The 257,989-nt window shown below is 46.1% G+C and overlaps 1 protein-coding gene and 1 pseudogene across 9 annotated transcripts; one reads left to right on the forward strand and one right to left on the reverse strand.

Annotated features, from left to right (window-relative positions):
- Nucleotides 1-74,884: 74,884 nt before the first annotated feature.
- Nucleotides 74,885-207,010, reverse strand: NRF1 (nuclear respiratory factor 1). 9 transcript variants are annotated; one of them, XM_036328707.1, is made up of 11 exons: nt 206,883-207,010; nt 159,562-159,790; nt 151,709-151,823; nt 148,207-148,333; nt 134,994-135,134; nt 116,459-116,617; nt 115,566-115,763; nt 114,891-114,992; nt 108,617-108,774; nt 99,297-99,421; nt 74,885-76,859 (listed from the first exon to the last, which is right to left on the reverse strand). In XM_036328707.1, the coding sequence occupies exons 2-11, from the start codon at nt 159,782-159,784 to the stop codon at nt 76,696-76,698; spliced, it is 1,512 nt and encodes a 503-aa protein (XP_036184600.1). In that variant the 5' UTR covers nt 159,785-159,790; nt 206,883-207,010; the 3' UTR covers nt 74,885-76,695. The 9 variants fall into 9 exon arrangements, with proteins under 9 accessions (XP_036184600.1, XP_036184599.1, XP_036184601.1 ...); XM_036328706.1 differs by having other exon boundaries at nt 159,562-159,793; nt 206,883-207,005; XM_036328708.1 differs by lacking the exon at nt 206,883-207,010 and adding an exon at nt 159,903-159,984 and having other exon boundaries at nt 159,562-159,793.
- On the forward strand, nt 178,370-181,512 carry LOC118665781 (annotated as a pseudogene).
- Nucleotides 207,011-257,989: the final 50,979 nt, after the last annotated feature.

Consider the following 257,989-nt stretch of genomic DNA (forward strand, 5'->3'; position numbering starts at 1 on the left):
TCCTCAGAGCTCTTTGGGACTCAAACTTGGCTCCTAGGACTGGTGTCAAGTGGTGGCAGGAACAGCCTTGGGCTTCCTAAGAGAGACCTCAACCTTCTGGCTGCCTGGTCATTGCCAGTTGACCTGGAGAGGGGCCGCTGGACAGCTATGGGGTTAGGCCTTCAGGTCTGTCTCAGCTGCTCTTCCCATGGCTCCTGCCAGCTACGTCAGCCCATGCAGAGCAAGCAGCTCCCTTTGAAAGCTTCAGCCCAGATTTCGTTCTATCCAGTTCCATAAACAACGAGTTAGGTGCCTGCTACAGGCCACTGGTGTGCGTTTCAGAGAGTGGAACAAAGATTTTCAAAGTTGCACTTCAGCAGAGTTCAAAAGAACTATGTGCTGGTAGCAAGCCAGCATCCCAGAAACATGTGCAAGCCTTCTGTGGTGCCCTCCTCGGGAGAGAGCCATCAGCAGAGGCCAAACAGGGCTCCCCCCGTGGTCCTCACACTGGCCCTGGGAGCCTTGGAGGAGTAGACCCGACCGTGGCCCCATTTCACACTAACTGCTGTGAGGTGCCAAGAGACTTGGGCACAGTGAGTGGCACCGTCAGTGTCGGAACCCAGGGCTTCAGGACAAAGATGAGTGTTCTTTGCACGAGCCATGCTGTGCCAAGGCAGGTGCCCATCTAACACCCGTGGGGGCTGTGGGCCCCGTGCCTAAGTGAGCCTGCCATCTGGGACTCCCACCAGATGCTCCCAGGTTGACCCTGTGAGTGTGGCTCCCTCCTGCCCTGGGGTCGCATGTGCTTGGTCCTTGAGGGTCAGGGCCTTTCCCCACACAGATCCCCATTTCCACTGATGGTAGGGCTCCCAACCCCTGGGGCCTGCAGTAGAGCCAGGAAATAAAAATCAGATTTAGCCCACCCACTCCCTACAGCAGAAATATAGAAGTAGAATGCCATCTACAAGAGTAATTTAAAACTTTCTAGTGGTCACATTAAAAAAAAAAAAAAAAGGTAGCCAGGCTGGTGTAGCTCAGTGGTTGAGTGTCAACCCATTCACCAGGAGGTCGGTGGTTAGATTCCAGGCCAGGGCACATGCCCGGGTTGCGGGCTCCATCCCTAATAGGGGGCGTGCGAGCGGTAGCCAATTGATGTTCCTCTCCCGCTTCCTTCCTCTCTCTGAAATCAATAAAAACATATTTTTAAAATGTAAAAATAATGTTTTATTCAATATATTCAAAATACTCTAGTGTGTGATTACTTAAAAGGAATGAGGTGGGCAAAGGACCTAAATAGACCCTTCTCCAAAGTGGACATACAGATGGCCAAGAGGCATATGAAAAAATGCGCAAAGTCACTGATCATCAGAGAGATGCAAATTAAAATGACAATGAGGTATCACCTCACATCTGTCAGAATGGCTACCATCAAAAAATCAACAAATGACAAGTGCTGGTGAGGATGTGGAGAAAAGGGAACCCTCGTGCACTGCTGGTAGGAATGCAGACTGGTGCAGGCATTATGAAAAACAGTATGGAGTTTCCTCAAAAAATTAAATAATAGAATTGCCGTTTGACCAGTGATCCCACTTCTAGGAATATATCCTTAAAAAACCGAAATACCAATCAGAAAGAATATATGCACCCCTATGTTCACAGCAAGCAGCACAATTTATAATAGCTAAGATCTGGAAACAGCCCAAGTGCCGGCAATAAATGAATGGATAAAAAAGCTGTGGTACATTTATACCATGGAATACTATGCAGCAGTAAAAAAAAAAAAAAAAAGGAAGAATCTCTTACCCTTTGAGACAGCATGGAGAGACCTGAAGAGTATCATGCTAAGTGAAATAAATCAGTCAGAGAAAGACAAGTATGTGGATCTAAGTAACAAAGTAAACTGATGAACGGAGTAGATCCAGAGACCCGAAGCATGGAACAGAGTGCAGAATCTCAGAGGGAAGGCGGGGGAGGGTGTGTGTGGGGGGGAAGTAATCAACCAAGGACCTTGTATGCATATATGCATGGCCCATGGCCACAGACAAAGGGGCAGTGAGGGCCTGGGGCTGGAGGCAGGGGCACGCTGGAGGGGGTCAATGGGAAACTTTCAACAATAAACAATTATCCTATACTAGAGGGCCAGCACACAAAATTTGTGCACGGGGGAGGAGGGGTCTCTCAGCCCAGCCTGCAACCTCTTGCAATCCGGGACCCCTCGGTGTAAGTCTGACTGCCGGTTTAGGCCCGATCCCTGCAGGATCGGGCCTAAACCGGCAGTCAGACATCTCTCTCACAATCAGGGACTGCTGGCTCCTAACCACTCACCTGCCTCATTGCCCCTAACCATTCTGTCTGCCTGATCGCCCCTAGCTGCTCGCCTGCCTGCCTGATCACCCCTAAACACCTCTGCCTCAGCCCCCGCCCCGTGGCTTCATCCGGAAGGACGTCCGGAATGATGCCCAGAAGGTCGTTCAGCTGTTCGGTCTAATTAGTATATTATGCTTTTATTATTAGTAATATGCTAATTAGACCGGGAGACTGGCCAGGGAGGGCAGTTGTTGGCCATGAGGCCAGCTGTGGGGGGCAGTTGAGGGCGAGCAGGCTGGCTGCAGGGGGAGTTGGGGGCGAGCAGGCCGGCAGGCAAAGTAGTTAGGGGCAATTGGGCAGGCAGGCAGGTGAGCAGTTAGGAGCCAGTGGTCCCGGATTTGGAGAGGGATGTCCACTGCCTGTGGGATCGGGCCTAAACCAGCAGTCAGATATCCCCTGAGTGGTCCCAGAATGGAGAGGGTGTAGGCAGGGCTGAGGGACACCCCACCCCCCATGCACGAATTTTGTGCACTGGGCCACTAGTCCTACATAATAAAAGCCTAATATGCTAAGTGTCCGGTCAGCCATTCAATCAATCAAAGCATAATATGCTAATGATATGCTAAAGCTGCTCAACCGCTCACTGTGATGTGCACTGACCACCAGGGGGCAGCTGCTCCGACCAGCAGGTTAGCTTGCTGCTGGGGTCCCACCAATCTGAACTGAGCAAGATAGAGCCCTCCTGCAGTCCCTCCCTGTCCTTCCCTGGCCCCAATTGTGCACCAGGGGGGTTCCTCGGCCTGAGCTGCACCCTCTTGCAATCCAGGACCCCTCGGGGGATGTCGGAGAGCTGGTTTCAGCCCGATCCTGCAGGCCACCCAGAGGGACCCCACCTGTGCACAAATTTGTTTAAAAATAATAATAAAAAAATAAAGCCCTAAATTAAAAAAAAATTTAAATGAATGACGTATTTTACATTCTTATTTGTGCACTAAGAATGTAAATCCGGTGTGTACTTTCACAGCACATCTCAACTTGGACGCTACATTTTCAACGTTCAAAGTGACTACCCAAAATTTCAAAGTGTCACAGAAAACTTTCCAAGGCTTGCTCTTAAATTTAAATGAAGTGAGATGAACAGTTGGGTTCCTCTTCGAGTGCTCAATAGCCCATGTGGCCGTGGCCACCTACCGGCAGCGCAGCCTGCAACCCTCCAGGTAGAGCTGGCATTTTTAGAAGCAAATAAATCCCAAGAGCGACTTTTACTGTGGGTTTGGAGCAGGACCCAGAACCCCACACTCAGAGACTGTTCTGGGGCCGCGCCGTCCCGCGCACAGGGGAGCCCCGGGCAGGCTCGGGCGGCGGGAGGCGCACCCGGGTCTCGCTGCGCGCGGCCCCTCCTGTTGCGGGCGGATAGGGACCCGCAGGGTCACGGGAAAGACCCTCAGCGCCCCGACTAGGGGCTGCCCGGTCCCCTGGGGTGGCTTCAGGGCTCGGGGGGCGCCCGCGGGGACGCAGTTGGCACACGCGCGGGCGGGGGCTCTTCCCGCCGCGGGTCCGGAGGGGCGCGGCCGCTCGGCCGTCCTGGACGGCAGGGTCCGTCCCCGCCTCGAGCACCAGAGGGCGCCAGGGCCTCGCGCTGCGGCCCGGAGTCCGGCCTGCCCTTAGGTTCCCACGCCCGCCGCCCGCCAAGCCGGTGCGGAGTGGAGCCCGGAGGCCCCCGGAGGCGCGCATCCCGGGCCCTTCGGTCCCACCTCGGTGCCCGGCAGCTGCCAGGAAAACCCGCCAAGGCCACCCAAACACTGAGCCCGGGAAGCCGGCTCCACCCGGGGGCCCAGCCGCCTGACCCTCCCCCTCATCTCGGCCTCTCGGCTGACTGCCCCCCCCCCCCAGGCTCCTGGGGGTCGGGGCGGAGGTCAGCGGGGGCCCCAGCACGTGGAGGCTGCAGATGAGGTTTGGGAAAATGAGAGGAGCCGCGGGACTCCGGAGACCCGGCCTTAGGAGCCACCGGCCAGAACAAGGCCGCCCCAAAGGCCGCCCTGGCCACCGGGCATCAGTGCAGCCACCCTTCCTCTCCGCCTCACCTGGAAGACAGCAAAGCCAGCGGGAGCCAGGCCCTGCCCAGAGGTGGGGACCCGAGAGAAGGGAGGGAGACCTCCTCTTCAACATGATCTCTGAAGGGGGAGACCCCCCCGATGGAAAGGGGGTTCAGCAAAGAGAGGCCGCACCCAGGTGCTTACCACCCCGGTGCCGGCCCCCGTCTGAAGCCAGGGGAGGGAGAGGCAGCTCACCTGCTCAGCCCATCCCCCAGCCGACCTCCTGGACAGGGAGGACGAAAGGTCATGGAAGCTCCGCAGGCCACAGGGGGGCTTCCTGGAGGAGAGGGCTCGCCAGGGCCTGGCTGGCTGGGGAGGAATTGGATAAAGGAGAAGAGAGGCGGGCACCCCAGGTAGGGGACTGGCCAGCGGTGTGCAGAGAGGCAGGAATGGACCTGAGGGGAGGGCGGAACAGGGGTGGGTCTCTGGGTTCTGGCTGGCCTGGCCATCATGATGGAAAAGGAGTTGAATGGTGGCTTGGGCCAAAGCAGACATCAGAAGCACAAGCGGGGATAAAAAACAGAGCTGTGGGCAGGGGCCTGAGGTGTTCTCCAGAAGCAGAGGGCGGGGTGTCCCTGGCCCGTGTGGCTATTGGTTGGAGTGTCTTCCAGTACATCAATAGGTCCCGGGTGTGATTCCCAGTCGGGACACAGAGCGAGGTTTTGGGTCCCATCCCTGGTCCTGGTCAGGGCAAGTGCAGGAGGCAATCTAGATCCTCTGTTTCTGTCTTTTTCTCTCTCACCCTTCCTTTCTCTGTCTCTCTCTTCCCCTCTCTTCCTTCCCATCTTTCTAAAAAAATCAATGAAGCCCTGGCTGGTGTGGCTCAGTTGGTTTGGTGTCGTACTATGCACTGGAAGGTTGCGGGTTCAATTCCTGGTCAGGGCACCTGCCCAGGTTGCTGGCTCCATCCCCAGTAGGGGGTGTGCAGGAGGCAACCGATGGATGTTTCATTCCCATATCAATGTTTCTCTCTCTTTCTCCCTCGCCCTACTACTCTCTCTTAAAATCAATAAAAATATTTTTAAAAAACCAATGATGCCCAGTGGGTGTGGCTCAATTGGTGGAGCCCTCTCCTGGCACCAAGAGATCACCAGTTTGATTCAGGACACAGGCCTGGGTTTCAGGCTCCATCCCCGGGGGCGGGGCATGCAGGAGGCAGCTGATCTATGTTTCTCTCTCATTGATGTTTCTATCTCTCTCACCCTCTCCCTCTCTCTCTAAAAAAATAAATAAAAACATTTTTTTTTTTACAAATTAAATTTTTTAAAAAAATTGAACAAAGTAGGAGGATCTCAATACCAGATATCAAGCTGTATTACAAAGCCACTGTTCTCAAAACTGCCTGGTACTGGCACAAGAACAGACATATAGACCAATGGAATAGAATAGAGAACCCAGAAATCGACGCAAGCCACTATGCTCAATTAATATTTGACAAAGGAGGCAAGAGCATAAAATGGAGTCAAGACAGTCTCTTCAATAAATGGTGTTGGGAAAATTGGACAGATACATGCAAAAAGATGAAACTAGACCACCAACTTACACCATACACAAAAATAAACTCAAAATGGATAAAAGACTTAAACATAAGATGGGAAACCATAAAAATACTAGAGGAATCCACAGGCAGCAAAATCGCAAACATATGCCAAAGCAATATCTTCACCGATACAGCTCCTAAGGCAGTGATGGCAAACCTATGACACGCGTGTCAGAGGTGACACGCGAACTCATTTTTTTGGTTGATTTTTCTTTGTTAAATGGCATTTAAATATATAAAATAAATATCAAAAATATAAGTCTTTGTTTTACTATGGTTGCAAATATCAAAAAATTTCTATATGTGACAGGGCACCAGAGCTAAGTTAGGGTTTTTCAAAATGCTGACACGCCGAGCTCAAAAGGTTTGCCATCACTGTCCTAGGGCAAAGGAAACTAAAGAGAACATAAACAAATGGGACTACATCAAAATAAAAAGTTTCTGCACAGCAAAAGAAACCATCAACAAAACAACAAGAAAGCCCACTGCATGGGAGGACATATTTGCCAGTGTTATCACCGATAAGGGTTTAATCTCCAACATTTACAGGGAACTCATACAGCTTAACAAAAGGAAGATAACCCAATCAAAAAATGGGCAACAGACCTAAATAGATACTTTTCGAAAGAAGACAGAGGAAGGCCAAGAGACATATGAAAACATGTTCGAAGTCACTAATCATCTGAGAGATGCAAATCAAAACGATAATACGGTACCATCTCACACCTGTCAGAATGGCTACCATCAACAAATCAACAAGTGACAAGTGCTGGAGAGGATGTGGAGAAAAAAGAATACTCGTGCACTGCTGGTGGGAATGCAGACTGGTGCAGCCACTGTGGAGAACAGTATGGAGTTTCCTCAAAAAACTAAAAATGGCCGAAACCGGTTTGGCTCAGTGGATAGAGCGTCGGCCTGCAGACTGAAAGGTCCCAGGTTCGATTCCGGTCAAGGGCATGTACCTGGGTTGCGGGCATATCCCCAGTGGGAGATGTGCAGGAGGCAGCTGATCGATGTTTCTAACTCTCTACCTCTCTCCCTTTCTCTCTGTAAAAAATCAATAAAATAAAAAAAAAAAAAAAAAAAAACTAAAAATGGAACTCCCATTTGACCCTGTGATCCCACTTCTAGGAATATACCCCAAGAAACTAGAAACACCAATCAGAAAGGATATACTCACCCCTATGTTCATAGCAGCACAGTTTACCATAGCTAAGATTTGGAAACAGCCTAAGTGCCCATCAGCAGATGAATGGATTAGAAAACTGTGGTACATCTACACAATGGAATACTACGCTGTGGTAAAAAGGAAGGAATTCTTACCATTTGCAACAGCATGGATGGACCTGGAGAGCATTATGCTAAGCGAAATAAGCCAGTCAGAAAAAGATAAATATCACATGATGTCACTCATTTGTGGGATATAATGAACAACATAAACTGATGAACAAAAACAGATCCAGAAACAGAGAAGCATCGATCAGGCCATCAAACCTGAGGGAAGGTAGGAGAGGGTGGGGGTGAGGGGGAGAGATCAACCAAAGGGCTTGTATGCATGTAAGCCTAACCAATGGACACAGACACCAGGGGGGTGAGGGCATGAGTGTGTGTGTGGGGGGGGGGGGGCGGCAATGGAGGGATAAGGACACATATGTAATCCTATCTAATAAAAGAGAAACATGGTAATTAGCCGTACGTCTGCTACCCTTCCCATTGACTAATCAGGGCAATATGCAAATTAACTGCCAGCCAAGATGGCGGCCGGCAGCCAGGCAGCTTGAAGCTAACATGAAGCTTGCTTGCTTCAGTGACGGAGGAAACCAACGTTCCCCGCCTGCCTTGCCGGCCTCTGAGCTTGCAGTTTGAAACATTGTTACAAATATAGAAGCTAAACAAAACCTTAGAAACCTGCTTTCAGCCAGCCGGGATCTCAGAGCTGGAGTTGATACAGTGTTTCGATTATAGAACCCAAAAAACCAGATACCTGCTTTCAGCAGCAGAGGCCTCAGAGCTGGAGCCAGAGCTAAAGCTGGCCCAGAATAAAAAAGAAAAAGAAAAAAAAAGGAGCAGTTGGGAGCTTCAATCACCCGCCAGCCTGAAAACAGCCCTCAGCCCCTCACCCAGACTGGCCAGGCACCCCAGTGGGGACCCCCACCCTGATCCGGGACACCCTTCAGGGCAAACCAGCCTGCCCCCAACCATGCACCAGGCCTCTATCCTATATAGTAAAAGGGTAATATGCCTCCTGGCACCGGGATCAGCGTGACGGGGCAGCGCCCAAACCCCCTGATCGCCCTGTAGCTCTTGTGTGACAGGGTGCGGCACCCCCCCCCCCACGGGCCCTGCTCTGTGGGTGACAGGGTAGAGCCATAACCTCCCCATCAGCCCTGCCCTGAGTGGCCCCAACCCCCTGATCCGCCCTGCTCTGTGTGTGACAGGGGGCGGTGCCCCAACTCCCCTATCAGCCCTACTCTGTGAGTGACAGGGGGGAGCTCCTCAACCCCCTGATGGGCCCTGCTCTGTGCATGACAGGGGGGAGCTCCCCAACCCCCTGATCGACCCTGCTCTGTGTGTGACAGGGGGGAGCTCCCTAACCCCCCTGATGGGCCCTGCTCTGTGTGTGATAGGGGGTGGCACCGCAACCTCCCCATAGACCCTGCCTTGAGTGTGACAGGGGGCAGCACCCCAACCCCCCAATCGGCCCTACCCTAAGCGTGACTGAGGGTGGCATCGCAACCTCCCAATCCGCCCTGCTCTGTGCATGACAGGGGGCGGTGCCCCAACTCCCCAATCGGCCCTGCTCTAAGCCCGACCAGGGGCTGCACCTAGGGATTGGGCCTGCCCTCTGCCACCCAGGAGCAGGCCTAAGCCAGCAGGTCGTTATCTCCCGAGGGGTCCCAGACTGCGAGAGGGCACAGGCCGGGCTGAGCCCCCCACCCCCCCCAAAGTGCACAAATTTTTGTGCACCAGGCCTCTAGTAAATTAATAAAGAAAAAAATTTTTAAATCAATGAACATGTCCTTTGGGTCAGGTGAGGGTTTAAGAAGAAAAATAAAAATAAAAAGGCTGGTGGAGAGGGAATATGAGACAAGTTACAGGTCCGGATGGTGGAGCAGGGGTGACAGGCAGGAGCCACCAGGGCCTGGAGCACAAGGACAGGAAGGAGAAAAGAGGCCTAGGGTGTTCACTTCTGAGACTGAGGGAGGACCAGCTTCCGCCGTGAGTGTGCGCTCGCTCCGGCTCCTTCTTACTGCCTTGAGCTGCCCTTTGGAGAGACGCACGGGGCTGGGAACTGAAGCCAGAAACCCATGTCTTCTCCAGACTCAGTCAAGCTAGGAATGACTGCAGCCCGGGCCACGTGAATCCCAGATGTCTGACCCTCAAAAACTGGAATAGGCAATCAATTGTGGTTTTACGCTTCTAAATGTGGGGTGTAATTACACAGCCATAGATATCTGATACTCTCTGACTCTGTGGGACCACTGTATTCGCCATGGACTGCTCACCTCCAGGCTTATTTTATGTGAGGAAGAAAAATAATTTCTATTATGTTTAAACTGTGACTTTAAAGATATTTTTTGTTTCCTATTTCTTTTTTTTTTTTTTAAATATATTTTATTGATTTTTTACAGAGAGGAAGGGAGAGAGAGAGTCAGAAACATTGATGAGAGAGAAACATCGATCAGCTGCCTCCTGCACATCTCCCACTGGGGATATGCCCGCAACCCAGGTACATGCCCTTGACCGGAATCGAACCCGGGACCTCCCAGTCCGCAGGCCGACGCTCTATCCACTGAGCCAAACCGGTTTCGGCTGTTTCCTATTTCTTAAAACTGAACCTAACCTTAAATGATTGATAATAAAGACAGGAAGTAAGAGTGGAGTGGAAAGTTAGGTCCGACTGTCACACGTCACGCTCCAGGAGCAGGAGGAGGAAGCAGGGAGAGAAGGCCTCATCTCCGGCTGCAGCGCCTTGGAAGGCTCCTGCTTAGAAGCCTCCTCCACGCTCCCACTGCTGCCTCCTTGGCCAAACTGAGACACAGGAAGTGGGGGAATGCCCGCCTTCCGCTGCACACCCTGCCCCCTGAATACAATTGGAGTTCCACTCATGCAATATCTGAATCTTGTGTGTTTGGATCCTGTTGAAACAATCAGCTCTTAAAAAAAAAAAAAATTATGAGCCCTAGCTGGTTTGGCTCAGTGGGTAGAGCATCAGCCCACAGACTGAATGGCCCCAGGTTCAGTTCTGGTCAAGGGCACGTACCTTTGTTGCAGGCTCAAACCCCAGCCCTGGTCAGGGAGAGGATGGGAGGTGATGTGTCTCTCACACATCGATGTTTCTCTCTTTCTCTGTCTCTCTCCCTCCCTTCCATTCTCTCTAAAAATCAATGGGAAAATATCCTCAGGTGAGGATTAACAAAAATAAATTTTTTAAAAATGAGACAGCTGGGGAAATACGAGCATAAGTGGCTATGTGATGATATAAGGAATTATCATTGCGTTTTAGAGATGAAAAGGTTTTGTGTTTTATATGGTGTGTGTGTGTGTGTGTGTGTGTGTGTGTGTGTGTGTGTGTGTGTTCAAAGACTACCTTTAAGAAATACATATTGAATTGATGGATGAAATGATATGATGTTTGGATTTGTCTCCAAATAACCCAGTAGTGGGAGGGATGTAATTGATGAAACAAGATTAGCATATGTTAACAATTGCTAAGTGGTGGGTACGTGGAAGTTCATTATACCATTCTCTCCACTTCTGAATAGATTATAAAATTTTCATAATAAAAGTTCCTTTAAAGTCCTGCGATTAAATAAAGTATCGATATTTACATTTTAAAAACTGGGGTTCTAAAACATTGGAGTTCTTTTACTAAGGAATAGGGGAGGTTGACTTTGGGGACACCTGAGCAGTCTCTGCCGGTTACTGGCAGCTGAGCTCAATTCCTAACTGACAGAGATGGCCCGACTGTCCCAAGTTCTGATGTCCTCCAACAGTCCTGGGCCCTGCCCTCCAGGCCATGGCACCAGCCAGACACCGGAATCGCCTGGTACTTACTGGATCCTGCTGTGTGGCCGGATTTGCATTCTGGGCCTGGGAGGAAGAGAGGAAGGGAAGAAGGGGTGTGACGGAAGGCACGCGAGGCCCAGGCCCTGGTCCCAAGCAGTGAATAACTTCTTTGAGCCGACAGTGCCAATAGGTGGCAAAGTGTTCCAGGGGTGCTCTTCAGCGAGGTGTGCAGGAAGGCTGCCTGGAGGAGGAGGCAGGGATGACCTGGGCCTTGACTTGACTTGATCAGGAGGGAGACCCACCTGGCGAGAGGAGCCTGTGATCAGGGGCCGCAGCACTGAGCCTGGCTGCCATCTTCGTGTCCCAGGGGGCTGAGGGGGGCCATGGCTCTGTGCCCGTCTGTGTCCCTGGCAAAGGAATTAGTTCTGAAGGATAAAAAGGCAAGCCACAGCGTCTCCCTAGTAATAATGACAATAATCACAACAGCAAAGACGGCTCGTGTTTTCAGGTTCCAGACATGGAGCGAAGGGTTTAATTTACATCAAGGCAAAGAGGCGGTGTGATTGGCCTGCAGTAGAACACCTGTTACTTTTGCCTGCCCAGCATCTGTTCCTGCTGCTGGTATCAGCACTGCTGTGCTGTTTGGGGGAACTACCCCTCCTCACTCGCTCTGGCCCAGGTGGTGTTTGGAGTCTAAGGTCCCCCTTCCCCTCCCTTCGCGGGTGACCCTGCCAGCCAATCAGGTGCCCGGCTCTGAGTTCAGCGAGGAGCTCCGCCCCCGCCCCTCCCCGCCTGGCACTTCTGCTGAGACCCCGGGAAAGAGCAGATCCTTCCCCTCTGGGGATGCCAAGCTGGCAGGAGGGGGGCCTGGAGCAGGGCCGGGAGGGCCTGCCCGAGAACCTCCTCCGGGCCCTTCTTTAGATCAGAATGTTAAAGCCTGTTTTGTCGAAGCGCATGACCCTGGCTCTCTGTCCTTTGTGATCTGGAGTCCTGACTGCTACACGCCTTCAAAGATTCCAGCGAGGAAACTAGAAGGTGCAGTTACCAGCCCAAGGTTACCGTGTCTGCTGAGAATCTAAAACAGCCACACCCTTGAGGACAGACTTCTGCAAGTGCAGATAACAGAATAGGTTTAAGCCAAAGCCTTAAATAGGAGATGGTGGCCTCCAGGTAAGATGACCAATCGACCACACAGGTCGCCTCACTCCCTACCAAACCCCACTAGTGACAGTAGAAGGATCCAGAAGGGGGTGGGGTGGGGGCGTGTGACAAGGAACAAAAGGAAGGAAAAGTGGACCGTAGCAAACAGCCTGTCGGAAACTAGAAAACAGGTGTGCGTCTACTTACTCACGTGACAGGTTAAAAGCAAAACAAAACAAAAGATTCTTCTCATCAAAACCCTGTTCCTAACCCAGCGAGGAGGGAAGCGATGAACTGACCAGTTTTCACTGCAAAAACTTCTCAAAGGCTAGGGGCTTCAGGCTCCTTGGCCCTGGGGGTGCAGGAAGGGCTGTGACAGGAGGAAGCGGGAGCCTAATCAGCATTGGGTGCCCCTCCTCGCAGTTCTGTGCAGCAGGCCAGGGGGTTCGGGAAAGAGCAAACCAGCGCCCACAGCCCAGCTCAGGGGAGGGGACCTCAATGGAAAGCAGGGCTTACAGCGAACGCCAACACACAGAACAGGAAGACCTCCCCTCCCCCTCCTCTCAGAGCCCAGAAGCCCGGCCACTGGGCCCATTCCTCCAGCCAGGCAAGGCCAGGGGTCCTCCTGAGTGCTCTGACCAACGCAGGAGGGAGGACCAGCGAGACAGCACTGGGAGTGTCTTACCCACAAGGTAGAGCTCAGGCCCAACTGGCGTCACTGGTGAATCCTACCAAACATTTAAAGAAACGCTCATACCAGTTTTAAAAACGCTCACCAACAAACTAGTAAAGAGGGGAGCACTCCCCACTCATTCCATGAGGGCAATATCATCATGACACCAAAACCGGACAAAGACATCACAAGAAAAGAAAACGAGAACTTATATAATTTTATATGTCGATTATATCTCAATAAAATTTTTTCGGGGCAGTTGCCTGGACCCAGACATACGGGCTCATGTGCTGCAGCTCTGTGAGGTCTCGGGCTGAGAATGGCCCCCAAAGGAAGCAGGATGAGGAGGAAGAAAATGCACCCCAAATTCAAAGACCGCATTTGCAAGAATCTGCAAAAAAGCCTAAGTGAAAAAGAAACTTTTTGATGCAAAAATTTGGCAAACGGCGCTCTAGCAAGTGCTGATTTAGAAGAATAAATTCACCAGAAACAAGCGCAGAAAAGGGAAAATTCTTAATCTGGTGTGATAGCAGCAGATAAAAAAAGTACTTGATGGCCCTGCCCATGGGGTTCAGTGGTCGAGCATCAACCTATGAACAAGGAGGTCACGGTTCGATTCCCAGTCAGGGCACATGCCTGGGTTGCAGACTCGATCCCCAGCAGGGGGTGTGCAGGAAGCAGCCGATCAATGATTCTCATCATTGATGTTTCTATCTCTCCCTCCCTCTGAAATCAATACAAATATATCTATTTTAAAAGGTGCTGGATGATGTATATCACACAGTTTTCAATCAAAGGAAGAAAATTCAAATCAACCAAGAAGAGAGATTAAAGAACAAGAGAACCAAGTGGCTAATTTTCCTGTCACGTGTAATAAGAAGAGCTAAAGTCATTTTTTTAAAAAAAGTATGGCCCAATAGAATCTGTACACTTTTGTTCTGTGATTCCAGCAGAGAGAACTGGATCCAGAAATTCGGCTGTAGTAAAACACAAAATTCATCCTGATCAGAAAAATATGAATGCTTACCAGTGTGTTGTGTTTAAGGGTGAGAGAGGGCCACTAACGCAGTGAACAGAAACGGGCCCAGGTTGCTGATGGATGTCGTACTAGAGCTGACCTAGCATCAGAGGCCTCACCGAGGGACAAGCGGCCAGTGTTCGTGGGGAACCTCCCGCTGAGGACTGTGGTGGGGACCGCTTTTGGGCTGTGGGAACATCGTGGCGATAGGATCACAAGAGGCCGCTGACAGGCGTGGGCAGAGGACTTGGCTCGTCTCCCTCTGAAATGAAATAATTCTGCACTGAGGGGAAGAAAGCTCAGGCACGTGCTCTCTTAATAAAGAAAAGTTAAACCCCAGTTTGAAGGCTGTCAGTAAATCTAAGAAGAGACTTCATTTTGCTTCAAAATATGTCGGACATTCTAAAAATTCATTTATTGTAGAAAAAGCTGTTCTCAACAAAAAGAGCAGAAGAAAGGTGGATGGACTAAGAAACAGAAAAAACAACACAGAAATAACATTTCAAAGCTTTATTTTTTTTCTCACTGAATACTGGTTATAAAAATGTGGTGGAGCCCCCCCCCCAAATTTTTAAGGTGAAAGACAATCCATAGAATGAAAGAAAATATTCACAAATTATATATCTGATAGGGGACTAGTGTCCAGAATATATAAATACTACAATTCAACAATTAAAAGACAACCCAACTTTTATTTTTTTTATTTTTAAAATATTTTTATTGATTTCAGAGAGGAAGAGAGATGGAAAGAGAGAGAGAAACATCAATGATGAGGGAGAATCACTGATTGGCTGCCTCCTGCAGGTCCCACACTGGGGATCAAGCCCGCAACCTGGGCACGTGCCCTGGCCGGAAATCGAACCCTGATCTCCTGCTTCATAGGTCGATGCTCAACTGCTGAGCTACACCAGCTGGGAAAGACAACCCAATTTTTAAATGGGCAAAAGATTTTAATAGACATTTCTTCAAAGAAGACATAAAAATGGCCAATAAGCACATGAAAAGATGCTCAGCACCCACTGGAATTGCTATAAGAAAAAACGATGAGCAATGACTAGTGTTGACAAGGATGTGGATAAATGGGAGCGCTCATGCATTGCTGGTGGGAATGTAAACTGGTGCAGCCGCTTAGGAAAAACAGTTTTCCAATTCCTCAAAAGGTGAAGCATAGAATTCCCATATGATTCAGCAGCTCTACATGCTCAGGAGAATTGAAAACATGTTCACGGAAAACATTTTCACGAATGTTCGTAGCAGCATTATTGATAACAGCTCCAAAGCAGAAACAACTCCAGTGTCCATCAGCTGAGGAAAGGATGAACAAGATATGGTTTATACAATACAACGGAGTAGTATTCAGTCTTTAAAAGGAAGGAAATAGCCCTGACCGGTTTGGCTCAGTGGATAGAGCATCGGCCTGGGGACTGAAGGGTCCCAGGTTCGATTCCGGTCAAGGGCATGTACCTTGGTTGTGGGCACATACCCAGAGGGGAGTGTGCAGGAGGCAGCTGATCGATGTTTCTCTCTCATCGATGTTTCTAACTCTCTATCCCTCTCCCTTCCTCTCTGTAAAAAGAATCAATAAAGTATATTTAAAAAATAAAAAATAAAAGAAAGGAAATGCTGACATCTGTATGTTATAACATGGATGAACCTAAAAGCCTTATGCTGCCCTGGTCGGTGTGGCTCAGTTGGTTGGGTGTTGTCTCCTGCACTAAAAGACTGCTGGTTCGATTACCAGGCAGGGCACATGCCCAGGTTATGGGCTTGATCCCCAGTAGGGGGCGTGCAGGAGGCAGCCGATCGATGTTCTTTTTTTTTTCTTTTCTTTTTTTTAAAATATATTTTATTGATTTTTTTACAGAGAGGAAGGGAGAGAGATAGTTAGAAACATCGATGAGAGGGAAACATCGATCAGTCGCCTCCTGCACATCCCCTACTGGGGATGTGCACACAACCCAGGTACATGCCCTTGACCGGAATCGAACCTGGGACCTTTCAGTCCGCAGGCCGACGCTCTATCCACTGAGCCAAACCGGTTTCGGCTCGATGTTCTTCTTGAAGATCGATGTTTCTCTTTCTTTCTCCCCATCTCTCAAAATTCAATAAAAATATTTAAAAAGCAACCCTAACCGGTTTGGCTCAGTGGATAGAGTGTCGGCCTGCAGACTGAAGGGTCCTGGGTTCAGTTCCAGTCAAGGGCATGTACCTTGGTTGTGGGCACATGGGGGGGGGGGTGTGGACGGGGGTGTGTGTGTGCAAGAGGCAGCTGATCAATGTTTCTAACTCTCTATCCCTCTCCCTTCCTCTCTGTAAAAAATCAATAAAATATATTTAAATATATATATATTTAAAAAACATTATGCTATGTGAAAGAAGTCAGACACAAAAGGCCACATGTAAGTGAAGTGTCCAGAATAGTCAGACCCATAGAAACAGATAGTAGATCAGTAATTGCCAGGGACTGGGTTGAGGGAGGAGAAGGAAATGACTCCCAATGGGTAACAGTGTTCTTTTTGGGGTGATGAAAGTGTTCTAAAATTAGATACTGGTCATAGTTGCATGGTAACTATGAATATAGTAATAACCACTGGATTGTATGCTTTAAGGGTGAACTTCATGGAGTGTGAATTGTATCTCAAAAAAAGCTGTTATAAAATATTTTTAGAAATATCTCTCTTAATGAGAGGAATGGGCTGTTTTTGTTTGTTTTGCAATTATTTTTAAATTTTTTTATTGATTTCAGAGAGGAAGGGAGGAGAGATAAACACATCAATGATGAGAGAGAATCATTGATCTGCTGCCTCCTGCATGCCCCAAGTCCGAAACCCGGGCATGTGGCCTGACGGGAATCGCACCATGACCTCCTGGTTCATAGGAAGATGCTCAACCACTGAGCCACGCCGGCCAGGCTTGCAATTATTTTTTATATCCATGGTTTTAGAACAGAATTCAGGAATAATTGTTCCTATTTTTCAGGTTTAGAGATGTAAGCACTGAGAAACTTTGTTCACATAGATTAGGAGATGGGAACAGCAAGCATTCTGATACAACAATTTCAATCAATTCGTTGAATTCTTTCTGAATTATAGCCAAAATCATAGAGTAATCTTTCATCACAAATTATTTTTAATGATTTACCTGCTGACAAATCTATTCAGTTCTCCTCTAATTTGCTGAAAGTAAAGAACTGGAAGTCACCTGAGACTGGCCGGGAAGCCAGGACAAGTGGGATGGGGAAACAGAGAGCTGAGCAAGCCGGCTGAGAAACTGACAGCAACACAGAAGGCGCCTCCTAGAAATGACATCCAGGCCTCAGCTGTATTTCAGCTCCAGACCCAGAAAAGCAGCAGAACCAGGTGGGAGACACCAGGACCCGCTTTGGTGACTGACGACGCCCTGCCCTGACACTGACCAATCAGTGGAGACCACGGCCCTGGAGGCCCACACCTAGAAAACTGATGACTGTTCTGCTGACCCCTCCCCCGAGACCTCCCCTAAGATTCCCGCCTGCAGGAAAGAAAGAAAAGCCTCAAGACAAAGGACCAGAGGGTGCTGTCCCCCTGGGGAGCACCCCCACATCCCTGCCATTCCCTTTCCCCTCCTCTTCCCCCACTTCTTTCCCCAAGGGCACGCATCTCCTAAACTCTAAAGGTTCAATTCCTGGTCAGGGCACATTCCTAGGTTGTGGGTTCAATCCCCAGTCGGGGCTCATATAGAAGGCAAACCAATTGATGTTTCTCTCTCTCTCTCTCTCTCTCTCTCTCTCTCTCTCTCTCTCTCTCTCTCAAGCAATAAAAACACATCCCCATGAGGATTAAAATAATAACAACAGTGATAATAGTAATAATAATAATTCATGAGGGAATAAGAAGGATGGTAACTGGTTCAAATGAGAATTTGAGGAATGAAGATTTATAGTCAGTCAGTCAAAAGGATGCTGAAGATCATTTGCTAAGTTAGGAACAGAACTGCTTCGTATCTTACAGAGCATTTGTCACTCTCCTGAGCAAAAATCTGCAAGTTCACAAGTACCTAGCAAGTCCGGCCCCTAATCAATGGTGAGTCACTCTACAGATATGTTCTCCGGAAACGAGCAGTCCTTGGTCCTGTCACACTCTGCGCCGATACAACATTGAAATGACACGCAGCCGCCCTTTCCCCTGATCTCCACATTCTGGATAATGTGTCCTTACACTCATTATTTAATTGTCTGTGCTACTAAAATGATAAGTCATCATTTGAAGAATATGATCAGGAGCCCTAACCGGTTTGGCTCAGTGGATAGAGCGTTGGCCTGCGGACTGAAAGGTCCCAGGTTCGATTCTGGTCAAGGGCATGCACCTTGGTTGCAGGCACATCCCCAGTAGCGGGTGTGCAGGAGGCAGCTGATTGATGTTTCTCTCTCATCAATGTTTCTAACTCTCTATCCCTCTCCCTTCCTCTCTGTAAAAAATCAATAAAATATATATTTTTAAAAAGAATAGAATATGATAAAGAGACATAGGACTCCTTCAGTACACATGTGCTCATGTGTGTTTCACACTCTGCTATTTGGCTTTAGGGAATAATAACAAATAAGTTTGTATTAAAAAATGAGAAATAATGCCAATAGTTTTGTGAGACATCTAGATCAAACTTTTCCAATAATGTTAATGAAAGAGAAAACATAAGAACTAATTGGTTCCCATTAAAATACCAACAGCATATTTCACAGACCTAGAACGAACTCTCCAAAAATTCATCTGGAACAAAAAAAGACCCCGAATAGCTGCAGCGATCCTGAGAAAGAAGAACAAAGTAGGCGGGATCTCAATACCTGATATCAAGCTGTATTACAAAGCCACTGTTCTCAACACTGCCTGGTACTGGCACAAAAACAGACATATAGATCAATGGAATAGAATAGAGAGCCCAGAAATGGACCCGAACCAATATGCTCAATTAATATTCGACAAAGGAGGCAAGAACATACAATGTAGTCAAGATAGCCTCTTCAATAAATGGTGTTGGGAAAATTGGACAGATACATGCAAGAAAATGAAACTAGACCACCAACTTACACCATACACAAAAATAAACTCAAAATGGATAAAGGACTTAAATGTAAGACGGGAAACCATAAAAATACTAGAGGGATCCAAAAGCAACAAAATCTCAGACATATGCCGAAGCAATTTCTTTATTGATACAGCTCCTAGGGCAATGGAAACTAAAGAGAACATAAACAAATGGGACTACATCAAAATAAAAAGCTTCTGCACAGCAAAGGAAACCATCAACAAAACAATAAGAAAACCCACTGTGTGGGAGAACATATTTGCCAATGCTATCACTGATAAGGGTTTAATCTCCAACATTTATAGGGAACTCATACAACTTAACAAAAGGAAGATAAACAATCCAGTCAAAAAATGGGCAAAGGACCTAAATAGACACCTTTTAAAAGAGGACATTCAGAAAGCCAAGAGACATATGAAAACATGCTCAAAGTCGCTAATCATCCGAGAGAAGCAAATCAAAACAACAATGAGGTACCATCTCACACCTGTCATAATGGCTATCATCAACAAATCCACAAACAACAAGTGCTGGAGAGGATGCGGAGAAAAGGGAACAGAACACTCCTGCACTGCTGGTGGGAATGCAGACTGGTGCAGCCACTATGGAAGACAGTATGGAGCTTCCTCAAAAAGTTAAAAATGGAACTCCCATTTGACCCAGTGATCCCACTTCTAGGAATATATCCCAAGAAACCAGAAACACCAATCAGAAAGGATATATGCACCCCTATGTTCATAGCAGCACAATTTACCATAGCTAAGATCTGGAAACAGCCTAAGTGCCCATCAGCAGATGAGTGGATTAGAAAACTGTGGTACATCTACACAATGGAATACTATACTGCTGTAAGAAAGAAGGAATTCTTACCATTTGCAACAGCATGGATGGAACTGGAGAGCATTATGCTAAGTGAAATAAGCCAGTCAATGAAAGAAAAATACCACATGATCTCACTCATTTATGGATAATAAAGACCATTGTAAGCTGAGGAACAAAAATAGATACAGAGGCAGAGCAGCATTGAACAGACTGTCAAACTACAGCGGGAAGGCTGGGGAGGGTTGGCTGGTGGGAGGGGGGGTAAGAGATCAATGGAAGGACTTGTATGCATGCATATAAGCATAACCAATGGACATAAGACACTGGGGGGTAGGGGAGGCCGGGGGAATGTCAAGGGGTGGGGGGGGGGGAATGAGACATATGTAATACTCTTTGTAATACTTTAAGCAATAAAACAAAATTTTAAAAAAAAGAACTAATTGGTCTGTCAGCTAGCAAATAATTTTATTTTTGTTTAAATAAAGAGAAAATATGTAACATTTTATTAGATTAAATAAAATAAGGATTAATTATAATGTAAACAAAATATTACATATTTACAAGTAATACTTTATTACATACTTGATAAGGTAGTTTTAAAATATATATATATATATATACACACACATATATATATATTTATTTATTGCCCAGCTGCGTGGCTCAGTGGTTGAGCATTGACCTATGAACCAGAAGATCATGGTTCAATTTCCGGTCAGAGCACATGCGCTGGTTGCGGCCTCCATCCCCAGTGTGGGGCATGCAGGAGGCAGTTGATCAATGGTTCTCTCTCATCATGGATGTTTCTATCTCTCTCTCCTTCTCTCTTCCTCTCTGAAACCAGTAAAAATACATTTTAAAAATTATATAGATATAGATATAGATATAGATATAGATATAGATATAGATATAGATAGTCATAAGTCAACACTCAACCACTGAGCCTCACTGGCTGGGGGATAAGGTAGACTTATAAATACCTTATTGAATAAAGCACTCCTAATTTGACAAGAGCATCATGTATAATTTTTCAAATGTATTTTATAGTCCCCCCCCAGATCTGCCATTACACTTAGGAGAAGGTGTCGTGAACTTGTATTAGGAAGATGTTCTTCTGAGACAAGGGTTTATGCTGAGAACGGAGGCTAGCCTGAGAGCAGCTCCTCGCGCTTCGCTGTGGTGTGGCAGGGGAGCTGCTGTTTCCATTCAGACTGTGTTCCTGATGCTGGCTGTGCCTTGGCCCCCACAGGAGCTTTTCTCAAGAGCAGTAACACCAGTTAGTTATGTGCGGTGAAACGTCATCACCACACCCCCCAGGCTACAACACACCAGACTCTGCCACCCCAACAAGGACCAAACTGCCGTTTTTATCACCTGCGTCAGCCTTAACCGACACACGTGTGTGACAAAGGAAGACCCAGAGCAGAGGACAGGATCCGGGCCTGATGAAGCTCATGGGAGGCCTTCCCTAAACCAGATTTTCAAACGGTGCCAGATTGCATCCCTGGAGGTTTTCATATGCAGAGGCAATGCACCTTAGACCCATAGTTGGAGCCCCGCAGTGGAAAAGTGGGCATGGGAAATCTCTTTTTAAAAAACATGCTCAGCCCTACCTGGTTAGGCTGAGTGGATAGAGCGTCAGCCTGCAGACTGACGGGTCCCGGGTTTGATTCCAGTCAAGAGCATGTACCTCTGTTGCAAGCTCGATCCCTGGCCCCAGTCGGGGCACGTGTGGGAGGCAACCAATCCATGTGCCTCTCTCACATCGATGTTTCTCTGTGTCTCTCTCCCTTCTTTCCACTCTCTCTGAAAATCAATGGAAAAATATCTTCAGGTGAGGATTAAACAAAAATAAGATAAAAATTTAAAAAACGTGCTGAAACCGGTTTGGCTCCGTGGATAGAGCGTCGGTCTGTGGACTGAAAGGTCCCAGGTTCGATTCCGGTCAAGGGCATGTACCTGTGTTGCGGGCACATCCACAGTAGGAGATGTGCAGGAGGCAGCTGATCGATGTTTCTCTCTCATCGATGTTTCTAACTCTCTATCTCTCTCCCTTCCTCTCTGTAAAAAATCAATAAAATATATTTAAAAAAAAAAATTTAAAAAACGTGTTCATATTGATTTTAGATAGAGAGGACGGGAGAGAGAGAAAAACATCAACTCATTGCCTCTTGCAAGCAACCCAATGTGGAATTGAACCCACGACCTGGGTGTGTGCCCTGACCGGGACTCGAAACAGCAACCTTTTGGTACAACCAACTGAGCCACACTGGCCTGGATGTGGTGAGGGGGAAGAGAAGAGTTAAGGATGAAGGGTGAACTTCCACTTGAACTGGGTAGTGAGGGGTAGCAAGGATTCCACCTCCTGAGACGGGAGGTGGGGAAGAGGGGGTTAAGGAGAAAAGGAAAGGATGAGTTTGAGAGGATCATCAGCAAGTGAAAATGTCAAGTAGAAAGTTGTGTAAAAGAGGCTGGTGTTCAGGGTGGAAACATACAATTTGGGAGACGGGCACACAGATAAAAACATTAAAAACCCATGGTATTAATGAGGTTACTTTGGGAGAGATGTGGGTAGAGATTCTCCGTACCTCCTTACTTGTTTCTAAAACTTTATCTCATATTAAATATCTATGTTCATTAGTTTCTTTTTTCAGTTATTGTTGCTTCTATTTTTCTTGGCACCATATTTATTTTAAATAATATTGTTGCTTTTTTCTACATTCTGATGGTGTAACACCTTGTCTAAGGCTGGGCCACCATTTTTCCATAATAAAATCTGAACATTTTATTGCCTGTTTATGTCTTCAGACAAATTGTAGGAGCAATTTGTCAAGATTAAAATAGCTATTGAGCCCTAACTGGTTTGGCTCAGTGGATAGAGCATTGGCCTGCAGACTGAAGGGTCCTGGGTTCGATTCCGGTCAAGGGCATGTACCTTGGTTGTGGACACATCCCCAGTGGGGGGTGTGTAGGAGGCAGCTGATCGATGTTTCTAACTCTCTATTCCTCTCCCTTCCTCTCTGTGAAAAATTAATAAAATATATTTAAAAAAAATAACTATTGAGATTTTTCATAAGGATTGCAAAAATATGTAAATTTGCTTCAAGACAATTTATATACATTTTATTTAGTTTAGTCTTTTCAGGAACAAAGAATATTAGTTTTAAAAAATATTTTGAATCAGTAATACATGAGCACAGTACAGATTTTCAGAAAGTTACAATTATGTAGTAAAAATTAAATCTCTTGGCTCTTTCTTACAAAACTAAACAAACCTCTTATTATCCAATCCAGCAATTGTGCTTCTTGGTATTTACCCAAAGGAGCTGAAAACCACGTCCACAAAAAAACAACAACAAAGAACCTGCATACGACCCTGGCTGGGAGCTCAGTTGGTTAGAGCGTCGTCCCAAGACATCAAGGTTTCGGGTTCGATTCCTGGTCAGGGCATATAAGAGAATCAAGCAATGATGAATCAATAAGTAGAACAACAAATTGATGTTTCGCTCTCTCTCGCTCTCTCAAATCAATAAAAAATAAACAGGTAAATAAAACAGCTTTATTTTTTTTAATATATTTTATTGATTTTTTACAGAGAGAAGGGAGAGAGATAGAGAGTTAGAAACATCGATGAGAGAGAAACATCGATCAGCTGCCTCCTGCACATCCCCCACTGGGGAAGTGCCCGCAACCCAGGTACATGCCCTTGACCGGAATCGAACCTGGGACCCTTCAGTCTGCAGGCCGATGCTCTATCCACTGAGCCAAACCGGTTTCGGCAAACAGCTTTATTTTTTAAAAAACACACACCTGTACCTGGATGCTTACAACAGCTTTATCCCCAATTGCCAACACTTGGAAGCAACCAAGATGTCCTTCAGCAGGTGAGTGGTTAAGTAAACTGTGGACCATCCAGACAGTGGAATATTATTCAGTGCTAAAAAGAAATGAGCTATCGCCCAGCCGGCATGGCTCAGTGGTTGAGCATCGGCCTACGAACTAGGAGGTCACGGTTCAATTCCAGGTCAGGGCACATGCCCGGGTTGCAGGCTCGACCCCTGATCGTGCAGGAGGCAGACAATCAATGATTCTCTCTCCTCGTTGATGTTTCATCTCTCTCTCCCTCTCCCTTCCTCTCTGAAATCAATAAAAATATATTTTAAGAAATAAAAAGTAAATCCCTTTGTTCTTCCTACTCCTCCATACTCAGTTTTCTTCCCCAGAGGCAACCCCTTTTGTAGCTTCATTGGTGCCCCCGAGACGGCCCTGTGTATATAAGCAGAAGGGACGGGTTTTTTATATACAAATGGAAGCAAATCACATACTGCTCTGTGTGCTGCTTCTTACATAGTAATAGTTCCATAGCAAGGCATAAAGAGCTGCTTCATTCTTTTAAACAGATGCATAATATCCCACTTACCAATCCTTTGTTATATTAAAGTTCTAGTTGGGTCTTTTGAAAAATACTTTTTTAAAAATATATTTTTATTGATTTCAGAGAGGAAGGGGGGGGGGAGACAGAGAGAGAGAGAGAGAGAGAGAGAGAGAGAGAGAGAGAGAAACATCAATGAATCATTGATTGGCTGCCTCCTGCACACCCCCTACTGGGGTTTGAGCCCGCAACCTGGGCATGCGCCCCTGACCAGAATCAAACCCGGGACCCTTCAGTCCTCAGGCCAACGCTCCATTCACTGAGCCAAACCAGCCAGGGCTGAAAAAAAATTTTTATTTATTGAATCTAAAGAGAAGAGAGGAATGGAGACAGAAACATTGATTTGTTGTTCCACCCATTTATGCCTTCATTGGTTGATTCTTGTATGCGCCCTGGCCGGGGATCGAACCCAAAACCTTGGGGTATCAGGACGATGCTCTAACTTCTAGTTGGTTCTTTTTCCTGTCTACTATGCCACTTTTAAAAAATAATTTCCTCTTCCTTGCAGATCTTTCCAAGTTTGTCTTTCATTTCTATAAACAGAGTAGACATGTTTTTTAAGAGACTGGGTCTGAAAATTCTAATATCTGACATCTTTGTGGCACTGTTTCTGGATCTGTTTTTTCCTCTGGATTTTTGCCATTTTATTTTATTTTTATCTGTTGTTTCATTTATTGGGGTGACAGTGTTTAATAAAATTATAGGCTTCAGGGGTCCAATGCTATAACCCGCATCTACCATTTTTTGCTGGGTGTCTCACGCCTGTCTCCTCAGGCACATGATCCCAGGTGAGGAAGGTCTGCCGTGCGAAAGGAACAGCGAGCACAAAAAGCGACAAACACGAGGGCGAATCTCAGTGAGCGTTTTGTTATGCGTATTCCCCCCCACCCCCCGCCCCCCAAAATAGGTAGAATATCTGATAAACACATAACAAAACGCTTTTAGAAAACAACGAACGGGGTGTGCAGGAGGCAGCTGAACGATGTTTCTCTCTCATCAATGTTTCTAACTCTCTATCCCTCTCCCTTCCTCTCTGTAAAAAAATCAATAAAAATATAAAAAAAAAAAAAGGACAGACACAGGACTGGATGTGCTATCAGCTCTGGGAAGGGGCTGTGATGGAGACGGGCAGGGCAGGCGAGGCCAGCGCTCAGGGGAGACTCCTTGGAGGAGCGAGGCTCTGGGAGGAGATCGGGCTGGCCAGATTGGGGCCGGGGTGGGGGCGGGGGGGGGGTATGTGACATCATCAGAGGCTGAGGACGAGGCCTAAGTGAAAGCGGAGGCTGGAACAGTGTGGAGGGAACCACTCAGCCTGCTGACTCTGGTCCTGCAGCGTGAGGAGGAGGGCGGGCAGGGCCAGGCACTGGTCCTGAGACCTGGCCGCCATGAATGGGCCTGAAGATGGCGTGTCTGGGGCTGTTCTGCAGGCAGGGAGCCCGGTCACCTCGTCCGTCCGTCCGTCCGTCCGTCCGTGGGGGAGAGGGTGGTGTGGGCTTGGACCAGGGGGAGGCCCAGCAGAGGGGGCAGCAGAGGGAGCGGTGCAGATGGGCTCAGGGCGTTTAAAGGGTGGAATTAGAAAGATGGTGATGTGGGGACAGGGAGATGGCCCCGACGGTCACAGCTGCAGGGAAAGCAGCAGGTGGGGCATGTCAGGACCTGGCCAGGGAGCCTGTGAACCCTCTGGGTGAGGGAAGGTCTGGGCGAGGCCGGGGATCTGCCTCGCTGTCTGCTGTCCGGGTGGAGGCTGGGGGCCAGCAGGTGGCCTCCCATGGGCGTCAGGGTACCCGGCTCTGCTGGATTATTTAGCCGCTGCTTCTCGGCTGTGGCTGCGTCCGCAGGGCCTGGGTGGGTGCTAGAAAGTCCGACCGCCCTGCTGGCTGCCCAGGAAGCAGGGGACAGGGGGGCCCCTGAGCCCCCAGGGAGAGAGCCCCCCTCACTGCAGCCAGGCCTCTGAGCTGCCACCTTCCCTCCAGCCACCTCCCAAGGCCCAGAGCCTGGCCCTCTGACTGCTGGGTGGGGCCTGGCGCCAGGAGTGGGCTGATGGCCATGAGCGCTGGAGGTGGGTGTGTCCTCACCCTGGCCAGGGCTCTCAGCTCCCATTGTCCCTCTGCTGGTGGCTTTGGAACCTGAGGCCCTGGGCAAGGGGGGCCCTCAGGGCTAAGCTAGCTGGGGCAGCAGCCCTGGTCCGGACCCCTGGGGCCTGGCAGTGGGCAGTCGATGGAAACCCTGGGCCCTGTGAAGGCCTCGGCCAGAGAAGGCCACTCTGGTCCTGCAGCCCCAAGACCCCTCTCTCTGCGCCGCCCCCTGCCCCCAGAGGTCAGCCTCCACAGGTGTCAGCGGCTCTGTTCAAGGCAAACTTGGGGGCGCTCACGGCCTGGGGGGAGTGGGGGAGGCAAGAAGGAAGTGGGCCAAGCTGTCCTCCTTCCTGGGGGACCCACAGCTGGCCACCCACAGAGCCTGGGCTGCCACCCCAACCCTGAGGATTAATCTGCCCCCTTCCCCGCAGCACCAAGCTTTCTGAGTGCCAGGCTGTCCCGAACCCCAAGGGGTGTGCCCCGCCCGCTCCCCTCCCACTCCCCTCCCACGAAGCCCAGCCCCCGCTGATGGCCTAGTCCAGGGGTGGGCAACTTTTTGTGGGTGCGTGCCAAAACCAGCAAAATCTCTGACTCAAAATTCTTCTGCGTGCCAACCCTAATTTTTTGAGAACATGTTATGCCTACTTGATATCTCTTAAGGTGTACGTATATGAAGAACCTTGAAGAAATAATAACATTCATTCGAGCGACAAAAACACAGCATATGATGATGAAAAAGACATTTATTTTTTAATGTATACAGGCACACTGATAGTCCGACAGAAAACTTTATGACTCCGTTTGATATTATCAGTGGGACTTTTGCTGCTGCTTCACTGATGACAGAGATTTTACATCAGGTTTATATTTCGTGACCTTCAGAGATGTGAATGAGCTGCTACTTTCATCCGTCAGGCTACTCCTATTACGAGACTTAACAAAATTCATCACTGAGAACAAAGATTCACAAGTGTATGTGGATGAAACCAAAACACTGGTCGGATCTAGGAAGGCAGGGAGAGTTAAGGCAGAGGCATAGAAACTGCTCTTCCCCTCTCTTGTCAATCCATGTCTGTGGTCTTTAACATAACTTGTTATGTAAAATTATTTATTTATCTAAGATGCACCTACACTGAATTTATCTGAAAAATAAAAAAGTCAATGTTAAGAAAAAAATTGTAAATGGAAGATTATAAGAGAGGGTTTCACGTGCCAGCAAAAGTTACTGGCGTGCCATGTTTGGCACGCGTGCCAGGGGTTGCCCACCCCTGGCCTAGTCCCTGGAGGTGTGTTTTCCCCAGTGGCTGTGTGTTCAGGAACAGGGTCTCACTTCTTGCGGGGGGGAATTGCAGGGCTCCGAGGAGAGGCATTTTGGCGTGGCCAAGGCCTTTCTGCCCAGGGGCAGCTGTGGAGACAGGTCACAAGCCCTAGGACAGAGCCTGTGTCCCTCAGGCCACCCCAGGGCTGCTGTGGGAGAACAGGGACCCTGGGGTGGTCAGGAGAGAGGAGGGAGGGCCGCTGCCCCAGCCCCAGGGTGAGATGAGCTTCCCAGGGCCTCCTCCCTCCTCCACTTGGGCGCCCCAGAAGAACAGTTGGGGTGAGCACTGCCCCCTGCACCCCCACCTGCCCCCTGAGCTGCGGTTGCCCCTCCCTCTGCCCTGCTCTTCTCAAATCTTACAATCTTCCAGGCCTACTCGGTCCAGACTCGCCCTCAGGAGGCCCCACAGCTGCACCTCTGCTGCTACTGGGCACACGGTCCAGCCTGGTCTGCCTGTGGCCCTGCTGTGACCCCCCACCTGCTGTGGCCCCCATTGGAGCAGAGACCAAGTCCAAGGGCCCCAGAACTCCAGCGCCAGAGGTAACCTCAGAACAGACCTATCGCTCCAGCAGGGAAACTGAGGCCCAGCCCAGGAAGGCCTTGCACCCAGCACAGGGGTGCCGAGGGGCCTCCCCGGCCGCGTCCTCACCCCTCCGTACTGGAAACCTCTGGAAGAAGTGACGGTGTGAGCCATGAGTGCCCAGGATGTCGGCGGAGAGACTTGCTCGAGCTTCTCTTCATTTTGATGTGGAGACCGAGGACCAGGGAGAGAGGTGGTGTCCGATGGCTCCACCACGGGTTGGCGTCTGGAGGGCAGGGGGCACCGGGGCTCGAGTTACTGCCCCCCTCTGGAAACAGGGCGCGGGGCCAGCAGGATCAGTGGCCATTACTAATGCATGTGCTGGCTGTGGCCGGGCGGCCATCTCAGCCTCCCCAGCTGGGTCCGGGGGGGGGGGGGGCCTGGAGCCCAGTCCTGGCCTCAGAGACAGCCCTGGGGAAACGCCAAGACTGGCCCAAGGGGACAACCAGCTCCCACAGCCTGGGAGCTCAGACCAGCACAGAGGAAGGCTCAGGCAGAATCCTGGTCTAACGTTCTCAAGTGGCGTGATCCCTGCTGCTCCCCGCCTCCCCGGACGCATCTGTGTCCAGCTGCCTCCCTCCCGGAGCTCTGGTCCCTCCTCAGATTTGAATTTCGTTTCTGCAAGGGAAATGATCTGTGCTCCTGCCAGGGCCTCCACCCTGGACAGTGCCTCACTCCTCCCGGGGTGCACCCCAGGGCCACTCCGCTGTATGAAGCTCCCCCGACAGGCAGCTTGCTCCCCCCTGGAGCCAGGGTCAAGGTGCTCCCTGGGTGCCTGGGCCTGTGGCTCTCCTGGGCGGGGCCTGGGTGTCCTCACCTGGCGTTTGGTTTTATTGGCCGGTGTGTCTGTCTGTGCCCTGCCTTGTCGCAGCAAGGATTCCTGTGAGGTGCCACTGCCCTGGGCAGCATGTCTCAGGTGCCTGGGCACAGAGTTTAAGTGACGTGCTCAAGGCCAAACAGAATCCATCCAGGGTCACACGCTGACCTCCTTATCGCCCGCCCAGGGTTCTTTCCACAGACTCCTCTCGCTGCCCATGAATAATTTGCAGCGGCTGGCAGGGCGGTCATGGCCACATCCCTCTTCTCACTTTTCTGGAACATCGACTCCAGCCTCTCTGCTCTCCTTCTGGAAGCTCCTGCGAGCCGGGGGACTCGGGCACCCCAAATTCTTCCCGATTCTTTCCCCTGCTGGGAGGGAGACAGCCAAACATGGCGCTCTCTTTCTTAGGTGGGCCTCTTGGCTGCCCGTGTGATCCTGATTAAGTCTCATTCCTAAAATCATTCAGGTCTGGCCCAAGCCCAAATACACACACACTTACACACACACACACTCACACTTACACTTACACACACACACTCACACTTACACACACACACTCACAACACACACTCTCTCACACTTACATACACACACACTCACACTTACACACACACTCACACACACACTTACACACACACACACTCACACTTACACACACACTCACACACACACTTACACACACACACACTCACACTTACACACACACTCACACACACTTACACACACACACACTCACACTTACATACACACACACACACACACACTCATTCACATTGCAAGAGCACCTCCAATAAAACATTTTTAATTCATAATTGGACATTTGTGAAAACAACAGTAGGAGGAAATGTACCTTTGCACTCCGTATGCAAAAACAAGTGTTGAAGAAATAAATAGCACGACTGAGAAAAGAAAGACTCCTTCATATTGACAGGGCCTTCGGGGGGGGGGGGGGGCGAGTAGGGAGAACTGACGACAGGAGGCTGTCTCCTCAGCTGAACCTGGGTCCTGAGCTCCTCTTCTGGGGCACAGCCAGAGCACTGCTGACCTTCCTCTGTATATGCTGGAAACTCACACTTCCTAACACAGAGTTTCTGATTGGACCCTTTGTCACCTTCCAATCTGGGGGGTCCCCACTGGGCAGTCTGTCCCCACTCCTCCTCACATGCTGTTGGGCTCTCAGGTTCTGCCTGTGGTTCCATGTCTGGCTCAGGCATCAGGCTTTGGTGCAGCTGATTGTGGACAGGCTGGCGGGGGGCATTTCGCTGAAGTCCAGGGCATGTCCTGAAAGGAGCGTATACAGAACGTAACCGTGGGTCCAGAGCGCCGAAGATACCAGACGTGGTTGTTTCCAGGGGCTTCAGACAACTATTTGTAACAGCAAACATCAGCAACAGCCCAGTGGTCCCCACGGGACACAACTCAGTAAACTATGACATAGTCGCATAATGCAGTACTATGCGGCTGTTAAAAAATAAAAGAAATAAAAAAATGTTCTGACTACTTGTATGGAGTGACCTCCCAGGTATATAATAACATTTTTAAAACTTTAAAGGTAGGGCAAAGATGGATGCTGGATTTATTCGACATACTTTGTTTTGTAGGTTTGGCTCAGTGGATAGAGCATCGGCCTGCAGATTGAAGGGTCCCAGGTTCGATTCCAGTCAAGGGCAGGCTCGACCCCCAGCAGGGGGGGCATGCAGGAGGCAGCCAATTGATGATTCTCTCTCATCATTGATGTTTTTATCTCTCTCTCCCTCTCCCTTCCTCTCTGAAATCAACTATATATATATATATATATATATATATATATATATAAATTTTTAAGAACACAAAATTAAATGTAAATAATTTGTAATAGTAAAATAATGAAACCAAAATATCAATCAGTAGTGGGCTGGTTAAGTAACTTTTGCTACGTTCATAAAATGAACTCCATGCAGCTGTAAAAAAGGAGATTGGCTTTTAGGTACTTTTTTCTTTCCTAATCCTCACCTGAGGATATTTCTCCATTGGTTTTTAGAGGGAGTGGAAGAGAGAGGTAAAGACAGAGAGAAATATCAATGTGAGAGAAGCACATCGATTGGTTGCCACCTGCACCCACCACGACCGGGGCCTGGGCCGGGGAGGAGCCTCAACTGAGGTACGTGCCCTTGACCCCAGGACCCTTTGATCCTCAGGCCGACGCTCTATCCACTGAGAAAACCGGCTAGGGCAGCTTTTAGGTACTTTTATGAAATGATACTGTGCTGGACAATGCATAGAGTACACTACAGTGCATATATGTAAGAGCGGGTATAACATTGATATTTGCTCTCATTTAAAAAACGATGGGAGGATAATAGGGTACTAATAAAAGTGGCTGGAAAGGGGAAAATGGAGACGATAGACCGTAGGTGGGAAGATTTTTTCATTGAGTATTATTTAAATGTTATCTCAGGTTTTGACCATGTAAATGTATTTTACCTCTTTAAAAATGAAATTAATTAAAACATGATTTAAACCTAGTAGTTGATTGTCGACTATGAACCAGGAGGTCATGGTTCGATTCCTGGTCAGGGCACATGCCTGGTTGCAGGCCCAGTCTACAGGAGGCAGCCGACCCATGATTCTCGCTCATTGTAGATATTTCTATCTCTCTTCCCCTGTCCTTTCTTCTCTGAAATCAGTACAAATATATTAAAAACAAAACAAAAAACATGATTTAAAATGAAATATTTAAAAAATTCCTGCCCTGACCGGTTTGGCTCAGTGGATAGAGCGTCGGCCTGCGGACTGAAAGGTCCCAGGTTCGAGTCCAGTCAAGAGCATGTACCTGGGTTGCGGGCACATCCCCAGTAGGGGATGTGCAGGAGGCAGCTGATCGATGTTTCTCTCTCATTGATGTTTCTAACTCTCTATCCCTCTCCCTTCCTCTCTGTAAAAAATCAATAAACTATATATTTTTTAAAAATCCTAAAAATCAAAAGTGGAATAAAGCAAAGGAGCCCTTGTACCTACTAGCAAAGGGCACAGCCACAAGGAGTGACACTATAGCCAGTGACTGCGGAACACACTCTACAACTAAAGCAGCGGAAGACACTGAATGGTTTCAGCCGTCATGCTGGCAGGGGAGGGGTTGGGTTTGCTATTCGGAGGGCAGAGAAATGGAGTCCAGACTTTGCAAGTTCTGGGTCCCCTCTTGCCCAGGGAAAGCCTTCTGGACCTTCTTAAACAATGAACCCCAAGAAAGGCGGGAGCAGCCCTCGCCCCAGTGCCACAGCCCCAGGTGCCATCCACACAGGGTGCTGGGCAAATGCGTGCCTGTGCCTCCAATGAGCTGGTCTGGGGTAGGACTGAGGGAGGCAGGGGAGGCCGTGCCCACGGCCAGTCTGGACCAATGTTTTCTCTTAGCTGGAGGCAGGAGGTGAGGAGGGAGCAGCTGGGAAGGAGTGATGCTGGCACAGCGCGGGGCAGACCACCATCCAGAATGGCTCCCAGACTCCCAATTCCCTCACAAAAGCAGGTAACAGTGCCGACCCCGAGGGCGGTGGTGTGGGGATCATGCGGAGGATTGCCATGAGCTGTCAGCACACAGTTACTAAGCGGCCACTGCACAGGAACCTCATTAGCATCTCTGGGAGGTGGAGGGGACTGATGTCAGCAGGGAACCCCGGCCCCCTGCAGGGACAGGCACCCTGTGGCCTGGGGGCAGGAGAAGTTTGGGAGATGGCTCTGGGAGGCACCAGGAAAGTGGGAGTTCAGGTCCTGAAAGCAGAGAAGCCCCTTGAAGGAGGAACATCTTAGTGAATCTCACCACTCAGTTCATGGGGCGTCATGCAAATTAGGGGTGCCCTAGGCAGGCAGGCCCCTTGTTCAAGTCTGATTCTCCAGGGCTGGGGCATGATTCCGAAGAGTTGTAAGGAGGAGATCCTGCACCCTTCCTCGTGTTCAAGGTGCCTGCCATGAGGAAGTCCTGCTTGGTGTCTCTCCTGAGGCCCTCATGCTGCAGCCTGGCACACGGATGGCCCTGTGCTGGGCTGGGAGACAGGCAGAGGGTCCTTGGGGAAAAGCACTTATCAGGATGGGAGGCCCCTGTTCAAGCTCCATGGCGACAGCTACATGCACCCTGGGTTTGTAGGGCAGGTGGGTGGGGAGGGACCCCGCTGCCACCTGGAGGAGACAGGGCCAATCTTAGAGCTCTATTCTCAGCGTCTGTCAACTTCAAAAGCAATCTCCTCCATTGCTGGCGCCATTGGCTGGAGCCCTGGATGAGCACATGCGTGCTGGAAGCAGGCGGGCACAGTTAATGCGCACACGGCTTTCTGTGCTCTCGGTGGTAAACAAAGATAACCTGATCTCTAAACAGTCATTTCCAGGCTGCCCCTGCGCTCCTACCCACCGCATCGCCTCTGCTCAGCGGATGATGGGCTTGCTTGCTCAAAAGACCCCAGGGCCTTTCCTTCCTGACTCCATGGAGATTCAGGGTGGTCGGAATCATATTCCAGGATGAAGGCGCCCCCCCACCCCCCACCCCCGCCCTGGCAGGCAGCTCTGCCAGGAAGCTCCTTCCTGCCCTCCTCCCAGCCCCTCACCTGCTCCGGCCTCTCCCTGGCCCACAAGCAGCAGGTCCTGTACTGCTGCGATTGCCATGATGATCTGTGAGACCTGGGGCCTCCGGGCCAGGCTGGTGGAGGGGGATAGAGGCGCCTGGTCACCCAGCCCTGACTCCCCCACATCCCCTAGGCCGGAGCTGCTCCTGCCTCCTGCTGGGCCTGGGCTGGCTGAGCTCCTGCGTTCTGTGTGCAGGCTCCTGAGGCTGCGCACCCCGACCCCAATCCTCCCAACCCCCAATCTCCCCCCCTCCCAGACCCCTTGTCTGTCCATGGCTCTGAGGGCAGGACGCTGCCATACTCAGCAGGCCCTTCCAGGGGCTGACAGTGCTGAGCCCTCATGGGAACCCCGAAGCATCGAGGCTGACCATGGGGGGTCCCAGAGCAGACACCACTCGGCCTGGAAGTCAGAACAGCAGTGCCACAGGGCCTGCTGTCGAACACGCACTGCACATACGCTGAATGCTCACCTGCCCAGCTCACGTCCTCTCCCAGCAACAGCCCTGCAAGGCGGGCGCTGCGCCCCCATTGGCTGCAGCTGAGAAAGCAGACGCAGAGCCGGTGCAAGCTGAGCTCTGAGTGGTCCCCCACTTTTGACCCTTGGCCTCATTGGACCCCACACAGCCCCTTGAGGTAGGTACTCTCGTTATCCCCCAGGTGTAGACCAGGAAATGGGGTACCGGCCAGGACCTGGGCCAGTTTGGACTCGAGTCGTCTGAGCCCTGAGCCTATTCTTGCCCTGGTCACCATAGTGCCATGCTGCCTGGCCCTCAGACTCACGGCCAGCCATTGGAGGAGCCAGACATGAACTGGTTTGGGACCTTGGCCATGCACCTGTGACTTCTCTCCCAGCCCCAACCCTATATGGTCACTCCTGGAAGTTCCTACACAGCCCTGGGGGCTCCCTCCGCCCATGCCCACAGCCAGCCTCTTCTGGGACATCCATTTCCAGTTTTCCGAGCTTTCTACCCCCCCCCCCCCCTGCACTCTCTGCTCCAGGGGGTCCTCTGCCATTTGCTACCACAGCGCTCTCTTTATGTCGAGGCCCCCACATGGAAAGTCCAAACTTTCAAGATCCCAACCCCCCTGCCTGCAGCTTTTTGTTGTTGTTGTTGTTAGTTTTTGTTTGTTTTTTGTTTTCACCACAGCTTTATCCCCCAGGCTTCCTGCCAGACAAGCAAGGCTCCCACCAAACTAGACCTCAGATCACAGGCCCCGGGTAGGCGGGGCCTCCCCCAGGCTCTGGAGAATGGGACTGGCCCAGATGCTGCAGAAGGTAGAGAGCACTTCAGGCTGGAAGTAGGGAAGGCTTCCAGAAGGAAGCAGCTTTTTAAAAAATATGTTTTTATTGGTTTTTTAGAGAGAGAGGAAGGGAGAGGGATAGTGAGATAGACACACTGATGAGAGGGAAACATCATCGATCGGCTGCCTCCTGCATGCCCCCTACTGAGGATCGAGCCTGCAACTCGGGCATGTGCCCTGACTGGGAATTGAACCAGTGACCTCTTGGTTCCTGGGTCAATGCTCAACTGCTGAGCCACACCGGCCAGGCAGGAAACAAGTCTTAAGCCAGGTGGACTGGGAGTGGGTGAGGAGGCCTGGGCAGAAGAATTGGCATGGGCACAGCTGAGGCAAGAAGTCTGGTCTAGGGCCCTTTGGCCAGTGTAGGGCGTTGGTCAGAGCTGCCCCTCAGAACACAGGCGAGGGCACTGCCATCCCTCATCCTTCGGGAGGGGCCTGGATGCCCTGGCATGGCAGACGGGAAGTGGGGTGGGCTAAGGGGTGCAGAACTGATAGCCTTCCTGGAGGCGGAGGTTTCAAAACCCCTGAAGGGCGACTGGGGCCAGGAGTCTGTTCCGTCACTGAGTTGCTAACCTGCTGTTACTTTGGCCAAGTCACTCCTGACACCCAGTCTCTGTCCTCATCTGTGATATGGGAGAAGAGTGGGGGCTAATTAAACCAATAGTCATTGCTCAAAAGTTTTCTGGCATTTGAGGCTGGAAGCTTTTCCTTGGAGTCTGAAAAACAATGGATGAAAATAGAGTAAGTCGCCCTAGCTGGTTTGGCTCAATGGATAGAGCGGCAGCCTGCGGACTGAAGGGTCCCAGGTTCGATTCCGGCCAAGGGCACATGCCTGGGTTTCGGGCTTGATCCCCAGTAGGGGACGGGCAGGAGGCAGCCAATCAATGATTCTCTTTCATCATTGATGTTTCTATCTCTCTCTCTCTCCCTTCCTCTCTAAAAATCAATAAAGTATATTTAAAAAAAATAGAGCAAGTCAGTGGGGAAGTAGGAAGCCCAGGGCCAATCAGCCTCCTTGCTTACGTCTGCCCAGCGAGGCAGTAAGAGAACCACTGCCTTTAGCATCCATCATAACCGCTGACTCTCAATCCTGACCCAACCCATGACGGTCTCCTGATCCCAACTGCCCACCTCAGCTCAGGACGGCCCCTCCCGGTTGTTTCCGGCCTTGGGAGGGGGACAAACACCCTGGAAGAGAAGAAAGAGCCACCTCTCACGGCAGCCACATGGCCCCAGGCCCCCGGGCACCAATATTGAATCATCTGGTTTCTGGGCACCCAGGGCCCTGTCGCCTGGAGAGGGTGAGGGGCCAGCCCGCCGGGGCCTGGAGAAAGCAAGCAGGACCCAACACACCTCACCCGGGAGCCGCGCCTTAGCATCCGGCTTGTTGGCATTTATGACCGTGAGTGCGCGTGTGGCTTCGGTAATGGGCACCAATAATGTCTTACAGTTGCACAACCTTTGACCTAGAGAGGCCACATGTAAGAGTGTATCCTTAAAACATTCCTCATTTGTGTGATTGCAGGAAACTGGAAACCACCCAAATGTCCTTAAGATGGGCTTAATAAGTGAACAAATAAGCCCAGCATGAAAGATTGCTCAGCGACTCATTGTCATAGAATGTAATCTTCCTACAGGGGGAACGTAATCTTCCTACTCGGTGAGACAAGTAAGACACAAACCAGTGTATATAAAATGGTCTCATTTTTTATTTAAAACAAAACACACAGGGCCCGGCTGGTGTGGTTCAGTGGTTGAGTGTCAACCTGGGAACCAGGAGGTCACTGTTCAATTCCCGGTAAGGGCACATGGCTCAGTTCCCAGCAGGGGGAGTACAGGAGGCAGCCCATCAATGATTCTCTCTCATCACGGATGTTTCTGTCTCTCTCTCCCTCTCCCTTCCCCTCTGTGAAATCAATAAAAAATACATATTTTTAAAAATATATGGGGAAAAAGGCCGGAAGAGCCCGCAGTGGGTGCTGGTCAGCAGTCTTCCAGGGTCTGTGACATCTGCTTGGTCTTCTCTGTCTGCAACTGTAGGGTTTACTTCTGTGATGTGGTGGGTGGGGCACCAAACATTCATTTTAACGTTAGAGAAAAAGGAAAAATAAAAATCCAAAATTGCCGGGAGGCACACCCATGGCACGAAGGCGCCTGGCACTCCACTGCTGCCCGCCCCTCCCTTTTCCCATGGCTTCTCTGCCGCTCATGTGGCCAGTGAGGAGGGTCTCAGTCTCCGGGGGGTCTCCGGGCCCTCTCCCTCCCACCAGCTGCGTTTCCTGGGCTCAGGGCTCAGGCGGGAAAGGGAGTGGCCCGCAGGCCGCACAGCAAACCCACCGGCGGCTGGCAGCTGGGGAGGACATCTCAGGTCCAGCTCTCAGCGCTCCCAGCAGTTGGGGTGGGTGTGCAGGGCCCTCGGAGACTGGGTGGGAGGTCCCTTCTGCCTGGGGCTTCCTCCCCTTTGGCTAATTATCATTATCATGTGATAAGATACTGGAGGTGGCTCCCGGCTGCAGAGACAAAGAGAAGAAATGTGTGCCAAGGGTCTCCGATTTCCGTGCACTGAGCTCAGGACTCTACGTAGATGACTGCAGTTAAACCCATGGGGTAGATATGTTTCGCCCCCACCTTGGAGATGAGGAAACTGAGGCTCCCAGAGGTTAGGTCGCTTGTTTAAGGTGATGTTAGCCAAGAAAGCCAGCAGATGCTCCTAGACACGGGGGTGGGTGGGGTGGGGGTGGGGGGCCTTGGCTGAGTCTTCCAGCTTGTCCCAACTGTCTCAGTCCTTTTTCTGGGGCGGAAGGCGGTGGAAGGTCCCTCCAGCCTCTGCTCAGCTGGGACCTGGGTGGAACTGGTCTGGGAAGCCCTCTGCTCTGAGGCCCTGCCAGCCCTGCCGCGGACAGGCTGTTCCTGCCGCCTTCCCCTCCCCTGGTCCAGAGCAATGTTCACCCCTTTAGGGCACATCCCAGCTGCCCTTCGCATGGTCCTCCCGAGGCCGGGTGGGAGGGGCTGTGGCCTGGAGCAGGGCCTGATGCCCTCGGCTCCCCTTGGGGTGGGCCTGGGTCCTCAGCACCAGGTGCTGTTCGTGTGCTGACCAGCGTCACCTGTAAGGCGGCGGATCCGCAGGAGGGAGGCTGAGGAGGGACTGTCCCAGACGGACAGTGAACGGCCGGACGGCAAGAGTTGAGCAGATGGAGACAAGAATGAGAGCTGAAAACAGAACCAGCAAGAGCAGGTAGCAGAAACGTCACAGAACCTCAAGGGAAAGATAGGAAGATGCCCACTGGGCCCGGGCACCTCGTGTCAGCCACTGCGGGACCCGGGGGTGGGGCGGGGGATAGGATGCCGGTGCAGTAGCAGATTTGGCAAATAAAAATACAGATTTCCAGTCATATTTCAATTTCAGATGCACAGAGAATGCTTTTAGTATAAGTATGTCTTTGGCAATATTTGGGACATACTTAGGCTAAAAAACAATTCATCGTTATCTGCAATTCCAATCTGACCCGCGCTGAGTTTTGCCTGGCAACCCTAGACCAGGGCCTACGTTTTCCTTGGCTGCTGAGGCCACTCAGAAGGCACCTGATTGCAGCCTGCGGCCACTGACACCCACCTTCACCCAGCCAGGAAGGGCCTCCAGTCACGTGACATTCCCAAATCTTGTCTTCCTGTACATCGGGCCAGGGTAGGGACATGCTGACCCTAGCAGGGCTCTTCCCTCAAGTGCCAGCTCAGAATTAGGAGCCGCTGTGCCGTGACCTGCATGCCCCTGTCCAGTGCTCCTAGAAACGGTGCCGAGGAGCTGCGGTGGGTGTGTTGGGGGGGGGGGGGGCGGGACCTGAGAGGCTGAGCCTATGGGTTCCTCAAGGGGTGGGTGGCAGCAGGGGGTCTGGCACGAGTGCCCAGGGCATGCATGGCCCCTGCGAAGGGTGTCCAGGGGCCCAGGCATGGAGGGTTCAAAGAGGGAAATAGACTGCCCACCCCAGGCAGCCTCTCAGAACCCCATAGAATGCCCTGGCTGGAAGGGAGTTCAGATTCCTTGCTTTATAGATGAGCCCCGAGGCCCAGAGCCTCAGGGTCCAGGGCCACCTCACAGCTTTGGCCTCTGACCGTGACATGCTGCTGCCCCTCTGGGGGGTCTAGCATCTTCTACTTAGCAAAGTTCTCTTCCCTCCCTTGTCTCTGGACGTGCACGGCCGCTCCTGGCACAATGGAGCCGCCAGCATCGCCCTGTTTGCACAGATGCAGAAACTGAGGCACCTGGGAGAGACCAGCCCAGTGGTTCTCAACCTTCTGGCCCTTTAAATACAGTTCCTCATGTTGTGACCCAACCATAAAATTATTTTCGTTGCTACTTCATAACTGTAATGTTGCTACTGTTATGAATCGTAATGTAAATATCTGATATGCAGGAAAGGGTCGTTCGACCGCCAAAGGGGTCGCGACCCACAGGTTGAGAACCGCTGGACTAGCCCAAAGGCCTGCAGAGGGATGGCCCTGGAGCCAACTGGAGTCAGAACTGTCTTGGCTGGAGGCAGAATGAGGAACCCCAGGGCAATGCGAATTCTTTGGCCAGTCCAGGTGGGGACCCAGGGAAGGTACCCAGCTTCTGCAGACAGAAACTCAAGTTCATGGCATGCTCAGATGATGGAATATTTTCTGTATTTGCATACACACACACACACACACACACACACACACACACACACACACACACACAAACACAGTCTTGGTAGGTCCCCATTGCTGCTGGAAGGGACTCTGCAAATTTTGGAAGATAACAGAGGTGCCTGCAGCGCCCCTCGCAGGCAAGCTGTGCCCCAGCCTGCCCTCTGCAAGGGTCCGGGCTGGCCGTGGAGCCCAGGGCTCTGAATTCCCCGCTGCCTGCTTGGCTCGAGTGAGTGACTTCTGAGTCTCCCCTGCCCCTCAGTTTCCCCACCTGTGAAGTGGGTGGAAATACGCTGTCATCTCAGGCTCCAGCAGCCCGGGAGTGATGCCCTGTTTGATTACCAAGTGGATTAAAAGTCTTGTGCACTCGATACAAGTAATTCTATCCTGTACATGGATAGTTTCGTTGACAATCAGCCTCAGGTGGCCTTTCACCAGCCTCCCTGCCCCTCCCCTCAGGCCCCCGCGGGATGGGCTGTGAAGGAAAGAGAAAGGCGATAGGCTCCTCTGGCACCCCTGAGGTATCGCTGTTGCTCTTTCTTGCTGAGGGCTCCAAGGAAGACCAGCAGGCTGAGCACCTAGGCGGCCCCTGTCCCCGCCCGCCCTCCCAGGCTGGGAGTGGTCTCTGCCTAAAGGGGTGCGAACAGCCCAGACAATGGCCCGGTTCCTGCAGAAAACATGGAGCACCTGCCTCGGCGTCCCTCCCCAAACCCAGCGCACTCTGGGCGGCTTTTCTGGAACCTGTGCCCTTGATCAGAGAGAATCCCATTTCATACATGCTCAGAGCTGGCCTCTGGCCGAGACCTGGTCCCTCCTTGTCCCCTGGACACTCAGGTGGAGGAAAAGGGAGCTTCGAAGCCCCCGTGGTCTGCTCCTGGCCGTGCACGCGGGAAGGGCTCCTTGGGTCCCTGAGGTCAGAGTGTGGGCAGTGCCCAGGCACCCAGCTTCGTCAGCCAGTGGTTCGTGTGTGTTGTCCCCTCTTTCTGTGGGGATCGGCGGTTCTTTTTCAGAGGGTCTTTCAGTGTCTGCTCCTCCCGGAAGCAGACCTCCAATAAACAAACAAGTACATCATTGAATTTCATCCCAGGAGGTCGGACATTAGTGGAGCAGCGATACCACCCCCACAACGACCACCATTTCTCCCTCCCAGGGGGCGGCAGAGGACCATCGCATGGATATTTAAGCCTCCGGTGGCCTCTGCAGCCGAAGGCACAGGCTGCAAATGGCTGCTCAGTGCAGCCTCGGGCTGTGCAGGCCGGAATATCGGAATATCGGGCCTGGCCTGTTCCATCTCAAAGCGGAGAGGAAGTGTCGTGGACCTGGGAGCAGAGGGATGTTCTCCAAGGCCCTGCGGATGCTGGATTTGGAGACACAGCCCTAGGGGAGAGTTTGAAATGCATAGCTTTGTGACCAGCCTCTGTCTTACCTTCACTGGCGCAACCTGCCAGGTGGGGGCCTGCCTAGATCTCGGGCTCCCTCCCTGCCACTGGAAGCCGCAGGGCCCATCCAGGGCTATCCGCACCCTCTCTCCTCACGCACAGCAGACAGAGGGTCGGCATGCCATTCAGACAGACTCAGTTCCGAGTCCCAGCTCCACCCCTTCCTAGCTGAGTGGCCAAATTATTGACCCCCTTAAGCCTCAGTTTTCTCATCTGGAAAGTGGGCATAATAATGCCAGCCTCACACAGTATAAAGCCGCCACCCACCCAATAAGTGTAATTTCCCTCCTCCTAGGCTTTTAAATGAACTGCAGTCCAGAAAAAGAAACCGTGTTCATTAACAAATGCCATTCGTTTATTCGACAAGCACTTAACGAGTGTGTGCTACATGCCAGACGGGTACTGTTAACACCAGAGCCCTGCGATGATCAGAGGTGGGGGCTGAGCTCGAAGGTAGCGAATACGCACAGGGACACACAGCCTGAGTCTAATAAGACATTTGGGTCTGGGTTTTCATGATGAGAACAGAAGGCACTGAAAATGTGAAGGGTCTTCAGGAGGAATAGCTTCGTCCTCTAGTCCAGTGGTCGGCAAACTGCGGCCGTGTGGCTCTTCCACAAAATACCACGTGTGGGCACGCACGTAGAGTGAGATTGAAACTTTGTGGCCCACGCGCACAAGTCGGTGTTCTGTGGCAGAGCCACACTCAAGGGGCCAAAGAGCTGCATGTGGCTCGCGAGCCACAGTTTGCTGACCACTGCTCTCTTCTCAAGATTGAGGGCAACCGGAAGCAAGGTGTCGAGGAGTCCTCCAGGCAAGGTCAAAGCCACGTTGAGAAAGCCGTTCTTCACCTGTGGCTGAGCTCGAACCGGCTGGGGCGGGCCGAGGCCGAGGGCAGCTGGCTGAGTGAGCTGCTGCCGTGGTCCCAGTGGAATTAAGCTGGGCAGCGTGGTCTCCTTGGATCCTGGCAAGGTGGAGGTCAGAGGAGCCGTGCAGGGACAAATGGTGGAGCCATTTGAAACCAGGGTTCAAGTCTCAGGTCTGCCACTCACTACTTGTGGAGCTTGAGCAAGTCCCTCGATCTCCCAGAGCCTCAGTTTCCTCCCGGGTCGCAGAAGTCATGAGATGAAGCGTTCGAGAGCTCTTCGTCAACAGCACAGTGGCATGATCGGGCTGGAGTGAGAAAACCTGGGTCTGCGACTTCCCCCACCAAGTGCCCTCTGACAAAACGCACATTCCCATCAAGTCTCAGATTTTCCCGTGTCACGGCGATGTGAAGGAAAGTGCACGTGTTCAGGGAAGAATTGTGTAAAGCAGTGGCTCTCAACCTTCTGGCCCTTTAAATACAGTTCCTCATGTTGTGACCCAACCATAAAATTATTTTCGTTGCTACTTCATAACTGTAATGTTGCTACTGTTATGAATCGTCATGTAAATATCTGATACGCAGGATGGTCTTAGGCGACCCCCGTGAAAGGGTCGTTTGACCGCCAAAGGGGTCGCGACCCACAGGTTGAGAACCGCTGGTGTAAGGAATTGTGTAAATTGGGATCTAAGGGCCTCAGTCAAGGCTGCTTGCTGCCTTGGCCCATCCTCGGCCTGGGTGCCTCCCTTTTCTGTGGCTCCAAGGTGCCTGGGCCCTTCACATGGCACTTCATTCCAGGACCGTGGTCGGCAAACCATAGCTCGCCAGCCACCTGCGGCTCTTTGGCCCCTTGAGTGTGGCCACGAAGTTTCAATCGCACTGTACGTGCGCGCCCGCACATGGTATTTTGTGGAAGAGCCGCACTCCAGGGGCCGCACTTTGCCGACCCCTGCTCCAGGACATTGCCCATAGCACCGCAGGGCCAGGCCCTTCTGCCCAGCCCCTCAAACGCACCCACCCAGGCACACAGCACATGAAAAGACGCTCAGTTCCATTAGGAAATGCGGATGAAAGCCACAAGGAGCTACACACCCTCTCCAGAACGCTAAAATGAAAAATCGGGCATAGCAAGTGTTGGCAAGGATACAGAGCAACTGGAACTCTCGTTTCTCTCAGGAGCGAGACAAGGGAAATGAAAATCAATGGTAGCACACTGATAGCTTCAAACTGCCATGGTGGGAATATTTATAGCTCAGAAACCAGCAAATGCTACAAATCAGGGCTTCCTCCCACCCCAGAGAGCTGGTTGTTAAACATTTACCCACACAACTTCTGGTTCACACAGAGGCGTGTACGTGATTGTTCATATTAACTTTATTCGCGATGGCCAGACATTGGAAACAACCCAAATGCCAATCAATTGGGGGGACAGATAAGCAAACTGTGGCGAATCCATTGACAAAGTGGAATACAACTCAGCAATAACAAGGCGTGAGCTACTAATACACACGACTTGGACAAATCTCTCAGCCACGACGCGAAGTGAAAGCAGACAGGTTATATACTCTAAAAAGTTGGACATACCCTCTATGATTGGATTTATATGAAATTCTAGAAAAGGCAAAACTATATCAATAAAAAGCAGGTTAGTCATTGTCTGGTGTAGGAGAACTGGAGACGAGGTGGGGGGCAGGGAGGGGAAAAGACTGACCTGGAAGGGGCATGAGGAAATTTTAGGGGTGATGGACATGCTCTATATACTGATTGTGGTGGTGGTTCCACAGGTGCATATGCTCGTCAAAGCTCATCTCGTTGTACCTTTAAAACTGATTACTTTATGTGTATGCAGTTGTCTAAACCAAATAAAAAAAACTTACCCATTTTGCATCCCATGCCCCTAGGTGCTAACAGATATGTGAAGAAGGTGCCTTCACAAGTGGAAGCCCTAATGCCAGTCTCAGAGAGACTTCAACCTGATGACTGCCTCGAGGGCAGGCCAGTGGGGCCGTGGCGTCTGCTTCGAAGCAGGACATGAGCCAGCTGGGGTCAGAGATGACAAGACTGGGCAGAGGCTCCTGCCCCATCTAGGTGCCACCCTCTCTGCCTTCTGCCCTCCGCCTGAAGATGTCTGTAACGTCTGCATGCTACTGACAAAAACCCTGTCTTTTCCCCTAAAGGCTGGTGGAACTGAGAAGACTGGGGTCACTGGAGTTTAAAGGAAAGACGACGGGAGGGAGTGAGGGCAGGGAGGGACCAAGACCGTATCATCCCTCACCACGTGTGCTTGAAAGGTTAGCATACGGCAGATAACAACCAGCTGTTCTCTGTGGGCTCCAGATGGATTCAGAGAAAGATGGCCTTCATTGGTAGCAGGAAAGACTTGGGTGGGACATAATGATGAACTTCCTGAGAGGGCTCTTGAGAAAGTGGACGTGTGTGCACACTCATGTGGGTGGGTGCATGCACGTGAGAGTGGTATGTGTGTTGTGAAGTCAGAGCAGGGGATGAGGGCACTCGGTATATAGAATTCCTCTCTCTGGAGCACTTTAAGAGTCAGAAAGACAAACCCCATTCTGAAATGAGCCTCGGTCCCTCTGGGGCGGTGACGGAGAGATGGACCCAGGCCCTTTCTCTAGGTACCTTGGAGGGCCATTAGTGGGCTGGTCCATCAGTAAGACCCCCCAAACCAGAAATCTGTGGAGCCAGATGGGTACTTACTTCCATGGCCCGACGCCCTCCCAGAAGGCCCTGTGCACTTTCCTCCCATTAGGGCAGCAGAGACCATCCATCACCAGCGGGGATGGTGATGTCACGGCTGCAGGCCTCCGAGCGCACAGGAAGGCTGCTCCATCCCCTCCGAGGTGCTAAATCATTCATGGGGCAGAGAGCCCTGGTGGCAGGAGATTTACTGCCGAGGAAACACTTTAGGGACTTGTGGAAATCAATTCCTTAAAGAGACCCCATCAGCGGGCAGGCGGCCTCAGGCTGAGGCGTGGGTGTGTGACAGGGACCCAATGAAGTGGGACCTGGGGGAGCTTCCCAACCCAAACAGAGGAGGCAGGGAGCCCACGGCCTGTGCTCCAGGGTAGGTCCAGAGTGAAGGCAGATTCCAGCACCCTGGGAGGGAGGGAGGGAGGGAGGGAGGGAGGGAGGGAGGGAGGGAGGGACTCCCAGCTAGCCAGATCCTGCTCCCCCCACCCCCCCCACCCCATGGGGCTTCTGTGCCCATACCACAGGGGGCTCTGAATGAGGAACGTTGTTGGGATGCGCTTGCTCAGTCTGTTGGCTCACCCCACCCGACCCCGCCCCACTCCACCCAATCTCGGCTGGAAGGGCAGTTTCAGGCCAGCTTCGGTTTCTCTGAAGAGGAAGTTGGAGCATTACCCAGCATGCTCTGGTCTCAGAATGTGAGTTCCTAAAGGCACAAACTGCGGAATTCCAGACTTGATGATGCGGTTCCTGGGGGACCGCGTGCTAATTTAACCTGTAGGAGCACCTGACGTCTGGAAGCAGCTTGGGACTCCTGCTGCCCCGCCCCCTCCAGCACACGGTGGGATCTTCACACCTAGCACAGCAGGGCTCCTCTGCTCCGAGCCCAGCCCAGCTCATCTGTCTCGGTTCCTATGGCTACAGCACCCCTCCTGCACGTGTCTTGGCAAGAAAAATGAAGGGATGAAAGAAGAAAGCAACAGCATTTTCAAATCAGCTTTGGAAAAAGAAGAAACAGCTCCCAATTTACAGAGGAAACGGGAGGCTAGAGGGGGAAGTGACTCAAGCGAAGTCCAAGTCCATGACCCGAGAAAATGGGAAGAGGGAAGGCCCCTGGAAGTGACATTGAGCGGTCTCTGCCTCCCTTGAAATGCCCTGGGCCCCTGCTAACAGAGGTGAGGTCGGCCAGCGGCTCTGACGAGCAGGTTCTGGCCCCTCTTCTGTTGCCTGTGCCTCTGCAAGATGGGCCTCACTTTGCCACAGGGCAGTCTTCCGGGACCCTGACTTTGATGGCGCTCCTGCTCATTTATTCGCTCACAGTATTCACGGAGCCGCTTCTGAGTCCCACACAGGGACACAGCAGTGAACAGGACAGACTGGCCCTTGTCCTCCTGGGGCTTGGGTTTTACATCACCCTGGACCAGTGCTACAGACCTGGTCAGGTCATCACCCCAATCCCCCTCCCCCCCTCCCACCCGAGGAGGTTTGGCTGTTCCATCTGCACAGGTGCTCCCAGCAGCTTCGCTTCCACCACATGGTCAAAGCCTGCTCCTTCCTAGGGACCCCAGCCCTCAAGGCAGGGCTACTAGTTGCTGCACCAGCTGCAGCCCCACCACCTTAGCCGGTCCCTCCCTCAGCTGCCCTCAGTCTCAGGGGCACAGGAGCGGATTCCCCCGGCGCAGGAGCGCAGGAGCCAACGCTGCCGGCGCTTTGTGAAGAGCAGATTCCAGGAGCGATCAAAGGGCGTCAGGAATTCCAATGTCCCCGTCCCCTCACCCACGTTCAAGCCGCTCGGCCTCCAGCTCCCACAGCCCCTCCTCTCAACCCGGCTTGCCTTTTCTCGGCCCCTCCCCCGGCATCATCTCCCAGGCAGGAGGGGCTGCCAGCTTGCAGCCAAGGACTCCCGAGATCATGCTCCTTCCAGGCATCCCAGCAGTTGCTTCGCACCCACTCCTCAGCCTTGTCCCCAGGAAAATCTCTGCACTTCCCGGGGTCCCCGCCCACCCGCGGCTAGAAGCCTGGAGGCCTAGAGACCAGAGCCCCGCAGGGGCCTGGGCGGTTCTGAGGCTCGGAGCTCCGCGGGCCCCCACCCCAGGTGGCCCCTCGGCGTTTCCTTTTTAATCCCCAGCTCCAGCCGCTCTCTCCGGGCCCGCAGACCCACCCCGTGGGAAAGGCTGCAGGCAGGCATCGGAGAGCTGGGTTCGGGTTCTGGTCCCGGCTCCGGCCCTAACTCGGGGCCTCGCTCGCTGGGCATTGGTTTCTTCGGCAGAAAACGAGGGTGTGGATCAGACAAACCCCGTAGCCCTGGGAGGGTCGGAGGGGACGCGGGGTAAACCACACGGACCCAAGGCAGGAGACACCCGCGAAGACGCGGAGGCTAAAAGCACCCCGAGCCGGGCAGGAGCGGCGCAGGCGGTCGAGGAGGCGTCTGCGGGGAAGCGCGCACCGCAGGGGCAGGGGCAGGGGCAGGGGCAGGGCCCGGGGCCCGGGGGGGGGGGGGGTGCGCGCCCCGACACGCTACGGACTAAGAGCGAAGGAGCGAAGGAGCGAAGGACACGACCCCCCAGAACGCAACGCCACGCCAATGCGCAGCTGTCTGCGAGCAGGGAAAGGGCCGCCCCATCCACGTCCGCGCAGGAGCTGCGCGCCCTCCTCCGAGAAAGGCGGACAATGTGCCCCCCTCGGATTTGGGTGGCGACCTCAGGACTAAAAAGAACTGTGTCCTGAAGCAGCATTCGTGCTGCTTTTCATTATTCGATTCCCCCAACAGTGACCCGAGCAAGCTCCCCACTTTCAGAAGAAAAAACCGAGGCTCAGAAAGGTCGGGTAGGCGGCCAACACACACGGGTGGAGTGATGACACAGGGAGATTATTCTAATTTGAGGCCATTAAGTCTTAAGACCCGGAAGCATCCCAAAACTGAAATAAAAGCGTTTGTCTGGTTTGGGGGGCTGAGGTCTTCAGCTAAATTTCGCTTTGGGCTGGGGGAGTGAAACGCGGCCTGTGGCCAACCCCAAATCTAGGTCACTGACCTTCCAGCATCTGCTGAAGGTCGCGGGCCCCTCTCCCTTCAACGTCAGACCAATCTCTGCTCAGAGCCTCCGGGTTCCAGCCCTAAGGCCCAGGGGTGTCTCCAGGGCTGCAGGGCCGGGCCCGGGCTCTGGGCACGTGGGGCCCCCCAGGCTGGCTCCGAGTCAGAGGCTGGGGCCCGCCACGCCGGGTCCTGCTGGGTGAGGAGGATGGGAGGCTGGGTTTCCAGCCCCGAGGGGGCCCGGCCGAGCTCAGGCCCACAGGGCTCCTTTCCAGGGGGGCCACGAGCCAGTGTTCTCCTCGAATTTCCAAAAGGAGGTGCGACCAGTAAACTCAGTTTATCTGCGGAGGAGGAAATGCAGGCTGGACTCCATCCCTCGCCCTGAGACCCCCCACCGAGTGCTCGGTCCCCTATCTCTGCCAGCCATCTTCCCCGCTGAATCCGGTCAGGGACACGCCTGGGGTGGGCGCTCCAGCCTCAGCTGCCATCCGGGCCAAACTCGGGGCGGGAGAGGAGATGTCAACTGGAGAGAAAGGTAGACGACTGTGCTGCAAAAAACGCCGGGAACGGAAAACCCGGTGCGCCTCTCTCCCCGCCCCCACCGCCCTACTCTCCAAGCTGCCACTCGCGGTCGGTCTGCTTACGGTCTGTCCGGCTGGCTCGCCCTCTCTGATTCCACCCCTCTAGGCTTCAGTACCCGAATCAGATGAAAACAAAAACAAACCAAAACCCATTGCTGCAGTTTTTTTTAATTGAAAATTTCATACAAGCAAATGGTAAACACACATACACACTTCAATAGTCCAGAAAGACAGCAGGAGTGCCTGTCTCCCGGCCCCCAGTTCTCCTACGGGAAGTCGCCCCTATCTGCCGTCTTGGGTCTGGGGGGGAGGGGCGGAGACGATGCCTACAGAACTCACCACCTCGCCACCTCCACCCCCATTTATATTTCTACACAAAAGGATGCTCATATGTCCTTTGAGTTTTCCACTTAAGAACCAAAATATTTTCCAGGACATATAACGGCCACGTATGTAGGGCGTCCCCCCCAAAATGTAGACACACTTTAACAGCTGAAAGCTCAATTGATGTTGCTTTCTTTTCAGATGTAATCCATTGGTATTAATAATTATTCAAAGTGCGCGTTCGTGTTTTGGGGACACCCTGTCTTTTCCCCACTCTCTTAAAGGGCTGGCCTTTCCTTTGTCTGCCTCTGGTGTTTCTGTGTTGTTGTTTTTTTCTGTTTTCTTTCCCCCAAACCCCCTCTACTTCCCTCCAACACCCGCTCCCCGCAGCCAGAGCCAAGTCACCTGGTCCCCAGCCCTTTGAGAACAGCACAGAGACGTGCACCGCTGGGAGGAAACGCACAGACGCACAAACACCCCATTTTTCATTTTTCGAGAAAAGTCCGGCGGTTGGTTGAATTTCGAGCCCTCCCGCGGGCGTGAGCGCACGTCTAGATTCTAGAACAAAGCCCCGAGGGCTGGAACCTGGGCCTGGACCCAAAGACAGTGCGGCGGCCCCGAGTTTCCAGCACGTGGCCCCGGCGGGAAGTGGGCTGGGGTGGCGGTGAAATCTCGAGGGGCAACACTGGAGCCAGAAATACGGCGGGGGGCAGGCACCAGGGAGGCATTTCCGCGGGCGGGGGTACAGGGTCTGCGGCAGGGATGAGGCAAGGTTTATAGTAGAGATTTACGGGTCCGGACGCAGCGCGTGCCCACCGTGCCTCCGATTGATTCCCCTGAGCCGTGGGAGTCATTCTCCCCGTTTTGAAAACGGGGAACAGGCTCTGGAGTTCGCGCAGCAGCCGGCAACTGAAGCGCGGGAGGACGGGAATCAGGGGTCCCGGCTCCCCGGGGACTATGCCAGTTCCGCAGGGGCCGAGAGCCCGGTCCGCGCGGGGCGCGACCAGCCTGAGCGAGGCGATGACAGAGCTGCTGCCCCCTAACCCTGCCGCCCTAAGGAGGGAAGGGAAAGGACGCCGGGAGGGTTGGCCACGTCTTCACCCAACGGCTTCCGCACAGACTGCGACTGCCCTGGAGACGGCGAGGCGGGAGGTAGGCAAGTGAAGTGGGCGGCGGCGGGGGAGGGGGGGGGGAGCAGAGAGAAAAACCAAGACCCCAGGAGAAAGAAGAGGGGCCGTGTCGTGTCCGGGGCAGAGGGAAGGATGCCCGAGACGTCCAGGTTGGAGCAGTTCTTCCTAAAGGCACAGGCGTGCTTCCTGAGTCTGACTCGAGGGTCGAGGAACCCACACTGCGCGTCGCGGAAGCACGGCTCTGGCAGAGTGGGATGTTGGTGGGGAAGCGGGCAGGGTCTCCCTAGTGGGAGGAGGGTGCCTTTGTGGGGCAGGCAGACGTGCGCTCTCCGGAGGGAGGGCAGCATGCAGGCGGAGTAGGGTGCGCAGGGCAGGCCAGCAAAATGAGGACCTAAGGTCGTCCCGAGCCACCTCCTCCCCGATTGTGCCCCAAGCGGAAAGGGATCCAGGGTATCGGGTCCCCGGGGGCCGCCCCCTCACCATTCAGGTCCAGCTCGGGTTACCGGCCGGGCCTACTCCCTAAAATATGTATGAGGCTTTTGCGGGTGCAGTTTCGCGGCCCCTCCCGGAGTGGGGTTGGGGGCATCGGGGCGCACCGGGAACCACGGGGGGAGGAAGCCACGGTGGCTGCCGCGGCCGTCTCGGCTTTCAGCGGCGCATGTAAGAAAAGGTGGAAACTGGATCCGTCTCGGCGGCGCCCCCGCCCCGCCAGCACCGACGGCCGGACCGCGCGGCCCGGTCCGCGGCTCGCTTTGCGCAGAGCGGTGTCTGGTTCTCAACAGCAGGTGAATGGGCCCGGGCGGGGCGCGCCGGGCACTGGGGCGGGGCGCGCGCTATAAAAGGGGCGCGGCAGGCCGCGGGGGCCACTCGCAACCAGCGTGGCCTGTGCTCCCGCGTCGCAGTTTCTGGCACACCACGCGCTACCACCCAGCACCCCACAGCCCTTGGGGACCAGGTAGGGCGCGTGGGGATGCAGCCAGAGAAATCCAGGGCGACCTGGCTAGGCGGGGAGTGCATGAGGGCCGGAGAGGGATTCATGCGGACAACCCCCCACCCCACCCCACCCCCTCTTTTGGAGTGTTGGGCCCAGTGCTTTGCTCAGGCGCATCGAACCCATATATGGCTGCGCTGAGGGACGAGGAGGCCTCGGGATTCGCCTAGTCCGCTCGCCTGGGGTGGGGGTCTGCTCTCCTCCTCTGGCAGCCGCATCCAGGGGCGGAGCAGGCCCCGCCCAGGAGTCGGACCTATTGAAGAGTTCGTGTCCGCACCGTCACCCTCGGCTGGTCTCGTCTCCCGAGCGAGAACCAAAGGCCCCCCCTTCCCCCCGCAATCACCACTGCCACTCCCTTCCTTCGCTCGAGTCCAGGACGCGGAGCTAACGGTCTCCAAAGTGATACATGAGGCCCTGAGATTGGGTGGGGGCATCGGCTAAGCACCCTCCTTTTCAGGGGCTTCGCAGTCGCCAGACCTACGGGGGTCGGTCGGGAGAACTGGGAGCTAAAAGGGAGGGAGACGGATTAACGTTTCGTTTTAATCTGGTTTGAACTGTGGTTGCCGTCTGGGGCGGCCAGGCGGGGCTGGGGCTGGGGCTGGGAAGGACGCCCCAAACGTCAGGGGGCGGGAGGGCGCTCCGGTGCCCAGGATGCTGGGGAAGGAGGAGGAGGCCACCCCAACGCTGACAGCCTGGGAGTCTCCCGTCCCCTGCCCCGCCCCTCGGAATGCTCGGAGGGGTATCGGAGCGAAGGACCGCAGAAAAGGATCAAATCCACATCCGCGCCCCCGCTTGGGCCCGCCCCACCCCCTCTCGGGGGAGCCGCTGCCGCCGTGGGGAGAACGAAGGGGGATGGGGACGGGTCTGGGGGCGGCTCCCCTCCCCCTCTCCCTTCCCGGACAGGCAGCCTTTGTTCCCGGCGGCGGCGGCGGCCGGGGCCAGACACCTGTGAGGTCAGCGAGCGTAGGTGGGTGAGAACGTGGCGGGCAGCCCCTCGTCCCCACTCCAGCCCCGCGCGCCCGGGTCCCGGTGGGCCCACGGACAACTCAGCCAGCCAAGCGCACTTCTGCGGGGGAGACGGCGGAGAGCCGTCCAGTGGCCCCCGAGTGCGTTCCAGCTCCAAGCTCCCTTCCCCTCCCCCAGCCCAGGGTCGGATTTCCAAGCTCGCTGCGCTACACACACCTCGGCTAGCTCCGGGCTCAGAGGGCGGTGGGACGGCAGGGCGGCGGGACACACCTCGGCCAGCAGCACCCTAGCCTGAGGGCCGGAGGCAGGGCCCCAGGGCCCCAGGGCGGCGGCGAGACCCCTGGGGACTAGACTGGGCCGGGCAGGGCGAGCAGGCGGGGCTCCAGTGTCTCCGCAGTCCCAGTCGGGCGGGTCCTGCGCCGCGCACCAACCGGAGCCACATTCAAGGTGAATCGCCCCGGGCCCGCCCACTGCCCCGCCCCTGCTCTCCGCACCTGAGCCAATGGCGCGGCGCGGGGGGCGGGCGGGGCTCGGGGGTGGTGCGCCCTCCCGGAGTCATTATCCCCGCACTCGGCCGAGCGTCCGCACCTCTGCGCTGGGACCCGTAGGCTTCTCGGGCCGCGCCGTCCGGGGCATCCTTCCGCGCACCCTCTTCCTCGGGCTCCGGGTCCTTCCTCTCCCACCCAATCGCGCCTGCCGCGCGGAGGTGGCTCCTCCTCAGGTGGCCGGCAGGGGCCTCCCCCAGCAGACCTGTCACCCGACACCCAGGAAGCGCGCGGCCCCATCCCGGCTCCTCTTTGTTCCCCCGCCGGGCTCCGCGCTCGGGCGCCGCCTCCTCCCGCGTCGCGCGGTGGAGGTTCGGGGCACCGCTCTCGGCCCGACCCGGGGGCGCCTCAGGTTCCGTCCATCTGGCCCATATCCGAACCAGGGCCCTTGTTGCCTTGTTTCTCCCATGTGGACTCCGTGCGGAGCTGGGAGGCGGCGGTGCTCCCCACTCGGAGCCGGCGCAGGTGAGTGTCGGGGCGGGGCCGGGTGGAGCCAGCTCCGGGCGGGGAAGAGACAGCGGAGGCGGGCGCCCCGGGGCGAACGGTGCTAGAATCCGAGCTGCGGCCGGCCGGCCGGCCTTTGGGGATGACGAGGCAGTGCCGCCTCCTGGCTCTCCCGCGCCTTCCGTCGGAGGCGCCCACGCGGCCCTGTGGTCCTGGTCCCCCCGTGGAGACTGCTGTGCCCCCGCGGTGGCCCGGGCGGGGGAGGCCGCGTGGTTTCGTGCGGATTGTGTTTGGCGAGTGCGTTTCGGCTCAGGCCAGAGCACCTCCCAGGGGAACGAGCGGGTTCGCCCCGGCGCTTAGCCGCCCTGTGCGCTCAGCTTGGAAGCGAAAGGCTGCGAGGCGGTTGGCGCCCGGGGCAGGGGGAGTCGGTGACTCGAGAGCTCGCTAGTGCCTTAAGCCGCATCGCAGGCTTCGACGCAGGCCGTGAACACTCGTGTGGCCCCGAGGCTGCCCCGCCCAGTGGGTGCGGGGAGATCCTGCTCCTCGGCCACCCATCCTGGCAGCTCTGAGCACGCTGCTGAGACACCCTCCTCCTCATCCTTGTTAGCCCTGGGGAGCACCCGGCCCCGCTGGGTTGGGGTCCGAGTGGGCGGCCGGATGGCGCGCCTGGGCCGCCTCTCCGGCGCGCACATCCTAGGAATGGACGGCGAGGGCGCGGCCTAGGAGGCGGGATCGCTCTCTTCCACGGGCCCTCCCGGCTCTGTGCTTCCCCTTCCCCCAGTCCCGGCATCCGCGCGCGCGGGGGGCGGGGGAGGGCATCTAATACTGGCTCAGAGCGATTAGGGGCCGGCGGTGTCCTCATCGGCTCCCCACCCCCACACCCACCCCCTGGGTTAGCGAGGACCCAGCTCCCCGCCGTCTGCCGGATTCGCAAATCTCTTGAGGATTAAAAGCCCGATTTTCCTCCTGGAGGCCAGGTGGCCAGTGTCTACGCTACGCCCTTGGTCCTCTGGCGGGGTCACTGGGCTCCCCCGGGTGCGCACCGCCCTCTGCCCATCCCGCAGTGAGCCCGACGGGCACCATCGGCAGATCTCCCTCCGAGACGGAGCCTTCCAAAAACTCTGTCCCCACCACCGAAGGAGTGCAACCGAAGGAACGCTGTCTCCCCCCGCCCCCTCCCCCACGCCCAGATCTGAGCGGAGAGGGGCCAGCGCATCCCCTGTGAGGCTCTTGGTTTGGGTCCTGGCCGCCAAGCCGCAGCCTTCTCTGCTGGTTTCTTTGCCGCTCATGGCCGTCCCTTCCTGCACTCCAGGCCCTGGCCCTGCTCCTGGGGAGGGGAAGTAGACCCTCTGGGGTTGGTTTTATGCAAAGAAGAAAAAAATCTGGGGTGCCATTATTCCTTGTGAGAATTTCGTTTTATTCATTTTCCTCTGCGAGTCGGGTTAACGGGACCCATTGGCTCCCGCCCTGAGCCCACACAGCTCCAGCCACTGCACTAACGGAGAGGAGGGTACACAGGTGACCAGGGCCTCCACCAAAACAGCTTTGGGCCACTCCCCTGAGACCTCATGGGGAGACAAGGGGGCAGGCACCTAGCCCTGGGCATGTCTGAGGGACATCTCCCTATCCCCCCCGCCCCCTCCCCCAGCTTCCATCCCCTTGGGCCTCCCAGACATTGGATGAAGAAAGGGACCGTACCAGGCTGGGCGTGGGGTGTGGGTGATGCAGCTCTGATCCTGGACTCCGGAGTCGTCGTGTAGATGTCAAGTGGAGAACCTTAGGGCCTCCTGATGGCAAAAGACCCTGGATCTGGGTGCTCATGGCCTCACGTCCCAGTGACTCCACTCTCCGACCCCCTCCCCAGCACTGGGAGGGAGCATGGGGTCTGCGGGCCTGTGGGGAGACAGGGAAACCTCTAGCTACACTCAGAGGTGTCTGCAGATGGCAGAGTTGAGGAGGGGCAGTCAGCAGAGACCTAGCAGCGTGTGCGCGCAGGAGACCCTCATCCCCTGGGCGCTTTGGCGCTAGTGCCACCAGCCTCCCCTCCTGGCCTGCAGGCAGGGTCTTCCTGAGGCTGAAGCAGCTCATGCTCTTGTCTTTGCCTGGAGCGCACGCCTGGCCGGGTGGGAGCCAGGGACCAGCCTGCTCCAGGTTCTCCCCTTCAGCTCCCCACTCCCAGAAGTAGATTTCTGGTCCTTTGGACCTCAAGGTCAGGGCCATTCCCCCTTCCCCGGGGAGGGCAGAGGAGTTGCCCTGAGGACTCCTGGGACCCAAAGGCCTCAGTGTTCCCTTTTGACCTTTCTAATGAGGCTTTTGTTGCTTATGTTCTCCCAGCTCCCCTGGCCTTCCCTTTCGGGAGAGCAGGGACACCCTGCTTCCCGAGGGCCCAGGCCTGCCCCAGCCGAGATCAGAGAGGTGATGCAGGGCTCGGGTGGGCCGGGGATGGAGCTGCGGGTGTGGCAAAGCCGGCACTGCGGCACCCCCGTCTGCCGCATTCACAGTCGCAGGGGTGAGGCAGACGCAGGGGAGGAGCCTCGCTCAGAACTGGCGCTGGTGGGGGATTTGGCCTTGTAAGCTATTCTCTGCGTTCCCTCCCAAATCAGTTCCAAGATGAGGCAAACGGAGACTAGTGTCTCCACAGAAATGCCACCATTAGTCAGAGGGCACCCAGCCCCTGGTGATCGGTTACAGCGCGCCTTTACCCGCGGCCCCTTTTATTTCTAGGGCTGGGAGAAAGTAGCATCCATAACTACAATCCTCTGTTCTCAGACCTCCCCCAACCCCCCCCTCCCCCCACACCGATTCCTTGGCGGCCTGTTGCCAAGTCAGTACCGTGTTGCCCACCCTCTCCCCACCAAAGTGAAGAAAGATGAAGGAATTTAGGATTCTGTGTCTTTAGCCCGGGAAGGCTTCTCGTTGTTTAGAGTGGAGGCCTTGGGAAGAGTTCCAGGAGGGTCTGCGCCCCCCCGAGCAGAGCTGCCTGGATACCTACTACAGTGCGGGTTTGGGGTGGACCCACATCTGCACTGCAGTGGCCCTTTGGGTGAGTCTGACCGCAGCAGCCTGGGTTCTGTGGAGACATAACTACCTCCAGTGGACTCTGCTAGCGCCCAGCCCGTCCCTTCTCCTTTTCTTTAGCAGAGTTCAGAGTTGTAGGGAGGGAAACTGAGGCAGAATGCCAGGGAGTGACTTCCAAAGCCCTCCATCCCCTGTGCTGGGGTGGCCTCTGGAGCAGTGAGCATGTGTGAAGCAGGGCAGGGGTCCCTGGGGTGGGGTGGGGGGTGCACTGAGCAGTGATTTGGGCACATTTGATGATGGCAGAATGGGTGAGGATTTGGCGGAGGTGCCGGAGGCAGTAAGGCTCCTAGCAGCCCTGAGGTCATGGAGAAGCATCGCCAGGGGGTTTATGGTTTCTGTGCCAGGGGGCTCTGACCCTTGCAGGGCACTTTTCTGGCTACCCTGCCCCCTGGGTTCCAGGCTGGCCTGGAGTAGGTGGGGACAGCTGTTCTGCAGAGCCCGCAGCCCTCCTGCCCTGGGCGCCAGCTCCCTTGAGACCAAACCTCTCTCCTCTCTCCCTTCTTTTCCCTCCTTCCCCAGGGCGCTGGGCACCAGAGGCAGGGGCCACCACAGCGACGGGCATCTCTCTAGGCAGCCACTCTGGCAACCACTGATGCAACCGTTCCTGGCCCCTCCCTTGCCTCCCTGCCTGCTTTCCTCTGCAGTCCCCTCAGAGCCGGCCAGAAGCCGTTCCCCTGGCTGGAGATGAGCTGTGCCCCCCTGCGTCCTTGGCCGTGGGACCTCCTGTGAACTGAGGGGTGGGAGTCTGGGGAACAGCAAGTCTGGTTTGCCCCCTCGGGCTCTGTTTCTGCCCCAGGACTGGCTGGGGGGTGAGGAATAGTGGAGACTAGGCTGCTTGGAGCAATACTGCTGGTATCTGCCCCCACGCAGAGAGGAGGATCTGGCCAGCTGCTTGCGCTGTGAGCTGGGTTCACTCCCTCTCCCTCCTGGGCGAGGGTGGGCTGGGTGAGGGTGGAGGGACTGTGGGTGGGCCTCCAGGTTGAGATCAGAAACACCTTTTTGGGGGGACATCTCCCCACTCCAAAGGCAGGAGTTCAGCCCTTCTCCCACTGTCACTGTCTCCTCCAAGGTCATCTTGTTGAGCTTGTGGGGGCGGGGGTGGGGGGGGGTGAGGAGGGCTGCAGGGCGGGTGTCTCTCTGCAGGGTCCGCGGCCGGAGAGCGCGACTCCTGTTCTGTGTATGGCACTGGTAGAATTCACTGTGAACAGTCTCGGTCAGTGAATTACCGAAGGGCCATAAACAGAGCAGAGACAGATCCACGAGTTCTCAGGAGCACCTCGCCCCTCTAGCCCTGGCCTGGACGTCGGAATGGGGCTGCCTCCGGGGGTGCAGGGACGCCAGGAGCCCCTCCAGCGCGTCCCCGAGGGCCAGCACCACTACCATCTGCTTGGCCGATTTTGGCACTAGCACATTTTTGCTTGTGTCTCTCCGCTCCGAGCAATCATGTGCAGTGCCAATATGGGAAAAGCGGGCACGGCGGCCGCATTTACCTCCCCTGCGTCTTGTGTCTGGGCCCCACCGGCTCCTTGCTGACTCTCTGGCCCATCTGGCTCAGCTGCTGTGAGGGCCGCAGCCCCGTGGGCAGCCAGATCGCCTTACAGCGCCCGCGGCCACAGCTGATCTGGAAGCCCTGCAATCTGAGCTGGGCCAGCAGATGGGGCCGCCTGCGGCCGGGGGAGGGGGATCGCCATCTGCAGGACCAGCCCGGGTGGTGCCATGGGTCAGAGAGGCCCCGCTCTGCCCTCAACACACCCTGGGCAGCACAGGGCCTGGCCTTCTGTGGGAACTGGGAGGCCGCTCCTGGCTTGGGCAGTGGCCTTGAGGTCAGACTGGGTGATCCTGGGGCTGCCGTCCGGGGGTGAACAGCTGACAGCATTGAGAACAGGGTTCTTGGTGGGCTTGGGGTTGGACTGTACAGTTCTGGCCCTTTCTCTTGAAGGGTCTAGGGCAAGGGCCAGTGGCCCCTCACATATCACACCCTGGACTCGGGTCTCTAGATCCCTGATTTGGGCTGTGGTTGCTGAGCCTGCTGTCCATCCGTGTGTCAGGTGGCATTACATATGTCATCTCACTGGCCCCCACCACAGCCTTGTGGGTTGTGGAATTTTTTTATCACTTTATAAACGGGGAAACTGAGGCTCTGAGAGCAAAGGCCTGACCGAACAGGCCGGTCCGTGAGCGGTAGAACGGGACCCATGTGGCTCTTCAGTCGCCAGCCACCGCTGGTGTGGGGTCAGCCTTACTGGTGGGTTTTGTGCTATGGAGCCCCGACCCCTTAGGGTTTGGAGGCACCTCAGCCCTGAACCTAAATTAGGGCTTGGGCTCCCATAGTTACCTCAGACAGCAGGGATGGGGGCTCAGAGGCCTGGATCCAGCCGGAGAAAGCCTGGCCAGTGTGAAGGCCTGGTGACCAGTGGTCATCGAGAGGCCAGCTGACCTGGGACACTGACCAGCTGGGAGCTGTCAGGCCTGAAGTCACTGCCCCGGTCCCTGGTGGAGCTGCCTCTATGGTGGAGGCTGTGGGGGAGGGGGGACAGAGGAATCCAAGAGGCTGCAAAGCTAGAAGCTAGGCTACCACCCCTCCGCCCTGGCCCTAGGGGCTGCCTTGGATGCACCAGGCCTTTTCTCCCTGCCAGTTCCCTGGGTACCACCCAGGGAGGGGCCTCCTGATAGGTCCTCTTGGGTGTGGTGATGGAGTCCCTGTGCAGAAGCTCTTCTGAGCCCTGCAGAAAGGGAACTGCTGGCTGATTTCAGGGGGGAGGAGAAGGGAACCCCTGTCCTGGTCGTGTCCCTGCCGCTGGGTGTGCCCCCTCTGAGGGCCCAGTCTCTCTCCTTCAGGGCCCAAATGGCTGAGCTGCCTGAGGGCCCCACAGTCTGGATTGGAGAGACCTGGGGGGCTGTGGCCACAGAGACCAGCAGGGGAGGGGGTTTGGAAGGCCCGTGCACCTGACCGGTTTTTTTTAGAGCATCCTGGAACCTTCTGAAGTATTTGGCCGCATTTCTGTGCCTTCCTGTCTAGCAGGAAGGGGGTCCTCCCAGCCCGAGGGCAGAGCAGCTGCGCCCAGACCCGGGTGGTCTGCAGCTGGGCTCCACTCCTTCCTGTGGTTTTGCTTCTACTCCTCACACCTGCCCAGGTGGGCGCCTTTGCTGAGCCCTGAGGAACAGGTTCTGGTTGGGGTACAGAGGAGCCTCCAGCCTCCATGTCCAGCTGCCTCTGGGGGCCCAGCTGCAGCCTTGCTCCACCCCGAAGGACGGGTGGGTACAGCTCCCAGGAAGACCTCCGGCCTCGGCTGCTGGCCTGGGCAGAGTTCACCCCCAACAGTGACTTCCTCAGGCTGCGACCCCTGAGCTCCTCCCTTTTCCCTGCAGCAGGGGGAAGGGGGGTGGGGGTGGGAGGAGGCCTTCCTTCACCTCCCCGCCCATTCCCTCCTTTGTGCCTCAGCACCCTGTCCACCGGCCCGGCACCCAGGAGAAATGGACCAAAGGTTGTGCCCGCTCCACAGTCACCTCTCGGGTGTGGAGATGTTTATTCCATACAACGGCCTGTGCCCCACAGGAATTCCTACAGCCTGACTCCAGTCTCAACCGCTGCAGCTAAAAGCATTTTCTGGTCAGAGTGGGACGGTCTCTGAGAAGCACTTGGCCCTGATTCTCGGTGTTTTTGAAGAGCAGCCACTCCAGGTGCCTGCGCCCCCCGTGCAGGGCCCCTTGCTTGTCTGGGGTGCTTGGAGCTTCCGGAGGGAGATGGCTGCTCCTGGAGGGGCTGTGCGAGGCGGCTTTGCCAGGCTCCCGCCCCTCCCCCACCGCCCCATTTGCTTGTTCAATCCGGCCATTATCCTGGTCCGTGCCCTGGCTCTGCGAAATGTGATCTGGCTCCATTGATCGCCGGTGGGGGCTGCGAGGTGCTGCCAACGAAGCCAGGCTGGTACCGCCTCGAAGGCTCCCCTCCCAGTGGCGCCAGTCCTGCCCAGCCCCTCGGGCTTCCCTGGGAGTGGGAGAGGGGTCTGACCCTTCCCACCACCTACACATTCCCCTGGGGGTGGGGGAGCTTCGGGCCAAGTCGCTGCCCCCCTCTCGCGCCCCGCCCCCCCATACCCTGGGATTGGACCGAGAGCCCATTCCTGCTGTGTCCTCCGGCAGACCTTCCCACCCCATGGGCTCGAGCTCACTCCCGCTCGGTGCTGTAACCTTGACCACGAAGCAGATTTCTCCGAAAAGGAGTCTCCCCCCGCCTTGGTGGGAATGGGCCCGGTGAGCAGGACCCTGAGGGTGGCCTGGGTTTGTCTGCATCTCTGCTCTTTCCAGGGCATCTCCCCGCAGCCCTGCTTCACCCCAAGGGCAGGAAGGACTGGGGGCCTCTGGCTCCGCCCTGCTGAGGCCACAGCCCTGTGCGATGGTCATGGTCGATGGTCGGCCTCAGGCGTCCCCTCCAGCTGGGGCGTGGGGGTGGGAGGTGTGGACTGCCCAGGGCCAATAGATCCTCCCAGGGTTTGGAGGGCTGGGCCTGCCTGCCAGTTGAAACCTTGGGGTGACTTTAGGGGGCTGCAGCCTGCTTAAGCAAACGGCCTCATCTGGGGTGTGGACACAGAAGCGCTGTCCTTGGGTAAGTTACCTGGAGGCCTGGGGAGGTGCCCCTGTGGGGAGTCAGATGGCAGCCAACCCTCATAGGGTGTATGGGTGGGTGGGCGGGTGGGTGGGCTCTGTGGTCAGGACAAGCTGCATGGACAGGATACTCCCTCCGCTGGCTGGGCCCATCTGCCGTCAGCTGGCCGAGATGAGTGTTGTCAGTGGGCCCAGAGGCTGGCTGTGCTGGTCCTGGGTGCAAGGCCCGAGCCTGGAGTTGGCCACCATCCCCAGGGGAGAGGCCACAGCAAGTGGAGTGGTTTGCCTCTTTGGGGCTTGATGGGCAAGCGTATTGGGTACAGAAACTCTCACCTTCCTCCCCTCCGGTGGGTCAGCTGGTGAGCTGTGGGCCCTCGGATGACATAGGAGGGGTCTCCCCAGATCACGCGGGCCCGTGGCATGAGTGCTGGGTAATGAGCAGAGCGCAGCTGCGTTAGCTGTCCCTCCCCGAGGACCCAGGCAGAGAGGACTCCCTGGTGTGGAGGTGCCCGATCCCAGAGCCCCGCTGGTGGTCTGGCTTGGAGGTGCCCTCTAGGGTTCCCCGAGAGCGGGTGGGTGCAGCTTCCCGGGCCGATGCTGCCCCCGGGGTGTCCCGTCCTTCCTGCCCAGGGGGGCTGCACAGGGACTGAGGGGAAGGGGCACCCATACCAGGACCTTGTCCAGGCTGTGGAGAGGACGCCCATGCCTGGACCACCAGGCCCGTGCTCACTGTCCCTGTCTCTTTCCCAGCACAGGCCGCCACCTCCCAGGCCCACCACTGCCGCTCGCCTCCCCCCGTTTTTGGCAATGGTAGAACTCACACTGGTGAGGTACTGGGATCCGGTGGTTCTAGACTTGCCAACTACGGTGTGAGGGCCCCGCGGGCCACCGCTGCCAGCCACCGACGAAGGGCCACGCCGTGCTGGGCCTGCTGCCCTGGGAAGGAGGGACCAGCTCTTGTCCCCAGGCCACCGGGCAGTGGCAGAGGGTGGGTGCAGCCGGAAGTGACACTCACTGTTTCCCTGCACCCCCCTGAGGTCACAGGTCTCTGAGTCAGCTGGGACGCCATCCTCCAGCCCTCAAGGGTGCTACCAAGAGGGCTTGGGGTCCAGCCCATGGGGAGGGGGCGGTGGGGAGGGTTGCAGGAGGAGGGAACATCTAGGGTGCAGGTGCCCTCACTCAGCTTGTCCCTCGGGTGATGAACCTCCTGACCCACCACCTCAGAAGGCCCTGCCGGGTGGGCTCTGAAGCCTGGAAGGAGGGTCTCCTCCCCTCCCACACATCACGGGAACCGGTCTCCCTCTGGGCTCCTGGAGGAGGGGATGGATAGAGGGAGGCCTGACCAGGCCTCCACCCAGTGATCTTGCTGAGACAGTGGGGGAATGGAGCCACAAGGCCCCAGAGGTGTGAGGAGGGGCGTGTGTAAGTGCAGGACGGCCCCCTGGGGAGTTGGTGGCCTGTGGGTGGGGCCTCTGCCTCAAGCTGCAGCTCTGCTGTGCGGATGGGCCCTGAGGCTCCAGAGCCAGGTGACAGAGCCTGCTCCCACCTCCCAGAGCCCGGGGTGACGGGGCGCTCCTGGAGATGGGGTGCTCCTGGAGATGGGTCACAGGGCCAGGGACCTGGCTCGGCTCAGGCTCGGGTCATGAGGGGTGGGAGTACGGTGGGCAGACCTGTTTGGGAATTTCTGTGCCAATGGAAAGCTTGAGGCAGCTAGACTATAGAGTGGCAAGTATGAGTGTGTGTGTGTGTGTGTGTGTGTGAGTGTGTGTGTGTGTGAGTGTGAGTGCGTGTGTGTATGAGTGAGTGCATGTGTGAGTGTGTGCATGTGTGAGTGAGTGTGTGAGTGAGTGTGTGGGTGAGTGTGTGAGTGCATATGTGTGGGTGAGTGCGTGTGTGCATATGAGTGAGTGAGTGCATGTGTGAGTGTGTGTATGTGTGAGTGTGTGTATGTGTGAGTGTGGGTGTGAGTGAGTGTGTGTGTGGGTGTGTGTGAGTGCGTGTGTGTGGGTGAGTGCGTGTGTGTGTGTGTGTGAGTGTGTGGGTGTGAGTGTGAGTGAGTGCGTGTGTGTGTGAGTGCGTGTGTGTGTGTGAGTGCGTGTGTGGGGGGGGTGAGTGAGTGTGTGTGAGTGTGGGTGTGAGTGCGTGTGTGTGAGTGGGTGTGAGTGTGTGAGTGCGTATGTGTGAATGAGTGCGTGTGTGTGAGTGTGAGTGCGTGTGTGTGGGTGAGTGCATGTGTGAGTGTGTGTATGTGTGAGTGCATGTGTGAGTGTGTGTATGTGTGGGTGTGAGTGAGTGTGGGTGTGTGAGTGCGTGTGTGTGGGTGAGTGCGTGTGTGTGGGTGTGTGAGTGTGTGTGTGTGTGTGGGTGGGTGGGTGAGTGAGTGTGTGTGTGTGAGTGTGTGTGTATGTGTGAGTGCGTGTGTGTGTGAGTGCGTGTGTGTGAGTGCGTGTGTGTGTGTGTACACGGTATAAATACAATGCCAAGGCCTTTCCCTTGCTCCCCAGCCCCAGGCCTGACCAGACTCCATCCCATGCAGTTCCAGCTCTGCCCCCACCAACCTCTTCTTCCCTCTCACCTGCCTCAGAGGATCGTTAGTGGTTCTAGCCACTGGGGCTGGTGGGGGAGGGTACGACCCGCAGACCTCCCTGCGCCCACCCCAGGCCGCCCAGCTCCGTGCTGCTGCCACCTCAGGGAGAGTGGGCCTGAGTGAGGAAGCCTGGCGGAGTGGCTGGCGAGAGGACGTCCCTAAAGAGGGCATCTGACCGAGCTCATAGCGCCGGAGAGGGAAGGAGCTATCCTTCCTCGACTGCGGTTATTCTTAAAAACCTGGTAAGTTATGTGCCCGCCATGAGGAGGACAAGGGTTTGTTTCTCGTTGCCAAACATTTATGAAAGCGCTACCTACATGCGGGGCGCTGTGTCCGCACGGCCATAGCTAGGAACGGGCAGTGGGGGGCGGGCGTCCTTGGGGATGAGTGAGGGTGAGAAAGGAGGAAAGAAGCCTGAGGAGAAAGCTCGGGTTGCCCTGCGGACCGTGCCGGGCTCGAAGGCGGCCACTGTTGAGGGTCTTGCAGGCCATTTTGCTCTTGAACCTGAGGGCAGTGGGAGCCATAAAAGGTCGAGGGGATAAGATTGGGTGAACATGGAGAATGAATGGGGGGACGAGGCAAGGGCATGGGTCTCTTGTGGGGGTGCAAGTGCTGATCCAGGGGAAGAGGATGGCCTGGACAGACGGAGGCTGTGGGGCTGGATTAGTCAGAAATTACCCAGAAACAGACTCCCAGGAAGGTGAGTGGGGATCCATCCTGCCTTAAAGGACTCTGTTCCCCAGCTTCTGAGCAACTGAGAAGACGCACGTAGTCACGCGCACCAGCGGGCGTGATCCAGGGCAGTGGACGGTCTGCACGAACGTGCCCCGTGGGCCTGCTCACTGGTACATATTCCAGTAAATGTCATTGAAATGAATGTATAGTCAAAGCTGGTGCAGGTGAGCAGAGCAGGAGGCCAGAGTGGTGCCCCGGCCCCCGTTCTTGCCTGTCCCTTCTTCCAGGCTGGCCGGTCTGAAGCTGAGAGGAGCCAGCGGGAATGAGAGTAATCTGGGCCTTGGCAGGGAGTTAACGAAGAGGTCGAGGGGCTTTGGACAGACTGTCCTGGTAAAAGCTACCAATCTCTTTAGCACTTGCCATGTGCTGCGTTTTTATGATTTCAATTCATCCTCACACCACGGGCCAGCCAAGATCAGGACGTGGGGCGGCGGGGAGCTGGGGAGCTCTGCCCGCAGGGCTGTGGCCAGCAGACACCGGCCTTCTGCCCGTGGTCCTTTCAACCACTGCAGGGGCTCGTGCCCTTCCTGGGAGCTATGGTTGCTGAGGGTGGTGGCCTGGGCACCATCACCACTGTGGAGTCTCATCCCAGCTCCTTGTCCCTGCTGCACTGGCCACCTGCACTAATCTGACTGTGGCACCCCTACCCCCTCCCAACCCCCTGCCCCCCAGCATAAACCCAAGTGCTTATCTATTTAGCAAGGCCCCGCGTGCCCTGGCCTGCTGTGCAGTCCACCTCCTTTTTTAAAATTATTTTTTAATTGATTTTAGAGAGGAAGGGAGAGGGAAAGAGAGATAGAAACATCAATGAGAGAGAATCATTGATCGGCTGCCTCCTGCACGCCCCCCACTGGGGATCAAGCCCCAAGCCTGAAACCCGGGCACGGGCTCTTGACCAGAATCAAACGCGGGATCCTTCAGTCCGCAGGCCAATGCTCTATCCACTGAGCCAAACCGGCTAAGGCTGGTCCACCCTCTTCTGCTCCTGGCTTCCCATCATGCTCTGCTAGATTTCATGAGGGTGTCTTGGCCCCTCACCTTTGAGTCTGCAGTCTGGCGGCTGGAAGCTGTCTGGGGGCCAGGCTGTGTCTCACTCATACTCGCATGCCCAGTATCTGGCATGTGACAGGGAGACCCTGGAATTTTAGTTTTATTTATTTTTTAAAAAATATTTTTTCTTTATATTTTTTTTCTTTATTTTTTAAAATATATTTTTATTTATTTTGGAGAGGGAGAAGGAGATAGAAACACCAAATGATGAGAATCATTGATTGGCTGCCTCCTACACGCCCCACACGGGATGGAGCCCACAACCTGGGCATGTGCCCTGACTGGGAATTGAACCATGACCTCCTGGGTCATGGGTTGACGCTCAGCCACTGAGCCACGCCGCCAGCCAGGCCCGACAGTGTTTTGACTTCCAGCTTCCTATACTCTGCGTGACCTGGGCACCTCCAGGACCCTTTCACCCCAGAGCCTCAGTTCTTCAGGAAGGGAAGGGACCCTCATGGTACAGACAGCCCATGGGCCTCCCCTGAGGCCGGAGGGAGGCCTTCCCAGGTGCTCGGGGCCCTCACAGCTCTACTCTGAGGACTGAGTTGGCAGGGGTCCCACGTCTTCCAAGAGTCCTCAGGCAAAGGGCCATCAAAGCTCTGTGACCGGCTCCTGGTGAAGACCAGCCTGTAATACAGAAGGAAGTCGCTGCAGGGAGTTGACTGGTGTCCTTTTGGATGTGAAGGGCATGGCCTGGGCTTGCTGCTGGAGCCCGTCAGCCAGTGTAGACAGGGCCAGCCTGGCACACAGACAAACTGGGGAGGCGGGATAGGCATAGTAACAACCCTGCGGGCAGAGTGGACAGAAGAGCTTCCAGCTACAGACGCAGGAGGTCCTGAGCCCAGATGGAATGGCCCCCAGGGCAGGGGTGGTCCCGGGGCTTGGAGTGAAGGTAGTGCCTACACTGAGCCGTGGGGAGTGGACCACAGGAGCGGGAAGTGGGAAGCGGCTGGCTCCAGGAGGAGGACCAGCGGGGCCTAGTGGAGCCAAGTGACAGCAGGAGGGCCGGGAAGGGGAGGGAGATGCGGTGGAGAAGCCTGGACACACCTCGGTCTGGAGAGCGACATTGCCACAGTGTGGCCCCTTTCCCTCCAAGGTCATTTGCCACCAGGATACAGGCAAGGCCTACGGTTGACACAGCCAGGACTACACAGAACAGTGGTCTCATTGGGGGTGAGTTTGCCCTGCCAAAGGATATTTGGAAAGATCTGGAGACACCTGACTGACAGCTGGAGGTGGGTTTGCTCCTGGCATCTAGTGGGTGGAGACCAGGGACGCTGCTCAACGCCCTACAGTGCACAGGACAGCCGCCGCAGCAAAGGACTGGCCCAGATGTCAGTAGAGCCAAGGCTGAGAAACGGCAGAACCGAATGATAGGTTAGAAGCAGCAGGTTGACATCTGAGAAGAAAAAGTATAAAACCCTATGTTTAGGTGAGAAAAAAAATCAATTGTACAAGGGCAAGAATCGGGGAGAGCGGACTGGACTGAAGGTGGAAGGGCTGGGGACTTGGGCTGACTGAGTATTCACCTGGCTTGGAATCGAGGGAGGGACGGCAGCAGGTCACTGCAGGCGAGTGAGCCTTGGTCAGCGAGCTGGACAGTCCGGGTCCCCGCCTGCCCTTCCACAGATTACTATATTGCAGTGACGGCGGACCTATGACACGTGTGTCAGAGGTGACACACGAATTTTTTGGTTGATTTTTCTTTGTTAAATGGCATTTAAATACATAAAATAAATATCAAAGAACATAAATCTTTGTTTTACTATGGTTGCAAATATCAAAAAATTTCTATATGTGACACGGCACCAGAGTTAAATTAGGGTTTTACAAAATGCTGACTTGCCAAGCTCAAAAGGTTCGCCATCACTGCTATATTGCTAGCTTGGTGACATTTAAAAAAATATTTTAAAGCCCGGCTGGTGTGGCTCAGAGGTTGAGTGTCACCTATAAACCAGGAGGTCACAGTTCAATTCCCTTTCAGGCCCCATGCCCGGGTTGCGGGCTCGATCCCCAGTAGGGGAGTACAGGAGGCAGCCGATCAATGATTCTCTCATTGATGTTTCTATCCCTTCCTCTCCGAAATCAATAAAAATATTTAAAAAAAGGTTTTTTTAATCCAGCCTTTTTCATTTTCACTGGGAGAGTCATTCAGGAGAGCTAGCCCGCCTCATTATTTTTTTATATTAATTAATTTTCCTAGTCTACTTTAGAACTAGAAACAGCCCACGGATCTCCAGGAGAAGTTGGATTTGGAGACGAGCGATGAAGAGGTTTGGGTGGGAATGTGAAAGCTATTTGCAAGTATTCGGACGACTGGAGACCTTTACAGCCTCTCACTCCGAAGGCAGTGAACAGTGGGCAGACGTGATGAGCAGGTTCTCAGGGGAGAACTCCGAGCTGGTAGATGGGGCCGTGACTGGCCGGCGCTGGGTGCTGTGGTGAGTGGCAGCCGGGGGGTGGGGGGGGGGTGGGGGGGGGGGGCTGGACCAGATGCCCTGTCACTGTCAAATGCCAGCTGATGATTAGGCTGGTTCCTCACCCATGTGGGGTCACTTACATTTCCCTAAGCCCCCGGCTGTCATCTGGGCCACGTGCAGCCACACTTACACAGGCGTTAAATGTAAGTGCTGTTGTGATGCACACACTACCAGCTAATGGAAGGGTTTTTGTATTCAGAGTGGATGTACCGTCTCAAACAGCAGATACTGGGAAGCCAGTCGCCATCGTGGTAGGGATGGGGCCCTGGGGCGTTGGTGATCAGTCCCATAGACGGGTTCTTAAATATATTTTATTGATTTTTTACAGAGAGGAAGGGAGAGGGATAGAGAGTTAGAAACATCGATCAGCTGCCTCCTGCACACCTCCTACTGGGGATGTGCCCGCAACCAAGGTACATGCCCTTGACCCGAATCGAACCTGGGACCTTTCAGTCCGCAGGCCGATGCTCTATCCACTGAGCCAAACCAGGTTCTTGAAGCTCGGTCACAAGTATGGCAAAAGCCTGACCCTGACCTTCCAGGAGTGGAGGCCTCCCCCTGCACGGGCTCCATTAGGGTTCTCAGGGTGAGAGGTCAGCCAGAAAAAGAGGCAGCAGGCCTTGGGGATGGGGATGGAGGCAGCAATGAAGGCCCCCTCTTCCCAGACAGGACCCTCTGCCCAACTCCATCAACAGACACTTCCGGAGAATCTTCCCCTGCTTCCCACTGGCACCTTCCCTGCCCCATCCCGGAGGTCCCTGGCTTCTGGGCACCAGTCTCCTGCTGTCGCAGCTCTCCTGGCAAGGCCTCATGGGGGCAGGGTGGGGCTGGAAGCCTTCAGGGCGAGAAGAGCAAGGACAGCTTCCTGTGAACGGTATAGGGGAGCTAAGATGCAGACTAGCGCAGCCCCTCCTGGGCAAATAGAAGCCTTTGTTGCCACCGAGGAACCCATGTGTCAAGTGTCTTCCCTTTATGGAACCAAAGGCACTTGCCTTGGTGAGTGTGAACATAGTGCTGTTTTTTTGTTCATCCTCATCACAGGATATTTTTTCCATTGCTTTTCAGAGAGAGTGGAAAGGAGGGAGGGAGAGAGAAACATGGATGTGAGAGAGACACATAAACTGGTTGCCTCCTGCACCCACAACTGAGGAACGCGCCCTTGACCTGGGAGTCGAACCTGAGACCCTTTGGTGTGCAGCCCAATGCTCTGACCACTTAGCAACACTGGCTACGGCGAACAGCAGTGCTTTTGTGACTGCAGTTACTGCCTTGACCATGTCCTGTTGACTCTCTTATTTCTTAATGACATTTTGAGTGAATTCCATAACTTTGTAAACGTGGTCCATCAACTCCAGACTAATTTGTAGCTTCAATCTCAAACTTGAGTTCAACTCCGCCCTCTTCCTCGCCCCCAGGGAAGACAGGACCCACCGTGTTTGGGTGCAGTATGGTCTGCCTTGTAGACAGCACCTCTGCTCTCTCCACGTGGTCCAGGTCCTCCAGGATTGGGGGGTGGAGGTAGATGGGCAGGGAGGATGGGAAGAGGAAAGCAGCAATCATAATAGCTAAGTACTTTCCTCAAGATCAGTGACCTTAACAGCTTCTCTGTCAATTCCCTAAAGATCTTATATGGACTGAGAAGGGACCAGTTAGGGTGGTGGCTGGGACAGGTGGCAGGGCTGGTGTTGCCTCTTAGTAAGCCCTGGCTGAGGAGGGAGGCTCCTACCGTTGGCCATTCTCTAGAGCAGGGGTGGGCAAACTTTTTGACTCGAGGGCCACAATGGGTTCTTAAACTGGACCGGAGGGCCGGAACAAAAGCATGGATGGAGTGTTTGTGTGAACTAATACAAATTCAAAGTAAACATCATTACATAAAAGGGTACGGGCTTTTTTTTCAATAGTTTTATTCATTTCAAACGGGCTGGATCAGGCCTGCTGGCCGTAGTTTGCCCACGGCTGCTCTGGGGGGGGGGGGGGGGGGCGGGGAGGCGGGGGGCTTTGTCCTCAGTTGTATTTCCTGCTAGGCAATTCCAGGGAATGGGAAAAGCCCACAGGACCTCTGCTACAGCCATTTCAGGTGGCTCACCATACTTGTCTCATGCTCACCCTTTCCTGAGATGGGCAATGGTCTGTGAAAAAGCACTTACATGCTACAGTCCTGTGGTCCCTTCCAGAAAACCTTCACAATTGCAGTGCTTTCAAGTAATGCCCAAGGCGTTAAAAGCCGGAAGAAGTCGCCAGCTAGTGCCCCGCTGTAAACATGCAGTGGAAGATGCTGAATGTAAAATAAGTTGGAGTCCCTTTAAATTAAAAAACAAACAAGTATTTGGTGCTTTGTTTCTTTTGAGTAATTGATGGCTTGTTCTTTTCTTCTCCTAACAGGACCCTCGTTACCAAGAGCAGAGCTAACTGGGAACCTTCATCCTGTCAACAGTGCCTGACCCCGTCGTTGGCAAATGTGTGGCCTCCTTTTATTTGGTCTTGATTTCTCATTCCTATTCTCTTACTTCATTGTATACATCTTCTATGCTTCAAATTATTTTGGGGGGAACATTTTTTTAAAAATTCTCACCTGAAGATATTTTTCCATTGGTTTTTAAAGAGAGTGGAAGGGAGAGAGAGAGAGACAGAGAGAAAAACATTGATGTGACACATGGATTGGTTGCCTTTGCATACGCCCCAGCCAGGGCTGGGGGTCAAGCCTGCAACCTACGTGCGTGCCCTTGACCGCAATCGAACCCGAGACCCTTCAGTCCCCAGGCCAACACTCTTTCCTTTTTTCCACTGAGCTGAACTGGCTAGGGCGGGGGGAAAGTTTTAAAAATAACACCTTTCCTCTTGGCTGGTTGGGGAGGGGGGGTGGTGGTTAGGAAAATGTTCTAAAATTAAGATTATGGTGATAGTTGCACAACTTTGTAAACACTGAAGACCATTGATGGGCTTAATAGTAAGTAAATTATCTCAATAAAGCTGTTTCTAAAAGACTTGAGGCTATTGGGGATGGTGGGAAGGGGCAGATGGGCTGCCAAACTATGCCTTTATGGCTCATTTCTGCAAAATAATTGGTAAATTCCAGAATTATAGGTGAATTTCTACATAAGGTATAGATGAAAACTTTTAGGTTTTGAGAATCTGGATGGTAAAGCCAGGGCAGGAGGAGCTCAGAGAGCAGAATGCAGTGTGTGTGGGGGGGGGGGGGGGCGGAGGGGGAGAGATGAGCCCCACCAAGAGTCAGCAGTCTGGGTGCAATGGCCCCAGCGTGTGGCACTGGGCTTCTCCAGGCCTCTAGGCTCTAACCTTTTGTGGCTAAACCAGGTGTGGTGGCTGCTGTCCCTCGCAGCTTTAAAGTTCTCTTCTGCACAAAGGCACAGGGAGCACAGACTGGGGCATAGAACCAACTAAGAGTCTAACTACTTAGCCAAGGTTTGGCTTGGCCTCCTCACAGGGAACTTCTTGGGCTTTAACATTAACTGATCTCTCTCTCTCTCTCTCTCTCTCTCGCTCGTGTTTGGGCCTTGGGATTTTTTTTTTTTTTTTTTTTTTAGTATACCTACTCATTTAAAAAAATTTTTTTAAATTAAGATTTCAGAGAGGAAGGGAGAGATAGGAACATCAATGATAAGAGAGAATCGATTGGCTGCCTCCTGCACTGGGGCTTGAGCCCGCAACCTGGGCATATGCCCTTGACCAGAATCGAACCTTCAGTCGCAGGCCGACGCTCTTTCCACTGAGCCAAGCCACCTAGAGTGGGCCTTGGAACTTTTAAAGGAAAAAACATAATGTAGCTGCTCATGCCCAAGAATGTGTTCAGGCACCAGCGTCTTCACTAGCCTTCACCCTTGGTAAAATCTCACAGATTTTTCTTGGGAATAAAATTAACATTTTCACATCTAATTATTTAACAATATTAACATTGAACTTTTGCAGGAATTTTTTAGTAATAAGAATGTGTGGAGTGGATGTTTTGCATTCTCCAAATTTTCAGGGAAACTGGGGTCACTCATCTGATGACATGTATTGAGAGCCTGCTGCATGCAAGTTCCTGTGTGTGTGCATCTGACAAAAAGGCCCAGGCACTGGGAAGCTGCTCTGGGTATGGCAAGTCCTTCGCAAGGACCATGGATGGCACCACACTTACCACTGGGAGAGGCTGCACATGCTGCTCAGCGCTCACCTGGAGGTTATCCTATATAATAAAAGCCTAGGGGGCGTCATGTGCGACGTCATCACAAGATGGCTGGCAGGGGAGGGCAGTCGGGGTGACCAGGCCTGCAGGGGAGAGCATTTGGGGGTGATCAGGCTGGCAGGGGAGTGGTTAGGGGGCGATCAGGCTGGCAGGTAGGTGAGTGGGTAGGAGCCAGTAGTCCCATAGGGATCGGGCCTCCACTGGCAGTCGGACATCCCCCAAGGGGTCCCAGATTAGAGTGCAGGCTGGGCTGAGGGACACTCCCCATGCACGAATTTCATGCACTGGGCCTCTAGTTTTAAAAATGAGACTCTAGACGCACAGCTTGTTTTCTGTTGCCTGCCCCTTGCGTGGTTGGCACAGAGAGCAGAGCTTCTAGAGACAGACATAGCAGAGTTCGACCCCAGACCTCCTTTCATGAGTTCCACATTCACCTGGGGAGACTGCCAGTTCCCACACCAATAAAATGGAATCTAACAGGGCTGTGGAGAAGATTAGAAATAAAGGTGTAAAGTATTTTGCAGAGCAGCCATTTAGTAATTGGTAATTATTCATAACTATTCGTTTCCTAAAGGGTAGGTAAATTCAAAACAAATTTGAGTTGACACTCAGGTGGATTAATTTGCACCAACAATTTTATTCACACGTGCATTACATTTGGGGGGAGGGTAGATTCTAGCCTTTTCCACTAAGTAGTAAATAAGCCAGTGAAGCCTCTGGACAGGGCTGGGGCTGCAGGCCTGTGCCTGCCAGGCTGCTCTGGGCAAGCCCCAGGCTCAGGGGATGCAGGTTTGCCCTCTGCTGATACTATCCCTGCCCCTTCCCCTACCCTCTACCCACTCAACTCAGCAGAAACACACTCCAAGGCAGTTTTGACAAATGTTTGCTAATGGCCCAGCGGTTCTCAAGAGGGAGAAACTCAAGTTCAAAGTGGGTTGAGGATGCACTCAGGGCCCAGGAGCCCAGGAGCCCAGGAGTGGAATGGCGGGTGGAAAGGCCTTTCTCCAGCTATTTCAGAGTCAAGTCCTTCAGTCACATCTCCCCCGGGACCGCCTCCACCACCCCGAGCAGATCTTCCCCGGGAGCTGCCAACCTGGAACAAGTGGCAGGGGCCAGCGGGAAAGCAGGGCGGGGCCCTTGACTGGCATCTGAGCATCACCTGTGCTGAGGCCACAGCCTGGCTCGAGCTGATGACCTGGGCGGCCCACAGCCCTTTGAGATTGAGGGGAGAGGAGAAATGTGAGCCCTTCTTCCCCACCCCACGCAGCCTCTGCTCCAAATCATTGTCAGTGTCTTCCCTGTTGAATGTTGGTGCCGACACCAAAGGGACCCACCACGGTCTTGGTACAACTCCGCCATACCCTCAGCTGAGGCTTCAGGGCCATTGGAGAAGCGGGGAGGGGAATGGCCACGGACAGGGAGGAAGGTGAGTGCTGAGGTGCAGGCCCGCTTCCACATTAGAAATGCTGGACACGAGCCTCACTGGGGTCTGAGTGAGGGGTGGGCACCCCGGCAGCCTGAGCTACAGGCGAGCTCCCCCTCTTTCCGACTGTCCTCGGCTCACCCACTGAATTCGGGTCACTCTAGCAGCCACCAGCATCGCCAATGGGTTTCTCAGATGTGGGACTTAGAGCTAAAAGTCCGTAGCCCAGTCTCTTGGTTTCTATGAAAACCAGATCCTTGTCCTTGGCCCAGATGCTACACTTAACGAAGACCCCTAATATGAGATAACTCATCCTCTACAGCACTTGGTTCAGATGGGGTCTCACCACACGGGGCTGCAGGGATCTGTTCACAGCAATGTCTCCCCTTCGCATCTTGTTTCTCAAGGGCAATGGCCATGCTTTATCCACTTGGCACATGACAGCATTCAGGATAAACCAAACTTACCCACGGGCCAGACCTGGTCTACAGCTGGGCTTTATTTTGCTTGCGGAATAGCTAAAGGATTTTTTATTGTTGCAATTAGGAGATTCACTCCTAAGTCTGGACTCATTGGCTTCTCTGGAAAATTTTGAAGATGGGGCTCCTGGGTCCACATTCTTCCCGCACTCAGTAGGCTGTCCTCTTTGGACACATGCTCCCCACCTGCCTGTCTCCATCATGCCCTTTCCTCTCACACCTGAACCACTTCCACTTCATGCACTGATTTCACCTACCTGGTCCCTGTGGGCAGCAGAGTTGGCAGCTCCTTTGGTAACGGGCAGTAACGGAAGCCACGGTCTCCACCAGGCTCACCAGGCTCCACACATGCTTGGTGAAAAGGCGTCTGGGTCTTGCCAGGCCAACAGGATGTATGGTGTATCGTAAGGCCCCTTTGAGAAGGCGTTCCCATGAGGAGGTACTGCAGGCAACCCAGCTGTTCATCGGTGGCCAATGGCAGTGATGTTTGGTTGGTTTGGCTACAATCAATCCTCGTTCTCTGGTCCGTCCTCCTGGTTGAAAAGTGACGATGTGCCACTTGTGCAAGGGGAAGAGGTGGCACTGGCTTTATCAAGCCACTGTCATCCAGGAAAACACCTGGTGACTTCCCCATTCAAATATTCCAATAATCATGACCTGGACACTGACCCAAATATCCAACACCAAAAATAAAGGGGTGGTGGAGGTGGCCAGGAGGCATCATTCCAGGCTGAGGCATAGAGTGGCACAAGCTTGGAAGTGCAAAACCATTCTGGGGGGAAGGGAGGTAGGAGGGCCTGAAGCTGGGGATGAGGCAGGAGGGACATTAAAGCAGTGACTGTGAGAGAACCCAGGATACCCACTGCAACACTGACCACTCCCGTGGGGAGAGCCCACGTGCACAGACACTGTCACCCATCCTGACTTAAAAAATGTTTTATTGGCCTCGGTTTGGCTCAGTGGATAGAGCGTCGGCCTGTGGACTCAAGGGTCCCAGGTTCGATTCCGGTCAAGGGCATGTACCTTGGTTGCGGGCACATACCCAGTAGGGGGTGTACAGGAGGCAGCTGATTGATGTTTCTTTTCTTTTTTTAAAATATATTTTATTGATTTTTTACAGAGAGGAAGGGAGAGAGATAGAGAGTTAGAAACATCAATGAGAGAGAAACATCAATCAGCTGCCTCCTGCACATCCCCCACTGGGGAAGTGCCTGCAACCCAGGTACATGCCCTTGACCGGAATCGAACCTGGGACCTTTCAGTCCGCAGGCCGACGCTCTATCTGCTGAGCCAAACCGGCTTTGGCGATGTTTCTAACTCTCTATCCCTCTCCCTTCCTCTCTGTAAGAAAACCAATAAAATATATTTTAAAAAATGTTTTATTAACTTTTGAAAGAGAGATTTGTTCTACTTACTTATGCATTCATTAGTTGATTCTTGTACGTGCCCTGACCGGGCATCGAACCTGCAACCTTGGTGTATGGGGATGATGCTCTAACCAACTGAACTACCCAGCCAGGGCTGCACCCATCCTGACGTTTAATGTGGAATGCAATAAACCCCTAGAAAAAGGACTCCAGCATTGAGTTTCTCAAACTGCCTTTAGGATTCTTCAAACTAGATGCTCCTGCCCAGGTCAGCATTTCATAGAACTGAGTTAATGGAGCTGCTCTGGTGACGTAAACGGGCAGGAGATCCTGGCACGCTCCTTACAGAGCTCCACACGCACCTTTTACAAAACAGAACAAGCCACCCCAAGGCTCCTAGAGACTAAGTGCTCCTATAGAGATGAACAGTCCCACTTCCTGTTGCCAATTTTTGACTATTTATTGAATGAGGCAGTAATAGACAGAATGGAAAACAACACAGAATCCATGCTCTGCTACTTGGGTTTTGCTTTTCTTCTTCTTCTTGGCAATTTCTCAAACTAGTAGGAGGTTATTTCACCACAAAGGATCATGAACTTTAAAGTCCCTGGACAGCTTCACAATGGCGGTAAAAAATAATAATTATAAAAATAACAAATTATAGAACTAGACTGTTTATATGTAAATTTCCCTTCCCTCCCCCCATTACGTACAGAAAAAAACATACAAAGAACATTGGATAATTTTATATAAAACAAGCAAATACAAGAATCTGAAACTTTTCTCAAAGGCTGAGCAAGACAGGAATAATTTTTTAATGTTGCGTTAAAAAAACACATTAAATACACTATCACACAGGGGGGGCCCGGGAGGAGGGGGAAGAGTTGTCCCTGTACTCGAGGAGCGGAGATTTGGCCTGTCGAAAAGTCAGGTGAATGTAGCCCCTGGCGACGCAGGGCTTGCAGCTGAGAAACCCGACTTGAAGAGTGAGAGACCCAGGGGCACCGTGAGGAGGCAGCTGTGTGGGGCCTGGGCCCACCAGGACGCGAGGTCCCTTCTGAGGGCCTGATCCCGGAGCTCAGGAAACACCCGTCCTTTCTTTTCCCTTCTTATGCCCCAGCCCGGCGTGACGGCCGGCCTTCCCGGCAGGTGCCCGTCAGCTCCCACCTCCTCTCTGCAGAGCTACCGAGTGAGAGGAAGTAGAAAACTGCTTCCACTGGTGAGCCCTGTGTTTTTCTCTCCCTCCTTCCTTCCCCTTCCAACCCTCCCACTCGCCCTCCCGTTCTCTCCCCCTCCACACACCCACACACACAATGCGCACACACTCCTCAAACCCTTAATACTTCTGTTACCTTCAGTTCATATACATGACCACTTCAGGACTGACCTTAACCCAGAGCAGTATTTTAACAGTCATGAGATCAAGAGGTTTCCTGCGAAGAGGTGATGGGAGGTGGAGGAAACCTTGTCCCTGCCTGGGAGCTTGAAGGACATTGACCTGCCTGTGGCAAGGTCAGCACCTGGGCCAGCCCGAGGAGCGTCTCAGCTGCCTGGCCATGGGGCCCCTGGACCTTGCAAGCACAATTTCTGGAACCTCCCAGTTCTGGAACTTCCTTCCTCAGGTGAGTCCAGCAGGGAGAGTTCTGGGTGGCCACTGGGAGGCAGCTTTGGTGAAGGCCATGGTCACCTCCACCTGAGTTTGTCAGTAGCTCAACGCATGACCCTGGTATGAACAAAAATCAGTGACTGTGTCCGGCCACGTACCCTACACCCACTAAACTGGGTGAATTATTTTCTTCCACAGCGCACCTTAATTTCATACAGATAATTCCATGCGGGTTTCATATATATATATATATATATATATATGTATATATATATGTACACATATATACTTTACATATATGTAAATGTGTATATCCATATGTACACATATACATATATTCACATTCGCACATACACACACATAAGTATACACACAAGTTTTTGCAGAAAGAAGTCCTGCCACAATTTGGCTTTTTAGGGACAGTGAAACTGACAGCGCAGTGTCTTCCTCCACCAATCCCAGAAAATCGAGTGGTGCTTTAAAAAATGCAATTCCAAAATCCGCTGCCTTTCTTCCTTTTTTAAAAAAGGGTTAACAATACTTTTCTTCCAAAGTCGAGAGACTTAATTCCATTTGATTGCACCTCTGCAATGTGTAAAAATTCTGAAGTAGACTAGAAAACGATGCCATGATCTGGCCGCATGTCACTGTTCCAACGTCACCACTTCCACAGCCTGGCCGTCCATGGTGACTGTGCTGTCTGCTATCCTGGTGGTCACAGGGGCCATGGCCACCTGCACCGGCCCGTTGCCTTGGGCGAGGCTGGTTACCACAGTCTGGTACATGCTCACCGGGATCTGGACCAGGCCTGGGGAGAGAAGGGGAGACTGTTGGTGATCGGGCTCAGCTTCAGATGCTGGCTGGACGGGGCAACCAGCTCCATTCCTCAGGGAATCGCATACCCACTTCCACACACAATTACACCCCCTCTTTGCCCCATTTTAATTCTTTAAAACAGATAATCAGGAAAGAAAAGTTAGGAGAAATTGTGGAAACATGTCTCAGAGCATGGCCTCCCCAACTAGCCAAGAGATGACGCCCCTGCCTCCAACTTTAGGAAGCGTAGCCCATCCCTGTCCCTGCCCGGGAGCTTTAAGGACAGTCACCTGCCTGAGTAAGTGACTAAACCCCTTCCCACAAGCCCACCCCTCTGCTGCCTTAGTCGCCCTCTAGGAAAGGCCTCTATTCGTTGTCTGATATTCTGCTACACTAACTTCGTCAGCCCTCTTTCTGCCTATGTTCAAATTTCTCTCAGCTTGACAAAACATTTCCCTCAATCCTATCCTGGCTCTGGCCACTGTCACTCCACTTAGAGTCAGCTTATTTAAAAAAAAAAGCAGAGAAGAAAAAAAAGCCTAGGTCATAAGTTTTCTGATTTTTAGATTTCACAGACCAGTAAAATTTTAAAATACATTTTGGGGTCAACTTAAAAAAAAGAAAGACCCCTAACTACCTCCTCATATTCCATTACTTCATAGCAGAAAGGAAGAAGCATGTGATCTCAGAAGAGGGCAGTTCTTCCTAAGAAGGGAAAGCTGGTCATTTTATATGACATTAAAAAAAGGATTTCCATTAAACAAAGCAGAATAAATGCATGCATCAAACTCCTTTTCCTCCTAAAACTAAAATTATAGTGAAGGGGGCAAAGGATAGAAATGAGGGAGGTCAACATATGGTTGGAAGACTCAAAGCAAATATCAAGTGATTCTGCCTCATCAGAGAAGTGAGAACTGCAACTCCAGTGTCCACGGAGGGCTCAGGACAGGGACCCAGCTCCTGCAGAAATAGGGGAAGAGGCAAAAACAGGGAATAGCGGAAAGTTTGCATTCAAGCAACTGGACCAGTAGGCCACACCACACCAGCCCTGCTGTTGACAGGACATCGGAGTTCACCTGCATTGAGGACATGACCTGGAGAGGCCCAAGAAAAGACTTGTTGTGATGTTTGGCAGGTGGACCGGTGGGTAGGTGGACGGGGGAGGAGAGGAGACAATGACAAACCTGGCTGCCACTGTAATACTTACCCCAAGGACTCCTGGCCCCTAGCTCTGCCCTGCACACCCTGACAATCAGCCTCTCAGCGTCTCACTCTTAAGGAACAGAGAGAGAGCAGGGACAATGTGGGGAGCAGCAGAAAACAATGCCCCCAAATCTAGTATCTTCAAAGAGAGAAGATGTTTGTATCATAAAAATGAGATGCTTTTATTAAAAAGGAATATGGGAAAATTTTTAAGTAAAAAAATCAAACAGATGATATACATTCCAAAAAATTATATGTAGATAAAGTCAAGGAAATCTTCCAGAGAGTAGAAAAGATTAAAAGATGGAAAGTAGGAGAGAAAATATGAGACTTAAGAGGGTCAATCTCTGATAACAGAGTTCCAGAGAGACTAGAAAAAAACAGAAGGTAAGAAGTTATCAGACAGTATGTAAGTAAATACCTGTAACTGAAACACGAGTTCCAGCCTGACCACGCCCACTAGATGCTCAACACAACAGATGCAAAGATTCCCAAAGATGGCAGAAAGAAAAAGGAGTCATCTACAAAGATCTGGGAACATAAATAATATTGTGGGACTTCTCAGAAGCGGGCCAAGAATGCCTTCGGATGTCGGAGAGGAAAAGGTTCTTAGTCCAGAAGTCTATCGCCAGTTCATGAAAAATGGTAACTATGTTAATGAAGGACGGGGCAGAATGAAGACATCCTCAAAACTGGCCACCTGCACACCTTGGGACGCTCTCAAGGATGCACAGAAAACTAAGGAGTGGCCACAGGACCCAGGAAACAGAGAGCCCACAAATTGTAACGAGCTCTGGGGCAGGATGAGGGACCCAAGGTGAGGGCTACGCAGCAAATTTGAGAGAACAGAGGGGGAAATGGCATGACCACACATCCCCCCCAGTGTATCACGGCCACTGCTTTCATCTTCTCTTCTGGTCAAAACAGGCAAAGTTAATGAAATAACCCAAAACATGCAGTAGTGAGGCCAGTGTGCAATCCTCTGAAGAACCCACACTGGCAAATAGCAACCACACCAGAAGGAAAGATCACTTTCATTTCACTGCTCTTGCTGCCAGGCTCGATTCAGTTAAAAAAGCTTCAAACTTGGGGACTAAGTCACACACTTTACAAACACAGTGACTACTGTGAGCTGGGGGTTCCTCCTAACAATGAGCAACCAGGGTCTGGGCTGGGGTGGAGAACGTACAGAATTGTCAGTCAAATCTCTTGCACCCTGTTTTTTTCCCCCTCCCCCCTGGTTTATGACATATTTGGGTTTCCTCTGATGTGGGTCCATGTCCAACATGTTAACACAGGTTGAGTATCATGGAAGATTTGCCCTAGAATAAAACGGAGAAAGGTTCTAACGCAGGATTACAGGTACTGCTATACCCAGATGATCTTTTGAACACAACATGATCTTGTTGTCCTCTTTCACAATTCTTCAGTGGCCCATGGGATATAAAGTCCAAATCCCGATGCAGGCATTTGAACCCTTCATGTCAGCCCCAGTGGTCCAGTCCGCCTGGTGATCCACCAGCCTTTACACCCAGCCAGGCGAACTGCTTGATTATGGATCTCCACACACACCTCCACACAGGAGCGCCGTGACTGCTGCCTCAACTAGCTACCCTCTGCTTGTTCTGCGAATGGGCTCCTATTCTTCCTTCAACAGCCAGTTCTCCGTCCGGGCGCCTCTGCTCCTGGGCTCCCACAGCGCTCTGTACCGGACTCCACGGAGGCAATGGTCCTACTCATTATTGCTGTTTGCATGTCTTGTCTCCAAGGAGCCTCTCAATTCCTGCGGGAGGGATGGAGTCTCCATCTGTGAGTCTCTAGCGATCGGCAGGAGAACAGTAAATGTTTCCAACACTCACGATGAAACCTGCCTTCTGAGGGGTCACAGGTGTCTGTCCTTGAGACTGAGCGATCAAACTGGATGAGTCTTGGGGTGACTAGGCTGTTTTAGAATGGGAGCTTCCGGCCCAGAAACAGCATATTATTCAGCACCCATCCAAACAGAACCACTTTTAAAGATTTCATCTCCTGTACTTTACCCCACAATCAGGGAAGAAATAAATTTGGCCTCTACACCTGGGTGATGAAATGACTTGCATACAGAGCTATCTCGAGAGGGAATAACTGGTAAAGGCAACTACATATCTGAAAAGCTTTTCAGAGAGAGAGAAATGCCATATATAAGGTAATTTCATAACCTCAAATGTCTTGAAATCCCAATTCCATTATCTTCTACAGGCAGTTTCAGTCCATCGCTACCTTAAATAAATGCATTACCACCTCATTGTGGGGATTTTAGAATCAGTCTCTCTCCTCCCTCACACTCCCCTCCCCAAAGCCATTGTGACATGGATTAGATTAAATCGTCTCAGTGTCTCTGACCTAGCAGCCTTTATGTCCATGGTGAGGGAGGGGGAGGGGACTGGAAGCTTGGAAACCCAGCAGGTACTAAATCGCCGGCTGCCCTTGGAAGAGATGATTAGATGCTGAGGTACAGTCATCCGGCTGGGATTGTCCTGGCATCTGCTCAGTCTGGCCCTGATTAGCCCTAATCTAGAACGCGTGTGTTAATCTGAGCTTGCATTCTGGGTCATTTCAATTAACCAAGCAACAGGAAACCCTTCACATTCTACTTTAAGGGCTTGAAGTCCTTCCTTTTGTTTTTCAGAGAGACTCTGTACAATCTGAGTAATAAGACTCTTGACATTTGTAGAGCACTTTTCAAAGCTTTCCGACACCCACTGCACATCATCTGATTTCTGCTGAGACCCTGCAGAAGCAGGCAGGCAGGCGTTCTGCCCTCTCACAGATGACAGGCGAGCTCCTCTGGCAGACCCATGGACCTACACAAAGGCTTGTACTTCAAGTCTCCCAATCTCTAGTACCCGAATCTTCAAAGCTATAAGAAACCTTAGTTCACTCAGTTTAGTAAATCCAGTCCCCTTTCTTTTTCTTTAAATGCAAAAGTAAACAGATAAAAGGTTTAAAGCAAAAACACATAGACCGAGAGAGACCGAGTGGTTATTTCTCTTGGGAGTCTCTCCATGTGACGGAATGCCCAAGCGTGGCGCACTGGGGCCAGCAGGGGCTCAATGCTGCCTCTCCTCTCAGGCTTCTAGGTAAGGTTTATACAACTGGCCAAATGGAACGAGAGGCCAAAGGTGACCCAGGAACTTCAAGTCCCACCCAGCACAAGGATTTCCTTGTCAAACAGCAGTCAGAACAAAATCCCTGGAGGAACCGCTGGCTCGGGGATCGCATTTCCCTGTAAAAGACGATGAGGCCTGCTCTAGTTTTCTACCAATTGGGTATCACTGCTGAGCCCAAGTGGTCAAACATACTCCCCTCACTCTTCTCCTACCTCAGCAAGTGGCAATGACATCTTTCCAGGTGCTCTGGCCAAAAACCTTGAAGGCAAGTCATCAGCAAATCCTGTCCACTTCCTTCAAATACAGACAAGAATCCAACCACTTTGCTGCCACCCTAGGCCCACTCCTACCGCCTCCTGCCTGGGCTACGCTCATCTTCCTTGACATCCTGCTTCAGCTCTTGCTCCACTGCAGTCTACTCTCCGCACAGCGGCCAGAGAGATGGCCTAAAATTCCCACACGAGGTCATGGATATGGGGTCATGTTCTGAAAATTCAGACCATTTACTCACGGTAAGTGGCGTTGCTCTGTAATCTGCCAACAGGAGGCCACGGGTTTTGTGTGGTCTGTCTCTGCTGGTGGCACCGCCGGGGAGTGTGCAGTGCACCACGGGCACCGAGGAGTAACTTTTAGAGTCACAGCCTTGCACACTCATGAAGTGACTATTCCTGCCCCCTCCCGAGGTAATGCGCTTCATCGCTTACCTGCTGTATAATGGCACACACACACTTACACACACACATACTTTTGGTGGCTCTCCAGTAAGGGAAAAATAAAGTCCAAACAGCTAACAGTTGAGGGATTACACCGCCTTTCCCACAAATACCCTGCATATCCCTTCATTACAACCATACCTGTCGCCTCAGTGTACCCTCACTACCACGTGTTTGCGCAGACAGGTCCCTCAGCCCAGAGTCATCCCGCGCCAATGGAAGTCCTGCTCTAACAAGTCCCACTTCTTTCCTGGGTTTACCTCAGACATAACAGCCCACTGGGCTCCCTCTTTCCTGTGATGTCAATGCCTTCACCATTCATTTGGCATCAGCTCTGTGCTCACCTGTTTCCAAGTAGTTATTGTTTATTTTCTGTATAAATCTGCTTACTTAAGGTTGTTGGCGAGATACTATCTTTGAATACTGAGCAACTTGAACATAATAGATGCTCCTGAATGAAGTGGGATTTCTCCACAGTATTCTTCAGGTCCTGCAGCCAAATGCGGTTCGGTTGTCCAGGTGCATTTTGTGGGAGGTAAAATAGGCTCTTTTATTGCCATTAAAGGCTTCCCCGTCAGAAAGACCTCCATGTGCATCCTGGCCCGGCCACGGGCAGGCTCTGAGCCTCACTTTCCTCATATGTAAAACAGTAAATACTTATTTCACAGGCTTGCTGGGAACTGGATGTGCCGACCTAAAGTCCGGGACAGAGCCTGGCACCCAGTAGGTACCTAGTAAATGTCAGTTGCTTTTCAAAGATGACTTGGAGTAAGGGGTTTGAGGAAGTCTGGCTGGGGGCACAGACGTTAGACTGAAGTTCTCAGGAAGCAGGAAGAAAAGCAGAGACCCACAGATCTCCTTTCAGCAGCAACGTGCTCCTGCCAGGAAGCACATCACTCCCCGAGGCCTTCCAAGATGTAAAGATTAGAGATAAAAGGCATGAAATCAGGGCAGATGGACTGGCGGGCAGTATCCTCTCTGAAATGCAGTGATGGCCAGAACTGGCACTGACACGGCACCGGGACACATGAGGTAGCTGCTGATCCAGTGCCCTGGTGAATAAGTAATCCGGACTAAATCACTAATCAATGTTAAGGATATGAAATATATGATCAGGGCCAGTATGACGATGCCGTCACTCTGATAAATTTCTAAAGCCCTTCAGAAACTCATAACAGGCTCAAGCCCAGCAGAGCACAGAGCTGCAGGCTTGGTCAGGGTCACCCGGAACCACAGACTGCCCCCTCCTCCGCCCCCGACAAGATAGAGCAGGACAGACGGCCCGAGGAAGAATGGGCCTTTCATTTGCCCTCACAATCCGGGAAGCCTTTGGGAATTGTTGTTTGCTGTAACTGAATCTTCCAGCCCAAAGGCCTTCCAAGTTGGTCATGGAAATATCTTTAGTTAGAAGAAAAATATTGATGGTTGTGAGAGAAAAATTAGAGAGCTAAACAAATAAATTATCAACGAAACACACCAGTTGGTAGAAGAGAAGTAATTCTTAAAATCCAAAGGCTTTAAAATTTCTAATGGAATGCCTTCTGTGGTCTATGGACATGAAAGCTAAGTATATGTCTCAGGTACACATTGGCTTAAATAGGGAGCCAGAAGACTGTGTGACTGGAAAGAATGGAAATAAATAAGAAATGAAACCATGTGTTACCTAAGTAACTTCTGGAATTTTTAAAGAGCCATCAAGGGCATCAACAGGTGTCTCTAGGGGTGGCAGGCAAGAGGGAAGTCCTTTTAAAAAGTTTATTTGTGCCCTAGCTGGTTTGGCTCAATGGATAGAGTGTCGGCCTGCGGACTGAAGGGTCCCAGGTTTGATTCCGGCCAAGGGCACATGCCTGGGTTGTGGGCTTGATCCCCAGTAGGGAGCGTGCAGGAAGCAGCCAATCAATGATTCTCTCTCATCATTGATATTTCTCTCTCTCTCCCTCCTCTCCCTTCCTCTCTAAGATCAGTAAAAAATATTAAAAAAATAAAATAAAAATAAAAAAGTTTATTTGCAGGCTTGAAAAAATTTCACATCAGTGACTGACATCTAAGGGCAACCACTGTTACAGGAAAACACAGGCATGGTACGTGCTGGTACAGGAATGGGAGAACATCAGGTAAAGAAGTAGTCCAGGAGGCAGGCGGCAGGTGAAGAGGCTGAGAGTAACAAACAAGAACCAGATGGAGAGAGGACAGACACAGGGCAAGAAAAAGGTCATGAAAAGAATGTCCGTATCGAATGAAAAGGAGATCCAGGTAACCTTCAGGATGGTAAGACCAGGGGAAACAGAGAAAGCATTGCTCTCCCAGTGGTTCTGTTTCTGTTATATTAGCTGCTTCTGGGACATTTAATCTTCCTTTTCCGTGTTTCCTAAGTCTATGGCTTCTGGGTGCATTTAAGGGATTTATGGATTAAAATATGTATTACACCTGGCAAGCACTGCATATCCTCATGAAGCCAACAGCAGCCTCACAGGTGCCTTGGTCAACAAGCACTTCTCCGCATCCACGGTTTTCTCTGCATTTGCTAGACAATAGGAAGCCTCACTGGGAAAAACTACTTTCTGGCATAACTTTTGTAGCAGTGACTTTGTCTGGGTAGGACAGTGTCACTGTATCCTTTGCCTGATTTTGCAGGCCACCAGCAAACTCCTCTTGCCCCCACCCCATGAGCCAAATGTTAAAAACGAATTTACTTTTATTACAAAACATATTTTGGAGATAGAAATTATTTCCTCTTGAAATTATCACATGCCTAGGAACACTAATGGAATCGAGGTTGGGGGCTTTGGTGTTCAGAACCACTGTGGTTCCTTATCCTGCGGACTGAGCTCCTCATGTGGGGCTGACCCAGCTGACCCCAAGGCCTGCTGAGGACCCGACCATGAGGGCTAGAACCTGAAGTGAGTGGCAGGGGAGAGGAACGTTCACCGAAGGCTGGTGGAACATGCATGTGCTCGGAGGGACCTCTGATCCGACTGTACAGAGAAGGGCAGGAGGTGCTTAGTAAATTCCCAGGAGAAACCATTGGGAAGAAGGGTGAGGACAACACTCAAGGGCTCCAAAGTCTATGTACCAGTGGACAGGGTATGGGCAATATGTGAGGTTTGGATATTTTTAAACAGAAAGTGGAGCCAAAATCACAGAAACCTCAGGAGAAAGTCACCAAGCCATCTGAGTTTACAACAGTCAGGTATAGAAATGAATACTGGGAATTACCCAGAGTTAGGAGCAGAGATTCATTTTCTGTTATTATTTTCAAATTTTTTTTACTGTAGAGAATTTCAAATAGGCACAAAAGGAGAGACTAGTACAAGAAACACCCCCCACCCCACCTCCAGTGCCCACCATCTAGCCCTTGCCTCTTCTAAACAGGGTTAGACTGAGGCAAAGAAACTTCCAGAGATGTTCTGATTTTCTACCCCTTCACACAGCACAACCTGTAGAGTACCGTTTAGAAAAAGTGCACCAAACTTTCTATGAGCACTTAGGGCAGAATTCAGCTTGCTTAGGCAGTGAGACCCTGCAGACAGCTGACTGGAAGGTGGAAATAAACGGACAGTTCCAGGGTTTGGTCTTCACAGAGAAAGAAATGGATCTCAAAAAACTGCATTCTGTTTAGGTATTTATCTTGCTTTCCTATCTGGGCTGTATTTAGTATAAGCACATTGTTAATGGGGACAAGTTTTTATTTATTTATTTCCCAGAGCTTTCCCAGCTTTATTAAAGCATAACTGACAAATAGGAATTGGGTGAAACTTGTTCTGATGCATGTATATACTGTGAAATGATCAGTACAGCCAAGCTAATTAACATACTCCTCACCTCACAGAGTTAGCATTTCTAGTTCTCCTTCTTTGTGTGCGGTGAGAACAATGAAGAGCGGCCCTTTTAGCAAGTGTCAAGTACAGGGCACAGTTTTTAACCAGTGTCCACGCTGCGTATTAGGTCCCCAGAGCTTACACATCTGACATCACTGAAACTAGTCCAAAGAACTATGTCGCCGCGCCTGCAAAGCGGTGCATGGATTTAAATAAAGGTGACAAGACTTGTGGTAATCAGTCAGTCAGAGGGATGCCACAGGAATTCAGGTGAGAACAGAAAGGACTAGGTATGAAGAGGAAAGAAGGGTCTCACAATCAGGATGTAGAATCAACTGGGCAGCCTGACATAACAGAGCCCTGAACCCATGCCTCTGGGTCCGTGTCATTAATCCCTCCTCTAACTTACTGGGCTGCCCTCTGCACACGGTGGCCCTTCTGGGCTGACTGGCCTGCTAGATAACCCTTCTTGGCCTCGGGTCACCCTAGGTTGGGATCCATGAAGGCAGAGTTGCTCCACCCTCGGGAGAATTCTAGCTAAAAAAGGCATAAGGAGTAACACCAGAGAATCACCACTTTATCACTCTTACCGATATAATGGATCTATACGAAATCATTAATGGTTACTGAGACCATTGGTGACCCGCAGGGTGTAGCACCCGGAGGGGCAGCCTCTCAGTTACCCCACCTCCAGCTGCTTCCTTCTGTCTCTAAAAAGAAGGAAGCCTCAGTCAACACCCACTCGCGATGGGCACAACCTGCTCTACAGACGCCTGACAACAACACAGAACTTGGAAAAAGCAACGGCAAGAGTGACATCCACCCGGGAAGTTTCACAAATCCTCCGGCAAATGCGCCAGCACACAGAGCGCTGTGGGCGCGCTTTTAAAGTAGATCTTACAGTCAGCTCTTCCTGAGCTGAAGGGAGGGTGGTTCATTTCTCTCTACACTGGAATTTGTGACGTATTTTCTTGCAGCAGACCTACTTTCCTAATTTTGTCTTCCTTCAGCTAATATGAATACTAATTTGTATTCCTGAAGCGCTCAGCCGCTGTGGAGGTGGAGATGGTCCAGGCTTCCTCTGACTCGCTCAGAGAAATTGTCTAAGGACTTAAAATGTGTCACGAGTAACCTGCATGACAGACCATCTGTATGTGGCATATAAGAGTTGAATATAATTCTATTTATAAAACCAACAGGCCACTTCTGTCTCTTGGGGCTGCTATGAGAAGAAGTAACATTTTATTTACATGATTGAAGTTCTTGAGATGAAAGACACTCCCTAAACTTGAGGGAGTATTGTTTCATCTAGGTTCTTTCTCAGGCATCAGAGCAGCCATGTAGCAGCTACCAGGGGCAAACAAATGGAGAAGCAAGATTAAAGGTCCTGCCCATGATCCCCAGAGTTGCTGAGAGTGGACGTTGTGCCACCAGCTCAGTGTTGCACCCCAGGAGTGTTGTCCACACTCCACGCTGTACACAAAATGAACAATTCACACACACACTCCTGGCCCTGAGTGTTCACATGCCCTTTTGTTAGAAGCACTGTTGAATGAGAAAAGAATTCTCCCCTCTCCCTTCCGCTCTGAAATCAATAAAAATATATTAAACAAAACAAAACACCCCACGACAATGAGGTACCACCTCACACTTGTCAGAATAGCTATCATCAACAAATGAGATGTGATGGTGAGGATGTAGAGAAAAGGAACCCTCGTGCACTGCTGGTGGAAATGCAGACTGGTGCAGCCACTGTGGAGAACAGTATGGAGTTTCCTCAAAAAATTAAAAATGGAACTCCCATTTTACCCAGAGATCCCATTTCTAGGAATATATCCCAAGAAATCAGAAACACCAATCAGAATGAATATATGCACCCCTATGTTCATAGTAGCGCAATTTACAATAGCCAAGATTTAGAAACAGTGTAAGTGCCCATCAGCATATAAGTGGATTAAAAACAGTGATACATCTATACAATGAAATACTACGCAGGTGTAAAAAAGAAAGAACTCTTGCCATTTGCAACAGCATGGATGGACCTGGAGAGCATTATGCTAAGCAAAATAAGCCAGTCAAACCTCAGAAGGAAGGCAGGGGATGGTCGGCAGGTGGGAAGAGATCAACCAATGACCTTGTATGCATATATGCATAACCCATAGACACAGACCATAGGGGGTGCAGGCCTGGGGTGTGGGCGGGGGTGGGCTGGGAGAGTCAATGGGGAAACAAGGGGACATATGTAATACTTTCAAAAATAAAGATTAAAAAAAAAAGGAAGAAGAAAAAACAGAACTTTCTAGTCCAACAGTAGGGCTGTGAAAGCTTAAGCAAGGCAAGGCCAGGGAGCAGGGCAGCAGAAAGCAGACATTCCTAAGATTATGAAATGGGTGGGAAAGGACATGAGATTCTTGAAGGAAAATATTTTAAATATAAAAAGATAAAGTTCATAGTCTAAGTAACATGGCTGAAAGGAGCTGCTCCAAAAACATTCAAGCAAATTTCCTTTTCCTCCTCCAACAAGGCTGACATAGAAACACCAAGGCTTACTACTTAAGCGGTCAAGACATTTAATCTCGGAAGCCATGCTGCCCATTAGAACTCACTGTGAAGACAGATATGTATGTTCCCCGTGTGCTGACCAATATGGTGGCTACAGAGCACCTGCAATGTGGCTAGTGTGACTGAGGAACTGAACCTTTGATTTTAATTAATTTACATTTAAAGAGCCAGTGCACAGCTCTAAAAGCTTTCCAGTATTTCACTGTACAGATGTACCACTATTTTCCGGTGAGCCAAGTCCACACCATACATGTGCTTCAGTCATACATAAACTGCAGAGCATGGTCAAGAGCTGCCTTTGTTTAGATGGAAACTCAATCTGAAATTGGATGCTCTACATTCACCTAAAATATATTTTCCTGGCATTTCCCTTATTTATATCACAGGCTTTTTTCCTTTGCTGCTCTACCCCATCCCCACCCCCACTTATTTTAACACCCCACCCCCACCCCCACGGTGAGAAACTTTATCAGCATTTGAGAACAATACAGTATGGCTGTGCACTATAAAGCTTCAAGCAGTAAGGAGAGGCTGGGCTGGCAGTCAGGAGAATTGCTGGACGCCTCTCTATGAGCCAATCTGATAGCAAGGTCTTTGTAGTCTCGCTCAGAGCAGTGTCTCAGTTTCCATATATAGACCCCTTCAATGATTCTCAGGTCCAATTGCTAGCTTTACCACCGAAAAGATGTTTTTATCAATTTAACTTCAAAAACCCTATTTAGGCTCTGTAAATCTCTAAATTGGAGCCTTGCTAATAATGAAGATTTGGTGTAATTATAAAGTCACAGGCAATTATGCTGACAAAGCCAAATCTATATGTCTCTTGCTGGGCCTTTGCTCTCGGTCTGACCAACAGGAGGAGAAAAGAGGCTTTGTCAGGAGCAGATGTGCAGTGGGAGGCCCTGGGAAAGCAGATCTGTTGAATGAAGCAGGTGCCACTTAGACATTCACTTTACTGACTCCAACCACAACCTCCCCTTCATTTGATATCCTGCTCTTGGCAGGAGGATGGGGAGAGAGCATCACACAAAAAGGAAGCATGTTTATCCTGTTCAGATTACTGCTCTGCCAGGCTGCTGCTGCTGGGTTCTGCACACTTGCTCTTTATTAAGCAAATGGCAGATCTGGGAAGTGAATCCCTGTATTTACACAGGTAACCTGAGAGCCAGAGGGCCCCAACCATACTGGCTGCGATGTGCAAGCTATCAGAGTTAATAACAGTACACTGACATTCCTTCAAAATCCTAGTGGAAACATAAATAAAAAGAGGAAAGTCCCCTTTACCCAAGAACCTAAAACACTTCATTCTGAAGAATTTTTCATGTCAAGAAATTCTTGTTCTTATGCGAACAGTGACTGATCCCAGTTTTACATGCTCAATTAAAACCCACTTTTCAATCCATGTATTGAATAGAAATGACTGCAATGAAACTTGTTCGATTATGGCTCTGAATTTGGTATGCTACACACACACACAAATCCCTTTACAGAATATTACCTGCAATGAGGCACCAAGATTCTGTCTTGGTTACAAGGAGCTGGAATCATCTAAGACCAGAATCTGTCTTTCGAATACAAAGACTCAGAAAGATCTGGGGACCTAAAGGGAAGGAGAATGAGATAACGAAACATGTAACTTGACCTTCAGGACACTGGGGATGGAGGAGACCATGGTCAGTGGTGTCCATCTGCCAGATGGCAGGCATGTTCTTGGGAATCTCTGCCCAGAATGTCCCTGGCGCATCAGTTTCCTCAAGCTGAGAATACCTGGCACAGTCAGACCAAGGAGCAGATCAAGGTAAGCCACTATGGCTTGATAACCTGCTAATTCCCACTGGGCTTCAAGGAGCCAACTCTGGAAGCAGTCAGCTTTTAACATGGATAGCATCTAGAAGCTTCATCTGAGGGCCATGGCCAAACATTTCATTGTAAAAGGCCCTCTTCTTTTCTAGTCTTTAAGTCTTCAAATAGCAGAGCCTAGGTGAGCAATTCCTGGTGCACATATCACGAATGCCCGAGGCCACCCCGTTCTTAATGGTAGAGGGAGGGGACACTTCCCCTCTGGACTTGCAGACTGGGCAAGGAGAGAGATGACCCTAAACCCATAACACTTTCCAGAGGCCTGCTCTTTCTGAGGGTATCCACAGGGCAGCATCTTTGCAGGAGACAAAGGCACCCAAGAACCCTGACAACTGGAAACCCCTCCAGCTGGGGCGATGTCTGATGAGTGCCAGGAAAGGCCGGGTAATTCGGAGAATTGAATCTGCTCTGTCTCCCCAGCATGCCTGAGGGACAATGCTTCTACCAGGCTTTCTGAAGAGGGGTTCTCAGTGTGAGAGTCACTACCTGCTCCCTCCAATGGAGGCCCAGTGGACCAGAGCCTAAGAAGGTGTTCCAAAAGTGCTAAAAGCAAATCCTCTGAAGACTGATTCCCTTCCCATCAGTGGTGTTGAAATACTAACAGTGGCATAACAGTTACTGCATGCTCATGATGACCCAGGCAGTAACGAGAGTAGGATGTATCTGCTGTCCCCAAAATTAGTGACATCAACATATCTCCCTCGACGGGGAGACTGGGGAGTCAGAAAAACTGCCGCTTCCCTCCAAGAGCTACTCTGGTAGGCATTTTGGACTTCAGGAGATCATTATGAAGGCAGTAGGGAAGGAGGACAAGCTTCAGTGCTACGAAAGGGCTGGGTGAGTAACACCTAGGGGGCACAGAACTGTAAACCCCCTTTGGATATTCTAGAATTGAGAGCCCCATCGCCCATCTCCATGTCACCATTCCTTATAAGCAGCATGCTTCATCGTGAAGTCTGGAATTCACCCAATACCAATGGCTTCCTTCAGCCTTGTGACCCACCAGGCTCTGGATGTTTGATATTTGGGGTGGGGGTGGGGGGGTCACTATAAATCCATTAGAGTGCGTGCTTGAATATGCCTGTAACCAGGAAGAGAAACCTGTACTTGTGAGGCATCTAAGCTGAAATGTGCAAGTGGCCAGGGAAGTGGGTGTAGGCATCGCCACTGCCTCCTGCCACAGGTTCTTCTGCTGGCGACTCTGTAGTGCACAAACAGGGCAGTGCTTCTTGCAGCCCTGCTGCTCAGCTATTTACTGGCTTCGGATTATTGCAGTCACGTGGTAGGTTTTTTCTTGTTTTGTTTTTAAAGCAAAGCCATGCTGTCCATGACCTGAGGTGACAGGGAAGCAAGGCTCAGGAAGCGTGTGTGCTGTCCTCTCCTGTGCAGAAGGGGCACAGCTTGCCAGGAGGCAGCAGTGTTTGTGCTGCAGCCTTTAGGTCAGCCTGTCCAATAGAACCTTCTGCAATGATGGAGATGTTCTGTATCCTTTTCAGTGCCCACTAGCCAGCTACATGTGCCTATTTAAGTTTAAACGTGAATAAGTTAAAATTTTTTTAAAAATTCCGTACCTCAGGCCATGGTTACTGAGCACTTGAAATGTGGCTAATGTAACTGAATTTTAATTAACCTGCTTTTAAATGTAAACAACCACACATAATAAGTAGCTACCATACTGGACAGCACACCTTTAGATCTTGGGTTTTGATGCCATTTATTTGCCCCTGTAAGATTTATCATGACACTGACTTCTAAAGACAGGGCTCATAAGCTCTGTCCCACTCACCTTACTGAAATAATGCCGAGAGAGCCTGCTTAGTGGTGGTAGTAGTATTGGAAGTAGAAAAAAAAAGGGAAAAGAATGTAAAGAGATGATAATAGAAAAATAATTATGTACAACACTTATAGTCAAAAGGCAAAAATAGAGCGAAATTGAAGTTATTTCCTGGTATGACATCCACCAATATGTTTCCCAGAATGAAAACTATTCATCTTAAGAGAACAGTTAGCTGACTTAAGTGGGAAAACCCTGTCTGCAAAGAAGGCGTGTTTCCTGCCTGGCCAGTGTGGCTCAGCTGGCTGGAGCATTGGCCCGTACACCAAAAGGTGGTGGGTTAGATTCCAGTCAGGGCACATGCCCAGGTTGCAGATTTGATTCCCTGTCAGGGCAAGTGTGGGAGGCAGCCGATCGATGTTTCTCTCTCTCTCTCTCCAAAATAAATCAATAAAAATAAATAAAAAGACGTATGATTCCAAAGGGGAATCAGTTGTAAGACAGAGGAATCTTCATTTGCTTTTTCTTACGGACCGAGCAAGGCCTCAGCATGGGTGACATCATCCTAGAGTCTTAGCTTCCCGTAGGGCCTCCCTATCAGTAGAAAAGAGGGCACTTAACTTACAGAGGGTGGTCCAAAAACCCAGACCTGCAGCCTGAGACTCACTGCTCACACAAAATACTGATATTTAGGGGCCTGCCTGCTTCAAATCCTGGAGGCACTGAACTCATCGTTTGTTTGTTTTTGGATTAAAGGTACAAATAGCAACATAGTATCAAAGAGTACACCATCTTTTAAAGCTATTATTATGCTTACAATGACTGAAAATGCACTTACAATAAATCTTTATTTAAACTTTAATTAAAATACTGAGGCATAAAGTGATTTAATGTACCCTTTTGGGGAGCAACATTGACATATTTCCTAAATTTAATTTAACATTTACATTTCCACTGGCCCTTCTGGAAACAAGTCCATATACTAATGTGTCCAGAGAATGAAGAACACAGAAAAAGAAAGAATGAGAGGTGTATTTTACAGTGTATCAAGATGAGGACTGGCATTTCATCTCTTCATTTTAAAGAGGAGCTAGAAGAGGAAAACATGTAGGAAGTAATAATGGATGATGGTGGCGGTGATAAGGGGAACATGAAGAAAGTCACCTGTCATGATGGAAGTTAAAATACAATGCAGTTGTAAGATCTGTAGAGAGATTATGCCATTAACAGTAACAAGGCTGTACTAACTACTGCAAACTATGTGCTGGAAGGGAACAGCAGTCCTTGCCCAAGAAGTGTGATATAGTCAAATCCAGGAGCCATTAAACAATGTCACCTTCTGCCCTAGCCGGTTTGGCTCAGTGGACAGAGCGTTGGCCTGCGGACTGAGGGGTCCCGGGTTCAATTCCAATCAAGGCACATGCCCAGGTTGCGGGCCGATCCCCAGTAGGGTGTGTGCAAGAGGCAGCCGACCAATGATGCTCTCATCATTGATGTTTCTCTCTCTCTCTTTCCCTCTCCCTTCCTCTCTGAAATCAATAAAAATATATTTAAAAACAAACAAAACAAAAACAATGTCACCTTCAGTCAAGGTTCTTTCATTCAAGGTTACAGAAAGGGCTTCTGATCTATTCCCATTTTTATAGTACTCACCTCTGAGCACTAACGCTTCACTTGCATAAAGTATTTGCATCTGTCCTAAAGACAGGAAAGCAGGGTTTGCAACAGTGCTGTGTGCCCTGTTCAACTTACTCATTTGGGAGAACGATGGAGAAGAAATTTGTGCTGACAGCTGATAATAATGTCATGTTTACCTGTGTCTATGTGCCCAGCACTATGCTAAGCACTTTACAGGAATCATTTTGTTTAATGTTCACAATTATCTTATGAGCATGGAACTATCATCCTAATTTTACAGTTAAGGCTCAAGGTGGTTAATTTGCTTGCCCAAGATCACAGTTTGGTGGTGGTGCAGCTTTTAGAGTATCCAGCTAGGAGTTCACCACTACAAAACCAGTATTACATGAAATGTTAAAGGGAAAAAGAGGAGGAGGAGGAGGAAGAGGGAGAGAAATAGGAGGAGGAGGAGGAGATTTATCAGGATGATCACTTAGTATCATAATAATAGGCCAAGAGGCGTCATGCTGGGACGGGTAGGTCATGGGTGTGTCCCACAGCCTCTGTCAGCACCTCAAGCCCCAGCAGCAGTGGCGGTAGCAGCACCCGCATGAGCAGTCCCCAGCAGGCAGCGCATTCCATCAGCGGCCAGCCCAGCGCACGCGCATGGGAGTAAAGTCTCCAGGCGCCCGCTTTCCCGCAGGCCTGAGCCCCAGGACAGCTGGGGATGAACTGGTGATCCCAAAGGCCTGACAGCCCGGCGGGTGGCGGAGGCGGCTTTCGGCCTGGGGACTGGCGAACAGGCAGAAGATGACCCTGAAGGCAGGAGGCTAGGCCTAGGGACCCTACCTGCACGATTTAATCCTGTGCTGGGCCTCTAGTGTTACATAAAGTCTAATCACTGGGGTGTATACCTCAAATTAATATAATATTGTATGTCAACTGTAAATGAAAGATAATTTAAAAACAAGTAAAATAAACATCAACCACCAAAAAAGGAAAGATTTTGCCCTAGCTCGTTTGGCTCAGTGGATAGAGCATCGGCCTGCAGACTGAAGGGTCCCAGGTTCAATTCTGATCAAGGGAACGTACCTTGGTTGCAGGCTCATCTCTGGCCCTGGTTGGTGCAGGTGTAGGAGGCAACCAATCAATGTGTCCCTCTCACATCAATATTTCTCTGTCTCTCCCCTCCCTTCCATTCTATCCAAAAATCAATGGAAAAATAGCCTCCAGTGAGGATTAACAAAAACAACAACAAAATATTTTCAAAATGAGTACCAACATGATCCTAATTAGGTTAAAATTTTTTATGAATGGGGGTGAGAGGAGGCCATATTTTGAAAACTCAAAATGTTATTCTCTATAGTGGGATTATAGATGATTTTTATAATCAGGGCCAAAAATAAAAATAAAAACAACCCCCTAAACAAACAAATGCTATGCCCCCTTTTTTCTTGTGGCAACTTTAGAGAAAGTGTCGGCCATTAAAAAAAAAAGGCTGAACTTTCTTAGCAGCTCTGGTAAGAGGCTGATGGGACAATAGTTGAAGCAGATGACTGCCATTAATTTTGTTGATTAACTAAGAACTTCAGTTATCTGTTTTTACCCCCCACCTGGCTTTTAGGAATGAAGGATAGCTGCATGAATCTGCCATAAGATCTTAGACAGAAGAGTACTTCTGAGGTGGCCAAGTGCCAGTATAATTCTTATTTTTCATTATTTTTGCTAAAATAGGAAGAGAAAATAACAGGATCTGGTCCCTGAGGATTACGAACAGTGGATAGCAAGGCTGGGTGGAAGGTGAATATCACTCAAAGAGCTCTTCAACCCTGTGTGAGCACACCCGTGTGGTCCTGGAGTACAGCAGCATAGGGGTTCTAGGCTACAGAGGAGTAGAGTGAGGGGAAACCAATGGGCAATTTAAAAGTTGTATGACTTCTTATATTAAGGTATGTTAGGGAGGGAAAAGGAAGAAATAACTGTGTTAAAAAAAATAATAAAGGAAGGAACTCATCCAGAGTCCTTTCCCAGCCAAAGGTAATTTCATCTGCATCTCAACGAAAAGAAAGGCACCTGTGAAAATCTTTAAATTGAACCTACCATGAAACTCCATCCTGAGAGATCAAAGACCCATTTACTGCAACTAAAAAAGGGAGAACATAAATGAAATAAAGTAATACCAGTGCCTGAGTAGCCCCTTTAGAGTTGGGATGGGGTAGGGTCCAGAAAAAAAGGGGAGGTCTTCAGGGCACAAGGTTTCTGTGAGCTCTGTCCCAGTGACCTGGAATTTAAACTTCTGCTATGCATGGGTCATGATCTTTAACTTGAAAACCACTGTCCTACCGGACACTGCTTTCATATCCGCACTGCCCCAGCCATCTCTCACTGGGTATTGTACTCCATCAAGTTCCATACATTCTAGTAATGGTTCTCCATCCCCTCTAGTTCCATCCGAGAAGATGCTGAAAAATTTCTGTCTCGGGCCTGAACAATATCCAAATTGCCCTTAGAAGAGTCATCTGCTAGTAGGATTTTTACTTAAGCCCTATTTGGGAACCTGAGGTGTATTGCTCCCCAGTGGTATCTGTTTCAAACAGCACCTTGTTCTGGTGCTTCCTGTTAATAAACTCTCCCTGATAGTACCCTTGGTCTGCTGGTAGACTCCTTAAGCTAGTCATCACAGAAGTGACAAATGTTGGTAACAGGACATAATCTGAAAGAATAATGAAAAGAGAGCTTCTATAGTTCCAGTCCCAGGGTAAATGCTGCAGCACTATGGGTGAAAATATTAGCAGACGGAGGAGCATCAGAATTATTTGGATCATATCCAATATGAGTCATTCTTTGGATACCCAAAGGAAAAACAAAATAATCAATCTCCACTTAAAATTGCTGGGATGAGGCACAGCTCAATGGTCACATTTGATATAAAAAAACTGCTTGGAGAAGGTAATAATTCCAACTGCCAAGTCTGAGTTCAGCACATGCGGGCAGTCACAAACTGGGGATGGCCTGCTTTGGGGAACCACTGGCTTTTAGGATTAGACCAGAATTTTCTCTTATCACAAATGTAGCCAACAACATAAAATCAACACAACTGATTCACACAACCCAAAGCTACTGAAGAGGCAGCTTCCAGGAATCAATAGTAGTGGGTGTGGTTTAACTTCACTGCATGGCTGAACAGGTCTACTTGACTAGAGAGAGACTCAGAGGGTCCATCGAAAGGTGAGGCTGGGAGGAGTTCAGAACTATAAAGCAGTCTGTTCTCCTCACCCACACAGGTCAAGACCATTACATTAGAAGGCATAACAAAGTCTCTTATCAAATCCACACAGAGCAGCAGTCTTAGCAGTTCTACAGGGAATAACAGCATCTGTACTTCAAAAGAATGTCACATAGCTAGACATCTTCCCTTTCATTTAAGGTGGGTTAGGACTCAGATGAGGAACAGAGAAAAGCAAGCAGGATTCTGGTTAAAGCAGGTTTGCCTTCATTCTATCTATACTCCTTTTCACCGTAAACATACGTGGCTATGAGATGCCCTTTATCCTATAGGTTCTCACCAAGATCATCTCTGTCTCTATTTGGGTTAGTTCAGGGAAGCCCCTAGACCTATAGAAAAAGCAGGCTATAACTTAGCATTTGATATTTCTTTGTTTTTTTAAATAAATGATTCTTAGAAGCCACAATGGCTGTTTATATTTCCTATGTTATTCTTTTTTAAAAATATGTTTTTAGTTATTTATTTGTTAGTTCTCACCTGAAGATATTTTGTCTATTGACTTTTAGAGAGAGTGAGGCATGGGGGAGGGAGGGAGGGAGGGAGGGAGGACAGAAAGAGAGAGGAAAAAAAAAGTAACATCGATATGATAGAGACACATTGATGATAGAGATACACCAGTTTCCTCTGGCAGCCCAGGTACCCTGCGCTTGACTAAGAATTGAACCTGGATCCTTAAATGTGTGGGCCGAGCACTAACCACTGACAAATATTGGCCACGACTGTTTTTACTGATTTTAGAGAGAGGCAGGGAGGGAGAGAGAGAGAGAAAAAAAAACATCTATGGCTGCCTCCTGCAAGCCCCCTACAGGGGGTGGGGCCCCACAATGCGCAATGCAGGAATCTAACCGCAATGAGGGAATCTAACCTGTGGGAATCTAACCGTGACCTCTTGGTGCACGGAATAACGGAACAACGCTCAACCCACTGAGCCACATCAGCCAGGACTCCTATGCTATTCTACTCTGGGATACAGAAGTACTTTCTTCTTCCCACTTCCAAAGGAGGACACAGAATCATTCTTCCTTCAAAGACTTTTCTAACTAAAATCTTATTCAATTCTTAGGGACTACCCTAAAAAAAGTGCCAGGGACATTTTTCAGCCACTAATGCCATTAAGGAACTTTCTGCCTGGGAATTGTAAATAAATATATCGGGTTTTCTCCTCACTTGGTCTTCCACAGCAGTATTACTGTCTTTGTGGAGGTCCAGTGATGGCGAACCTATGACACGCGTGTCAGAGGTGACATGCGAACTCATTTTTTTGGTTGATTTTTCTTTGTTAAATGGCATTTAAATATATAAAATAAATATCAAAAATATAAATCTTTGATTTACTATGGTTGCAAATATCAAAAAATTTCTATGTGACACGGCACCAGAGTTAAGTTAGGGTTTTTCAAAATGCTGATACGCCGAGTTCAAAAGGTTCGCCATCACTGGACTAAACCAATTAAAAAAAAAAAAAAAAAAGGAACTTTCTGCCTAAACAAATGTATGTTATTATCCATCCTCTTTCCAGGACTTTAACAACAAATACACAAACCACAGAGCATCTTATAGACATGTCTAACCACTCTGTTCGAAATTAACATCGTACTGTCTGCCAACAGCAACTGAAAAAGCACCACAGGGCACCTAATCTGACCTGCTTAACCTGATTATATAGAATTTAAAACAAAAGCCTAATAAACAATCACATATTGTCTCACACAACAGGGCTGGTCCTCCTCTTAGACCCAGACTCCTGTGGCACTTCCCTGGGCAGCCCATCTTGGTAACTGACGCCCAGAGCCTGTGAAAGTGGATCTGAAGAGCTGGGCTGGAGTTGTACATTTTTGCTGCCATATTTCTATGAACGTTATCCCTTTCATTTATTCAGAAAATAATCAATATCCTGGAAGTCAAAGAGCTGGGAAAGAAGGGCAGGGTGGCAGGATGCTATTGGCTAAATCCAGGTCCTTGGTGAGGCCACATTAACAGGAGGCAGAACCTCAGCACCACCCGGAAAGGCACCTCCAGCATAGCCTACTGCTGCCGCCGTGTGAGATGGTGGCACCTTTCTCCAGAGAGCGCATTGCACCAGCCACGATGCACGCGCCATGGAGAGTCTCTGCTATAGGAAAGGCCACTGATCTCTCCCACAGGACAGCAGATTGTAAAGTACCTCTCAGCAAGTCCTATCATAGCAAAACAGTCGCTTCTCAAATAAGCAATTCAGTTAGGTAACCACTACCATGGCTCCCCACCACCCTGCCCCACGAAACCCCAAGTCTCCCACTGGTGAAAAGAATCAGGGGCTCCTAGACTTTTCTGAGGCATCAATGGCCTACCACTAGAGAAAAGCTCAAATCAAAGCTCAACCTCTTTCTGAAGGGTTTGTCAGTCATGTCATGAAGGTTTAAGTGGAAACAAGGAAGAAATTGAATGAAATATTTATGCTCTCTCACCATTAGCATCTTGGACGCCAGTAAGTGCTCCAACGGCTGCTGCGGTTTCCCCCGACAGGACGATCTGTCCCCCGCCTTGCAAGGTGGCTTCGGCCAGTGTGGCGACAGCATGGGCGGCAGCTTCACTGCGGGTACAGAACAGGAGAGGGGGTGTGGGTTGAATAAAGGCACAGCACTGCAGCTAGAGAAACCACCCTTCCTTGGACTCTCCACGACTCCGTGTTGTGAGCCTACCAGCAGGCACACGATTCCACCGCTACTGGACAGAGCCAGAGTAATTTTTAAATGATAATAAAGAGCCAGAGAAACCCCAAGTCTTACCTACAGTATTTCTAAAGCTACTGTGAGAGTTTCTTTAAACCTAGGAAATGGGTGTTTGAGGACAGAAAGCACGCATTGTAAGTCTCTTTATCGATAGCGACTGAGTGCTTGTGAGCCAAGTGGAGCTCTGATCCATATTCACAATGGAAAAACCATTTTGGTTGTCAATCACAAGGTTTCCTTTTTTTCTTCTCTCTTTACAGTAACACAAGACAGATAATCACCTGAAACTGCCCTTTTGTAGCCAAGAATAAATAATAATCTGAGGAGTCAGCAACCTGGATTTGCTATTCAATTAATATTAAATAATAACAATTTGGCTTATATCCATGATTTTAAATACAAAGTAATAGTTAACTACTATTCTGCAAAATCCAACTCTTCCCTTTGTCTCACTGTACATGCAGGCAGTGCTAAATTAAGACTTAAAATTTTAAATGATCACTAAAAGCCCAAACTCCTTGACTCTAGAAACACAATAAAATAATAAACCTCCCTTCATTGCAAAACAAACACTCTGTACAATAGATATTAACCATGTTTATAGTGAGCTCTATTCTAGCAGTGTGTCCCATTTTTCTTTTCCTTGCTATATGCTTTTACTCTATGCATACCCACTTTTATTTATTCTATGATGCTATCCTATCTAATAAAAGAGAAACATGGCCCTAACCGGTTTGGCTCAGTGGATAGAGCGTTGGCCTGCGGACTGAGGGGTCCCGGGTTCGATTCCGGTCGGGGGCATGTACCTTGGTTGCGTGCACATCCCCAGTAGGGGGTGTGCAGGAGGCAGCTGGTCGATGTTTCTCTCTCATCGATGTTTCTAGCTCTCTATCCCTCTCCCTTCCTCTCTGTAAAAAAATCAATAAAATATATTTAAAAAAAAAAAAAAAAAGAGAAACATGGTAATTAGCGTACGACCGCTACCCTACCCATTGGCTAATCAGGGCGATATGCAAATTAACTGCCAGCCAAGATGGCGGCCGGCAGTCAGGCAGCTGGAAGCGAACATGAGGCTTGTTTGCTTCAGTGACGGAGGACTCCAACGTTTCCCGCCTGCTGCTGCTGGCCTCTGAGCTGCAACTCTAAGCAACTGTGTTACAAATATAGAAGCTAAACAAAACCCCAGAAACCTGCTTTAGTCACTGGGCTTCAGCCAGCAGGATTGCAACATTGTTTCAAATACAGAAGGTAAACAAAGGCCAGAAACCTGCTTTCAGCAGCGGAGGCCTAAGAGCTGGAGCCTCAGAGCTAAAGCTGGCCCAGAATAAAAAAGAAAAAGAAAAAAGGAGAGGTTGGGAGCTTCAGTCACCCGCCAGCCTGAAAACAGCCCTCAGCCCCTCACCCAGACTGGCCAGGCACCCCAGTGGGAACCCCCACCCTGAAGGGTGTGTGACCAGCTGCAAACAGTCATCATCCCCTCACCCAGGCTGGCCAGGCACCCCAGTGGGGACCCCCAACCTGATCCAGGACACCCTTCAGGGCAAACCAGCCAGCCCCCACCCATGCACCAGGCCTCTACCCTATATAGTAAAAGGGTAATATGCCTCCCAGCACCGGGATCAGTGGAGCCGAGAGGCCTCCCAGCACCGGGATCAGCGTGACAGGGGGCAGCGCCCAAACCCCCTGATCGCCCTGCGGCTCTGTGTGTGACAGGGGGCGGGGCCACAACCTCCCTATCGGCCCTCCTCTGTTTGTGACAGGGGAAGGCGCCCCACCCCCTGATCAGCCCTGCTCTGTGCCTGATAGGGGGGAGCTCCCCAACCCCCTGATCGCCCTGCAGCTCTGTGTGTGACAGGGTACAGTGCCCCAACCCCCTGTTCGGCCCTGCTCTGTGTGTGACAGGGTGCGACACCCCAACCACCTGCCCCCCACGGGCCCTGCTCTGTGTGTGACGGGGTAGAGCCATAACCTCCCCATTGGCCCTGCCCTGAGTGTGAGAGTGGCGGCGCCCCAACCCCCTGATCGGCCCTGCTCTGTGGGTGATAGAGGGAGGTGCCCCAACACCCTGGTCCGCCCTGCTCTGTGTGTGACAGGGGGCGGTGCCCCAACTCCCCTATTGGCCCTACTCTGTGAGTGACAGGGGGGAGCTCCTCAACCCCCTGATGGGCCCTGCTCTGTGCGTGACAGGGGGGAGCTCCCCGACCCCCTGATCGACCCTGCTCTGTGCGTGACAGGGGGCAGCGCCTCAACCCCCTGATTGGCCCTGCTCTGTGCATGACAGGGGGCAGCACCCCAACCCCCTGATTGGCCCTGCTCTGTGCATGACAGGGGGTGGCGCCGCAATCTCCCCATCGACCCTGCCTTGAGTATGACAGGGGACGGTGCCCCAACCCCCCAATCGGCCCTACCCTGAGCGTGACTGAGGGTGGCATCGCAACCTCCCGATCGCCCTGTTCTGTGCATGACAGGGGGCGGCGCCCCAACTCCCCAATTGGCCCTGCCCTGAGCCCGACCAGGGGCTGCACCTAGGGATTGGGCCTGCCCTCTGCCACCCGGGAGCAGGTCTAAGCCAGCAGGGCGTTATCTCCCGAGGGGTCCCAGATTGCGAGAGGGCACAGGCCGGGCTGAGGGACCCCCCCTTCCCCCCCGAGTGCACAAATTTTTGTGCACCGGGCCTCTAGTAAACTATATAATGTTATTATTTTATGTGTCATTAAGAAAGAAAAGAGAAATTCCTGACAATTGTAAAAGTAAGACTATAATTTATCATCCATATTTCAGAGATGTTAAAATGTGTGTGTGTGTGTGTGTGTGTGTGTGTGGTGGGGGGGGGATAAATTTTGCACCTCTCCTGGGAAAGTATCAGGTACCACTTCGCACGTTACTGAGGAAGTATGGAAAGTAGGCATATTAAGAGGAGGTGGTGTCATTTAGTTTAGCAGAGGTGGACAAAGTCATGGGTTTGACACCAAATGAGTCAGTTGACTCAGCTTTGTTCTGAGGCTGCAGACTTTGCCGGAACTATGACAGTCACAATTACAAGCTGGAGGTGGGGATGGGCGAGGGGCTGTGGACTGATTAAGGTAAACATGATGACTGTGGGCAAAGCAACATGTATCATAATGTTACTTTTGTCTAAGAAAGTCAGCAGACAAGTAAAGCAACTGTAACATCCCCCCTGGGGAAGACTTCTTGGTCACTAAAAGGATTCTAGGAAGCAGTAAAAGAAACTGAATGAACAGAAAAGTCTCATTAAAAAGAAAATTCTCTTCTTGTTACTTTTTCTAACTTTTATGTCTTTATGTGTTTAAAAGTTATTTTTTTCTAATAATAAAATACATGTAAGCCCTAGCTGGTTTGGTTCAGTGAATAGAATGTCCGCCCTCGGACTGAAGGGGTCATTCATGGGTTCAATTCTGGTCAAGGGCATGTACATTGGTTGCAGGCTTGTTCCTTGGCCCTGAGTGTGTGCAGGAGGCAACCAATCAATGTGTCTCTCTCACATCGATGTTTTTCTCTCTCTATCTCTCCCCCTCCTTTTTACTCTCTCTAAAATTCAATGGAAAAATATCCTTGCATGAGGATTAACAAAATAATAAAATACATGTAAAAACTTGTAAAAGTTTCATTAAGTATAAAAAAATTTAAACTATACAGAGATAATAGTATTTCCTTCTCATCTTAAACACAACTTTAAACAGATAATAATCAGAATCATACTGTATACAGTTGTATAGCCTGCTTTTGTCACCTGACATTGTATTGACCCCACATATTCTTTGACGTTTATTAAAATTAATAAATTAAATTCCGAAGTGCTGACTTTTCCCTTTTGACTTAGTTCAAGGTTATGATTATATATTTCAAATTTATTTCCTTCATAAACAACTTTGGGATATAATTGAGGTTGAGCAAAAAGCTGAACAAAATACAGAGTTTACATGCAGCCCATGTAAAAGCTAAGACAATCCTTTATGCTGAAACACAGTTCTTGGTGAACTGATGCTCCCCAGCCAGTCACTCCACAGTATCTGTAACATGAATTTAGAGCCCCAGGGGAGCCTTGATCCGGAATTACTACTAAGGCTATTCTGTACAAACCACACGGCAAATTTTAATTTCAAAGTACTTCGTAAGTATCAGAGATAGTGAAATGAAGTACTATTTAGTGCCTAGATTCTTTATTGTTAATATTTTTCTAAAAAACTTGTGTCAAATAATACCAACATCCTATTTTACAGTGTTAACACTCTGACCTGAGACTTCATGGGAAGCTAAAAAGTATGTTTTTTTTAAAAAGCTGCAGCTGTGTGGAGAAGGAAGCTGCAGATGAGAACTGTTTATGTGGAAACAGGATTTTTGTTTACAGGTTACCTCGGCCACTGCTCATTCCCAGTTTTTAATCACAGTTTACAACAATCTTATTTCTATGACTATCAAAGGTGATGCCCTGTCCACTCTTATGCACTCCGGACACATGCTTTTAGTGTGGAGTTTCACAGGCAGTGACGGGGAGGGCAGCTACCCAAGTCCTCACATGAAAGTTTACCTGTAGCCAATTACTCCTATTTGATTTTGCCAAAAGCTCTAAATATTTAGTCATTTTCTTTAATACCTTTCTAAAATGTTAAGGTAAGTGCGCTCTCCCTTTCGGGAGCATGCCCATGCCTTTCCTCTCCTAAACTCTTAGGGTCCCCACGAGACTTGCAACCCGGGAGTAATGGGCAGTGGCAGCCCATTCCAGGCGAACCCTCTGAACTTGTCTCGAAGGCCCCCTTTCCTGACTTTTCAGCAGCCCTAGCTTGGCTTATTTCTTTACTGTGACTTTCTTTTTTCTTTTTAATATATTTTTTATTAATTTCAGAGAGGAAGGGAGAGGGAGAAAGAGATAGAAACATCAAGGATGAGAGAGAATCATTGATTGGCTGCCTCCTGCACGCCCCCTACTGGGGATCGAGCCTGTAACCTGAGCATGCGAACTGAACCATGACCTCCTGGTTCATAGGTCAATGCTCAACCACTGAGCCACTGTGACTTTCACTTCCCAGTGAGCCAACAGCAGCCCCACCTAGGCTCACTTCTTTTCTATAAGGTCTTTAGAGAGCCACAGCAGCCCCGCAATCTCTCTCTCGTAGCTTCCTCTATCCTAAGCCTTTCTTTTTTCACTATCCCCAGCTTTAATAAATGTACTCTCAAAATAAGTAAACAAATAAATAAAAGAATCAATAAAATGTTACAGTAGAAGAAAAGCCGGGGACCACCAACCACCGAAGCAATCTGGGCTGCCAGGGAGGAAGGGTCCAATGGAGAGGACGGGTCCACAGGTCAGTGAGGTTAGTTTCTGATCCCCCGTCAGGAGCCACAGGCAAAGCAGCAATGGATGGATGTTTTACATGAGGCATCGAGACAGGGGGTGACTCCAGTGGTCAGCAAATCCAGTTCCAAACTTATTCTAACCACTTATACTAGATTTCATAAAAAGTGATCAAACGCTACTGCTAGAAATAGATTACCTTTACTTAAAAGGTGAATAGGCATTAAAATGTCTCTAAGCTACCACTTCACAATTTTTTGACAAAAGTCATTTCCTAACTTTTTATTTGCAAGTGTCCAACCTTCTTTACAAGAAAAAAGCAGTTACACAGTCCCTGCCCTCCATTTCCAGAGAGGATTTCTGATCTAGTTTGTCCATCCTATTTTACTGGCAAATAAATAACAGTCCATATATGAAAGCCACATTTTATTTTAATAATATCTCTATTTTTAACTCAATAGTATTTTCTTTATAAAAAAAGGCAAGAGTAATTGTTTCTTTGGAAATTTGACTCACTTCTTTTTTAAGCAGTTTCTTCACAGCAAAAGAACAGCAACTCTAAATTCCTTGAGAAGAGGAATCAACTGAAGCATTTGTTTCCTCACAGCACTGAGTCACAGCACTGCACACAGCAGACAGTAAAAACTGTCTTGGTGTCAACACACTGAATTTCTACTGAGGCAACTGTAGGTTCAGCCTACAAGTATTTATCATGTATGCAGACTGACTTGTTTAAGGGGAAATATAAATCTAGGGCAGCCTAACCAACAAACTGAACCTAAAAGTAATCACTACATTGCAACAGCCAAATGATTCCACTTCCTTTCCTCTAGCTGTTCAGGCTGAATAGCTCTGCTTTTGTTTGGAGCTGTGATGCTCTGTTCTTCACTTTGATTCTCTCCTCATCTCCTTCCTAAAAGTGTTGAATTATATATTTGGAAAATAATTAAAATTAACTACTTTCCAGACATTTTCATGACAGTTTATCCATAGCCTCTTTGGCTTATAATAATGCCAGGGTGGGCTAAAGGCTGTCTGAGTCCAGGGCCCGTGTTCTGACTTGCTATACAAAAGTCTTCTGGCAGCATGGCTGAAAAACAGGTCTGTCCTGCATCTGTCCTGATCCCCTTCCCCCTCTAACAGATGAAGGCGCCCTCTGCCTTCTTCTTCCCCACCTGACATCCCATGCAGCTTGCCTCTCTTCTCACTCTGCGCCCACATCTGCTGTTTACAGTGCAGCAGAGGTGCAGGTGATTATTAGAGAACCATGCTTGTCCCATCTGCACCTGACACAGACTGCTAGGCAGGAGCAGCTCTATGAACTCACTTTGTTACCATAGGAACAAAGACCAGATTTCTTAGTGTATTTTCCCTAAGATGACTTCCAGAGTGTATCTCATCCCTTAGGGAAGCAAACACCAAGGACATATGTCTTCAGTCCAATCCTCCTGCCATTAGACAGTGGGTTACTTCTCTTGGAATCAGTAAACCCCTGATGTTCCCCTAACAGCCTGCTACAGCCTAGTCTTCGCTGTCAGGTGTGGTTTCTTCACCCACAGCAAAGGCTGCAACACACCATCCCCCAGCACTCACTGGGGCGTTGGACTACTTGATTGCAAACAGATTTCAACATCTCTTTCCTCCTCCCACATGCCACAGTGAACCACATTCTCCTTCCTTTGGAGTAAACACTATAGCCACTTCAGCTGCATTTGAGTCTGTTAACAAGCTCTCCCGGGAAACCAATACCCTCCTTGCCTGTAGAAATAAGCCCTGGTCCATAGGATGTGCCTCATAGTTTCCACAATGTGCAGGGTTTCCAGGATACTCTTCACTGGAAAGCACTGACTCAATGAAATAAAGTTTTTCTGGTCTTTAATGGTGGGTAAAAGGGAGGGGATTCTCATTCTGGCCAAGGCTTTCAGGAAGCCTCTCAAAGCAAAGAGTGGGATTGGGCCAAAGTGTGAGAAATAAAGTGACACTTTCACATTATTGAAAAGCAACATGGTTCAATGGGCTAAGAAAAAAGTTTAACTGCAGGTCACTCAGGGACTCAGTGGGTGACTCTGGGAGGACAACTGTGTGTGGTTCAGTTTTCTGTGCCTAATCAACCCCCAAGTCTTGGCCATACTTCCTTCAAAACCAGTCACGTCATCTCCATTGGTACGACTTTAGTTTTCAGGCCTTTGACAAATCACACCTGGATTGCTTCTTCCAATCTGGTATTCTATTTCTAATCTCTTCTCACTATAAACTATTTAAATAACTATAATTCCTGAAGTGCTAACTATGGGCTGGATACTTTGTTGAGAGTCTTATATACATTATCTTATTGAATCCTTTTTATTCTACATGATGAAAATCATGCTTATTATAACTATGAGAAGACCCAGGTTAGGAGTTAAAATTTCTCAAGATCAAATGGCTAGTAAGTGGCAGAGCTACGATTCAAACCTGAATCTATGTGACTGCCTAACCTCCTCTACAGCCTCTGGAAAGCATTGTACATAATCCTAGCAAGGCTTTCTAATCTCTATCACAACCGACCTAAACTTTAGCTTATTTTCATAGTTTGGAGGTGATCCCACTCCTCTGAATTTCTATGATATCCAGCCTATACTACACAATTCAAGAGTTGATTACACTCTGAGTAATACTGCTTGCTAAATGTATTACTTAAACCAATCTTTCCAATGGTTTCATTGAAGGAGACATTACATTTTAGAGCACTCTTCATTTACAACCTCACCTAATAGAGTGCTGGGATGTCACAAGAGTTCAATGACCACCAAAGACTAACAGCTGCTGTATGGCGGTGTTACCTTGTGCCAGGAGCTGATAAGGGTCTCAAATGCATTGACTCCTCTAGTTCTCACAACACCCTACAAGGTAGGTACTGCCATTACCCCCATTTGACAGAAGAGGAAAGCCTGGGCACTGAGTTCAAGTCTATCACCCAAGCTCAAACAGCTAGGAGGTGACAGAGCTGGAACTCAAACCCAGGCAGTCTGGCTTCAAGATGCACATGCTTAATTATTAGTTACAATGCCTGAGTCCACTGAAAATAAAATTGTGTCAACAGTGAAGAAGAAGATTATATGAGAATGATCTTTTCTGTCAAGAACCAGTAGAAAGAACCAGTAGGGAATAAGACAATTTAGTTTTGGAAACTACCCCTTACTGGAGTATCCCATTCTGCAGCATCCTTCCTAAACACACCTAGAGACATAAATTCAATGATTTCCCCCAACAACCCAAAACTTATTTATTTCAAAGTTTTTGATAAGCAAGGGAAACACATTTCCTGAAAAGTCAGTAAAGTCAGCTCTCAACCAGCTAAAACATGGATTAATATCCCTAACAAAAAGCAGTTTCTTTTATAGGGTCAAAGGGAAATCAACCCTGAAGCGTCTTAATTTCTTATATCCTTTAGTCCCTTTGAAAAATTCAAACCTTGCTGCTTTTGGCCTAGTAATAGGCACAGGATGGGATAAAAGAAAAGGGACCCATGTACTTGACCAGCAGGCTTGAGCCAGAAGTCAGAAAAGCTGGATTGGTTGCTGGGGTGGGGTTGGGGGAGTGGGAATGGGGTGAATGAGGGCTGATTAGAAGTCAACTTACAATATCCTAAGGGCTAAGAGCATTAAACTCCAACGGCCAATTGTGACAAACTGAGGTCCATTTCTCTACAACCGGTATGGAGGGACAGATTCGCCATGATTCTCCCCACCCCTGCCTCCACCTGTTGAGCGCCATGGTGACGGTGGCTCCCTGTTGCATCTCCTGAGAAGCTGCCACTGCGGCCTCTGCCAATGATGCCACTGCCTGTGTGGCCTCCGAAGCTTGCGTCGTCTGGATGGTCATCTCACCTCCTTGTAACGTGGCCCAATTTTGTTCCACCTGAAGCAGAAAAGACACGATAGTAAAGAATCAAAGTCACAAAAGGATTATGATTTTTAAGTCGTTTTTCTAATAAATTGTTATGTGCTCAGCCAAATACATTCATACTTTTAAATGACCGTGACCTACAACGTACAGAACACGGTTTTAAGTATGCTATCTGTTGTGCAAAAGGGGGTGCGGAATTAGAATATATATTTGAACTTGCTTATATTTGCATAAAAAATTCTGGAAGGATACCAAAGAAACCACTGAAAATATTTCCCTTAGTTTGTGAGCTGAGGTAGGGTGGGGTTGAGGTAATAACTTGAATAGGAGTCAGAAAGCAAGATTTTCCACTGTATACTTTTAAATAATTTTTGAAATATCTTAGCCTTATCAGTTACCTATTCAAAAATTTTAATTTGGAGCATAAATGTAATTAAAATATATTCATACTATACCAAAGGGAATATAATGCCAGAACTCTAGACTCTTTGCCATTACTGTTACCTATTTCTTGTATATCTTTGCAGGGATATTCTTTCTATGTGCAAGCATATTTACATACAAATACTCCTCCTTTCTTTTTTTTAAAAACAATATATTTTTATTGATTTCAGAGAGGAAAGGAGAGGGAGAGATAGAAACATCTATGATGAGAATCATTGATCAGCTGCCTCCTGCATGCCCCCCACGGGGGATCGAGCCCGCAACCCAGGCATGTGCCCTTGACCGGAATCGAACCTGGGACCCTTCATTCTGCAGGCTGACGCTCTGAGCCAAACCAGCCAGGGCTCCTCCTTTCTTTTAAAAAATAAAAAGTAGCAGTATATTCAACATATCCTTTGGACCTTGCTTTTTTCACAAATAATACATCTATGAAATGACTATCTTGAGACATAAAAAACTACTTCATTCATTCAGGATTCATAATAATGGCTGTACAACATTGTATTATATAGATACAACATGATTTATTTAACCAGCCATCATTTAATGGGCATTTACAGTTTCCAGTCTTTTGCTATTATAAACAGTACTGTGATGAATAGCCTCAAATACTACTTTGTACATTTTGAGTTTATTTATAGAGTAAATTCCTAGAGATGGAATTGTATATCAAAGTCATTTTGCATTTTTATTTTTGATGGAAATTGCAATGTAGCAAAACCTGCTTTGCTTTTATTGGGGAGGAATGATGAAGAAACAGAACAACACACTACCAGTTACAGAGTAGATGAGAATTCAGCTTTGCTAGACCTAGCATAGGTTTTATCAACTGTGTACTATTAACATTTGGACCAGGTAATTCTTTATTATTTTTTTAAAATATATTTTATTGATTCTTTACAGAGAGGAAGGGAGATAGAGAGTTAGAAACATCGATGAGAGAGAAACATCGATCAGCTGCCTCCTGCACACCTCCCACTGGGGATGTGCCCGCAACCCAGGTACATGCCCTTGACTGGAATCGAACCTGGGACCTTTCAGTCCACAGGCCGACGCTCTATCCACTGAGCCAAACCAGTTAGGGCCAAGTAATTCTTTATTGTCAGAGGCTGTCCTGTGCATTGTGGATGTTTAGCAGCATCCCTGGCTTCTACCTGCTGGATGCTAAAAGCACTCCCGTTATGACAATCAAAAATATTATCTTCACACATTGCCAAATGTTCCTCTGAGGGGTTTGTTGGGGGTACTCGTGATTGAGAACTACTGATTTTAGTACAATGCCTTGCATTTAGAGACTTCTCAGCTCTGGATATCTAAATCTAACCACTACAGTCCATTTTGCTCAATAATCACCAGTTGATTAATTATTCTCCCTCAAAAACAAAAAGCAGCAAGGCAAAATATGGGAGGTGATAAATCAATCAGCCGAGGTAGATATTTCTATGGACTTGAGTCCTCAGGACATTAGCTGTGCTTACTGGATCTCTTGCTGTTCCCGCTTCACGTAACTTGTGCCCACATGTTACTGTGTCCCAAAGAAAGTTCCACAAATTCTGCTTTGGTTCTTTTACCATACTCAGATTATGACACTGCTTCTCAGGATGTTTGTCAAAAGCCCCCCAGAGAATGAGATATTCCTTTGAGCTACCTTAGTATTTGTCCTGGGTTCTCATAGGCAATGGACTGTGTCAGCAAGCCTTCAGGGCCCATCACTAAGAGGCGGAGACATTCTAGTTCCTTCCCTTGGAGCTGCAAAGTTGCCCACTCAGAAACTCACAAAACTCTTGACTTTCTCAGGTATTACCTCTTTGATCTCATTACTCCGATGAGCATCACTGCAAACAATGCCACTTTAGATGGCACGTTACACTGCCAAGTCGTAGATGCTCCCAAGATTCCACTCAAAACATCAGTGGGAGTTGGCCAGCCCTGTCACCTTTTGCCATTAAACAGTCTTCCTTTTTCCAGATCTGCCCCTCAGTATTTTTGCCCATCCCACTACTGAGCTGGCCTGGTACAGCTCTCCCAAGCATTTATACTCCAATGGCAGTAACTTAATATATAGACATTTAATTTTTTAAATGTATTTATTGATTTTTGGAGAGAGAGAAGGGGGGGGTAAGAGAAACATCAATTTATTGTTCAACTTATTGATGCATTCATTGGTTGCTTCTTATATGTACCCTGACCGGGGATCAAACCCACAACACTGGCGTATCAGGGCGATGTTCTAACCAACTGAGCTACCCAGCCCGGGCCTGATATACATACATTTAGTTACAACTACATCTGTAGTGAAAATGACATTAAAATGTCGCCATATACAGTATAATTTAAGGAAGGTAAATTATAGGCATGAAAGATTAATGGATGTTGGTAAAGGGTGGAGAGGAAGTAGGAAAAGAAGCAGATTTCTATTAAAAAAAAAAAGGCAGGTGATAAATCAGCTTAGGTATGAACACTTCTTTGGAATTCCTATTTTTGAGTCTCAGTGCTTTAGTTGTATTTGCTTGAGCTCTTGTTGCTCTCCCTTTCCATCTGTGTGGTTATCTATTCCTGGATGTCACCATGTCCCAGAGAAAGGGCCACAAGCCCTAGGAGGAAAGATATTCAGAAGATGTACAGTTAGCTTCTATGCTTTGCTAAAAAAGACCCACTACAGTGAGGCCCTTCAAACTGTGGCTACTCATATCCCCCCTCTAGTCACAGTTAACCACCTGTGGCTCTCCTACACTTTCAAATGCCATGCAGCATGTGCCGCTCCCTTTGACAGGAATACAACTCCCATCCTTCCAGCCTGTCTTCCTGTCCACCCGTCTAGTCTGAGCTCAGGGGAGATTGCAGGAGCAAGACAACTGCACTCCCCTACGGTCCAAGGTTCAGGGCCTCTCCTCTGTGTTGCACAGCACTCTGGGCTTGCTTCTATAGGATCCTTCTCTCATTGCCATTGTTTGGTGGTGATTTTTTTTACCACCTACCTGTGTGCTCCTTAAGAGCAAGAGCAGTCTTTATTTTAGTATCTATAGTGCCTGACAATGAATGTGTTTGCTGAAGGGATGAATGAAGAACATACTCCTTCATTCATATTTTCCTACTTTTTTTTAACCTGTATTTCAGGTAAATAATATTCACTAAAAAACCCACCTAAAATAAGTTGTGCTACTTCAAAACTGTTACATGTGTTGGTGGTTCAATTTAAAATTTATGCCTCTAAGGTTTTTGTACTTTGGGTTTTTTCCTTCTAACATGATCATATATACCATTATTATCAGATTTCTATTATTTCAAATTTGGACTTTTCTGATACATAATACAATTAATATCACCAACACCTATTGGTGGTCTAATCATACACAGAATAAATTCTCAAATCTATTTGTATTTGTAAATATGCCATCAAAATTGAAATTGTATAAATATTTTGAAATCAACATATTTATCTCATATTATTTGGAAATTCTATTCTTGTTCATTTCTAAATGTCTACCTACCTTTTTGTGTGTCCCTAATTAGTTATAAGCTGCCTAAGGTTAGAGACTTTTGTTACTGGATATTCCAGCATACAGAGTACTCAAACAGATTTGGGAGACCATATATTACCAGAACAGACAGGCCCCCAAATAATTCTTCCACTTGGACTAAATGTTACCAAATGTAACTAACCAGATATTAAAGGCAGTGTGATCTAATGAGCGGAGCTCTCACTGGCAAGGTTGGGATAATAAATGACCTTACAACTTCTAAAAGTATGGGTAATGTTTACTTTTGTAAAGTACTTTTGGTTTTTTGGGAGGAAAAATGCTAAACACAAGGCAACAGAATGTTTTTACTGAGTCACCTGAGGTAATGTTTCACTGGCTTGATGTGGTCTTATCTGCTTCAAGTCAGTGAGATATTTCGACTAATTACCGTTCTTATGGCTCAAAACTAAGATGCTAACATCCATGTCAATCTTTAAGAGAAATCAGAAGCCAAACAGAATCATACTACAAAATCTAAAAAGGTTTGCCACTTTCTGAGATAACCTATGCTTCTCTTTATCTCCTTTTTGTTTTACTGGAAGGGAGGAAAGAGATTTTTTTATCTGACTGACTGGGGATTAATCAACAGGCTACTTACAGGTCACTCATCCATTCCCACAACAAATGACTTAAAAATAATGTTAGTTTGCTGAAAAAGCCATAGATATGTGACTGAGATCGTTTATCCTTCGTGCTTTCTGTGAAATTTTGGCATTAATGATCTTTGAATATGGGAAGTTATTTAGTAAAATGGGTTTCAAAGACTCTAGAGAAGTGTGTAAGAAACACAAAGTTCCTTTCAATCTGGAAATGTACTTAGCGGTCTTTTCTACCTTTCAGACTGCAAGGAGTGTCCTCTAGTTTTAGCGTTTGGGGACTGACGAATTTTCCCCTTAGCTAAACCATACTCTTTCATAATGTTTACAAATTTATAAAAGTAAGTATCTTGTTTTCCTTCACCTTTCTACACTGGAAAACCAAATGCTAGCTCCTGCCCCAAACCTTCCCAGACTCCCTAACTGTTAACATTCTCTCCTGAAGGCATAGATCACTTTGCAGCATCGCTTACAGCCTGGACCATAATTCATTTATGCAGACACTTCTCACCCCCACCAGACAGGAGCTCCTTTAGAGCAGAGTTCCTAAGTCAACACATCAATTGCACATGGCAGGGGCTCAATAAATGCTGACTTCCCTTCATCTCACTAGCCATGAGAACCTTATCAGTTCTCTCCCCTTCCTGAGATGTACAAGTGAAAGTGACTTTGTGCTGTTCTGAGTAGAAATGCTCCTTGTTTTGAACAAGGGTAAGATAATTTTGACTTTCTTTCTAATACTTCTCTATGACATTTGTGGGCTATTTTTCAAATTTCAGGCACATACCATGTTTTAGGGAAAAAGCTCATAGTGACTTAGTGAACTCTTTCCTAAACTTCACTGATAGCTCACAGCTCTAGACAATGTATTAATGAGCTTTTAACACTTATTCTGGACTCTGGGCAAGTCTCCTAACTTCTACATGTTACAGTTTTCTCATCTATAAAGTAAAGGTGATAACAGAGTTTATGCTTCATAGGGTTGAGTGCTTACTTTACCAAGTACTTCATAAAGTACTTCTATCTTTAGGTTAACATTCCATAATTACCTTGATTTTGGTAGGAAAGGATTTTCCTGTGAAGCCTTTTCAAATGCACATTTAAAATGTAATAAATCATGTCTACTGATTTACAAATATATTTACCCTTTCAAAGAATGCTTTTGTCAGCTCCAGTTTTAATGATCTAATTTTTAAAATAAAACCTAAAATTTAAATTCTTTGAGATTCACAGCATAAAAGTATTAAATGGATAATCCCCTTTTACAGTATATTAAACAAAATGATATATTATAAATATAAAATTGTAAATTCCTAATAGTTAGGTCTAATCATAAAAATCCACAAATTTCAACTGTTATAATTAATATACATGGCATAAGATCCTTTGTAAAAGGTTTGAATAAAATATTGCGACAGATATGTAGGCAGCTTTCATCTCTTCATCTCTTCACTTCTCCCTCACCTATATATCCAAGTACTTATTTTTACTTCTTATTGACTTTATTGGGGTGACACTGGTTATAATCAAGTATTTAAGCAGATGCAGACAGTATCCTCTTTCTTACCTCTCCATCTGCCACAGCAGAATAATTCACTTGGGCAACAGTGACTGTGGTTGGCAATTCTGAAGCATCAGCCAATGTGGCTACTGTTGCCCCTGTACCAACCTAAAGAAATGTATGGAAAGCAATTAAGTGTCAGTGGATGAGTCCTTCTACTTCTCTACTCAGAAGTTAATATTCATTTAATCCTCAATTCAGCATAAATAACAATAGGCTTTGTAATAATATGAAATGAGTTACAAAACTGTATCTCAGACACCTGAGTTTCAGAGTTTTACTTCAACCAAATAAATCAGTTTTAGAAGCTATCACATTTTACTACATGTGTCCAATGTCAGTCCATCAACTTTTTACTCTTACCCCAACCTGAATTTTAGAGGTTCCCTATCTACTAACAATTCTTAGCGGTAATGCAGAAGGAATATTTCCTGGTTATTGACAAAGTGAAGCAATAAAAAAAAATTTGGAAGTGTCAAGAAAAGCTATTTAAAGCTGTTTTTAGCAAAATGCAAACAATTTAGAATATTATTCAAAAATGAATTTTCAGTAGGAAGATCTTGGGGAACTGTATAAAATTCATACAGGAGTTTGCAGAAAGGAAACTTTCTCCACTCGGAGGTGAGGTGCTCTCTGATCTGCCCCAGAAGCCACAATCTGGTAACCATAAGGTTTACTCACCTGGATAAGTGAGACAGTGCCATCAGGGTTACTAAAGGTCTGGACTACGGTCTGTGATGGAACAAGATGGGCTATACTGTGTGTGGTTGTGGCCTGTGTTTGTGTTTGCTGATCTTCAAAAGCATACAAAAGGTCCTCCCGCCCATGCTGTTTATAACAGTTTTTAACTATGGTCCGTAGTGCTTGGGTCCATGAAACCTGTCACCAAAAGACCAGAAAAGCACATTAAGTCACAAAAATGGTGGTTATTCAGTCCCACTATGGAATAAGCAGTTGACCATTTATCAAGACAAAACAAACCTTGGACAGAGTAAACTCTCTTTTTCCTAAAGAAACTCAATACCAAGTACCAACAATTTCCCACTTTGGGATTTTAATTATTTTATTCTAACCTGTGGCCAACTCTTAAAACTTCTGACAAAAGATGACTCTTTTCTCAATAATTTTACATTAAGATTCTCAATTTCCAAACTAACTGAAAACAAATATGCAGAAAAAGGATGACATCTAGTTTAGTCTTTCTTCTTTTCTATCTGCAGACATGGCGAACTTCACATCTCTCTAATTCCACATTTATATTTTTCAACAGCGATTCTTGCTAACCAGAACTAAAAACATTTCTAAGTTTTAAAGGGATTAATAATTTTATTACAAGTTTCTTCAGTTTTTCCCTGCACCTCATAAAATTAAAACTGCTCCGAAAGGCCTATGCAGAGAGAGGTGTAAATTCATGAAAAAGGCTATGCAAATCAGAGACTAACTTCTTTGGGGGGACAGGCTTGACTATAACACAAATGTTTCTAGACTCCTTAGCATAAGAAGTAGAAAGACAAAAACTGAGGGGGTTGATTCAAAATGGAAAAGCAACAAGCAACTCAGGCCAGAGGACTCACCCTCTGCTTTTGCTCTTCTGTGCGGACATCGCTCCGGACATTCGCCCACGGGATATCTTCAGGCCACCAGATGGGCTTGCAGCTTTCTTTGCCCCAGCCTGGTTTTCCCCGGCCTGTGGAGTACTTGAGCATCTCTGGAATAAATGCCCGAAGCTGGGCCTGGAAGACAAGGGTGTGGTCAGCGGTAGTCATGAAAGATATCTGGGATGTGTTTGTGTCTCCCACCAAATTGTATGGTTATCACACAGAGAGCCTTCCTGGAGGGCTGAGGGAGCTTCAATATGTGACTGATGAGCCCACTGTTTTCCACATGTTACTATAGCTCCACAAGTGATTGAGAATTATACATACGGGAAGAAAACCTTAAGCTGTATTGCATAGATTTGTTCCTGTAAGATCAAGAATACCTGTCCCCAAGTTTGATTTCTGCCTCCCAAGATACTACTGATGCTACAGCTTATTTCCTTTCTACAGCTTCCACGAATTTAAGGTGTCAAACAAAATCACATTTTCAAGATTGTTCTGGAGGTAGTTATTCAGGGCAATTAGATAAGAGAGAAATAGGAGGTGAGGAGCAGGTAAATCATTATTATTTATAGATGAAATGACTGTGTATATGGAAAATCCAAGAGGATCAAATGAAAGACTACTATAAACATAAGAGAATTCAGTAAGGTAGTTGGTTACAAAATATATGAAAATAAATAGGTTTGTCCGGCCAGTGTGGCAGTGGCTGAGTGTCGACCCATGAACAAGGAGCTCACAGTTCAATTCCTGGTCAGCACAAGCCCAGGTTTTGGGCTAGATCCCCAGTAAGGAGCATGCAGGAGGCAACCAATTGATGATTCTCTCTCATCACTGATGTTTCTATTTCTCTCTTCCTCTCTCTGAAATAAATAAAAAACATTTAAATAAATAAATAAATAGGCTTTACTTAATAAAAAGGGAAAAGACCCTAACATTCTTCTAGGAAGCTTTGAGTAAGCTAGACCAATGTCTATGAGTCTGACATATAGAGATAGTGAAGTATGTGTGATCTTAAAAATATTATGGACTTCATTTAGATTTATTTTACAAATTGAATCCAGACCAAACAGGTATGAAGCCAAAGAGACAATTGCCATTCTTCTTTTTTAAAAAATATGTTTTTATTAATTTTTTTAGAGAGAGAGGGAGAGGGATAGAGAGTTGAAACACTGATGAGAGAGAAACATCACTGATTGGCTGCCTGCTACCCCCCCCCCCCCCCCCCCACTATTGGGGATCGAGCCCACAACCCAGGCATGTGCCCTGATCAGGAATCAAACCTGTGACCTCTTGGTTCCTGGGTCTATGCTCAACTGCTGAGCCACATTGGTTGGGCACAACTGCTGTTCTTTACCTCCTGGCACAGTTATTACACTGTGTGTATGTTGGGGGGAGAATGGAAGCCTACTTTGTGAATGTTCTTAATTGCTGACAATGATTTCTGGCAAAAGAAGCAGTTTATCAGGCTATAATCTTCCTTCCCAGACATTCTGCTTTCCTTATAACCTGATGGTCTACAACACTCCAGAGATAAACCCTACCTCCCAGCTAAGGACACATCCATATTGCCTCTATAGCTTAAGACCAAAGGAGAGGACAAATTTAGCAATGAGTCAGACCCAAGGACACAAGCCTGTAGCTGTCAAACAGAAAAAGAAAAAACAAACAAAACAGAAATGGGAATGCTAAAGTATTAACGAGAGATGAATGCAGCAACACTTTTATACTGAAGAGCCTACTTAAAGATCAGGTGTTCCTATTTAAATATTCTACCAGAAGATGACACAAATTATCACATAATAGGGAATCATGAGCCCAAATCAGCCATGTTTACCTAATAAAGGAAGCTCTGGTTGATAGTATTTACATTCCTAATTCTTGTGCTGAGTCTGCCATTTCACCTCTCTTTCTAAGTCCCCCCTCTCCCAGACAGTCTCCTGTCTACAGGATATGATATAATACACTCCGTTATATTTGGCTCTGCAGCATCAAGCAGCAGGCTAATAGAAATGTATCCATTTGCAAACCCAGGCTATCGGCTGGCTCATGAGGTCACTCCTTCAGTTATTTTAAGAAAGTGCATCTCAAAGTCATTTTTCCCTTTATCCTGGTTTCCTAGGAGTGTGTCCTTTTCTAGCCTCAGACAGATACACAGAGAAGGAAAGGGCTTAATCCTCACACTCAACATTTACATTTCTTCATATAAAAAAACAATGGTTTTCTCAGATGCATAAATAAAATAAACTGATACCACAGACTTTTATAAGACTCCCTCCCCCTCCTTGTTTTAATCCCATTAAATCTCTAGAAGGGGAATTCTTTACATCCGTACTAAGTAGAGTTTGGAGATAATGAAATAAAGAAGGCTAAACATTTCTAAACTAATGAAAGACTAAAGCTTCCAGAAAGGACTCACAGCTGAAAACGCCAGGTTGACAATCGCTCAAATCTTACTTGGCGTCCCATATAATCTCCAATTCTGATCGTTTCCTCAGTTTCTGACCCCAGCCATTTGCACCAACAGTTTCCCCTGCTCCTCAGTTCTAGGTCACCTTGGCACCTGGCTTCGGCTCTCTCACGCCAGGCCTACCAGTGGGTTTCAAGAATTCACTGGTTACTCGAAGGGTGAACACAGCACCAGCCTGCTCACTTAAATCCTCCATTCCCCTCTCTCCAACTACTTGTTTTCTCAAGGCCTTTGTCTTTGCCAGTAGACATCCAAGCTCAAAACCGTAACACCCATCTAGCCATTCATTGCAAGTTCAATTCTTTCTTCTTTGAAATGTCTGTGATAGTCATCTCTTCTTTTCTAGTCCCACCTTCACAGCCCAAGGTTAGTGTATGCTTCTATTTGACTTTCTTGGGGAACTCCCCTCTCTCTTTTTTTAAATATAAAGGGGCCAGGGAGGGACTCAGGAGGTTGGCCTGCGGGGGAGGGACTTCGGGAGGGCTCCAGGGCGTGTCCAGCCCATCTCACTCAGACCCGATTGGCGGGACCCCATCAGCAAGCTAACCTACCGGTCAGAGAGTCTGTCCCCTGGTGGTCAGTGCACGTCATAGTGAGTGGTTGAGCGGCCTTATCATTAGCATATTATGCTTTGATTGGTTGAACGGCTGACTAGCTGACCAGACACTTAGGATATTAGGCTTTTCTTATATAGGGGAGATATATATATATATATATATATATATATATATACACACACACATATATATCCCCCCCAGGGAGAGAGAGATAGAAACAACGATGCACACCCTCTACTGGGGACCGAGCCCACAACTGGGCATGTACCCCAACAGGGAATCAAACTGTGACCTCCTGATTCATAGATTGATGCTCAACTACTGAGCCACACCGGCTGGGCTCATCACACATATCCTTGACAGAGCAGTTCCTTAAATATTACATAGCTCCAATGCTCAAAACCCTTCAAATGGCCTTTTGCTATAAACAACCAAACTAGACTCCTCTGTCCAGCTTTTTTTGGGTCCCCCCCTCAATTTGGCCTCCTATGACCTCCAGTTCCCAGTAAGTCCCAGCAGGCAGCCTTGTTCCTCATTACACAAGTCTCTGCACTATCTTATGGACTGCTGAATCCATTCATGTTTCTATGCCTTTTGATATGTTCTCCTTACTGGACTACTTTCTCATGCTACTATTCCAGTGCCACTGTCCATTCCTATTGCCCGGCAAGTCCTACATCCGTTGTGAAATATATCTTGACTACTTTTTGAGTCAGCTTTTTGCATACATCAATAAGAACACGAGTTCTATACTCAAACAGCTATGAACCTCAACTCTCTCTGAATCTTAATTTTGTCAACTGCAAAAAGATAATGATAAGGGCAAACATACAGGATTAATTGAGAATCTGAGGTAGCTAATAATACATAGTGACTTGGTATTAATAGCTATTTTATTATTATTCAATCATCAGCCATCTTTTCAAATTCAAAGAAATAGCCACCATTCTGAAAATGGTTTTCTAATACTAAACACACTGTGATATGCACAAAGACATTTATTCTTAGTTTTTCAAAGCAGGTTTAGTGGAAAAAATGCAAAAGGAGGCCTAAGAATAAGCTGATATGTATCCGTCCATGTAAACATGATTGAGGGAGAAATAAAAATGCTAGAATCAGGAAGGAACAAAATGATCATTAGGACAATTCCTTGCCTTGAGGAAGCAAGCTATTACCAACCCACTCCAATGCACAGGTACTTCAGGTGATTTATTTTGCTGTATCTCTGAGCATTAAAAAAAGGTGTACAAGGAAAAAAAGTGTACAAGCAGATTACTAATGGAAATCATCGGAAAATGGGACTCCATAATTAGAGAAAAGAGAGAAGGAACTAGGAAACATCTCAAAGATGTTTTGTGTGCTAGAAATCTCTGGATGGAAATGTTTCAAACTCGTAGGAATAAAAGAGAGACAGGAAAAACAGAAGCAGCACAAAGGGAAGGTTACGTCCACAGGCAACCCCTCCCCTATTAAGTTAAAAAACAGAATCATAGTGAAATTAACTACCGGTGTACAAGTTCCTATTCAGAAGCAGATCTTAGCCTTTTTTTTTTTTTTTAATAAATATATTTTTATTGGTTTTTTACAGAGAGGAAGGGAGAGAGACAGAGAGTCAAAAACATCGATGAGAGAGAAACATCGATCAGTTGCCTCCTGCACATCCCCCACTGGGGATATGCCCGCAACCCAGGCACATGCCCTCGACCGGAATCGAACCCGGGACCCTTCAGTCCGCAGGCCGACGCTCTATCCACTGAGCCAAACCGGCTTCGGCCAGATCTTAGCTTTTTAAAAGTACTAATTATCAACTGCACAAAACTTCTATGTCAAAACAGGAGGTAAAAAAGCACCTTCTAATATAAAAGTTCACTTTTCAAGTCTGTATACTTTGGGGATGAAGGACATTAAGTACACAGGGATAATAAGATTTAACTGAAAAAGGCAATTTTCTACCAGTTTATCTTTATATTACCCCACATGAATAGTGCTAAGGCTACAGGAGCCATCAATAAGGGAAATGAGCTGTCCAGCAGAGAAAGAGTTAAATGATTCTTTCCAGAATTCAGCACTGTGCTCTCATTACCAGTTGGATTAATTACTGGTGCTGGAGAGTTTTGGAAACCCAAGCTATTCAATGTGCTTATTAAAGAAGGTTTGTCTTTAATCCGCAGGGGAGACAATCAACAGGATCAGCGAAGGTAAAGCCTGCCCTCTCAGGCTGTCCTCTAATTGGGCAGCAAAAGCTTTCCTGGCCCTTATTCTAATTTTTGACCTCTAGATGGGCTTAAAGTGTTCAGCTTTCTCAGTAAACCCACCTCAAACCAGCAAAGAGTAGAAAATACCACTCCATCCAGGGCACATTCAGCCAAGAAAAAAGGTATCAAATTCATGCCAGTGGCAGTCAAAAGGAAAGATTATGTGGAAACCACAGATGGTTTAAAAAAAAAAGATTTTCTAAAACTCTAAAAAGTTTAATCTGGCTAAAATGACATAATAATTCTTACTCTCCTAGTTTTCCACTTGTAAATTCAGTTAATTCTTTGCTGTCCAACATTGCATTATCTTTATATATTCCCAAATCTTCTTTTCTCATTCCTCCTTTGTTCTGCACGTACCCTAGTCTAGGGATTTTGAGGTTCCTGATGTCCATTTATTTTCAGTTCCCAAGAAAAGACTTTTCAAAACAAAATATCAGCCAACTCCCCTCTACTGAAGAGGTCAAAGAATAAGTAATGAATTTACAGTTGCTGAAATCAAATCATGTTGAAAGGTGACTTTACTATAGCTTACAGGAAAACAGGAATGTGGCAGGGAAGGAAAACTGGAGAATTTTCAGACTGTAGCTTCATTATTTTCATTTAAATTATGAATTCCAGTTTGACAGACCCAATCATATTCAAATAACACTTAAAGGGCAGAAGAAGAAAAGCAAAATGATTTTTTTTGCTCACTATTTGGGATTATCTTTACCACTGATCTCTGTTCAGAGAAATAATGAAAGTGGCTTTCCTTATTAGAAACGCCATTCCCTAGCAGTGCTAGCAGAAACACTGGCCTCTCAATCTCATTTTCCCATAAAACACATTCCTATAGCAACAGGGGAAGAACTCTGGAAGGAAAGGTGAGTTTAGAGAATGCAAGGGACAGCCAGTGAAGATACTCATTTAGAGACTCCTCTTTCAAGCCAACACTTCTGCTTCTCTACATCCACACCCAGCCAACTAGCAAATGGTCACTCTCATTAATCAAAATGCTCTTAACACTCTGCCTTCTCTTTGAGTCTCACGTTGGTCAATTTCTGCTAGCTTATACTGAATGTACTCTTTTGTACAAATATTTAAATAAATAAAGTCAAAGTCCTCTTTTTGATTCACCCCCCTCCAAACCAGTCACCTGTCCAGAGGCATTAGTTTGATAAACATCCTTCCTTATCAGTCAAATTCTATGCATTTACATAAATATATACTGGAGAGACAGTTTGACGTGATGAGAGAAAACACAAATGGTACCATATTGTACATATTCTACAACTCACTTTTCCCACTCAACATTTCAACATAGAGATCTCATTAGGTAGTACAATTAAAATAATCTCATTAAAAAATAATTGCCTAGTATTCAAGGTGTAGATTTTTCCATTTTATTTAACAGTTCTATTGATAAATATTTAGGTTGTTTATAGTGCATGTACATGCTTCTTTGTGCACACAGGTGTGTAGAATGTATTTCTCTAGCAGAAAGTGGAACTGCTGGTTAACGAGGGTATAGGCACTTAACATTTTAATAGATACTGCCCAACTGTCCTTCAAAAAGACTTTGCCAATCCCAAATACAATGCATGTTGATCCTCGTTTTTTCATACCTTCCCTCACATTTTATTATTACCAAGCTTTTTTTGGCTCATCGGATGTGGAAAAAATTGTTCATTTTATTTATTTCTTAAATATATTTTTATTGATTTCAGAGTGGAAGGGAGAGGGAGAGGGAGAGGGAGATAGAAACATCAATGATGAGAGAGAATCACTGATTGGCTGCCTCCTGCACACCCCCTACTGGGGACTGAGCCTGCAACCTGGTCATGTGCCCTGACAGAAAATCGAACCGTGACCTCCTGGTTCACACTCAATCACTGAGCCTTGCTGGCTGGGTGAAGTTGTTTATTTTAATTGTCATTACTAATGAGGTTGAGAATCTTTTTTATGTTTATCGATTGTCTTTTCTTTTGTGAACTGGTTAGAATGCTTTGCTTATTTTTCTAGTTATCTTTTTCTTAATTTGAAGAAAATATCAATCTGTTCTGGACATTAATTTTTTGTCATATAATTTCTAAGTATTTTCCTCTAGTCTAGTTATATCTTGAATATGAGATTTATGTGCCTATTCCCTTCCCCTAGTATTCCTAAATATACCCTTATTTTTTTTACTCTAGTCACAATAAGCCATGTCCTATTTAAAAGCACATCCAATTTTTTGTTGCCTTTATATTCTCTTAAACTCATCTTGCCTATCTAATATTTACAAAATGTGGGATGGTACCATATACATAAACACTTTTTAAAAAATAATTTTAGACAGTAAAGAAAACCTACTTTGCATATAGATTCTGACTATAGTAAGAAGCAGCAGTTTCAAACTGTTATCCACAATAGTGGTTCTCAAAGTTGGTTGCACACTGGAATCGCCTTGGGACATTAAACCTACAGATGCCTGAATCTCATCCCCAGAGATTCCGATTTAATTGGTCTGAAGTGTGGCCTGGCACTAGGATTTAAGTTCCCCAGGTGATTCTATTGTGCAGCCAAGTTAGAGGACTACTAAAATAAAATACTTTTTATCCAGCCCTGCTTCAAATACTTTTATATATTGGGGTAAAATATACACAAAATTTACCACTTAATATATATAACTTAGTGGCATTAAGTACAATCATAATATGTACAACCATCACCACTATGTATTTCCATAACTTATTCATCATCACCCCATTAAACAGTAACTCCCATTTCTACTTTCCACAGCCCCTGATAACCTCTACTCTACTTTCTGTCTCTCTGAATTTGCCCATTCTAGATACCAGTAGCTCATGTAAGTGGAATCACATTATATCTGTCCTTTGTGTTTGGCTTGTTTCACGTAGCATAATGCTTCTACTCTTTGAGTAGAAGAGGCCAGACCTATGCTTTTTCAAAACAAAACAACACTCAAAAAACCTAAATTGAAAACTAATGTTTTCTAAGTAAAACATGTCAAGCCCTGTGAATAACTTCTTCCTGATGAAGCAATCACTGTGCTGAATGTTTCTGAAGGTTTCCCTGAAAACTGGTGAAGAATTACTATCCTGTTGCATCATCACTCCAAGGGAATATTAAAGCAACAGAGACTGCCCCAGTGAGAGTAAGAGAGGACAGTAAGTTCAAGGTGGGGAGAGGGAGCAGAGAAGGGAAAAAAGAGTGGATTTCAACCAGTAATAAATCTGGTCTTTCCAGAGATATTTCTTCTGTAATTATAATGTTTGCCTGAATATCTTCTAACACAAATTCTAAAAATATTCACAACCTCCTAAGAACAAGAGAATCCTATAGGACTCAAGTGTGGTAAGAGCAGAACTGATGTTCCACTAGCAAAATCATAATTATTACTTAAAGACTCTTTTAAAAAACTCCTTAGAGTCAAAGTGTAGTCTGGGAATCAGCACTTAGGCATCACCTGGGCGCTTGCTTTGAGGCAGAACCTCAGGTCCCATCCCACACTTACTGATTCCGTCTGCATTTAAACAGACTCTCAGGGAGTTCCTATGCACTCTGAGTTTGAGAAACATGTCTCTGGTCTGAAGTATTCTAGAAAATGTTGCTAACCAGGCTTTCAAAACCCCTGAAAAGAGGACTTTATTATTTCATTGTAAATGAATTCTGGGGTTGGAGATTGGACACCAAATTAAAATTTCTTCTAAGTCTTCCTCAACCTCCTTCACTTCTTATGCAAGGAGGAAGACAGATATGGGAGTTCTATCTAGCCAGCATGCTTCAAGTTGCCTAGTTTTCATTATGTCATTAAAAATACAACAGAGCTATGTGTTTTTTTACACATTAAAGGACTTTATCAGAACTCTCTCCCTCTCCCTTCCTCTCTGAAATCAATTAAAAAAAACCCTTTTTTTAAAAAAGAGTATTTTATCAGGATCAATATACATTAAAAATATAAGAACAGAAGCTTTTCAGGTAAACATTCTATTTACTAATATAGAATTATACTTTTATTTTTTTATTCCTTAAATATATTTTTATTGATTTCAGAGAGGAAAGGAGAGGGAGAAAGAGATAGAAACATCAATGATGAGAGAGAATCATTGATTGGCTGCCTCCTGCACGCCCAACACTGGGGATCAAGCCAGCAACTCAGGCATGTGCTCTGACCAGGAATTGAACTGTGACCTCCTGGTTCATAGGTTGACGCTCAACCACTAAGCGACGCCGGCAGGGCATGTTGCTCTTCTTTCCATGTAAATTCTAAGGACAGCTAATATCATTTATTCAATTATACTTTCCCCAGATTTTCCTATCCTATACTAGAAGCCTGGTGCACAAAAATTTGTGCACTCTGTGGGGGGGGGGGGGCCTTCAGCCTGGCCTGTGCCCTCTCGCAGTCTGGGACCTCTCAGGGGATGTCCATCTGCTGGCTTAGGCCTGCTCCCCAGAGGATTGGGCCTAAGCTGGCAGTCAAACATCCCTCTGGCAGCCCGGGAGTCCTCGGGGGATGGCCACTTACCAGCGGAGAGCAGGTCTAAGTCGAACATCCTTAACACTGCTGAGGAGGCGGGAGAGGCTCCCGCCACCACCGCTGTGCTGGCAGCCGTCAGCCTGGCTTGTGGCTGAGCAGAGCTCCCCCTGTGGGAGCACACTGACCACCAGGGGGCAGCTCTGGCTTTAAGCGTCTGCCCCCTGGTGGTCAGTGTGTGTCATAGTGACCAGTCATTCCCAGTCATTCTGCTGTTAGGGTTAATTTGCATATTAGCCTTTTATTATATAGGATAATAAAAGGCAAATATGCAAATAGACCGAATGGTGGAACAACTGAACAACTGGCCACTATGACATGCGCTGACCACCAGGGGGTGTGTGTGGAGCATGGCAGGGGCTGGCCATGCTGGGATAGTGGAGCAGGTGAGCAGGGGCGCCAGACCAAGGCAGGGCGCCAGTCGCTGTCATCAGGGTGAGCCTCTGCTGGTTACTGAAAATTCTTTGCTCCCACGTGCCACGGTCCTACCCAGGGCTCACACCTGCTGCCAGCGTCAGCCCCGCTCACACCCGCAACCGGTGCCGTAGCTGCTACTCGTACCGCTGATGGTGCTTGGCACCATCAGCCAATGCCAGTGGTGGCTGCCAGCCTTGATTGCCCCTGAGGGCTTTCTCCACCTCCCCCTGCTCCTGAGGGGCAATCGGGGCAGCAGCCGCCACTTGCACCTGCTGATGGTGCTGGCCCCAATCTCTCCGTGCTGTCATTGGGTGCAAGTGGGGCCAGCACCATCACAAGTGGGAGCGGTGGCGGGACAGACAGGGGACTGGGGGCCGTGGCAAGCGGATGGGCCGAAATCCGCCCCCCCTGTGCCTACCGCAGCCTTGCAGCCCACAGTTCTTTTCAAGGTGCACGAATTCGTGCACTGGACCCCTAGTCTCTCTCTCTCTCTCTCTCTCTCTCTCTCTCTCTCTCTCTCTCTCTCTCTATATATATATATATATATATATATATATATATAAAAGCCTGAGCGACCAAACAACCGGTCGACTGGTTGCTATGACGTACACTGACTACCATGGGGCATACACTCAATGCAGGAGCTGCCCCCTGGTAGTCAGTGCACTCCCACAGCCAAACCCTGTGGCTGGCCGGCCAACCTTCCCGCGGTCCCTCCCCTCAGCCGGTCAATCTCCTGCAGTCCCTCCCCCTGGCAGGTCGGCCCCCATGATCAGCCCCAATCGCTGGCCAGGCCAAGGGACCCCACCCATGCATGAATTCGTGCACCGGGCTTCTAGCTATAAATAATGCCGTGAACATACCTCCATGTAAGCATTTTAAATTGTGACATGCATGCCAACCTGCCCTTTGAAAAACTCATATTAATGTATATCCCTATTGATGAATAGAGAGCTGTCAGCCTGCTCTCTCTGAGTCTGTCTCTGGTTTTGTTAGTTTTATTCATTAGATTCCAGATATGAGTGAAATCATATGGTTCTTGTCTTTGATTGGTTTATTTCACTTAGCATAATGCTCCCCAGGTCCATCCATGCTGTCACAAAGGGCAAGATTCCCCCCTCCCCCTTTCTTTAAGGCTGAGTAGTATTCCATTATGTAAATGCACCACAACTTTTTCTAGTATTGGGACACTTGGGCTACTTCCAAATCTTGGCTGTTGTAAATGATAGCTGGAATGAACATAGAGGTGCATATATCATATAAATATATATAAGTATACATAAATATATATATACTAGAGGCCCGGTGCACAAAAATTTGTGCACTCGGTGGGGGGGGGGGGGGAGGAAGGGGGGGTCCCTCAGCCCGGCCTATGTCCTCTCGCAATCTGGGACCCCTCGGGAGATAACGCCCTGCTGGCTTAGGCCTGCTCCCGGGTGGCAGAGGGCAGGCCCAATCCCTAGGTGCAGCCCCTGGCTGGGCTCAGAGCAGGGCTGATTGGGGAGTTGGGGCACCACCCCGTCATGCACAGAGCAGGGCGGATTGGGAGGTTGCGATGCCACCCTCAGTCATGCTCAGGGTAGGGCCGATTGGGGGGTTGGGGCACCGCCCCCTGTCACACTCAAGGCAGGGTCGATGGGGAGGTTGCAGCGCCACCCCATCATGCACAGAGCAGGGCCAATCAGGGGGTTGGGGCGCTGCCCCCTGTCACTCACAGAGCAGGGCCCATAAGGGGGGTTGGGGATCCGTACCCTGTCACGCACAGAGCAGGGTGGATCAGGGGTTTGGGGAGCTTCCCCCTGTCACGCACAGAGCAGGGCCCATCAGGGGGTTGAGGAGCACCCCGCTGTCACTCACAGAGTAGGGCCGATAGGGGAGTTGGGGCACCGCCCCCGTCACACACAGAGCAGGGCAGATCAGGGGGTTGGGGCGCCGCTCTCTATTACCCACAGAGCAGGGCCCATCAGGGGGTTGGGGCGCCGCCACTATCACACTCAGGGCAGGGCCAATGGGGAGGTTATGGCTCTACCCCATCACACACAGAGCAGGTCCCGTGGAGGGGGGGTTGGGGCGCCGCCCTCTATCACCCACAGAGCAGGGCCAATCAGGGGGTTGGGGCGCCGCCACTGTCACACTCAGGGCAGGGCTGATGGGGAGGTTATGGCTCTACCCCATCACACACAGAGCAGGGCCCATGGGGGGGAGGGCGGGTTGTGGCGCCGCCCCCTGTCACACACAGAGCCGCAGGGCTATCAGGGGGTTTGGGTGCTGCCCCCTGTCACGCTGATCCCAGTGGCGGGAGGCATATTAGAGGCCTGCTGCATGGGTGGGGCCCGGCTGGTTTGCCCTGAAGGGTGTCCTGGATCAGGGTGGGGGTCCCCACTGGGGTGCCTGGCCAGTCTGGCTGAGGGGCTGAGGGCTGTTTTCAGGCTGGCGGGTGACTGAAGCTCCCAACCACTCCTTTTTTTCTTTTTTTTTTTTAATTCTTGGCCAGCTTTAGTTCTGGCTCCAGCTCTTAGGCCTCCGCTGCTGAAAGCAGGTTTCTGGCCTTTGTTTACCTTCTGTATTTGAAACAATGTTGCGATCCTGCTGGCTGAAGCCTGGCGACTAAAGCAGGTTTCTGGAGTTTTGTTTAGCTTCTATATTTGTAACATAGTTGCTTAGAGTTGCAGCTCAGAGGCCGGCAGTGGCAGGCGGGGAACGTTGGAGTCCTCCGTCACTGAAGCAAGCAAGCCTCATGTTCGCTTCCAGCTGCCTGGCTGCCGGCCGCCATCTTGGCTGGCAGTTAATTTGCATATCGCCCTGATTAGCCAATGGGAAGGGTAGCAGTCGTATGCTAATTACCATGTTTCTCTTTTATTAGATAGGATTTGATAACCCTCATCCAATGATATACTTCCATTAATTTTGAGAGAGAAAAAAACATTGATGTGAGAAACATCAATCGGCCAACTGCAATCATGGTATGTACCCTGACAGCCTTTTTGTGTACAGGATGCTCCAACCAACAGAGTCACCTAGCCAGGGCGGTGGATATATCTCCATCCCCCCTCAACCCCCCACCCCACCAGCAAATTAGAAAAATTTAATGACTCCATATATTCTTTATAATTAGTGTTTTGGGTTTCTCGGGATAAATTCCCAGAAATAAAATCTCTGGGTATAAGGCAGTTCCATTTTTAATTTTTTGAGGTAACTCCATACTACTTTCCACAGTGCCCACACCATCTGCATTCCTAACAATGGCACATGAAGGTTCCCTTTTCTCCACATCCTCACCAACGCTTGTTTGTTGATTTATTGATGATAGCCATTCTGACAGGCGTGAGGTGATACCTCACTGTGGTTTTAATTTGCATTTCTCTTATGATTAGTGATATTGAGCATTTTTTCATGTCTATTAGCCATCTGTATGTCCTCTTTGGAGAAGTGTCTATTCAAGGTCCTCTTTCCCATTTCTTAATTGGATTGTTTGTTTTTTTAGTTTAAGTTTCATAAGTTCTTTATAAATTTTGGATATTAATATTATCAGGTATAACATTAGTGAATATGTTCTCCTTTTCAGTAGGTTGACTTTTCATTTTGTTGATAATTTCCTCTGCTGCACAGAAACTTTTTAGTTTGATGTATGTAGTCCCTCTTGTTTATTTTTTTGTTTCCCTTGTCTGAGAAGATATATCAGAAAAAAATACTGCTATGAGAAAAGTCCAAGATTTAACTGCCTCCTATGTTTTCTTCTAGGAGTTTTATGGTTTCGAGTCTAACATTTAAGTCTTTATTCCATTTTGAGTTTGTTCTTATGTATGGTGTAAGAAGGTGGTCTAATTTAGTTATTTTGCACATATCTGTCTAATTTTCTGAATACCATTCTTTGTCAAATATCGACAACATAGGCTTGGATTTATTTCTGGGCTCTCTAGTCTGTTTCATTGTTCTAAATGTCTGTCTTTATGTTAGTATCATGCTGTTTTGATTACTATGGCCTATAGCAGTGATGGCGAACCTTTTGAGCTCGGCGTGTCAGCATTTTGAAAAACCCTAACTTAACTCTGGTGCCGTGTTACATATAGAATTTTTAAAATATTTGCAACCATAGTAAAACAAAGACTTACATTTTTGATATTTATTTTATATATTTAAATGCCATTTAACAAAGAAAAATCAACCAAAAAAATGAGTTCGCGTGTCATCTCTGACACACATGTCATAGGTTCGCCATCACTGTCCTGTAGTATACTAGTAGTTTGATATCAGGTAGTGTGATACCTTGAACTTTGTTCTTTCTCAAGATTTCTGTGGCTATTTGGGTCTTTTGTGGTTCCATAGAAATTTTTGGAATAATTATTCTAGTTCTGTGAAACACAACATTGGTATCCTGATAGGCATTGCACTGAATCTATAGATTGCTTTGGGTAGTGTGGACATTATATTTATTTATTATTTATTTTAATATAGTTTTATTGATTTCAGAGAGAAAGGGAGAAGGAGAGATAGAAACATCAATGATGAGATAGATCATTGATCAGCTGTCTCTTGCATGCCCCACACTGGGGACCAAGCCTGCAACCCGGACATGTGCCCTGACTGGGAATCGAACTGTGACTTCCTGGTTCATATACCACTGAGCCATGCCGGCTGGGCAGTAGTATGGACATTTTAATGATGTTAATTCTTACTATCCATGAACATGGTATATGCTTCCATTTATTTATTGATTTGTATCTTCTTCATTTCTTTCTTTAGACTTATTTTCCAAGTACAAGTCTTTTACATTCCTGGTTAAGTTTATTCCTATGGTTGTTTTTTGTTTTTAAGTAATTTTGGAAGGGATGTTTTCTTAGTTTTCTTTTTTGATAGTTCATTACTGGTGTACACAAATACAACTGATTTCTTGATATTTATTTTATATCCTGTTACTTTACTGAATTCATTATCAGTTCTAGTAGTTTTTTTGGTGGAATCTTTAGGGTTCTCTAACAGTATCATGTCATCTGCAAATAATGATAGTTTTTCTTCTTCCTTTCCAATTGGAATGACTTTTACTTCTTCTTCTTGTCTGATTGCTATGGCTAGGACTTCCAGTACTATGTTGAATAAGTGATGAAAACGGATATCCCTGTCTTTTTCTGATCTTTAGGGAAAAGCTTGTAGTTTTTGCCCATTGAGTATGATGTTAGCTGTGGGTCTGTCATACATGGCCTCTATTACACTGAGGTATGTTCCTTCTATTTCCACTTTGCTGAGAGTTTTTATCATAAATGGATGGTAGATTTTATCAAATGCTTTTTCTGCACCTATTGATATGATCATATGGTTTTTATCTTTCATTTTGTTTATGTGGTGTATCACATTTATTGTTTGAGAATGTTGGGCCAACCTTGCATCCCCAGGAATAAATCCAACTTGATCATGGTGTATGATCTTTTTTTTTTTTTTTTTTTTTTAAATATATTTTATTGATTTTTTACAGAGAGGAAGGGAGAGAGATAGAGAGTTAGAAACATCGATGAGAGAGAAACATCGATCAGCTGCCTCCTGCACATCTCCCACTGGGGATATGCCCGCAACCCAGGTACATGCCCTTGACCGGAATCGAACCTGGGACCCTTCCGTCCGCAGGCCGACGCTCTATCCACTGAGCCAAACCGGTTTCGGCGTGTATGATCTTTTTAATGTATTTGTTGGATCCTCTTTGCTAATATTTTGTTGAGGACTGGAAACAACAGTTTCAAATGTTTATCTCTAACACGATAATTAAACTATTTGCTCTGACTTTTGTGGCCATCAACCAATTCTCGTGATTATCAGCGTCCAGGATTATTTCAACCTAGCACCTCAACTGTGACAAGAGGGGGAAAATGCCCATCACAGGACAGGACTCTACCTAACTGCGTTCTCAATTAGAAGCTTATTCGGCTTTAGATGTACTTTATACCTGAGATACAGAATAAATTCTTTACATCAATTAGATTTAAAAAAAAAATCACCTCATGTTTTCTTTAACCAGTCAGAATGGCCCTAGGAACAGAATAATAGCAGGTATGAAATGGCAGAAAAAGTTTACATAATGCCTTCCTTTTTGAACCATTATTTAGAGATCATTCAAGTATCCACAGAAAGATCTCAATTTAGCTTTATATATTTATAAAATGTTGTATTACTTCAGACCAAGTCTCTAGTTCAGACTTAGTAGGAAGAAAAGTGCCCCTCCCTAGCAGCAGCAGCAGCAGCAATGTCTGTACCGAGCGAATCCCATTCAGGAACCTCACAATTCAGTTACCCACTACGCTGGATTCATTTCTGCTCTGACCCCTGCATCATCCACTATACAGATACTGACCAAGTATTATTTAGAATACACATGTTATTTAGGTGTTGGGCAGCTATACTGGGCAGTAATGAAAAACAGGAACTAAGACCCTACTGGAGAGACAGGCCACAGATAAGTACAGCAGGTTCTCAAAGAATGCCATCTCATTATAATATTGGTGAGATGCTATGGGCACTTGACTCTTGTTTATATCAATTAGCCTATGGTAAAACTGGTTTCCTTGTATGTCATTTCACTTAAAGTTGCAGAACCTATCAAAAATGTTAAGTGAGAACTTATGTTACAAAGACAATAAAATACAGGATGTATTAGGTAGTGGCTTGATGGGAGAAGAAAACTTCATTAGATGAGACAAGAAAGGTGATATCAGAGCTACACTTTGAATAAGGTAAGCTCCATCACACAATGTTCTGGGAGAAAAATGTTGCAGGCAGAGGGAATAGCAAAAGTAAAAGAATGAGCTTGGGTGTCTAACAAAAAGAAGAGGGTTAGTTTGGCCGTAGCACACGACGTGAGGGGAGGAATGGACAATGGGGTTGAAAGAGGTCAGATTACATAGGGTCTCAGAGGCCATAGCAAAATCTGATTTTGAACCGAGAAATAGTGGAAATCCACTAAAGGGCTTAAACAAGAGTGACATGACCTCATTTGTTGTTGTTTTTTTTAAATCTCAGGTGGTTCTGTTGAGCATGGCCTGCAGCAGAGCAAGAGTGGCAGCAAGGAGATCAACAAAATTGATCAACTGAAATAGTCTATGTGAGAGATAGTGAAGGCTTGAGCTAGGGTGTGATGGGAACTGAGAAGAATAATCAGATTCAAGGTATATTTCAGAGGTGAAATGACATATCTTGCTAATAATTAGATGTGGCTGGTAGGGTGATGAGGGCAAAACAGGGAAATCAAGGATTTACTTCTATGATGGGATATGAGCAACCAGATGGACAATGGCATCATTAACTGACATGGGTATAGGGGAGGAAGAGATTTGGAGAGTGCAGTGGGTGGGGGCATTCATAGGTTCTGTTTTGGGCATCTGGTATTAAGGATCTAATAGTAATGGTATAACCTGGGGTGTAAACAGAATATAGATGGGATACAAAGTCCACAGGACAGGATTAGATCACTTGGAGAGAAATAAAGATAGAGCTCTGGAACATGCCAACACAGACCAGGTAAGAAGAGGAAAAAAAGCCAGCAGAAGAGGGAGGATCCACCGAGTAGGAGAATATTCAGGAGAATGTGGGGTCACAGAAACAGTTAAGAAGAAAGAAGTAATCAACTGTGTTAAATGCTGCTGGAAGACAGGAAAAGGAAAGAAAACTCACAACTGGATTTAGCAACGTGTATTAATAAAATAAAGTGAAAAAATATGTTATAAAAAGGCATTTAGCTTTGTTTAAGCTATCACTTTTAAAGTTAAAAATTTTTAAAGAAACAATCTCAGCAACATTCCTGATGTATCAGGCTCAGTACATTCTGACTTCCCTTCTGAAAGGAAGAGGAGGGGAGCAATGAGTAAGGTGTCCTGAGCTTTCCATCCTCATTCCCTGGAGAGGGAGCCTTCCTTGGCAGTAGTGTGGTGGGACTCAGAATGTACACAGACAGAGGAGCAGCTCAGCCCAAAAGAGGCGAAAGTTTACTTGCTCCACTTTACTGTGATTCATCCAAGTCCTAACAGTCTCCTTTCCAAACCAACTCCAAGCTAAGTTTCTTTAGCTAACCCAAGGACCCAAGAGGCAGTAAAAAACTGCCAACAGAAGGAGGAAGCTACATCCATGTCCCTGGTGGGGAGCCTTCTTCTGGCACAACATTTTCTTTTCCAAGGCTTCTCCTATTTCACTATAAACTCCCGGCTGAATCTCACTCTAGTGGTATCACTGAGGACAAAACCAAGGAAAGTCACCTGAGGCCCACCCACACCAGTGCCACTGTCTTTGTGTCTCCTCACTTCCCACCCCTTACCTGGGTCATTTTATCCACAGAGACTGGAATTCCATCGATGGTGAGAGGTGGCAACTCTGAGTTAACTTCCTGTGGCACAGGGGCGTGTTCCGCTAGGGCGGACTCCAGGTCTTCCAGGATCATGCTCTTGTACTTACGCACCTGCAAGGAATTAGGGCAGAAGTAAACAAGATGCCCAACAACCAGGGAGGGATGGTGCAAAGCAATTAGCGAGTGGGTGGGGCTGGTCTCCCTCAGCCAGTACAGAACCCTAAGAACAAACACTTCTACAACTAGCAGATAAAAACACCCACTGGCCCCAAAGACACCACAATGTACAGAATTAAATGAAAAGAAATTACAGGGAGTCCTATCCAGTTTTCTCAGTGGTTAGAGCATCAGCTCATGGACTGAAGAGTTGTGGGTTCGAATCCGGACAAGGGCACGTACCTCAGATGCAGGTTTGCTCCCCGGGCCTGGTCAGGATGGGTGGGGGAGGCAACCAATCAATGTGTCCCTCTTATGTCGATGTTTCTCTCTCTCTGTTTCTCCCCCTCCCTACACTCTCTAAAAATCAATCAATGGAAAAAACATCCTTGGGTAAGGATTTACAAAGGAAACAACAAACAAACAAAATTTACTGGTAACAACAGTAAAAAGGAAAAAAGGTTTTACAGAAATACTGCTTCTCAGTTAAAATCATGTTTTCTGTCAATGCTGGCTCCATCACTTGTTCTAGATCTAATAGGAATGGCTTTCATTATATGGCATTTCCCGGACCATTTGATAAAACCTAGCTGTGGCAGTTAAACGCCAAAATCATTTTCAAGATGACCAAAAGCTTGTCTCTAAAACTTCTGTTACTTTCCTGCAAAGCCAGACTACCAAACAGATTGGAGATTCAACTGCAAAGAAGCTGACATCAGACAAAAAACACACAGAGGTGAATACTGTAGCTGGGTGGCAAAGGTGCCACTGTTAGTAAGGCCCAAGGCCAGAGAGAGCCCCACAGGTCAGGTCCTCCTCCTTTCTGGTACTTCCTGATGACAGAGGTGAACTTCAAACCCATGATGCCTTTGTGGCTCTGACAAGCACTGGTCTGAACCAGTATTGTTCTGAGTCCACTCTTTCCACTGCTAGTGAAAGGACTCTCAAAAGACAGAGAACTTAACAGCAGCACATTTGTATGTGCACACATTCTTCTATGGTGAGCAGAAACGGTAGAGAGACACTGGATCCTACAAGCAACAATAATAGGTTCATTCACTTACAAGAATGCACAAGGGGGATGAGAAAGCCTTTGGGGATAACAAAGAAGCCATGGAATTATGAAAATGTGACAACATGGGATAGACAATTAACTTGCATTCAGATCTCAAGCCATTAACTTAGGAAAAAAGGGAAGATAAAATGAGATTTGCTCAGAAGTTACAACAATGTTTGAGTCCTAGGTTTTCTGCTAAGTGGACTGGACTCTCAATCAGGACATACTTCCATATAAATATCGCATTATAAGGATTAAAAAAACAAAGATTCCCATACTCCACCTCCAGCATGTGAAAAAGTAAAAATTATTGTTGGCCACAAAGTACAACTTTTGCAGTTATAGAACTTTGCAAATAGGTCAACAATGAAATGGATAAAGAAAAATAGTGCAAACATGTAGAATCATTATCACTCTAAAAATTCAGTTTTATCCTTGTTTCTAATAAAAAAAGAAATTTTCAAAAAATTTATTAACTTATTTATTGTAATATAAGCAGCTGGTGCTGCCATGGCAACTTTAAGGATTTACATTTTCTGCTTTCTAGGTTTCTGTATCCCGGGTAGAGTTTTTATACTACCGACCCAGAGAAAAACTGAACCTTATAAACCTAGGTTCTAGTCTTTTTTAAAATATATTTGTATTGATTTTCAGAGAGGAAGGATAAGGGAGAGATAGAAACATCAATGATAAGAATTCATTAACTGGCTGCCTCCTGCACACTCTCTACTGGGGATTGAGCCCACAACCTGGGCATGTGCTCTGACCAGGAATCAAACCGTTACCTCGTGGTTCATGAGTGGACACTCAACCACTGAGCTACCAGGCTAGGTTCCAGTCTTTGAATTTTAATGTATCAGGTTAAATCATTATATTAGTAGTAGGATCATATAGTAAGAGTTAATGATAATATATAAAAATTAATTTCATTGTGCTGAAAACACCGGGCATTTGAAGATGGGAAATTATTAGATTATTACTATGTAATTAGCTAGCTTCAAACTATTTCATCCATTTTTATGGGTTAGTAAACTACAGGAATTCATATTCAGGCATTTAGCTAAACTTATCAGTGCTAGGTAATTACTTAAAAATATCTTGAGATTAAAAACAAAACAAAACATGGTAATTAAAGATGGCGGCATAGGTAAACACTGGAAATTGCTGCCTCGCACAACCACTTCAAAAATACAACTAAAAGACAAAACGGACATCATCCAGAACCACAGGAAGGCTGGCCGAGTGGAAATTCTACAACTAGAAGGAAAGAGAAAAGCACACTGAGACTCAGAGGAGGTGCGGTGTGGAAGTAAAGTGCAGAGGTACAGAGGCGCACGTGGAAAGGGTGCACTCAAAAAGGCTGGCAACTGAGGACATGGCTGTCTTTTTCAATCGGGAGGGAGATACAAGCTCCCAACTGCTCTGAACGCCAGTTCCGGGCGAGTCTCTGGGGACCCAGACTCATATGGGGAGAAACTGGACTGTCTGGCATCGGGTGGAACTCAAGGACAGCTTTCTCTCAGAGGTGCTTGCAGAGATTACCGTGGAACAGTGAGACCTGCGGCCTCTTGGGGCAGGGCTGAGGATCAGCCATAGCTGTTTGCTTTGGCCCTGTTGATTCCCTAGACCCCACCCCACCCAAGCTGTGCGCAGAGGCTTTTGCATATGAATGCCCTGGCCCTTTGCAATCTAAAATTACCTAACTAACTGCAGCTGGTCAGAGAGACACAGAACATCCAAAAGAAGGCCCAAGGCCCCACAGCACCTTGCATTGCTTCACAGCTGGGCCTCATCTGGGCACCTCCAAACCCCAAACAAAGAAGAGTAGATCTCTCCATAGCTCCTGCTGGGTAACCTCAGGCAGAGGCTAGATTAGCACTTCCTTAGAGATCCAAGAGCCAGTGTACCTAGTGGTCAGAGTGGGACCATCCAGATTACAACTCCTCAGATCCATAAGGGACACATTCAGGGGGCAGACTCAGTGAGCACCAAAGCCCCACTGAAGCAAGTCTTGCCCCAGAAGGGTGTCTCCAGCACAGAAGTTGTCCCACCATAACCACAGCTGATTCTCACAGCTAATTGGCCTGGAGGTCAATTCCTCCCAGTGAAACCTACAACAGTCAAGGCTTAACTACAACAAGACTGTGCACACAGCGCACAAAGAGTACACCAAGAGTGTCCACCTCAGGTAATTGGGGAGGCTGAGCCACTGGGCCCTATAGGACACCTAGCACAGAAAGCCACTCTATCAACACAGGGAAGCAGCCAAAATGCGAAGACAAAGAAACAGGTCACAAATGACAGAAATGGAGGAAAGCAAACTACTGGATATAGAGTTCAAAACCACACTTTTAAGGTTTTTCAAGAATTTTCTAGAAACCGCCGATAAATTTAGTGAGACCCTCGAGGATATGAAAAAGGACCAACTAGAAATTAAGCATACACGGACTGAAATAAAGAATAATATACAGAGATCCAACAGCAGACAAGAGGATCCCAAGAATAAAGTCAAAGATTTGAAATACGAAGAAGTAAAAAGCATTCAACCGGAAAAGCAAAAAGAAAAAAGAATCCAAAAATATCAAGATAGTGTAAGGAGCCTCTGGGACAACTTCAAGCGTCCCAACATTCAAATTATAGGGGTGCCAGAAGAAGAGAGAGAGCAAGATGTTGAAAACCTATTTGAAGAAATAATGACAGAAAAATTCCCCTATCTGGTGAAAGAAATAGGCTTACAAGTCCAGAAAGCCCAGAGAACCCCAAACAAAAGGAATCCAAAGAGGACCACACCAAGACACATCATAATTAAAATGCCAAGGGCAAAAGACAAAGAGAAAATCTTAAAAGCAGCAAGAGAAAGAAACTCAATTACCTACAAGGGCGTACCCATACGATTGTCAGCTGATTTCTCAACAGAAACTATGCAGGCCAGAAGGGAGTGTCAAGAAATATCCAAAGTGATGAATAGCAAGAACCTACAACCAAGATTACATTATCTACCAAAGCTATCATTCAGAGTTGAAGGTCAGATAAAGAGCTTCACAGATAAGGAAAAGCTAAAGGAGTTCAGCACCACCAAACCAGTATTATATGAAATACTGAAAGGTATCCTTTAAGAAGAGGAAGAAGAAAAAGGTAAAAATAAAAATTGAACAACAAATACATATCTATCAACAAGTGAATCTAAAAATCAAGTGAATAAATAATTTGATGAACAGAATAAACTGGTGAATATAATAGAATCAGGGGCATAGAAAGGGAGTGCACTGACAATCCTCAGGGAGGAAGGGGTGTGGGGGGTGTGGGAAGAGACTGGACAAAAATCATACACCTCTGGATGAGGACAGTGGTGGGGGGAAGGGGAATGGCAGAGGGTGGGGTGGGAACCGGGTGGAGGGGAGCTATGGGGGGGAGGAACAACTGTAATAATCTGAACAATAAAGATTTAATTAAAAACAAAACAAAACAAAAAAAAACATGATGGTAGGGCATCCCTTAGAGAAATTTACAAAAAAACTTCACGTATGACCACAGTATTTTTTAATTAAATTTTTTTCAATTACAGTTTACATTCAATATCATTTTGTATTAGTTTCAGGTGCACAGCACAGTAGTTAGATAATCATATATACTTTACAAAGTGGTTCCCCAATACTTAAGTACCTCCTGACACCATACATAGGTATTACAGTATTATTGACTATACTAGAGGCCCGGTGCATGGATTCATGCACTGGTGGGGTCCCTTGGCCTGGCCTGCACCCTCTTGCAATCCAGGACCCTTCAGGGGATGTTGGAGAGCTGGTTTCGGCCCAATCCCTGCAGGCCAGGCCAAGGGACCCCCCTGGGGCACAAATCCGTGCACCGGGCCTCTAGTATGCATATAAGATCTCTGGTTAATCTCATCCCACCCTCCCCACTTCCCTCTGAAATTCATCAGTTTGTTCCATGTTTCCATGCCAGTGGTTTCCACTCCTGCGTTGAGCATCTGCCCCCTGGTAGTTAGTGCACGTCATAGCTACCAGCCAGTCGACTGGTCACTAAGGCTTTTATATATGTAAATTCCCTATACTATACTTTATATATCCCCGTGACTATTTTGTGACTACCAATTTGTACTTCTTAATCCCTTCACCTTTTTTACCCAGTTCCTCAACCCCTCTCCCCTCTGGCAACCATCAGTCTGTTTTCTGTATCCATGAGTCTGTTTCTGCTTTGTTTGTTCACTTATTTTTCTCTTTAGATTCTGTATATAAATGAAATTCTATGGTATTTGACTTTCTCTGTCTGACTTATTTCACTTAGCATAATACCCTCTAAGTCCATCTAGGCTGTTGCAAGTGGTAAGATCACATTCTTTTTTATGGCTAAGTAATATTACATTATAGATATGTACCATCACTTTTTTATCCCCTCATCTACAGATGGGCACTTGGGCTGCTTCCGTATCTTGGTTTCTGTAGATAATGCTGCAATGAACATAGGAGTGCATATATTCTTTTGATTTAGTGTCTTGGGTTTCTTTGGATATATACCCAGAAGTGGAATCACTGGGTCACACGAGGCAGTTCCATTATAAATTTTGTGAGCACCTCCATACTGTGTTCCATAGTGACTGTACCAATTTGCATTCCCACCAACAGTTCCCTTTTCTCCACATCCTAACATGTTTGTTGATTTATTGAAGATGGCCATTCTGACAGGTGCGAGGTGGTATCTCGTGGTTTTAATATGTATTTCTCTGATGATTAGTGACAGTGAGCATCTTTTCATAGGTCTATTGGCCATCTGTATATGTCCTCTTTGGAGAAGTGTCTATTCAGGTCCTTTTCTCATTTTTTAACCAGACTGGGTTATTTGTTTGTTTTTACCGTTGAGTTGTATGAGTTCTTTATAAAGTTTGGATATTAACCCCTAATTGGATGTATCATTGCTGAGTATCTTGTCCCATTCAGTAGGTTGTCTTTTCATTTTGTCTATGGTTTCCTTTGCTGTGCAAAAACTTTTTAGTTTGATGTAGTCCCTATTGTTTATTTTCCCTTTTGCTTCACTTGGCTGAGGAGACACATCAGAAAAAATATTTCGGAGAACCAAGATGGCGGCATAGGTTAACGCCGGAGTTTGCTGCTTTGAACAACTACTTCAAAAGTGAAACCAAAAAACGGAAGGGACATCACCCAGAACCACAGGAACACTGGCTGAGTGGAAGTCCTACAACTAGGAGGAAAGAGAAACGCATACGGACACTCAGAGGAGGCGCAGTGCTGAAGTCAAGTTCTGAGGTGCGGAGTGCGCGGAGCGGGCTGGCGGCGGAGGGCGCGGTTGGCATTTTCAATCGGGAGGGAGTCGCAGACTCTGAGCTCCAGATACAGGCGAGTCTTTAGGGACCCAGACTCAAACGGGAGAAGCGGGACTGTCTGGCTTCGGTCAGAGCGAGTGCAGCTTTCTCTCTGAGCTTTGCAGCGGGTGCTGGGACTCAGAGAGGCAGAGCCCCTGGGGACAGGACTGAGAGCCGCCATAACTGCTCTCTCCGGCCCACCCTGTTGATCCTGTGCGACCCACCCCGCCCAAGCCCTGCACACAGGCATTTGCCGGAGAGCCTCAGGCAAAGGCTAGATTAGCACCTCCCTAGAGGACAGAAGTTCTCTCACTGCTGACTCAGCTGATTCTCATAGCCACTTGGCCTGGAGGTCAAACCCTCCCTGGAATTAGCTACAACAATCAAGATTTAACTATAAGACTGTGAACAAAGACCACTAGGGGGTGCACCAAGGAAGCATAACAAAATGCGGAGACAAAGAAACAGGACAAAATTGTCAATGGAAGATATAGAGTTCAGAACCACACTTTTAAGGTCTCTCAAGAACTGTTTAGAAGCCGCCGATAAACTTAATGAGATCTACAAGAAAACTAATGAGACCCTCGATCTTATATTGGGGAACCAACTAGAAATTAAGCATACACGGACTGAAATAACGAATATTATACAGACTCCCGACAGCAGACCAGAGGAGCGCAAGAATCAAGTCAATGATTTGAAATGCGAGGAAGCAATAAACACCCAACTGGAAAAGCAAAATGAAAAAAGAATCCAAAAATGCGAGGATAGTGTAAGGAGCCTCTGGGACAGCTTCAAGCGTACCAACATCAGAATTATAGGGGTGCCAGAAGATGAGAGAGAGCAAGATATTGAAAACCTATTTGAAGAAATAATGACAGAAAACTTCCCCCACCTGGTGAAAGAAATGGACTTACAGGTCCAAGAAGCGCGGAGAACCCCAAACAAAAGGAATCCAAAGAGGACCACACCAAGACACATCATAATTAAAATGCCAAGAGCAAAAGATAAAGAGAGAATCTTAAAAACAGCAAGAGAAAGAAACTCAGTTACCTACAAGGGAATACCCATACGACTGTCAGCTGATTTCTCAACAGAAACTTTGCAGGCCAGAAGGGAGTGGCAAGAAATATCCAAAGTGATGAATACCAAGAACCTACAACCAAGATTACTTTATCCAGCAAAGCTATCATTCAGAATTGAAGGTCAGATAAAGAGCTTCACAGATAAGGAAAAGCTAAAGGAGTTCATCACCACCAAACCAGGATTATATGAAATGCTGAAAGGTATCCTTTAAGAAGAGGAAGAGGAAGAAAAAGGTAAAGATACAAATTATGAACAACAAATATGCATCTATCAACAAGTGAATCTAAGAATCAAGTGAATAAATAATCTGATGAACAGAATGAACTGTTGATTATAATAGAATCAGGGACATAGAAAGGGAATGGACTGACTATTCCTGGGGGGGAAAGGGGTGTGGGAGATGCGGGAAGAGACTGGACAAAAATCGTGCACCTATGGATGAGGACAGTGGGTGGGGAGTGAGGGTGGAGGGTGGGGCGGGAACTGGGAGGAGGGGAGTTATGGGGGGAAAAAAAAGAGGAACAAATGTAATAATCTGAACAATAAAGATTTAATTAAAAAAAAAAAAAAAAAAAAAAAAGAAAAAATATTGCTATTGGAAATGTCTGAGAATTTACTGCCCATGTTTCTTCTAAGAGTTTTACGGTTTCAAGTCTTACATTTAAGTCTTCAATCTATTTTGAGTTTATTCCTGTATGTGGTATAAGAAGGTGGTCTCATTTCATTTTTCTGCATGTATGTGTTAAATTTTCCAACGCATTTATTGAAAAGGCTATCTTTGGTTATTGTATATTCTTGCCCCCTTTGTGAAATATTAATGGACCATGTAAGCATGGGTTTATTCCTGGGATCTCTATCCTATTCAATTGATCTCTGTCTGTTTTTATGCCAATACCATGCTGTTTGATTGGTATGGCCACAATCGTTTGGAAGTTGTTTATTTGTTTTTTCAATGTTTTTATTGACTTGAGAGAGAGAAAGGAGAGGGAGAGAGAGAGAAACATCAGTTGCCTCCTGTATTCACCGACTGGGAATCAAACTCAAGACCTTTTGGTGCATGGGACAACGCTCAAACAACTGAACCACATGGGCCAGGGCTGGAAGTATTTTTATGTCCGTTTTGTGTTATTTGTATTTTCAATATACATATAAATAACTTTTCTTTCTTCTTTAAAAACTACATATAAACATATGCACATATAAATGAAGTTTCTTACTCTTATTTCCTACTTCCCCATCAATCACTCACTCACACACTCCCTCCCCCTCCAGGTGCTCTGATTAACCTCTTCTCTTAGTTCTGCAGGTCTGACCAGGATGGGGAACAAGGGAGGTGACTTTTGCTGTTCAACAGCACCAGAATAATGCCTTTAAAAGGCCTCTTTCCTCCCCAGAAAGAGCTAGTAGTAGCAACAGTGAGTGTTTGCTTATAAACAACCATCTTGACCTTTCACAGGACTGTAGAGAACTGGGAGCTAGCTCTATTTGTTCCCCTCTAGAAGAGAAGGCAAAGACTAAGAAAATGAGACTGAATTTGAAACTTCATATTAATACCCTAGACAAATCTATGGAAGCTGTGGTTCTCTATTACCTTCAATGCAAATCCTAGAGTGACTTAACCTGGCTTTATTATTCAGAAGTTGGGAAACTTGGGAAAATCACTTAACCTCTCTGAACTAATACTCTCATTTACAAAATGAAATATTAATATACCTACACTTCAGCGTTATTGCCAGAATTGAAAATATGTATACTTTAAAGCTTTGTAAATCGGCTATACTAAACAAGCATTAGTTACAACAATCCTCTGCACTCAACAATTCCATAAGCATGTAGAAAATGCAGATTTACTTTTAAAGTAGAACCAAACTCTATATATGGTTCTATAACCTACTTTTCTCATTTAATACATTTTCGCCATCTGAAAAATGTTAATAGAAAGATCTGGGTCATCATGTTTAATGGCAGTGTAACTGTCCTATCTATAGATGAGCCATCAATTTATCTAACAACTCGCTTATCTTTGAAGTTTGAGGTTACTCTCAATTTTTAAAAATACTATAAAGATACTATAAAGATAGCGTGACTAATACCCTTACACATACATCTTTGCTCATTTAACCAATTATTTCTTTTTAAAAATATTTTTTGTTATTGATTTCAGAGAGGAAGGGAGAGGGAGAGAGAGAAATATCAATGATGAGAGAGAACCATCAATTGGCTGCTCCCTGAACACCCCACACTGGGGATCAAGCCCCCAACCCAGGCATGTGCCCTGACCAGGAATCAAACTACGACCTCCCGGTTCATAGGTCTACGCTCAACCACTGAGCCACGCCGGCCAGGCCTAAGCAATTATTTCTTAAGAATAAAATTTTGGGGGGAAAAAAAAGAGGAACAAATGTAATAATCTGAACAATAAAGATTTAATTAAAAAAATTAAAAAAAAAAAGAAAAAAAAAGAATAAAATTTTAAAAGGAAACTGGGTTAAAAAGTATACATTTGGGGCACTTTTTATAACTTTTTAAAAAAACAGTTTATTGATTTTTTACAGAGAGTAAAGGAGAGGGAGAGAGAAACATTGATGTGAGAGTGTAACATCAATCAGCTGCCCCTTGCATGCCCCTATAGGGGAACAACCTGAGTATGTGCCCTTGACTGGGAATTGAACCAGCAACCTTTTGGTGCACAGGACGACGCTGAACCAATTGAGTCACACCACCAAGGCTTTGGGGCACTTTTTATACCAGTAGCCAATCTGTCCTCCAGGAAATTACACCAATAATCTGCCTGTTTGACATGTCAATTTATATGTTTTAAAAAACTATATTTTTTATTGATTTCAAAGAGGAAGGGAGAAGGAAAGAGGGATAGAAACATCAATGATGAGAGAGAATCATTGATCGGCTGCCTCGTGCACGCCCCGTACTAGGAATTGAGCCCGCAACCTGGGCATGTGCCCTGACTGGGAATCAAACCGTGACTTTCTGGTTCATAGGTTGATGCTCAACATCTGAGCCATGCTAGGGCAAGTTATACATCTTTTTCATGTTTGCCAACATGAGGTAATTTGGGTAGAACACAGTGTGAAGAATTAAACAAAACCCTAAAAAATATAAGAACTATTTCAATCTATTATAAGTCCAGTACATTTTTAAATCACCCATCAACAAACTCTTAAAATAATAAGAAATCCACATTCCAAAGATGCACAGTCCTATTGAATTTTAATTTTTCCAGAGTTCTCAGCAGCTCCAGCTAGAAGAGCAAAAAGGAAGAATGATGATGGCTTCAGGAAATAGAAAATGCTAATGTCACAGTTTTTAAATTATTAAATGAGATAATACATGCCAAGTGCTTATAACTATACCTAGAACATAGTAAGCACTCAATAAATGTTACACATTACTATAAAATCTAAATTATTTTTAACTGTTAGTAATGTGAGAGTATGTGCAATATAGTGCATAATTGATTATGGTAAACAATGGGGTCTAATTCTTTAATACTTGCCTATAATTCAGTGTATATAAGTTTAAGGAATATTCTGTACCTTGAAGGTATAACAAAAGTCACCTTTTCACTTTCTTAATATTATCATTTGTAGCTACTTTGAACATTTGTAACTGTAAGTATGCCACATAAATTAAAGAGTTCGGTTTTTATTTGGGTTGTTATAAATCTTTGTCTTAAGAAGGGAGTTTAACCCATTTATATTTATGGTTTATAACATAAGTAGTTTCACTAATATTAGCTTGTTCTATGCCTTGTGTTTTGTTTTGAATGCCTTCCCTTTTTTCTATCTTTTGTATATAGCCTTGGTTTTCTTTCCTCTTTAGTGTTCTGGAAGAAATATTTTGCTTCTTATTCTATTGGTATTTATTCTTTAGCCATACTTATTAAATGTCAGTCAATGGGAAAATATCTACTTCTTTTTACCTTATTCTAGTCTATCAAACGACTGTTTGTTCTTGTTTCATAAAATCTATATATCTTTTTGTATTATATGGACAATTCCAACAGTTTTCTAAAGCTTTCTTTTGTATTTTTCAGTGAGGAATTTTCAGAAGTATTTTTCTGAGTCTTCTAGGTAAGTCTTTTTTGTTGTTGTTGTTAATCCTCACCCAAGGATATTTTTCCACTGATTTTTAGAGAGAGTGGAAGGGAGGGGGAGAGAGAAAGAAACATCCATGTAAGAGAAACACATCCACTGGTTGCCTCCCAAAAGCACCCTGATCGGAGATAGAGTCTGCAACTAAGGTACATGCCTTCGACCAGAATCAAACCTGCGACCCTTCAGTCCACGGGCCAATGCTCTAGCCACTGAACCAGTGGTTCTCAACCTGTGGGTCGTGACCACTTTGGCGATCGAACGACCCTTTCACGGGGTCACCTAAGACCATCCTGCATATCAGATATTTACATTACAATTCATAACAGTAGAAACATTATAGTTATGAAGTAGCAACGAAAATAATTTTATGGTTGGGTCACAACATGAGGAACTGTATTTAAAGGGCCAGAAGGTTGAGAACCACTGCACTAAACCAAACTTGGCAGGGCTTTTAGCTGAGTCTTTTTTCACAGATCACATTAGTAGAACAATATTTAAAATTTTTAATACTGCAGAAGAGAAGACATGCCCAGATTTCAGGTCTATCAACAGGATGATACTAAAGACTGCTTGGCAGGCACCATTGTGAACTAGAAGCTTTCCACCATATTCCTTTAAGGAAAGGTCCTAATATGCATCCTATTCTAGGGTCTCAGGAATTCTGGGGAAACCTCAAAACAAAACTTAAAAACATTAAGGAAGAACCACAACATCTGTGTGTGTGGAAAAACACACAGAACAACTAATAAAATCTCAAGTGATTAGTAATTCTGAATCCTTGAAATGTCCACATTCAATATGGGAGAAAACTGACAAATGTAATTTTGAGGAAATAGATTTTATCCTATTAAAAACAAAATTCAATTTAAATCTGGACAGATCTTTATTCTACTAATAATTCAAAGTTATTTCAGCCAGAGAAAAAGTAGTTCATATAAGTAAATAGTATTTTCATAAAGTTACCTATGGACAGGTATACGATCAAAATATTTAAGTATATATCAAAATTAAAGCAATGTTAAGTCAAATCTTGAATAAATGTAAGAGATTTTAAATATGCAACTCGAATATCAGCAATGAATAAAGTGCTCCCAGCTTTGCCTCATGAAGTTTATATATCTTGGAATTATCTACCATTTTGTTTCTGACATAAATCAGCAACTTTCTTACAAAATTCTACATTGATTTCTTAACAAACAGAATACCATTTTTTCCCATTGTGTCTGGTGAGGTAAAATACCTTGTCATTGGAAGTAGAAAGAGACATAATCATTTTTATTTTTATTTGCATAAAGTGGTTTGAAAACCCCATTCCCCACTCCCATCCTGGATGAGAGGATGTTAGAAGTAATAATTAGTATGCTACAAAGAATGTGAACAACAACTCAGAGAAAGTAAAGGGTATCTGAGAACACAGCTCAGTTCTCTTACCACATTCTCCAGTGGTGCTGCACCAAATACTTTAAAGACTGGGTTGGGTTTGGAGGGTGAGATACAGAGGACAATAGCTTGCTGTCCCACTCGAGTAGTATATTCATCTAATGTGGCTCGAAGTTTCCTGATTCAGGGAATGAAAAGAGAAATTATAAATCAGTTTAAAAAGAAAAATTATAGTGATGACAGACACAAAATTTACTTTGACTTGAGACAATTTATTCTGACTAGATATATTAGTCTATCCTTTTAAGGGACTAGTGAGTCATGCCAATTCAAATGAAGTGAAGCCAATATATCTAAAATAAAGTTTTCCATCTTTCTCCAAAACCATGTACTGTTTTATCTATGTTCCTCATAGCAAATATATGTCTATAAATAATACATTCTAATTCCTCCTGCCTGTACTATCATTAAAGGAAATGAGAAGAATTGCCCATCTAGTGATATATAACCTGTATGTTTGCTGAAGCTACTGTTAGTACTTTTCAAGCTTTCCTTTAGTTTCGTATAATCTTCATATGTTCTTAATGTAGACTGTTTTCTAGCTTTTATCACATGTCATTCACATGGACTGGCACTCCACTAGGAATCAACATTCTAATAAATACTAGAAAATTTGGATGTAGTATTTAAAATACTATAAGAAAAAAGTTCTAGAACATTTTATAAATTTCTTATCATCTATAATAATAAAAGGGTAATATGCTAATTAGACCGGATGTCATTCCAGATGTCCTTCCTGACGAAGCCGGGGTGGAGGGAAGCCAGCCCGGGTCCCAGGTGCCTGCAGGTGGCTGGAGGGAAGCCAGGGAAGCCAGCCCAGGTCCCGGGTGCCTGCGGGTGGCCGGAGGGAAGCCAGTCCAGGTCCTGGGTGCCTGTGGGCGGCCAAGAGAAGCCAGCCCAGGTCCCAGGTGCCTGCTGGTGGCCGGAAGAGAGAAGCAGCCCGGGTCCTGGGTGCCCCCCGGCAGCCAGAGGAGGGAAGCTGGTGCTGGCAGCTGGGGAAGGAAGGCCTATTCTTGCACGAATTTTCATGCATTGGGCCTCTAGTACATGAATACATGTTATGCAATCAAAATATTAAGTCCTTCATGTATCACATCTACATGCTAATCTTTCTTTGCTACCTACAAACTCTTCTGAAGAAATAAAAATGAGCAAAAGACAACATACCAAACAAGAAATTTGGTGGCATTCCTTGAAGGAATGGTCTGTATTATACTCACTGTCTCTAATTCCTCCCTTCCATTCTCTCTTGAAGACACACCAATCCTTTTGTTGTTGCCACTCTTTTGAAAATGTCCTGGTTAAGTTCAATCATGACCCCCATGTAGCTAAATCTAAAGGTCAATTTGCATCTTATTTGACTGTCAGCAGCATTTGCTAGAGCTCATCACGTGCCCTCTTCCATGAAACACTTTTTGCACTTGGTTTCCAGGGTACCACTCTCTTGGTTTTCCTCCTGGTGCACTGGTTGCTTTGTAGACCCCTTTGCTAGTTCCTTTCACCTCTCCAAACTCTAAAGGGTATGCCCAGCCCATGTAGCTCAGTGTCTGAGCATCAACCCATGAATCAGGAGGTCACAGTTCAATTCCTGATTAGGGCACATGCCTGGGTTTCGGGCTCAATAACCAGCAGGGGGAATGCAGGAGGCTCTCGCTCATTGATGTTTCTATCTCACTATCCCTTTCCCTTCCTCTGTCTAAAATAAAAATAACAAAAATATTTAAAGGGTACAGTGCTTCAGGCTTAAGTCTACACTCACTTCCTAGGTGGTCTCTTTCAGACACATAGTTTTAAATACTACCTATATTGTTTATATCTTCAACCAAGATCTCTTTTTAAAAATATATATATATTTTATTGATTTTTAGAGAGAGGAAGGGAGAGGGAGAAAGAGAGAGAAACATCGATATGAGAACAGAACATCAATCTGCTGTCTCCTGCACTCCCCCTACCAGGGATTGAGCCCACAACCCAGACACATACCCTGACTGGGAATCGAACCAACAAGCTTTAGGTGCACAGGACGACGCCTAACCAACTGAACCACACCAGCCAGGGCTAAGATCTCTCTTTTGAATTCCAGATTCATATTTCCAACTGCTTATTCTATATCTCTATTTAATAGTTAAGAGGTATCATAAACTTAACCAAAACCAAATTCCTAATTCTGCCCTCAACCCCATACCTGCTCCTCTTCTGGTAAGTGTCAACTCAATCCTTCCAGTAATCAGACCAAAAAACTTGAGGTCACCCTTCAGCCTTTTCCCCCTTCTCACATCCCACATCCAATCCATCAATGAATCATGCTGGAGCTGATCTGAAATACAATCAAAACCTGACTACCTCTTTCCACCTTTGCTGCTGCTACAGTGGTTTAAAGGCGCTATTACTTCTGGCTTGGACTGCTACATTAGCCTCTTAATTGGTTTCCTTGTTTCCATTCTTATACTCCTAGAGGCTATTGTCAATACAGTAGCCTAAATGACCCTTTTAAAACATACATCATGCCCTAACCGGTTTGGCTCAGTGGATAGAGCGTCGGCCTGCGGACTCAAGGGTCCCGGGTTCAATTCCGGTCAAGGGCATGTACCTTGGTTGCAGGCACATCCCCAGTAGGGGATGTGCAGGAGGCAGCTGATTGATGTTTCTCTCTCATCGATGTTTCTAACTCTCTATCCCTCTCCCTTCCTCTCTGTAAAAAATCAATAAAATATAATAAAATAAATAAATAAAAAACACATACGTCAGACCATATCATTGCTTTGGTCAAAAGCCTTCACTGACTTCCCACCTCACTCAGTGCAAGAATCAAAGCCCCAGTATTGGACCAAAAGACCTCATGATGTGACTCTCCACTACTACTGACCCTACCTCCTCTCATTTTCTCTCTAGCTATTCCTCAAACATGACTATCATGTTCCTTTCCCGCTTGAGAACCTTTCTCCTTTCTATTCCCCATTTCCCCAGGGGAAAAGCTCCTCCTTCCCCATTAACACGGTTGCCTTTTCACTTACTTCAGGTCTCTGTTCAAAGGTCTTATGAGCATTTCCCAGACCAACCCTATTGAAAAAAGAGAAACTACATATTCCTCCTAACCTCCTAACCTTTATTTTTCCTTTCTCCACTTCATTTTCCTCCATAGCACTTATCATCATCTGACATATTACATATTTGTTCACTTTTCTCCCCCTTCACTAGAATATAAACTCTTTAATGGAATGTTTTGTCCACTATTATATTCCCAAAGCCTAGAACAATGCCTGGCACATAGCAGGCATATAAATTTTCTGAATTAATTAATGTAATATTATACATTGGTTAATCATATTTCTAGTAGCATTTATTTAGTTTTGTAAGAGTACTTTGAGGTCTAATTTTGTCATCAAGGGATCTAACTTGGCATCTTTGGTGAACCTAATAATGTATGTTCTAATTGTGTCGTCCACCCCATGAAATATTTGAGAAATAACAATATGGATAAAAACGCCCTCACCGAAGCAAACGTGTTTGCTGTCTCTTCCGGATAGATGGATTAGACTCAAACACATGAGGCCGTTTCCGTTTCTTTCCTGTTGCCACAGCAGCAGCAGCAGCCATTCCCACAGGACCTGAAATAATAATGTATGTGCTGAGATAATGCAGAGCCTGTTAACTATACAAGACAGAACACAATTAAAGCTACAAAAAAAGGTAGCACTATTTCCTAATATGTTATCAATAAATATAAAATATTCCTGATATTATCTATATATGTCACTATTATTCAACATGAATTATATTTCAATCTACCAATAAAACTTAAAAAATGAATCTTTTAAAAAAGTGAATCGCATGCCTCCCCACCACATACCAGCTTGAATTTTATATAATGATTTTTGTTTTGTTTTGCCAGTATACTGATACTGCTAAGGAAATATTCTCACAGGTGCTAGATGATATTGCAACATTGAGAGGAAGCTTGCCAGAACAAAACAAAAAAATTACAGATTTCAAATTTCATTTACATTCCTGTGACAGCCAAATTAAGGAAGTCAGACATAATCACTCATACTTGGAATTCTAACAACAATACCTATAAGAGGAGTAGAGTATCTGGACAAGTATCAACTGAATTAGAAAACTTTCTCTTATATATAAGAAAATTGTGCTCCAAATGGAGTTGTTGACCAAAAGGTCAAAATGATGAAAACATCCTGGTAGGAAAGAAATGAAAACCTATCCCACTCTAGGGAAAAAATGGTAATAAAAATTGGTCTGTTTTGCCCTGAAACTAATGACTAAAATAAAAGTAGGCCATTGAGAACTATTGGAGTCTCTGATTCATGAAATCTCAAACATATCAAAGACATTCCTTTTTTAAAAAAATATTGTTATTGATTTCAGAGAGGAAGGGAGAGGAAGAGACAGAAACAGCAATGAGGAGAGAGAATCATTGATTGGCTGCCTCCTGCACGCCCCACACTGGGAATTGAGCATGTACCCTAATCAGGAATTGAACTGTGACCTCCTAGTTCCATAGGTGAATGCTGAACCACTGAGCCATGCTGGCTGGGCCTTTTTTATATATTTATTTTTAACAGATGACCCACCGGTATACTTATTTGTGAATCCATAAAAGGCTTAAATAAAAATTAAGTTTAATCCTTCACATTTATACTGGCATAAATGTTATATATGTTCTAAGTGGCTCAATTAAAATAAGCCTTCCTGAAATCTTCTGCTGCTCTAGTGCTGTTTAGTAGTATAAGTCTGACTTAAATAAACCCTTCTAAAAGAGACCCAAAGCAAGTAACATGAATGATTTTTTTATCCACCTTTCATCATAAACAGCTGGGAAAGGGGAAAAATCTTAATGATACATTTTTCCCAACATTTTATTTTCTTAATTGTGGTAAGAGCACTTAACATGAGATCTACCATCTTAACAAAATTTCAAGTGTATAATACAGTATTGTTAAATATAGGCACAATGTTACACAGCAAATCCCTAGAACTTAACTCTCTGCAAAATATGCAAAAGAGGAAAATGAACAGTCAATAAAGATCTGAAATGGTGCTGTATCTTGTCTTCCTTCACTGGCTGAAACCTCTACCTCAGAGCCAAGCAAATTAAACCAATAGTAAGATACTATTTCATACCCACCAAACTGCCAAAACGAAAACTGATTGATAATACCAAATAAGGTGAGGACTAGAAGCAGCAGGCACTCTAGTACACTGCTTATGGGAATGTAAATTAATGCAACAATGTGAAAAGACATTTGGAATATCTAGTAAAACTGAAAATGTGCTGATCCTTGCCTTCCAATTCCCTCTCCTTCCTGGGTATATCCTCAAGCAATGGTTTCCAAACTGCAGGTTTCCACCCTATGGTGGCTCATAAATAATTTTTTGGTTTGTTTTGTTTTAAATAAAATGCAATAAAGTGAAAGAGAATAGAACATATCAGATATTGTGTTCCCTGCAGTAGGGGGTAAGTATTACTTCATGAAAAACTGTTATTTCATTTTATGTGCATTTGAGATAACAATGTAAAATGTATTACTGTGCGATATTGTCAGAAGAGTTTGAAAACCAATGCCAAGAGAAACCCTCACAATATGCACAAGAAAATATTTAAGATGATTTTAATTTGCAGCAATTATAATTGCAAAATATTATAAACAACCTAAGTATTCTACCAATATATGAAACAGCCAGATAATGGACTACCAAACAACAGTTAAAATGAAAACATATAGTCATATTATCAACATGAATCTCAGAAAAAAAATACCAAATGAATAAACATAATGTTATAAAATGACAACATCAGAGTAATACCATTCATATAAAACTTAAAACATGCAAAGCAATGCTAAGTATTATTTACTGATATACAGCAAAAACATAAAAGAAATGGAAGAGAAAGATAAAGACCAAATGCAGAACAGAACAGGTTACCTCAGTGGAGGGAGGGAAATAGGATAAGAAAAAGCAGCTCCCTATTACCCCTTCCTCTTCATTGACCTTACTTCATTACTTTCTTCAGAGCACTCAGTACTTTCTGAAAATATCTTACTTTATTATATATACCTTCTCCCACCACTGGTCTGTAAACACCTTTAGTAGCAAGCTCTTGCTTGTCTTATTCATAGTACCTATATATAGAAATAGAGTCTATAGTAAGTAATTGTTGAATGATTGTATAGTAAATCATTTCTACCAGCTGGGCCTCAGTTTGCATATCTGCCACATAAAAGAGTTAAGCTAAAGTCCTTTCCTAATCTTACCACTATGACAATACAGTACAGTAATAGAGCAAAACTGTCTCAAAAGCATCCAGGAAAGAAGCTGACCTGGATTCACGATGTTAGGATGCCCTCTTCTGGAACGTGTAAGAACTTCAAAAATGTATTTTACAAATATTTCATGTGATTTGCTGCTACGAAGCTTTATTTTTAAATTCACCATTCCAGAAGTATACAATAGATAATAACTTATGGTAAAAAGATTATTCTTCATTATATCTATCTTCCTCCCCTTAAATACAGCATATATTAAAAAGATGTTGTATTTTGGCTATTCCTGATCATTGATCTCCTGTCCAGTTTTTCCTAAACATCTAAGCCCAATACAGTATCAGATCCACCCAAGTATGGTTTAAGAATCTTCCACATAATGCTAAATATACAATGTAAATAACAAAGAGAATGGTACAAAGTATAGCTCAGCTTTAAGTAATTTAGTGGCCCAGAAAAAGTCTTAAAACCTTAAATTGGATTAAGATGATCCAGGATTGCTAGTGCCCTCAGACATCTGGCAGAAGCAAATAAAAATCCTCTCAAAAAAAAAAAAAAAAAAAAAAAAACCTCTCGAGGAGGTTAATATTATTCTAGATATCAAATTACTTCTTATTTTTACTTTAATTTTTCAATTACAATTGACATGCAATATTATTAGTTTCAGGTGTACAAGCCAGTGATTAGACATTATATAATTCAGCAATCATCCCAATAAATCTCATACCCATCTGACACCATACATAGTTATTATCCAAATTACTTCTAAAACTCATCTTCCTGCCCTAGCCATTTTGGCTCAGTGGATAGAGCCTGGGCCTGTGGACCGAAGGGTCCCGGATTCGATTCCAGTCAAGGGCATGTACCGCGGTTGAAGGCTCCTCCCCTGCCTGGGCCTGGTCGGGGCTTGTGCAGGAGGCAACCAATCGATGTGTTTTTCTCACATCAATCTCTCTCTCTGTCTTTCCCTCTCTCGTCCACTCTCTCTAAAAATCAATGGAAAAATATCTTTAGGTGAGGATTAAAAAATAATAAAGGTAAGTAAGTAAATAAATAAATAAATAAAATTCATCTTCCAAACACAGCATCTAGCATTCATTCAAATATAACGAGTAGGCAGTTCTGGTCAAGATGGCAGCATACTCACCTCCTCCCACAACTACATCAAAATTATTACAACTAAACTATAGAATAACCATTATCATTCAGAACTGCCAGAAATCTGGCTAACTGGAAGTCCTACAACTAGGGAATTAAAGAAGCCACAGCAAGACTGGTAGGAGGGGTAGAGATGCCGGATGGGCTGGTCCCACACCCCCGTGTGGCAGATAAAAACTGGGAGGGCTATCTCAGTTGCAGAGGTCCCTCTTGAGGAGTGAGGGGTCCCAGCCCCACACCAGGCCCCCAACCCAGGGTTCCAGAGCAAGGAAGAGAAGTCCCCATAACTTCTGGCTATAAAAACCAGTGGGGAATGAGGCTGAGGGCGCTAGAAGGCTGCTGGAGTCCCACCCAGTTCCTCTTGAAGGGCCCTTGCACAGACTTACTCAGATTCATTCTCTCTGAGCTCCAGCCTTGGTGTGTCAGCTTGAAAGACATGAGACCTATGAGGAGGAACTGAACTGTCTGACATCAGGGCAGCTTTCTCCCAGACCTAAGTACTGGCAGAGGCCATTGTTTCTTTACTGAGCCCTTCCTCCACATTGCAAGCAGGCAGGCGCTATATCTGAGACTCCAATAACCTGGCTCGCAGAGTTTGCCCCGCCTTGGTGATTCTCTGAGGCTCCACCCCACCCAACTTTTGGGCCCACCCAAGCTGTTTCCCGTAGCTTTTCCAGACAAGGCTTCAGATTTTCCTAAACACGCAGGATCTGGCTTCAGCATGCCCCATACCTCTCACTAAGTGGCCGTAGGCTCAGCACCAGGCAGCAGTTCACAGACTGGCCTTGCCTGGGCACCACCAAGCCCAGCACAAGTAGCAGTCATCTGCAGATCGCTTTATAGCTCATGCCAGGTGGCCCCGGGCAGAACACAGGTGGCAGCTGCACCTCCTGAGAGGCCCCAGAGCCAGCACAGCCAGTGGATATCTTCAGCCACTTCGAAGCACAACCACCCAAAGACCTCCATAAGTGACACACTCAAGGGGTGGGCTCAGCAGGCACCAGAGCACCACTGAAGTCAGTCCTGCTCTGTGAGGTGGGCTCCAGCACAGCTGATCCTCCACAGTGGTCTGAGGTCAGTGGTCACATCCAGTCCTTGCAGCTGAACAGCCATGGGGTAGATCCCTCCCACTGACATGCCAACAGCATTCAAGGCTCAACTACAAGAGGAGGGTGTACACAGCCCACACAGGGGTTGGGAGTGGGGGGAGCACACCTTGCGTACCCAGCTTGGGTGATGGGGGAGGCTGTGCCACTGGACCCTAAGAATACTTACATTAGGCCCCTCTACCAAGCCTGGGAGATGTAGCAACTCTAATACATAGAAAACAAATGCAAGGAGGCTGCCAAATAAGAGACAAAGAAACATGTCCCAAGTGAAGGAACAGAACAAAACTCCAGAAAAGAACTAAACAAAATGGAGACAAGCAATCTATTAGATGCAGAGTTGAAAACAATGGTTATAAAGATACTTAATAAACTTAGTGATAACCTCAACAGTATAACAAAGTACCAGTCAGAAATGAAGGACACACTAACTGAAATGAATAATTTACAGGAAATCAACAGGAGAGTACATCAAGCAGAGAATCAAATCAGCGATTTGAAATATAAGGAAGCAAAAAACACCCAATCAGAACAGCAAAAAAGAAAAAAGAATCCAAAAGAATGAGGAACTTCGAGGATACCAACATTAACATCACTGGGGTGCCAGTAGGAGAAGAGAGAAAGCAAGAAATTGAAAACCTATTTGAAAAAATAATGACAGATCGCCCTAACCGGTTTGGCTCAGTGGATAGAGCGTCAGCCTGCGGACTCAAGGGTCCCAGGTTCGATTCCGGTCAAGGGCATGTATCTTGGTTGTGGGCACATCCCCAGTAGGAGGCAGCTGATCGATGTTTCTCTCTCATTGATGCTCCTAACTCTCTATCTCTCTTCCTTCTTCTCTGTAAAAAATCAATAAAATATATTTAAAAAGAAAAAATAATGACAGATCAACAAGCAACAAATATTGGCATGCAATGTGGTGTGATCAAGTGATAATCACTGGCCGAACACTGTCTATGTGCAGTGACTCTTGGATTTAAATATGTAGACTATAGGTGTAGATATGCAATATTTATTTATGTTGGCGAAATTACTAGTGTTTTTTCCAACATATGGCCTATTCACGAACAACAACAACAAAATAACCTATTTGTTTATAAGCAAAGTTTGGTTAAAAGCATTTTAAAATTAATAGGATGTTAATGTTCACACATGCTATATGGACTGGAAATTTTGCCCGTTAAATCCAAAGACCAATAAATGTAGGCCCACAAAATTGTATTTACTGTATTCCAAAAAATTCAAGAGGAGGGAAGACTCTCAAGCTCATTTTATGAGGCCAATATTATGCTAATCCCAAAACCAGATAAGGACACTACAAAGAAAGAAAATTATAGGCCAATATTCCTGATGAACATAGATGCTAAAATCCTCAACTAAATTAGCAAACCAGATTCATCAATACATTAAAGAGATCATACATCATGATTAGCTTGGATGTATTCCAGGGATGCAAGATTGGTATAATAACCACAAATCAATAAACTTAATATATCACATCAAACAAAATAAAGGATAAAAATCACATGATCATATCAATAGATGTAGAAAAAGCATTTGATAAAACCCACCACCCAATTACAATAAAAACTCTCAGCAAAGTGGAAATAGAGGGAACATGCCTCAACGTAATAAAGGCCATATATGACAAACCCACAGCTAACATACTCAATGGGCAAAAACTACAGGCATTTCCCTTAAGATCAGAACAAGACAGGGATGTCTGCTTTCACCACTCTTATTCAACATAGTACTAGAAGTCCTAGCCATAGCAATCAGACAAGAAGAAGAAATAAAAGACAGTCCAATTGGAAAGGATGAAGAAAAACTGTCATTATTTGCAGATGACATAATACTGTATATAGAGAACCCTAAAGACTCCACAAAAAAACTACTAGAATTGATAATGAATTCAGTAAAGTAACAGGATACAAAATCAGTTACATTTTTATACACCAATAATGAACTATCAGAAAGGGAAACTAAGAAAACAATCCCACCCACAATTGCTTAAAAAAGGAAAAAAACAAAACACCTACACACAGATAACAGAAGGAAAGAGGGGTGGGGTGGGGGGAGGTAGAAGAGGATAAAGGGGGAATAAATGGTGACAAAGGAGACTTGACGTTGGGTGATGAACACACAATACAATATACAGATGATGAAATATAGAACTATACACCTGAAACTTATGTAATTTCATTAACCAATGTCACCCCAATAAATTCAATAAAAATTTAAAAGAAAGAAGTTCAAGTGTTCTAAGAAACTTCCATTATCCCTAAAGAGGACACAAGTATCAATTATATAATACTTGGACATAAGTAAAGTATGTATGTTATAATTTCTAGGATTACCCCTAATAGCAAAAGTATATATAACCTCCAAACTAACAAGAGAAAAATAAAAACTTTCAATCACTCTAAAAGGAAAAGAAAACACAGAACAAGTGAGATAAAGAGAAAGCATACAGTAAACACGATCAATTTGAACTTAAATATATCAGTGATTACATTTAGTATAAATGGACTAAATGCTTCAGTTCAAAGTCAAAAGATCGTTACGATGGATGAAAATGAAAAAACAAAACAAAAAACAAAACAAGTCCTATCACCAATAGTACATGATTCTAGGACTTAAGTCTCAATATAGCACCGGCACAAAATCCAAGGCTTAAAACAAAATTGTGAAGATGCAATATGAAGATAAATGTGAGAGTGCCTACATCCTAGGCTCTTCCAGATATGCAGGGTACCAGAGTTAAGCAAAAAATAAAGAACTTCCAATACAAACAACATTACCTGCAGCGGCCAAATGGGCTGTTACCTCGTCGGCGGCTGTGGAGTTGAGTATGTCGGAATCATCATAAGAGGTGTCCTCTGGTGAGGAAGGCGAGTCTTCATCAGCACTCAGCATACTGTGTTCAGTGTAGGTAGCCACATGGACCTGCTGTACTTGCTGGGCCACTGCATGGGCTTCTATGGTAGCCATGTGTTCAGTTTGGGTCACTCCGTGCTCCTCCATGTAGATCTACTGTCAGAAAAAAGACAAAGAACAGAATTCAGTGTGTAATGTAACACAATACTTAAATTAAGTGATATTTTCCCTAAGAGCAGGAGAAACCTTTGATTTCACTACATACCTCACGATACCAAGTCATGGGAAAAGGGAGGCACCATTCAAATATGAGCCAAAAATGGTAGAATATTTTCCTTATATAATACCTTTTGATGGAAATTCACTGTGCTAATTTTATACCTGAGGTCACAAAACAATAAATACTCAAATATTATACATAACAGTAAAAGACAATTAAATGTAACAAAAAAAGATATTTAAAAGATCCCAGTGACTTGACATTTGACACTATAGAAATGAAAACACTTAATAAGAAAATGAAATATTTAACATTTTCTTTGTATTTCATAGACAAATTGGAGTTAAATTTCCGCCCCCAAAAAACTGCAATCATTCAAACTGGATTTTCTGCTTATAAACTGTGCTTCTTGTAAACCCTAAAATGATGCAGTAATTTATAAAGAAGATAAAGATTTGCTCTTCTACTGCACTTATAATCTGTTCCCTCTTTCCCCAACAACTATAGAGAAGTGCATTATCTTAAAAAAAAAAAAAAAACTTTTTAAAAGCATACATACATGCATATGATTTAAAATAAAAACATTCATATTACACATATTATTCTATAGTTTGCTTTTTTTCTTATTACAATATACCTGGACATCTGATATGTCAAAACATTCAGATCTACCAGACCTTTCTAAATAGCTGCAGAATACTGCATTGTAGGATGTGCCATAATTATGCAACCAATCATCTACTGATACATGGCAAGGCTGCTGCTTCCAAAATCTTTATTATAAACATAAGTGCAATAAACATACCTGTATATAAAACTTTGCATATTGGTTCCTCAAAAAAACTTAAAAGAATTACTATATGACCCAGCAATTTCACTCTGGGTCTATATCTAGAAAACATGAAAGCAGTCTCAAAGGGCTATTTATACATATCCATGTTATTAACAGCAAAACTCACAACAGCCAAAAGGTAGAAGCAACCCAACTATCCACTGATGGGTGAATGGATAACAAAATGTGAATATTTATACAATGCAATACTATTCAACTTTTAAAAAGAAGAAATACAGCCGAAACCAGTTTGGCTCAGTGGATAGAGCGTCGGCCTGCGGACTGAAAGGTCCCAGGTTCGATTCCAGTCAAGGGCATGTACCTGGGTTGTGGGCACATCCCCAGTAGGAGATGTGCAGGAGGGAGCTGGTCGATGTTTCTCTCTCATCGATGTTTCTAACTCTCTGTCTCTCTCCCTTCCTCTCTGTAAAAAATCAATAAAATATAATAAATAAATAAGTAAGTAAATAAATAAATAAATAAAAAGAAGAAATACAAACTAGGAATAGAAGAAAACTTCCTCAACCTGATTTTAAAAATCTACAGATATGCCCTAATCGGTTTGGCTCAATGGATAGAGCATCGGCCTTCGGACTCAGGGATCCCGGGTTCGATTCCGGTCAAGAGCATGTATCTTGGTTGCAGGCACATCCTCAGTATAAAGTGTGTGCAGGAGGCAGCTGATCGATGTTTCTCTCATCGATGTTTCTAACTCTCTATCCCTCTCCCTTTTTCTCTGTAAAAAATCAATAAAATATATATCATACACCTAAGTGTAAGATACAAAACTCCTAGATGACATGAGACAATTTAGATGACCATGGGTATGGCAACAGTGTTTTAGATACAACACCAAAGGCATGGTCCATGAAAAGAAATAACTGACAAAGCTGGACGTCATTAAAATTAGAAACTTCTGCTCTATGAAAGACACTCTCTATGAAAGAGAATGCATGCATATTTAGAGTTTACCCCACAAAAAGGCAGCCATATAGATATAGAAATATGACCTTTGCGGCTATAAGTAAAAATATAATTATTCATGCGAAATTCTTTCTCAATTTATTCTACTCTATTATTAAGGTTTCCTTTTCCTTCTTTGAGGACTTTTAAAATCCTTTGTTCCTCTGTGTAATTGCTTTCTTAAGCCTCGTCCTGATATCTTTCTTCTTTAGGTCAACTATTTCCATGTAGCTGCCTAACTTTTTACTTTTCTAAGGTCTAAGGTCCTTTTTTTTTTGCGGGGGGGGGGGGCCGTCTAACTTTTAATTATGTCTTTTCACTCTCATATCACATACATATCATAACTCATCCTTGTGACTCAAGTGATTCTTATCCTTGGAATTATTTGATTGTCTCAGGGAGTATTCTGTAGTTCAAAATAAAATTCAATGTAATTACAAAAAGGATGCCATAAATCCAAAAAGATCTAATAATTGTCTCTATCTTTTGAAACCCCTTTCTATACTTTCTTTTGAGCCTGAGATCATCTCCCAGCCTTGTAGTTCTGTGTGGCATAATACCTTCATAGATAAACTCACACCCTCATTTCTTCAAATGGAGCTTTGAACAGGTACCTGGTACAATAATAAGCATTTAATATAGAGAGAAAAGAAGAAAGAAAACATGGTAAAATACTAACATTTGGGAAATCTGGGTAATGATAGTTTTTTATACTACTTTGCAACTTTTCTAAAAGCCTGAAATTATGTCAAAATAAAAAAAATTAAAGAGAGGTTTCTTCCGTATCCTATGTTTGGTGTGTTTCAGAATATTCAAGGGAATATATCCTACCTCCCAGAGTTGTCCATATCTAAAATGCAATTTAATACTATTTAAGTCACACAATTAAAAATAACATATGAGGGAAAGACAGCACTAAAATACTATTTTCCATCCATTTCCCTGTTCTTCTAGACTAAGAGATGAACTGCTTAGGGCATTTTAGAATTCTGGGTACTTCAAAATTGTTTTTAAATGATTTGGGATTAGATGGCATCTAACTGCTTTTCAAAGGGATTTGTACACTATGCACTTGGCATAATGGATTTCAATTATTTTCTCAGAATGCAATTACTGCATAAATCAATAGCTGTCTGCTTCACAGGCTTGTCACTTTTGTCCAGTGCCTCACTCCCCATCCCATCCTTCAGCCTCTCTAACCATTTTTATTCAGCACACTCTGTGAAAAAGCAAAGGCAAAGGTATTTCAAACTTCTTTGAAGCAAAGTGGGATACTTGTCAATGATGCTTTCAATGTTTTCAAAAAATAATGTATAAAATAGGTTGCCTAAAGCCTGATATGACTAACATATACACACTGCTGGAGATCATCATACCCACCCTCCCCAAGACATTCTCAGTGATGCCTTTTAGCACTCATCCATGAGGAGTCAGACTCTCTGGATAGCAAAACTGATAGGAACGGCTAATGGTTGAAAACATATTAGATAATATGATTTGTTTAAAAAAAACACACAAAACCACAGGACAGACTATTACTCCATATCCAGAACCCCTAGATGTTATCTAACCTCTAAGTCTCAATTTCAACTCTTTTTAATGAAAAGAAAAAGGTAATTCCTTTACTCAAAAGGACATGAGGATTAAATGAGACCATCCAGATACACAGTGCCCAGCACATATGCTTAATATTATTATTATGCCAGAATTACTATGTTTTTATGATTCTATCCTTCTTGACTTATTCTCTGACTATTCTCACAAGGGCTGGGCCTCAATTTCTTCACCTTTAAATCAGACCCCCATCTCTGTGTTTTGTTTTGTTTTTAATTGAGGACAAAAGATTTTGAGTCAGGCATCTAAAATGCCCTCTTTCTTTCTTTTTTTTAATTTACCAAAGTAACATTGGTTAATAAGATTATATAAGTTGCAGGTATACAACTGTATGATACATTTGTATATTCAATTGTATGCTCACCACACAAAGTCCTGTTTCCTTCCATCACCATATATTTGACCCACCTTTACCCTATTCATCTTCCCCTGTACCCCCTTCCCACTCTGGTAGCCACCATAATGTTGTCTGTGTTTATACATTTTTTGTTTGTTGCTTTTTTTAAAACGTTTTTTTTTTTTTAAATATATCTTACTGATTTTTCACAGAGAGGAAGGGAGAGGGATAGAGAGTTAGAAACATCGATGAGAGAGAAACATCGACCAGCTGCCTCCTGCACACCTCCTACTGGGGATGTGCCTGCAACCAAGGCACATGCCCTTGGCCGGAATCGAACCTGAGACCTTTCAGTCCGCAGGCCGACGCTCTATCCACTGAGCCAAACCGGTCAGGGCAATTAAAATGTTTTAAAAAATATATATTTTTATTGATTTCGAAGAGGAAGGGAGAGGGAGAGATAGAAACATCAATGATGAGAGAGAATCATTAAACAGCTGCCTCATGCAGGCCCCACATTGAGGATCAAGCCCACAACCTGGGCATGTGCCCTGACTGGGAATCGAACTGTGATGCTCAACCATTGAGCCACACCAGCTGGGCAAATATGTTTTTTTAACTGATGTTAGAGAGAGGGGAAGGGAGAGGGATAGAGAGATAGAAATATCCATGACAGAAGCACTGGATCAGCTGCCTCCACATGGCCCTACTGGGGATCGAGCCTGCAACCCAAGCACGTGCCCTGACGGGAAAGCGAACCTCTCGATTCATGGGATAGGTAACACTCAACCACTGAGTCACACCAGCTGGGCTGCTGTTGTTTTTTGTTTTATATCCCACATATAAGTGAAATCATATGGCTCTTATCCTTTCCTGCCTGACTTATTTCACTTAGCATACTTTCAAGATCCATCAGTGTTGTCCCAAATGGCAGTATTTCATCTTTTTGTGGCTGAGTAGTATTCCACTGCATATATGTACCGCATTTTTATCCAATCATTGGTCAAAGGACACGAGTTGTTTCCATGTCTTGGTAAAAAGCCCTTTATTATATTAACTCTAACAACTGAGATACAGTTCTCCCAGACATAAAACAAAGAAACTACAGGCAACCGTCTCTAGCATCATTTCCTGACAGTGTACAAAATGGAGAACATAGACCTGACAGTGATTCTTCTGAACAGATGTGAAAAACAAAATAAAAGCACCAGCAACACAGAATTCTAAACGCCACACCAAATTAAAAAGGCATATCTGTCTATCACCTGGAGCCAGTGATGGTCACAGATTAGTCAACACTAATGTAACATGGTAAGAAGTTCACTAAAATCTCTTTCTTAGCCTGGATCATCACCTGGGGATATAACATGTGCTTTATCTGAAGGTTCTTCTTTATTATATGAACTATAAAGGGGGGTGCATTGTGGTACAGAAAAGTCTCTCTTTTGCCATTCCAGGGCAATAAGAGTGGGACTGAAAGATAATGGAAGAAAGCACAGAAAAATCGGGTTTTCTGCTCTCAGCACCCTGGTATTGAAGTTCATAATACCAGGGGAGATTTGGGAATTTGGATAAAATCTCCAAGAGAGTTAAATTTAGTCTAATCCACACATAATAGATGAGATTAAGTAAAGAGAGTAATTTAAAAATCAAAGTAGGAAAAGGCAGGCCAGGAAATCTAATCAAGGTATAACGAAATGTAAAAGAAAGCATTAGTCTAATCAATGACATTATCATATCAAAAGAAAAGCTGCAAGAACTGCCTAAGGCAAAGTCTCAGAGTAAGACAGTATCTACAGTCAAAACAGAAACAGAAAAACCCAGAGGCTCAACTTACATTCCCAGACATGTCCAGAATCTAAACTTTTAAACTAAGACAGAAATTTTACTAAGCAGAACAGACTTTCTCAAAAAAGCTAAAAATAGGATTTGATTTTGGGGGGACATAGGGTAATGGGTCAAAATCTCACCAAAGCAGGAAAAATAGAAAACAATTGCACAAGAAAGTCAAAGTGAAAACAGAAGCAAGGTAAAGTGTGGCTTAATTCTACTCAAAATAAGAAGAACCCATCTGACCATCCTAGGAATATTCTCTTTCGAATAGCCCAAGGGATATTGGCCTTGCAGAGAAAAGTATATCCTCCTCCCACGCCACTGGGCTCTCTCTACAGAGCAAAAACCATATAGTCATGTATGCAGCTTATTGTTTTCCATTTTCAGATCCCAACTATAGATACAAATATGGAAAATCAAACAGAATATAAAAAGGAATGTAAAAGTTATGAACTATGACAATGAAGAAATGATGTAGGAGAGGGGTGGGGTGGTGGACAAAGGTCAGGAGCACCAACACCCTATTTGTACACAGTGATGGGAGTCAGGGATGCTATCAAGAAGAGATGGAAGAACTTGGTATTATTACAATATAACTTATCAACAATAGAGACAGGAAGGTAATCCTTATTTACAAGGAAGTGAAAAATACCCAAGTTTGAAAAATCAAGAAAAGATGGTATAGACATATTACCTGGAGTTATGCAGAAGATGTTTGATAACACTATAAACTATAATAAAAAACAGTTAAAGAAATTGTCTCTTAAAAAGTGGGAAGGGGTAGTGGAAGAATATGGCAAAAGACTGATTTTTATTCTAAACCCTTGTATTTGATCTTTTATCATATGAATTTATTACTTTGACTTTTTTTATTTTTTATTTTTATTTTTTTTTATTTTATTGCTTAAAGTATTACAAAGGGTATTACATATGTGTCCATTTCCCCCCCCCCCCGCCCTAGACTTTTAACAAAATGAACTTTAAAAGCCAATAATTATAATATCCTTTTGAAACTTAAAACTAATGATATTAGAGCAAATTGTCATTAGAAAAATCAAGTCCCTTTCTTATGCTAAGAACCAAGAGAATAGCACTGCTCAAGTTTAGAAATAGTTTTTCCTTAAATAAATGAACAAACAAAACTGAAACAGAATCAGACACAGAGAACAGACTGATGGTTGCCAGAGGGGAGGGGAGGCCTGGGGACTGGATGAAAATGGTGAAGGGACAGTCAAGGGGATGGAAAGTACAGCATAGGGAATATAGTCAATAATATCGTAATAACTATGTGTGGTACCAGGTGGGTACTGGAAATATCCGGGGGAGCACTTTGTGAAGTGTGCTGTATACCTGAAACTAATACAAAATAATACTGAATGTACATTATAATAAAAAAAGATTAACATATCACCCCCCCCCCAAAAAAAAAAGAATTGGTTAAAAGAAAAGAAATAGTTTTGCCTTGAGTAAGAATAATTTACTAATTTGGAGCATCTGAAAATAACAAAATTTTGTAAGGCTGCAATCACATAACAGTTTTCATTTAAATATGTTGATGAAATTTATAAATATTCATTAACATTAATAACAGCCCAAGGATCCAGTTAATAATTATACTTTTACATAATATGTGAGAAAAACAAGCTTAACCACACAACTTCATAATGACTTAAGGAAGAGTGGAGGTTTTGTGAAAACAATATTGTAAGCTCATTGAAGGCAGGGCTTGTGTCCATCAAGTCTCTAATAATAGTGCTATCATAATTTGCTCTTTGCTAAATGCTTGGAGGTACTTGGTTGCAATTTTCATTACTAAAGCTAAAATCCAGGCAATAACAATTTCTTCCCTATAAGGTTGTGCTGGCTATTCATCTCGTCTCTTTCTTTACTTGATCTGAACTGCTCTACACCCAGCTCTGGGCTTGGTCAGCTAACCTTGTTTATCAAACTTGCCTGCCAGCTTCCAGGGGGAGGCAACATTGTGAGATGAAAAGGGGAGGGAGAAGGGATTTCCTTGCCGTTTTCATTCTTCAGTGTTGCTCCAGCTGTGCCCCTCTCTCCCCTGGTAGCTGAGCAACAGCTGCATGGCATCCCCCTCAGAGGTCAGATTACCAGCTGAGTGGGTGCGGCCTCTGAGCTCCCAGATTCTTCTGTTCCCCCAGCCCTGGTAGCTGCTTCCTCAAGTTATTAGTATTCAGATTATATCAGTGTCTACTTGCTTTTTCAACCTGTGTAACCAATTCCCACAATTACATTCTTGGAAATACCTCCTATGGTTTACTAGGCTCTGACTGATATAAAGGGAAGAAAAAAATGCACCCTCATCAGATATTACTCAGTGCTGGTAAGCAGTAAAATTTTATATTGATTTGTATATGTCAATAAAGTGACTCTAAGGGCATTTTTATAAGACCATCACTAGGGTTTCTGTTTCCATACACTGATGGAAGTTGAATTCAAAATCCTGAGTTTGATGAATCATTAAAATGAGACTGTTACAGAGTATAAAATGCCTCATGGAGAGAAATGGGCCCAGCCAGTGTGTCTCAGTGGTTGAGTGTTGACCTATGAACCAGGAGGTCATGGTTCAATTCCTGGTCAGGGCACATGCCCAGGTTGAGGGCTTGATCCTCAATAGGGGGAGAGTAGGAAAGCACAAGGAATTTCTCTCTTATCATTGATGTTTCTATCTCTCTCCCTTCCTTTCTGAAACCAAAGAAAAAATATATTTAAAAAAAAGACAATTTATTTGAGGTGGGGGGGGGAGGTGGGGGGGAATGGGACACTTAGAAGTGAGAAGGTACAAACAATAAACACAGACTATCTCTTTGAGTCTATCTGACCTATGCTTTAAGTAAAGTACTTAGTAAGTCTAACATTCCAGTGAACCTTAAACTTGACATCACAGTAATACAATAAATGTCTTTTTACAGAAATAGCAATAACAAACAGTCACAAAAGTATTTGTCATATACTTCAATGAATGGACTAGATTAGGTGTTTGGACAAACTAAAAGAATACGTGGTAGCAATGGCAGTGTTGATCTATCATTCTAACTTCTTTTTTAAAATATATGCCCTAGCTGTTTTGGCTCAGTGGTTAGAGCGTTGTTCGCCTGCGGACTGAAGGGTCCCGGGTTCGATTCCGGTCAAGGGCACATGCCTGGGTTGTGGGCTTGAACCCCAGTAGGAAGCATGCAGGAGGCAGCTGATCAATGATTCTCTCTCATCATTGATGTTTCTCTCTCCCTCTCCCTTCCTCTCTGTAAAAAAATCAATAAAATATATTTTTAAAAAAATTATTGTGAGGATCATGTATGTACAAGGGCTTAAAATGAAACATGGTATATAAGTTTCTGATTAAGTGTAACCTGTTTTGTTGTTATTATTATTATTCCACATAAAAGGATAGGTAAAGCATAGAAATGCCCAAAGGAAAGTTACATGATTTAGTTTTACATTAGGCAAAAAAAAAAAAAGTAAGATCACAAACTAGGAGTTTTGACCATATTAGGATCTCTATCAAAGGGTAGCTCTTGACCTTTTCCAAATTATGAACCCTTTTGAGGATATGTGAAAGCTACAGATCCCCTCCCTAGGAAAAGGCATATGCCTACAAAATTTTCCAAAATAATTCAATGTTTAAACTCAAATCATAAAAAGATTATTTCATGATGATATAGCTATACCACAGATGAAACACTAGAGGGTGCCACAACAATATAAAATATAAAGAAAGCACAGGGAATTTCAGGTTACTCAAATTCAACTGGAACAACCATCCTTCCATATAAAATAGTTAGTGAATCTACTTCACCAAATGCTTCACAATACATCAATTCTTCTATAGGTTTTATATCAGCACTGATCTAAATTTCTGTGATAACAGACATGTTCTAAATTTATACTGTCCAAAACAATAGCCAATAACCACATGTGGCTACTGACCACATGAAATGTGACAACTATGACTAAAGGAATAAAACATTTAATCTTATTTAGTTTTAGTTAATTTTATATGTTGTTGTTTGTTTACTTTTTTGTTAATCCTCATCCGAAGATATTTTTCCATTCATTTTTAGAGAGAGTGAAAGGGGAGGGGGGGGGGGACATAGATGTGAAAGAGACACATCTCATGCGCCCCAATCAGAGCTGGGGATCAAGCCCTTGACCAGAACTGGACTTGGACCCTTCAGTCTGTGGGCCCACACTCTATCCATTGAGCCAAACTGGCTAGGGCTAGTTTTAGTTCATTTTAATTTAAATGGTCGCATATGGTTGCAGCTCCCACAGTGAACAGTGTAGTTCTACATTTTATTTTTAAGTTTTGAAATGACTTGCTTCTAATCACAGGCTATTACATATCATTGCTAAAGAAATTTCCAATAGGGTAGGTTCACACAATAATTCAGATCAATCTGTCCCTTGTGAAAATTCAACATTGCAAGGATAGAAGGACTGTCACTGTCTCTCCCTTGCCCCACTCGTGTTCACAATCAAAGAAAGGGAAAGCTTTCTTTTACTCATTGTAGAAGACCCTACCGACCCAATTCCCTGTGTTTCTTAAGTCCCTGGATTATATGAGCTTTAAAAAATAAGTGCAGCCCAGCTGGTGTGGCTCAGTGGTTGAGCATCGACCTATGAACCAGGAGGTCATGGTTCGATTCCCAGTCAGGGTCCATGTCTGGGTTGCAAGTTTGATCCCCAGTGTGAGGCGTGCAGGAGGCAGCCAATCAATGATTCTCTCTCACATCATTGATATTTCTCTCTCCCTTTCTCTCTGAAATCAATAAAAATATTTAAAAAATAAGTACAAATTAATAAAGTTAAATAAGAAAGCTTTTGCCATTTAAAAAAAGAAAACACACACACACATATTCTAGTGATAATCACCAAGGCTAAGGGAGAACTAAGAGGGAAAGACATCGAGTAGATAGCATAAAGGAGAAGCAGAGTCTTCAGCCAGGTGCCAGAATAGAAGAAAACATAAGCAGAGGCAACAGCTTATAAAAGCACATAGCTTAGTAAGGGGGCATCAAGAACACCCAGAGAGCAGACTCAGACGTCTGGGAACCAAAGGAACACAGCCCTTGGCTACCTCTACACCAGATCATTTTCTTTCTTTTTTTATGTTTTTATTACACCTGTGGGAAACGAAGGGGGTGGGGGGTGGGGGAGAGAGAAACATCGATGTAAAAGAGAAACATCAATTGGCTGCCTCTTGCACACCCCCTACTGGGGACTGAGCCTGAAACATGTGCCCGGACCAGGAATCTAACCAGTGACCTTTTGGTACATGGGATGATGCTCAACCAAATAAGCCACACTAGCCAGGACAGATTCTTTCTTTGCACTGCAATCTAATCAGCTGACAATAGGCTAATGTTGACCCAACTGATAAAGAGAAAACTACTCTATCCACACTGTACAATACCGTACAGCTTACAAATCTGGTATCTGGCTCAGTACCCTGAATTGAGAAGGTACCTAATTAATGTTAATGGCAGTGATAAAAAGGATTAGAAAGTGCATCCTCAAATATTCAGATACTTATTAACAGCTACAACTATCAATAAAAAGCAGGTGAGTTGCTGAAGCCATCCCTGTATTAAAACATGATGGATAGGAAGTTTAGTAAACCCAGGCATTAATTTGCAAATGGACCAGAATGCAGCTGGCTCTTTTTGCAGAAAAATCATTTGTCCACAGCTGCTCCCCAAATTACCAAAAATCAAATAAGTAGTTGTCATGTGATAGCAGGATTAGAGGCTGCCTCAATTTCCATTAAGAAGAAATAACATAAATTGCCACAAGTCCCACCCCTCAGTCTCAGACAAGCACAAAGGACACTTTCATTCAGATCTGCTTACTGTGAAATATAGCATTGCGGCCTGCTTCTATAGTGGGCCTCAATCCTGCTGCATCTGTCATTACACAACCAACGTTCAGTTAAGGCTGTTTCTTAGATTCTGCAGACTGTTCAATGCATGAATTTTCTTCTGAGATAACTGAAATTGTCTCTGGATAAAATTATGAAGGTATAAGAGTCAATACTACTAATCTATAGATCGCTGTGATTCTATGTTCCTCTCATTCCACAAATATTTACTGAATTCTTATCAGGTACTAATAGTTTATTTTAGCACTAACATTCCAAGAAAAACTGACTGGCAACTGTAATGTTTTTATCTTTAGTTTAAAATTTTTACTATCATAGAAGTGACACATGTTCTTTTTGAATAACTGATAAAATACAAGTAATAAAAAACAACAAAAAAGAAACATAAATCACCACCCAAGATGGCCACATTACACAGTTAACAATGTGGTGTATACAGTATGGGTCTAGCCTCCCCCTCTTCCCACCAAGTTTCTTATATAGTGGTTGTTTTTTTAAAACAAACATGAGGCTACAGTGTATATACTACTTTATAAATATTTTAATGTGATAAATAATTAAAATTTCACATCATTTTTAAATGTTTACAGAGCATTCCCTGTAAAAGTGTACAGTACTTATTTTACTAATTCCCAAAAGTCACTCATTTAGATTGTTTTCAATTTTTCACTATTATAAACATCACTGAAGTAATTCTGTTATTTAATAAACTAGAGGCCCGGTGCATAAAAATGTGTGCACTCAGGGGGGAGGGGGTCCCTCAGCCCGGCCTGTGCCCTCTCGCAGTCTGGGACTCCTCGGGAGATAACGACCTGCTGGCTTAGGCGTGCTCCCGGGTGGCAGAGGGAAGGCCCAATCCCTAGGTGCAGCCCCTGGTCGGGCTCAGAGCAGGGCTGATTGGGGAGTTGGGGCGCCGCCCCCTGTCATGCACAGAGCAGAGCGGATCGGGAGGTTGCGATGGCACCCTCAGTCACGCTCGGGGTAGGGCCGATTCGGGGGTTCGGGCACCGCCCCCTGTCACACTCAAGGCAGGGTCGATGGGGAGGTTGCGGCGCCACCCCCTGTCACGCACAGAGCAGGGCCAATCAGGGGGTTGGTGCGCTGCCCCCTCTCACTCACAGAGCAGGGCCCATCAGGGGGGTTGGGGCTCCGTACCCTGTCATACACAGAGCAGGATCAATCAGAGGATTGGGGAGCTCCCCCCTGTCACGCACAGAGCAGGGCCGATCAGGGGTTTGAGGAGCTCCCCACTGTCACTCACAGAGCAGGGCCGATAGGGGAGTTGGGGCATCGCCCCCTGTCACACACAGAGCAGGGTGGACCAAGGGGTTGGGGCGCTGCATCCTGTCACACTCAGGGCAGGGCCGATGGGGAGGTTATGGCTCTACCCCATCACACACAGAGCAGGGCCCGTGGGAGGGGGATTGGGGCACCGCACCCTGTCACACACAGAGCAGGGCCAATCAGGGGGTTGGGGAGCTCCCCCCCTATCAGGCACAGAGCAGGGCTGATCAGGGGGTTGGGGCGCCTTCCCCTGTCATGAACAGAGCAGGGCGGATACGGAGGTTGTGGCCCCGCCCCCTGTCACACACAGAGCCACAGGGCAATCAGGGGGTTTGGGCGCTGCTCCGTCATGCTGATCCAGGTGCCGGGAGGCCTCGCGGCTCCGCTGATCCTGGTGCTGGGAGGCATATTACCCTTTTACTATATAGGATAGAGGCCTGGTGCATGGGTTGGGGATGGCTGGTTTGCCCTGAAGGGCAGAGTGGGGGTCCCGCTTGGGTGCCTGGCCAGCCTGGATGAGGGGATGATGGCTGTTTGTAGCTGGTCACACACCCTTCAGGGTGGGGATCCCCACTGGGGTGCCTGGCCAGTCTGGGTGAGGGGCTGAGGGCTGTTTTCAGGCTGGCAAGTGACTGAAGCTCCCAACCACTCCTTTTTTTCTTTTTTCTTTTTTATTCTGGGCCAGCTTTAGCTCTGAGGCTTGGCTCCAGCTCTTAGGCCTCTGCTGCTGAAAGCAGGTATCTGGTTTGGTTGGGTTCTATAATCGAAACACTGTTTCAACTCCAGCTCTGAGATCCCGGCTGGCTGAAAGCAGGTTTCTGGGGTTTTGTTTAGCTTCTATATTTGTAACAATGTTTCAAACTTCAAGCTCAGAGGCCGGCAGTGGCAGGCGGGGAATATTGGAGTCCTCAGTCACTGAAGCAAGCAAGCCTCATGGCTGCCGGCCGCCATCTTAGCTGGCAGTTAATTTGCATATCGCCCTGATTAGCCAATGGGAAGGGTAGCAGACATAAGGCTAATTACCATGTTTCTCTTTTATTAGATAGGACATCTGTCACCTAAATGAGTAATGAATGGTTTACTAAACTAAGTCTTTATTTACACATACCCACTATTTCCTTAGCATTAAAAGGCCATAAAACTTTGAGTAATCATACAGTTATGATTCTGGACTTGCTATTATGGCAAGCATAGAAAGGTAATGCAGTAAAAACAGCAATCTAAACATAAAGACAAGGGTGGTGGACAGAGGGCAGAATGAAAGTCTTAACCTTGACAATAAAAGGATAATTCCTAGAAAGTGAAATACAGAAAGAGGGAAGTACAGGAGCACTTATAACCCCATTTTACAAAATTACAAGTTGAGACCGTATTGAATGTTGATGGAACAAAAAAAAAAAGTTTAGGAGCACCCGAGATCTTGCTCCCAACATTGTTCTAAGTTTGGCTCAAATAAAGGCTTATAAAAATTCTAAAAATTTTTAAATAACAGTTTACCATTTAAAATTATAAAGAAACGTCATAAAAGACTATTAAAAAAAGAATATAAATATCAAAAAAGGGAGATGGAGAAAGGAGAGGGTAGAAAATGTCAGTTAAATTCTTATTCTTCATATAAAAAATTCAGATACTGTTGATCTAAAGTTGATAAATAAAGAACAGAAGTATACACATATTAATTATGAAGTCTCATGGAAGTAACTCCACGAGAAGCTAAATTCAGAAATAGTAAAATAGTTTTTAAAGATTGACTCTGGACTGTAGAGGCTAAGGATGGGAAGGAAAGAGATGAGGCAGGAAATAAGTTTTTTTCATCAAAGGCTCTCTTCTTTTTGATTTGTTAAAAAGCACAAATAATATCCTTATGAAGGCTGCCTGAAAAATCTGTAGCTATTCACTTTGGCTTCCCTAACTATATCCTCTTATCCTGAAAACTAGTCAGACCCAACTGCCTACAGATCTTTAACAAGAGGCAAATTTAAAATACGTAAGACCTTGGAGATGATACAGTCTGATTTCATTTTACAGATTAAGTTGAGACCTAGAAAGTCTGAGTTAACCAACGTCACATCTCTAGTTGTGGCAAAACTAAAATTCGAGCCCACATCTGGTGCCTTCCAATCAAGTACTCCATCTTCTCCATCACAGACCCACCCACTCTGTCCTAAAGCACAGTCTCTAACCATTATTGGCTTAGACTCCTTAATTGCTATCCTACATTATCATGTGCATGTCTTTAAGCCAAAATTTGGGCTTTACTGAGGGTTCAGTGGGTTAGGATTATAAAATAATATGCATATTGAATTGATTTTTCAAACTGCACCTGCAGTCACCCATCCTAGTCCCTGGTACCTGTCTCCTGCTCCCCCCACCATCACAGCATTAGAGGACATAGCTACTTTGAGGACTGGTTCCTACAAACTGAGGGTCCTGACAGCATGCTTCCCCACTACAGGAACAAATGCAATTCATGAAATTCCCAAAGCAGCGTCTTTTGAACCTACAGTCTTCTGTGAACATCAGGGCAGTCAATTGATTTCATGTTTTTCTTCATCCATAGCAAATAGTTTAGCTAATTACCCACTCCCACGTTCAGGAGATACAAAGGGAACAAAATTGTTTAACAACAATAACAAAAAAAAGGCGAAGGATGCCCTAGCCCAGCGGTTCTCAGCCTGTGGGTCGCGACCCCTTGGGGGTGGAACGACCCTTTCACAGGGGTCGCCTAAGACCATCGGAAAACACATATATAATTACATATTTTTTTGTGATTAACCACTATGCTTTAATTATGTTCAATTTGTAACAATGAAAATACATCCTGCATATCAGATATTTACATTATGATTCATAACAGTAGCAAAATTACAGTTATGAAGTAGCCACGAAAATAATTTCATGGTTGGGGGTCACCACAACATGAGGAACTGTATTAAAGGGTTGCGGCATTAGCCCTAACCAGTTTGGCTCAGTGAAAAGAGTGTCGGCCTGAGGAATGAAAGGTCCCAGGTTCGATTCCGGTCAAGGGCATGTACCTTGGTTGCAGGCACATCTCTAGTAGGAGGTGTGCAGAAGGCAGCTGATCGATATTTCTCTCTCATCGATGCTTCTAACTCTCTATCCCTCTCCCTTCCTCTCTGTAAAATATCAATAAAATATATTTTTAAAAAAAAAAAAAAGGGTCACAGCATTAGGAAGGTTGAGAACCATTGCCCTAGCCGGTTTTTCTCAGTAGTTAGAGGGTCGTCCCATAGACTGAAGGGTCTCAGGTTCGACTCTGGTCAAGGTCAAGAACACCTCTATTGCAGGCTTGATCCCTAGACAGGGCCTGTGCAGGAGGCAACCAATCAATGTGTCTCTCTCTCTGTCTCTCCCCCTTCACTTCTACTCTCTCAAAAAAAAAAAAAAAAAAATCAACAGGAAAAAAGAAATTTTCAGGTGAGGATTAACAACAACAACAAAAAAGACAAGGAGCTGACTTTTGAGGAAAATAGAGAATTGTGCACACAACTTTTATGATTGCAATCATTATACTATTTTATAAAAATTATTTTAAATAGTATGAAAGTCCCTATTATTTAGAAATTACTTACATAAATTATTATTTATATAAACTTAGAAATAAAAAACACACAAAAATGAAGGCCAGACCAATCACTGGAAATCAAGTATATGCAGAAGAGTCAAGATCTAACAACCAAAACCTCAGTATTCACAGTGCTCTATTTTCCACAAATTTTGCAAAATATATGGATAGTGTATTTATTAATTTAAAGTAAGACTGATTGTTTAAAAGCAAGCTTTCTCACACACAGAGTGGGGCATAAGAAGACCAGTGGCAAGAGCAACAGTAATACAGATGAGACGTGAGCCTAACACTCACTCATCATTTTGTGTTTACCTCCTGTGTCTCACTCCCTCTGATCCCCTGTGAAACTAAGAGCAAAAGAACACACACATACAGTGTGGTGGTAGCAGAATGGTGAGGGTATTTTATTTTTTGAGGCTTTTAAAGAAGTTAAACAATGCATATGAAAGCACTGTGTATAACTGCAACATGCTCCAGAAACAAGGCATTATTTATTGTAGAGCAAGAAAGTGAGGCAGAAGAGGAAATGATTAGTTGCATTTGTTCACGCAACCATCCATCCAGCACTCGAGTGCCAGATTAGAAGGGTAGAACTAAAAGCAGCTGCACGTCTGGTCAGAGAAAAACCATGTAAACCAAAGCAGCCCCTCATACCTGTTGTTTGGCCCACACTGTTTTTCATGTGTTTGGTTTTTAAATGTGAACTACTGACATTTAGCATAAAAGTTCTAGATTTCTGACTTCTCTTGAAAAGTCAGAAAGATGTGGGAACACCAGGAAGCAGTAAGTACTGTTAAGCTTGGGGCTCCAGAGCCAGTTCTGCCATTTTGCTAGTTTCATGTTACTTAACTTCTCTGTATGTTTCCCATTTATCAACTAGCGGTAATGTATTAATACCTTCCTCATAGTGCTGATATGAGGATTAAATGAAACGAAACATTAAGTAAAACACTTAGCAGAGTGCCCCTCCCCAATAAATGCTAATCATTATTATCATTTCAGGCTGGCAACAACTGACTGGTTCGGGGAAGTAGAACAAGTTCTCTTTAGGATGTCCACTCCTGGACTGCCTCACTCACTTACAATGCTTGCTTGGTCTCTAGCTGCTCTAGCATCACAGGTTGCAAATTCTAATAGCAACAAAGACTGCAATGCAATGTATAAAGGCTAAGGAAGATAATTATAAGGAGAGGTTAAGTAATCCAATCAGTCAATGAGCCTTACTGGGGGGCAGGTTCTAGGACAAGATACCCAATGATGAGCAATAAGGCAGAGTCCTTAACCTTAAAGAACTTCCATTCTGGCGGCAGGAACCATAAGAAAGACATTTCAGGAAGTGACATGTACTATGCAGAAGATAAAATAAGGCCATATAATAAAAAAGTGGCAGGAAGGGGGAATGGTTTCTGGTGAAACATTTGATTTGTGATTTGAGTGGATGAGAAGGCAGCCATGGGAAAAGCCTGGTGAAAAGAAGGAGGTGGGAAGGAGACAACATTGGAAAAATCATGTAAGGCCTCTACATGTAGGCCTTGGAAAGGAGTTTGGATTTTATTCTGGTCAGGAAATATTTTATAGATAGCTATTTGAGAGCTGTTGCTAGGGGTGGAGTGGAAGTATTAGGAACAGAGGAAACAGAGTGGCATTATGATCAAGCATGGAGTGCACCAGAGGTTCTGCTTGTAGGAGGTCAGATGGTGGGGTCTTATATGCTATGCAGTTATTTTTATTTTATCTTCTAGCTCAGTGATACTTAATATTATGAAGATCCCTTTATAACAACCAAAACAAGTAAAAAACACAAAAAATAAACCTCTATTTCATGACAGTTGAATTTATTCAGAAAAACAGATAATAAAAGGGTATGTAATAAATTGGTGTTTTGTGTGGGGGTTTTTTTTTAACTAGTAAGCAGTACTTTTGAGAGATAGAGTATCTACTCAGCCGACAGATAACCCATAGATCACAAAAGCCCTCTGTACAACTCCTGGCCACCCTTCCCATTCTGGGCTACAGGATGGAAGCATTGCTAAAGGTGATGAGTAGCATTCTGCAAACATTCTAGACGAATGGCCTGGGAAGGACTGAGTCTACCCAGTCAGGTAACTAATTCAATGGTCCATGAGGGAGCACCAATGTGGCCTCAACTAAGACAGTGAGAATGGGAAAAGCGTATGTGAAATATTTAGGTGAAATGGAAAGAACTTAGTAAACAATTGGATGTGAACAGTGAGGGGAAGGTAACTCCAAGACGACTCCCATGTTTCTGCTTGGGTTAGTGAGTGGGTCATTAATCAAATCAAGGAATAGTAAAAGAGCAGATGTGCAGAGAAAGACAGTGTGTGACAATACTCATGCTAGCTGTCTCAACAGATACCTAGATCTGGAGTTGTGGTGCAAGTGTAAATTTGGAAATTTCAACAAGGGACGGTAATGAAATCACAGAGCATGAATAAAATTGACCTGGAGTAATATGTAAAGAAGCAGGAAACTTGGGGATATTCAAAGGGATATCCTATCTAATAATAGACAAACATGGTAATTGACCGTACCTTCGCTACACTTCCCATTGGCTAATCAGTGCAGTATGCAAATTAACCACCAACAAAGATGGCAGTTAATTTGCATATAGTGGCTGGGAGAGAAGACTGAAGACAACGTGGAAGCGAAGCGCTACAGAAGGGAGCAAAGTAGAGGCGGTGGAGACAGGAACGGAGCCAAGGCTGCGGAGGCAGGAGGCGGGAGGGGAAACCCAGCCGCAGCAGCTGGGAGCAGGAGCGAAACCGCTGAGGCGGGTTTCGCTCCCTTCTCTGCTTTGCTCCAGCCACAGGAAGCCCTATTCTTGCAGGAATCTTCCTGCAACAGGCCTCTAGTATATATATAGGAGAGAAAAACAAAACAAAACATGTGAAAAAGAGTGAGAGGACATTAGAAGGAAAAGTCAAAGAAAGCAGGAGATAGTAGTGCCATTTCTACATGGTACTGTAGAAATCAACAATATTAAATGCAGTGAAAGGAGTTGAGATAATAATGCCTTGCCAAAAGAGCCACCACATTCACATTCATTCAACATACATAATAATCACTTTCTGTGTGTCAAATATTGATACAGAAGAGACAACAGTGAACAAAAAGTCCCTGCCTTCTTGGATTTTACATCTTATCAGGGGGAGATAAACAATAAGCAAATATACGTATATATAAAATAAAAGCATAATATGCTAATTAGACCAGGGCTGCGAGGGAAGCCGGTGCCTGCAGCTGGGGGAAGGAAGGCCTACTCTTACACAAATTTTGTGCATCGGGCCTCTAGTATATATATAATATGTTAGGAAGAAGGAAGGGGGAATAGAGAGGGGGAGGTTGGTCAAGAAATGCCTTTCTGACAAGTTGATCTTAGATCTGCAGGAAGTGAGGGAGACACACAAAATACTTGGGGGAAGGAAGAGTATCCAGGCACCAGGAACAGCAAATGCAGATACCGAAGCAGGAACCTGCTTGATGTGACCAAGGATTGGCAAAATGTCCTCAGGACCTGACACCCTAAGCTAGGGGAGGGAAAGGCAGAAGAGGTCAGAGAGGTTAGTCAGGATCAGGCTTGTGGGACCTTGAAGGCTACATTAAGATCCTTGGATTTTACTCTGAATGAAAAGGGAAGTCTTTGAATGTTTTTGAGCAGGGAAGAAATATAGAATTTTCTGACTTAACATTTAGAAAGGCAGGCTGAAGGGAGAAAAAGGGTGGAAACAGGAAACCCAATTAAAAGGCTACTGAAAGATGAGCATGGCCTGGACCAGAGTAGCATAAGTGGAGATAGATGGTGAGAAGTTAGGTTTTGCATGTGTTGAGGGTAGAGCTGCCAGGATTTCCTGATGATTTGGATGCAGGGTGGTACAATGAAAGAGAGGAGTCAAGAATGACTCCAGCCCTAGCCGGTTTGGCTCAGTGGACAGAGCGTCAACCTGCGGACTAAAGGGTCCCAGGTTTGATCCTGGTCAAGGGCACATGCCCGGGTTGCGGGCTTGATCCCCAGGAGGCAGCCAATCAATGATTCTCTCTCATCATTGATGTTTCTATCTCTCTCTCCCTCTTCCTTCCTCTATGAAATTAATAAAAATATATTTTTTAAAAAAGAGAATGACTCCAAGGTGTTTTGTGGGGTTTTTTACAATATATTTTTATTGATGTCAGAGAGGAAGAGAGTCGAACCATGACCTCCTGGTTCATAGGTCGACTCTACCACTGAGCCACGCCAGCCGGGCGACTCCAAGGTTTCTGATTTGAGCAATTGGAAGAACATAACAGCTATTTACTGAAATGGGGATGAATGTCAGAGGAACAATTGAGATGCCTATAGATAGCCATGTAGAAATGTTGAGTAGGAGATTGTGAATTGGTGGCCTAAGTGTTATTTTTTAACTGCTTTTAGATGCTTTAAAACTGCTTTTTAAAACTATTTTTAATAGCTTTTAACATTTATTTTTACTCCTTTTTAAAGAACATAATTAAAAACTGTGCTTACATTGCCTGACCAGCGTGGCTCAGTGGTTGAGCATTGACCTATGAACCAGGAGGTCACGATTCCTGGTCAGGGCACATGCCTGGAGTTGCAGGCTCAATCCCCCAGTGGGGGGGTGTGCTGGAGGCAATTGATCAATGATTCTCTCTTATCATTGATGTTTCTCTCTCTCTCCCTCTCTTTTCTCTCTGAAATCAATAAAACTATATATATTTTTAAAAACTGTACTTATACCAGGCTTGAGAGGCTGTTTGCAGAGTGAGCTAAAGGTGAATACTTGGATCTCAGCTAAAGGACAGTATTCCAGTTACTGAGCTATCAGCAAGTGGACCTTTTGAAAGTCATGATCTTCTTCGAAAAGGTTTTTCTTGTGTGAAAAATGAACTTTGCCCAGTCATCCTCTGAATTATCAGAAAAAAATTTCCAGCTCAACCAAGGTAAAATGAATTTTTCCACACTGAGAAACATTCAGGGTCTATTTGCTCCACTAAAATTGCAAATGGAATTCAAGACAGTGCAACAGGTTCAGCGTCTTCCATTTCTTCCAAGCTCAAACCTTTCACTGGATATTCTGAGGGGTAATCATGAGACTATTGGATTTGAAGATATTCTTAATGACCCATCACAAAGTGAACTAATGGGAGAACCACACTTGATGGTGGAATATAAACTTGGTTTACTGTAATGCAGTGAGCTGACCATGGAAATGGAGGGGCTACATCTTGTTTATAGTCGTCTTTTTACTATAATTTTATGTATACAACATTAAAAGTACTGACACGTGAAAAAAAAAACTGTACTTATATTCTTAGAAATACTGAGGTTAATATTTATTATTTAGGTACATTAATTTCTCAACAAATCAGTTATAAAAGTACCATTAGTATCTTTTCTAAGGAAATAATGTACAGTAAGTCACAATTACCTATCATATCTCAGTTTACAAATTTCTGTCAAACATTTTTCTTTATTAATGTCAAAACAGTCTAGGAAAACAAGGTTAACTACATCAATTAAAGTAACAATGTTACAGAGATTCAAGAATGAGCTCTGTAAATTACTATACGAATAGTCTTTCTTCTTTTTTTCTTTTCTTTGCATCTTTTCCTAAGAGATAGGTGAAGTATAAGCAGAAAAAAGCCAGTCTTGGAATCAGAAATGCCTTGTTTTCTAGTTGCATAATCTTGGGAGAGGGGATCATAAAATTTCTACAAGCTTCAATTTCGTCATCTGCAAAACTGCGAATGATAATGCTAGTAAGCCGTAACCGGTTTGGCTCAGTGGATAGAGCGTCGGCCTGCGGACTGAAAGGTCCCAGGTTCAATTCTGGTCAAGGGCATGTACCTTGGTTGAGGGCACATCCCCAGTAGGGGGTGTGCAGGAGGCAGCTGATTGATGCTTCTCTCTCATCAATGTTTCTGACTCTCTATTCCTCTCCCTTCCTCTCTGTAAAAAATCAATAAAATATATTAAAAAAAAAAAAAGATAATGCTAGTAAAAGTGAACAGGTAGTGCTGGGTGCTTTTCTAAACACTTCTATATGTATAATCTCATGTAACTTCACAACTCAATGAGGCATTATTTATTATTAGCCTTACTATATGAGGAAATCACAAATAGAGGCTTTCAGAAACAAGATTTAAATCTTGGCAATGTGCACAGTGCTTTACAGTTTACAAAACATGTTCACATTTTAATTTTAAAAGTAGGTAGAGAATAGTATTTAGACTGAGCAATATGAAATTGCTTTTTTTAGGTTCAAAATAGTCAAATATCAGCAACTTCATATGATTCAACCATAACTATTATGCTATGGCCACTTCAAAAATGTGATGTGAAAATGTTTTTTTTTACCCTAAAGCACTATGGAAGGTATTATTTTAAGCAACAATAAATAGAACCACTGTAAGAATTATTAACACAACTGTGAAATTGAAAGGAATATGAAAGGGAATTGACAATAAATATTAAGTTATATTTAAATTACACATCAATCAATAATCATAAGTCCATTATATATCCAATCCAGGTTTCCATTTGCTGCCTTAGTATTTTCTGTTCTTATATCCTCACCCAATGATATTTTTCCATTGATTTTTAGAAAGAGTAGAAGGGAGGGGGAAGACTGAGAGAGAGAAATAACAACTAGTTGCCTCCCACACCAGCCAGACCAGGGCTAAGGATCGAGGTACGTGCCCTTGACTGGAAATGAACCTGGGACCCTTCAGTCCAAGGGCCAACACTCTATCCACTGAGCCAAACTGGTTAGGGCACAGCCTTAGTATTTTTGAGGATTAATTTTCTGAAAAATATGGAGATAATCTCAAACTAACAGTATTTTCCCCATAACACTCATTACCTCCTTATGTACTATTTGTTTTTCTGTTTATCTGTTTTCTCAACCACACATAAAGTTCATCAGAGCAAAGATTTTTCTGTTTTATTCAATGCTTTACCCCCAGAACCTAGAACTGTGTAAGGCTCACAATAATCACTCAAATTCATTTGCTGAATAAATGAGAAATTAGAACTCCCTAAATTAGTCAGAAAGAATGCATGAAATACATTTTAAGACAAAGATAAGTAGTACCCAGAGATTCTGTAATATAAATAACAAATTAAAAAAAAAAACTCCTGCCCTAGCTGGTTTGGCTCAGTGGATAGAGCATCGGCCTGCGGACTGAGGGGTCCCAGGTTCAATTCCAGCCAAAGGCACATGCCTGGGTTGCGGACTTGAACCCCAGTGGGGGGCGTGCAGGAGGCAGCCAATCGATGATTCTCTCTCATCATTGATGTTTCTCTCTCCCCCTCTCCTTTCCTCTCTGAAATCAATAAAATATATTTTTTTAAAAATAATAATAAAAATAAATAAAATAAAAAACTCCTTTCTAAATTGCATAATAATTATCCCTACCCATAAACACTTCAAAACTGTCAAACATTTAAATTCTGAATAGTACCCATTCAAAAATTAAAATCCTCATAATTACTTTGTGAGCAATCTGTAAAATAAACTGTATCTTGAACTACATACAAAGTTAAATTTAGAATAACATATATTCAAAGTTACATAGGATTAAGTAGGAAAAATCATCTTAGAATCCTAGATAAGGAAAGAAAGTGAGAGAAAAATAAAAAAGTACGTTTCAAGACTGAAATCAATAAAATTTGTAAAGTGGTTGAAAACAAAATGACTTCATTTAAAACTACTAGTAAGAGTAACATTTCATTTTAGAACTAGAAGCTCAATGCATGAAATTCATACAAGGGGCTTGGCCCTCGCAGCCATGGCGCCTGGCTTTGACCGGAAGGTCGTCCAGGTCATCTGGACGGTTGTTGTTCTGTTTGGCCTTCAGTCTAATGAGCATATTACGCTTTTATTATTATAGACTTGTTGAACCTGTACAAGATATCCCTAAACTTAAAGGTGAGGGGAAGATATGCTATCCCAAGTTTCTAAAGATCAAAACCTCCTGCCCTAGCTGGTTTGGCTTAGTGGATAGAGCCTGCGGACTGAAGGGTCCTAGGTTCGATTCCGGTCAAGGGCACATGCCCAGGTTGTGGGCTCAATCCCCAGCAGGGGATGTGCAGGAAGCAGCCAATCAATGATTCTCTCTCATCACTGATGTTTCTATCTCTCTCTCCCTTTCCCTTCCTCTCTCAAATCAATAAAAAGATATTTTTTTAAAAAGAACAAAACCTCCCTAAATAACATTTATACTATATTTCCTATCAAATTTTTTTCTCATGATTATCAAATGTTGCATCCATTTAGAATTAAGTATTTGAAAAAGTATAGAGCACTGTACAGAAAATAACAATAATCTAACCTATAAGAATAAAAAAATATTTTCTCACTACATTTCTCAATGTGATCTTTGATACAATATTAAATAACAGTAGGGGAAAGGAATCTTTAAATGTAATTTAACATATACACTTATCAGCAGTCATTGGTCTTGGCCACAACAGACATCCTGCAGCTGGCTGTCAAACCACCAAAAGCTGCTGTCACTCACCGTCCTAATCTCTTAGAACTAAGCTCATTTGGGTCAAAACAAGTCAATTGCCTTTCTCACCAACAGTAATATACTGGAATAAAAGTGTCAAGTATAATTCTGGCTGCCAAGATTTTGTTAAGGACAGACTTGTAACTAGTAAAGTGGTCCTTAAATTAAAGCTATTGCCCCCCAAAAAAGAGTTATCTGCATTTGTAGCTTGACTGGAATAATATCTCTGAAGTTTTGATCTGTAATCAAACCAGAGGAAAGAGAAGCAACTGGTGAAAGCAACCAATAGTATAACCTTTAAAAAGAATGACTTAAAAGTAAACTATTGAAAGAAAGAGTATGCCAGAAGCAATCTAAAAATAATAAAAGCCTAATATGCAAATTGTCCCCTGACGGGGAGTTGGACCAGGAATTTGACCAGGGGGTGGTGGCAGGCAGCTGGGGGGGGGGGGGGGGGAAAGCCCAGGCCGGCAGCCAGCAGCCCCTAGGAACCCTACCTGTGCATGACTTTTGTGCACTGGGCCTCTAGTTTGTAAATAAAGCCAGTTATACTTTAAAAACAGATTCCATGTGTTGCACAACCAGAAATACTCACTCTGACTCAGTATAGTTACAAATCATTACTACAGGGAATACTACAGAAGTATTAAAGGACGAGATAGAGTGAAGTGTAGTGACACAGAAAAATGTCCACAATATACACTGTTGGAAATCGAAAGAAAACAAAAAAACAGGATACAAAATCTGCTAGAATGAGTGTGGTCTCGTTAAAAAAAAAAAAAAAAAGGGTAGATATAATTATGGGCAAACCAAATTAACTAAAAAGATACACTGAAACTGTTAAGAATGCTATCCTCTGCAGAATGGATTTACAGATACTTTACTTCTATTTTATGTTTTTCTCCCTTTAAAATGATAATGTAAAAGAATAAAATAAGGTAATTACTTTTATAAGGGTGTGTGTGTGTGTGTGTGTGTGTGTGTGTGTGTGGTTATTCTGGGAAAGAAAAGACAAACAGCATAATAAGGCTCTCTTCCCCTTTACCAAATGAAAAACCTGAGGGTGGCCTCCAAGTTCAGATAGATAGATAGATAGATAGATAGATAGATAGATAGATAGATAGATAGATAGATACTATCAAAGCTGCATGATGTCCTCTGGGAACCCTTTCTTTAAACAGAATCCTATGTAGAACCTCAAAACGTAAGATAAAGTGTAGCTTCTATTATTGAAGGAGCTGGAGAACAGAGAGCATAGCCATCCACTGCCCTCACCCCCTGCAGGATGCTCTGAGGCTCCTTACGACTCCACAGAGCACAAGTGGAAACCCCCGTTAATCAAAGTCTTCCACTGTGCAGTTGGGAAACTGAGGTCCAAGAAAATTAGCCACCTGTTAAGTCCTCTGCCTTCCAGATTGCCCCTAAGGTCATTCTATCTACTGGGAATTATAGAAATAGTCTTTGGGTTGTGTCTTTTCCAGTATATACAGAAAAGCTTAGAAAAAGCTAAAAACAGATGAATTGGCTCCAAAATACCAAAAGACTGAATAATCAAAATTAATAAATGTCCAAAAAAGAAAAAGAAACACAAAGGTTCTTGATATTTAACATGATTTAAGTAAACCACAACTCTCTACTGGGTTTGCAAATGTATGCTTTTCTATTGTCTGAGGTTCAAGCGCAGCTATACATCTCCATCGAAGTAACACAAGCTAGAATCTGCCACTGAAAAAAGCAAATAGAAAAAAGGCAGCAACAGGACAATTTTGGAAACTAAAAGGAGAAAAGATAGTCAAGTAGATAGATAACTGGAGCTGCCAGAGATAACGAAGTCTGACTTTGGAGGGTGAAATCAAATTCCAAAAAGGCTTCAAACAGCCTAAAATAATGAGCAAAAACCTCAAAAGGTAAATTTTAATTGGCATAAACACAGTATTCTGAACTTTGGTCTCAAAAAAACACACACACATTTCAGAAAAGCATGGGATGAAGAAGACTTGTATCATCATTTAAAAAAAAAGATTCAGGGACGCTGGTTCACACTAAACTTAGTATGGAAATAGGCATCGGGTGACAATCAGCATATGTTAAATGTGGACAACTGAAGGGGAATTCTGCATCAGCCTCATCACACCTGTATTTAGTGCTGGGCACTTTAGTTTGTAAAGATGTAAAAAAATCCCATATTTCACTATGAAAAGGACCAAATATTATAAGGAAGAGTTGGAAAAACAGATGTCTAAACCTAGAGAAGAACTTCTGCTTTTCCCCAAAAAAAACACATTACTCAGGTATGCAAAGGAATGCTTGCCCTGTGCAGAATCTTAGAGGATTTTTGCTTCCTTACTTTCCGCATGCTAGTCTGTCAAGACACATGCAAGACTCGCTTCTCTAGTTGCCTAGGAGGTTGTCTATGCTTTGCATGAAGAAACCTAATGATGGCAGAACTCACTGCTTCCTGACAACCCACTCCTTCACACCCATCAGAAAAATCATCTGTTGACCAGAATTCTGCCCTGCCATACCTAACTTCTTACCTACTTTTTATTATTAGGGCCATATATTTGTAATTTCTATTCCTAATAAAAATCTTTCAATACATATATTTTTATAGTTTACATATATATATTTTTAAAAATATGGTCCATATATGTACAGTTTATAGTTAGTAGTTACATAATGCTGAATATATTTGAATGTATAGAATGCATGGTAGTGAGAAAAGACTGAAGAGATCAGGTCGGGGGTGGGGGAGGCAGCTTCATCTAATGAAGAGATAATGGTGCTGGTGGAGCTTTCCCGACACTGTCACTGATGAGAGAAATGCCTTTCTTCACTTTAAACAATGGTTTGTGGAGCTCCTGTTTGCCAGCAGTAGCCTATAGTGACACTTAACTCAAATCGTCTGTCATGCTCTTCTTGCTCCCTCCTCCAAGTGGCATGGTATGCTAATAAAGGCCTAACTAAAACGTACACTTGAATTCAGAGGCTCCTATGACCAAAAAAAGTTCCATACAATTCAGGAATCGGTGCTTTGCAGTGACATTGAATTGCCCAGAAAAAATATAAACAGTACATAGTATTCTGGTTTAAACAGTACAGAAATGCTCATTGTAGGCTTCTTTTTCATTTTTTAAGACTATTTTTTTAGAACAGTTTTAGGTTTGCAACAAAGTTAGTTGGGAGGTAGAGATTTCCCATATACCCTACCCTCTTGACCTCACACATGCACAGGCTATCCCATCATAACTATCACTGATTAGAGTGGTACTATTTTTTTTTAACCATGAATGAACTTCCACTGACACATCATAATCACCCAAAGTCCATAGTTTACCTTAAGGTTTACTCTTTTTTTGTTGTTAATCCTCACCCGAAGATAATTTTCCATTGGTTTTTAGAGAGAGTGGAAGAGAGAGGGAAAGACAGAAATATCAATGTGACAGAAACACATTGATTGGTAGCCTCCTATACAAGCCCCAACCAAGGCCTGGGCCAGGGAGGAGCCTGCAATCAAGGTACAAGGTGCCCTTGACTGGAATCAAACCCACAACCCACAACCCATGACCCTTCAGTCTGTGGGCCCACGCTCCATCCAGAGCCAAACCAGCTAGGACTAATTTTTTTTTATCTCCATAGTTTTGCCTTTTCCAGAATGTCACAATAGTTGTAATCATACAGTCATGTTATTTGCTTGTAAATATACACAGGAAATATTTTATGTAAGATTAAATATTTTACGATTTTTATTGGAGATAGAAGTAACAACTTTTTAAAAAGTAGAGATGAGGAATGGAGGCAGGGAAAGACTGGGACTGTTCCTTCCTATTTCTGCCTTCAATTTTACTGCCCTTTCCTACATCCTAGCCCTAAACCAGAAATAAGACTGTCATAAACAAATTATCTAAAAACAAAAGAAGGAATGTACTATTTAGCAAACTCTAAGATTATCAAAACGTAGCTAGATGGATTGAGACATCACACTAAAAGAGAATATATCCTGCCATCTAATCACCCAATTCTGCCCTAGCCAGTTTGGCTCCTTGGATAGAGCATAGGCCTGTGGACCAAAGGGTCCCGGGTTCAATTCCGGTCAAGGGCATGTACCTTGGTTGCAGGCTCCTCCGTGGACTGGGTCCTGATCAAAGCTCCTGCAGGAGGCAACCAATTGATCGATGTGTTTCTCTCACATTACCTTTCCCTCTCTCTTCTACTCTCCCTAAAAATCAATGGAAAAATATCCCCAATTGAGGATTAACCAAAAAGAATATACAAACATAAAAATAATAATAATAGCCGAAACCGGTTTGGCTCAGTGGATAGAGCATCGGCCTGCGGACTGAAAGGTCCCAAGTTCGATTCCGGTCAAGGGCATGTACCTGGGTTGCGGGCATATCCCCAGTGGGGGATGTGCAGGAGGCAGCTGATCGATGTTTCTCTCTCATCGATGTTTCTAACTCTCTATCTCTCTCCCTTCCTCTCTGTAAAAAATCAATAAAATATATTTAAAAATAATAATAATAATAATAATAATCACTCAATTCCTTGCCCCCAAAAGGGAAAGTATAGCCCATAACCACACTAGGGTATTCTGTAGGGCAGGTTTCCTTAAAGGGAAAATTTACTCAATTAAAACTACCTGGCCCTAGACAGTTTGGCTCAGTGGATAAAGCATCAGACTGCGGGCCCAAGGGGTCCTGGGTTCGATTCCAGTCAGGGTCACGTACCTTGGTTGCAGGCTCCTCCCCAGCCCCAGGCCCTGGTCTGGAGTGTGCAGGAGGCAACCAATCAATGTGTTTCTCTCACATTGATATCTCTCTCTGTCTTTCCCTCTCTCTAAAAATCAATGGAAAAATATCCCTGAGTGAGGATTACAAAAACAAAAAACTATCTACCTGAATCTTCAGCTTATATGGACACAGGAATTTTATTCAGTATTCTTCATAAAAAGTGATTTGTTTTTAACATTCACCTCTGTAACCCTTTTTGAAAAGACTTTATAGATCAAGCACAAGCAGTGACCTACTGAAATTTCAGTTAGAGGTTTGCTTTTTAGATCAGATCCACCTTAGTGAGGCTCCTCTTTGCTACAAAATTAAGGATCTAAAAAGTAGAGGACTCATTAATAGAAGAAGCCTAAAAAGGCTCGAGTTGTTGGCTCTGTAGGTACTTACACATGTGCGTCCTTTTCCTGTGCATTTCTGAAACCAGTTAATTCCTAGTTCAGTATAACCTTACACTTCTTTATTTCATGGTTTGCATTTAACAAGTATGTTGAACACTCCACTAGTTCATTCTCTTCCACAATTGTCTGTGGCAAAGCTGTGTAATCAGGACTGCCTGGATGGCTGTGAGACTGCCTACTATTCTACTTAGCAAGTTTTGTCCTGTTTAAATGTCATCATATCACACTCATTAAACAAATATTCTTTCAACAACTTTTCTGTGTAAAATCCTGGACCAGAAACGGCAGGGGGAGAGAGGGCAGGGATGATTGATCTGAATAATTAGTTTAACTCTTAAACAGCTTACAACATTCTCAAAGTGAACCACAGAACCCTGGAGGTCCCCACTGATACCTTTTCCAGAAATCCAGGAGGTCAAAACTATTTTCATAGTAACCAAGACATTATTTGCCTTTTTTCACAGTGCTTATATCTGCATTTATGATGCAAAAGCAAAGGTAGGTTAAAGGTAGGGCACCTTAGCACAATATAAGGCAATGGCAGCACACTGTAGTAGTAATCACTACATTTTTCACCTTTGTATACTCACAGTTGTTGTTTTTTTTTTTAAAAAAAAGAGCCAATTTTATTTAAGAATGTGTTGATATAAAAGTAAAAATTATTAATTTTAGCTCTAGTCAGTGTGTCTCATTAGTTAGAGTGTCAATTCCCAGTCAATGGCAAGTACCTGGGTTGCTGGTTAGCTCCCTGGCCCTGTCAGGGCATATTCAGGAGGCAAACAGTGTGTCTCTGTCACACTCTCTCTTTCTCTGTCTCTCTCTGTCTCTCTGTCTCTGTCTCTCTCTCCCCCTCACCCCCCCTTTCCTTTCCTCCCTTCTACTCTCTCTGAAAAGCAATAGAAAAAATGTCATGTGAGGATTAACAAACAAAATTAATTTTATTGCCCTGACCGGCTTGGCTCAGTGGATAGAGCATCAGCCTGCGGACTGAAGGGCCCCAGGTTCGATTCCGGCCGAGGGCACATACCTGGGTTGTGGGCTCGATCCCCAGTGAGGGACTTGCAGGAGGCAGCCCTGATCAAAGATGTTTCTCTTTCATCGATGTTTCTATCTCTCTATCCCTCTCCCTTTCTCTCTCTCTAAAAATCAATAAAAACATTTTTTTAAAAAGCAGATATAAGAATCCAGCTGTCTTCTATCAAACCAGATATTAAAGAGATTTGCAAAAACTGTAAAAATTGCTATTCTTCTCATTAAATTGTTTTGGAAAATACAGTTTGTTAATAAAAATATTTCACCTATTTTAACACTTAGTGGATGTACTATTATTTTTTAAATTAATTAACAAACATTTTCAAAATTTCTGTTTCAATTTCTAATGCAACAAATATCGAAAGTTATAACCCACATAAACAAACGCTCTGGAGTCCTCAATAATTTTTAAGAGTATAAAAGGATCTAACTGGCTTACAGTGTAATAAGAGCGGGGAAGAAAAAAAAAAAACACAAATAATAACCCAAATTAGATGTGATGCCGAAACCGGTTTGGCTCAGTGGATAGAGCGTCGGCCTGCGGACTGAAAGGTCCCAGGTTCGATTCCGGTCGAGGGCATGTACCTGGGTTGCGGCCACATCCCCAGTGGGGGATGTGCAGGAGGCAGCTGATCGATGTTTCTCTCTCATTGATGTTTCTAACTCTCTATCTCTCCCTTCCTCTCTGTAAAAAATCAATAAAATATATGGCAGGCCGAAACCGGTTTGGCTCAGTGGATAGAGCGTCGGCCTGCGGACTGAGGGGTCCCAGGTTCGATTCCGGTCGAGGGCATGTACCTGGGTTGCGGGCATATCCCCAGTGGGAGATGTGCAGGAGGCAGCTGATCGATGTTTCTCTCTCATTGATGTTTCTAACTCTCTATCTCTCTCCCTTCCTCTCTGTAAAAAATCAATAAAATATATTTTAAAAAAAAAGAATGTGATGATGCCACAGTCCTACTACTCTTGGACATTCCAGCTCTTCCTAAACTATGACACCTACTAGGTTACTGAAATAATTTATTTAGCCTTGCTGTCAATATAATCAAAATGAGTAATTCATTTAGAAAGCATGAAGAGGGCTCAAGCAGTATTATGATAATGTGTTAAACCAATCTGAATTGATGGGTTTTTCTTTACTCACCTTCTAAATAAATGGCCAGAAATAAAAATTCATTTTATTTCCCTGGAATAAACTTAATAAACCTATAAAGAGAAGTCTTTCACACAAAGGACTATATAATATACAACTCTTGGAAATGTGTCTCACACAATCAAATTAGTAATAGAGAGCTATGGAACTTGGTTCCCTGCCTCTGAACAATGGGGGGGAGGGAGGAGATAGGGGACTAGAAATCCTACATTGGTGCTAAAGATCAGGATATCAAAGATGTCACCCGGCCAGTGTGGTTCAGTGGATTGAGCATGGTTCCACGCAACAAGAGGTCGCCAGTTCGATTCCTGGTCAGGGCACATGCCTGGGTTGTAGGCTCGATCTCCAGTGGGGAATGTGCAGGAGGCAGCCAATGAATGTTTCTCTGTCATTGATGTTTCTTTCTTTTTTTCTTTTTTTTTTTTAACTATTTAGAGCTGTGGTTCTCAATCTTCTGGCCCTTTATTTTTATTTATTTTTTTAAAATATAGTTTATTGATTTTTTACAGAGAGGAAGGAGAGGGATAGAGAGTTAGAAACATCGATGAGAGAGAAACATCGATCAGCTGCCTCCTGCACGCCCCCTACTGGGGATGTGCCCACAACCCAGGTACATGCCCTTGACCAGAATCAAACCTGGGACCATTTAGTCCGCAGGCCGATGCTCTATCCACTGAGACAAACCGGTTGGGCTGTCATTGATGTTTCTATCTCTCTCTCTCTCCCTTGCTCTCTCTCTCTCTCTCTCTCTAAAATAAATAAAAACATATTTTTAATACAAAAACAAAAAAGATATCAAAGATGTCATTCAAAAAAGGAGAACCATATGCACATAAGCAATCATTTGTGGTTTTAAAGACACACACACACACACACACACACACGACACACATTTTTGCTTATCCTACTTTGAGGGACACAGAAGAATCTGGTAGTGGTGGCTATTTCTCAAAAGGAAACTCTGATGAAACACTTCTTACTGTATTCTTTTTATACTGTTTGATCTTTTAACTATGTACATGTAATAATTAATCAAAAATAAATATTTAAAGCACCATTTCTACATTACTCATTTCTCTAGTCTTTTACTTCAAATGCAAATTAATAGTAAATATGGATATCATTAAATGCTTATTTGTTAAATAAGCAATGGACACGCATCTCATATATCTGACAAAAAGCGTCACTAGCAAGCTATCCATTAACCTGCAAGTGATCAGCATTGATTACCTGAAGGAATACCTAATCACCTGATTACAGGAGTATCTACTAATGCCATCCTTCTCCAACATAACTGATATAGTTGCTACTTCAATTGTAACTCTTTTCCTTTTTAAATTCACTAAAGCATTTGTTTTAAGAAATATTCTCTGAATAGCAATAAAGTAGGTTAAGTTTAAAGATTCTTTTAAACCATGCAGTGACATTAAATTCAGATTTAGTTCCTATGTACTAAGCCTATGACTTCATCATGTAACACCTGTAATACACAATGCAAACGTGACAATGTGCACTTGGATCTAAACAACTAACTGCACAATATATAGATTTAATAATTATACCAATGAAAAAGGCTTGGGGATTTTAACCAATTCTAAGTTTAAGGAGCCAAACTTATGCTGTGGCTACAAACATAAAATCTAATTCAAACTTGGGATACATTAATCAAAGTGGCTACATGGTGCCAAGGATACAGAAAAATTGGGCCCACTCTAGTTTGTAATTACCAGAACAGTCCCACATCTTATACTAGGTTCACACAACTCTAGGGTCCCTGACAAAGTACAGTAGGGTCAGGGTAGTTTGGTGGAAGGCAACATTTAATGAGCTAGCTATCGTGTATCAAGTACTTCACATGAATTTTCCTTAAATCTTCACATAACAATGACATAGGCATTATTATCCTGGTCTTAAAATAAAGGAGATTTAGACTTAGAAAGGGTAAGTAACATGCTCAAGTTTGGAAAGCTAGCCTGGATTTAAGCACAGACTCCTAGGAAACTAGTACAGCCCCCGCAACTCTCTCTCTCCAGTATATCCCATTACCTTTCCAAGAAGGCTGAAGGTCCTAGAAATATTTAGACTAAAATAGAGACAATTCAGAGGACTTTATAAGAAAACGGGAAATATATTTGTTTTTGGAAGTCCTAGAAAACAGAAGACAGACCAGCAGGTAAAAGTTACAGGACGAACTTTCAGTTGAAATTAAACTTTCTAACTATCTAAATGTCTTAAAGACTAAACAGACTTGGGGTAAGTTGTAAATTTCCTATCACTGGGTAAGTGCTGGAAAAGTACAAAAATGAGGAAGACCTTGTAAAACTTCCCTGAGGAAATGATGCTTGAGCAGAGACCTGAAAAAATGTGTAAGATTTTGCTAAAAAGAAGAGAGGAACAGCTTTCGAGGCAGAGGGAACAGCGATAGGAAAGGCCTTACGGTTAGGGGAACATGGCTGATACAAAATGAGTCCCAAAGGTAGGTGTGGCCACACGAAGGAACTTTGTCATCATCCTAAATTCAATTGGAGATGTGATCACACCCATGTCTTTAGAAAAGATCAAGTCATTCTGGCTGCACTGAGAATGGACTAGTGCTCAGAGTGGATGCAGGTGGACCAAAGGTTATGCAACAGTCCAGGAAACAATGCCAACTCAGACAAAAGTGGTAATGGTGGCCCTGGCTGGTTTGGCAAATTGGATAGAATGTTGGCCTGCAGACTGGAGGGTCAAGAGTTTGCTTCAGGTCAAGGGCACGTACCTTGGTTGCAAGCTCAATCCCTGGCTCTGATCGGGGTGTGTGCAGGAGGCAACCAATTGATGTGTCTCTCTCACATAGATATTTCTCTCTCAGTCTCTCCCTCTCCCCTCTACTCTCTCTAAAAATCAATTGAGAAATATCCTCTGATGAGGATTAACAAAAAATAAGTAAATAAATAATTCTATGTATAATAGGATTATTTTTTGTTTTGTTTTTTAGGTGATATTGGTGGAACTGAAGAAGACAATTTGAGCTTACTTTGAAAGTTATACAGGATCTGCTGATATGGAAAAAATAAGGTTTTTGTTCTGAGAAATGATGAAATTATGGTTCCATTCACTGAGGTAAGCAAGAGTGCAACAGGGCCAACTTTGAGAAGGAACTTTCATTTTGGGATGTAGTGCATTTGGGCATCCAACAAATGTCAATTAGGCCTCTGGGTATAGAATTCTGGAACTCTATTGGTTGGCCAAATCTGAGTAAGTACATTTACATGGAACAACTGCACAATGTTTTATCTTTAAGGGAAATAATTTGTCATAAAATCATCAGTATTCTTTTAAAAAGGTAATTTCAAAATCATGCTAACCTAAAAGACAGGAATCACTACTGTACCAAAACCCCTAAATTAATACTAAACAAGATTACCTCTTTAAAGAACATTAGATATAAACCATTCATTTGGCTACAAAATGGATTTCTTCAGAATAAAGACAGCTCATCATGGTAAATTCTCAAGTTAGAATTAGCTACTCTTCTCACATCTTTCAGACATGAAAACTGAAGGCAAAGTTTAAGATGCAAAAAGTTCAGACTTTTTATTCCCAAAATTTTCACCTCCCATTATATTTGGAAGATACTGATTTAAGCATCTTAATTATCAGGTATAAATGATTTTTTTTTCCTAGAGAAGATCCTAATCTTCAAAGTAGAAGGGAAGAGAATAAACAAATCAGATTTTTTTTCTTCCGACACACCTCCACAGGCTTCATACTATACTTAGATAAAAAAAAAATAACCAGATTACTTTAGCTATTAATTGGCATAATTAAGGGGCTATTTACCCTAGAGTTGCTTTCCATTCTGCCTTAAAACACAAACAAAAAACCAGCTACCAGAGAGATTAAAGATAGAAATAAATGCAGGAAAGCTAGGTTACAATTCTAAAGAGAATCCACTGTATATAAACTCTTCAAAGAAGTTAACTTCGATCCTGGCCGGTGTGGCTCAGTGGTTAAGTGTCTACTCATGAACCAAGATGTCACTGGTTTGATTCCCTGTTGGGGCACATGCCCCTTTTCGGGATCAATCCCCAGTAGGGGGCGTGTAGGAGGCAGTCAATGGATGTTTCTCTCTCATTGATGTTCTATCTCTCTGCCTTCCTCTCTAAGAAATAAATAAAAATACATTTTTTAAAAAAGTTAACTTTGAGAAGGATTCACTTATCCTTTACATAAAATTAGAATTATATACATCACATACACATTGAGGGGAAAGCATGAATTAGATTACATAGCATTTTAGATTTGTACGCGGCCTGGCCTGCAGGGATCGGGCCGAAACCAGCTCTCCAACATCCCCCAAGGGGGTCCTGGATTGTGAGAGGGTAGTTCTCAGGTGAGGCACCCTGGAATTGGGCTCCCTCCTTTCTGGTTATATGTTAAGGATATATCAAATATCCTAGAACCACAGCTGCCAAGTCACCACAGCTTGGCAGCTCCTGCCCCCTGGTGGTCAGTGCACATCATAGCTACCTGTCGGACAGTCGCTTAGGCTTTTATATATACAGATATACTCATATGTATAGAAAATATTTTGAACTCCCCATAGTTAATGCTAAAAACAAATATTTTTTGTTATAGTCAAAGAGATTTTTTTATTTGTATAAAGTATTACATATGTCTCCTTTTTCCCCCAATCAACTCCCCCCCCCACCCGAGGGCAAGCCCCCACTGCCCCAGTGTCTGTGTCCATTGGTTATACTAATATGCATGCATATAAGTCCTTTGGTTGATCTCTAACCCCCCTCCCCTGTCCCTTGTCTCTGGATCTACAAATAAGTATTTTTTTAACTTCTATGTTATACTGTTGCTGTTACCAATATCTAATTTGCTCTCAATTGGGAATATAACAATTCAGAAGGCCCCAGGGTAAAATAAAAAACCAGTAATATATTGGTTCACTTCAGAAACTACCCTGCAAACAGGAATTTTACCTCAGGAAATATGAGGGCAGAATGGGGAAAAAAATGCAAGTTAATATGTGAATGAAATTGAGGTTAACCCAGGATTTAGATTTCATTCTTCACTAAGTAAGCTTTCATAGGCAAGCCCTTCAGCCCTTACTCCAAGTTATACTTACTTCAGCAAAACCACACAGAGCATGAAAGAGACAGTAAGCATTTCCTGGACAAATATTGTATTTGGAGAGAAACTTGTTTTAAACATTTTTTACATTTTATCAAAACAAAGAGATTTAGCCCTAGCCGGTTTGGCTCAGTGGATAGAGCACTGGACTGCGGACCAAAGGGTCCCTGGTTTGATTCCGGTCAAGGGCACGTACCTTGGTTGTGGGCTCTCTGGCCCAGGGCCCAGGTCAGGGCTCGTGCAGGAGGCAACCAATGGATGTGTTTCTCTCACATCAATGTTTCTATCTTTCCCTCTCTCTTACACTCTTCCTAAAAATCAATGGAAAAATATCCTCGGATGAGGATTAACAAAAAAACCCCAAACAACACAAAACAAAGGGATTTATCACTGCCCCATTAAGAAAGTTTCAGAGAAAGCCCAGCCAGCAGGAGTGGTTCAGTGGTTGAGCATAGACCTACGAAAAAGGAGATCACAGTTCGAATCCTAGTTGAAGCACATGCCCAGGTTGCTTGATCCCCAGTGTGGGGCATACAGGAGGCAGCCAAATCAATGATTCTCTCTCATCATTGATGTTTCTCTCTCTCTCACCCTCTCCCTTCCTCTCTGAAATCAAAAATATATTTTTAAAAAAGTTTCAGAGCAAAATAGATATATCAAATATCCTTAGACTTTACTGTTTCAAAACAGTATGAATAGTATTACCATATATATTAGCATAAACAGTATGCATATATACTGCATGTGTATGCACACATGTGCATACATGTATACTTAGGGAAATATCCAAATCCACATATATTAAAATATTGTTAATTATTTGGATGGATATTAAAATATTGTTAATTATGTGGATGGTAGAATGATTATTTTCAATTTTCTTCTGTTTTCCTGCAATGAACACATATACATGCCTTTTTAAGAAGAAAATATCTTTATTGTTTAACATGTCATAACAACAGACTCAAAATTTTAGAAGGACTTTTTATTTACAAGAAGCTTTAAATACTATTTCTGTCCTCTTCATTTTTCAAATAGAGAAACAGACCCAACGAGGATAAGTGACTTACCTGCCCAAAATATGATAGTGAATCCTCAGGGTCATAATTCTATTATCCATACTTATTTTTCTGATTACAAAGTTAATGCGTTTTCATAAAAATAATTTGAAAAGTAATGAAAGGTACAAGAAAGAAATGAAAATCACCAAGACACAAAAACCAAAGATAACCTTTAATATTGAAGGGGTTGTTTTCGTTCTAAAATGTTTCACTATAATAAGAATATATAATACATTTTCAATGTGGGGAAAACTTTCAAAATATAGAGCCAAAAATTAAGGGAGACAGAATTTTTTAAGCTGTCACATAATTGGTGATAGAATTATTTCTACTTTTTTTTTTATAGTTTATTGATTTTCAGACAGAGGAACAGAAACATCGATGTGAGAGCATAACATCAATAGCTGCCTCCGCGCACACCCCTACCACCCTCTACTGGGGGTCGAGCCAGCAACCCAGGCATGTGCCCTTGACCAGAATCCAACCAGCAACCTTTTGGTGCACAGGACGACCCCCAATCAACTGAACCATATGGGCCAGGGTAGAATTATTTTTTCTTTAGGCTTAGTACCCGAAGCCAGCTTTACATCCAGATACTAGTTCTATGAGGGTGTTTTTACTTAGCAAACCTCGGTTACGTCTTAACTTGTGGGCTACTTTTATAAGGAAGAGCTATTACAAAGAATTTTATTTCGTAATCATTTAATGAAAGACAAAGGACCAGGAGGTGGAAGAGAGTTTAGGGGGATAAATGGTGATGGAGAGAGATTTGACTTGGGGTGATGAACACACAATACAATGTACTGATGATGTGTTGTGGAACTGTGCGCCTGAAACCTGTATAATTTTGTTAACCAGTGTCACCCCAATAAATTCAACAAAAAGGAAAAAGAAAAATAAAGTGAATAAAGGAAAAGAGAATACTCTAGTTCTATTTAGGGATCTTCTTTGTAGATTTAGTGAATGTAAAGATAATCCACAAACACAAGCTAATTACAAGTGACATAACACAAATTTTCTATGTTAAGATCACCCAATATATTTATTTAAATCATTCTTGAATTACCAATACTTTTACAGAATATCATATAAAACATTACCAATTGGCATTAATTACAGAAAAAAAAACACGGGTTATGAGCAAATATATTTACAAAAACAAAATCATAAATAAGTTGCTAAACCACCATTAACTCAGTTAGCAAGACATTTAAAAATACCGTAGCTTTTTTCATTTTATCTCAACCTTTTAAAATTTACTTTCCGTATATTTTATAATGCACATAAATGTATTAATACGGCAGTATATTAACATCATTTATAAATAAACGTAATTCACAATGTGTGCTCAAAATTTTACTTGTAAGGGTGACAACCAGAAGTTGGAAATCACTGCCCCAGAATATAGGGCTTAGCTGACACAACTGTCTAATTTAATTTCAAAGATCCAGAGATCATAGTAAGCAAGTAAAAATGACCAATTATCCAAACTTTCAGAATGGAATATTCTGGAAATCAAGTTCTAGAATGGAACATTATGAAATAATTTGGTTAAATTTCTAGAGTTTATCAATGACAAGAAATGTGAGCAATTTGTTAGCATTAAATCATCTTAGATCTCAAAGCACTCCATAACTGTCATATGTCAGAAAGACCCTATAACAGAGACCATGGTCTTTCATTTCATGGTCAGAAAAATTAAGCAAGGAGAGAATAAATTTCTGGCCCCAGAACACTAGATTAAAACATTTGTACATTTTTTAAAATTTCCAAAGTATAAGCAACTCCCAACTAAAAATGAATTTTTGAGCACAATCTATTAGCTTTCTTTCAAAACTCACTTTCTCTTTAAAACAATGGTAACTTGATCCCCCACAAGGTCTATTGTATATAGTGCATGAATAGACAGCCATGTACTAGTTGAATCCTGGAATATTAACAAAACAAAACAAAACAAAACATACAAAAAAGAGTCCAGAAGACTTGGCCAAATTCTAAAATTGGTTAAGCTTTGCTTTGGCCTTCCACCTCCCTTCTGGTGCTACTACTCCTAACTCCGACAGCAGCTTCTTACCTTCCCAAAGTTCCTCACCTGAGACACCCACTCAAACTTTCTTTCCCTTGATTTAACACAACCAACACTTGACTTAATCACTAACATTACTGAAAAGGCCCTTGACATGTGTGTGTGTCTCCAGAATCTTTTGAGCCCAGCCGGTGTGGCTCAGTGGTTGAGCGTCAACCTATGAACCAGGAGGTCACAGTTTCGATTCCTAGTCAGGGTACATGCCCAGGTTGGGGGCTCGATCCCCAGTTGGGGCGTGCAGGAGTCAGCAAATCAATGATTCTCTCTCATCATGGATATTTCTATCTCTCTCTCCTCCCCCTTCCTCTCTAAAATCAATGGAAATATATTTTTTTAAAAAGAAGAAGAATCCTTTGAGAATCTCTTTCTGGACCCACTAACCAGAAAAATCACATAGGCAAACACAAAAACTGTTCATACAATTTCAAGAGATCAGGATCATAGGGCCAAAATATATCCATAAACCCTAGAACTATAAAACCCAGGTCAAAACCCTTGCACATAACTGGAAATAATATAAAATCTTGCCCTAGCTGGTTTGACTCAGATAAGAGCATCGGCCTTTGGACTAAAGGGTCCTGGGTTCAATTCTGGTCAAGGGCACACGCCCGGATTGTGGGCTCTATCCCCAGGAGGGGGCGAGCAAGAGGCAGCCAATCAATGATTCTCTCTCATCATCGATGTTTCTCTCTCTCTCCCTCTCCCTTCCTCTCTGAAGTCAATAAAAATATATTAAACTAATAATAATATAAAACCTCAAAACTTTTCAAGAGGAATCTGTATTTTAAGAGACTATAAACTCAAACATTCTATACCTGGGGTGGGCAAACTTTTTGACTCGAGGGCCACAATGGGTTCTTAAACTGGATCGGAGGGCCGGAACAAAAGCATGGATGGAGTGTTTGTGTGAACTAATATAAATTCAAAGTAAACATCATTACATAAAAGGGTACGGTCTTTTTTTTTGAATAGTTTTATTCATTTCAAACGGGCAGGATCCGACCCGCGGGCATAGTCTGCCCACGGCTGTTCTATACCATGTACTCAAATATATAAACTCTAATTGCTAGAATTTAAGTCCTCTCTCAGTGATTTTATCCTCTAATTCCCATGAAATGAGAGGACTGGACTTATTTCTAAGCATGGGTCCTCTATTAAATTGGATTTTATAGGCCCTACACACCTATATTCAATGATGCTCTAGAGATATATTGTTTATCATGATTCTTGGCAAATCAATAAATACATATATACATACAGGAGTGGGCAAAAGTAGGTTTACAGTTATGAGTATGCAAAAGTTTATTCTTGTATTATTATTCATTCTTGTATTATATATTTTTCCACATAAACAACCATAAGCCTATTTCTGCCCACCCCGTACATATGTATGTATGTATGTATGTATACATATATACATACACACACATTCAGAAAATGTCTTTTAACTCTTGATTACTACATCCAGTTTTCATCCCAATGAGCTCTGTAGTAGACTGCTCAATTTCACTTTGCTAAATTCCCTAATAAAATTCCTTTAATCTCTAGCCTCAGCTTCTTCAACACACACCAATTATCTTTACCCATTCCACTTCAACTTCCCTCAAAAGGCTCTTCATCTACTTGACCCTTACGTGTAGATGCCCCACAAGGTTTCCCTTAGTCTTTTCCTCACTCTTGATATTACATTCTTTTGCAGTTTTTACACTGGCATTATGCTAATGAATACAAATCTCTTTTTTTTTAATAGAGGCATCATCATCTATTCACCAACTAAAACCTTTAACTCACCCCATGCTCTTCCCAATCAAGTCACAACTTCACCAGCTTCATTTTCCACTACTCCCTATGTACTGCAAAATCTACTTGCTATTTCTCAGACTATCAATGCCCTTCCTTAAGCCTCTTTTCCATCAGTAATACTGCCACTCACCCTTCAAAGTCATACTTCAACATCCCCTATATGAAAAGTCTTCCCTAACCTCACTTATTCTCCCTGCATCACACCCATGCCTTCCCAGAGGGAATTTCTCCCTCCCTCAATAATCCACACCACCTTTTCAGTTCTCAACAAATTGTATTATAGTTAGTTGGGCCTTCAATCTTTCTCCCCTACTAGACAAGGCCCATGGTTTATTTGTTATTCTAGCACCTAGCACATGCCTGGAATATTGCATGTCTTTAATCAATGTCTGGTGAATGAAGGGCAAAACTCCAAAGTAAGGACACACTTAAGGTTATTTCTCAATGGCGGGTACACCTCATCCTCTTTTGAACATAAAATAAGGATTAAGTCCCCTAGTCCCTAGCTCCTCATTTCTAGTCCACTGCTTAGTTGTAAGCAATGTTTCATAAGGACATTTCCTCACTTCCTCTTGTTCTTCGTAGGCTTAGCTGCCAGACTAACCACATTAGCATTCAGTACCAGCAACAAAACAGACTCTCCAAGTTCTGAAATGCAAAGACTGTACCAACAGTAAATTACAAGCTCTTTTTTGAAAATGGTCTTAACGTTTATGCATACAAAGCTCATTCTTCATGATTCTGAAAAACACTTGGCAATTTATCCAACAGGCACTACTTAAGAGTTAAAACGTTCACTTAAACTGTCAGCCAAACTTTTCACATTTGCAACCACAGAAATCAGCATGCATGAATTAATCTAAATACTACACTTACATACTAAATACATTATAGCGGATAGTCTAAATCACCAACTGATGACCCATACAAAAGTAGCTCCTTGAGCTTCTTTTCAAACCAGTGTATCTCCTAAATTCCAGTGATCATCCCAATCTATAAAACTAGATTATTTTGCCAGTATCAGTTACTCTTTCCCCCTCTTTTCCCCACAAACTTTCCCAACACACACACACACACACACACACACGGCTTCCTTAAGAAATATTATCTGGTTCAATAGCAGTTTAAGGCAGGTTATGAGATCTGGAATTCTGGAGATTTGGCCAGTTTATCTTCTAAGTGATTGCCGTTCATACAATACAGATTTGCCTCAAGAGAACACAAATATTTTACGTCTGTCTGAACTGCCCCCTAATTGTTTTTTTCTTTTTTTGTCTTTTAAAAATATACTAAAATATCTCTATAAAGTTGCAATTCTGACTTTTCTTTAGGTCATATTAATATTCACATTTTAGGACATTGTCGGTGTACAGGCGACATGATGAAAAGGAAAAAAATAAAACTTTTGAAGCTTTGGTAGCTAACTAAACTGCAATGAGTGGGATCCAAACTAAATTAGCCTAATTCTGAACTGCACTTCAGAAAAAAGTATATATTCCAAGGTATATATAAGCCACTTATTTTCCTTGAGCAGTCAAAAATTAATTTGCTAAGTTGTGTCCATATTACATCAAAATAACCAGACAAAGCTTTTTGGTTACTCCAGGATTAAAAGTTTCCAAATAGTTGAATGTTGTTGTAATCTTCTGGAAACACCTGAAATTGATTTGTTTCACCTCTTTTTACTATTTCTCTTTCAGTCTGTTCATTTTAGTACAAAACGGATGGATAAAAATACTAACTGAAAAACCAAGAAAGTGGATAATCTACCCCTAGCAAATAAGTAAGGAACTATGATACATAAGGCACAAAAATTAACATGTCTCCAAAGCAGCAAAAAATACTGATTGGACTTAGTCTAAATAAAATATTTCTAAAATAAGCTTAACAAGTGGGTTTCTTTTCCACTGCTGTTTTACTAAGCATTCACGGAAAATTGTATTTGGATAAGCTCAGACTAAAAACACTAGCTTTAGCTCTCAAGGAAAACATGAAAGAACAGAGAAAATGTCCTTTAGTATAGAACATTTTCTGAAATGTTTTTTACAAAGTCAAAGATGATATTTGTAAAGCTGACTTTCCAAATACTATGTATATATGTATTAATAAGCATCACGCAGAATTACAAACATCTAAATTCAAGTATCACATTTCCAGCCCCAGACAGAATACATGGAAATGCTGCAGGTAGACACTTCTGACACTCCACAACCCACACTGGAACTGAGTGGATGAACAGGCCTCACCTAAAGATATGACAGAAACTGAACTATGCAATAATTTCCTGTTCTCCAGAGGGCTGGAGGGTGTGTTTCTAAAGACCTTCCAGAGACCAAAATATCAGCATGCCTTTTTAAATATTTGTGAAAAAAATTTTAACTTCAATAATTACTGTTCATTATTATTCCCCAAGACATATAAAAAATTAATCCCAGACCCCACAGAGCTTAAATTTCCCTTAAAAACAGTCACCCACTTGTGATTATTTCAGAGAAAATACTTTTTGAAGATAACCCAATGGTGTGATTGAACCTACCGGCAATGCAAATTCATGGGAAGTTGGCCTTCAGCTCCCTAGCAAAATCAGAGATGGATGCATAATTGTCATTAAATTAAAAAACTGTACACTTTCGGGTTCCATTGAAATATACATGAATTGGGAGGTAAGCCTGAAATCCTTTCTCCTTTAATTCCTTCTATATCTGAACAAGGGCCTTCATTACCTTCTATCCTATAGTTACTTTCCTGAGTCCAGAAGCTTAATTTTCATAAACCTAGTAAGAAAACTATTTCCGTGAAAACTCCTGGCATAGGGTATAAGAAAAAAAAATTTTTCCCTAAGTGAGAATATGACGACTGACTATTAGCAAAAAGTCATTTTCCCTCATATAAGCTGAGTCTGAGATAGGGGTTGTGGGAGGAAGGTGCCATGAAATCACAGAACTCTAAATAAGGATGCTGTCGGGAGAAAAAAATAAGTCCCTTGACACAAAAATTCTGCACACAATTTAGGGCCCAAGTCAAGAGTAAGTATACTACATTACATGTGATAACTGTGCGCCTGCTTTTGCACTCGATAAAATAAGGAAATTACACTCAGATGTAGACACAGAACTACTCATATTTTCCCTCCCTTATAGGATAACACGTCAAGAACTTTCAAACACAACCACAGGGAGTCGGGCCACTACTGAACACACACACACACACACACACACACACACACACACCATCTTCAAGATCCTCTCTCCCTCTTCCAGTCCCTTACTGTTCACGGACAAAGGAAAATGAATTTTTTAAAGAGTAGGCAGAGATGAAATGAGAAAAGGATCCCTGTGGCCGCAGATGACGCCCTGGGACCACGTTGACAGGTTCACTCACACTACCTTTCACCCTAAGAGCGCCCCAACGCACTGTCTCTACACACTAAGAAAATGCGCATTTTGCTCTGACCACAGAAATACTTTGGCACAACCGACACTAGCTCTAAAAGCAAGCAAGTAATATATTCAACTCTAATGCTTGGGGGAAAAAGTGATGGAGGCCAGGCAACAGCTCCTCCGACCGGCTGGGGCACAGTTACCGCTGGAAGCCCTAAAAATATAAAGAATTGTTAAACAACTTCCAAGTTCTGACGAGCACAGAGAGGTGCACGGCAGAAACTTTGGGGCCAGCCACGACGACACAACAGGTGAGAGAGGCGACGGACACCGCTGCACGGTGGGGCAGGTGACACGCAGGGACCCACCCCGGAGGTCCCCGAAAGGCCGGGAAGATGGTGTCACCGTCATGCACACGACCCTCCGGAGCCCCGGTCCGTCCAGCGGCAAGGGGTCGCTTCCTTCCGACGGTCGCGCCACTCCCCCGGTCCCTCACCCGCACCCAGGGGACCACCACCCCCGGCAGAGAGGAGCCGCGGTTCCTCCCGGGGCAGCATGTCAGCCGTGGAGGAAAGCATCATGTCGCTCCTTCTGTCTGCATACAAAAGGACTTTGCGCCCTCCTCCTCGAACCGCCGCCGCCGCCGCCGCCCGAGCCGCCTTCTAACTTGCAAGAAGGTGGGCAGCGCGCCATGTTCCAGCGTCCCCCCGTCTACCTGGGCCACCAGCCCACGCCGCCCCGGCGGGAGGGAAGCAGCGGAGGCCGCCCCGGGAGCCGCCTCCTTCCCCGCCGGAGACAGCGGCTCCCGCGCCCGACTCGGCCCAGCCCGCCGCGCCGCCCGCGGCCCAGACCCAGGAAGGGCCCCGGGGGGCGAGCCAAGAGCCGCGGCTCCGGTCCCGCGCAGCCCGCCCACCTCCTGTTCCCCGGCCCGGCGCGCTCTCCCGGGCCTCCCGCTCCCGAGCCCGCGGCAAGGCCGGGCCCGGGCCCCGGGTTCTACGCCCGAGAGGAGGCCGCGGCCCCGAGAGCCTGGGGCGGCGAGGGAGGCCGGAACCCCGGGGCTCTCGGGCGGGCAGCGCCTCCCTCCCGGGCCCGCCAGGACGCCTGGGGCCTAGTGCGGCCTGCGCATCCTCGGAGTGGCGGTTTGACGGGGCCGGGCCGGGGCCCCCCGCCCCAGGCAGGCCGGAGGCGGCGGGGGCCCAGGCCCGGAGCCGGGGGCGGCAGGGTGCCGGCTGCGGGGCGGGCCGGCCGGCCGGCGGGCGGGCGGCGTGTTGCGGCTGCGCCGGGGCTGAAATAGCTGGAGATTGCGCGGTAGGGCACTCACCTCAGAGCGGCTGCGCTACCGTGGGCCTGCGCCGTGGAGACTGCGACCGCGCCGGCTCCTCGCAGCCTCCTGCCACCAGCGGCAATGGCGAGCGCTGCCGCCTCTGCCGCCGCCGAGGGGGAGGGGCGGGAGGGGAGCACGCACGCGACGCACGGGCTCGGCTTCCCCGCCCGGCGGCCGCCATGATGGGGAGGTCGGCGCTGCCTTGGCGGGCTCGGCCCGGAGGGGCCCCGGGGCGTAGGGTCTCCGCAGCTCCCCGCGGGCTCCCCACGCTCACCTTTCGCTTCAGAGGTTTGGATGGGGTGGCGGCCACGAAAGCAAATGGATTAGTCCAACGTGGACGCCCCGGGAGAAGGGGCGCGGGCCGCCCAAGATGGTTGCTGGTCTGGAAATCGTAACATTTCTCGCCGCACACCCCGGGAATGAGGGCTCCTGAAGGGGCACAGACGCTCGGAAAGCGGTTTCCCTGCGCTTTTCTCTGCGCTGCCTGCCGCTCGCATCCTCTCCCGCTCTCTGCAAGGACCTTAGCTTCCCCATTTCAAACCCTCCCCAGGTGTTGAAAAGCAAACGTTTTTGTGCAAAGCAATAGATTCATCTATTCGCTCATTCATTCATTCATTCATTCATTCATTGGGCGAACGTTTTTGAGGACACTTTCTGTGCCAAGTATTTCTCTGGGTTTCCCCGCAGATGCACCGGTTAGGTCACAGCGGTTCTCAACCTGTGGGTCGCGACCCCTTTGGGGGTCGAGCGACCCTTTCACAGGGGTCGCCTAAGACCATCGGAAAACACATATATAAGTACATATTGTTTTTGTGATTAATCACTAGGCTTTCATTATGTTCCATTTGTAACAATGAAATGGGGGGGGGGGTCACCACAACATGAGGAACTGTATTAAAGGGTCGCGGCATTAGGAAGGTTGAGAACCACTGGGTTAGGAAGACGAAGCCCTTGCTCTTGAGCTGGAGGGAGGGAGGCCAGAGCAAGGGGGACCCCAAGCAGGTGCCCGCGAAGCAGGGAGCCGTGCCCAGCAGGAGAGCAATCGAGTTTCGGAGACTTCTTAGAAGTGGTTTTGTTCTTTGTTTTTAAAAGTGTGGTCGGGAGACTGGCTACCTGAATCGTAACCTTTCGGGCTGATTTAAGTGTGAATCCTGGGCCCCCATTGGGGTCTCCAGAACCTTGGCTGCTCGGTGCAGGAACCTCATTATTCCCACCGCCCTCTATCCATCCGCTCACACCTTCTCCCGGTTGCTCTCATGGCACCGTCGTGTAAGAACCATTGCCTAGGGAATTGCTAAATATCCAAAGGGCGTCAGAAAACAGCTCCACAAAATTAGAAAACTTTAATTTTCTTTATTTTTTAAAATATATATTTGTATTGATTTCAGAGAAGAAGGGAGAGGGAGAGAGAAGCATCAATGATGAGAAAGAATCCACGCGGGCCAGGCAGGAAACTCGTTTTCAACAAAATTAAACATCTCTAAAAACGGAATGTCTTGCCCTAGCCGGTCTGGCTCAGTGGATAGCGTGGCCTATGGACTAAAGGGTCCATAAATCAATAAAAATATATTTAAAAAAATAAAAACGGAATGTCTTTTTATTCAGCGATTTCTAAGAAAGTGACTTGAGTGTCACCACCTACCACCCAGGGACTCAGGTCAGAAACCTAGGCATGATCCAATACTCCCTTCTCTCTCCCTCAAGTCCCCATCATCAATTCGATTTTTAAAACTGTCCTTCCTTATCATCTCTTAACTTGGCTCAAGCTTCTATCATTTCTCACCAAGATACTGCCAAAACCTCTTCCTGGTCTCCCTGCTATAGGAATTGCCTTCTCCAATCCATTCTACACCCTATAGCTTGATTGTTGTGGGAGGGTTGTTTTTTTTTTTTTTTTAAGTAAATCATGTCATTTCCTTGCTTAACAGGCTTAGTAAGATCCCATTACCCATAAGTTAGAGTCTAAAATTCTTTGAGGTGACTTCAAGGCTCTTCATGACCTCATCCGATGCTGCCAGCTCTGACATCATCTGTCGCAGACTTCTCCACCAGGACAGCCAAACTCTCAGGTCATACAAGACAGAAAGCTCTCCCACCTCACAACTTTTGCAAGGGCTGCTCTCTGCACAGAACTTTCTTCTCTACTCTTTTTTTTTTTTTAATATATATTTTTATTTCAGAGAGGAAGGGGGAGGGAGAGAGAGATAGAAACATCAATGATGAGAGAGAACCATTGACTAGCTGCCTCCTGCATGCCCCACACTGGGGATGGAGCCCACAACCCGGGTATGTGACCTGAACGGAAATCAAACAGTGACCTCCTGGTTCATAGGTTGACACTCAACCACTGAGCACACTGGCCAGGCAGAATCTTTTTTATATGACTTCTCAGTTCAATTCAACACAGATTTGGTGCCCTACCAAGCATGAAGTACCTGGTGCTTGGGATACAGTGGGAAGCATGGGCATTGTGAGAGAGGCTGATTAATGCTCCTCCAAATCAACTGGAATACACTAAACCCCCAAATAACTGCTTCACTTACAACACTGTTAATAAATTTCCCTAAACATGCCAAACAGCATTTTAAACATAATATTTTCACCTTATTTTTTTTTTTTAATATATTTCATTGATTTTTTACAGAGAGGAAGGGAGAGAGATAGAGAGTCAGAAACATCGATGAGAGAGAAACATCGACCAGCCGCCTCCTGCACATCCCCCACCGGGGATGTGCCCGCAACCCAGGCACATGCCCTTGACCGGAATCAAACCTGGGACCTTTCAGTCCGCAGGCCGACACTCCATCCACTGAGCCAAACTGGTCTCGGCTTCACCTTATTTTTAAATACTGTATTTAAATATCTGAACTGACAAATAAAACCTTTTTATATAAAAACAGCAGCTGACTTATTGAACATTCACTAAAAGTCAGGCACTGTTGCAAACTCTTGTACGAACTCATTAATTCTCTCACAACAACCTCATGAAATAGGTATTATTATACTCATTTCACAGGTGAGAAAACAGGTACAAGAAGTTTAAGTTAGCCCTGACCAGTTTGGCTCAGTGGATAGAGCGTCGGCCTGGGGACTCAAGGGTCCCAGGTTCAATTCCAGTCAAGGGCATGTACCTCAGTTGCAGGCACATCCCCAGTGGGGAGTGTGCAGGAGGCAGCTGATCGATGCTTCTCTCTCATCGATGTTTCTGACTCTCTATCCCTCTCCCTTCCTCTCTGTAAAAAATCAATAAAATATATTTTTAAAAAAAGAAGTTTAAGTTACTTGCTCTTAGTCATCTCTCTAGCAAATAGCCATTAATGATTCTTAGAAATCTAATATAGGAAACAAATATAGTGAATGTGAGATTCTCTAAATGCTATTTGCAAACTAGCAGAATTCTCTAATACAAGTCTAAGATTAATTAATTATGTATTTTTCATTGGAATCACAAGGCTAATTTGTCAGATTCTCTAACAATAAATTTCTAGCCGAAACCGGTTTGGCTCAGTGGATAGAGCGTCGGCCTGCGGACTGAAAGGTCCCAGGTTCGATTCCGGTCAAGGGCATGTACCTGGGTTGCGGGCATATCCCCAGCGGGGGATGTGCAGGAGGCAGCTGATCGATGTTTCTCTCTCATCGATGTTTCTGACTCTCTATCTCTCTCCCTTCCTCTCTGTAAAAAATCAATAAAATATATTTTTAAAAAAATTTCTAAATTTTACATTGAAAATACCTAATTGCACAGAATATTAACAAAGCTAACACAAAAATATGAATACTATGGATTTGACATTTTCCTCATTCTCATATTTAATTCTGAACCTTCTTAGGATTCAATGACAATGACTATTGAGGTTACTGTCTCAAGCCGAGACTGGGCTTACCTCTGCAAGAGAAGGGGGACTCCTGTCTCAGCAGGCTGAGGTTGTCTTTTCTCAGAGATTTTTGACCAACATATATCAGAGAGATTCTTCTGCCATCGCTGTGAACACACCAAGTCCCTTTTATATGATGTGTGTCAACAGGGTTCTCCCGGAGCCCACCCTTCAGATTAGATTCCTGTGATGCCTCACCTAGTTCTTTCTGGACCTGTTGATTAGATTACCTGGCGGGGAAAATCCTGGTAACTGCCTAGGTTCATTCCCCTCTTGTTTAGATCCAAATGATCTCTTTATTGGGTGACTATATTTGATGTTATTTTCCTATTCTTGCCTTGTCTGGCATAATCCCAAGTCATTCTAATGATTGGGGGGGAAAAGTATGTTGAGCCAAACTGTAGAGCAGCCGTGGGCAAACTACGGCCCGCAGGCCGGATCCGGCCCGTTTGAAATGAATAAAACTATTGAAAAAAAAGACCGTACCCTTTTATGTAATGATGTTTACTTTGAATTTATATTAGTTCACACAAACACTCCATCCATGCTTTTGTTCCGGCCCTCTGGTCCAGTTTAAGAACCCATTGTGGACCTCGAGTCAAAAAGTTTGCCCACCCCTGCTGTAGAGGGTCCTAAAGACCTCTTTAAAAATTGGTTCTTAACTCAGAAGGCAACAGATAGCTTTTGACAATTTTGATTGAGTAAAGCACGAACAAGATCAGATTAGATTCACCATGAGTCCAAATTTGAGTTGAGCCACTGGTCCCTAGAGGGCACTCAAGGCTCCCCCTTCTTCATTGTCCTTAGAGTGGAGTCAGGATAGTGAGCAAAAAATTACATCCTACCCTCACCCCCACAAAGGAAAAAAAGCTTGCTAAAATTGGAGAATACAGAGTAAGTTACATTTTCTAGGGATTGAGCCTTTGCAAAGTAAAAGATTCAGCACGAGTGAGTGCAGTCTCCCATCTTCACGAAGTTTTGAGCGGTAACAAGGGCTGCCCTGGCTCCACTCTGATGCACCCCAGCCAGCATCCTCTCTTTTCCTCTCAAGAGGTTGCTAGCCCCTGGGGCTACTGCCCACCTATGAAGACGGGACAGCCCCAATCTTTGGGCAAAAAGGCTGCAGATTAGTCTTTCTCTTCAGTTTCTCTGGTAAGAGTGGCTTTTTGTCCCACTAGAGAGTAAGATTCTAAGACTCATATTTGGGTACAGATGAGAGAGAATAGACAGAGACATCTAGAGTCCAGACTATCTTTCCTGACTTGTACATTGTGGTTTGAGCTAATAATACCCAGCTAATAATAAAGTTTTATTTTGCCTGGTTGGGTCATTGTTCCCTATACATGTATTTCCCCTGGGGACCTCATGGGAAGGGGAGATGTCTGGCCAAGCCAGGTTTCAGGCATTCTCAGATCCCTAACCAAGTATCTTCTTAATACCACTTACTATCAGTCCTTGAAAGACATGCTGAATTCCCTAATGGACCAGAATTAGGCTGGAGATGGCTAAAAGAAATGAAATGAAAAAAAAAGACCAATGAAGGAAAATTCAACACTTCGTAGTAACTGATGAGATATCTAGGGACTAGGAGGGCAAAGGTCAGAAGTAATTCCAACATTTTAAGAACTAAATGACAAAAGACGGTGGTATCGTCGACAGTCATCTAAAGGAACAGCCAATTTAGGTGCAAAGAGGATGTGTTTGGTTTCAGACTGATTGAATGACGGATGGCAACGGGGAAGCCACGTGTTTCAGAAGATTACTCTGGGCACAGTCAGCAGCATGGAATGAAGGTGGGGAAGGCTGAGGCAGAGCAATCGACATGCGTGCAAACTGATGGAATAGATATTTGCACAGCTCTGAGGGTGAGTGCCTCCTTAAGCTTTGCACCTTAAGTGCCTTGCTAAGTTCACCCCACTTCTGGCCCTGGTTATAATGAGGGTCAGGAGGACTTCATTGAAAGATAGCCTCTAAGCTGAACCTCGGGGTAGGAAGGATTGGATTTAATAGCAAGGTCGTACACCTCAAGGTGAAGTAATATCATAGAAAATACTCCCGTGAGATCTCACAAGGGCTGCTCGAGGGTCATCAGACTCTTGAATCTGACATAAGAGCATGAAGGAAGAGGGAGCATGTTGGGCCCAAGTTCCTCTGCCATGGACCTGACCTCTTTGGACGCTGGGAATTGGAAAAAGACACGAGCAGGCGTAGGTGGATGGTTTATTGCATACAAAGCAGCCAACAACCGGCTGGTCAGTGGCACCTCTATACCAGCTCACACAATGAGGCCTGAGGCTTAGTGACATCTGTGTTACATTAACATAAGTAGGTCACCCTACTGGTTTGGCTCAGTGGATAGAGCATCAGCCTTTGGACTGAAGGGCCCCAGGTTCGATTCCAGTCAAGGGCACATGCCTGGGTTGCAGGCTCGATCCCCAGCAGGAGGCGTGCAAGAGGCAGGTGATCTCTCTCATCATTGATGTTTCTATCTCTCTCTCCCTCACCCTCTCCCTCTCTCTTTCTCTTTGAAATCAATAAGAAAATATAAAAAACAAAAGAAATATATAAGTAGGTTATATAAGGGTATGCCCATGCAGTACATATAGGGAGGGGAAAGGATATCATACAAACAAAGAAATTAAAGCACAGTAAGTCAATAGACTCAGCATTCATTCAATCCAGATGTTTACTTATCTTTATTTTTTTTATCCTCACCCAAGGATATTTTTCCATTGATTTTTAGGGAGAGTGGAAGAGAGAAGGAAAGACAGAGAGAAACATCGATGTGAGAGAAACACATCGGCTCATTGCCTCCTGCACGAGCCCCGACCAGGACCTGGGGCAAGGAGGAGCTTGACCAAAATCGAACTCGGGACCCTTTGGTCTGTAGGCTGATGCTCTATCCACTAAGCCAAACCAGCTAGGGTGAATCAGTGTTTATTGACAGTCCTCTACATACCAGGCATGTTCCTAGGCTCAAGATACACAGAGGTAAACAAAGTCTCTTCTCTCAAGAAATATATAGCCCTGGCAGTGTTCTCAGTGGTTAGAGCGTTGACCCAGACACGGAAGGGTTGCCAGTTGGATCCCTGGCCCTAGTGGGGCGCGTGTGGGAGACAACCAATCGATGTGTCTCTCACACATCAAGGTCTTTTTCTCTCTCTCTTTCCCTCCCTCCCTTCCACTCTCTCTAAAAAAATATCAATTGAAAAAAAATATCCTCAGGTTTAACAACAACAATTATACATTATCAACTCTGGCTGGGTGGCCCAGTTGGTTGGAGCATTGTCCCGTACACCAAAAGGTTTTGGGTTCATTCTTGGTCAGGGCACATACCTAGGTTGCAGGTTGGATCCCTGTCAGGGTGGGTGCAGGTACAGAAGGCAGAAAGTCGATGTTTCTCTTTCTCTCTCTCTCTCTCTCTCTCTCTCTCTCTCTCTCTCTCTCTCTCTCAAATCAATGGACCTTTGGGCGAGGATTAACAAAAGAAAGAAAGAAAGCAGTTTAGGGAGGATTATATTCTGATAATGGGAAAAGCGTGCAAAGGCCCTGAGGCAGGGGTGCACTCAGTATGGTTGAATGTTTAAAGAACCAGGGAGACCCAGCCAGCATGGCTCAGTGGTTGAGCGTCAACCTATTGAGAGACGTTAGCTTGAAATGCAGGCAGATAGGACAGGGGTCCGGTGGAAAACAAAGGCAGGTGGAACATAGGCAGGGGCAGACATGGCAGTTTGAGCAGGAACCAACCAAGTAGAAATAATAAAATGTTTCTGGACTCAAAGCAGGAGGCATGGGAAACCAAGGGAGGACTTGCAACAATAAGGTGTGCTGACACAGAAGCAGAGAACGTTCAGGTTATTGCTGGGCAAGAACAATGAGGGAACCAAGCAGGTGACGACACAGACATAGAAGCAGGCATGTAGCTAATATATACCCCTGGTCTACAAGGCTTCACCAGGCAGCCCACTATTGGACCCCATCCCCGTGCGGGGAGTCTGAATCTGCTTGTAATACATTTTCCACACTTTTGTTTAAATCTTCTGGTCCACAGAGCTCGTTCTTTTGACGTGGAAGAACATGACCCCAGGAAAAACCCTCAGCTCACCATTCTGGTTATCACTATGAATCAGGAGGTCACGGTTCGATTCCCGGTCAGGGCACATGCCCAGGCTGTGGTCTCGATCATAGTGTGGGGTGTGCCGGAGGCAGCCAATCAATGATACTCTCTCATCACTGATGTTTCTATCTCTTGCTCCCTCTTCCTTCCTCTCTGAAATCAATAAAAAAGTAAAAGAACCAGGGAGGTCACTGATGCTGGAGGAGAGGGATGAAGAAAGAAACAGCAGGGGCAAGACAGAGCCAGGCGCCAATCCTTTAGAACTCTGTAGAATGTGGCAAAGGCTTGAATGATTTGTTATCATAATGAAGTACACACTGAATATTGACTTTTAAAAAAATATATATATTTTATTGATTTCAGAGAGGCAGGGAGAGGGAGAGAGAGCTAGAAACATCAACGATGAGAGATAATCATTGATCAGCTGCCTCCTGCACGTCACCTACTGGGGATGGAGAGCCTGCAACCCAGGCATGTGCCCTGACAGGAAATCAAACCGTGACCTCCTGGTTCTTAGGTCCACGCTCAACCACTGAGCACACCAGACAGGCTGAATATTGATTTAACTCCAAATTATGACAAGAGGATGGAGGTTGTGCCAAACTGTCAGGTCTTCATCTACCATAATAAAAAGTCAATAGATAACATCTAAAATTAGTAAACCAAGAAATATACGAATAAGTATATTATTTGGAAATGTGGAGATAACTACCAGAAGAAACAGCTAAAAGAGTTGACACACTGGTTGCCTCCAGAGAGGACCCTGGCTGGGTGGCAAGGGAGTAGGGAAGGAGACCATTCTTTATTGTTATAAACCTTTTAGGATAATGTACTTTAAAAAAATCCTTACCCAAGATATGTGGGTTTTTTAAAATTAATTTGAGAGAGAGAGATGTGAGAGAGAAACATGGATCTGTTGCCTCTCGTACGCACCTCCACTGAGGATCAAATCTGAAACCTAGGTAGGTGCCCCAATCAGGAATTGAACCCACAGCCTTCTGGTGCGTGGGACAACACTCCGACCAACCAGGCCACCTGGCCGGGGCAGAATAAAAGCTTTTAACAACCACGTGCCATAATGCTTTGACAAGACAGAAAAACCCCAGGTCCTAGTTTCATAGGCAATGACGACAGGGATGACCTCCTATCTGGCTAAAGTCTGGCCCTCTGTGACTGTCACCCATTGGCCTGGAGCAGCTGTGTGCCCAGTCCAGAAACAGCTTCCCCTCCCACGCTGGTCCCAGTCATCATGCATGTGAGGCAGATCTCCCAGGATTCTGAGGTGGCCCAGCTGCTTTGACTTCCTCACCAGACAAGGATTCCACATAGAACCAACTCAACGCAGTGATAAGCGGCAGCCACAGCTGGGGGCTATGATAAGGGATGAGAAACCCTTATTGTAGGTTTTGAACTTAAAACCAAACCGACCCAGGCATTCGTATGCAGCCTCACAATGCAGTGGCCCACGTTGCGTGGGAGAAGTTGGGAGAGAAGAGAACTGACATTCACTGCGTATCCACTATGCTCTAGTATGTGCTAGCTAGGCGCTTTATATATGTTATTGCATTTAATCCTCAAAAACAACCCTGCGTTTAATGCCACTGAACTGTACACTTAAAAATGGGTACGATGGTAAATTCTATGTTATGTGTATTTTACTACAATTTAAATTAAAAAACAACCTTGTGTGGAAGCTATTGCTCCCATTTTTCAGAAGAGGAAACAGAGAGGCACAAGAAATTAGACCCAGCCGGTTTGGCTCAGTGGATAGGGCGTCGGCCTGGGGACTGACGGGCTCCTGGTTCGATTCCAGTCAAGGGCACATGCCTCGGTTGCAGGCTTGATCCCCAGTAGGGGCGTGCAGGAGGCAGCTAATCAATGATTTGCTCTCATCGCTGATGTTTCTATCTCTCTCTCCATCTCCCTTTCTCTCTGCAACCAATAAAAACATATTTTAAAAAAAGAAATTAAATAACTTGTTCAAACTACCCAGCTAGTAGGTGTCTGAGCCAATGTGGACTCAGGTTTGTCTGGGTCAAAGCCAGTGGCTTTCGGCCCTGTTGGGTGATAAGGTAAATGCTAAATGAAACGGAAGGAATCATCTCTAGGAGGAGTGTATGGTCTTTCTTCAGAGGCTCACAGTTTTGCCCGATGCCAACTTGGCACTCCTCCCTGGCGTCGTGAGCAAATGCCAGCGTGAGGCTGATTAATAAGCAGTGCCCAGCGCTCAGCAGCTCTGGGAGAGGGGCCGTGACCACTCTCACCCACGAAGATCAGTCAGCGAGGGCTGTGAGTGTCTGCAGCAGGTGAACACGCAGCTCTGAGACGTCTTAGATTCTCCACGGGAGGTTCCTTGCACTTGGTTTCAGGTTCTGAATTAGCTGAATTTTCAGATGATGCAAATCCAAGTCATTCCCTAAAGGAGTTGGAGGAAATGAGAAGAACTTGACAGAGGACAAAGAGAACATCAGCCTATATAGGAGGAAGGGGGAGGGAGCGCCAGGAGGACAAATGAAGGTGTAAAGAATAATTATAATAATAATAATACCATCCAATACTTTTATAAAGCATCAATGTGTCAGGTACTGTACTAAGCACTGTATATGTACCAATTCATTTAATTCTCACAATCACCCAATGAGGTTACTATCAGTCATTATCAGTCAAAGACTAAGTGGTTTATAAAGCATTGAATTATCCGATATGCCAATTTCCACCTAGTGGGAGAGTACTATTTATAACAGACTATTAAAACTAGAAACAGTACTATTAAAAACTAGAAACCTCCCAATGTCCAACAACAGGGAATATTAAAGCCATGGAATTTATGCAGATAAAAAGGATAAATAATAATAATAAGCAGGCCAAAGCCGGTTTGGCTCAGTGGATGGAGCGTCGGCCTGCGGACTGAAGGGTCCCGGGTTCGATTCCGGTCAAGGGCATGTGCCTTGGTTGCGGGCATATCCCCGGTGGGGGATGTGCAGGAGGCAGCTGATCGATGTTTCTCTCTCATCGATGTTTCTGGCTCTCTATCTCTCTCCCTTCCTCTCTGTAAAAAATCAATAAAATATATATAAAAAAAGAATACTTTAAAATAATAATAAGCAGTATTTGCTGAGTGTTTGCCATCTCTGTGCATGTTTTGCATACATCACCTCCTTTAATCTTTTTTTAATATATTTTATTGATTTTTTTACAGAGAGGAGGAGAGAAGGGTAGAGAGTTAAAAAAATCGATGAGAGAGAAACATCGATCAGCTGCCTCCTGCAAGTCCTCCACTGGGGATCGAGCCCACAACCCAGGCATGTGCCCTCGGCCAGAATCGAACCTGGGACCCTTGAGTCCGCAGGCCGACGCTCTATCCACTGAGCCAAGCCGGTTAGGGCTTTAATCTTTATATATATATATATATATATATATATATATATATACATATATATATATATATATATATATATATATTTTATTAATTTTTTACAGAGTACAGAGAGAAAGGGAGAAAGACAGTCAGAAACATCGATGAGAGAGAAACATCGATCAGCTGCTTCCCGCACATCTCCCACTGGGGATGTGCCCACAACCCAGGCAACATGCCCCTGACCGGAATCGAACCCGGGACCCTTCAGTCTGCAAGCCGACGCTCTATCCACTGAGCCAAACCAGTTTTGGCCTTTTTTTAAAATTTCTTTGTTGATTAAGATTCCTTTAATCTTTTTGAAAGAATATTTTTATTGATCTCAGAGAAGAAGGGAGAGGGAGAGATAGAAACATCAATGATGGTGCCTCCTGCACCAGCCCCGCAACCCTGGACATATGCCCTGACTGGGAATCAAACCGTGACCTCCTGATTCATAGGTCCACACTCAACCACTGAGCCACACTGCCTGGGCCTCCTTTGATCTTTACAACAACCCTGTAAGGGAGGTCTGTCTTACAGGTACGGAGACGGAGGCTCAGAGCCTTCTGAGGTTAGCTAGAGTAGATTTGAAACCCAGATCTAACTTCAGGATCCAAGCTCTTCCTACTATGTTATCCTGCCTCCAACAACTGGAAGAGAAAAAGTGTTGCACAAACTGCTTCTCATCAGGATTGCAATTACATAAAACCCGAGGCTGTGGGGAAATGCCAGTGACTATGAGATGTGAACTAGGAAAGGGAGTCATTTGTGTGACATGAGTGAGTGTTGTTCTCTCCAATACAATAGTTAAAGGCAGCCCAGAACAGGGCATTCTTTTCCTCGCCTTCATTGGTAACAGTTCCCTGTGCCACTTGGAGCACCTGGGCCTTCATGTCCCAGGTTCCCAAAGGGAGAGAGGAGGCAGAAAGTATCGCTTTCCTTCCCCCTGTTCCCCGGGACCCGCAGACCTGCACTGACACACTCTTCGCTGAAGTCACACCTGCTCGGAGCAGAGACTGGCTGGGACGTCTCTGTCCCATTTCATGTTTCGGTTACGTCCCGAGCCTTCCGGGGGCCGGACACTTCCCTCACACAGTCTCTATAGGTCATGGCCACTGAGTCCTCATATGCACTCTCCGTGGCCCAAAGGGTCTTGGAGGTGACACTTGGCTCCTCCGACTTCCACGAAATGGCCCCCTCATCCAGGGCTGCTGCAAGCGTAGCCGAGCTTCCTGGTGGTTCCAGAGTGGAGACGAGAGAGGCGTGTACATCAAAGCCACACAGTGTCATCCTCTTTCTTACGATTTCTTTGCCCCTTTCACCAGTCCTGGCTTCTCACCACCTCTCTGGCTCTTCTCTCTGCCTTTCGCTTCTCCCTGTCGTTCTCTCTGCTTCACTGGTCTCCTCCCAGTTCAGGAGCAAAGCTGGTAATTCCTCCCTGAGCTTCGAGCAGAACGGCTTCCCCTCCTCTCCTTGCAAATTCCTTTCCTTAGGTCACACTCAGTCCCCACGAAACTCAACAAGGTTCTCCCTCAAAAGACACGCCTTTCCTAAGAAGAATTCTAGTAACAACTATTCAGAAAAAGATTTTTTTTTTTAAAAAAAAAAAAAAGACTTTTCTGTCCTAGCTCAGTCGTGGGTAAACTACGGCCTGCGGGCTGGATTCGGCCCGTTTGAAATGAATAAAACTATTGAAAAAAAAAGACTTTCCCCTTTTATGTAATGATGTTTACTTTGAATTTATATTAGTGAACACTAACACTCCATCCATGCTTTTGTTGCGGTCCTCCGGTCCAGTTTAAGAACCCATTGTGGCCCTCGAGTCAAAAAGTTTGCCCACCCCTGTCCTAGCTGGTTTGGCTCAGTGGATAGAGCATCGGCCTGTTGCCTGCAGGATTCTGGGTCAGGGCACATGCCTGGGTTGCAGGCTCAGTTCCCAGTAGAAGGCGTGCAGGAGGCAGCCGATCAATGATTCTCTCTCATCATTAATGTTTCTATCTCTTTCTCCCTTTCCCTTCTACTCTGAAATCAATAAAATTATATTTTAAAAAATATAAAAAAATGAAAAAGACATTTGCCACCATCTGAGGTCAGCTTACTCAGAAAACAGACTCTGAGATGGGTCTCTGTGCAGGAGGTTTATTGGGACGTGCTCCTGAGAACAGCCTCTGTAAGGAGTGAGGGGAGCAGGACTGAACAGAGAGAGAACTTAAGCTTTGAAATAGTTGCAGTAAGGATTTTAGAAAGTTCTGGAACTAGAACGATCCTTTGGAGGTTATAGCGCTGAGGCAAGGCCTTCAAACTCCCCCTTCCATGCACACATTGATCAGTCACTGGATGCCAGGCAGCCCAGTTGGCTGAGGACAAGCCCAGATAGGGACACAGCAGAGCTGCGGTTGATCAGCCGGCAAACTCCTCACAGCTGGGGAGTGAGCATCTCCCTCCTGAAGGGGGTTGTGGATGGCATGCCATTGCCCCTGAAGTAATAATAATTTTTTCAAAAGTATGAAACAATCAACATGCCAATCTATTGAGGATTTGGTAAATAAATGACGGTTCATCCATGCCAAAGAATGCTACGCAGCTGTTTGAAAAAGTTCGGTTTGTGCCCTAGCTGGTTGGGCTCAGTGGATAGAGCGTCAGCCTGCGGACTGAAGGGTCTTGGGTTCGATTCTGGTCAAGGACACATGCCCGGGTTGTCGATCCCCAGTAGGGGGCGTGCAGGAGCCAGCTGATCAATGATTCTTTGTCATCACTGATGTTTCTATCTCTCCCTCTCCCTCCGTCTCTGAAATTAATTTTAAAAATTACAAAAAATACACAGGGTGGGGCAAAACTAGTGATGCAAAAACACTTTATGCTTGTATTACTATTTATTAATTATTGTATTATTTTCCATACGAACAACTGTAAACATGCTTTTGCCCCACCCTGTATGTACATTCTAAAAATATCTAGTTCAAACTAAAAAAACAAAATTAAAAGATAAATAAAAAATAAAAATATCTAGTCCAAAATTAATACTGACCACCTCTAGAGAGGGGATTATACTAAGTAATTAACAATAAACATCCTTATTATAATAATCTTGACAGTAAAACTTTTCTTGGGGTGGAGAAGGAGGCCAAGCCAAATGAGGCCAAGTTGCAGCTGATCAAATCCAAGACAAGGGAGTGACTTTTCTTGCTTGACTTGAATTTCTCTTGCCTTCGGTATTCTGTAAAAAATGGCATTCCTTGCCACTTCCTGCCTTAGGCTGTGCTGCAGCCCACAGCTGTTGAACAGCTGTCACGTCCGTGGGAGCACAGAGGTGGCTTGTAGCACCTAATGGGAAGGCTGCTGGCTTTGTGGCCAGTGCGGGAGGAGCAGTAAAGCTGGGCCGCCCAGATTCCACAACAACGTGCAGCAAATTCCCAGGCTGCAGTCACTGCTCAGTGTCCCAGGCCGCTCCCTCGCCACCTGTCATCTCGTCATCATCATCGTCAAAATAACAGTTACCACTTACTGAGGGTTACCATGTGCCAGATGATGCACCAAGCGCTTTAGTCATCTCACTTCTTTTTCACGACAATCTCATGAGGTTATCTTGTTTGACAGACAAGAAACAGAAGCTTTTGCACAACTTTGTGAATATACCAAAAACCACAAAACTGTACACTTTATTTATGTATTTGTTTGTTTGTTTTTATTGAATTCAGAGAGATGAAGGGGGGGGGGTGGAGAGAAAGATCGATGTGAAACATCAATCGGTTGCCTCCCTATGTGCCCCAACCGGGGATTGAACTCCTCACTTTTTGGTGTACCGGAGGGTGCTTCAACCAGCTAATCCACCTGGCCAGGGCTACACTGTATGCTTTAAATGGATGGATTATATGGTGTGTTAATACTATCTCAAATCTTTTTTTTTAATATATTTTTTATTGATTAAGATATTACATATGTGTCCTTATCCCCACGTTACCCTCTACCCCCCCCCCCCCGCTCATGCCCTCACCCCCCCGTTGTCCATGTCCATTGATTAGGCCTATATGCTTGCATATAAGTCCTTTGGTTGATCTTTCCCCCTTACCCCCACCCTCCCCTACCTTCCCTCCAAGTCCCGACAGTCATCAGCTTATGTTGTTCATTATATTCCACAAATGAGTGAGATCATGTGGTATTTATCCGCTCTCCAGTTCCATCCATGCTGTGGCAAATGGTCAGAGTTCCTTTTTCTTCTTCCTCTTCTTAAAGAATACCTTTCAGCATTTCATATAATGCTGGTTTGGTGGTGATGAACTCCTTTAGCTTTTTCTTATCCGTGAAGCTCTTTATCTGACCTTCAATTCTGAATGATAGCTTTGCTGGATAAAGTAATCTTGGTTGCAGGTTCTTGCTATTCATCACTTTGAATATTTCTTGCCACTCTCTTCTGGCCTGCATGGTTTCTGTTGAGAAATCAGCTGACAGTCGTATGGGTACGCCCTTGTAGGTAACTGACTGTCTTTCTCTTGCTGCTTTTAAGATTCTCTCTTTATCTTTTGCTCTTGGCATTTTAATTATGATGTGTCTTGGTGTGGTCCTCTTTGGATTCCTTTTGTTTGGGGTTCTCTGCGCTACCTGGACTTGTAAGTTCATTTCTTTCACCAGGTATGGGAAGTTTTCTGTCATTATTTCTTCAAAAAGGTTTTCAATATCTTGCCCTCTCTCTCCTTCTGGTACCCCTATAATTCTGATGTTGGTACGCTTGAAGTTGTCCCAGAGGTTCCTTACACTATCTTCATATTTTTGGAATCTCTTTTCTTTTTTCTTTTTCGGTTGGGTATTTTTTGTTTCTTTGAATTTCAAATCTTTGACTTGATTCTTGGGATCCTCTTGTCTGCTGCTGGATCTCTGTAAATTATTCTTTATTTCAGTCAGTGTATGCTTAATTTCTAGTTGGTCCTTTTTCATGTCCTCCATGGTCTCACTATACTTATTGAGGGATTCATTAAATTTATCGGCGGTTTCCATAAAATTCTTGAAAAACCTTATAAACGTGGCCTTGAACTCTATATCCAATCGTTTGCTTTCCTCCATTTCTGCCATTTGTGACCTGTTTCTTTGTCTCCGCATTTTGGCAGCTTCCCTGTGTTGATAGAGTGGCCCTGCGCGCCAGGTGTCCTGTAGGGCCCAGTAGCTCAGCCTCCCCAGTTACCTGGGGTGGACACTCTTGGTGCACTCTTGGTGCCTTGGTTGTTGTAGAATCACTGGGAGGAATTGACCTCCAGGCCAATTGGCTGTGAGAATCAGCTGTGTCTAAAGTGGGAGAACTTCTGTGCTGAAGACACCCTTCTGGGGCAAGACTTGCTTCAGTGGGGCTTTGGTGCTCACTGAGTCTGCTCCCTGAGTGTGTCCCTTATAGATCTGAGGAGTTGCAGTCTGGATGGTCCCCCTCTGACCACTGGGTACAGTGGCTCCTGGATCTAAGGAGGTGCTAATTCAGCCTCTGCCTGAGGCCACACAGCAGGAGCCACGAAGAGGCTCAGCTGTGAAGCAATGCAAGCCGCTGCGGGGCCTTGGGCCTTCTCTTGGAAGTTCCGGGTCTGCCTGGCTGGTCTGCAGTTAGGTACATTCACATGCAAAAGCCTCTGCCGCAGCCTGGGTGGGGCGGGGTCTCAGGGAATCAAAGGGCGGATCAGGGAGCTATGGCCGATTCTCCGCCCAGAGTCGCGGGTCTCAGTGTCCCGGTAACGGCTACAAGCACCTCTGAGGGAAAGCCGCCTTCAAGTTCGCCCGCTGCCGGACAGACCAGCTTCTCCCCGTATGAGACCTGGGTCCCCAGAGACTTCCCGGAACCGGAGTTCAGAGCAGTCGGGAGTTTGTGATTCAAAAAGGCAGCCGCGTCCTCAGGTGCCACCCCCTTTCCTCGCGCGCGCGCGAGCCGCCGTACCTCTGCACTTCACCTCCGCAGCGCCTCTGGCTCTCAGCGTGCTTCTCTTTCCTTCTAGTTGTAGAATTTACACTCAGCCAGCCTTTCTGTTGTTCTGGATGATGTTTGCTCAGTCCTTTGCGGTAATTTTCAATTGTTGTGGGAGGTGACAATTTCCCGGTGTTTACCTATGCCGCCATCTTAGTTTCTCCCTATCTCAAATCTTAATAAAGCTGCTGAGAGAGAGAGAAAGAGAGAAAGACAGAGAAACTAAAGCTCATACAGGTTAGATATCTTGCCCAAGATCACCGAGGTATAAAGAGAGAAGATATTGTTAACAAGAAAGAAGCAGGCGGCCTGGCCGGTGTGGGTCAGTGGTTGAGTGTCAACCAATGAACCAGGAGGTCACGGTTCCATTCCCGGTCAGGGCACATGCCTGGGTTGCGGGCTGGATCCCTGGTTGGGGGCATGCAGGAGGCAGCCAATCAATGATTCTCATCACTGATGTTTCTATCTCTCTCTTCGTCTCCTTTCCTCTCTCTGAAATAAAAAAAAAAGAAAAACATAATGAGAAAGAAAGAAAAGAAGGAAGGAAGGGAGGAAAGAAGGAAGGAAGGAAGGAAGGAAGGAAGGAAGGAAGGAAGGAAGGAAGGAAGGGCAGGCAATGGATGCTGGGCAGTGTCTGCTACACCAGAATCTCTCAGCAGCGTGCGGCAGACACTGGGGTTCTCTTTGTCACTGACAGCCTCAGTGCACGGGGACAATAGAGGGCCTGGGCGGGCAAGCCCTCTGGGCAGCCACTTTGAGCTGTGAGCAGCAGCATCAGGGCTCCCCAGAAAAGTTTTTATCTATTTTTTAAATCCTTTGCCTTTTTACCCTAGGAAGGGAGAAAAGAGAGTGACGCCTGTCCCTGCAAGCCCCATGCGGAAAACGTCCCGCCACACCGAGGGCTACATCAGTAGCTGCCACAAACCACTGTGCAGGAGTTGGAGAAGGGGCAGACGAGCTGCTGGGGCTTATGTTGCTGGCGTCCTGGGAGCCCGGCCCCCAGCTAAGGCCATGGAGAGTGGGTGCGGGCAGGTGGCTGCTGCCGCTGGAGAGACAGCACCTGGCTGGGTCCCAAACCTCTGTCTTCACCCACAGCAGCTTCTGTCCTTCTGCAGCCCCTGATCCCCTTGAGCCGGATCCAACCGCTGTGTGACAATTGCTCTAACCACACGGGCATGCCTGCTAACCAGACCTTCAGCATTATCTTTAAATGGTTGCGGGGGGGGGGGGGGGGGGGGAATAGTCGGTACAAAAAAATGTGATGGGTTTGAAATCCTATGCCTTATCACAAGAAATTTCCAGAAGAGCTGTTAAACTCATGAAAGATAATTTCAACTGCTATAAAAGTTTGAAGAGTGGTAAAAATGCTTTAAAAATTTTAAATCTCTTCCTTGGGCAAAATTTCTCACTGATGGTGATTAGCAAGAACTTGAATAGATTATTACTGTAAAATCTTCATTGGCAATTATTTATCTCCACTGCGAGCATCTGAAGAAGAACGTGGAAAGGAGCTCTGCTCAGCAGCGTCTGCGGCTCTCTCCGCAGAGCGGTGCCGGGCCCGCAGGAGCCATGGCCGCCTGTGGAGCGGGGCACCTGGACTGGGCCCGGGCCAGCCTGACATGTGCCGGCGGTGAACATACACACCAGACCTAGTAAGAAAGCGGGAATGTAGAATATCTCATTAATAATTTTTATATTGATGACATATGGAATCAGAATACAGTAGACACTTTACATTAAATGAAATATAAAACATTTTAAAGTTATGTTCATGGAAGTAAGATCAAGTTTCTCGTTACATTTTGGAAATATTTTATTTGGATAATTTCATACAAATTCAGTATTTACTAAGTTCTCTAATTACTTGATATTTTATTTGCCTAGTTCTTTAGTATAAAGAAAACATAATTACTTTTTCCATGGAGCCCCAGGAGCTGCCCCCAATCCCCCTTCCCCCAGTTTACTTGAACATGCTATATATTTCCTGTGAGTGCAATGACATGAAATAGGCTCAAAGAGGGCATTTTTGAACATCAATATGGTTCAAAAAGTCATTTTTGAGCATCTTTAAGGTTCAGAGAAGGCATTTTTGAGCATCTTGCCATGCCAGGAGCCATGCTGGATTCTGAGGATGCAGAGCTGTACATATGGTAAATTGCATTATATATATATATATATATATATATATATATATATATATATATATATCAACAATTACGCAGGGAAATCTTTGTTGTCCCACTAAGAAAAGAAACATCTGGTGAAAAGCTCGCAGCAACCTGCTCTGTTGGCCACAGAATCTGTGGGCACCTTAGTAAGGCCTGGACCAGCCACAGAGCAGAGGGCCAGGAGGCCTCAGTCTGAAAAGAGTGACAAAGAGAGATGGGCCCTTTGCTTTTTTGAGCTTTCTGGTTAAGTAGAGCCCCTGGCCTGGCTCCTTATTGCACGTTTCCACTACACGAGGCCTCCTCGCTGTCCTCCTGCAAACTCCAGAAGCCCTGGCTCAGCTGCTGAGCATCTGTGTGTGGGTTTCCTATAATCCTATGCCTGAGGCGAGGCCTGTCCAGAAGTCGGAGGTGCTTGTAAACTAGGTTACTTTTCACATGTGTGACTTTGGCAAACCATTGCGATCTCATTATGGGCCAGCTCAATGCCAAGGCCGACTTTCTGTTTCCAGCCTCGCCCCCAGGGTGGAATACTGCCGTCTCCATAAAAGGCCTCTGCAGTGCAGGAAACCACCTGTGTAATTTGGGTAATTCGAGACGCTGGTATTTTCTCAGCTCTTCTGAGGTGGAGCCCAGGAGACTGTCCATCTGGAAAACCATCAGGGAATTTTGGAGGTGACAGAAGTCAACGTTAGATCCCAGATGACAGGGTCTCTTCCTGGAAATGCAAAGAAGCAGTATGGCATCTGCCAGATGAACACCGAGTTCTCAAATTCTGTATGGCCTGCATTTGCTCTGCGATGTAACTTTGTCATCACTTTCTCCATCTTTGCCCCCAAATACCTAAGTAATGTGCCTAAAACAATTGGTATACAAGGGTAGGTGGCATACATTACCATAAAAACTATGGATTGGTATATGTATAGGTACAGTGCAAGGGATATGCTTAGTTATAAGAAGTGTTGAATTGAGATGACAGGGAGCATAGATATTATTTACTGTTAAGTTGTTTACATACTAAACTGTTAAGAGCAGTTTACCACCCTGGTTGGTGTTGCTCAGTGATTAGAGCATTGGTCTCAGATTTGATTCCCAGGCAAGGGCACGTACCTGGGTTGCAGGCACATACCTGGGCTGCAGGTTCAGTCCCCAGCTCCCGTGTGTGGGAGACAACTGATTGATGTTTCTCTCACATCTGTGTTTCTCTCTCTCTCTCTCTTCCACTCTCTAAAAATCAATGGAAAAAATATCCTGGGGGGGGGCGGGGAGTGAGGTGGGGATCCGACCTAGTTTGCAAGGACATGGCTAAACGCACCAAGAAGATTAGAATCTTTGGTAAATATGGGACCCATTATGGTGCCTCCCTCGGAAAATGGTGAAGGAAATTGAAATCAGCCAGCATGCCAAGTACACTTGCTCCTTCTATGGCAAAACCTAGATGAAGAGACAAGCTGTGGGGATCTGGCACTGTAGCTCCTGCATCAAAACAGTAGCTGGTGTTGCTTGGACCTACAACACCACTTCTGCCGTCACAGTAAAGTCTGAAGGAGTTGAAAGACCAGTAGAAGCTCCACAGTTTGAAACATTGCTAGCCTATAATAAATGAGTTAATTTACATAACAAAGTTACTTTGGTTTATTAATTTTATTATTTAGACATTCTGATTTACATTATATTAATCTTGCTTTCTCAAAAAAAGACTTGGAAATTAAAATCCATCTAATTGTTCAGTAGTCAAATGATACTATATAGTGAAGAGGTAATATTCAAATTGACCATCACGCCTTCGCACAAGATGGCTGCCCCCATGTGGTCAAAAGATGGCCGGCAGGGGAAGGGGGAGGGCAGTTGTGGGCAATCAGGCCAGCAGGGGAGGGCAGTTATGGGTGACCAGGCCTGCAGGGGAGGGTAGTTGGGGGGGGGGGGCCAGGCCTGCAGGAGGGGGTAGTTGGGGGGGGTGACCAGGCCTGCAGGGGAGGGAAGTTGGGGAGGGGGTGACCAGGCCAGCAGGGGAAGGCAGTCGGGGGTGACCAGGTAGCAGGGGAGGGCAGTTGGGGGTGATCGGGCCAGCAGGGGAGCAGTTAGGTGTCAATCAGGCTGGCAGGGGAGTGGTTAGGGGATGATCAGGCTGTCAGGCAGTAGTGGTTAGGGGCAATCAGGCAGGCAGGCAGGCGAGCGGATGGGAGCCAGCAGTCCTGGATTGTGAGAGGGATGTCCGAGGGGTCCCAGATTGGAAAGGGTGCAGGCTGGGCTAAGGGACACCTTCCCCGCTCAGTGCACGAATTTCATGCACCGGGCCTCTAGTATATAACATAAGAATATGTGCCTTAGCTTTTTATAAGTCTACTTATGCCAGTTCAACTTCTTTGGGATACATGGATTCAAATTGTGTAAACTTGTTTTTAAGTCGCAGTTAATTTTTACTTTAAATGTTTCTAAAGGTCTGATGGGCATATATTTCCTCTTAACTTTTGGTGTTTTGTGTGACCATTGTATCAGCATCTTCAGAAAACAGTGAAATAGTTAGAATTTCAGAACAAATTTTGCAAATCATACCATGCTTCATTTTTCAGTTTACACACAAGGATTTTCAGGAATGAATTACTCAATTTGCTGTAGATGGTCACATTAATAAAAAATAAAGTTGTACCCTAGCAGGTTTGGCTCAGTGGATAGAGCATCAGCCTGCAGACCAAAGGGTCCCAGGTTTGATTCCAGTCAAGGGCTCGTACCTTGGTTGCAGGCTCCTCCCCACCTGGCTGGCCCAGGCTTGTGCAGAAGGCAACCAATGGATATGTTTCTCTCACATCAATGTTTCTGTGTCTTTCCCTCTCTCTCTAAAAGATCAATGGAAAAATATCCTCAGGTGAGGATTAACAAAAAAACAAACAAAAAATTTCACCTAGAAGCAGATGTAGATAAAATAAATAAATAAATAAATAGATATTTATTTATCTATTTATAAAGATATATATATATATATATATATATATATATATATATATATACCTTCAGGTGAGGGTTGACAACAACAACAAAAAGTGGTTTACCTTTGAGGCATGGGGGAAAGGTAGTAAAGGGAGATTTTTCCTTTTTCCTTTATATATTTCTGAATTTTTAAAATTCTTTACAGAGCATGTGTATTACCTTTATAATTTAAAAGAAATTATGTGTTGCCTTGCTGGGTGGCTCAGTTGGTTGGCATGTCATCCCATACACCAAAAAGTTTCAGGTTCAATTCCCAGTCGGGGCACATACCTAGGTTTTGGGTATGTGATCCCTGGTTGGGGATGTCCAGGAGGCATTCAATTGATATTTCTCTCTCTCCCCGCCTTTCTCTAAAAATCAATAAACATGTCCTTGGGTGAGGATTAAAAAATAATAAAAATAAAAAACTTATGTGGAAAATTTTAATGTTTTCAACCAATTTTTAATGATATGGGAAAATATTGTAAAAAGTGAGAAAAATGAGACATAAAGTCATGTATACAGGATGATCTCAGCTACAGAAAAATGCGTGTAAAATTGAGGGAGGAAATATATCAAAATGTTAATAGGGACTGCCTCTGGGTGGCAGGATTATAGGTGGGTTTTTTCTGCACCTACCTTTCCCTACTTTCTAAATGCGCCTTATTATTCTTATAATTAGAAAAAGGTATTCAGCAGGTCTGCCAAAGGTGCAGGGCAGCTTGTAAACCCAAGCCGCCGAGGCAGGCAAAGTGCTTCTACTCTAGGTTGCTGGTACCCGCACTGGGTGGCGTGATGGCCCAGCATCCTTGGCCACCTAAGGAAACTTCCCTGATTGCCAGGGACAGATAAGGAAAGAAGATGGGTTTTCTTCGTTTGGCTTTTCTGATAACGTTGCAAGAGGAAAAAGGATAGGCTGATACCAAAGATGGAGAGAGTCTCCTGGCAGAGAGAGTGGGATTTCCAAAGGACCAGGTCGTGGTGTGAAGGTGAGAGCACCAGCCCCCTCAAGGGAAGGGGCCTGGTGGTGGGTGATTTCAGAGAGGGAGGGAGAGGGAGAGAGAAATAGAAACATCAATGATGAGAGAGAATCGTTGATCGGCTGCCTCCTGCAAGCCCCCCACTGGGGATCGAGCCCACAACCTGGGCATGTGCCCTTGACCAGAATCGAACCTGGGACTGTTCAGTTCGCAGGCCGACACTCTATCTGCTAAGCCAAACCAGCTCGGGCTCATTTTGATTCTTAATTTTCATCCCAGAAAGTAACTCCGACTTTATTTGTGGGGAGTTTGTCACCCCCCCCCCCCCCCCCGTTTCCTTCCTGGAGGGCATGATGTATGGGAATCAATGGCCTGTGCGTCTTGTGCAGAATTGGGGCAGAGCTCTAGGGCTCAGCGGCTGCTTTTCAAATGTTCACGGAAATGTGATCACTTGGGTGGTCCTCAGAGCCCTCACAGTCAAGCCTCCAAACTCCCCCGTTAAGTGGGCTCAAAATCAGCAATCAGATCGCACCCCAAGGCATCCGGATAAAGCAGGGGCCTTTGGGCGTTCCCAAGTTAGTCAAGCGTGTGACTGTCTTCCAAAGTCTGTGACCTCCAGCCGCTGGGAAGGGGTCTCCACCCAAGAAGTAGGGTTGTTGTCAGGGATACCTGAGAAGGTGCTGCAAAGCCCCACAGGAATCTAAACCGCAGCACTGCCGCCTGCAGCCCTTCCGCCCAGTGGGTGAGGCCCTTACAAGGGTACGCTTCTCCCCCTTCTCCCCTCTGTACTGTCTGCGGGGTCCCTCCCCAGGCCCAGTTCAGGGGCCCATCTCCACTTGGGCTCTGGCAGCTACTCCTCCCATTTCCTCCTGCTCTGCTGCTATGCAAACAGCCTCCAGGGCCCCATCGTGTAGATCCTCAAACACATCTGGCTACAGCCTTCTCAGCCCCTTGGGAGTGAGCCACGCCCTGCAGATTGCAGACTCGGCCTGGCTCTCGGAGCCCTCACAGCCAGGCCTCCAGCCTTCCTCCAGCCTTCTCTTCCATCCCAACCCTTTCCTCCCCATCGCTGCCGCTCCCGCTCCAGCCCCAGCCACGTCCATCTGTGCCCTGACTCCAAGATTGAAAAACCAGCCCATCTCACATGCTCTGTCATTTTGGTCAGTGTTGCCATCATCCTGTGTGATCATATTGCTACTCTTACTAACATTCCAAACTGCAAATGGTCAGCTAAGAAAAGAAAGGCCAAAACATGCTGAAAGCTGAGCTGATCACTGAAGTTGCAGAATTAATTGTGCGGGAAGAGAAGAAAGAGGGCGGGGACCAGCTGGTGCTCGGTGTCCTGGGGCTGAACGGCTGCCTGCTCACCCCACGATGGCTGGAGGGCTCAGACGGAGGTGGGTAATGGACGAGCAGCAGAGCCCAGTCACGTTCCTGGACCTTGTCCCCTCTCCCTAGTTGTCTGGTACCTGGCCCTCGGGTGACTTAGGGATGGGGGACAGAGTCCGGCGGCAGTCACCTGATAAAAGGAGGTGAATGGCGTGGGCACTGGTTGGTTTGCCTATCACAGGTGCGCTCACAGGCAAGCTGGTTGCTATCGCCAGAAATTGGGCAGTCCCTCCCCAGGTCTGCAAACCCCAAAGGTGTCAAAACAGAAAATAAAAAGGAGGATGTCAGAAGTGCCAGAGCAGCAGGGAGTCTTTAGGGGGCTGTAACTTCCCCATGAACCCCACCCAATGAGGTGGGACAGGAGAGCCACCACAGGCATGTGAAAGCCGGATCCCCAGGTGCCCTCACAGCGCATTCAGTCCTTCCCCCTTGCCCCCAGGGCGAGTGCAGGGTGGACGAGAGCTTGAACTTCACCTGCTGGTTACTGCTGTGTGACCATGGGTAAGTTACTTTACTCCTCTGAGCCTGAGAGATAACTGGGAGAATGAAACAGATGTGTTTACAGAAGCTTATCTACTTAGAGATGCCTAACTCCTGCCTCAGAGACTCCTTCGTGCTGGCTAAACCTGGATTTCCTGGCTCCACCCAGACCTTTGTTAACTTAAAAAAAACAACATTCAAACCTGTAAAGAATTTTTGTGAGTTTATTTGAGCCAATCTGTCGACAATTGCTGGGAAGCAGAACCTCAACGAATTGAATAAATGCTCCAGAGAATGGCAGGTTGCATCTATATTTATACATTGCAATCAAAGGAGGGACATAGGTGGGTTACATGAAATCCATTGGTGATAGACTAGAGGCAAGAGAAAGCAAAAGCGGCGGGGGGGGGGGGGGGGGGGGCGGGGGGCGGGGAGAAACCCCTGGGATTGGATAAAAAGTAAAATGATAGACACATACTTAGGTGGGTGCAGGAACAACATGATAACAATGAAGGAATTTGTGGTATCTGTCCTGGCGCCCAGCACCTTAGGTTGTGCCCTAAGGGGTCCGGAAAAAAGAAGTTACAAGTTACCCAGACATGTCAAGGGTATGTTATTATAGATGCCAAAAGACAGACAGGCTCAGTTAAGGTAAAGGTTGACCTTGTCAGTGAAGATACCGACCTAGGAGGTAACTGCCCACCATAACTGCTTTTAGTTCAAGTTTAATTTCAGACCATCCTTTGTGGTTACTTTAGGTCTCTGAGTTTGCAAGACCGCCATGCAGGCCTTCCCTGAGCCTGTCAGGTCAGCATGTGGCCCCTTTCGCCCACACCTCCATGGGGCTAGTGCCTGGGCCTTGACACTCTGTAAATTGTAGAGAGATAGCTAGGCCAAGAGAAGTGTCTGTCTTAAGGAGGTCTCAGGGAACAGTAGGGAGACTATGGGGCAACTCGGAATCAACCAACGCCATAGGCGGGAAGCCTGGTGGGTGGGCCTCCACCACGGAACTAGGAAGGCCCAGGACACAGATGCTGCCCTGGGCGTGAGGAGTTCCTTCCGGTGCCACACACAGAGGGCTGGCACCCTCCAGCTGGGTCCACACCTGTTGTAGCCCCAATACTGAAGTTAGAGGTATTCGGTAAACACATGACAGACACTATTTTCAACTCTTTTCGGCCCAGGATGAGAAATAGTCACGTCCTCAGAGGAGAATGGAAAGGCCATATCCTTTTCAAGTTCCTAGCAGCACCTGTACACCCCAAACTGTGGACTACTTACTTGTTTATTTATGAATGAGCACTTTTTAACGCAAGCTGATTTCTCTTGGTCATCTTTTATCTACAAATCCCATGAAGGCTAAAAAATCCAGAGTGCCTCTCCTTCAATACTCACTCCTTCATCCCGCCTACTCCCAACACAAAGATATCTTTGTATAATTTCTGACGAGAGAGCAACATTTCACTGATGTGATTTCAGAGAATTCTGTAGCCGGCACTCCCTGTCACCGCCTCTCGGCCAGCCCTTGGCGGTGTGAGCCCAGGGCTCGGACCCCAGGGCAGCCCTGTTTGCGGAAATGCGTGCCTCATCCTCCCCAGGCTTTCTTGAAGAAAGTGAAGTGAAAGGAAACCCTCCCACACTCCTTTAAGAACGTATACTCTACATTCCAGTTGTCGTAGTAACATGCTCAGGCGGCCGGGTGCCTTTGTGTGTCTTGGTGCTGATGGACCATCAGTTACCATGAGAACAAGAGTGGTTTTAAACACAGGGAATCTTTCGGTGCTCATCTTTGTGTCGTGTGAAAAACAAAAACCCACGTCTGCAGGGACAGCCTCAGCAAAGCTCAGGGAATTTAACAATGGGATGTGAAATCTTCGTCCAAGGGGGCCTAGAAACCACTAGACCAGCCGTGGGCAAACTACGGCCCACGGGCCGGATCCGGCCCGTTTGAAATGAATAAATCTAAAAAAAAAAAAAGACCGTACCCTTTTATGTAATGATGTTTACTTTGAATTTATCTTAGTTCACACAAACACTCCATCCATGCTTTTGTTCCGGCCCTCGGTCCAGTTTAAGAACCCATTGTGGCCCTCGAGTCAAAAAGTCTGCCCACCCCTGCTCTAGACCATCGGTTCTCAACCTGTGGGTCGCGACCCCTTTGGCGGTCGAACGACCCTTTCACAGGGGTCGCCTAAGACCATCCTGCATATCAGATATTTACATTACGATTCATAACAGTAGCAACATTACAGTTATGGAGTAGCAACGAAAATAATTTTATGGTTGGCTCACAACATGAGGAACTGTATTTAAAGGGCCAGAAGGTTGAGAACCACTGCACTAGACTTTCACTCTACTTGTTCTCTGAATTTTATTTTGAAGAAAAGGTGTATTTAAAAAAAAAAAAAAGATTCACTTGCTTTATTGTCACTGTTGAATAGATTAGTTTTAAATGCATAGTCCTACCTTCAGCCTTCAAGATAAATTTGTCACTCCTGCCTCACAATTAGAATCCTTTTCTGAGCTATGCTTCTCTCTACTCCCCCAGCCCCATGCGGTGACCCACTGGGGATGGGACAGGGCCAACTGACCAGGTGTTCCCCATATTTCAGGCCCGAGGTCCCTGCATTTATTCTCTGAATGTTTGAAAAATGTGAGCTCTTCAAGTTCAAGGACATAACACATGCTTCTTCAGAATTTTCTGCATGGTCCCATTTGTTAATTGATTTGGTTTTAAGCTTTCCATTTGGATGTACAGAATTAAGTTTCAGCTGAGAAATCTAACTAGTTAATTTCAGAGGATTTGTGTGTGGGAACAAACTTGAAGGTTTAAAGAAACCAACCCCACAGTCTGAATAGCAGGCTGTGTTAATGACACATTCTTTCATTAGTTCTACTGATGTAACTAACATCCTTTGTGCACTTACCAGATGCTAAGCACTGGGCTGAATACGTCACATGTATTATGTCATATAATCCTCACAGCACCTCGCGCACACGCAGCCTGGCTGTGCTGCAACAGCCGGCTGTCGTTGTCGCCTTGGTGGGTGGGCTCCTGAAGGCCGCCCTCTGGGTAAAGGCAGCCCACAGCTGCACACACCCAGCAGCAGACTGCCGAGGAGGCCAAGGATGAAGGACATAGAGAGACAGAGAAGGGACCAAGTGGAACTGAGCAATTCATCCAGCACAGCCAACAGGTGGACCTGAATCATGGACACTGTGGTTTACAGCTCTCCTGGTGACCTATTTGTGGCAAACATGACTATGCCATGGCACAATGGTGACCGGTGCCCCAGAAGCCAGGGGCCAGGAGGCCCAAGAAGACGACGTCTGAGGCCAGCGGCAGGGGCAGCATCCTGAAGTTCATGAGGTGGTAGACCTTCGCCTGCCTGCCCTCCCAGCCCTCACGCTCTCCTTGCGCTGAGACTGTCATGAGCCTGACCTCTGATTCACAGCTTCTCTGCCTCATTTTTCATGAATGTATTTTACATCCTAGTCCGGGAGAGAAAACACAGGTTGAGATAATTGGGGAAGACTGTTCAGAGTAACAGATCCAAGGTGCAAAATAGCGGGTAGAAAGCGCAGATTCCAAACCAGGGAAGGCAAACAAGGCCCATGGTGAAGTGTTTTCTGTAGGAAGCGGGTGGAGGGTAAGGGGGCGGGGGGAGGGGGGTGTCTGGTGGCACGTGGTGTGGCTCGGAAGCCTGGAGGGCGATTTGTGCAGAAGGATAGAGAGACTACTGTTTTCTCCACATCACAAGGAAAAAATGAGAAATAAGGCTGCATGCAGAGGGCGGGACCCGAGTGAGGGAGGAGTGCTGAGGGGGGTCCTGTTTTATGAGGAAGTCCCCTTCCTTCATCTCGTCCTCCCACCTCATGGGAGGGCTGCCCGCACACGCCGTCCCCCCCTCCCACCTCTATGGAGATCTAGAATAAAGAGGGAAAAGCCTAGATGGATTGACTGCTTGTTTTGTATTTTTTTTATTATGGTAAAATATAAATAATATAAAGCTTACCATTTTAACCATTTTAAGTGTATAATTTCATGGCATTACATACATTCATAAAATATAAATATAAGCCCGGCCAGTGTGGCTCGTTGGTTGAGCTTTGACCCATGAACCGGGTCACAGTTCAATTCCTGATCAGGGCACATGCCTGAGTTGCGGGCTCAATCCCCAGGCGGGGGCGTGCAGGAGGCAGCCAATCAATGATTCTCTCTCATCGTTGATGTTTCTATCTCTCTCTCCCTCTCCCTGCCTCTCTGAAATAAATAAAAACATATTTTAAAATATAAATATAAAATTTACCATTTTAACCATTTTAAGTGTACAGTTTCATGGCATTAAGCACAGTCACAATTATCCATTTAGGACATTTTCATCATCCCAAGTAGAGTCTCTGTACCCATTAAACTCCCAGTCCACACTCTCCTCAGTCCCTGGTAACCACTATTCTACATGCTCTCTCCAGGAATTTACCTATTCTAGATGACTTACATCAATGAACCACACGGCATTTGTCCTCTTGTGTCTGGCGTACTTCACTTAGCATAATGTTTTGAAGCGTCATCCCTGCTGCAGCATGTGTTAGCGTTTCCTTCCTTTTCAGGCTGAGTAATAGTCCATTGTCTGTAGATCATTGGTTTATCCATGCCCCTGCTTGGACACTGGTACACTGGTGCACAGGGGTCTGTCTGGCTCCCTGCTTTCATTTCTTTTGGGGGATATACCTAGAAGTGGAATTCTAGGTGGTAGAATTCTATATTTAATTTTTTGAGGAACCGTCAAACTCTTTTCCACAGTGGCCGCACTCCCCTTGAACGATCTAAATGAAAACACGGATTTGCTCTGAAAGTCTCACGTCAGTTTGGCCTGGAAGGATGTTCCAACACGCAGATTTCAAGAGGCGAGAACTTCCCCGGCTGTGAATATGGGAGCCCCATCTTCGCCACGGGTGCCATGGTGAACTGGGGGCAACCAGAAGAGGGTGACCAAGAGGGCTCATGTCAAGGAAAAAGTAGGTGGCCTGGAGAAGAACCGCTGTCTGCAGAATTCTCATCGCAAGAGAAACAAAATACGTCATTATGGATGGGGACAGACGTTCACTAGGTTTCCTGGGGTGCTCATTTCACAAAATATCAAGTCAGCATGCTGTATGCCTAAACCTAATGTAATATTGCATGTCAACTATACCTCAATAATAATAATAACAAAAGTAAAAGAATGGTCTCCAAAGGGGTGAAAGGCTGTCACAGGCAGAGTGGACAGACCTTTCTGTAGCCAGGAAGACAGAAGGGGGAAGGCTGAGTGACATCACCAGGAGACCAACTTTGGCTAAATGCTGCTTCCGGCGCTGGCAGGCAGGGAGGTGGGCAGGGACCTGGTCACGCGGCGCTGGTGGCCGTGGTGCGAAGTTTGATCTTATCCCAAGAGCAACGGTTCGCCCTGGGCATGTTTGAGGCAGAAGAGCAATGAGCTCACATGTGTGTTTGTGTGCGGTTGGGATGGCAAGTGAGGAGGAAATCAATCTCACCACCAAACGTCCCCTAACTCAGCGCGGGGTGGCCCTGCCCGCCCAGCCTTCGGGAGCTGTGGCCGCCGCGGAGACCCGGCTTCAAGCGAGCGGCACCTCCGGCTCTCGCTGCGGCTCAGGGACGCACGCTGCTCCTCCCACCACCAGGGGGCGATACAGAGGCGCTGGGCGCAGCCTGCTGGCGGAGCGCAGGCCAGATTCGGACCGCAGTTTGGTTTGTGCACCGGCTGAAGCCTCTCTTACTGCCGCCTACCTTTACTCTCATTTCCCCTTTTATAGAGGAGACTGAGACAGGGGACCCTCGTCCAGCGGCAGATCACGGCTCCTGTTCCCATTCCCTCATCCTCCCTGACATCTCCGCAGCATGCAGCCCCACAGACTCCCCTTTTCTTCCAGGTCTCCTCACCCTCTCCTCCTCTTCCAGCAGCGAAGTTCCTCTTCTTCCTTCTGCCCTAAATGAAGGGACTGTTCCCACGGTCCCTAACTTGGTGCTCCTTTCTTATGTCTCTGCACTATCCTGACCAGCTCTTGGTTCCAACCACGAGTTCGCGTTGAACATGTCTAAACCCACCTCCCTGGCCAACATCTCTCTTAGGAGCCCTAATCCCAAGTTCCCCAGTGCCTGGAGGACATCTCCCCGAACATTCCATGGCCGCCTCACCTCTTCCAGGAAGACGGCTGATTCACCTAGTTTGTGCCGTAGCCAGGTGCCCTACCCTGGTGCAATCGGCTGAGGGCGGGGGTTGGATGGAGGAGGGACGTGGTACAGAGCATAGCCAAAGTGGGCAGCACGGGGAGAACCCTGCAGACAGGAGAGGAGAAGCAAAAACACATGTGCCAGAGATAGGAGGGGACCCAGGAGAGACCTGTGAAAGGGGCCAACACAGCAGGGAGTCGTGAGAAGGGCGTGAGCACAAATGGGGCATTGTGTCAGCAATTACCAAATTCCATTCATTTGAAGACACTTTTTTCCCCCCCACATTTGAACACGATGTGTCGTACAACTGATGGCATTGGTGGTGGGTCTTCCCCCTTCCTTCTTAGTGGTGCAAATTTATTTTTTTCCACATGTGTTCACTATCTATGATTATCCTAATAATAAAGCCTAATATGCTAAGTGTCTGGTCGTCCGTTCAACCAATCAAAGCGTAATATGCTAATGATATGCTAAGGCCGCTCAACCGCTCGCTATGATGTGCACTGACCACCAGGGGGCAGATGCTCCGACCGGTAGGTTAGCTTGCTGCTGGGGTCTGGCTGGTCGGGACTGAGCTAGTTGGGCTGGACACACCCTGGAGCCCTCTAACGGTCCCCCTGCCCCCCCCCCTCCGCTGGACAACCTCCCACGTCCCTCCCTAGCCCCAATTGTGCACCGGTGGGGTCCCTCGGCCTGGCCTGTGCCCTCTTGCAATCTGGGACCCCTTGGAGGATGTCAGAGAGCCAGTTTCAGCCAAATTTGTGCACCAGGCCTCTCGTATGTATATAAGAAATATATATGAGCATATATGTCTGTTTATATGTGTATATACATGTATGTATTTGTATTACATGTGTATACAATATATATTTGTGTTACCTATGGGTATATTTATACACAGAGAGTGTGTGTGTATATGCAAATGTGACAAAACATTAGTTTCTGAATCTGGGCCAATGGTTCTTAACTGGGGGTGATTTTTGTCCCCCAGGGGACATTTGGTGATGTCTGAAGACATGTTTGGTTGTCTCAGTTGAAGATAACAACATCTAGTGGGCAGAGGTCAGGAGTTGCCGGGAGCCGGTCCATCCTTGCTGCTTGGCACAGTCGCTGCAGGGAAGAAACATCTATCTGCACAGCATATGTTTCAAGGGACCTGGCATATATGGCATACTGTTCTTAATATGTTTTCTCACCTTCTTGGCGCTATGTGTTTTAACCAAGGTCACCTCTCTGAGAAAGGTTGTTTCCCCAGGTAGGGATTTTTCCCTGAAGTTAGGGAGGGAATAAAACCCCTTAACTAAATGCCAGGCAGGTAGTTAATCACTTTAACTACAAACAATCATGCTTAAGCTACATAATCTTTACTCCCTGGAATGGAGATAAGAAACGCCCTAACCTTTGGAATAGAAATTGACAGGATTAAAATCAACTGGTATAAATACAGATGTAACAAGACAATAAACACCAGAACTTGGCTAGGCTGCTGATCAACTGAATGCTGTCTCCGTGTCATTCCTTCTTTGCCGACTCCGTCCACACCTTCAGGGACCTCTGGACCTGCTGGGGTTGGACCCCGGCAAGGAGTGCTGCTAAACAGTCCACAATGCACAGGACAGGCACCCACAACATGAATATCCAGCCCTAAATGTTATAATAGTGCCGAGGTTAAGAACCCGGGGCAGCCCTAGCTGGTTTGGCTCAGTGGATAGAGCTTCGGCCTGCGGACTGAAGGGTCCCGGGTTCGATTCCGGTCAAGGGCACATACCTGGTTGTGGGCTCGATCCCCAGTGGGAGGATGTGCAGGAGGCAGCCGATCAATGATTCCCTCATCATTGATGTTTCTATCTCTCTCCCCCTCTCCCTTCCTCTCTGAATCAATAAAAATATATTTAGAAAAAAGAACCTTGGTCTGCGTAAAGGGTCTGGGGAGTCATCATTCTTTCTTTCAACCTCTATGTAGGCTTGAAATTTTTTTTTTTAAATATATTTTATTGATTTTTTACAGAGAGGAAGGGAGAGAGATAGAGAGTCAGAAACATCGATGAGAGAGAAACATCAACTAGCCGCCTCCTGCACATCCCCCACCGGGGATGTGCCCGCAACCCAGGTACATGCCCTTGACCGGAATCAAACCTGGGACCTTTCAGTCCGCAGGCCGACGCTCTATCCACTGAGCCAAACCGGTTTTGGCATGAAATTTTAAATGCAAAGTAAGTATAAAAAAAAGACAGGAAAAATTTGTGTGACAGAAAGGTGAGGCCGTGAAGAAGGACGTATAAGCACATTCTTTCCAGGATCTTGCTTATAAAGGGAGGAATTACAGCAACAGAGAAAGAAAGCACGCATCCTGTCAACCACACTACCACCCCCTGTCCCCCATGAGGAATCACCCTGGTGTCTGTGTTTCACAATTCCTGACCAGTCATACCTGTACCACCCCTCAGGCATAGCTGATCGGACCAGCAGGAGACGCCTGACCCCGCCAGCTCATCCGCTGGCTGCTACCACAGAGCCTGGTCCAGGGTCAGACAAGGCAGGTCTATCAGACTCTCTCCCCTGTACAGACCAGAGAACAAGGCACGTAGGAAGCTGACACTCGAAAGAAACAGAGAGCTGGAGTCACAGGGGTCACGACAAGCTGAAGCTATGAGAAACCTAGAGTAAGCAGAACTTAGGAGCAGAGAGCATTGGGCACAGATGGAGGATAGAGTCAGCAGCTGGCAGAATCGGTGGCCTCACTACAGTGGCACAGGAGTGAAGGACCATCGCTGCCACCGCTGCTGGTGCTGAGCTCTCTGGCACCGTCTTGGATCCTGGTCCCAAGGGGTCTGGTTACCCCCTTGTCATTCCTGTTGACTTTGCACATGCTCTGCCCCCTGTGTAAATCAGTCCTAGTGAGTGCCTTCCAGGGGCAGGTCCAGCTGTGTGGGGCCTAAAGCTTGGGAGTCCTCTTTAAGAAAAAGAAAACAGCAGCAAGAATACAGAGTCACTAGGGCTTCATAGCTCACGGGGACTGCGTCCGACGTCTACTCCTCTTCAGGTCTCAACTCCAACATCACTTCCTCGGTAACACCTACGTGCCCTCTCCCCCTCCCCAACTGGGCTAAATCCCTCCATGTTCAGTTCTGTGCAGTCCCAAAAAACAGCCACTAGCTACACATGGCTATTTAAATGAATTGCCATTAAATCAAATAAAATATCCCAGACCTTCAGTCTTCACTAGTCACGTGTGGATTGTGGCTATCATTTTGGACAACACAAATAAAGAACATTTCCATCGTCTCAGAAAATTCTGTTGGACAGTTGCTGGTATATATTACCATATCACTAGTGATGAAACCCCCCTCCCCCCTACTCCCCCGCCCACCTCAAAACTGTTGGCCTCATTGCTGTCACCCCAGTGCCTGGCACAGAACAGGCCCTCGATAAATATCCATAGAATGAATGAACGAATTAATGAATGAGCCATTCTTACTGTTCCACACATCTCCTTTCAAACCTGCCCCAGACTTCAGCCAGCCCTACCCATGCTTTTTAAGCAGGGAAAGCGCCTCCCTTTTCCGAGCTGTGGGAAGCAGCTGGCGCAGAGAGCGAGCTTGAAAGTCTGGAGAGCAGCTCTGACAACATTTTGACATATTTGGTGTATTCTTGGGCTTTTTCCTACATGGTGATATGAATATATCCCCATATATGGGAGAGTTCGAATGTAAAATTACCTGTTTGGGATGGTAGGATACGGAAGTGTTCAGGGAAAAAATGGCAGGTACGCGATTTACTTTAAGCTGCTACAGAAAGAAGCAGGGGGTGCAGACGAATAGGGCTAAATGGGAGACGGTGTCGGAGCTGGTGGGGGGTTTGCACTCCTTTCTACTCATGTGAGTTTATAAGTGCTTCTGAGAAGTGAATTTCCAAATGTAAAATAAAAAACCATATTCAGCCGTCAGCTCTTAAAGTTCTACTAGTTGCTTCTCTTTGCTTTCTTGGTTATGGCCTCACTTTCCCTGGGGCAGGGGGGCCTCGGGGCAGCTTTGTGTTGTGTCTGTGCTTGCAGGGTGGGCCGCATCGCTGAATACCGCCCCTGGGTTAAGTGTCTTAGTGGTCAGCTCCACAGGCTGGAGACACGGAGGTGCCGGATCAGGATGGTCACTGTGGTGCAATGCCCCTTGGGAGCCTTGTAGGGCTGGGGGACTGGACACAGGGAGAACCTTCCACAGGGAGGAGACTTCAGTAAGAAACTGGTTCTATTTTGAATATTTTTTAAAAATTTTTTTTATTGATTTCAGAGAGGAAGGGAGAGGGAAATAGAAACATCAGTAAGAGTGAGAATCACTGCCCTAACCGGTTTGGCTCAATGGATAGAGCATTGGCCTGCGGACTCAAGGGTCCCAGGTTCGATTCCGGTCAAGGACATGTACCTTGGTTGCGGGCACATCCCCAGTAAGGAGTGTGCAGGAGGCAGCTGATCAATGTTTCTCTCTCATCGATGTTTCTAACTCTCTAACCCTCTCCCTTCCTCTCTGTAAAAAATCAATAAAATATATATTAAAAAAAAGAAAGAAAAAAAGAGGGAGAATCACTGATCAGCTGCCTCTTGCACGCCCCCTACTGGGGATCGAGCCCCCAACCCAGGCATGTGCCCTTGACCGGAATTGAACCTGGACCCTTCAGTCCGCAGGCCGACGCTCTATCTATTGAGCCAAACCGGCCAGGGCTGAAATTGGTTCTGTTTTGAACTTTTCCTGTGCCCTTACAGAGGAGGAGCTAGACTCAGAAACGTGTGGGTAGGGACACTTTCCCCTAAAAGGGGGATCAGCTCACCTGCTGAAGGCGAGGTCCAGAGAGGGTGGGTAGGAATGGTGATGGGGGTTGGAACTCGCGTAAAGATGAAGCACTCCAGATGCTGCAGGAATGGGGGGGGGAGGGGCCCACAATGTGCTCTTTGACAAGTGCCCCCGGTGACTGGATGCACATTCACCTTTGAGAAGGGCCGAACTAGTTAGTGTGCTCACAAACAGAAACCACTAGGCACAGCCCAGCAGTCTCTAGAAGTGTGGGAAGGTGCTCCCCCTCCCAAAGCCTGTGGGCAGAGAACAGAAAGGGCCCCCCTCCCGGTTAAGAGGAGCGCCAACCTTCACCGGAGTGAGGGCGCCTCTGGCAACTAGCCAAGGGCACACCCGGGATCTGCACAGACAATGCAGCTCACAACTCATGTGGGTTGTGAGCCCCGACTTCTCTAGTACACAGACTCCTGTGAGTTCCTTTCTTCTGGGATCTTATGAAAGCCCGAGTCCTGGGCTGCAGCCTCCTTTAGCCGGCGATGTGAATCTCTGAGATCCTCGCCAAGCAACCTGCAGCCTCGTCTTAAGTAACTCAGACACACTAGCTCATGCCTGGACAGGTGATGCTTCGAGGAACCAGAGCTGTGAGCGGAGACAGCAGTGCGGGTGTCAGCGTGGGGGAAGTGGCAAGACGTGCCAGGGAGGCGGAGCAGGAGGCAGGGGTGGGTGCTGGGCGATTCAGAGATGGTGCTTACACTTCAAAATGCCTTTGCTTCCTCCTTTCACACTTGGGGCTTTTAGATCTTTGAGGAGGAAGAACTGCAGCTTTATCTCTTAAGTGTCTCTGCCCAGGCTAGGGAGAGCCTATCATCTCAATAGGATGCCCGCGGCAAATTTCTGGCGCCAACTCCGTAACTCCGGTCAGCCAAGTGTAACAGAGCCTGCGGAGGTGGCAAGAAGATGTAAGCGTGCAGAAAACGAAACAGAGAGGCAGGTGGTACAGCACAGAGGGGCGAGGCTGTGGTGCCTCTGAGACACTCGCTCATATGCCCTCCCCCGGTCAGAGCAGGGGTGGCCCCCTCCGTCTCCAGCGGTGTCTGCAGCCAGTTAGAATCAGGCCCTGACTGGTTTGGCTCAGTGGATAGAGCGTCAGCCTGCGGACTGAAGGGTCCCAGGTTCGATTCCGGTCAAGGGCATGTACCTTGGTTGCGGGCACATCCCCAGTGGGGGCTGTGCAGGAGGCAGCTGATCAATGTCTCTCTCTCTCATCGGTGTTTCTAACTATCTCTCTCCCTTCCTCTCTGTAAAAAAAAAAAAAAAAAAAAAAAAGAATCAGGCAAGAGTGAGACTGCCGAGAACATTATAAAAACATAATACGTATCGTCTCTCCCGGAAAAGCCAGGGAAAGGGAACAGTGCCCGGGAGAAGCATGCCCACCAGCAAATCCCGTGCTTTTCGCCGTCTTCTCTAAATAACAAACCCGCGCTGGCAAAAGAAAACGCATGCAAGTTAGAACTGCCCTTTGAGAGCAAAGTTTAATTCTGATCCAGGACTGTAGTAACTTGTTAAAGTCCTACTGATTACACCACGCTGTGTAGGAGTTACTCAGTCTTTACCCCCTTCACTTCTGAAAAACCAACCTGGCTAACCGTACCCGGACTGAGCCGAGGAGGTAAAATGCGTTTCTTTATCATTAACTACCACAGAAAGCTTCCATCTCAAGTTGCCTTTAGCAAAGTCCATTTTGCTTGCACTGGTTGTATTACCCTGATTTCTCTTCTCCCAATCTCTCTCTCTGTGACAGAGAGAGATACTGTGAAACGCGATCACTTAAGTCTTGTTTTTCCCTTTCTTTGCCTTGGGGTCCCCTGGCCAGCGGAAGCCCCGCAGGTGCAGGCAGTCGGCCGCGTTGTGGGCGATGTAGTAGAGGTTCAGCATGGCCGCTGGGGTGAGGATGTCCACTTCCTGTTTCTTCTGCTTCTTCCCGCGAGACTTGGCCCGGCCTTTTCCTTTTTTCCCTTTACCTGGCTTTCAAAGACAAGTATATATATATGGGGCAAAATTAGTTTTCAGAACCTTGACATAATTTTCAACATATCCTATTGAACTTAAGAAAAATAAATAAATTCCTAAAAGGAAAAATTATGAGAACCAAAAATTTTGCACGGAGTGGGGGAGAGACACAGGCCATGTGATTCACCAAAGGCACATGAAGCACCTCTGGATGAAGAGAGACCCAACCTAATGCATGCATGGACCTTGTTGCCACTCTTTTTTCTTCTTTCTTTTTTTTTTTTTGAGAGAGAGAGAGAGAGAGAGAGAGAGAGAGAGACATCTATTTGTTGTTCCACTTATTTGTGCATTCATTGGTTGCTTCTTTATGTGCCCTAATGGGAAATGGAACCTGCAGGGCTTATCAGGACGATCCTTTAACCAACTGAGCTACCCAGCCAAGGCTCTTATGTGCATTCTGATTGGAACAAACAACCTGTAAAAGGACATTTGTTAGGTACTTGGGGAAATTGGATAACATTGAGAAATTATTAATTCTATTAGGTCTGATATTGGCATTGGGTCATGCAAAAAATGTTTACCCATTTCAGAGAGGCACATTAAAATCAGTAGGAATGAAATAAAGGGAGGCCTGAGATTTGCTTTATTTTATTTTAAAATACATTTTTATTGATTTCAGAGAGGAAGGGAGAGGGAGAGATAGAATCATCAGTGATGAGAGAGAATCACTGACCAGCTGCCTCCTGCATACCCAACGCTGGGGATTGAGCCCACACCACCTGGGCATGTGCCCTGACCCAGAATCAAACTGTGACCTCCTGGTTCATAAGTTGATGCTCAACCACTGAGCTACACTGGCAGGGTGAGATTTGCTTTTTTTTTTTTTAAGTCCTCACCCCAGGATATTTTCCCATTGATTTTGAGAGAGAATGGAAGAGGGAGGGAAAGACTAAGAGAACTATCAATGTGAGAGAAACACATGAATTGGTTGCCTCCTGCACGCCTCTGGACCACGGCCTGGGCCGGGGAGAAGCCTGCAACCAAGGTACATGCCCTTGACTGGAATCGAACCTGGGACCCTTCGGTCCACAGGCCGATGCTCTATCCACTGAGCCAAACCGGTTAGGGCAAGATTTGCTTTAAAATACTGCAGCTTCCACCCCTTTGCCCCCCTAAGAGACAGATGAAGCAAATGTGGCAAAACCCTAATAATCTCTAAATAATCATTTTACTATTATATTTTTGTATGTGTATGGAAACTTTCATAGTAAGAGTTAAATTAAAAACATTTGATAATCAGGATGTAAAGCTATATTTTGGCACTTGTTATGTGGTCGTCTCCAGCTCATTCAGCAGCCGTGAGGACGAAGGCGTGACTGTAAGGCACTGAGCATCGAGGAAGCAAGCACTCAGCAAATGATCAGTGCCATCACTTCACCACAGCTAATCCTCAGAGACGGACACCAAGGGAAGTAGGTATCATTCAGCTCAGCAAGGTCATGGCAAACCCACAGCCACCAGGCTCAGTGCCTGTGTTTTTGCCACAACTACACCGCCAGGCCGATGCGCGCTGGGAAAACGAACCTGGGAATAAACAACGCCCGGAGTTCTGCTAGAGCTGCACACAGCTGAGGTGACTTCTCTATGCCCTATGACCTCCCCGCCCAGAAAATAACAGTTGGAATTTAGAAAGTGTCTGTTCTGGGCAAGGGAAAGCCGAGGAATGGGTAAGTTATTAAGGACCCCTGCAAGGGCTAAATATTCGTATAAAATAGATGCTCTGTACATAGCATGGCATCTTAAAAATGTCCGGGGCTAAACAAAGAGAAACATAGTCGATGTGTCAAAAACACTAAAACATATTTTTGTTAAGTGAAATGGAGTACATTCCTAGACATAAAACCCAGGAATGAAGATGAGAAGCATCTTGCAACACAGAGGCCTGGCTTGTGTGATGAAACCCAAATGAAAAGAAAGGATCTGGAAACCGGAAGATAACTGCATCCCTGATAAAACATGCCCTTGGGAATGTACGACCACACGCTCTGAAAGATTCGGGGACTTGGCTTTTTTTTAATGACTTTATGCTTTTCCTGCATGTCAACCATACTCGACATACCTGGAATCACTGCAAAAAAAAATGTATTTTGATCTCTAAAAAGGTTTGAGAACTAAAATCCACACAAAAGTTTGGCATTTTTATTCACAGTTTTCATCTTTTTGTAGAAATTGGCAAACTGATGCTAAAATTCATATGGAAATTCAAAGGACATAAGATAGAGGGTTGACACTTTGTATTCAGAGTTCTCATCTTTTTGTAGAAGATTCTAACATTCATATGGAAATTCAAAGGACTTTGAAAAAGAAGAACAAAGTTGAAGGGCTAATACTACTTTATTTCGAGAATTATTATAAAGCTACCGTATCCACACACTGTGGTATTGGTGTCAAGAGACAAACAGATCAATGGGACAGAGTGGAGCCCAGAAGTAGATCTACACATATAGGAACAACTGATTTTCAACAAAAGTGTCAAAGCAATTCGGTGGAGCAAGGGTAACTTTTTAATGAATGTAGATAGAACAATAAATATCAATGTGCAAAAAAATGAACCTCAATCCATACTTGCACCATAAACAAAAAGTAACTCAAAACGACTCATAGAGCGAAATAAAAACCAGAAACTAAAAAACCTCTGGAAGAAAATAGAGGAGAAAACCTTTGTGACCTTGGGTTAGGCAAAGATTTCTTGGATATGACATGGAAAGCACATCTGTAAAAGAACAAATTGATAAATTCTTCAGCCCTGCCAGTGTTGCTCAGTGGACTGAGCGTCGTCCCATACACCAAGAGGTCATCGGTTCGATTCCTGTCAGGGCACATACCCAGGTTTCGGGCTCGATCCCCAGTAGGGGCGGGAGGCAGTCGATTGATGTTTCTCTCTCAGATGAATATTTCTATCTCCCTCTTCCTCTCCCTTCTATGTTCTTATTGCAAACCAATAAGAACATATTTTTTAAAAAATAAATTGTTGCCCTAGCTGTTTTGGCTCAGTGGGTTGAGCGTCGGCCTGTGGACTGAAGGGTTGCAGGTTCAGTTCTGGTCAAGGGCACATACCTTGGTTGCAGGCTTAATCCCCAGAGTGGGGTGTGCAGGAGGCAGCCGATCAATGACTCTCTCTCATCATTGATGTTTCTCTCTTTCCCTCTCCCTTCTTCTCTCTAAAATCAATAAAAATATATAAAGAAGAAAAAAATGATAAAAAATATATACAAATAAATGCTCTTAAAAAAATAAATGTTAAGACATTTCTTTTTTTTTTTTTTTACATATTTTATTGATTTTTTACAGAGAGGAAGGGAGAGAGATAGAGAGTTAGAAACATCGATGAGAGAGAAACATCGATCAGCTGCCTCCTGCACACTCCCTACTGGGTATGTGCCTGCAACCAAGGTACATGCCCTTGACCGGAATCGAACCTGGGACCTTTCAGTCCGCAGGCCGACGCTCTATCCACTGAGCCAAACCGGTTCCGGCTGTTAAGACATTTCTTGTTAAATCTTTTTTGGGTCAACTAGTACATTCTACTTTTTAAAATATTTATTGATTTCAGAGAGGAAGAGAGAAGGAGAGAGAGAAACATCAATGATGAGAGAATCATTGATTGGCTGCCTCTTGCATGCCCCACACTGGGGATTGAACCCACAAACCAAGGGCAGGACCCCAGTCCTCTGGCTGCCTCCCTCGAGGCCAGAACCTGGGTGGGCACACATCGGCCTGGGTTACTGATCTGAATATGGAAACCAGCTCAGAACAGCGAGGACAAAGGAGATGGAGAACCCCTGGGTAACACCTGGACGTAGGCTACTGCCAGAATCCAGGCAGATGGCAAAGTGGGCCTGACAACCAGTGGCAGTTAGGATGGGAGGCAGGTTGCAAGAGAGTGGATGAAGGCTGAGGAATAGGAGTGCTTGTGTTTGAGGTCAGACGGATGAGCGTGCTATTGGATCGTGCCAGTGAGGCCCGAGAAGGCAATGGTTAAAAGAGCTGGGTCTTTAACACAGTTTGAAAAGGCTCTCTGGTGGCAAGATCCAGGTGGAAGTTGAAAATGGAGGTTTGACGTTTGAGGCTTAACATGTGAGCCGATGACATGGAGGTGAGATGAAGGATGTTGCAAGTTTTCCTGGGCATAAAATGCAAAAATTTCTTACATAAAAGCTCTCCTTCAAAGCCTTTCCTTAAACCGGAATTCCTTGAAATTAGCCAGCGGTCCAGGTCGCACCTGGGCTCATTTTTAATTAATTACTAATTAATTTTTAAAATATATTCGTATTGATTTTATTAGAGAAAGGGAAAGGGAGAGAGAGAAAAACATCAATGAGAGAGACATCAACCCGCTGCCTCCTGCATGCCCCCTTCTGGAGGTTGAGCTGCAACCAGGGCATGTGCCCTGAGGGCCAATCCAACCTGCGACCTCTTGCTGGGTCAAGGCTGAACCACTGAGCTACACCGGCCCGGGCTGGGCTCATTTTTCAAATCCACAGATAAGAACCCCGCAGGGGACCAGGGCAGCTGCAGCAGCAGCAGCTAAGTGCCTGGCCAGTCCCTGCTGGCGACGAGGGGTTCCACACCACGTGACCAGCCTCTATTTGACACATAAGCCATCTTCTGGGTGAAAAAAAGGGGCTCAACAGAACCCAGGAACTAAAACCAACCGGCTCGTAGCGGGCTCGGCCTGGTTCTGATGCTGCAGTCAGTCCTCTTCAGAGCAGACCCGCGGGGCACCCTCTCCCCTTCGTCTTTACCCACGTAAGTGTTCAGGTCGCGGGGCTGGGCACCACCCACACCGCGAGGAGCCGAAGGCGCCAATCTCGCGGCGTGGATAAGCAAATCTCTCTGACGGTGGATTCTACAAGGCAGGCGGCGTGAAGCTCATTTAGCTAGAGCCTCGGAGTCTCTCATACTAAAAAAAGGCATGTATTACCATGGCAACGCCTTTCTCAGTTGAGCAGGTGAGTGTGGCATGTATTCCCAATCCGGGAATGAAGAGAGCGCCCCCAGGTTCCCGTGTCACCTAGGGGAGGCGTCCCCGCGCCCATTCCTGCCGCGCCCCCGGTCCGGGGCCGCCCCACGCTCCTCCACCCGGCTGCCTCCGGCGTGGCTTGTGGGCTGCGAGCCACCGAGCTGCCGCCACGCCGGGCTCGAGCACCCGCCTCCCGGCGGCGCCGAGGTCGCAGGCTGCAGACTCGCAGCGAGCACAGAGCAGGGAGCGGACACGCGGGCCGACGCCGGCAGCCGGAGTCCAAACGCCCGGCGGCGCGCCGAGGGGGCGGGGCCGCGCATTGTTTACCCGTTGCCAAGGCCACCGGGGCCGGCGCTCCACTGCCCCGCCCCGCCCGGCTGGCCCCGCGCGTCCTGGAACCCGCGCCGCCTTCCTTTCTGCGACCGCTGTGCCCTGCCGGCCGGACAGCCTGGCGGGGCCATTTTACCTCGCGCAGTGGCGACCGCGGCTACGGCTACGAGCGCCTAGAACCCCGGCTCGGCGAGAGGCGTCCGGATTTGGGCGGCTGGACCAAGCTCGGTACCCGGCAAGGCGGTGCTGGGTGTCTGTGGAACTGGTGCCGGAGTGGGCCCCCTCGGGTGTGAGTCTGAGCCTGGCCACTCCACTGGCTGACTTTGGAAAAGTCTCAGAAGACTCCACGACCTCTTGGAAAGTGAGATGAAGCTTTGAGAGTTGAAGTGAGAATAACATGGGGAAATGTTTGTAAAAGAACCTGATAACAGACCCCCCAGTGAGTACGAGCCTGAAAGTTCGTATTATCTGCGTGGATTTAGGCAAGAAGGGGTAGAGTAGGTGCAGTCCCGCTTCCAACCTCTCGAGTTCATCCTCCTCTCTGAGGGGAAGGCTACAGTTTGGGAGCAGTACCGTCATTCTTCTTCTTTTAAAATGACTTATTCCTTTAAAAAAAATTGATTGATTTTAGAGAGAGAGGAAGGGGGGGGGGAAACTTGGATTGGCTGTTCCATTTAGTTATGCATTCATTGGTTGATTTTTTAAAAAAAATAGAGATTTATTTGTATTTGTATTTCAGAGAGGAAGGGAGAAGGTGAGAGTGATAGAAACGTCAATGAGGAGAGAGAGTCATTGTTTGGCTGCCTCCTGCATGCCCCACACTGGGTATCGAACTCACAACCCGGGCATAGAACTGTGACCTCCTGATTCATAGGTCAGTTTAGGCTGGATGATTCTTGTATGTGCCCTGACCAGGGATCAAACTGACCAAACCCCCAACCTTGGCTTATTGGGATGATGCTCTAACCCACTGAACTACAGGGCCAGGGCCTGACTGACTTCTTTTTACTCAACAGTTATTGATCCTCCTCCACTTGCCAGACACTGAGTTCTAGGCCCTGGGAATGCTTCCCTGCATGAGTCAAAGTTCTTGTTCTTAAGGGTATTTGGGGGTGGGGGTGGGGTATAGAAATGGAGGACAGGGCAGACATTAACAATAATAGATGTAACAGAGGCTATTATAGTGGGTGTATTAAGTTGATGTGCCGTTTTACATTGGTGATTGGGGATGGTCTGAGGAGGTCATGTTTAAACTGAGATTTGGATGATCAGGAGCAGTCAGCTATGCCAGGATCAGGGACAGGGCTTTGCAGACTAAGGCAGGAAAAGAAAAGGGGCCAGGAAGCAGGGAGGGGTTCTGAAAGGCTCTTCGACCAAGAATAAGGTGTTTTGTTTGCCTTCTTTTGTTGATGACCTGGCTTCCAAAGGGGTAGTGCATGTGCCAGTATCTATGCTCTCATAATCCTTTCCCTAATCGTTCCCCAAAAAGCAAAGTTCCAACTACTTTCAATTTACCTGGTAGTTTCTTCATGAGTCCCTGTGCCCTTCATATGGCAGATTCTCCTGTCCTCTGCCTTGGCTTTCTCCTCCGCGGGCCCCTCGTAATCCCTGGGTGGGGACACACTCCCCACATTTCTTTGGATCATCACAACTCTCTCAGGTTAACCCCCTTTGGGGTCACTTCCGAATCTGTTTTGGCCCTGCTTCCCTTGAGTTCCCGGTAGGAGGCCCAGAGCCCTGCTCCACGTTTTCAGATTCATTCGTCTCCAAGTACACCAGTGGTTGGGAACGGCACGGAGTGTGTGTGTGTGTGTGTGTGTGTGTGTGTGTGTGTGCAGCAGAGGGAGCGGGGTTGACTCTGCAAAGTGTTTCTTCCCTTGGGTTGCTATAAAGGTAATATGATAGAATGCATGTGAAAGTGCTTTGTGAATTCAAGTTGTTTCGACATCTTGCATAAAAACATATAAAATTGGCCCAGCAAGCATGGCTCAGTGGTTGAGCATCAACATATGAACCAGGAGGTCACGGTTCGATTCTTGGTCAGGGCACATGCCTAGGTTGCAGGCTCAATTCCCAGTGTGGGGCATGCAGGAGGCAGCCAAACAATGATTCTCTCTCATTATTGACTAGAGGCCCAGTGCATGACATTTATGCACTAGGGGGGTGGGGGTGGGGTCCCTCAGACTGGCCTGCACCCTCTCACAGTCTGGGACCCCCAAGGGGTCCTTAGCGCTGCGGAGGTGAGAGAGGCTCCTGCCACCGCTGCTCTGCTCGCCAGCTGTGAGCCCAGCTTCTGGCTGAGCAGCACTCCCCCTGTGGGAGCTCACTGACCACCAGGGGGCAGCTCCTGCATTGAGCTTCTTCCCCCTGGTGGTCAGTGTGCATCATAGCGACTGGTCAAATTTTTTTTTTTAAATATATTTTATTGATTTTTTTACAGAGAGGAAGGGAGAGGGATAGTTAGAAACATAGATGAGAGAGAAACATCGATCAGCTGCCTCCTGCACACTCCCCATTGGGGATGTGCCCGCAACCAAGGTACATGTCCTTGACTGGAATCGAACCTGGGACCTTTCAGTCCGCAGGCTGACGCTCTATCCATTGAGCCAAACCGGTTAGGGCATAGCGACTGGTCAATTTGCATATTAGGGTTTTATTATATCAGATGTTTCTATCTCTCTCCCTCTCTCTTCCTTCCTGAAATCAACTTTAAGAAGATATATATATATATATATATATATATATATATATATATATATATATAAAATTGGGGGTGGTTGGTAGGAAATGGAATGGGAAGAGGTACAAATTTTCAGTTATAAGATGAATAAGGTCTAAGGATCTAAAATATAACATGGTAACTATAGCTGATAATACTAAATTGTATGATTGAAATTTGCTAAGAGTGGAACTTAAATCTTAAAACCAAAAAATAAACAAACAAATAAATAAATGAGGTGATGGATGTGTTAACTTGATTGTGGGAATCCTTTCAAATTGTATGTGAATGCCAAATCATCATAATAATTTAAATATATTACAATTTTGTCAATTATACTTCCATAAAGCTGGAAAAAACAGGTATAAAGCATAAGAAAGCATGTTTTGTCAGTGGACAGGTGGGACATAAAGTGAATGGTCTAGTGATGATCGGAACAACTTCAATGGCGGCACCATTTTCTATTGACCAAATGGCTCTTCACACTTTGCACGGGAGAAAGCCTTAAAGTGAGGTGAGTGAGGAGGGCTGCTGAGATGTGTGGCTGAAAAGCAGACTTCATTCTAAACCAGAGCATAGTTACTGTTAGAATCAAAATATCATTGACGCCGTGGCAGGGTGGCTCAGTTGCTCAGAGTGTCTTCCCATTCACCAAAAGGTTGTGGTTCCTTTCCAGTCAGGGCCATACCTAGCTTGTGGATTGGATCCCCAATCCATGCGAAGGTGGGGCAACCATCAATGTTACTCTCTCATATTGATGTCTCTCTCTTTCTCTCCCCCCCCCCTTCCTCTCTAAAATCAAGAAACATATCCTTGGGTGAGGATTAAAAATTATATAGCCTGGACGATGTGGCTCAGTAATTGAGCATTGACCTATGAACCAGGAGGTCATGGTTTGATTCCTAGTTGGGGTACATGCCCCGGTTGCGGGCTTGATCCCCAGTGTGGGGCATGCAGGAGGCAGCCGATCAATGATTCTCTCTCATCATTGATGTTTCTTTCTCTCCCTCTCTCTTCCTCTCTGAAATCAAGACATATGTATATATATATATCATTGACAACATATGCATTTTTCTTAAGTACCAGTCCACTTAAGAATCACTTCATATTTAGACTTAAGATCTGTTTATTCTACAAGAACTGAACAAATCTTCCTGTATAAACTGGAAGATGATGTTAAATTTAGATAACTATTCAAATTCACATCCCAATAGCACTAGTTAAATTTATCTTTTTATAAATACACATCCTTATGCCTTCTTTATTAATAGTAACATTAACTGTACTGTTCTTTTAAAAAATATAACATTACCAGAATTGAAGCATATATTCTTAGAACATCAAACTTAGAATATTCTATCACTATCTTTCTTTTTTTTCATTTTTTTTTTTCACTATCTTTCTTAGAAGTTACATTTAAAAATTCCTGTTTCCTACTTTCTACTCTAGTCGTGTCTTCCTCCCTCTCTCCCTCCTTGCTGGGGCTGACCAGCAGCCCCCCAGCCCCCCAACAATGGATGAACAGATTACTCAGACACAGTTTGACTGTGAAAGAGAGGGCTCAACTCCCTTCCCCTCCCACCCCGCCCCCGCTCTAGTGGCCAGGACAGCCACTATTGCCTGCCTCATTAGGCCTTTATTGGAATTTTTATCTTTAGTAACCTTGGGAGGTTTATATTGTCCTCTAGGCAAGGGGCATCCAGGGATTAAGCATGGATTCCAGTACACACTGGGGGTCTGCATACGCACAGGCTTGTTTGGGAAGGTCAAGGAATAATTAGGGGCACCGCCTTCGACACCCCCCTAAGTCTCCCCTAAGTCGGAATTCCGATAAACAGGGCAGGCGGCCTTCCACACACTTCCCTTTGATCAGAATGTCCTTCTGACAACTTTCCAGCCAAGTCTCTTATGCTCCCAACACCTCCTTCCCTCCTCCTTCTTTTCTTTTCTTCCCTTTTTATTTTTATCTCATTAAGTTCAACAGTATAGCACTGCATTCATTTTATCCACTATAGTCCTAATATTGAAGAGGGAATTGCAAAAAAAAAAAAAAAAAAAAAGTTCTTTGAAGGTAATTTCCTCTGTCAGCCATTAGGGTCCCTGCAATTGAGAGCCTTGAGGTGCAGTGAGGCCTGTTGGGGCAGACTCGGAAGACAATATCTAGAGCAGGGGTGGTCGGTGAAAGGACAGAGCAGGCCTGATGGCTGTGTCCTTAACCCCTCTTCCAAGAAAAAGCCGCAGGGTGTATCCGTTACTCAGCCTGCCCTTATCTCGGCCAATGGGAAAGTGGGGAAACTAGCCCAAGGCCAAAAGTATGCTGCCCCCCCCGCCCCCCCCCCTCCCCCCGTCTTTGTGTAACCAGACCCTAACTGGCTCCCTGCGTGGTTTTTTGGGGATCTTGAAATCTGGGCATAACAGTCGGCAAGCTCAGTCAGTATTTTAGGCTTTGCCGGCCTTATGTCCTCTTCTGCAAATACTCAGTTCTGCTGTTGTAGAATGAAAGCACTTATAGACAACATGTAAACGAATGAGCGTGCTGCGTTCCACTAATACTATCATGGAAGCTCAAATTTGAATTTCATCACGTTTTCATGTGTCATACAATATTTTTCTTCAATGGATTTTTCCTCAACTATTTAAGAATGTAAAAATCATTCTTAGCTCATGGACTGTATAAAAGTGTTGATGGGCCAGATTTGGGCCATGGGTTGTAGTTTGCTGATCCCTGATCTAGAGAATTAAAATCCTATTTTTTATTCTTGCTGGGGGATTCTATGAAAGGGAGGGGAATGAGGTGGGAAATTACAATTGAACACTCCTGATTAGCAAGCATTGTTCTAAGCACTCTATGCACAGTGACTCATTTAATCCTTACAATTCTAGAAGGTAGGTAGCATTATCCCATTTTACAGACCGGAAACCTAAGAAATTAAACAACTTGTTGTTACAGAAGAGCAAAGAAATACCAAGCATGCTTCCTAGAGAAAGGGAGGAACCCATTAACACTAGTGACTAGTGGACTCCGGGAATAATTTCCAAATCAGAGTTAAGTAACATAAAGAGGCTTCGCTTTTTATAATCTTCTGGGGTCTTTGTCTTGCAGATATGGTTCTGCCCCTTTTTGTGGGCTTACAGGAAGGCCCCAGGTGTTGGATAACAACCTTCTCCCCCCCACCCCTCCTCGCCCCCAGGTCAGTGACACGCCTTGCAAGACCAGTTTCCGGGAAGGAGGCAATGACCTTAATTATAGGTCATCAAGAATGCACACTGAGCTTGCTAGCATGAATTCCAATTGCTAGCCCCCAAAATATCAGGGTTACATTTGAATTAGCCCTTTCTAGCCTCCTCATTGTCACTTACCACACAGCAAATGGAGTCGGAGCCTTGAAAGAATAACTCACCAAGTTCGGTACAGCATCCACACTCAATCTGACCCATGATGGCCTTTCTGGGTAAAATTCCTCACATTGTGCTGAAGACATTTCCATGGGCCTCCACATGGAGCATCTTTGTCATGCCAGCTCCATTAAGCATTTGAACAGAAAGTTACAGAATGTTCAAAGTAGTGTTTCCATTTGAAGACAGGGGGACAGATGGCACTGTCTTATTTAGTAAGGAAGTCACTGTCATCAAAGGTGTTTGAGCAGAGGTAGGATGACTTTTGCATTTTTGCAGTTCCTTAGAAAGATTTTGGTTATTTTCTATAAAAGTAAAATTTTTAAATTCTTGCTTTTTGATATTTAAATCTAATCATAAAGGAGTAAACAGTCTGAACACCTCCCTGTAGCCCACTCAGGCACAATCTCATTACCTTTACAGCATCTGGCAGTCTGAAAGGCCAGAGCTGCTGGCAGTCTATATTTCAGATTGCTTTGGCTTATTGCTATGAGAATTGAATGAATCTCCCTTAACCTCATACCATCATAACTTACACACATTCCATTCTTCCCACCTACATCTTTTCTTCTAACCTTTCTTCCTAGTTGAAAATATTTGCAAACATATTAGGAAAGAATTATTTGATTTAATATATTAAATGTATAGTCATTAAGAGAATACTGATATAGATAGATCTCTAGGATAAATGATTTTTTTAAAAGTATAGAATAGACTATATTGTGCTCCCACTTGTGTAAAAAATTGGTGTGGAGATGGGTATCATGGGAATTTGCTTGTTATGCCCAGATTTCAGGATCCCCAAAAGACCACCAGGGAGCCAGCCGAGTCCGATGCAAAAGCAAAAAGAGTCTTTATTCGAGCTAGCTCGAGCTCTCCATCCACCACACTTGCCAACGCAGTGGCAGGGACAGAGAGAGAGCCCTGTGGGAAGAGGGGTTTTATAGGGGGGTTGGAGTAAGGGGAGGAGAGAGGACTGTGGGCCCTGCCGATTGGCCAGGTGCAAGTCGGGGTCTTGTTACAAAGGATGTGGTTGTGTCTATGGCGCGCACTTCCCTTGATTGTCATTGGTTAGTTTAAAGAAATCCTAGGTGTGGTTAGCAGAGGCTTGGGCTTCTGGGAAGAAGCTCCTTGCTGAGCACATGGCTAATGGCTGCTGCCCAAAAATGGAGGATCCGGGGTAAGATGGAGGGCGTAGCCCTCACCCTTTCATGCTGAGAGGACAGAAAATAGGAAAAGATATTGATAGTGATGATTTCTGAAGAATGAGAAAGGGGTCTGGGGTGGGAGGTTGCATTTTTC

This window comes from Myotis myotis, unplaced genomic scaffold (genome assembly GCF_014108235.1).
Source record: "Myotis myotis isolate mMyoMyo1 unplaced genomic scaffold, mMyoMyo1.p scaffold_m19_p_11, whole genome shotgun sequence".
Lineage (NCBI taxonomy): Eukaryota > Metazoa > Chordata > Mammalia > Chiroptera > Vespertilionidae > Myotis > Myotis myotis.

Bases quoted from the DNA above. Each gene is read 5' to 3' on its own strand.
- NRF1 (XM_036328707.1), bottom strand. From the start codon at position 159,784: ATGGAGGAGCACGGAGTGACCCAAACTGAACACATGGCTACCATAGAA. The intron at 108,775-114,890 runs GTAAGAAAGAGG...TTTCTGCTTCAG, and splicing joins CTGCTGTGGCAGATGGAGAG to GTGGAACAAAATTGGGCCAC. The intron at 99,422-108,616 runs GTGGAGGCAGGG...CTGTACCCGCAG, and splicing joins GTCACCATGGCGCTCAACAG to TGAAGCTGCCGCCCATGCTG.